We start from the raw sequence: 288358 nt of genomic DNA on the forward strand, positions 1-288358 counted from the left end.
AGCATTCATTACAAACTGTAGCAGGGCAATACAACTTGTGAAAAGACCTATTAGGAGACCTTAGTAGCATCTTGTAAGAAAGGGGCAGGTGCGGGCTATGTTTTTAAGGTGGAATCTATAGGATGTGGTAATAGACTGGATGTGAGACTCAAATGTGAAGCCAGAATCAAGTATAACACGACGACAGCACGCTTGCAAGAATAGACTGATGTGGGTACCACTCACTTCAAGGGAGAATGAAAGAGGGGGATCAGTATTAGCAGAAAGAAAGACAAGGAGTTAAGTTTTAGAGAGATTGAGTTTCAAAAAGCGGGAGGACATCCAATCAGAGATGGAAGAGAGGCAAGCAGTGACACGTTGCAGGACGGCAGGGGAGAGGGGGAGGAGAGGTATATCTGAGTGTTATTAGTGTACAGGTTGTATTGTAATCCAAATGAGGTAACAAGTTTGTCAAGAGAGGCAGTATAAAGAGAAAATAGAAGGGGGTCAAGTATAGAGCCTTGGGGGACTCCAACAGAGACAGGACGAAGGGAGGAGGTATCATTAGGAAAGGAGACACTGAATGAGCATTGGGAGAGATAGGAGGAAAACCAAGAGAGGACAATGTCACAGAGACCGAGTGATTGAAGAGTTTGGAGAAGAAAAACATGGTCAACAGTGTCAAAGGCAGCAGAGAGTTCAAGAAGAATTAGTATAGATTAGTGCCCTTTGGATTTAGCTGTGATTAGGTTGTTAGTGACTTTAATGAGAGCAGTCTCGGTAGAGTGGAGTGGGCGGAAGCTAGTCTAAGGAGGGTCAAAGAGAGAGTTAGAACTGAGGAAGCAAATCAGACGGGTAAAGACAAGTCTTTCTAGAAGCTTTGAGGAAAAAGGGAGCAGGGATATGGGACGATAGTTAGAAGGAGATGTTTTTTTATAAGATGGGTACTAGAGTAGCATGTTTAAGGGCAGCAGGGACAACACCAGAAGAGAGAGAGCAGTGGAAGATGTGTGTTAAGGAAGGCACAAGACAAGAGGAGAGAGATCTGACAAGGTGAGATGGGACAGGATCAAGCAGGCAAGTGGTGGGTCGAGAGGAAAGGAGAAGCTCAGCCACCTCTTGTTCAGTAGCCTGGGAGAAAGTCTAAAGCGTAGGAAAGGCATGACCTAGGTGTTGTTGAGAAAGAGAGGGGCAAGGTGGTGGGAATTCTTTCCTTAGCTGTTCAATCTTGCCGGTAAAGTAGCATGCAAAGCAATCGGCTGTAAGGTTAGTTTGGGGGTGGCCACAGCAGGGCAAATAAGGGAGTTAAAGGTATTAAAAAGACATCTGGGATTGCGGGAGCATGAGCTAATGAGGGAGGAAAAGTATGACTTTTTAGTAAGGGCTGTGCTGTATGAACGCAATATGAATTTGTAGTGGAGGAAGTCAGACTGGGTGCGTGACTTCCTCAATCAGCGTTCAGGAGAGCGGGAGCATCTGGGCAGGTAGCGTGTTGATTTAGTGTGCCATGGTTGGGGGCGTGTTCTCCTCAAGGTGCATGTTTGGAGCTGGGCTGCAGCGTCCAGAGCAGAGGTAAGGGTAGTGTTATATAAGGAGAAAGACAGTGAGGGACAGGAGAAAGTAGGGATGCATAGAAGTTGGCAATCAATATTAGCTACTGGAGGTCAATAAAATTCAGATTTCTTCTTTGTATAAGGGGGTTAAGGTTGAGGATGATGGGGTAGGGGGCTATGGAGAGCAAATGATAAGAGGTGGTGATCTCAGAGAGGAAATGTAGTGTTGCAGAGATTAGAGATTGTGCATTCATGAGAGAAAATAAAATCAAGGGTATTGCCAGCTACATAGGCGGGGGACATAGCCCACTGCCATAGACAAAGCAGTTTTGAGGCTACTGAGGACAAGGGTAGGTTAATGTGAATGTTGAATTCCCCAAGTATTAGGGGTGGAATATTAGAGGAGAGGAAGTAGGGAAGCTAAGCAGCAAAGTGGTCAAGGAAGAGGAGATGGGAACCAGGGGGACGATAGATAACGGCAATATTAGCAGTGATGGGTTTGAAAAGGCAAACTGAATGAAATTCAAATGAGGAAAAAGAGAGGGAAGGGGTGGGTGGGTAGAGGTTTGAAGGAGCAGTGAGGTGAGAGCAGAAACCCTACACCACTACCTTTGTTTTCAAAGTGTGTTAGGTTGTGGAAAAATTTAAGATAGAGAGGCAGGGGTAGCGGTGTCAGAGGAAGAGAGACATGTTTCTGTTAAGGCTAGTAAGTCTAGGGAACGAGAGATGAAAAGGTTGTGCAAAGCAGTGGATTTAGTGATGCTGCAAACAGAGCGTGAATTCCAGAGGGCAGTATGGAAGGAGGATTAAAAGGAAGAGTGACATGAGATGGGTACGAGATTATTGTGATTCCTGGAGTTAGCACATGGTGGGTTAGAGGAGGTGGGACCGGATTTGGAGAGACATCACCAGCTGCTAGAAACAGAAGCATAGAGAGTAAGATAGGGTTGGAGTAGGATTTAAAAGTTTTGTCAGAGGGTGTGTATTTAGAGGTTTTATAAAGGGTTGGTGGAGATAGCCTGAAAAGGTGTAAGTAGAGTGCATGGGATGAAAAGAGAGGGGAGGGAAGTAAAATTGGAACATTGAAAATGGTGTCAGCAGGGACAGGTGAGCATAGGGATAAATATATTTTGCTAATTAGAGAGGTGAGAGTGAGAGTAAAGAATATCAGGGAGAACATTATCTAAGGAGAATAAAAGGAGTTTATATAATAAAGAAGGAAAATTAGGATTTTTATTTATGCAAAATTAGATGAGGTGGGATCTTAAAGTCACATGAGAGATGAGAGGGGTCAGGGGTTGCAGGTAGGGAGTGTGATAGTTGAGCAGGTGATGAGGGCTTGAGAAACATTATTAGTGTGTTTGGAATGTCAGTTAATTTGTGCTATCTATAAATGTAGTGAGTTCCTTGGGGTGGACCGGAAACCATCCAAAAGCGATACCGCTGCATAAGGCTGTAGCTTGTCTTGGTAGCTGAGAGTCCTGGGAGCTAGTTAATGTTCTGTTTGAGACCCAGGCTGCAAGAAATGATCTGGGTTAGATCAAACAGCAAATTAAGGGCTGGGAAGGCACAGATATTGAGGTAAGCAATGGCAATTAATGAGGAAAAGAAAATAAAGAACAGAGGAGAAAGTATTTGAGATTTAAAGATATAAGGGTAGGTCATAAAAGGTGAACATAAATTAACATGACTATCAACTCATTAACTCAAAACTAACAAAAATAGGGGTAGATTATAAATGGTGGGCATAAATTAACAAGACTATTAGCACAATACTAACAAACTAAACAATTGTTAAAACAAGAGTTGAGCATGAAAGGTACAAAGTTAACAATTAAGCAGTAATAGTGTAGGGGAGAGAAGTCAAAAGAGAAACTAAGAAATAGAAGAATAAAATAAATTAAGTGGTGCAGGTATTTTTAGGTAGCTCATCCAAAAGAGCTACCTCTGCATCAGGCTGTAGCTTGTCTTGGTAGCCGAGAGTCCTGGGAGCTAGTTAATGTTCTGTTTGGGACCCAGACTCTGCATAAGGCTATAGCTTGTCTTGGTAGCTGAGAGTACTAAAAGCTAGTTAATGTTCCGTTTGGGATCCAGGCTGCAAGAAAAGGGTTTAAATACAATATATTTGTACATTTTGTATACAGTATGCTGTAAATCTAAAATATAATTTTAAAAACTTGTTAAGTTCTTTGTTAATGCTATTTGTAACAAAAAGTATCCACACCACTGTGGAGCTAGGCCAGGTGTGTGGGTACTAACTGGAAATCTAATCAAATAATATAGAGTATAATAAGTAAGAAATATCAATATGTGATCATATTCATCAGTAAAGGGTCAGAAACAATCCATTTATCTCCACAGCCAAATGGCTGTGCCTCCCTAGCTTGCTATAAATGTCTAAACTGGTTCAGACTCCTGACTTTAATCATATATGTGCGGTCAATGTCTGAAAAGTAAAATTATAGATATCTTAGACTGCAAGCCTGGTCTGAGGAGAATATGTCCAGCATGGGTAAATTAGGGACCTAGGCAGTCTAGAAGCAATCTGTAAGGAGTAATTACTGCCTAATAGGTCCAAATGCTGCAAAGTTATCCGTACAAAAAAGTGGGATGGAAATAACCTGTTAAGGATTATAAGGTAGACAAGCCACAGATATAGCTGTAAAAGGAAAACATTTTCAAAATATAGATAACCCAATAAATACAAGCTATCCAGTTCGCTGCTATACAATCAAAACCAACAAAATAATAAGCAGTGATAACTGTGACATCACTGTCAAACAGTCTAACGGACCTATAGTAGCTGTCTGTAATGCCTAAATGAAAAAAAAACAACAGGTATAAGTGTGTACATTGTCCCACTAATATGAAAAGACCAAAAACGAGAGGAATTAAAAAGGACAGGTTAAAACGTGCTAATGTGCAGGACCATACTAAGAATGCTGGTCCCTGTGCACGGTGACAGAGTAAGTGAGAAAGAAAAGAACCCGACGCGCGTGCACCTTTGTCAGGGGCTGAAAGTATACTGACCTCAGGGTCTCTTTTATATATTTGTGTCTATTACTGCTAATTCGAATTTAGACCAATCCATGAATAGAAAATCGGCACCAAAATGCCAAAATGCCGACATATTAGTGGGACAATGTATTGGCGCAATCTGTGTGGCAAAATGTGACAAAATATGGGCCTAAATACATGGGGCAATTGACAGCATATTGTGACAGCACATATGGAGCTTAGTTACATAGTTACATAGGCTGAAAAGAGACGTGTGTCCATCAAGTTCAGCCTTCCTTACATTTGTTTTTTGCTGTTGATTCAAAAAGAAGGCAAAAAAAAACCAGTTTGAAGCACTTCCAATTTTGCAAAAAACTAAGAGAAAAAGTATTTTTTGAAAGCAACCAATCAGAGTCAAATTACACAGCATGGGGAAATTCCAAAGAACATTCCCACGCTGTGTAAAATGACTCAGAGCATTCTGATTGGTTGGATTCCAAGCCAACCAATCAGAGTGCTGTGACAGGTAAATGTAGAAAACTTACCTGTCAATCTCTTCATTTACCTGTCAGAGCACTCTGATTGGTTTTCTTAAACCAACCAATCATAGCGCTCTGAGCCTAATTTCAACGCATGAGAAGGCTTTGTAAGCCTTTCCCAACCCTGGGGAGCTCATTCTGCGCCGTGCGATCACTGGGTGAAGAAGTATTATTTTTTTTTTAGCATCTATTTTTTTTTTGCAGCATATTTTTTGGGGCGCTCTGTTTTTTTATTTGCCTTTTTGGGGCTGAAGAAAGAAAAGAAGACAGAAGACATCTAATGGTAAGTATGATATTTTATTTCACAGGGTTAGTTTATTGGCCCCCCCTCACTATTATTAGGGTGAGGGGGGTAGGTAGGGTATTTTTATTGGGGGGGGAGGGGGAGTGACTAGGGGCTTAGGGACCCCTAGTCACTTTATTATTTGGGGTCCCCACCCGCCATGTAAATATTACTTTTTAGATTACCAAAATCCACCAGACGCAGGCAGTCATTTTGTTTTTGTTTTTTTAAATCCACTGACGGATTACTAAAACTATTTCTGTCTACTGTATTAATAAATGTCTTGTCATTATATGGTATTCTATCATGAAGCAGTATTTTCATTTTATAGTGTTCCTTCTTTGGTTACGTAAGGAGAACCCACTAATGTTTAGGGGTAAATAAATGTTGGGAGTGAGTGCTGATAACAACAAAGCACATGCTTAAGTTAGTTCAAACCAACCTGGAATATCAACGAGTGACTATGATTTTCTAGAACTGTCACCATGATAATACATAGACAGAGGATGTCATCATAAATGTAACCGTATGATATGCAACATATCTGGCATACATATCATAAAAGTTCCAGATATAAAGATAGAAGATACATTATTAAAGGAACACACCAAACGCCATAATCACTATATACCACTGTAGTGGTTATGGTGCCAGGAGTGCCTCGGTAAACCAATTTTAAACAATTGGATGAATTACTCTGGGCTCTCTTGGAACCAGAACCATTACAGCTATAGTTATAGTGTTTGCGATGTTGCTTTAACAGTATCCCCAGGGATCATTATAATTGGCAGGCTATACTGTAACCTCTTCATTGACCATTACCTTGACATGTCCTTTTTTCATGAGACATACTGACAATATATGTGCCACGTAATCTATGCATCATAAATTTGACTGGTTAAAACACTCGACTGGTAGGATCTTCGCAAGACCCCTTAAAAGGTCACAAGAAAATATGTAATCACAGTCAAAAAAAATATTTATTGTAACATTTAGCTTTGATTTTTATGATTCACAAACTGAAACATCTCAGAGACAATTACATTCAATTTCAACCCTGCAATGGTGCAAGCTGTTTTTATACATACGTTGAGTGTAATAGGAGGCGAGATACTGAGTATGTAGTCCCTGGTGTCACACTTGTTCTGTGAATGGAAAGGGAAAAAAAGTCAAGTGCTGAATTTGTCAGGACAGTTTTGCCATATAATTTATCCCCATAGGCAGTGACTGTCAGTGTATATGACTGGGAGCTAGGCTGTGTTTTGATATTATTGTGACCGTTTCCACTGGGAGCTGCGTACGTTGGACAGTTTTTACATTCATGTGATGAAGTCAAAGTTCTGATTTCCCCAGATGAAGTGATTGACTTGTACATAGAAAGAGAGGAACACAAGCATCTTGTAAGAGCGCCTCCTCAGTAAGATTGGGGCTGCAGAAATACTTTTATAATTCCCGGCTGATAATATTTTACATTATACAATGGAATTATTGAAATGCCTCTGACAGCCTTTTATGACAATGAGAAGCAAGATTAGGGATTAAAGTTTATTAATCATAATATTTATTTGAATGTGTTTAATGTAAGCACTGCCTTTTGTTCCTACAAAGCTGCTTATTGAGTTTCTATTATATAGAGTAATTTCTTTTATGAAACAGACAGTATAATGTTGTATGCTTTGGCTTTCAGGCATATAAAGGTACAAGCACAGCGATTCATTTTACACAGATATCTTTCATGCTTTTCTACTGTGTAGTTTGTGAATAATATGAAATCAGCTTGCCTGAAAGTCTCAATTATAAAAGGGAACTTAAAATGTTAGCTTGAATGGTTACTGCAGGATTTAAAATCCATCCACTAACAAAGGCAAAAGTTACATCAAAATATAGTCTGAAAAGAGTTTTGCTGGAATTTTGTGTTGATTTCCCAAGATTCTAGCTTGTCAGTTTAACAAGAATTGATGGGCAGCAGCGAAGGAACTGCCGCCGGTGCTGGTGGTGCAGCTGCACCGGTGGCCTATGCATTTAGGGTAACCAATGGGTATTGCTGAACAGGGGCCCAGTCTGGCGCCATGGCCCTTTAAGAGCATGAACGGCCACTGTAGTATCGACCACCTGGGAGGAAGTGAGAGACAGTTACTTCATCCAAGCTTAAATAGAGAGAGCTGTGTGGGAGGGAGAGGAGACACAGGCAGCAGGAGGAGAAAACCAAGGAATGAGCAGCACACCAAGCAAGCCACAGATGCACACACAGCCCCCCATGCACACCAAGCAAGCCACAAATGCAAACACTACACACACATACACCACTGCATTCCAATAGCAACAGAACATACAAATACATCCCTACACGCACATTCTCTATACAAAAACATACTTACATTCAAACACACAAACATTGCTCAGAAATACAACCCTGCAAGGATGATTACATTGTAGATCCCCAGCATAGCAATTTTGCCACTCTTGCGCTAGATAATCCTCAAACATTCTTTGCACTAAAACCAATATACTGAACTGTTTTGGTGTTTAGAGAGTCCTTCTAAGGAATATGGAGGTGGGACAGTCTCCTAATACTAATAAGATGTTGAGTGAGATATCAAGGGATGTATTATATAAACTGAGACAGGAATAGGAATGGGGTCTCAGGCTTTATATCATATTATTATTTCCTCCAATTCAACAGTACCTACAAATGGAGATGGTCTAGTTTTACCCACTGACTGGTATCTAATCTTTTACCCTCATACACAGGGTAACCTGGGGGTGGTGCCCCTGATAAATAAAGTCCATGGTCAGTTTTTTTTCCCTCACCGCACTCCAAGCTCGGAATGGAATCAGAGCAGATCAACACTGCTTTATTGTCTTATTCTCAGGACAATTCTTTATAACACCTTGCATAAAAAGAGGGACAGATACTAGATGTGAAGATACGTAATTCATGGCCATTGGGCAGAGAATCACAAAATGTCATACCACTCTGTGTGTTTAATGAGTCACGATAAGGCACCGTCTTGCACAGTGTAAAGCATATTGCTTTTTCATTTTATTAATGTGTCATACTAGACATTTTTCACAATGCTTATTATCCTGCTGCTCTCCTTTAATGCGTGAGACTGACAAGTAGAGGTGAGATATTAACTGAGCTAATTTCCTTGTTACAGCAAATTTATTTGCAAATCAGAATTATAAGATGCAGGGAGCTATTTTTTGTTCATTCTTATCTGATAAAATACTCAGCTCATAGTATCAACCTCTGATGCTCACCTTCAAGACTTCTCTAGTGTTGCACAGATCCTGTGGAAATCCCTACCTCACTCCATTAGACTCTCCAACTGTTCCAACTCCCTCACCAAACCTCACTTGCTCACTTTGCTTCCTCTCACAAATCAACTAACGTTTTCTATGTATAAAATATATAGAATTACTCCCCTTAGCATGTAAGCTTTAATGAGCAGAGCTTTCAGCGCCGTCTTATCCAATCCAATTGATTTTTTTTTATCATCACACATAAAGTGAGAAGTGATTTTTTAAAAATTATTTTTTTTTGATGTGCATAAGAATACTTCCTAGTAACAAGCACTTCATAAACCGACATGGTAATACATTGGCATGGCGTTCGAGACAGTTGCACATTTTTATAGAAATAGAAATAATAAACAATAAAGATAGATAACGTTATAACTAGAAGATTATGTGAGCATTCAGCAAGCCCTTTGTACCAGTAATGTGATCAGTAATTGTTGAATTAAAGCTTTTAGCTGGTAAAGGGACAGCTTTTTGAGCAAGGATAATTTAGACAGAGACATATTTAGCTCTATGACAAAATCAGGAAAATTGCTGAAAATGCACACAATTTACTTAAAGAACAATATTGATGAACTGAAGGCATAAACCTGCATTAAGCTAAAGCGTATATTAGGTCAGAATTAGCAGAGTAGGTTATGAAAAGGTATATCACCCAGACAGCTCTAGAGACAGGCTGGGGAAATCCACACTGAGTAATATCTGAAAATTTAGCATTAACACCCGGAGTATGCCTATGCTGGTAGCTGATCAAAAGAAATAAAACCTTAAATGTGAGAACCAACACACTATAGTGTTCAGCTGACATAGGTATTACATGTAGTACTAGGCTGAGCATGACTTACAGCCTTTCCCCCTTATGGAGCTGTCCCCGAAAAGGCAATTATAGCATTAGTCCCGAGTGGCTGTAGGCGGTGCTTTGGCTGGCCTGGGTACTCTAAAGATACCATCCAACACCATTGCTTTAGCCTGTCTAGGCTGACCAGGTGGGACACTTCTGCCTCTGGAATACCTTCGGTTGGGATCAGAACTGTTATGTGACTGTCCTCCGTGTACAAAGTCAGCTCGTCTGAGAAGTCCGTGCAGTCTTGTGTAAGGGACGCTATCTTGAGTCCAAGAGCGCCATTAGCCTGCCGCCACATGTCCCCAATGCTCATGCAGGGCCTGTCGGGATATGGCATTTTTGTTTTACATCCCATGGGGTCAAGGTATGTATGAGGGTCCTCCGGGGTATAACCATAGTGGGTAAGAGGAAGGATATAAGGCAATACTCAGTTGATGGACTAGGAGCTATGGAGACATGCGACCACCCACTTCAAGTGAATTTCAAATTTAAGGTCAAAACAGCCATACTGGAAAAATTATCTAAGACAGCTATGCTTTTAGTTTAGCTACTCTGGCCTTAAATGTGAAATTCACATTGAATTCAATTTAAAGGTATAGTATAGTCACCAGAACAACTACAGCTTATTGCATTTGTTCTGGTGAGTAGAATCATTCCCTTAAGGCGTTTTGCAGTAAACAGAGAAAATGCAGTGTTTACATTACAGCCTAGTGATACCTCCACTGGCCACTCCTCTGATGGCTGCTAGAGGTGCTTCCTGGGGCGGTTTTGCACAGTGTGCAGCACTGCCAATTAGTGTCTCCACCCTCTGCATGGAGACACTGAACTTTCCTTATAGAGATGCATTAATCAATGTATCTCTATAAGGAGCTTGTGCTTGCTCTGCCCCTGATCTGCCTCCTTGACAGTCTGAGCCAATCCTATGCTTCCCTATAGGAAAACCTTTTGATTGGCTGAGAGAATCACTTATGATGATGTCAGCCAAGCAGGCAGATCAGGTGCAGAGGCAGCAGCAGCTGACTGGAACAAAAGTAAGATTTAACTATATGTAGGGGGGTAAGGGAGGCAGGGGGGCTAGATGGTGGTTTTAACACTGTAGGCACAGGAATACATTTTCGTGTTCCTGACCCTATACTGTTCCTTTAAATGTTCACTTTAGTAAATAACCCTGTATGTGTTTGGAGTCTCTCATTTTCATTACAGTATATAAAAGTTCTGGTTTCAATAGAAACCAGCACTTTTATAATTGGGGCAGAAACATCTGTCTAAGTGACAGCCAAAGAGGCTTTCCGTCTCTTCCATTCTTTCCACAGACGTTACAGAGGCAGTTAGTGCACTGTGCTAGCATGTACCTGCCTTCCCATCTTCTCAATGAGCTATACAGCTCCAAAAGAAGGGGGATTGCAATGATGAACTAAGACACCACTACTACCCCTAATAGGTTACAGAGATATCCTGGGGCATGAAATCCCAATTTACATATTACAAAAAAGAAACAGAAAGGAGTGGGGTGGATCACCCATCAGCATAAAGCGGGTGGATGTTCACTCCAATAATGGATATCTCTTTAAATTAAAATTTGTATTAATGGTATAACCTTTATTAGCCAAATACATAAAACAAAAAAATAATAATGATAATAATGAATGTGAAATCTTACACATGTGAAAAAATGTGAAACCCAAGTGGTACTATCCCTTTAAAAACTGGGTAGACTAAGTCCAAAATGCCACATAAATACCAGGAGTGTAATTAAGGAAAGAGAACTTCCAATATATTCTATAAGTAGAATACTCCAAAAAAAATGGTATATAAAGTGTGTGGCTAGGGTTATACACGGTTGTATATGGAGATTCCCCTATTAACAAGGTATCAAAATCAGGAAAGGAGTAAACACTAATAACCAGGTATGAAATTCCTCGTATGTAGCAAATATGCACAAAGTTTAACCGGACTCAGTGAATACAGTCATGTATCCAATACTACATTTCCAATATAGCAGATGGTTACCAAATAGATAATTAGTGAACTTGCTACAATATGGACAAAACCGGTCTCCTATTGACTAAACTACTACACTAGAGGGTGTTGTACAGAGGGTATCTTGATGTCAAAAAAGGTAGACAGAGATCAAAAGAAAGGGGAAGATTATGTATAAGTCAGTAATTAGAGTAAAGTGTTTTTAAAGGGACACTATAGTCACCTGAACAACTTTAGCTTAATTAAGCAGTTTTGGTGTATAGAACATGCCCCTGCAGCCTCACTGCTCAATCCTCTGCCATTTAGGAGTTAAATCCCTTTGTTTATGAACCCTAGTCACACCTCCCTGCCTGTGACTTGCACAGCCTTCCATAAACACTTCCTGTAAAGAGAGCCCTATTTAGGCTTTCTTTATTGCAAGTTCTGTTTAATTAAGATTTTCTTATCCCCTGCTATGTTAATAGCTTACTAGACCCTGCAAGAGCCTCCTGTATGTGATTAAAGTTCAATTTAGAGATTGAGATACAATTATTTAAGGTAAATTACATCTGTTTGAAAGTGAAACCAGTTTTTTTTTCATGCAGGCTCTGTCAATCATAGCCAGGGGAGGTGTGGCTAGGGCTGCATAAACAGAAACAAAGTGATTTAACTCCTAAATGACAGTAAATTGAGCAGTGAAATTGCAGGGGAATGATATGTACACTAAAACTGCTTTATTTAGCTAAAGTAATTTAGGTGACTATAGTGTTCCTTTAAGGTAGCTGGACATTGTTGCCTTATACCTTAGAAAATAGTAGAAAGCAGGTTTTGGGCGAAATTGATAGAGTGGATATACGTAAACACCGCCTACAATACATAGATCGCCCACCCGCCGATATAATCACTGTGCAAACAACACCTGAAAGCAATGGAACCTCATACAATCACAAACTGTTGCCTACAGATGCCCCTAAAAATAGATAAGGGCTCTATCACATACTCATACTGCTGCTTCACGGCAGCCTACTTAATGGCTAGCCCAGACAACCCCCACTCTTCATAAATAACATCGTGTACCCCGTCAAAGTCACCCAGAGTAAAAACAAAAAACGGCAAGGAGAAACGCTCAACGTGCGTTTCGGCGTACTAACACGCCTTTCTCAAGAGCTCCCGGCAAAACTAAATTGGACTGAATATAAACGCCACATTGCCCCGCCTCCAAACGAGTGCATCCAATCAGACGTGTCTGTGACGTATTGGGGCGGGGATCGTTACGGACCCACTCCGCCCCTTCGTTCATGTTCCACTGCCCACAAGAAAACTGTGGGTACACTGGAAACCCCTTAATCACCATGGATAAACCACTAATTGAGGTCTATAGTTTTAGATAATCGGGAATTATAAAGGCATCCTCCAACCTCCGATCATAAAAGGGGTGGAGAGTACATACGTCTCTGATTGTCCTATTAAGTACGTAGCCATATTATTGCGGGTGTGGATAGAATATCTAAAAACTGTGTGCCTGTATTATTAACAAAGTAAGAACGATAGGTTTACAGCTCATTAAGAAGCATTGGAAAGCCATGATAGCATGCACGCACATTCACTCACAAGTGCAATGAGAATCCTCTGATTAGTTTACTCCCCAAGATATTAGGAAAAAGGGTAGGAATTGTAAAGGCTGCAGACAGTAGTTCTGCAGCTTTTGCAAGCTGTTTTTTTTATTTTATTTACCCGTTAAGAAAACATGCAGAAATTAAAGGATCACTATAGCGTCAGGAACACAAACATGTATTCCTGACCCTATAGTGTTAAAACCACAATCTACCCCCCCCTGGGCCCCTCAAACCTCCATAAATATAGCAAAATCTTACTGTATTCAAGCCTGAAGCTGTAACTCTGCATGCTGTTTGACTCATTAAAACAAGCAGTCTACTGACATAATCAGAAGTGGTAGCCTGATCCAATCACAATGCTTCCCCATAGGATTGGCTGAGACTGACAAAGAGGCAGATCAGGGGCAGAGCCAGCATGATTCAAACAGCCCTGGCCAATCAGCATCTACTCATAGAGATGAATTGAATCAATGAATCTCTATGAGGAAAGTTCAGTGTCTGCATGCAGAGGGTGGAGACACTGAATGTTTGGATGCATTTTAGGCAGCCATAACCCAGTAAGTATCTCTAACAGCCATCTAAGGAGTGGCCAGTGAAGTTATCACTAGGCTGTAATGTAAACACTGCATTTTCTCTGAAAAGATAGTGTTTACAGCAAAAAGCCTGAAGGTAATGATTCTACTCACCAGAACAAATTCAATAAGCTGTAGTTGTTCTGGTGACTATAGTGTCCCTTTAAATACATGCATGTTTTTTTGTTTGTTTTTTAAAGGTATATCTACTATACTGCTAAAAGAAAACAGACACTGCACTTTGTATAGAACACAATGGAGCGATACTTATATGTCACCTTTCATCTTTGTATGTTTATACAGATTTTTGCACCTCATCTAATAATACTGTGTGAATATTCGCTCTAAGCCAAAATAAAAGTCATGTAAGAGAACACCGGAAAATGAAAAATATTATGCGGCAAAAAATATGGAAAATTTGAAAAAGTAATAAATCGTGTAAAGGACAATGAAAATTGATACTTTATTGCTAGAAAACAAATCCAGAAAAGGTGCAGATTATTCACAGACACTTTGATAAATCTCCACTACATTACATTTGCACATTATATTCAGTTATTTATAGTTTTTTTAATTCAGCACTGGATTGTTCACAAAAAGTGCTCAAAGGGCACAACATTTTTCACTCAAATAGTATATTAAAAAGAAATGCAACATGTAGTTGTAAGTGACAAATCCTTTTTAGCAAAGGTCAAAATACATCCATTGCATTCGATTTCTAAAATGCAGTGAAGAGATTGTTCTTTAAACCAGACTTGATGATGAAATGATTATTTTAGATATAGGAACACAAACCTTAAACCAGTAAAGTCAAATATCCTTGTCTTGTTATACTGAAGATGTCAGGAAGACGAGCAGTTAAGAAGAGAGTGTCATGGAATGGAGTCACGGTAAAATGCACTTGATTAGTAAATCTGTTGCCAGTTGGAGAAATCACCTCTGATCTGTTTCAGAGAGAATTGTTTCCATGTTTAATAGTTATTAAGAAACAAAGAGTAAAAGAAGAACAAACCACACTAGCATAGGACATCCGTGATATCCAAATTTAGCCAAAGGGCTGCACGCAGCAAAAAAACATGGTTCAATTTTCTGAAAAGTTTACATTTCTAATGTGTATGCTTAATGGTAATCATTAGACAGAGCTCAGCAGTCATTCCATAAAAATCCATTCATAGTAAACACGGGCATATAAAAGACATTCACCACTGGAGCGCATCAAAAATAGAACAAGTTTAATATGACCAAGGCTGGGAAATTCTGATTCTGCACAGTGAACTGTAAAATAGTGTTGGCTGCTATTAGCATTGTTGATATTAAAAGCATATTCACTGGAGAACTGTACGTGCCAAGAAAAGTATCCTTAGCATCCATTTTCCTATTCTCTCTTGGGATATATTAGGAGATTTCTTAAATTCCTGTAGGTTTGTTTCTGGCAAGAAAAATAAAATGCACAATGTGCTATATATCTTTCTGTTACCTGAGCTGCGGCTGGCCATTTGGATCACACCATGAGTCGATTCATGTCACTGGTTATATAAAAATTAACACCTGGTGGTTATCTGATAAATTACTGCTAAAGCAAATTTTGTGTATATCATTTAGGTATATTCTGGGGGTAAAGTAATTCATAAACCATCCTAAAACAACAACAAAAAACATTTGTGAACCATCAGGTTTACGAGGCCTCACTACAACAGGAGGTAAGCAGGCATACAAGGAAACTGGTGAAAAAAGAGACACACAAAGGACTGAGGGAAGAAAGAAAGACATAAAGGGACTGAAACTAAAAGAGACATGCAAGGGGATGAAAGAGAAACACAAATGAACACACAAATGGGCTGGGGGAAAAAAGACACACAAATGGGCAGGGGAAGAACAAGACACACAGATGGGCTGGGGGAGAAAGAAGCACAAAAAGGGGCTGTGGGGATGAGGGAAAGACACACAAAGTGACTGGGGGAGAAAGATACATTTCAAATGCTTTTTTTCTAACAGAATGGAATCATATATGCTTCTGATTCAAACTAATGAAATCGAGGTCATATAGCTTGTTTTAATATTTTTGTAAAAGCTTTTCAAATTATTTAACTACAAAGAATCCCATAGACTTTAATGATGACTTCTGTAGATAAATCACTTGACAGTTTTTTTTTTTTTTTTTTTAACAGACTGTGTCCATCTGAAAAAACATATCCAAATATATTAAATCAAGGTCATAATAATAAAGACTCATTTGATGTCTATGCCTTTGTTTATTAAGTGTAAAGAAGCTCATTGTTAAAATGTTGCTGAGCTGAGGCATTATTTAAAGAAGAATTAAGAAGATGCCTCATCTTGCCTCATCTTGCTAACAGGAGGTTCTTGGTCCGTTAGTGTGCCATATAATGAACAAATTAATGATCAGGACCCACCCTGGGTGGGTATCAACATACATTAACATGGGTTACATTTATTTAATTTACACCTTGTGAAAGGTTGTCAAGGTAACGTCTGGCACCTGATGTAGGTCACTAGTGTTCTACCATGTATTGTATGTGGCACCTCCATGTGCATGCTTAGCACCATAGCCTAGCATATATATGTGCATGCATAGCCTGAGCAAGTAAGTACATATGATGCATCAAAGGAAGATGTTGGGATCATTACCCGGAACTACTAGGTAAGTGTTTAACCCCTTAAGGACACATGACATGGGGTTAAACACTTAGATAAATGTTCATTGTACTCCACTACACAAGTCATTGATTGCAGTTAATGCTTCAGTAGACTGGGGTAATTGAGAGATGATCAGGCACTCAGATTGGTAATGTCACCTGAATTATCTCAATTAGAGTGCCCAAATATGCCTTTAAATTAACAATTTTGTTCAGCCCATGTGTATTTTTATGTTTAATAACTTTCTGAATTCATACACTTAACTTGTAGATACTTGGTTAGTCTCCAAATTTGCTACAAATCACTTTTAGTAAATAGATAAACTACTGTTTTCATTTCAAAATCAGGTTTTCAACTCCTCCAACTGGCTACCGTCCCCTGCTTTCTCCTTATTACCATCTGCTGCACTGACCTAACCTAAGCATTGTCATCAAAATTAGACTTGGAGAGTCGTTTTGTTCCAAAATGCAATTTGTCTGAAATTGGGCAGATCGGGTGATTGCTAGCATTCCCAAACTCTGAGCCAAAATGTGGTTGAATCATGAACTAAATGAAACACGCAATGGCCGAGCATATTTGTTTTGAGTTGTGATTCTGAAATCCGCTCTTGGAGCCAATAATAGGGATGAATGTTGGGGAAAAAAATGATTGATGGCTAGGGGACAGCCACTAAATGTGGGTTTTATTCATAGCACAAGTGAAAAGTCAGCATTCTGAAATAAAAGGAGGAGCAGGGAAATTTTTTTATTTATTTAATATTTAAAAATAAATATATCTAAATATCTATAAAAAATCAGTGTGCTGCAAAATATATTGTGCTTGGTATTGCATATTTACAGGATACAGTTCAGAGCATAGTTGTAAAATAATTGTAAGATAGGAGCAAGCAGGTACATGTATTAACGATCATATTTCAATTTTTAAGCACATTTTCTTTTAGCAAAAAGGTTTATTGACATGCCCAGGGTGGATAGGGTGGTGGTTGGTCTCGTAGTGTACATTTGTACTCCCCTTGGGATACTCCAGGTATGTGAGTGATGTGACTGTATTTCAGGGTAGTGCAGGTATGTGGGTTTGGATGCCTGTGTGTACTCGCTAGTGGAACTCAGTGGATTTTTGTGATCTGTCTAGTGTGGCAGTGGTTCCGGAATGCTATGTACCTTGTGCGGCATCTTGTGTGTCCCCTGTAACCCTGGGGATGACGGGGGGTGGGCGGAGTGGCGAGGTTAAACAGTAAGCGCCTGCAATCTTTCTATTGTGTGGTTGTAGTATAAGTGTGCCTCAGTGACATGTGCGGAGAGGATAATATCGCACCCAACCTTTACATATGAATTAACATTTTAGGTAACGAAAGAATAAAAGCATGGGAGTGCTGAGGCTCATATACAGTACAACAAAACATGAAAAACATGAAAAAAAAAGATGAGAACTAGAGAAAATAATGTGAGGAAACCCAGGGAGACGCAGAGGTGTCATTGATATGGGGACATAGTCACGGGTGTGAGTGGTTAGTGGGGGTTGCCCCTTCTCTCTCACGGGTATCAGGTCCTCACATGTGCAGTCCCCGCACTGTAATAAATAGTGCCCCTGGTTTCAGTCCCTGTTCGGGGTCAGGTGGTAGGCGTCGGTGACTTGGTTGTTTGCTGGTCGTGGATGGAGCCGTCGTCCTGCTCCCAGCTGTCTGGTTGGCTCGCGGTCATGGAGGTGAGTTGTGGGGGTTGTAGTCCCAGTGCCCGCAGGAAGGTGGGCGCTCCGGTTGGGGTTGTGAGGTGGTGTGGTGTCGGCCTTCCGCAGGGTCGTTGTCACAGGGTCGAATGTCTTTCGCCTTAATAGTGTGGCTCTTGTGACATCCTGGAAAAAGGAGAGCTGAGAGCCCTCAAAGGCCAGAGGAGTTTTGCCTTTTATTGCGTTCATTGTTTGAATTTTGTCTGATGTTGTCGCCAGGCGCAGGATAACATCCCTAGGCATGTTGGGTGGTATGCGGGTAGAGCTGGTCACTCTGTAAATCCCGTCCGGGGTTATTTTTTTTGTGGCTAGCAGTGTTGTGAGTAGTCGCCTTACATACTGCGGCAGTTCCTCAGTCGTGACTGCGTTTGGGATGCCCCGGATTTTGATGTGATTCCGGCGCTGTTTGTCTTCCAATGACATAATTTGGCAGGCGAGTACATGCTGTTCTGCCTGTAGGCGTTGCATCGATTCCTGGAGGGTGGACACTGTGTCATGGATGGTGGTGAGATCAGCTTCCACTGTACCCACTCTCTCCGTGACTGATTGTATGTCCTTTTTGACCATAGCGACATCAGCCGCCAGCAGTTGTTGTATGTTGGTCCAGAGTGTTTTCAGGTCGCCTTTAGTCGTGGGGGCCAAGTCATCCTGGGCCTCGTGTGGCAGTATGCAGTCTGCCGGGGGAGTCATATTTGTAGTCGGCTCCTCGCGGTCAGGTTCGGATGTTTGCCTGATAGGCGAGCGGTGTGTGGTGCGCGCCGTTTCGGTTTGCGCCGGTCGGAGCCACATCTCGCCAATGTCCCTGGCTTGTGTGGTCGCGCTTGCCGTGTGTTTGTTTGATCGGCGGCCCATACTCGTGGTATCCGGGTTCAAGTTGGGTGCTTGGTACCGGAGTAGGCTTCCGTCAAGATAGGCCTCCAGACCCTGGATTGGCGATGCGCGGTAGGCCGCGGATTTGCGCCGTTGCCTATGCTGCTTGGGTGGTTGGAAAAAAGGCATCAATCGATGCGGTAGGGAACGCTGATCAACACTGGCTATTTTTCTCTGCTGGATGGTGCTTGGTGTTGGGGATAATCAACGGATTGTTCCTGGTTATGGGAGAGCAAGTTTAGATGGCGTCTGTACAGGATGGCTGCCAGGCTCCGCCTTTACTGCAAAATATAAGCATAATATTTATATTATGCATGTGCTTGAAGTACACCGATAGTCCTAATTTTGTGCCCTTTTGGTTCATCTTATTTGTTTCCAAGATCAGTTTTTTTTTTCACCTAACACACTTTCTCCTGAACTAATTATTCAGTCACTCACTATTGTCACTCAACATTCCATGCTCAGCTATACCAATTAATTATTCTGCACTCACCTACCCCATGCAATGCATTGCACTCATTTACTTCAACATCATCTCCTGTGCTCACTTACCTCAGCATCATCTTGTTTAATCACTTACCATAGCATCATCCACAGGACCTGCATATTCTATATCCACCTACCTCAGTACCATCTCCACTGCCGCTCATTTTCTAAATTCTAAGGAGTTTCTCAGTTGGTACTCACACAGCCTATACCATACACTACTCTCACCTACCACTTAACCCACCACTGCTGTCCACAGCACTTACCAATACCATACCCTCCTAAACTCACCTGCTCCAGTAGAATCTCTAAAAACCCAGTACCAAGCTTTGCATCTGCATTCTGAAATATAATCCACTGCACTCACAAATCCGAATGATCCCACACACCTATGTATATCAGCAGCATTGTCTGCAATAACACATCCAATTCTTTTTCTACCATACCCGTTTGAAAATATGACATTTTGTAGCATGCAGTATAATTATTGCAGATTAATTTCTGTGGCATTGTGTATTGTTTATACAAGAGAAAGAATATGTAAACAGGCTTTAAGAGAAATTATTCAGCAGTAGAGAAAAAGAGAATAACAGCAGAATGAAGTGTTTGACTAATGTGCATTAAACAAATTCCACGTCTCTGAAGAATTGTGTAACTGACATAAAAAGGGGCTTGTAATGGCATGTTCTTCAAATGGCAAATCAGCCACCAAATATTAAAAGTCGCACTGTGATAAACCAATTAAGCAAAAATTATATGATGCCAGAGAAGACAAAAGATAAAGCATTTAATAGAGGCTCGTCCTATAGAGTCCAAGTATTGAATACATATTAAAAAAAAAAGACTATACATTGTTTTCTGACAAATGTGGCCCGACGCATGAACTGTATCAATGTAGAATTGATTACTAAGCAGCAATGCTAGATTAAATTTTGTGTTTTTTTAAGATTGAGTAAGATACCATAATTAAATTAATGGAGATACTCCAATTGGTGAAAAGATACCATATGCAAAATCTTAAAACCGTGACTTAATTTAACACGTTAATGATTATTTTAAGATTTGATGAAGTTATGACCAAACCTTTTTTTGCCACTTTTGCCATGTGTTCATTCTACCACAATTTTACCCTTTCTGTTTAAGTGCACCCATACATGTATTTAAATTATTTAAATATTAAATATAGCAAGGAGTGAATTATGGCTTTAGAACTAATTCTTTGCAAGGTTTGGCATGCTGAGATTACAAATTGTATAGTAGTCACAGAATCCAAAACCACTACACAAAAGTACATATTTGTAGAAAGTACTACAAAACGTTGTACAGGCATGTAACTGAGATCATGTTGTCACTTTCCATTTACCATTTTATCATGAACAATGGTTAAAATATAAAAAAAAAAGTGTGTTTTTTTCATTTTTACCTGTGTTTTCTTGGAAAATTACAGACCAAGTGTGTCCCACTATTGCAAACACTCATATTTGTATTCTTCTACGGTCCTTAATTACAGTAATACCCTGTATATATACCTTTTCCCCTAATCTTGCCCCTAATCCAACCCTTAATCTAACACTTAATCCAACCACTAATTCCATCCATAATCCAACCCTTAATCCTACACATAATCTAACCCCTAATTCTACCCAAAGTACAACCCCTAACCCTACCCATAATCCAAACCATAATTTTATTTCTAATCCATATCCTAATACATCATATAATCCCACTCCCTTATTCCACCTCAGAGGGATTCCCTCTGCTGACATCAGCCCTGACATCAGCAGAGGGATTTCCTAGTTCATAAAGTACAGAGGGCTCTGTGAGCACGCAGTACAGTGTGATTGTAGCATGAGAGGGAGATATTCCTCTCATGCTGCATCTCCTGAAACTGTTATAAGTGCGGGGCAGTTGGCAAAACTGCTGCTCATAGCCCATCTGTCTGCCTGACAGATGAAACTATCAGGCATAAAACTATATCTAGGGACTAATACTTTTCACTACTGGCAAGCTGGGGGCATACTCAGAAATACAAGGACCATGTGCAGGCCTCGCTTAGAGTGCTGCATATAGCTCATCAGTCAATCTGGGGCCACTAACTATAGCCACAGCCAACAGATGACACCCTCAGATATCCAATGATACCTGGGGCTCCTCGGTACCAGTAGGGAGTCAAATCTATTCATACTGTTATGCGTGTTGATCTATGTCGTCAAAAGGTGTCAAAGCCTTGCATTGCATGATGGCATAGACCGTCATGTGGTCCTTAAGTGGTTAATACATTTTTAACTTTTTTCTTTTTTTTTAATAAGAACATAATGTTTTCCTGTTCATTCTTATAGAGCAAGGCAGCATGTATGTGCTCAAGACTACCCTGTCTTTCTAAATTACATCACTAATGCGTGCTTGATTGATGGTTGGATGCTTCCCTGGCATTTTTAACCATCCACTACAGTGTCATTTCTAGCACTTTTATGCAATTTTGGATCTTGATGAAACTCAAACAGTTTCCAGGCAACCTAAAAATTTCTACTGCTTCTTTACTTTGGTCACCCCATGCCCTCTGCTTCAGGAAAGTAATGCTTTAGTCTCTAAATTGCATATTATGGTGCAGGTTCTCTGTGAGATCTACAATTGTGTGTAATACATGAATCATTGACAGCCTGGCAGATGTATTCACTAAACAGTGAATTGTGATGAAATAAAAACTGAATTTAAAAAATGAGTAACAATTGGCTCAGCTGGAAACAAATATATCCAACACAACTTTACTGATTATACATTCGGACTTAAAATTTGCAGATTCAATTATAAATCCACCACATTTTGCGTTCAATTAATTTATACACATCGAAGACATTGTTTTGGCAGAATATAGAAACCAATTGACAAATGCAAACCTTCCCAGCGGGTGATGTACTCCATGTACCTAACAATCTTACAAAACGTCTGCAATATATTAAATCAAAGTTGAATTAAATGACAAGCATCACCTCAAAATTATTGGTTAATATTATAATCCTTACATCATGTTTTAAAAGGAAATTGATTTATTTTCTATAAATAAAGTATATGTCAAAAAATAAGAACTCATTACTTCCTTTATTATATGACAGAATCCTACATCCATAAACACGCACCTTGGGTCAAACAGTGTTTCAAAACAGAAACAGGAAAAACCATGGAGACCGACTTTCAGTTTTCAAACACTGTCTGACCCAAGGTTCATGTACATGGTTGAAGGATCCTGAATCCTAAAAATAATAAATAATGTACATTTTTTAAGACTTTGCAATTAATTATCTCCCCCAGTCGCATTAATATGAAAAGTCCGAACCATACTTTGCTGGATTGCATTCTCTCCACTTCTTCTGACAGAATCCAGAAGGCAGGAGTTCTCCCTAACAGTTTTAGTGACTATTGCTTAGTGTACTGTGGGCGCAAAATAAAGTCCACTAATTTATCTCCCAAAGTTTTAATCACCACGTCTTTCAATAAATGTAATCCAAAATCCTTTCATAAATGATCTCAAGAACCTCCCATGGCCTCGTAAAAGTCTGGCTATCACTTGAATCCAGGCGCACCCTCCATCTTTACAGCTTTGTGTTTAAGAGCTTTTCTGTGAAGATCCCACCTTATCTAAGTAGAATGCTCTCCCTGGCCTTTCCCACCTCCTATATTCTCCGATCCAGTACCAGCACTCTATTTAGTATCTTACAGAGCACCACAAGTATGGAACAACCTCCCGGACACAATTAAACTTCATCCACACTAAAATCCTTTAAGCGATCCCTGTCAACATATCTCAGTACAGAATGCACCTGTAATCATGGTTGATTATATTACTTACTTGTTCTGTGTTTAATGTATGTGTGTATTTTAATATTGCTTTGCATTTTTAATATTATACTGTGTATTTTAATATTACTTTGTATTTATAATATTTTACTGTACCCTACTGTATCAATGCAATGTTTGTGGGCCCAGGATATACTTGAAAACGAGAGAAATCTCAATGTATCCTTCCTGGTAAAAAAAATGTATAAACAATTACATAATATACTTTACATATGCTTCTCTTTAAAAAAAATATGTATATTTCTTTTGAAAACTTAAAGATTTATTATATAAAAAAATTTTATGTGATGACAATTGTCCTTTAACCCCTTAAGTGTGACATGTCATGATTCCCCTTTATTCCAGAAGTTTGGTCCTTAAGGGGTTAAGGCTTTGTAATGGGGGCACCCCAGGAGGCCAACCAGTGGGCCACGGCCCTATTGGGCCAAATGCAGGTATGCCCACAGTCATCAGTAATGAATCTGAAAAACTCTTGTCTTGTAATTATACTTACCATGTCTAAAACAGAAACGACATTCCATGCCAACCTTCACGATCAGAAGAAAGATGTTGATATAGTTGATAAAGCAACTCATACATCTGACAGATTTGGAGTTAGAAATTTCAGCTTGTGATTTGTCATCTTTTGTGTTTCAGTGCAAATTACCATTGTTCTAGAATTCATTAATAAATCGCTTAAGTTAAAATACATTTGAATACGATCGACGTGTAATTTAGCAAATTCCAATTAAAATATCACTTCTAAAAGCATAGTAATTAGTCAGAAAAATAAATAAACAAAGCACTTAAATTAAAGAAATTAACTTTTAATGTTGAATGGGAAAACAACTATTTAAAGTAAACAAAAATATGGAAGAGAAAAAAAAAACAAGCAAGTCATCAAAGGAATCTGTGATACTTACATCTTTAATTAATCTGCAATGATTGTTTGACAATCTGAGAATTATGTTATGATTGTTGTGATCTCACACCAAAGTACAGCATTTGCTTCTTGAATCCTGAGTTAAAGAGAAAACGAAAGGTTTATTTTTGTCACATTGCAGACAATTCATAACACTTGATATCTCAGAAGCTCACAAGTGAATCCAAGTAATATCAGGAAAGTCAGCAGGGACTTTTACAAAAGATCATATTTCTTTCCCTGTGTCACAGGGTTGATGGAAAAATGACTAATGATTATCTTAAATCGCAGTAAACATATTTCTTTCACTAAAGCCAGAAGTTTGCTTCTATAAGTCTATTAACTTATATGTTTGTGCTGTAAGCTATAGCTTGTAACTCATCTCAAGAAGCCGATTGGAAGATTTGTGAAATAGCAAAATGTAGATCAAAGATTTTGTCAGATGCGTTTTTTTTTTTTTTTTTTTTTTACCCTTGACCAAATTCTCTTTCTGAATATATCTGTCCTGGCTGGGTTTATCCACAGGTAACCTGATGAGAATTTTAAGAGCCAGATGCTATGTACTAAGTAATTCCTTTCAATACCATCTGCTTATTTGGCAAAATTAACAATCAGTCACAATTTATCATAAAAGCTTTGAATTTTGGATTATGTTTTTATGAAACACAAACATGGATTTTTACGGTAATTGAAGCATCAAATTCAAGTTTTTAAGAACTGTATTAATGTCTACCATCTCGTTTAGATGATTATTCCATGCATGTACAACAAATTGTGGAAAAAAGTATTTTTCTTTTGCCATTATCTACATTCTTCGCACTTAATAAAGTGGAATATCCTGACTGTGGCTTAGGTTCCACATATTTCTTTTCTTTTTTTTCTTGATACCAACACACTGAGCTAAATTAATATGATCCATCTAAATGATCGTGCTAATTGTTGAAAACTCTTTTTAAATGTAAAAAAAGGACTAAATAGCCATTTCAAGAATCTACATTGTAGATGGTCCGATCTTACTGCATTCAGCCCTTGCTCTATCTGTCTAGAACAGTGTTAATGTTGACACAAAATTAGAATTTAGTTGTAGTCATAGTCTTTTGACTAAAAAGCTATTTTAATTTTAATCATGCTTTAGTCATCTGAATTGTTTTAGTTTTAGTCTAGTATTAGTCAACTAAATTTCGAGTAGATTGAAATCTAATGGATTTAGTTAAAGCCTTTATCTTTCTCGTTAGCCCCTTCCCCAGCCCCTCTGTGTCTCTCCCCCAAGCCCCAGTCTGTCTCTTTTGCCCCTTCCCTAACCCCTCTGTGTCTCTTTGTGTATCCCCAGCCGCTCTGGGTGTCGTCGTCCCCCCAAGCCCTGGTCTCTCTCTTTTGCCCCTTCCCTTCTTGGTCTCTTTTTCCACTTCCCCGGGCCTTCTGTAGCTCTTTGTTCCCCATCCCAGCCCCTCTGTGTGTCTTTTTCTTGCCACAGTCCCATTTGTGTGTACCCCCAGCCCCTCTGGGTGTTTCCCCCCAAGCCCTTGTTGGTCTCTTTTGTCCCTTCGCCAGGCCCTGTATGGCTCTTTGTCCTCCCTCCCAGCCTTTCTGTGTGTCTCTTTCTTGCCACAGCCCTATGTGTTTGTCTCTTCCTTCAGAACCTTGTTTCCCTCCCCCCATCCCCTATGTTGCTTTGTGTTACCCCCAGGCCCCTATGTATCTCATGTCCCCCGTTCGTTTCATTCCCCTAGCCTACATGTCTCAATTATCCCCTAAGCCCATCTTTATGCTAATTCCCCCCCCCCCCAGGCCCTCTATGTGTCTTAGTTCCCCAGCCCTCCTATGTGTCTCAATTCCTCAGCCCTCCATGTGTCTCAATCCCTCAGCAACCCATGTGTCTCATTTCCTCTCCTCCCTCCCCCATGTGTCTTACCTGCCAGTGTTAATTTTGATGGCAAATTTAAATTTAGTTTTAGTCGTATTTTAGTCAACTGAACTGTTTTAGTTTTAGTCTAGTTTTAGTCGACTAAATCTCCAGAACAAACTATGATGAAAATTGTTAGTTGACAAAATTAACACTGGTCTAGAGCATTTAATCAAATATCACACAGAATAATATACAGTTCTCCTGCTTTTTATTTGATTATATAGGAAATAATTACATCATAAAAAAAGTATGCATGGAGCTGTCCATTTGCTGAACTGCAACTCGCAAAATCCTCAGTCATTTTTGACTGGTTGGTAATCAACACAGTTGTAGCACCAACGTGGACTACTTGCTCCTATTGGTTAAAGGTAGAGGAAAACTACTGAAGAGCATGGCAGCAATTTGAAAGCAAAAACTGGTAACCAAGAGCTCATTGAAGCTAAAGGAAACCAAGATACAGTGAACTATGAAAGAGAATGTGGCTATCCCTCAAGTTATTCACGTTGTATCACATCCACAATGTGCCGTCAAAGAACTCTCAGCCCTCGAGTGTTATTATGTCAACTCCATCCATGCTAACTGGGCTAACACCAATGGAGATTAAATGCCAAATAGACTTCATAATGCATTTAACCAATCTATATTATACAGGTTGGATAAAAACCTGTTCTATGCATACAGTTAACTAACCCAAACAAACAAAAAAACAAAACAGGGGAAATAAACGACTAAAGGAATGCCTTGAAAGCCATAAAATGTTCTTATGAAAAGTTATCCCAAATCAGCGAAGCACAAACTTTGTAGCATGTTGGACATATTACAAATTTTCACCCGATGATTGTGGCATGTTAATAAACAGGAGAACAGTATTTTTTAATAACAAATATGAATCATTATCCTTTAATTATGTGGGAAGACAATTTACAGTTAATGTTATGTTACAGTAATTTAGGCTCCTAATTAGTATTATTAATCAAGTGAAAATTACTTTTATTTAATAAAGTAATGAACTGCTAAATTCTGCTAAAACTGAGTCTTGAATACTTATATTTTTTTGTTATATGATTGAAGAAATAACTGGATATGCCTAAGCAGTATTAGTAAATTAATCTAATCATGACAACCACAGCAAAGCTTGGAAGATATGAGCCTAGGACCATATGGTCCAATCTAATCTCGCAACGTTCACATCACTAAATAAAAAATCCTTCTACTTTATTGAAATAAACGTTCACAACATGAATTCCCTGGATTTATGATGCTGGTGTTTAAAAATCTAAAAATTAAATTTTAATTTCCCGTGAAGAAAAATGCAGTATTGTTATATAACAGGTGCTTGAAACGTTGCAACAATGTGGATGCTATGGTTTTATCCTTCTGGCTAGCATGAAAACATAAATATGTATAGGTCCATAACATTCCACGCTCCCGCTTTCTCATCTATTCATCACATTTCTGTAAGTTACATATGATTTATGATTGATCCTGGATTGTTATGTAAATTAAACACTGGCATCTTGTAGAAATGAGGTGCTGAGCTTGCTACGTGCTGCGATTCCTTACAATATGGTGTTTGTTATAAATGCAAACTTCTCGATGTTTTCTTATTTTTCTTTTTTAAAGATACACAATATCTTTTAACTGTGTTTTCTCCTGTGATATATATCACTGTTCCTTCTTCCAGCACAGATAAGATTATGGTATGCCTGTATAAATTGAAGGTGTATGCCGTGATATGTGAAATGACCGGTCAAGCTTCATATCTGTAGAAAGAATAACATCAATATTATTATTATTACACATGGCAGGATTTTCCGAATACGAGAAAACTGCCGTGTTCTAAATGAGTGCATTCTTAATACAGAAACTGATCAGTCCCAACTATTTGCCGTGAATGACTACACTGCTCTGTATGCTCCCTATACTCAGATATAGGGGTCGGCTGGGAGTGATGGAAATAGAATGGGAGAGTGCATGTAAATAGAAGAATAGAATTAAAGAAGACATACTATTTGCAGTGAACAGTGAATGTGTTTGATTGATCAATATGATGTAAAGAAAAGAGGCATGTGTGCAGTGTTTTAAATTACACATGTCAAGTCTATGCTACCTCCGCATATCCTTTTTTCACATATCCACTTACGTACATCCTTTAACCGTAAAGGACATAGCATTTTTTTGTTTTGCATAGCAAAAAAGACACGTTATTTTTCAAGTATTGCCATCAACTTATTTAGCCATAATTTCATTTTTCTTTTTTAGTGCATCCACACACATATTTTTTTATAGACAGGACTTTCTCCATGAATACATATCCTGTCTGTTAATCATTATCAATAAAATATAAAATGAAAAAAAGGTTAAAAAAGTGGGGAAAAAACATATTTTTGTCACTTTTTTGCTCTCGTTATTTGTACAAAACGAGGGCAGGTACAGAACAATACCTGAAAATAATGTAAGTAATTTCTCCCCAATGACTAAGATTTTCTATTTTGTAGTTTATACATCACATATTACAAGGAGCACATTAATACATAAACGCTAGAATTGTTTATATATATATTTGTGTATATGTAGTATAAATGAATGCTTGGGCGTTGCTAGGTTGCTAAAAGACTAGGAGCTTCAGCCCAAAAATATATTTGATGCCTGCTGGTCTACTCCCAGGGACAGTACTCTCAGAACCCCTCCACCCCCATATGTTTCAGCATTGTGCTTCAGCATTACTTTTAGCCCTGAGTCCCCTGTTCTAGCCAGGCACAGAACAGGTGACTCTGGGCTAACAGTATTAAACAACAAAATTTAGACCTAAAGCTTTATGGGACCTAAGTCAATCTCCCCCTACTACCCTTCCAGATTTGGATGCAACACTTGTTAGTCAGACACAACTGCGATACTCACTCAATAAAACTAACACTCACATATACAACACTGGCCACTCATCACAGCTTACACACCCATACTGAAATGCTTACACACACTCACACTAACACACCACACATGCATAATAATAGAAGTTATCAGTTATTATTATTATTATTATTATTGTTATTATTATTTATAAAGCGCTAACAAATTCCATAGCGCTGTACAATGGGTGGACTAACAGACAAGTATTTGTAACCAGACAAGTTGGACGCCCTGCTCAATGAGCTTACATGCTAGAGTTACATCAGTTGAGGCATACCTCTATTTGCAGTAAGGATGTAGGAAATGAGAAGAGTTTCATGGGTCCCTGATGTCTAGGCGTGAAAGAAATGTTGTGATGAACAGACTCCTTTCTTTGGTGCCATTTGAGAAGCATATGACTAATACTGAAATGGTTTTAAAAATGTGCCCAGCCCTTTTCTCCCTGAGGATACATTAGACTTGAGCACAGTTCAGCTGAACCATCTTTTTCAAAAATGTTTTTTTTGAGGGGGCTTAATTTCAGCCATGTGTCAGCAAAAAAAAAATATATAAATAAATATATTTATTTATATTTATGTGATAAAAAAAAATAAAAAAAAAATATACAGAGAGAGAGAGAGAGAGAGAGAGAGAAAGATATGGATGTTTTACCTTCTATTGGTCAACTGTCACTTTATCTGTGAATAAAATCAACATTTAATGAATGTCACCTAGCCACCTATAATCCTTTTTCCCATTCATCGTCTCTTATTTTGGCGCCACTGGTGGAATTTGGAATCACGATTGAAAAGAAACTTGCTCGGCCATTGGGTGTTTTGGGTTTGTGAGTCTGCTACATTACAGCTCAGAGTTCGGCAATACAACCGGCCATCCGATCGTCAAATTCATATAAATTGCAGTTTGGAACAAAATACATTTCCAAGTCTAGAATACATTGTACCCTGTATGTGTCGGTCCTTAAGTGTACTTATGCATCTTTAGCTGCAAGGTGAACGCAAAGGAGGTTGTAGCATGATCAAGCTCAAATAAATAAAGGCCCATTTTCTTTTCTCATCCTCCTTTTTGGAACTTTTGTGTCAGTTTAGGTTTACTCATTCACTGATCAAATATTAAGATAATTATGCCATTATTAAAAATTGGATTTTAATAATCGGTATTTTATGTCACTACTTTACTATTTAGGTAAAGTTAAGGTAACTGATCTAAAATAACTTCAATTACATTTTAGATTGATGAATACAAAAAAATATCCTTTGTGAGTAAGTTTTCAATAAATGTTTGCGTTTTATTTCAAAAATCCTTTACGTACACCCTAATGAAATGTGCAGAACACTCTTCCGTCTCTACAATACTCTGCTATCAGGACACCAATAATATCAGATATGTTACAAAGAATGACAGAGAATATCTGTGCTAGACAATTCCCTTTTGAGTCCACAAAGCTCTTTCCCTCACAAGCATCAGGTCAATCTGTGAACGCAGGGACATTTAGTTCCATACACACAAAGACGCTTCACTGTTAATACATTCATCACAATAAATCCTAATGTATTATGTGCTACAAATATATGAATTTACTTAAAATAAATACTTGAATTACTTTAACTGGCAAGTCAGATAAGGACAATGATCAAAAATTGATACAAAAACAATACAAAAACAGAAATTACAGAACTACATGGTCACTAAACTGAAAGAAAATCTGATACAGTTTACCATCTAATAGACATTGTGCCTAGGTATTTAAAAGTATTACAGTATTTAAGATAAAGAATGTTGAAATCAAATTAGTTTAACACTGCTAAAAGTTGAAAGCACTTCCAATTTTGCATTAAACTAAACTCAGCACAAAGCAAAAAAAGTGGCAAAGAAGGTAGAGAAAATGAACTTTATCGACCACAAGGCCCGCTGATGAACTTGCAAGATGGCTATGGGGACTCAGACACAAGTGCACTGACGACAATAACAGAGCAGCCACCTACAGCCAAGGCCGAAAATATCACCAAGGCCTTTTTGGCACAGGCTCTGGACATGCTGTCCAACAGGCTGATAGCCTCCTTGCAACATATGCACTCCGCAAAGATGTGCAGGAGCTGCGCACCCACACGTCGCACGTGGAAGAGAAAATGAGTGAAGACGCTTCTGCCCACAACGATATACCCAAGCACGTTCAGTCTATGGAAAGCAAGATTGAGTTTTCGGAAGCTAAGATGGTGGACTCTGAGGACAGAAGCTGAAGACACAACCTCAGAATTCGAGGAATGCCAGAGTCTGTCCTGCAAGATGACCTGCAGGCCTACGCACGTGGTCTCCTGAGGGCCTATGCTCCAGACATACCAGCGGACATGTTGCTGATTGACTGCATACACCGCGTTCCGAAAACAAGCTACCTGCCTGACACGACACCAAGGGCACACTATTTTCACATAAAAGAACTTGTGCTGAGTGTGATTGACCGCTGTCATTAAGTACCATGCCCACTCCTCGTATGTGTGTTTCCCCCTTGTATTCTTTGTTTCCCCATGTATCTGTTATATATTTCATGTATTTTGCCTGTTCCCCATTTGGGAGAGTTCATATGAACGAAACCTGTACGTTTCCCGAACGGGGACCAACCTGATTTTACATTTAGAACGCGCATTAGAACATTCTGAAACCGCAAGGGAAATCATTAACTATTGCTCCCCTGAGTGGCTGCTGGTTCGTATAGCTGAACGCCAACCAGGGGAAGCATTCGTATCCCGAACTGGAGTGCCCACACTGTTTCAGGTCCTCAGATCAGGGATCGCCCTACCTGCTCCTCACAGAGATATAATTACTGTTTCTCTTACCCGGGAGCTGCGAGGCCAGGCTTGGAGCTGCCCAAGGAGCGCTCTCTCCGGTGCTACCTATCCACTGAAGAGAGACGCAGGCCCCAGCAGAATCCCTGGAGCTGTCAGTCGGCTTCACAGCCACAGAGGTCCAGGTGGCCGCCTGGAAGTCCATGTCGACCAATGGGAGAAGGAGCGCTCATTCAAATGGGGTTCGCACCAGTCTCCTGATAGGTCAGCACGAGTAAGTGCTGATATATATATCACCCAGATCAGTTCAGGGGTTCAGGAATTCCCTGAAAGTCATAATTTTGACCGACTGTGCACATGGCCCTATGCCCAAAAAAGTTCCATGAAATGAGTGCTAACGGTCGGTCAAGTTTGGTAGTCTTTTACAGGTTTCCCTGCAGGGCCCATAGGCTGTGGGCAGCAGGCTGACAAGCAGGCTCCTCCAGGAGCTCGTGGCAAACTCACTTGGATAGGGGAGTTTGCAACAAATACAAAATCAAAATCAAATAAAAAAATAAAAAATAGGAGCGGACAAAAAAAATACAGAATCTAGTGCTGGCCAGTGTCTTAATGGGCATCTCTGGGGGCAGTCGTCTAGGGAACCACATGGCCTACTGGCCACCTCAGTGCTTATTGATCTAAATAGGGTCACTTGTTTTACATAATATTTTTGTTGCTTTTGTTATAATTTTGGTTTGTTATGTTACCTATCAATGAGTACACCAATGTTTAGCAGCCTTCACGTCTTAGGCACCTAATACAGCAGCAGCTTAAGGAATAAGATTATTCTGGAGCTCTATAGCCACTTCTTTTTGGAGCACCAAGTCACCTTCGGGGGAGTCCAAGTTTACCACCACTCAGGTTTTTTCCCCCACTACCCAGTTAACGTCACCCTCCCCCCCAACCCGACATGCTCTACCTTAATACAAGCAAAGTGCTTGCCACCAGCTATGTCTGCATGGTCACCCGATACCCCCAATGGTATGTTTATGTATATCACTCATCCAAAAACAGGGAAGTTTCCTTCCTTATTCACAACTCGCTATCATTTCTGCCCTTACAAATGAGGAAAGATGCCCAGGGCAGATTCCTCATATTACACTGCATGACTAATTAAGCAGAATACGCCCTTCTTGGGTTTTATGGACCTAATAACCACTATAGGAACTTTCTCTACAAGCTCCGCAACAAAATCCCAGTAGCTCCATCCAGCTCACTAATCCTGTGTAGGGACCTAAATCATGTCTTGGACTCTGTAAGGACACCACCCCAAACACTCAGCAATACGGACGCAAAGCAAAACCTTACTTAAACTCATGACAGAATTTGGTGTACATGACGCATGGAGAACACTGAACCCACATGGAAAAGAATATTCCTACTTCTCCAGCTTCCATAAAACCTTCTCCCGAATAGACCTTATCATGGTACCAGGCCATCTCTTAACTGGTATCACACACTGTTCTATAGGGCCTATAGTGTGGATGGACCATGCACCGACCATCATAACCCTTGAAAACGCATTCTCCCATAGAGGTCAGACACCGTGGCGCCTAAATGAATCTCTCCTAGAAGACACAAGCTTTACCACAAACTTAACAAAAGAGCTAGAACACTATTTCACACTCAATGACATCCAGGACATCTCCCCGCTCTCTCTCTGGCAGGCCCACAAGCCCACAATCAGAGGCCTACTGATTAGTAGAGCCTCATTCTTAAAATGCAAATCCCAGAGTGACTACCTAGGTCCCTTGTGCATGTTGTGGAATGCAACAAACGCTCACACCACACTACCAGCGGATAACCACCTGTGTACTATAGCTGACACCACTAAGCGCTTAAATGAAATACGCATGAAAATTACCAACTACTCTCAGGGGAATAAAGCAGGGAAAACACTCACAATACTGTTGAGAAAGAAACAAACACAATCCAAAATCCCATACTTACTTACAAACACTAACAAAAAACTATACAACCCCCAAGATATCAATAATGAAATCGTCAATTTCTACCATGCCCTATACAACCTCAAAAATGATGGAAACACCCAAACCCAACCACTTCCGAAATTAAGGGCTTTCTAGACCTCACATCCCTACCGAAGATGGCCCCACAACAGGAGATATTGTAAATTCCTGTCACATCCCACGAAGTCATACAGACCATAGTGGCCCTACCACCGGGAAAATCACCATATTACTCATATTAACTCATATTACAAATTCTTCTCTCAAATCCTCGCACCGAAATTAGAATCAGTATATAACCATATAATCAAAACGGGAGACATGCTGCATGAGATGTTGATGAAAACTGAATCTTTTGAAAACATAGGCCACGGGCATCAATATTCCCAAACACACACTAACAAACCTGCAAAGCACATTCCCACATGAATGGCGAACTGACTTTCTGACATACCTAGGGATTGCCATAACACCACAGATCTCGGGACTTATCAAGGCAAACTAATTAAGCCTGCTCGCTGACATAAAAAAACAACTGCAGTGATGGAAGGGGAAATTTATATCGTGGACAGGCAGGATAGCAGCCATCAAAATGTTAATTATCCTGAGGTTCCAATACCTATTCCATACCCTACCACTCAGGCTCCCAACCCGTTACTTCCTAGAGGCGCAATCACTTATAAATAACTACATATGGAGCAACTCTAAATACAGAGTGGCTAAAACCACACTATGTAAACCCTTTGCCATGGGTAGAATGGGACTACCGAATATCAGGGGTTATTATAAAGCAGCCATAATCAGCCCATTAATGTCAGCAAGTAGTCACCCCAAACCACCGCGTTGGCTTGATATCGAAGCAGCCTACACTTACAAACTTCCCCTTATGACACTATCATGGATGCCCAAACAGCTGAGACCGAAATCTAAAGGCATGCTCCCAACGACAACACTCACACTCCAAGTATGGGACCACTTCCAAACTACACATGCCTTACACAAGGGAATCTCACTTGAACTACCACTTGTAGAGCTGCCCTTCCTCAAACATCTGGCATAGGCACGGCATCACACACCTCTATCACATATTCCAAGGGTGTAAACTATGGAACTTTAATGACCTGCAGGACCAATATGGACCGCGCAACATGGCTAAGTTTTCACACACGCAAATGTTCTCATGGTCCAATAAAAAGTCTATTTTGTCATTTGATATTGTAAATGACCTACAGCTAACGGACGTAGAAAAAATATGTCTTCGCCTACAACCACCCACCAAATTGATATCCATCATATATGCGAAAAATTCACAACCCACAAACCCCAAAACCTTTCCCTTCGTACAAGCATGGGAACGGGAACTAAATTGCTTGCTAAACGACACTCAATGGTGTAAAATTCTAATGGCACATAAGCCATTCTCTCTATGCATCTCCCATGCGGAGCTTGCAAACAAGATACTATACCGGTGGTACCTAGTTCCTACACGATTAAAGCATACTAACCTAGGCATGTTGGACAACTGCTGTAGGTCTGCATAAATAACAATGAGCCATATTTGGTGGACCTGTTCTCATTTAGCACAATTCTGGACAGATATAGAATTTATATATAAATATTCAGGTATGGCAGTTGCGTAACAACCTGAAATATACCTATTGCACCTTTTCCCACAGGGCCTCCCGAAAGCCAGCAGATACCTCATTTACCATATCCTTATAGCTGTCAGGATCGGGACAGGGATCCAACACGCAGAGTACAAAGAGTGGAAAGGTACGTATACCGGGCCTTAGAATGGCCGGACTAACGTACCGAGAGTAATAGAGAATAGTCAGAGACAAGCCGAGGTCGAGGGAACGGGAAGACAGATAAGCGAGAGACAAGCCGGGTCAAGGGAGAACAGAGAAGCAGGGTAGTACAACAAGCCGAGTCAAAACCAAATAGAGAAAACTAGAATACCAGAGCACTGAGTGACTAGACAAGCTAGAACCACGACAGGGCAATGAGCTGAAGAGAGAAGTAAGCTTAAATACCCTGGCTCTGGATGGTAATCACGCCTCTGACAAGTACCGATTGGATATCGGACACTTGAGTGACAGGTCGCTCGTGATAGCGTCATGACGTCACGTATTGAGCGTCCTGCTAGAAAAGGACGTGGATTCCTCGCGGCCGGTGTTTAAGTGACTGGATGAACCGCGAGGAACGAAGGAAACAGCTCGCCTGGACGGGCAAACCACCAAATCTCTACCTCCCTTAGAGGTAGAGACCTCAGGTACCCTGACAGTACCCCCCCTCTCAGATACGCCCACCGGGCGGAAGGCACCGGGGCGAGATGGGAAGCGGAGGTGAAATGCTCTGCGAAGGCGAGACGCATGAACGTCCTCCTGAGGTACCCAACTCCTCTCCTCAGGACCATATCCCCTCCAGTTGACCAGATATTGCAATTTTCCCCTTGAAATTCTGGAATCAATGATGGAGCTGACCTCGTACTCCTCCCGACCCTCCACCTGAACAGGACGAGGGGAGGAAACCTTAGAGGAGAATTTGTTGCAAATAAGAGGTTTCAACAAGGAGACATGAAAAGAGTTAGGAATGCGTAAGGCAGGTGGCAGAGCAAGGCGATACGCAACCGGGTTGATACGAGTGAGAATCCTGTAAGGACCTATGTAGCGAGGAGCAAACTTCATAGATGGGACTTTTAGGCGAATATTCTTAGTACTCAACCATACCCTATCCCCAGGAACAAAAACAGGAGCCGCTCTTCTATGCTTGTCAGCGTGTTTCTTGAACAACGAAGAACTATGTAATAGAATTTGCCGAGTCTGATCCCATAATCTCTTCAGGTTGGCGACATGATCATCAACCGACGGTATCCCCTGAGAAGAGGAAACCGAAGGAAAAATCGAAGGATGAAAGCCATAGTTCATGAAGAAAGGGCTAGAGCGAGTTGAATCACAAACAAGGTTATTGTGTGCGAACTCCGCCCAAGGAATCAGACCGACCCAATCGTCCTGGTGTTCGGAAACAAAGCAACGTAGATACTGTTCGATCTTTTGATTAGTACGTTCAGCAGCTCCGTTAGACTGAGGGTGATAGGCAGAGGAGAAGTTCAATTTGATTCCCATTTGAGAACAAAAGGATCTCCAGAAACGTGAGACAAATTGAGAACCTCTATCAGAAACAATCTCCGAAGGAATCCCATGTAGGCGAAAAACCTCTCTCGCAAAAATCTCCGCCAATTCAGGAGAAGTCGGAAGTTTAGGTAATGGTACGAAATGAGCCATCTTAGTAAATCTATCCACCACCGTGAGAATAACAGTTTGTCTCTTGGAAGCAGGTAAATCAACGATAAAGTCTATGGACAAACAGGACCAAGGTTTCACAGGAACGTCCAAGGGGTGTAACAGGCCACATGGAGAAGCATGAGGTAGTTTAGTCTTGGCACAAGTCTCACAAGCTGCGACGAACTCCTCAATATCTTTTCGAAGTGAAGGCCACCAGAAATCCTTGGATATCAGAGAGTATGTCTTGCGAATACCAGGATGACCAGCTATCTTACTTTCGTGAAAACATTGTAAGAGCTCCAGTTGAAGTTCAGGAGGAACAAAGTTTCTTCCCTCAGGAGTGTTTCCGGGAGCTAGATGTTGTGACTTCAAGATCTGGTCAAGTAGCGGAGAATGAATTTTAAGACTGGTATTAGCAATAATATTGCATTTGGGTACAATGGAGGACACAAGTGGTTCAATTGAAGCAGAAGGCTCAAATTGGCGAGATAGCGCATCGGCTTTAGAATTCTTTGAGCCAGGTCTGTAAGTCAGAACGTAATTGAAATGGGTAAGAAACAATGACCAACGAGCCTGCCTGGAGGACAAACGCTTGGCCTCTCCGATATAAGACAAATTTTTGTGGTCTGTTAGAATGGTAACAGGATGTAAAGTACCTTCCAATAAATGTCTCCACTCTTTCAAAGCTTTGATAACCGCTAGTAATTCTCTGTCACCAATGTCATATCTGCTCTCAGTACCGGACAATTTTTTAGAGAAAAATCCACATGGATGTAATGGTTTATCAACACCCAACCTTTGAGATAGGACAGCACCTAAACCAGTCTCTGATGCGTCTACCTCAAGCAGAAAAGGCAGGGAAGTGTCGGGGTGAACTAAAATTGGAGCGGAAGCGAAAAGCTCCTTGAGAGTTTTGAACGCAAGAAGAGCTTCAGTAGTCCAATTCTTAGTATCAGCCCCCTGTTTGGTCATATTAGTGATAGGTGCGATAATTGAAGAATAGCCCTTAATAAAGCGCCTATAATAATTGGAAAACCCAATAAATCTCTGTACGGCTTTAAGACCTTTGGGTAAAGGCCACTCTAGAATGGACTGGAGTTTATCCGGATCCATCTTAAATCCCTCCCCAGAGATCACATAGCCGAGAAAGGTTACCTGGGTTTGATCAAAGCTACATTTCTCCAACTTGCAGTACAAACCATGCTGAAGAAGCTTGTGCAAAACCCTCCTGACTTGCTTGTGATGAGTCTCAATCTCACTAGAATGTATAAGTATATCATCTAGGTATACAATGACGCACTCTTGCTGAAATTCCCTAAGAACCTCATTTATCAGATCTTGGAATACCGCTGGTGCATTGCATAACCCAAAAGGCATAACCGTATATTCATAGTGACCATAGCGAGTATTGAATGCCGTCATCCACTCATGTCCCTGCTGGATTCTCACCAAGTTATATGCCCCTCTGAGGTCTAACTTGGTGAAAATTGTAGAGCCCTTCAAACGATCGAAGAGTTCGGTGATCAAGGGAATCGGGTAGGCATTTTTAATGGTTATCTTATTCAAGCCTCGATAATCAATACAAGGTCTCAAAGAACCATCTTTCTTTTTAACAAAAAAAAATCCAGCCCCGGCAGGGGAGGAGGACCTCCTGATGAATCCCTTGTCTAAATTCTCGTGAATATACTCCTCTAGAACTGAGTTCTCTTTCGTAGATAATGGGTATACATGACCTCTGGGAGGCATGGTACCAGGGAGTAGGTTAATTTTGCAATCAAAGGACCTGTGTGGGGGTAAGGTATCGGCTTTCTTTTTGTCAAATACTGCCTTTAAATCTAGATACTGAGGCGGAATTTGTGTCTCTGTAGGATTGTCAGAGGTAGTCGATGTGTTAGTTAATCCGAGAGGTAAGACCTTCCGCAAGCATTTTTCTTGACAATTCTTTCCCCACGAAACTATCTCCCCTGACTCCCAATTAATAATAGGGTTGTGTCTCCTCAACCAGGAGTACCCCAGGACTATGGGAATAGACGGAGAAGAAATGAGCATTAAGGATATATCCTCTTTATGTAGGATGCCAACAGTTAAGTTAATCGGTATGGTCTCATGGAAAATAACAGGCTCAAGTAACGGTCTACCATCGATGGCCTCAACAGCCAGTGGTGTCTCTTTTAACTGGGATGGGATAGCATGCTTGGCAACAAAACCCTGATCTATAAAGCTCTCAGCAGCTCCAGAATCGATTAGTGCCATAGTCTTTACTACTCCCTTCTCCCACCTCAAAGAAACGGGTAACAGAAGCCTGAACTCTTTGTAGTTGTGAATAGAGGACAAAGTAGAAACACCCAAGGCCTGTCCTCTAGAGAAACTTAGGTGCGAGCGTTTCCCGAACGATTAGGACAATTTAGGCGTAAATGTCCTCTGACTCCACAATACATACATAAACCCTCCCTTCTTCTGTACTGTCTCTCTCTCTCTGTGAGATGAGTACTGCCTATCTGCATAGGTTCAGAAATACGTAAGTCCTCGAACTCAGAATTTTGAAAGGTAGGCGCTAGTTTAAAGGAGGGTCTACGGGTCCTATCTCGAGTGTTCTGCCTCTCTCTTATGCGTTCATCAATACGAGATATAAAAGAAATTAAATCCTCCAAATTCTCAGGGAGTTCTCTAGTAGCGATCTCGTCAAGAATTACATCTGATAACCCATTCAGAAACACATCTATATAAGCCTGTTCGTTCCACTTAACTTCTGCCGCCAAGGACCTGAACTCTAGTGCATAGTCCACAAGTGTTCGATTGTCCTGTCTAAGGCGCAACAGTAATCTAGCTGCATTGACCTTTCTACCAGGAGGGTCAAAAGTTCTTCTAAACGCAGCTACAAAGGCATTATAATTATAGACTAGTGGATTATCATTCTCCCATAAAGGATTGGCCCATCTCAGAGCTTTCTCAATGAGTAAAGTAATAACAAATCCAACCTTCGCTCTATCTGTAGGATAAGAGCGGGGTTGTAACTCGAAATGGATGCTGATCTGGTTCAGAAAACCACGGCACTTCTCCGGTGACCCGCCATAACTTACTGGTGGGGTAATACGGGAAGAAGCACCTACAGTGGCTACCTCTAGACCTGAGACTGCAGGAGAAATAGAAGGAGTACGTGTCTCCTCAGGTGGGTTACTAGCACGAGACAAAAGTGCCTGTAGTGCTAGAGCCATCTGATCCATCCTATGCTCCATGGCGTCAAACCTGGGATCAGAAGAACCAAGCTGACTGTTTGTACCTGCAGGATCCATTGGCCCTGTCGTAATGTCAGGATCGGGACAGGGATCCAACACGCAGAGTACAAAGAGTGGAAAGGTACGTATACCGGGCCTTAGAATGGCCGGACTAACGTACCGAGAGTAATAGAGAATAGTCAGAGACAAGCCGAGGTCGAGGGAACGGGAAGACAGATAAGCGAGAGACAAGCCGGGTCAAGGGAGAACAGAGAAGCAGGGTAGTACAACAAGCCGAGTCAAAACCAAATAGAGAAAACTAGAATACCAGAGCACTGAGTGACTAGACAAGCTAGAACCACGACAGGGCAATGAGCTGAAGAGAGAAGTAAGCTTAAATACCCTGGCTCTGGATGGTAATCACGCCTCTGACAAGTACCGATTGGATATCAGACACTTGAGTGACAGGTCGCTCGTGATAGCGTCATGACGTCACGTATTGAGCGTCCTGCTAGAAAAGGACGTGGATTCCTCGCGGCCGGTGTTTAAGTGACTGGATGAACCGCGAGGAACGAAGGAAACAGCTCGCCTGGACGGGCAAACCACCAAATCTCTACCTCCCTTAGAGGTAGAGACCTCAGGTACCCTGACAATAGCCATGCGACTACGATCAGCAGATTGTGGCGCTCATCTGATATGCCAACTGTCCTGCACTGCATCCAAATTCTGGACACAACGAGGCAATATAAAACAATGGGAATCCTACCTCTCACAGCACTCCAGGCCCGGCACATAGTTTGCACAACCCTAGAAACATTGATGCCACCGTCACCTTAGGCAAAAGCAAGCAAGCGACCACACTTGTTTTTATCCCTCACATGAGAGCTCCTATCTGGATAGGATTGAGCTTAAGACGATAACAGAACTGGTACTAGACAAAAATGCAACTACTACAGCTGTGGCCATGTTGAGGACTATGGTGGGAAATGCTAGGAGCAGATACATCCTACAACTTCCATCCCCTACAATTCCCCTCCCCTTTTCCCCAGTTTTCCCCAGTTTCCCTATTGTTAATTACCAATGCAAAAAGACAAAATGGTGCAATATATGGTGTCACAGCAAGGGTGCCTAATTTATTATTGCACTATGGAATATTGTCCTTTAATGTAATTTGTGTAGTGCATTAAGGATCTGCCGGCCTGCCGGCCTGGCAGAGATGATATTGTCAATGTCAAAAGGGGTTAATTTGATTGTAAGGACATCAAAAGGGGTTATATCTTTTGAAGCTGGGACCCCCACTGAGGTCAGATGACAGAAGGGGTACGGTAAATGGCATAGGGATGTGAAAAGGATGTTACCATATAGATGTGAATTAATCAAGGCTCTATGAGGTGAAAAAGCCTGAATGTCTCTTCAGCTATTTGACCTGTACCTTTTAATTGATGAGTTGATTTCTTTTGATATGTTAATGATCATTAGCTTTCAATAAAAGAGAAAAAACAAGCCGTGGGTTCCAGTATCATATCCAAAAAAGAAACATTAATATTCACTAATTTTTGTTATATTTGAAGTGCGACCAGCACAATTTCTAGACAAGCCCAAACATGAGTGGCCTAACTTGACCATAGGTGAAGGAATTGTGATGTCCGCCATATTGGGTCACAAGTAAGTAGTGCGACATCTCTATAGAATTAAAAAATAATAACAAATTCACAGATGCAATATTTTTTTCTATGGCATGTACATAAGAGAAGATAGAGCCAAGTGTTTCCATTTGGATTAATGCAGATCTGGAAACAAGGGGGTGGTCACTTAGTGTCTCTATAGATACGCCTTAACTCCACTCCTGGGTGAGGCATGGTTATCCACAGGGTATATCTCTAATGAGCCTGAAGTGGGGAGGGTAATTGCTTGCGGCCAAGATCTAATTTTGAAGTAAGTCACCATCTTTCCTACCAGAGACCCCCTGGGCAGAAGTCTTACTTTGAAGAGCTGAGTAAGTGATTAGAACTTTATGTTATTTTATCCCTTTTGCTTTTTTAGCTGTTGTTGGTGTAACTAATTTTGATTGTCATCTATATTTTTGTATGCACTGTGACTATTTTTTGCTCATAATAAACATTCATTTATTAAATTCTGCCTTTGTCTGGAAAAAAAATCACATTACCTGAAAAGACTAATTAGTATTATTGCAATTCCTTAAATACTGTGCTAAGTTGTATTTGGTGGGGTTTTATTATTAAGTTTATTTGGGGGACCAAGGCACCCCATTTATAAATTGTCTTGGTGGTGGCAGCATTAAAATAGTAATAGTTGTATTATTATGTTTACGTGTGGGTGGTGTTAAGGGAGATTTTGTCATTATTTCTGGTCTAGTGCACACAAATAGTGAACTTTAACTCTTTCACCACCACAGCTACATCACACCCACTATTGAAGTAGGGTGCGTTCGTGACATATCACAGTATATGAAATTTTATATGATATATGCATATGTATCATCATCCCACGTCTATCTATGTAACATGCTTTGTACCATGTATATGTTGTGTATTTTTGCATTGAAAACTGCAAATTTAAAAAAAAATAAAAAAATAAAGAAAAACAGTTTAAGTAGGAATGGTGAAGACAAATTATTGTATATTTAGATGTCCAAGTGTTTTGGAAACCCTGTTCAGATAGTTATGAAAGATGGTGATAACACTTGTATACCAGTGGAGTAGATTAAAAAAATCTATTGCCAGTGTTAACTTGCTAATTTCCATTATAAATGGTAAATAACTCTATACAGAATTGCAGTGCTATCATTTCCACTCCCCTTCTTCCAGTACAGCACACACTAATTCACCGATAATGAATGATGACTGTCTAGATAAGCTGTTGAAGGCTCCTGGGCATGTGCAGAATTAGGTCATTTTTTAAAATCTGTCCAATCGGATATTTGCTCATATATCTTCAGTATGCCCATAGAGGTAATTTTTTAAGTGCCCAATGTAAAACACTGCAAGACATGCCATTAAAAACATGTCCTTACAAAGTAGTCTAGAGGCACTGCATTGAGATTGTAATGCAAAGATGGTAAGTATAATTCGTGCAATGGGGATTATTTTTTTTAATTCTCATTCTGTACACAGGAGATTCAGAAGATGTAATTTCAATCCTTGCATTGTGATATTTTTTCTGCTTATTATGTTTCGACAAGTGTCATATAGTTATCAAATCTATATTATATTAATATATCGAGTTAATGCCCCTGTTGAAACTTAGACAAATTACATTATTTTTTCTAATTGAGTTTCTATAGAGTAAACATGCATGAGTGAATAGGCCACACCTCCCCTTGCTTTGACTGAAACAACCTGCATGGAAAAAAAAATTCAATCAGACGTAACTTACTTTAAAAGGTTATATGTCCTACTCTGCAAATTGCACTTTAATTACATACATGAGGCTCCTGCAGGGTCTAGCAAGCTGTTAACAGAGCAGAAGATAAGAAATTATAAATTAAACGTAATTTGTAATAAAGGGAGTATAAACATTAGATCACTCTTTACAGGAAGTGTTTATGGAAGGCTGTGCAAGTCACATGCAGGGAGGTGTGACTAGGGATGCATAAGAAAAGTGATTTAACTCCTAAATGGCAGAGAACTGAATAGTGAGACTGCAGAAGCATGCTCTATACACCAAAAACTGCTCTATACACCAAAACGGCTATAACAATAAATTGTGAAATAAAGAACCTAATATAAATACAAATTATAAATATTAGTGATACAAGAACCAACAAAGTAGGCTGCTTAACAGTGATGTCCCAAACAGTTCGCCGGCGAACATAGCGTGTTCGCGGTCGCGAACACGCGCGATGTTCGGTCCGCCCCCTATTCGTCATGGAGGTGGGAGGGTCTGGGAGGGAGGGTCTGCTGCTGATTGGCTGGAATGTGTCTGCTGACTGTGAAGTACAGGGTCAAAGTTTACTCAATGATGATGAATAGGGGGCGGACTGAACATCGCGCGTGTTTGTGTTCGCTATGTTCGCTGGCGAACGGTTCCTGGCGAACTGTTCGGGACATCACTACTGCTTAACAATTGTATGTAAAAACACACCATGATAAGTTTAGTGCTTGTATGAAGAGTAAAGAAGCACTCAACTTTTCAAGGTGTGTTTTTAACACCATTATTGTTTATAGTTCTGTTATATTTTTAGCTAGTTGAAAAAGTTGCAGAGGGGAAAAATTTCTTCCAATTTTAGGGAAAATTGAAAAGAGATGTATTTTGTAAGTATGTACATTAAGCTTTCATGAACTAAACAGTAGTTTTGAGTTATGTCAACATCTATTCACATTATTATAGTTTATGAATTATTAACCTTAATTTTTTCAATAACGACAGATATGACTGGTGTGTTTCATAAATAAGGTATTATTTAAAAATATATATATTTTAACCCCTTAAGGACAATAGCGATTGTCTAACTTCATAACCAAAACAAAATGTAGAATTTTGATACATGCTCATTGAACCTTAATTTTGTCCATTCCTGTTAAAGTGGCTCATTCACTTTTGGGTGTGTTTACATATGTTGCCTGTTGGTGGAACATAGTTGTTCTTACCTGAAGTTGTCCCTCATGGCTGCAACCATCTTTTTCAGCTCCTAACTTCATCTGCCAGAAGCCGTGTCAGTGCTGTCCTGACAACACTGAGGTCTATGGCGGATCCTGCTAGTCCGAGATCAATGTCTGAATCCAAAAGCCATCAACTGCAATGGCTGCCGAGATTGGACAAAGTTGACAATGGAGCAGAAGTGGAACTTCTGCCGTTGCAGTCGGTGCAACTGCACTAGGGCCCGCATGCTGAGTGGGCTCATCGTTTGACCCATGCCCTTAAAGACACCAGAAGGGCAGATGCTGTGGCCCTTTAACAGTGTGATTGGGTCCCTGTATTATACCTGATGCTAGTAGGAAGTGAAAGCTTGTCATTTCCTCCTAGATAAGCTGTGAGGGAGGCGGACTCGGAGAGGAGAAGCGGGATTGCAGGCAGGAGGGGAGAAAGAAACAGGAAGGAGTGTGTCTTCTCCCCACACTCCCATGAGCCTCAGACACCAGCAGGACCAAGAGAAGTCACTCTCCAGCACATAAAAGCTATTGTGGTGGCCTACTCTCAGGGGACTTGAGTGTCACCACCAAGGTCTACCTTTCCCCCAAAGTGATTATAGCTTATTGAAGAAACATGTGTATGTATCTGTGTGTTTGTCAGTGCGTATGTGTCAGTGTATGGATCTATGTTTTTTTTCAAGTTTGTGTGACTGTGTTTGTCAGTGTATGTTTGTCAGTGTGTGTATCTGTGTAGGTTTGTCAATTTGTATGCACATCTGTATAAGTATATATCCAACAGTGTATGTGTATATGTGCATACATCGCAGCAATTAAACACCAACACTACATGCAAGAACACCCATGCAATTATATTCAAACATCGCTTTTATTCAAACTTCAACACTGCATACAAAAGTACACCTGCATTAAAAAGTGAACACTACATACAAACACACCCCTGCATTCAAATGCAAAAATTATATAGAAGTACACCATTGCATTCCAATGACAACAATACATATAAATACACCTCAACATTCACATAGTAAGTTCTTAAGAATCAGTGATGGATCCACTACCGAGTTGGAAGGAGGTCTTCTGTTCATTATATGCACTGCATATGTAACTAATGTTGGTGATGGATCCAGCAAAAGACTCTGTAAGCAGCCTCAGCTGACGGGCATTTGCTCCCTGGTAACACCAGGGCCTGTACCTTCCTTTCTTAGCCGGGACCCCAGGATGGGCCTTAACCCAGGCACAATCCACACACCTGGGAGTCTTTGCATCATGTCTGGGACATTGCCCTAATCCAGGTCAGTGGATACTGTTCTGAAGTTTCCAAGGAGGTTTGGAAGCAGGGGGCTGGAACACAGCAGCAATGGGAAAAGCGAACTGCTACAGTAATTGTGACTTAATACAAGGAGACATTTCACAGCACTGCCATCAGCTGGCTACAATTTCTGGAGCATAACCGCCTATTGTCTCACCATGCAATAGGCCTCAGGTTACTTGCTTACTGCAATTTATTTAATCTCCTAACTACATGAAAGGACATGTCAATGTTTTGTTATCAACATGTTGACTGCAAGACTAATGTTTTCTTGTGTTTCACTGTGCTACAATTGTGGTGGTTCAACCATGTTATACAACTGTTACATAGTTACGTAGGCTGAAAAGAGACATGTCTAATCAGTTCAGCCTTTCTCACATTTTTTTTTTTTTGCTCTTAAACCAAAGAAGGCAAAAATACCCAGTTTGAAGCACTTCCAATTTTGCAACAAACTAGGAAAACAGTTCCCTCATGACCCCAGAATAGCAGTCAGATTTATCCTTGGATCAGGAAGCTATTACCCTACAGTTGGAAAATTGTATAATTTAATATTATGTGTTTGCAAGTATGCATGTAGTTGCTGTTTAAACATCTGCACAGACTCTGACAAAACCACGTCTTCAGGCAGAGAATACCACATCCTTATTGTTCTTATGGTAAAAAAAAAACATTTTATTTTGCCTTAGACTAAATCTTCTTTCTTCCAGTCTGAACACATGACCTCATGTCCTGTTTGTGATTAGATTTTCACACAATGGTTTACATTGGTCCCGGATACATTTTGTATAATGTTATCATATCCCTTTTGAGGCAATGTTTTTCTAAACTAAAGAGATTTAAATTTGTTAACCGTTCTTCGTAGCTAAAATGTTCCATTCCTTTTTCTAGTGTCATAATATTCTTCTTCAGAACAGGTGCCCAAAATTGCACAGTATATTCAAGATGTGGTCAATAATTTATAAAGAGACAATATTATGTTCTCCTGATCTATCACTTATTAGCATATTGGGGTTGGCGTTTCCATTGTAATTACATATTTTTATTGAATCTATGCCCCTTTTGTTAAACTTACTTTTGAACTCAGCGCTGCGGAATCTGTTGGTGCTTTATAAATAGCAATAATAATAATAATAATAATAATAATAACTTACCTAATTATGCCCATGCTACTATTAGTTCTCTTGTGGGTTCAGCGAGAGATGAGTCTATCACCCTGGATTGTGTATATACAAATGCAGTATGCTATACACCAATATATGCTGGATCTTTGTGTGCTTAATGCTATCATCTCAAATAAAAATAATAATAATTTGTGATTTTTTTTTTTTTGACACACATAGCAATTTAAGAATACAGGTACGGAGAATGTAAAGGGTTACTGCCAAAGAACACCCAAAATGTTTTCAGCAACAGTGATACCACCCATGTATAGGTGTGTCAGGTAAAATACCTTATTTGGAGGGTGTGCATTCCAGTTTCCAAACGTGGATTTTTTTAAGCTGGTCATCATGCACCCATGTCCTATTTGGGACGTTTTTGAAGCTGGCCAATGTAATTTACCCCATCAAACCATATATTTTTGAAAAGTTGACACCCTAGGGTATTTCAAATGGTGGTATTTTAAAACTTCCCATGCACTAATTCTACCCCCAGTCTTTTGGGTTGTCATTTTTTTGTGTTATTTTTCTCTCACATTGTACTTTTGGCATGGATTCTCATTTCCTGTTATGTGTCACAATATGTGTTCAGCAACATCTCCCGAGTACAACAGTACTCCCAATGTACAGGTTTTATGGATTTTTGCAAACGTGCAGGGGTCAGATGTAGGGCTTTCCCCTTTTCCATGTTTGCACATATATATATATATATATATATATATATATATATATATATATATATATATATATAATTTTTTTTAAATAATTTTATAGTTCATTTATTTTTAATTATTTATTTTTATAATATATGTATATATATATATATATATATATATATATATATATATATATATATATATATGTATATACACAATATATATATAGTTATTATATATATATATATATATATATATATATATATATATATATATATACGATCACTGGCAGGGAAGTACATGGGGAGGGAGAGAGAGGGAGGGGGAGGGTTAATTTAGTAAAAATGTAATTTATTCATTTTAAAATAAAACCCTCAAGGCACTCAGTACAGGCAGAGCATCAGAAGCTTTCCTGATCACTTCCAGCACTCTAATTCCCCGAGGACGTATCAGGCGTTTTTGTCGGACGTACCTGATACGTCCTCGGTCACTAAGGGTTTAAAAGATATAGCCCCTTGCCTCCTATTATTTTTGTTAATGGCACAATTGAGATCCCGTTTAGTAAAACAATCATTGTTGCTGGACTCTACTGCCCACGTAGCTCCCTGGTGCATTCCCTTTCCGACTTAACCCAACTACTTATTGAAACCGTAGCTCAAAATCAACAAAGTTAACTTTGAGTTTTTGGAGATTTTATTGTTGATTGGTTGAATCCTAAACATAATAAATCATGTGCACTGTTTAAGACTTTGCAGCTAACACAATTAATTTCTTCCACAACTTGCATTAATATTAAAAGTCCTAACCAAACCTTGCTAGATTGGGTTATCTCCTGCTGTCCTGATAGAATCCAGGAGGTGTGTGTTCTCCTTAACAGTTTCAGTGACCACTGTCTATTGTACACTGTCTATTGTACTGCATTTGCAAAATAAAGGCCACTAAACCCCTCCCAATGTTATAATCACCAGGTCTTGAATCTTGAATCTTTCTAAATTATCTTAAGAACCTACCATGGCACAGATTATGTCTAATCCCAGATCTAGACTCTGCAATTTTATTTTTTCTGTCCGAGCTCTTGCGAGTTTGGAATTTGCATGCCCTGCTGTGTAAAGTGCGAATAAAAGGGACACATCCACCTTGGGTTACAGCTGACCTCATTCAAATGTACCAGTTTACAGATTCATTGTAGTCAAAGTTCAAGCATACTGGCTCAATGTATGATCGCTGTGCCTACAGACAATGGCGAAATGCATGCCCAAAATAAACAAAAACGGCAAAGGCCCAATATTTCAGTGAAAATTTGAATAATAACATATCAAAGCCAATAAACTAGATGTAGCAAAAGTCTTTAATAATTATTTTGTTGGATGTGCCACCACCCTGATTGCTAAGATAATAAATTACACTAAATTTAAGACTACAAATGCAGATCAGGCCCTGCTAAATCTGCTAAATCCTCATATAGAGAAATAAAATGTTGTGCCTGTTAGTGTCATTAATAAACATCTTAATAAACATCTTAATCATTTTAAAATGAAAAATCAGTGTGAATCAGATCAAATCCCAGCAATGTTGCTGAAGCTCAGTGCAATTGCTAAACCTGTAACTACCCAATAAATCCCTGGTGTCTGGATACATACCACAACTTTGGAAGACTGCAAGAGTAGTACCTATCCATAAAAGTGGTGACAATACTTTGGTATCTAACCATCGTCTGATATCTTTGCTCCCCATATTGTAAAAAATCTTGGAAAAATGGAACTATGTAAATATTATCAACAATCAAACTATCTGACCCCTGATCAAGCAGGCTTTTGTCCAAGTCACTCAACTATAACTGCACTCTTAAATGTTTGCAATGACATGACATCCAAACTGGCATGGGACAAGGAGACTTAACTTGAGCTATTTTCCTTGATTTTGCCAAGGCTTTTGACCTGGTAGACCATTTGCAAAAACTTAAAAACTCAGGTATTGGTGATCGTCTACTAACCTAGTTTTGATCATATATTTCTGATTGATCTCAATATGTGACCATTTCTAATAGCGCCTCCCTCTTCCAGTCACAAGTGGTGTTCCCCAAGGCTCCATACTCGGCCCCTTACTATTTACATTATCTATAAATTATCTGCCTATAAATGATCTGCCTCAACTGTACACATGTATGTAAATGACACTGTAATCTACGATAGTAAACCCAATTTACCGCAGCTTGGGCTGTGCTCCAAGACCAGGTCGCAGAGGTAGAAAAGCGGATAACAAACTCTTTATAAACACTGACAAAATTGTCACAACGATCTTTGGAAGTGAACCAAAATGACAAACTACAAAACTATGTATCAGAATAAATGAAAATATCACACTGACAGCAGTCTGTACTTTCAAATATCTAGGTATGTTGCTAGACCCCAATCTATCCTTTATCTTTCACAATAAAAAACTCTTTAAAACTTTATCCAAAACTAGGTGCCCTATACAGAAACAGATCCTGCCTAAGGCCTACAGTAAGGAAACAGTTGCAACAAATGCTAATGCCGGTCATTGATTATGAGGATATAGTGCATGCATCTGCACCGCAAACCCACTTTACATAGGACACGAGGTCATGCGTTTAGACTAGAATAAAGAAGATTTCGTCTAAGGCAAAGGAAAGGTTTTTTTACTGTAAGAACAATCAGGATGTGGAATTCTCTGCCTGAAGAAGTGGTTTTATCAGAGTCCATACAGATGTTCAAACAGCTACTAGATGCATACTTGCAAAAACAGAATATGCAAGGATATCATCTTTCAATGTAGGGTAATAACTGCTTGATCCAAGGATAAATCTGACTGCCATTCTGGGGTCAAGAAGGATTTTTTTTCCTAGCTTGTTGCAAAATTGGAAGTGCTTCAAACTGTTTTTTTTGCCTTCTTTTGGATCAACAGCAAAAAACATATGTGAGGAAGGCTGAACTTGATGGACGCAAGTCTCTTTTCAGCTATATAACTATGTAATATGTAACTATGTAACTATGTATTATTATATTAACTATGTGTTATTTTTTTTTATTTTTTTTTTTTTCGGCCAGACATTCCTTTTCAAGCAGAAAGTGATCTAGTGTGGCCGTTTCATATAAGGGATGATAAAGCAAAGAAGCAGTGCCATCCAATGTTTATTGCAGGAGTGCAAGCAGTAAGTCTGGCTGGGGCTATCAGAATCTCTTTCTATGAATGGGCAGAAAAGCATGTTACTTACAATTCCCTCATTTCAAGTGCTTACCTTCTCTGCAGGAATTAATCCAAACTGTAGGAATATGTGATGTGAAGGCAGCTGGGGAGCGCTAGATACTGCAAGCTCAGAGGCATGAGGGAATCAAAGTAACGACTCACTAGCTTTTAAAACTGTGACTAGTGTTACAAACATTTCACATTCAGAATCCAGCTATCCCTGTATGAATAGCATTAATTCACGTGTGGATATATGGAAGTATGTGTGCTTGTGTGTAAACACACAGTTAATTTAATTTTAACGCTATTGTACAATACTTAGCATAGTACCTAATCAGAGGTCTCGGTACCCTTTGGACATACTGTACTGCTGAAGGAAAATGACGAAGTCCTTAGGTTTTACATTTAGTTGCGGTTTGTTACTCTTTGTAAAACTATCTCATCAGGTTTTATAGGTAAAATAAATGGACAAATGTAAGTTTATTTGAGATATGCATCTTTTTTATAGATAAAAGCAAAGAACGGCACGGTATCAGTGTGGTGCCATAGGATAAATTAGACAAAAGAACCTTTTTTAAAATACACATTTTAAATTCCCTTTATGAAGACGAATCATTAATTGTCAATGGGTGACAGGTTGATATAAATTAGCATATAATTATTTTGTGTGCTTCCTTTTTGTATTACACCTCAGTAAACAGTTTCCCTACTGGTTGTATATGGGTGATTAAAAAAATTGCCCCTGATGAAAAGTTAACAGTTTAAGAGTTACCCATGAAAGGAACACTATAGTCATTCAGACCACTTAATCTCAATGAAGTGGTCTGGACAGGGCCGCCATCAGGGAGGGACAACCATGACGATTGTCACAGGCCCAGCGGTCCTGAGGGCCTGGACTCCTCACCTCCCCAATGTGCATATATATAGCAAGTACCACTATATACATATGCCCCTGCAGGCCTTGGTGGCTTCAAAGATGGGCCCAAAACACATTGAGCTAAACACACTGAGCGCTCCCTTCGCCAGTAGTAGAGGACTGAATGCTGGAAGAGAAAGATAGAGATTGCTGACCCCCTCTTTGCTATACAACCAGCTCATCCACCAGACCACAAGGGGATCCGGTGTCCCCACTCCCTGGGCAGGGAAGGGAGAATACATTTTAAAAAAGTTATACAAATTTAATAATTAATTGCCCAAGATAAAGACACATCCCCTACACAAACACACACACAGCATCCACTACACAAATACCCAGCATCTACTACACAAACACATACACAGCATCCCCTACACAAACACACACCTAAACACACACACACACACACACACTGCATCCACTACACATACACACACAGAGCTTCAACTACACAAACACACATAATTTCCACTACACAAACACAGCATTTACAATGCAAACACACAAACTGCATTTCCTACACATACACACACAGTGCATCCACTACACAAACACACATTGCATTTTCTACACAAATATACACACTGCCTCCATTGTACACACTGCATCCATTACACAAACACACACAGTGCATCCACTACACAAAACACACACACACAACATGCACTACACAAACACACACACTGCATCCACTGCACAAAAACACAACTGCATTTTCTACACAAATATACACACTGCCTCCATTACACAAACACACACAGTGCATCCACTACACAAAACACACACACACAACATGCACTACACAAACACACACACTGCATCCACTGCACAAAAACACAACTGCATTCACTGTACATACCGCATCCACTACACAAACACACACTGCATCCACTGCACACAAACACAACTGCATTCACTGTACATACCACATCCACTACACAAACACACACAGTGAATCCACTACACAAACACACAACATCTAAGAATTAAAAGGTATAAACAATATACCAGCGAGTGGAGCGCTATAATGAATATTAATATAAATAATGAGGGGGTATACTCACCCCTCCAACATAGTGATACAATGTGTCCAAATGTACATACAAAGTAAAACAACAAAAAGAGAGAATATAGTGCAGATGGTTTACAAAAATAAAAAATGAAAAATGAATAATAGTAGCAATTGGTTGAAACCACTCACGTGGGTTGGAGCCTATAAGCTATTGGCTCCGTAAGTTGACTCCTTTTTGCTCTTGAGGCAGCAACACACCCCTTTATCCCAAACGATGTTCTCCCGAAGATATGGAACAAGCAGAGAGAGAGAACCTCATAGGTGGTATTGTACAGATAGTGTATACAAAATAGTGAGATAGTAATGGTTATGCTCACCTTAGACAGAGCCTTGAATTCCTGGCTCTGAGGTTTGTTGGCAATATGCTAATTTATTGGGATAGCATTCCCCACATAGTGTTCCTGGAGGCTAGAAAGGACTATATGGACTGATATAAAAAAATAACGATTTATTGTAGAGATAAAAAATAATAAAAACAATATTAAGACTTCTCAAAAGCATAAGAAAGTGGTAGAAAGTCCAAGTATAAAAGTCCAAACTCCAGCTAAACGCGTTTCACTCTTGTATGAGCTTCCTCAGTAGCTGTGAAGTAGCCTCAGGAATCTTCCACTTTATAAGTGTTCTAAAGTTAATTTGGATCCTCCCTTTGGGGTCACAGGAAGTGTGATTATCCAATCATAAGGTCAGAGTCTCTTTCAAATTTCTTATACTGATCACCTGTAGTAAAAAAGCTTACATTGGCTGAATTGCCTGTCAATCAATTAGAAAACTTGATTAGAACGAATTCTATTGGTGGTTGGATGGGGCTTTCTTTTTCAAATTTCTTATATTGATCACCTGTGGTAAAAAAGCTTGCATTGGCTGAATTGCCTGTCAATCAATTAAAAAACTTGATTAGAACAAATTCTATTGGTGGTTGGATGGGGCTGTCATGCATAGCACCCATTATGGGCAGTGGTTGGCGGAAGTGACATCACTTCCGCCCTCCAACATCTTCCCAAATGTCATTGTTAATAAAATAAAAAATAAAAAAACATTATGGGCAGTGGTTGGCGGAAGTGACATCACTTCCGCCCTCCAACATCTTCCCAAATGTCATTGTTAATAAAAAAAAAAAAAAAAAAAAAAACGGAATGAATATTAACAAAGTAAAATAAATAGATGGGTACAATAACAGAGAGGTATCCCTCAAATATAAAATAAAATAAAAGGGATTACCAAAATGGGGGTCGATTAAAAACTTACTGGATGAGAGAGTGCAATCAAAACAAACTCCTCCCATTGGAATTCAAGACTTCATTTTTTAAAAGGACATAAAACCAAATGGCATAAATTTGCAGATGGTGCAGATATAATATGATAGTGTTAAATATATGTTAAGGATAATTAAAGGAAATGACAGAGTTCAAAATCTATATTTAGACCTTTGGGTTGTAAGGTCCCAAGGCTAAAAATCCACCTCATTTCATTTTGAGCTAAAATTTTGTTAAAATCACCGCCTCTCCAATTTCCTAAAGTTTTGTGTATGCCCATAAATATGAGCCCCTGAGGATTGCTGTTGTGTGTAATCTTGAAATGATTGGATACACTGTGTCCTTCATATCCCTTCTTAATGTTCCTTATATGCTCTTCTATCCTAATATGCAAATTACGTTTTGTGCGGCCCACATACTTGAGGCCGCATGGACATTCCAATAGGTACACTACATTGGTTGAATGGCAAGTGATGAGATTGTTTATGTTGAACTCTTCATTTTCTTTAGTACTTTTGAATTTGCCTACATGTCTTTTTTTGCTTCCAGTGTTCCTGCACGCCAAACACATTCCACAACCAAAGAAACCTTTCCTAGTATCAATTGGCTTTATGCTGCATGGTTTTCTAATGTGGTTCCTTACTAGTAATTTTTTCATGTTAGGTGCCCCTCTAAAGATCACCTTGGGTTTGTCTGGTAGAATGGTGGACAGGACTGGGTCTTCCTTTAGGATTGACCAGTGTCTATTAATAATTTTTTTTTAAATGACGGTTACCATGACTGTAATTACAGAAAATAGGTATGTTGTCATTATCATTAAATCTTTCTTTATTCTCATTAATCCCTTTATCTGTTAATAGGGTTTCTCTCTTAATTTCCATTACTTGATTAAGATCTTTGGTTAGATCATCTTGTTTATATCCTTTTTCCAACATTTTACCTTCTAATTTATGCGACTGTTAAATTTAGTCTCCTCAGTGCAGTTTCTTTTTATCCGGATAAATTGGGATTTGGGGATTCCCATAAGCCAAGGTGTAAAATTACAGCTCGTGGTGTGAATAAAACTATTTACATCTACTTTTTTAAAATGAGTGCTAGTTTTGATTTTATTATCTTCAATAAAAATGTCAAGATCTAAAAAGTTCACTCTCGTTTTGTTAAAATCCGTAGTGAGGGCTATGCCCCAATCATTATTGTTCAATGTATTAAGGAAGTTGGTTAGTGATTCTTCTGTGCCTTCCCAGATAAAAAACAGGTCATCTATGTAACGGCGATAGGTAACGAGGCCCGTCGCCCAGCCTGCCCCATGATGGATAAACTGGAGCTCCCAATATGCCATAAAAAGATTGGCATAGCTGGGCGCGAACCTCGTTCCCATCGCCGTTCCACAGGCCTGTAAATAAAAATGTCCATCGTACCAGAAGTAATTGCTGGTTAAAATTAAAAGAATCCCTTGCATAATAAAATCTATATGGTCAGGGGGGAAATTACCTGATTGCTCTAAAAAGAACCTGGTGGCCATACAGCCCCTATCATGTGCAATATTGGTGTAAAGGGAGCTCACATCAGCAGTGGTCAGAAAATAATTTTCGTTCCACACCAATTCTTCTATGTGTCTTAATATATCCCCAGTATCCTTCAGATAGCTGGGTATTCCTTGAACAATTGGTTGCAAGCATTGGTCTATATACTCCGATAATCTACAGGACACAGAACCAATGCCTGAGACTATAGGCCTCCCTGGGGGTTGAGTCGGATTCTTGTGGATTTTGGGAAGGTGGTATAGTACTGGAATTCTTGGGAAATCAATTTTTAAGTAATTAAACTCTTTTTGGTTCAAGATCCCATTTGTAAGTCCTTCATTTAGGTAATTATGGAATTTGTCCTTGAGATTCTTTGTGGGGTCTGCTCCTAGTTTTATATAGGTATTGGTGTCCTCCAGTAATTTGTATGATTCCTTATTATAGTCATCTAATGTCATTAAAACTACACCTCCCCCCTTATCGGCTGGTTTTATAATTATTGAATTATCTTTCTGGAATTTCTTCAGGGCCATACACTCTTTCCTGGTGAGGTTCTGTTGATGTTTATTTGGTTCTTTAATTTTATTTATATCTCTCATCACTAATTTTTCAAATGTTACCATTTCACCTGATATTAAGTTTTTGGGATAGAACTTTGATTTTTCTTTCAAGTTAGTATGTTTATAGACATCAAGTTGTGGATCTTCGGAATTAGTTAAAATGGGGTTCTTGTGGAAAAATTTCTTTAGACATAATGTCCTCTTAAATTTATTTAAATCAACATATGTCTCGAATTTATTTAGCTTTTTAGTTGGTGCGAATTTCAAACCCTTCTGTAACAATTTGATTTGAGGAGAATTCAAGACATATGGCGTTAGGTTGAAAATCCCTGCTTGTTTTTCTCTATCTTTCATATTTCCTGGTTTCGTCTGTCTCTTTTTTCTCCTCTGAAGGTTCGCTCCTCCTCTAACTCCCCTTACTCTATACTTCTCCATCTCTTCTGTGGTGATCTCTGTTGGTATTGGGGTTTGTATTTGACTCTGTTCCTCAGGTTCCAAAAATCCCCTTCCTGAGGGGTTCTGGCTAAGGTCTCGAATCTATTGGAGATAGGTATATGTGACAACCTCCTTGTACTTTTTCAGATTTTACTTTGGGCCGTTAAAAACTCGTCAGATATTGCCCTTCTTTCTGTTCTTATTGGGGTTCTGATATTATCTTGGATATATGGCCTCGACACGTGGTTCTCTTGTTCTCGTGCTTGAAACCTTAGGACGGTTCCATTCATTAGTGTGATTGGTTGTCCTGTGTTCTGTTCTATTTCTAGGCCCATTTTGGAAATTGGATTCATGGTACCTGTTTCGGATGTTATTTTGATAGTGTTTGACTGAGTGTTGTGTTTTATTTCTATCGCCTTGTCTGTATATGGGCTGTTTTCTACTTCCATATGTGTAAGCTTCATTCTTATTGTAATCAGTTCTATCATGTGTGTATTTTTTCATTTTAATTTGGATCGTATCTTTTTCTACTTTTTCTAGGGTGTGTTGTAGATTTTCGGTGATTTTCCTATATTTCTCAGAATTAGTGTGATTTAATAAAAAATGTTGTTCCTTATTAATTTCTGCGTCAAGTTTTTCCAAATTATACTCTCTTCGCTTAATTAAAGTTCTCAACATTGTGAATGAAAAAGAATCTAACATCACTGCCCATTCATCCATAAATGTTTTGTCATCTTGATCAAAGGAGGGAAACTTGGAGAGCCTCAAACCTCTCGGAGTTATTTTATCTCTGATGTATTTTTCTAGGGTAACTATTTCCCATTTAATTCGTATTTCCTTACTTAAGAGTCTCTCCAAATTTCTCTGGCAATCTGAGATGGATCTTTCCTCAACTTGGTCAATTTGGTTGAAAAGATTCTCTTCCCCACCAAACAATTCATCTATGTTTTTGCAGTGGTGTTTTTTTCTTTGTTCAAAAAGTGACATAGTGCAGGTAGGCAGAATAGTGTACACACAAAGGTATTTGGTATGAAACACACAAAGAAAACAATAACTATCCCTTACTGAGATAGTGAGTGATATAGTAAAGTGCCTGAATAAAAGCAGCTCAACACAAAAAGTGGAATACCTTAATCCACAATAAAGTGCAAAATATAAGAATTAAAAGGTATAAACAATATACCAGCGAGTGGAGCGCTATAATGAATATTAATATAAATAATGAGGGGGTATACTCACCCCTCCAACATAGTGATACAATGTGTCCAAATGTACATACAAAGTAAAACAACAAAAAGAGAGAATATAGTGCAGACACAACATCAACTAAACAAACACACATGGTGCATCCACTACACAAACAAACAACATCAACTAAACAAACACACACAGCATCCAGTGCACAAACTACATCCACTACACACACACACTGCATTTAATGCACGAACACAGAAATTGCATTCACTGCACATACCGCATCCACTACACAAACACACACACAGCATCCTCTGCCCAAATTGCATTCAATACACAAACAAACACTGAATTCAATACAGTAAGGGGCCCTACAATTTCTAATTGCAGCCCTGGTTCTCAGTGAAGTATCCCTGCCCTCTTAACGTTGCAAAGTAAAACAATGTTTACATTGTAGGGTTAAATCCATCTCTAGTGGTTGTCAGTATGACAGCCACTAAAGGGCTCTTCCCCTCACTGACTGAGTAAAAGAGTTATAAAAAAAGATAAAACCCTTTATATGCTAAGGGGACCTGATATTACTTACACAGGAAAACTACAGCATTGGGAATACACACTTGTATTCCTACCGCTATAGTGTTTCTAGGAATAAAAAATGTCATGATTTTTAACTAGTTTTTCTTTAACTAGCTTAGAATGTCCAAATTGCACAAATTCACCAACTTTTTAACCTAAAATTCACTGGTCAATTCATGGCCATTTGAAGTTTAGTGAGTAATTATGAAAGCCTTTAATTTTTTTTCGATGCAGTGTGTGCATGTGTCTAAAATAATTTTTCCATAATTTTCTCTGCGTTTGCTCATTAATTATACAAATTCAACAAATTTCGGGATGCAAGAGAAGTTCTTTACCAAAAACAACATTTTATTTGATGTAGAGGCAAATTAAAGAAAAAAGAATTGCATTTGCCACATGGATGTTACATACATTCTAAACACTAGTGGTATAAATTATTTTTTGTAGAGGACGAAGTACATAAATAATTCCATTTTCTCAATGGCCTCCTACCCTGTCGTTCTTTCACATGTTGTTCTAATAACCTTTCTCCAACTGACAAAGTCTAATGTGTTTAATCATCACCTGATGTCTCAGTTTCAGTTATTTACACCCAACAGATTTCTTTCTTTAAGTCATGAAAAATCTTCACATCTAATCCCGAATCCTGCCAGTTCTGTCTGTTTCCCTTCTGTACATTTAAAGCAACCTGTTTCCACCTGTTACACTTTATGGGTTAAATGTCTCCTCACATTGTTACAGGAAGGCTCTGTGGTTACTTTAAACCTCATTATCTTAAAGGGACACTGTAGGTCTATCAGACAGCCACTAGAGGGACTTCCGGGTGCTTAAAAATCCTAATAAGAGCGCGGCAATGCACATTAGGTGGGCGGAGCCTGACCCAGCTGGATTCAGATAAGTGACTGAAGTGGTTTTAACCCTTTCAGCGCCATGGGAGGGGAACTGTAGAAACCTATAGTACCAGGAAAACAGCTTTGTTTTCCTGGCACTATAGAATCCCTTTAACTGGATATTTCACATAATTTGGACTATTGAAGGGATTATTTTCCTTTAATCTGTTCCCGGGGCAGAATTTCCTGTTAGGCCTATTTTCAGCACTTATAATGCAAATTTCTGCAGCTTAATTGGGCTGATGGGGTGTGATAAGTATCAGAAGCCTTGGGAGGAAGAGCTGCAGAAAGAGTTTTATAAAGGCCAGTGATGTCCCAGGTACTCATGTGTCAGTGTGTGAGGCTGGACAGAAAGTGGAAGAGATCATGTCCCATCTTCCTACTAGCAGCCTCTCATAAAGGAAGTGCCTTGCAGGAGGAGCAGGGACACACTGTATAACAACTACTGGAGCTCTGCTATTAATCACAGTGAGTACTTTGCAAAGAACCCAAACTTGACATGGTAAACACTCCTTTTTCTTAGCATTAAGTACCCCCTCGCAGTGCCTGAACACTTTTCATAGACTACAATGCAACTAGAACCCATATGTGCTCCTCTTCCTCCTTTAATGCAAGTAATAAATTATCCTCCAGCCACTGTTAGCCAACCTCCCTTAACACAGTTATCTCCTCCCCTGCCAGTCCCTGTCAGCCAACCTCCCTACCCACTGTTAACCCTTAGATATGTAGATAGATATATATAGAGAGATATTGATAGATAGATAGATAGATATGTATTTATGAGTTTTTCTGTCTCTATAAACATTTATTTATAATAAATACATGACACTATGTGATATCTATTGTGGTGAGGAAATGTTTGTTTGTGATTTGTAAGTTCTAGCCTGAATTCTGAGAACTCCATGGAGGCTTGGGCAGGCATCATGGGCAGGTATAGAGTTAAACTCAGGCACACCCAGTAAAACATGTCACTGGAGCTTGACCATTGGTTGACAGACAATGTGGGCATGTCATCAATGGAGCATGGCCATTGGTGGGCAGTCTGGGTGAAATATAGGAAGCAGGGAGAAAGCAAATAGGGAAATGGCATTAAAGCGGGACTGTTGATAAAGTATTCTTTTAAGCAAACAAAGAAATTTGAATGACTATCTGTTCCTGTCCAAATTAGAGATGTTTAAAATTGAGTATATGCAGAATTAAATTCACACTGACACACGGAGTTCAGGTTAAAAGCACTTCAGGAGATTTATTGGCATCTGTTAAAAAGCAGGCTTGCAAGCCCTTTTAAAGGCAAAATTACATCATTGTAAAAATCAAGATAAAAAGCAAGAAAACATTGTCAATTGGCTAAGGTGTAAAGTGGTCAGTCAAATGCCCTCCCTGTTGGGTGTTACGTCTTAGGTCATAACTAACGTCATGATTAGCTCCTACAGGTTTCGGCTCCATTTTGCTAAGCACGAGGGAGCTTTACTCGATAGGAGGGGGGCTTGGCAGCTCTCCATAAGGAGTAGCTGGTACCTTAGTCTTTTCAAGGTTAGCATCTCAAGGCTTCTTTAGCAATTATACATTCTATCAAGACTATCTGCTACAGTGTTTCATTTAATCAGAAGATTCTAGCATTTTCTGCTGACATGCTGTTTCTACGAACAAAGGAACCTTGTAAAGCTTAAACTATGAGGCCTGAGAGCTGAATATGAGAATATAGTATTAAAGGGGCCCAGTAAGGATTATATAGTTTATAAGGGGCCTAATAATGGTTATAGGTTATAAGGGGTCTAATAATTCTACAACAGTCCCCCCTATAGAGTGTTAATTGCTAAAAAGGATAAACTTTATTTGTTAATATCAGAAGATTTGTTAGCCCAAAGACACATAAACCCCATGACCGCTAGTTAGGTGTTATTGCAAAGTGCAATTCTGTCCCTTTCCTGTCCCTAATAGACTACAGCTCATCCGTCAATACGGTCAGGAACTTTCTTCACTCCGCTGGTATCCCGCAGTGGCTTGTCCACTACATCTCCGCACGGCAGTCTATCCATAAAGACGGACGCTGTCCCTAAGCTGGTTCCCTACCTAAAACTCTTGCACTTTGTCGTCATAGGGAAGAGATTGTAGCGGAATGCAGGGCGATGTGAGATCTTGATCACCAATTTCCAGATGAGTAAAGGTTGGTGTCGTTTGGTCTACAGTCTTCTGTAGGAATTTTCTGAGGCATGGGAGGACACAACAAACGAGAAGTGCGAGAACAAAAATAAAAATTAGTAGAGCCATACCAATATGAACTAATGCTTTTTGCCAACCAGTCATCCAACCAAACCATTTTTCCCAGGGATCTGTCACCCCAGAATTATTTTTCAACTCTTCTGAGAGTGTATTTAATTTTTCTATGGCCAAAGTGACCTTACCATTAGGGCCTGTGTTTTCTGGAATGTAAGTGCAACAAGTCATGGTGTTGGGTAGTATTTTACATACACCCCCCTTCTCGGCTAGAATCATGTCTAAGGCCAGTCTGTTCTGAAAGGTCATCTGGGATGTGGCTTGTAGTTGTTCGGCTAAACCCTGGAGGGCATCCCTGGTGTAATTAACAAAGCGCTGTTGGTTGTAATAGATAGAATTTATCCAGTTAAGGTTCTTATTAGCAGTGACTATAGTGAACAGTGATTCAAACCCCACTGCAACTTCATCTCTAGCCTTAAATTCATTAGGTACCCCCCTAGGTACCCCAATGGCATCTATGTAAACATGTGGGTCAAAACTGCCTTTTACTGGGGTTTCCCGTTTGGCTCTGGCTGATGTGTGTGCTGGATTATGAGTGTCAGGGTGATTATCAGAAATAATGTGGATGGGCATGATGACTTTAACTAGGGTACACTCCCCCCACCACTCAGACTCCAGTCTAGACCTTAGCTGTAAGTCCCCACACAACCAGTAAATATCTCCTAGTGACCTAGTATGGTGTTGTAACAGGTGCACAGGAACAGTTCTGTAGGTGGCACAATAACCTTTGGAAAAGTTACCCATGAATTTACCGATCCCATCATACATGATGTAGCAAGTGTAATTACCTTTATAGATTGTAATTCCATCTGGGGGTTTGACACTTCCTACTAGGAGAGGGTTCTCTGCTGTCCATGCTTCGCAGAGGGATCTGTTAAAATCATAGCGGTAGGCAAAAAGGCTCAAGAAACACTCTTCTATTTCTAAAGGGAGGATTAGGGGAACGGTGCCAAGGTGAGGTCGGGCACCACCACATACATAACATGCGGTTCGATTATGCTTATTGGCATTATATCTCATCCACTCTAACCACAAATTAATGTCATTAAATCCAGTTTCAGCGGCCATGGTATCTTCAAAAGTAGGGTTAGCAATGGCCATCATGTCTCTAAAGGACTGGATATGTGGTTTCAGCGGATTTGGGACCATATGTACAGCTCCTTGCCACTCTGGAGAGTGACACATATCATTGAGGTAGAAATGTCCTAGTTTGTTATAGGAACCCCTTCTCCAGTACATTCCCATTACATATCGACCAGCATCCTCTGGGCCAGGATGTTCAATATTTAACATTAATTTCATAGGTGTACTTCCTCCAGGCTTTCTTAAAGTCATTCTTTGGAGGAGGGATCTACCATGATCATCTACTTTTGATAAAGCACTTTTTGGTTTGTAACCCCAGGCAGGCCCGGTATTCCATCCCGCCGCCCCCAATGGTCACAATTATGCCCCCACTGGTTATCAACTACACAAATGTAGGGGTCCTTTGCTTGCGGTATGTCTTTATAAATGGCTTGAATCTGTGATTTAGGGAATGGGCAATCTACAATATCACAGTAATCAAAGGTAAAGGTGGCCACACGGGTACATGTTGAATTATACCAGAAGGTGTTACCACTAGCATCTTTAGTTATGGCCACCTGCTGGGCTTTAAGAAGGCCAATCAAGGGGATTAGGTACCAGAAGTACATGGTTGTGCGGAATCAGCTTCTTCTGGAGCAGGTGTCTTTTTGCAGTGAGAGGCGTGAATCCAATGTGGCCTACCAGCCAGCTTGACAGAGGTAGCGGTGATCAGGAGAACTTGGAATGGTCCCTCAAATCTTGGTTCCAGAGTGTGTTCTCGCACAAATTTCTTGACTAGGACCCAATCACCGGGTAGCAGGCTGTGGTTGCCTGTGTCAGAATCAGGATCACTACTCTGTGGGTGGTAAGGGGTGTGAAAAGCAAGAGTCACTCCTAGAACAGTCCAAATTTCTTTGGCAACTGATGCTGTGAAGGCCGGACCTTAGTCACTTTCAATGATTTCCGGCAATCCAAATCTACACACAATTTCTGTAAGTAGACGTCGTGCTGTTGTTTTGGCGGTCATGTTAGTCACTGGGTAGGCTTCTGGCCAGCCTGAGAACATGTCCACTATCACTAGTGCATATTCATAATTGCTGCTCTTTGGCATCTGGATATGATCTATCTGGATTCTTTGGAATGGATACATGGGCTTAGCCAGGTGCTTCGAGGGGACTTTAGCTGTTTTCCCAGGATTACATTTAGCACAGATGACACACGCTTTGCAGTAGTTATTGATTAGCGTGGTAATTCCAGGAGCTTCATAATACTTCTGTAGGAGGGCATTCATCAGATCTTTTGATAAGTGTGCAGGGCCATGTGCCCATTGAACAACTGCTGGGTACAAACTCTTAGGGAGACAGCATCTGAGGTTGTTGTGATATACTCCATCTTTTAGGACTGCTCCTTTCTTCTTCCATTTCTGTATTTCCTCAGGGGCAATTGCAGCTTGTTGTTCCCGTAGGATTCTTAGGTCAGTAGGAAGAGTCTGCAGAGTGAATATTGGAGTTTCTTCATTTCTTGGGATTTCTTCATTTCTTGGAATTTCTTCATTTCTTGGAATTTCTTCATTTCTTGGACTTTCTTCATTTCCGGACACTCTTCATTCCACTTCCTGTGGTCCTCTTGCAGCTTGCTTTGCAGCTTGATCAGCTAGATGGTTGCCCTTTGCTTCATCCGAGTCCAACTTCCCATGTGCTTTTATCTTCAAAACAGCCACTTCTTCTGGAAGTAGGAGGGCATCCATCAGCTCCTTGATTGCAAAACTGTGCTTGACTGGTGTACCGGCAGTGGTAAGAAATCCTCTTGTTTTCCAAATCAGTCCGAAGTCATGAGCCACGCCCAGTGCATATCTTGAGTCTGTGTAGATATTGGCGCGTTTTCCTTCAGAGATCTTGCATGCTGAAGTTAGAGCTTGTAATTCAGCTTCTTGTGCAGACTTTGTTGATGGTAGAGATGATGATTCAATAATTTCATCTGTTGTGGTGACGGCATATCCTGTATGATATTTTCCTTCTTCATCAGCATATCTGGAGCCGTCCACAAACAGGGTGATGTCAGGATCTGTTAGTGGATCCTCATGCACGGTTGGTAGGTACGTTGTTTCCATTTTCATCTGTGCAAAGCAGTCATGGGGGGTTTCTGGATCATAGTCATGCTGTATGACCAGGTCTTCAAATTCTTCTTCCAGAAAGTAACGTGGCCATGCTCTTACAGGTTCACGTTCAGTTGATGCATACTTGGCAACACCTATTTCTTGAAGTTGTGAATCATCCATGGTGGCCCATAATTTTGCCATGGGCCCAAGATCACCCCATGACTTAGTCTTTGACTTGGTTACAGGGACATGTGGAATGGCTGTGTCCCATTGATGGTACAGATATTTAAGTTCATGTGGCAGTTGGACTAAAGTCATGCTGTTACCTTCAGTATCATAGTAAAAGTCCTGTAAGGTTAGTGTTATCTCAACCAATTGGAAAAGTTCATCTTCATAGCGAGGTTCAGGGTTGATGGTTGGTTTGTACCACATGGTGCAAAAAGCATATTCAGGCCAGTCACAGGGAGGTAAATTGGGGAGCAGTTTTGCCAGGGTGTGTGTAAGAAGTAGGACATATCCTTCGTCCATGATGAATCCATAATAGGGACCCCCCTCAGGGAGTGGCAGAAGAGTGGACGGGTTTAAAACCTGGCATCTTTGGAGGGTGACATGGCATCTTTGGAGGTGTCTGGCAGCTGTGACATGTTTAATTTGGACCTGGTTAATAATTGCAGAAATGTCATGAAGTGCCAAAACAGTAAGAGGGTGACCAAGAACTAGGTCCCCAGTACAGTCAATAAGTTCTTGGGCTGCAAAGACAGCACAAAGGCAGGAAGGGGTGCCTCTGGCCACGATATCCAGTTGACAGAAGAAGAATCCAATAGGCCTCTGACGTCCGCCAGGACCATGTGGTTGAGTGAGGACTCCCGTAGCATGGCCTTGTCTTTCAGACACAAACAATTTGAAAGGCTTGTCATAATTTGGTAGGCCAAGAGCAGGGGCAGAGGCAATTGCTCGCTGAAGAGTGTAGAAGTTGTCAAGTGCCTCTGGTGATAGGCAGAAGGGGTCAGATTTGAGAGCATCATACAATGGTTGCATGAGTAGAGAGGCCTCAGGGATCCAGGCTCTGCAGTATGAGATGAGGCCTAGGAAAGCATGTAGGGACTTTGTGCTCTTCGGAGGTGGAATGGCCAACACTGCTCTGACACGGTCACGTGTGAGGTGTCTGGTGCCATGTGACAGGCAGTGGCCTAGGAAGATCACAGTAGGCTGACAGAATTGAAGTTTGACGAGAGACGCCTTGCATCCTTGATCTGCAAGATAACAGAGGAGATCCAGAGAGCATTTTTCTGTTATGGGGACATCATCTCCACAAAGGAGCAAGTCATCTACATTTTGGAGTAGGACAACCTCTGGATGGTCAGACTGCCAGGGGTCAAGGATGATACTCGTTGCATTTGCAAACTGGCTTGGGGAATTCTGTGCCCCTTGGGGCATAACAGTCCATGTATATTGTTGTTTTTCATGTGTGAAGGCAAACAGGTATTGACAGCTCGGTTCTAGGGGAACACTGAAGAATGCATTAGCCAGGTCAATCACTGTGAAGTATCTAGCAGAGGGTGGTACGCCAGAGAGGAGTGTGTGCAGATTGGCACAATTGGGGTGTCCAGGACTGTTGCCTCATTTACTGCTCTGAGGTCCTGGACCATTCGGTATTTCTCTGGCTCACCCTTGGGTGTCTTCTTTTTCACAGGAAATAAAGGAGTATTACATGGAGATTCACATTTAACAAGAGCCCCTTTCTCCAGCAGTGCTTGGACTTGTTTGGTAATGGCTGCCGCTTGGGCAGGTTTCAATGGATATTGGGACTTTCTTGGTAACTTTGCCCCTGGAATGAGTTTGACCATCACTGGTGGGACTTTCAGATGGCCTATGTCCTCTGGGCCTGAAGACCACAAAGTCTTAGGGACACTGTTCATTAGGGATGCAGGAAAATTTTCTCTCATGCCTTCTGCATAACCCTGTGGTGTCTCTAGATGAAGCATCAGAGGTAGGGAACACACAGCTGAGGTATCTGAATCAGAGAGGGCTGAAGATAATTCCACTTGGCCATCAGGTGTGAAAGTGATTGATGCCTGTAGACGGGAAAGTACATCAGCACCTAACAGGTTAATGGGACATGTGGATGACACCACAAAACGGGCAAGCAGACTAGGGCAGCTGCCAACCCGCAAAGGAGTAGTTAATGGGCTTTGTCTTGGAAGACCATCCACTCCCACACAGGAGACATCAATATTGGACAAAAAGGAAGAATCAGGCAGGTCTTGTTCTCGCAGAACACTTCGGGCTGCACCTGTATCAACAAGGAATGTGGTGGGGTGGCCTTCAATGGGTAAAGTGACAGTGGCTAATGGCCCCCCTTGTTCCCCTGCGGATACTGCCATAACAGGGGTTAATGATACAGGCTTGCCAATATCCTAGTCTTCCTGGGCTGAATCAGGTGAAGGAGGTGCTGGGGCCTTCATGACAGATTTAGGCCTGTTTGATCTTTGGGGCTTAAGGGGTGCAGGACAGTCACTCCTAAAATGGCCTTTTTCTCCACAATTGAAGCAGATTCCATCTGCAGGCTTAGTGCCTTTTGGGATGGGTGGACGTGATACCATAAGGGGAGTGGGATGGGGTCTCCTTGGAACCTGTGCGGCTTCTAAGCCTCTGGCAACTAGGAGCAGCTTATCAAGGGGAACCACTCTGTACTCTGGGCGGGCAGCAATAATACCCTTACGTATAGAGTCCTTGATGCCTTGGACAAAGGCACCGGAAAGCATCTGAGCGTGTATCTTATTACTGAGCTCAAACCCTAGGTCAGTGAACACTTGGAAAAGTCTAGCATGAAATCTTTCTACAGATTCACCTTTTTCCTGAATAATGTCGTTAAGACCTGCTGCTAAATCAGCAAGCTTATCCTTAGCCCAGGTCTTCAGTTGGTCACAGAACTCAATACCGGACATATAATCTGTGTCACTGACTAACCAGTTAGTACAGAGGTGACGGGCAATGCTAGGCCAGTAGGCATCCCCAGCTTTAATGGCACAAAGGCTCAGTAAGTCTCGCCAAGCGGCGGAGTAAGTTTGCTGGATCTGAACTATTGCTCTGTAGAAGGGCATGGGCTGTTTTTCAGGGTCAGGGAGTGACTTCATCAGTGTACTGGCTTGTGTTGGGTTAAAGGTGACATACATTACAGGGGCCTCACCTCCCTGAAGCCTGCGGCCAAAGGGTCACTTTCTTTACTAAACTATGAACAGACTCTCTGGAAACATGTACTTTAAGATAGCATGATGCAAAATAAACTCACGGAATTCAACCAATTTACCTACAGCCATTAATCACTTTCACATACTAACTTAACAACTTTGCATATTCCCTCTATCCACATAGCATAGTATTGCAACAAATCACACTTGCCTTTAAATTTAACTCGTCCAAATATATTCTCTATTCTTGCATCAGATTCATTCCTAACCTTCGTAATCAACACTGAGCTAAATCCCCGACTCCCTATCTTATACACCAGTCTTGGAGAAAATACTTTGCACCGCGAAAGGAAATACAGCCTCAGAAAGGTGGAATGCATTCTTGTGAGCTAGTCTCCCCCACGATCCTCACTGACTTATCATAAAACACAAAATATATATATAAAGCGCTACGGAATCTGTTGGCGTCATATAAATGGCAACAACAATAACAATATACAAACCCTAGAAACCTCTTATACGACACATCACTACTTAACCATCCTATCAACTTCTATGTAAATAACAAAATACACAATTAGAATATTTTCTAGCAAAAATTCCATTGCTAATTCTTATCAGTAGTTTCTGAATCACTCTACGGAACACAAAACTTCCACATTCCCCCCCCTAAATCTCCATACGGAGACCAGAAAGCAAGAGAGGGAGGGGGAGAGAGAGGGAGGGGGAGAGAGGGAGGGGGGGAGAGAGGGAGGGGGAGAGAGAGGGAGAGAGAGAGGGAGAGAGAGAGACTGCAGGCATAAGATTTAACCATGTCACTGCCATACAGTAACAAGACAGAACTGGGTGGAAGGGGCTGGAGGGAGATGGACGGGGTGAAGGGTTGGATGAGGATGATGGGAGTTGTGGGACTGCTTGTGGGGAAAATATGGAGCCATCAGCATTCAGGACTGGGTAAACGGGGGCAGTGGCAGAGAGGGGACTAGGAGTGGGAGCTATGGTCAGTGGCTTCTCAATCATTGCTGAAGTGATGCTGGGAGGGGTCACCTCGTGTGCGCCATAACTAAGCGCTGGCTGGGAGAGCTTCCCTGAAACAAAGTTTTTGTAGTACACAAACATTTTTACACCTTTATGATCAATTTCTTCCTCAACCCAACCTTCCTGCTGAATAGCTCTTGCTACTATGTACCAGGCTTCTGCTTGTATGAAGCAAATCATTATCTGTAAGCTTGCCTTTCTTCTCTGTTAGTAATCTGCGCCAGCTCTCTGGCTGTAATCTACCACATGAAGGTACAGTAATTCCACACACTTTAGCAATCTTATCAACCTTCTTAACCATCTCTTCCCCTTCTCTATCCTCTACCAAATCACACGCGAACCACCCCTTACTGGGTTTACCTAATTTCTGTCCCATACCCTCTATATAAGGTGTCCCAGATACAGAGATATATATATATATATATATATATATATATATATATATATATATATATATGGAAGGGAACGTCTACAATGCTCAACTGCTACGCAAGAATAAATTCAAACGTACGTCTTCCCAAAACGTAGACTAGTCACGGATTCCGTCTACCCAAGGTAGCCGCGGATTGGAGCGAGGTGAGAAGTGTGTGACCAATCACTTCTCTCAGAACAGAGAAATAGGAGGGGAAAGTGTAAATGATACAGAAAGTAAGATTAAAGTAAATATAGGAACCAGCGTGACAGACAATGAAAACAATGTTCAAGTACAAATACAGTACATGCATCACAGTTCAAATAAGTTCAAACAGGGTTAACAAAAATCCCTTTCCTTACACGTGTGGCAAAAGTCACCTAACTCAATCCCGTAGTACACCTGCAGACCCACCCGCAAGTACCACTACCACGTGGTGATGGAGACAGCAATACCAGCCTGAATCCACCTGCCACAAAAGTTAAACTGGAACACCCAGCGTCAGCGCTCGAAGCTGCAGTGTTCCACCTCTCTGCACACACCGAGCAGAGTAAAGTAATGTCCAATGAGGCTAGCAGTCAAAGTGACACTTATGGGAAACCCCCAGGAGGCAGTGAGTCTACACCCCTCCACAGATTCACCCCCTCTTTTTCCTTACTGCCGTAGCTACTCGGCACCTAAAAGAGGAAAACAGGCAGACAGAAGATCCCCAGGAAAACTTCCACAGATCCACCCCCCGTTTTCCTTACAACCACAGCCACGTGGTTCCTAAAAGGGGTAAACAGGCAATCACTCAACCCGGGCACATACTAGAGACAAAACAAACCAAACACACTCAGGCAACAGATAGTCAACAGGTAAGGTATAGGGGTCTCTGGGCAAGATATTACCTGACTTTGATGTCCTCTTGGCAGCCGATCTCAGACGCTGGGGCAGGTCAATCACAGGGGCTGGAACATACCGGACAGGTGAACTCTACCGTGTATTCAGAGGTGATCAATCTCCTTCCTTCCCCCAGGATTAACCTACCCCACGTCTTCTCGGACGGCTGTCCTAGCAGGGCATAACCCAGCCCCCACGTTGATGCGCCAAAATGATAAAGTATTCTTTTAAGCAAACAAAGAAGTTTGAATGACTATCTGTTCCTGTCCAAATTAGAGATGTTTAAAATTGCGTATACGCAGAAGTAAATTCACACTGACACACGGAGTTCAGGTTAAAAGCACTTCAGGAGATTTATTGGCATCTGTTAAAAAGCAGGCTTGCAAGCCCTTTTAAAGGCAAAATTACATCATTGTAAAAATCAAGATAAAAAGCAAGAAAACATTGTCAATTGGCTAAGGTGTAAAGTGGTCAGTCAAATGCCCTCCCTGTTGGGTGTTACGTCTTATGTCATAACTAACGTCATGATGAGCTCCTCCAGGTTTCAGCGCCATCTTTGCTAGCACGAGGGAGCTTTACTCGATGGGAGGGGGGCTTGGCAGCTCTCCATAAGGAGTAGCTGGTACCTTAGTCTTTTCAAGGTTAGCATCTCAAGGCTTCTTTAGCAATTATACATTCTATCAAGACTATCTGCTACAGTGTTTCATTTAATCAGAAGATTCTAGCTTTTTCTGCTGACATGCTGTTTCTACGAACAAAGGAATATTGTAAAGCTTAAACTATGAGGCCTGAGAGCTGAATATGAGAATATAGTATTAAAGGGGCCCAGTAAGGATTATATAGTTTATAAGGGGCCTAATAATGGTTATATGTTATAAGGGGTCTAATAATTCTACAACACTGTCATGGCCACATCTGTTTTTTTGTTTTACCTCCCTCCCGACTCCACTACATCTAATTGCCCCCAATACCCCAAAACCACCCATATTACTTTTTTTTTCAACTTTATTTCATGCCCGGACCTAGGTCCTGGCAGTTGCAATCTTTGTGAAAGCAGATGAAGGCCCTGTGGGACACGTCACACTAGATAGCACTATGAAATTCCACCCAGTTAAACACTTGGGCATTTGCTATTGTCCAAAATTCGGACAGGAATTTCATCTATTCATTCATTTGCCAGAATGACGAATGAATAGAAATTTCACATGAACAAACAAAGACCAAATGTCGGTGTTCATTTGTTTGTTCATTCTGTTTATTACAAGCAGGCAGCTACCATCTCACAGCTCCCTACTCGTAATATGTAAAAATAGAAGCGGCGGGGAGCTGTGCTCCCCTCCACTTCCTAACCCCCATGTCCTCCCTCACTCTATGAGGGATCAATTTTGCCATATTAGCATAAGGGAGATTAAAATCTCCAGAATGCCCCTACGTGCTATACTGCGAGTAGGGGCATGTCTACTAAACAGTGAGCAGCCAAAAACAACCCCTCACCTCCAATAAAGAGCCCAATTGTGGGGCACCTATTTAAATAAATAATGGGGAGACATATTATCCCCCCGAGCACCCACCCATGCCCAGCAAGATTAGGATGGCATATTTTTTTAGTGTCTGGATTATTTTTTTGCCATGTTTTTTTTTTTGCGCTCTGGTCTTTTTTTATTTTATAAGTTCGACAGGCTTTATGGATTTTGATTTGGCTTTTTTGGGGCTAATAAAAAAAGGTGTTAGAAAAAAAACAAGACATCAAATGGTATGTTTTTTTTTTATTAACAGGTATTTAGTTTTATTGTTCCCTCCTCACTTTTTTTTAGAGTGAGGGGGTAGGTAAGACTTTTTTTTTTTTGGTGTCGGGGATGACTTGGGTACCCCTAGTCACCAGGGAAGTATTTTTACCTTTAGCCCACCCGTCGCCCACCTATTGTCCTAACCCCTATTGTAACATACGGCCCCCATTGGCCGCTTGTGGATGGGGACCGGGAGGAGGCAATAGGAGGCAATAGGTCCTATTGTCATTTAGGGCCCCCACCTGCTGCTCATGGGTGGGTGCTGGGGGACGCCAATTGATCCACCCCATTCATTCAGTGCCCCCACGCACCGCTAGATGGGGATCCTCTATTGTTATTTAGGGTCCCCATCTATGAGCCACGGGGACAATAGGTCCTCCCCCATTGTATTTCAGGGCCCGCACCTGACGCTCATGGGTTGGGGCCGGGAGGGGTACAATAGGTCTCTCCCCCTACTGTAATTTAGAGACCCCACCTGCTGCACATAGGTGGGGCCGGGGGACAACAATGGGTCCTCCATTTATATGAATAGCCCCCCTCTTGTGGGGCATGGGTGGGGGCTCAGGGGTCACTATGCCCCCCCTCACTAGTTAATAGATGCCCCTCTTTATTGGAAGGTGGTCTTTTTTTTTTACAACAGTGAGGAGCCAGAGGCTACTCACTATTTAGTAGACATGCCCCTACTTGTGGTATAGCGAGTAGGGGAAGTCTCCCTTATGTACTAATATTAAGTAATTTGTACTTAGTATTAGTAAAGTTGGCTGACAGACCAATTTTTGTAGATGGCTTCCTAATACCATTTTGATAGATGGCTCCCTAATATTGTGAGAATTAGGGAGCTATCTAGTAAGCGGCTGCAAGATGCAGCCACAGCACATATCGGGTTGGAATTTCATTCATTCAAATGAAATTATGAACGGAACTAAAAGTACCGAATGTCCCAACACGAATAAACAAACTATACTCATTCTGTTAGGATGACATTCTGTAGTTTTGCCGGTGCCTTGTCTATATGATAGGACATTCGGTAATACTGAAAAGAGGCATTGCAAGGTCACGGAGGAGAGGATGAGTATTGTGTAAACATTTCTTTCACCATAGGAAATGGGTCAAAGCTGGTCAAGCATAGAAAAAATCCACAAGACAAAGTAGTCCCTACTTTGTGTTATGTTTTAAAGAAAACAAGATCAGATAGGAAGAAATGAAGAACAGGTCCTTAGAGAGGAAGAGAAGATTAAATGATTGGGGAAATGTAAGTTCGGCATCACAGTGCCGCTTTAAATCAGAGGAGGAGCAGAAAATATGATCAAAGTAAAGATTTTAAACAGGTAATTCTAAATGTCCTTTTTACACTATTTAGGGGGGGAAAATAACTCAATGACACTAGGTTTACTGTTGGGGCTTGGGGGGAGAAGGGATATGCATTTTTTTTACCTATGCAGTTCCTTTAATAATCTTAAAACTAAACACCCTACATAATCTAGCTTTTATATTATCCCATCTGAAATCTTAAACCCCTGTAACGGAGCTCCCTGTACCCCGCCTGGGTTCCTCCACAAGGACCGCTTTCTAGCTGGAAAAGGGGACAAACCACAGGACTTCTGCCCACAGTCACCATGGTTTAACTGTAGCCCTAGAACCATTCTCTCCTGGAGCCTAATAGGGAACCCACCCTAGACACCCCCATGCACTGGATGACACTCAGTCCTGGGAGCCCCAGTCCTCACAAGGACTTTCAACACTGAATTCTCCATGCTGGCAGAAGCTGGAACAGTGATTAGCCCTTTCCCCTCCCAGTAAACAGATGACACATAGTTCTGGGAGTACAAGCTGGAATGCTTTAATGGCAGCCACAACTGGCCTTATGTGCATGTCCCCATGCAAGGGGAACTCCCCCCTGGATCTTGTGGGGGACTGCAGCACAAAGTCACAGACCAATGAAAAAGGTGTTTAAATACATAACACTCCAATATACAAGCATACAATCCCTCCCCTCTGCCTGGGAAAAAAACATACTTTTTCAAAACACCCCAAACGTACCCTAAAACTACATAAAACCCCACAAATATTACATCCCCAGATAGCCCTAATCTGGATGACCAACATATCCAAAAATCACCCAGATCAGTTCAGGGGTTCAGAAATTTCCTGGCAGTCATTTATTTGACTGACTGCAGGCATGGTGCCATGCCTAAAATAGTTCCAGAGAATCAGGAATTGCAGTTGTTCTAGTTCGGTAGTTTGAAAATGAAAAAAACTACCAAACAGAGTCAATAGTCTTACCCTGGAGCTTGTTCTCCTCATCCAGACGAATGATTTCACCGAACAGTGCCCTTTTAAGTTCGGGAGTTTCTGTGTCCGATTTTAGTTCCAGGAGATTCATGCTCAAACACCGCTGCCTGCGTTCATGCGAACAAGATAGCCGCCACCTCATGGTTGTCTATAGGAATTGCGGCCACCTTGATAAAAAATTAGAACACTGTGGTGAGAAACGTTCCAAGTTGTTAATAGGTGTTAACAAGCTCAATGGTGGTCTCTGGTTTGTGTGTTTGTTCGGTAACTGAACCATATAATCACAAATGCATGAACAGAGTCTTTTTAGAATTATATTTCACAGAGTCCATAGTCTGTGGGCAGGAGGCTGGCAAGCAGGCTCCTCCAGGAGCTCATGACAAACTCATGTAAAAAGGGGTTTGTCACAACCCCCTTTAACCTCATACACTTAGAACAATATATTTAACACTGCATGCATTTACACAGCTGCATACACACATTACAATATATGTAGATATCTACACATACATTGTCAATTATCAAATGTGAATATATTTTGTGATGGCATCATGCCTGCAGTATCCAGTTAATAAATTCAAGAAACTTGCTGTATGTGTATTTGGTGTGTGTGTGTGTGGGGGTTATAATTCCGTGCCTTTTAGCAGCTGATATATAACTCCAGCCATGCTTGTTCCTTAAATGCAATTATACACATTTTATAGGAATAGTCTGCATCTTAAATGTAATAGGCAAGACCCCTACATGCTCGTGGAATATTAAAGCACACTTGTACTTTGGTTTCCTTTATAATGTATTTGAAATTGAATTTCATTTTGGTTTAACTTTTGCATGCATTAGCTAATACGAGTTAAGTAAAGGAGTCCATTTTAGAGTAATTTCTAAAAGGAATATATCAATGTTCAGTAAACAAAAACATAAACACACCAAAAACATACCACTTGTCTTACCACCAACAGTTAAATGTTCCAGATGGAACATTATATGCCTGCATTAGTCATACTCTTCTTTTTGTGAATATTCCTGCCTATCTTGAAGAAATACATACTCCTTAAAAAGTATAAACCCACAAATTCCTGCACAGTGAGGGATATTGGTGGAAAAGAATATTGCATGTCTGAAAAATTAACCAAGTGTGCCTGTGGTAGAATGACAAAATTTACCAAATGCTTTTTTAAAAGTGTCAAAACATTAATTTATATAATAGGCAGCTTTTGAAAGATGTGATGCTGTCTAGCTAGCTCAGTCACTGATATAAGTTGTGATCAACTTTGTTAAAGGGAAACTATAGACTTTGGAAAACAAATCAGTATTCCTAATTCTATAGTACCCCTTTCCCTACTTTTTTTTCCATGTCCCCCTGATGCAATAAAAATGTAATAAATACATTATTTCATTATTTACCTTTTTCCCTCCGTGCTGTTTAGCTCTTCTGCTCCAGCGACATCACAAGGGAGGCATGGTCTCCTTTGGGACATTCCAAACCAATGCTTCTTGTAGAGGAGCATTGGGAACCTAATGTGCATACGTGGCGACTGGATTCACAATTCCTCCTAGGAGTCAGTGCTTTCATAGGGAGCGTCTGTGTTGTGTGTCACACATGCTGTGTGCGGCGCTCACATGCCTAGGGGGACCTGGAAGAATGTGGTCAAGTTGGCCACAATGGTGGAGATACTCTGACTCCATCACTGTGAACAGTGACGACTATTGAGATAACTACCACTCGTTGACCTCAGGAAACTAACCAGAACACTGCAAAGTCATGCCAGGCATGATGGTAGGGTGGGCCAAATAGAAGCTACACAAGGAGAGAAGAGACCCTGATACTTTAGGGAATACTCCTGTAGGTTTTGTACAGTAACTGCCAGAAAAGTTACCAACCTATCTGGGTTAATAAAAAATCAATTTTCTACTGTGATTCAGTTATGTTTTGGGGTCTCTGACTCATGCTGTTTATCCTTGAGCTGAATTTTAACAAGGCTTTTAAAAACTTGCTACAACTTTAACACCACTCCATGATAACATAGCAAGTGTATTGCACCTCCCTGGGCCATCACCAACTCATTTATAGACTGATACGCAATGATAAAAATGTTTGGACCAGTTAGATCAAGATGTATCCATCCCATTTCAAGAACTTTCTCCTACTAATTCTGTGTGTTGAATACCAACTCCACCTCCCATTTTTTTTTTTAACTTTCTTTTTATTTAAAGTTTTCATCGTCATACAATCTTGTACTTCATAGGTTTACACCAATATAGGTAACAGTACAGAAAACAATTCAAATAATACTAATGATGCAAATAGTGCTACACATGTTAATCTGAGTAATAGTACGAGTAATACAGGTAATGAGAGTCACTTATACAGATTTTCCTGTTCCAGATTGTACATTAGGGTAACTCATTACACGCGGCGCCCTGTGTTCAGCTACGTCCCTGACCCTGTTTGTGTTAAAGTTTTTGAAGATGCGCATAGTATGTGCGAGATATGATGTGGGAGAAAATCCTATGTGTGATTGCATATCTCAAAGACAAACCAAGGTCTTCCATGTCTGCTCCTATAGCCCTCCTGGGGTCATTGGCCGGGGGGTCCAAGTGTCATGCCTGACTTTCTCCGGCTATTGTACAGAACAAACACCAGAATATGTGCATAACCGCCCAGGATCCTCATTCCCAATATACCTTTCTGGTGGGGGCAGTAGTCACATCTAAAGGTTTCTGAGGGCCATTGAGATCTGAACAGTCATAGTGGACACATACCTGAACTCTCTTGCCTGGTCCCTTAACTATTCACCCTTTGCATTTGTGGCCCTGTTGGTTTGTGGCTCGGGCGAGTGTTTTACATGCTAGCTATTACAAGTGTGCATTAATGTGTTCCAAATTGGTGTTGTTATTGTAGACAATTAACTTATCAACTTTCAACTGGGGGTTAATGGATAGGGGAGATACTGTGAGGATATTTATGAGGTGATAAATATTAAAAATAATATTTTCATAAAAATTATCAAAAATACATTTAATAATTTTTATTACATCAAACATTATATATTGGCACTGTTCCCCTTAATTAATTAAAGCGAAGCGCTACCTACTATTTTAACTCTTATAGACCCTAAAGCACGTTTATTAGAGGATTTATATTTCACATATTAATCGCAAATGAATTATAAAAAATATAATTTATTGTGACAATAATAATAATAATAATAATAATAATAATAATAATAATAATAATACGTAACATGTGTAACAATAATCAGTGAATATTTAGGTATAACATAATTATACAATATGACAATGGTTTAACACAATTTACAGACAGCTAAATAGCAACATTTATATCGACATAGATGCAAATTTCAACAAGATTTATGACAAGACACTTTACTTTGAAACCAGCTTGTTAAACATTCCTTAACACAGCATACATTTGAAATTCCTTTACACGGAGCTTTTCACAGCATCTGTCTCACAACAGCGCAGCATAGAGCAATAAAACTTTTAGCTGCCATTGAGTTAACTTCTCAATATTGGCTACAATTCTCATAGGCAAGATACCCTTTTTTTTGTTACAATTGACAAATATAATCTTTGTTATACCAGATCATTTCACCATTCCTTCTCATCCAATAAGAATAATTCTAACCCGATTTTACCATATGCATAAATTTAAGTTTCCTAATTAAAGATTACTATCCCTAGTTCAGGTAAGTAAATATCACTGGGTAAAAGTTCAGTATTCTAATTTTGGCAATTTACCAGTGAATACATTGTTTACTTATTCCACCTGCAGGAATGGGATTTGTATAACTATATATTCCTTAACTAATCATGATTTCTAAGTTAGGAACCTGAACCTTCACCCAGATATATTTGGCTTTTATGTAAAAGTTAGATTAAATTAACTAAAAAAAAGCATGATTACCAGTTCTTTTGTAGAATTTCTATCAGGCTTGGAGATATGTCCTGAATTCTGAATGCAAGTATGAATGAGAAATTTGGGAGATAGGAAAGTTTTCAGTTGAAGAGACAAGTGTTAGGAGTTTCTTTTAAAGTTCCAGAATTAATTGGAAGAGATAGAGAAAGTTAGGTGTGTCCTCGCTCTTTCTCTAGATGTTAGATGTCCCATCCCCAGAGCGTGTCTTTCTCTCCTTTGTCCCTAATTTTTAAATGAGAATTTATCTAGACGTCACTAGTTGACAGTGACCAATAGAGTAAGGTGGGCGTGTCTTCCCTACAGACTATCATCTAGATTTTCGTCAGTAGATGGAACAACTACATCACAGAAAGTTCTTGTCATTTACTATTATCTACTATTGTATAATCGGTTAACTGTATTTCGTGATGCATTTGACGTAATCGTGGCTATCTTTATGATGCCTATTAGTCAAAAAGCGATCAGACTTGAATGCATTTTCTTTGTTTTTTATTAGACATACTGTCTGTTGTGGTGCCATTAAAGTAGAATTTTGGCATAATTGAACCTTTATTCGCCCTCTTAATACAATGTGTCGTCAGATCCTTAATATTTAAAAGTAAATTAATTACTGTAGTGTTATCTGTCATTGGTAATCCTGTGTCTGGCTTTCTTGTGAAACTGTGTGCAGCACTTAGTAATGTTACACATGTGAATTAAACATGTCTATTACACATATTCCACTAACGTTAGTAAATAATATGGTATTTCTTCATTAATATTATTTCCATGAATATTGGAATATTGTTAACTATTACTATTTAGTACAACACGTGCTGGAGAAAACAGCAGCCATCTTGTTGCATAAAAACAGACAGCAGGACTTGGTTGTCGACTGTCTGGAACTCTAAGTCAGGCACTCGACCTCGCCAACACTGACAAATTCACACGAACGCCTGCTTCTTTTCATGACAAGCAAGTAGAGCGATGTTTAGTAGGATTGTTCACACAAACAAGACAAACAATCACTACCTATGAGCCAAGGGAACCATTCATCTTTTTGTTCATTTTGGAACTGCCAAAACGACCGCTACCACTGATTCTATGAAAATAATTTGAGCAGGCGCCATGTGTGCAATCGGTCAAAATTTTACCCTGGTGGAGATTTGGTTGTGTTCATGGAATCTTAGCTCTATTTGGGTGCTCAGATCCATGCTATCCAGGGATATAATATTTGTGGGGGTTCCTCTATGTATTATGTGTATTTTTAATATTTTAGGTTTCAGAATTTGTAACTCTAGTGCCTGGGAGATAATTAGTTTAAGCAAAGTACACTAAATTATCTCCCAGGCACAGAGACTCCAGGGCGTGTTGTGGGAGTGTCATGGGTGTGTTGTGTGAGTGGTATGCTATGTCCTTGCTTGAGACCCTTTGCTAGGGTTCTGTGTATGTAAGTGGGCCACCTGGCCCTAATAAAACATTCAAGTCTTGACTGATGTTTGGGTATGCAAACAACGAACCGCTGGATTTATTCTCATGACTAACTTGGATTTTGGGAAAGTACGAATCAATGTACTATGCGAACGGGCTATAATCCTGAAGTCCCTAGCATTTGTGGAGTATACAAATGAACGGATTATACAAAATACAAGGCGTTCGCTACAACCTGCATTGAGGTGTTCCCATCCAGGGCAACAATTAGAGTGTGACTACCATTACAATTGTCAAAGGCCCAGTGATTCTGAAGTGCTCAGGCCCCACGTGCCCAATGTGCACATATATATAGCAACTACCAAATATTATATAAAGAGGGGGCCCAGCACATGCTGTCTTCAGCTTCCAGAAGCTCTCTTCATCCCTTGCGAGCTCTCAGCCGTCAGAGTGTTACAGTTGGTTAGAAGGCAACACCCCATGCAACATGTAGACTGGGCTCTCTAGAGTTGGATCGAGCTTCTGGAAGCTGTAGATCGTGTGTGCGGTGTCCCCTCTTCTCTATAAAGCACCAGGCAGCCTGCACAATGCTACCAGACCACCAGGGAGTTTAATGTCTCCCCTCCCTTGCCCTCACTGGTCCCTGTGGGTGGACTCGGGGGCAGGCACCTGTGGCCCAGACCTTGAGATGTGTAAGGAACCCCACAATTTCTGATGGGAGCCATGTTCTTATATTCCCTAGATATCTTTATATCTCACTTTATTTTCACATTACGCATACCAAATGCAAGTCTTGGTTAAAATCTGAATGAGCCAATGAAATGTCGTCTGTGCCAACTATAGTCTCATAATGCCTATACATTTCACTATGCCAACTATATTCATGCTATGCCTACTGCAATATCCTATCCCCATTGCAATACGGTTGATCCCATTATAAGTTAATTGCACCTACTATTAGTCTTCTGTGCCCATTATAAATAGATGTGCCCTCTATACTTCCACTGTGCCCCATCCATTCCTTTATTCAAATTGCAATCTCCTTTTTCCCACAACAATCATGTTGTATCACATTTGTGTGTATACACTTGAGATTTTTTAAACTTTAAATGTTTAACTATGCATGTCTGTTTTTTTCCCTTAGCACTACTCCTCTGAACTGTATATCTGAATATTCCAGACAGATTCTTAAGGCTGCTAACTCCCTTCTTCTGTTACAATGAAGAGACTTGTTTGTGTGTCATTTTATTTCTCTTGCGGTATGTGTTGCTAGTTATTTACACACCACACTGTGCAGGGTGTAATCTGTGAAATAGCTTTTTGAGTAACATTTAACTCCCCTGTTTGATAAAACTGAGATTTATATTGAATTTGTGAGTTGTTCTGGGAACAGATAGATATCGGCCTCCCAGGAAGCGAGACTCATGTTTTTGACTTTTTTTGACCCAGAATGAGGTTAATAAGATTATTACGGAAGATTTTTATCCCTTCCTTACAGGACATGCCAAGTAGTAGGACAAATATGTTTTGAGAACAACAAGAATCAGCTTGAAAATAGCTGATCTCTGCTTAAAACAAGAAAATCGCTTTCCAAAGTTTTATGATTGAAAAATAAAAATGTTTACTATTGCCATAGTCTGTAAAAGTTTATATTGTCTATAAATTCAAAGTGGATAATTACCTGTTCTGTATCTATAAACGCAGGTGATGTTAGACCATGTTAATCCTAGGAAGACCAATTGTGTTTTGCACCTGGGAACCGAATCTATGACAGCGTTCGGAAACGATTGACAGCGCTATGTATCAGTGAACTCATTACTGGTAATAACACTCAGTGCACCGCTCTCCAGGAAGAAATGAACACAGAAAAGGGTATAGTTTTTCTCATATATTAAATATTATTTTTCATTTTCAAGACACATTAAATGACCTTAAATTTGCCAGTGACACTACAGCTGGTTCACTTTATATTACATTTAAATAAACAGACGTTATTAATGTTTGTGTCTTTTATTGTCTGTCACCTTACAAAATCCCTAACAGTATTCTAGACACTGCTCTGTATAAGCAGACGGTAAACAAGACAAATGGAGGTATGGTTGAACAAGCTCATTATCTAACTTGATACAGATGTAGTTTGGCTTAGAGTATCTTCCCTTGAGCTCAGGCTTTAAAAAATAAGAAATACACTTTTTTTTGTTTTGTTTTTTTAAATAGATAGTGTCATCTTCCTAAAATGATTCTCAAGTGTCATGCACACTATTTGTGTGAAATGACTTGTGTTGTTTGTTGTCGGAATTCTGGTCTTGAGGTCACAAACTAAATTTCTCAATATTCCTGCTTATTTTAATTGAGCTATCTTTTCTTGCAGGAATTATTATTTTTTTGTTAGTGACAATTAGTTGACTACCTTAGCAAGCAATATTTAAACAAACATACTTGCTATTACATATAATTATACAATACAAAAAATAATATAGATATTGTACTAGTTGAACTGCCAGCAAACTGTTTTAAAAAATGGTTTAACAATTTGGTCATTTACCCACCTGTCAGTCAATTTTCAGCAAAAAACCCTTTGTCAAGAAACAAACTACATGAAGGAACAAGAGAACACTTCTATAGGTGTTTTTTTTGTTCTCTATCACAGCAACTACAGCACATATATTTTAGTTCTTGAAACAAGTGCGTCTCATGCTTGATCTGTGAAGGCAAGCAAGGCAGAAATTTGGAATTATGGGAAGGACTGGCCTGCTTGAGGAAGTATCAGGTAGGCCAAATTCAGCTAAGAAGGTGCAGGAGCAAGGTAGGGTAAAGGGTATGTGTTATATAAGTTAACCACCAATTTAACTCGTCATTATGGTGAAATTGGAAACCTGGACAGGAGGTTTTTCTTACCAGCTCCTAAAGCAATTCATTACACATTTTAAATTTGTATTTATTTTTTTAAATATTTTTCTCATCTTATTTTTAGAGCTGTTATCAATTTTGATGAACCTGTCATGACTCATTCATTTTAAATGCGCTGGGTCAAGCATTACTGCATATCATTGTTGAAGGAGTGACGATGAACATGATTTATGGATAATGGGTTCACTTTGAAATTTTAATGGAGTGAGGACAGTTCCAGTAGTGCAGAATTATTTATTTTTATGATGATATGTTCCTTAACATATCATCATCATCATCCCAGAACAGACATCTTCATCCCATTGTTTTGTTGGACACTTGATTATTGCACTATAATTCTCTAGATGCACTTGAGCACACACAAGTCACACAGAAATCATGGTAGTTACTTAGTTGCATAGTACTCTAGGTTGAAATAATACTAAAAAATAATAATAAGTCCATCAAGGTTAACCTTGAAACCCATTCTTTTATGCTGTTGTTCCAAAAGAAGGCAAACAAACAATTGTAGCAATTTCCAATTATCCTTCTTGATAATGGCAATCAGATTTCTCCTTTGATCAACAACTTGTTCACATAGATATCAATTATAGCCTTGAATATTCTGTTTTTGCAATTAAAGCCTTTAGTGATTCGTATTGACTGTGTTACAACCACCATGCATGTCATACAAATGCAAATATAAACGAAGGTAAAATATAACATAACTAATAGTTACTTTTTTTGTTAGCCACAACAACGGACCGTTAATTATGAGGTGACAGTTCTTCTTGACAATGAACCTGTAGATGACTGTTAAACATTTTACAGATCCTTTAAACACTGAATATAGTTAGCCATCAGACATGGGTAACATGGATTTTATGTAAATTATGAAAAATAGGACAATCGCCCTGATGTATTTTAGAATGCATGTAAAAATACTACTCTTTGGAATCTAATAACAAACAGATCTACTTTAAGTAGAAATGTCTGGAAATATGCATTTTCCACCCTTTTTTAAAGACCAGGAACTTTCTCTGGATTGAGACGCGACTTTGTGTGTTTCTAGCTGTGATCTTGTGTCATATTACACATGCAGCCATTGTCCTTCATTAAAAATATGACGTGTTTACACATGTATTTCTCTGTTTCATCTTTGGGGTGTCTAGACTATACACATACCTCTCAGCATTTCAAATGGACAAAGGGTGTGAGTGTGGCCAGGGGTGGGGCTGTTCTTGGAAATTGTAGGTAACTTACCAATAACAATTTATGCAACAAAAATTAAATTTCGAACAAAAAATTAATATCTTCTTTTCACAGACTGTTTTCTAAATACAATTTCCATTGTGGTTGAAATACACATTTCTAGGAGTATTATTGCTGTGGAGCTCTGTTATACACTCAGACACACCAGCAAAATGGAGCTCCTATAAAAGATAGACATTAGGATAGAAAATATGGACTCGTCCACAGAATAGTGTCTGTCCCTAATAAATAGGAACACTTTGTAGGTATGCTGTACATCCAGTTACACTGTATAGGGACCATCACTTATTTGGTTTGGGTTTCTTGTTAAATTGTTCTTAAATTTCAACTTCAACATGTATGGTGTTGGGAAAACAAAATGCATTGGTGGAGATTTATAAGAGTCAGAAGCAAGAGGTGCCCAGTTCTAAAAGTGAAACAATCATCATGGAAACCAATGAAATGTTCCTGATGATTTAGCAAATTCCAACAATGATTGTCCAGTTTATGGAACATTTCTCCATTATTTTTTTAATATATTGTTTTTTTCGTAAGACTTTTCAAGCACAAACATTGAGAGTATACACCAGTGTAAACAGTATCTAGGAGAAATAGAGGAAAAATCTGACAGAAAGCATAAACAGGACGTAAGGAGAATAGTGGGAATGGGAAAGTGGGAAAGAACAATGAGAAAGAGAGTGTATGGTGCGATATCCTAATCATATCAGTCAGGGTTGCAAAGCGTTCAAAAGAGGAGACCTCGTTGCACAAAACAGCAATGTATGAGAAGTCTCACTATTTGTGACTCACATAGCCTGCTGTCTCTTAATTCCTCTTCCATCTTAAAAATGTCTGATAAAAGATATGTGCTAACACGCCAGTCTCGAAGAAGCCATACACCATCTCATAAACAATTTCCTAGTAATATTTCAGTTTCTCTTTCCCAATATTTATAAAGCGACAAAATTTTCCACAGAGCTGTACAATTGAGCCTGCACAATAATCTAGAAGTTCAGCAGCTGTCTGAAAGGGTATTATAGCAGGCAGAGAGAGGTATACGGTGGCACTCTCTCTCCTGCAGAGAAAGTCAGTAGCCCCTTCTCACCCTTGCCCTAAGCTCTAGCTAAAGGTAAGCATTTTAAATGTTTACTAGAAAGTTTTGATATTATATATTCCGAACTTTGCAGGTAATAACATACACCTTGACATTGGTTCTTTAATTAGCTTATTTTCTGTATATTTTTGGCTTGATCTTTAATATGATCTTTCCTGATTCCTTCAAAGCGACTATTAGCAAGTTACATTTGTTTTTAATTTGAATGTTCTCCTATTTTAATAACCTCAATTACAAATCAAATGATAATGATTTTGCTTTAGGTTTTCTTCCTCCCTGTATTTTCTCTTGTATTTCAGGATAAAATTGGTCTCATTAGAATATTTAAATGTTAATTATAACTTACTCAGCATGTTCACTGCCCGAGTGCTGTGTTTCTGCAAAATGGCCTGTTCCACAGAGAGCAATAAATATAGAGGATAGGGACAGAAATCCAAAAGATATAACAGATCTCAAAACGAAATAATAATTACAATGTACACAGTTATAAGGTAGGCAGACCTGGGCAAACTATTTTTATTAGGTATAATGTGCGTCAGTAGTCATTAAGCATTTTATGACCAGTAAGATAACTACATCGGATATATTAGTGATCAATTTGGCTTTATGATGTCATTTTAAAAAACTAAGGCCCCAGATTTTTATAGTCACATTCCCGATTAAATAACCACTATTGTAGAGCACTTAAGCTGTAACTCCAAAAATGTAGTTCCATATGAATCAGCAGATATGGCACTGGTATTATTTTTTCAGTTGCTGTAAAACACATTGTTTTCTCATGATTCCATTTTTGACACCCTTTTTCCACACTCAACTAAAATAACCGGCATACTCCACACTAACTACAATCATCATTGCAATGTCTTGACGCTTGGCAATGTTCACCTCTCCCCTGGACCCTCTGTTAAAGGGAGTCTACAGTTCCGAACATAACATAGTTATAGGATAGTTTTTTGGGAATATAGGTTTCCTTCTATGGCTGTCATTACTGTCCCCTCCCTTTACTGATTTAAGTTTTATAAAGATTACTTACCTCGTATCCAGCGCCGCAACTCTTTTAACCCCTTAAGGACCAAACATCTGGAATAAAAGGGAATCATGACATGTCACACATGTCATGTGTCCTTAAGCGGTTAATGCAGTCACCCTCTCCACCTCTGTGATGTGAACATGCCTGCTAAAGTCTTCTGCAATCTAATAAAGAAGCAATAAATTGGAGATCTGTATGCGCAGCCAAACGCCGAGTTGCTCCAATCAAATGTTGTTATCTGGAGGAAATGGTGCCTCTAGTGGCTGTCAGAAAGACAGCCACTGGAGATGTATTTAGCCCTGTATTGTACGCATGTTGTACACAGCAGAGTTAAAATGACAGGACCACTGCGCTCAGACCACTGCATTGATATTTAATAATGTGGTAAGATGAGGCATTCTCTCTTCTCTGGATATTACATCATAGAATACATAATTTTCATGTTTTTTGCTTTTTTTTTTTAAAATTAATTTTAAATATTTAGAAACTGACTTTACAACCAGGGTACACATTGCATTGAAAGACAAAAGAAAGATAACAAAATAGAAACATTGAATTCTTAAATTAAAAAAGTCCTGGGAATTGGCAATTTCCTTTTAAACACAATGGATTAAGATGACCAAAAATCAAGCAGGTGTCCACAGGATATCTGTCATCAGGAACTTCCCAGCAAGCAGCACTCTGTACCCTTATTCTGTATCCTCTACATGTATGGATGTGGGGGGCTTAATATGGAAAGTGGGGCTATTTTATCCTTCCTTCCTCGTATATACGATTATGCAACATTGTAGCATGCAATACTCAAGCATTAATCATATGTATTCCCGCAAAGCATACCACCTTAATCCAACAATGCAGTGTAGTCATGCAATTTACAGCTCTGAACCAGCACTGAATGAATAATCCCATTGTTAACCTATGCATTTACTGGAAACATGGCTTCTGCAAACAAGGCCAAAATCAGGGCTTGAATGCCCATGACGTTTTCAGGACCCTGACCAACATTGGGGCCTACATAAGGCCCTTTCACACTCTTCAGTCTGGTTAGGAAGATATTTCTATACATTGAAGTGCCTCACTGACATGGACCCCTGAAAAGCCCAGCCAAATGTGCAATCTTTCCACCTGGAATTCAAATCACTTCCTCCCAAATTATTGTCAAGATTGGACTCCCAGCATTTTGTAGACATAATTATGGGTTCATAGTGTCTAAGAATATGTTAGAGAGGGCGTTTTTGGACGTTAGAGATGTGATAATAGTTTGATAATGCTTATTAACATGCCACTGAGTCAAGGTTGGGAGGTATGCTATAGAGACCCATGACTTTTATTTGGTATTGGCGCTGGAACTGAATTATCAGAGGGCAGGAGCCAGCACGGGCCTCCATCTTGTCATTTACCATGACCAACAAGAAGCCAATAGGGAGAGAGTAAGAGGACAGCTTAGATGAGGACCGGTTTACTGGATTGGGCTAGGATAGACTGGATGTTGCCAAAAAGTGTCAGGGGTGATGCTTTTTATTGTTCACACTGGTCCTGCGTTTATGGCAATACGCTTATATATATTAACAGTACATGTTGACATGTTGATGGTGTGATTACATGTTTATATCATTTTTGGTTTATATTACTGTTAACCTGCTATAGATATCAACACATGCTCATGCTGTCAACATGTCAAGATGTGACTGCATGCTCATACTTTCTGCTAAACTGTTGGTGATGAGGATACACTTTCATACTATCTGTTAACATATTATAGATGTGATCACATCTATCTGTCAACATATTCAAAGCGTGTTTACTTGTTTTGCAATCTAATAAAGAAGCAATAAATTGGAGATCTGTATGCGCAGCCAAACGCCGAGTTGCTCCAATCAAATGCTGTTATCAGGAGGAAATGATGCCTCTAGTGGCTGTCAGAAAGACAGCCACTGGAGATGTATTTAGCCCTGTATTGTACGCATGTTGTACACAGCAGAGTTAAAATGACAGGACTACTGCGCTCAGACCACTGCATTGATATTTAATAATGAGGTGAGATGAGGCATTCTCTCTTCTCTGGATATTACATCATAGAATACATCATTTTCATGTTTTTTGCTTTTTTTTTTTATTCATTTTAAATATTTAGAAACTGACTTTACAACCAGGGTACACATTGCATTGAAAGAGAAAAGAAAAATAACAAAACAGAAACATTGAATTCTTAAATGAAAAAAGTCCTGGGAATTGGCAATTTACTTTTAAAACACAATGGATTAAGATCACCAAAAATCAAGCAGGTGTCCACAGGATATCCGTCATCAGGAACTTCCCAGCAAGCAGCACCCTGTACCCTTATTCTGCATCCTCTACATGTATGGATGTGGGGGGCTTAATATGAAAAGTGGGGCTATTTTATCCTTCCTTCCTCGTATATACGATTAAGCAACAATGTAGCATGCAATACCCAAGCATTAATCATATGTATTCCCGCAATGCATACCACCTTAATCCAACAATGCAGTGTAGTCATGCAATTTACAGCTCTGAACCAGCACTGAATGAATAATCCCATTGTTAACCTATGCATTTACTGGAAACATGGCTTCTGCAAACAAGGCCAAAATCAGGGCTTGAATGCCCATGACGTTTTCAGGACCCTGACCAACATTGGGGCCTACATAAGGCCCTTTCACACTCTTCAGTCTGGTTAGGAAGATATTTCTATGCATTGAAGTGCCTCACTGACATGGACCCCTGAAAAGGCGAGCCAAGTGTGCAATCTTTCCACCTGGAATTCAAATCACTTCCTCCCAAGGTATTGTCAAGATTGGACTCCCAGCATTTTGTAGACATGATTATGGGTTCATAGTGTCTAAGAATATGTTAGAGAGGGCGTTTTTGGACGTTAGAGATGTGATAATAGTTTGATAATGCTTATTAACATGCCACTGAGTCAAGGTTGGGAGGTATGCTATAGAGACCCATGACTTTTATTTGGTATTGGCGCTGGAACTGAATTATCAGAGGGCAGGAGCCAGCACGGGCCTCCATCTTGTCATTTACCATGACCAACAAGAAGCCAATAGGGAGAGAGTAAGAGGACAGCTTAGATGAGGACCTGTTTACTGGATTGGGCTAGGATAGACTGGATGTTGCCAAAAAGTGTCAGGGGTGATGCTTTTTATTGTTCACTCTGGTCCTGCGTTTATGGCAATACGCTTATATATATTCACAGTACAAGTTGACATGTTGATGGTGTGATTACATGTTTATATCATTTTTGGTTTATATTACTGTTAACCTGCTATAGATATCAACACATGCTCATGCTGTCAACATGTCAAGATGTGACTGCATGCTCATACTTTCTGCTAAACTGTTGGTGATGAGGATACACTTTCATACTGTCTGTTAACATATTGTAGATGTGATCACATCTATCTGTCAACATATTCAAAGCGTGTTTGCTTGTTCGTGGTAAGTGCCAACATATTGATGATGTGATCACATGCTCATACTGTCAATTAACATAAGTGAGACTTTTTCAGAGTGTCTGCTGTCATGTTGGATATATTATCCTATGTTCCGTGTGTTTGTTAATGTGTCAGAGATTGTTTTCATTTTAAGCATTAGGGCATTTATCGTAGTTATAATAGTATCACAAAGTCACCATAGAGATGAGATGGGAATAAATACAGTATTTAACACTTTACTAGAAGGAGCCTGTTCTGTTTGAACACATTTTTCATCCTACACGTTACACTCGAAGAGGATGTCTCTTTCTCACATTCCGTCTGTCTGATTTTCAAACCTTCCATATCGTCCCGATCATTTGTAGAAACTCAAAGAAAACTTCAAACTTCTACTTGTTTATTAACAGCTGTGGCATATTTAACCACTCTCTCTGATCAGACCATTTGTGCATAAAATGACATTTTTACCAACATATACTCTCACACATTAAAAGCAATACCTCTGATGAAAACTAATCTGCATTTTATTTTACTCGGGAGCCAAATAACCAGTCATTTAGGCCTGGGGCACTCATGAGTGATATGGGGCGTGTAATATGCTTTCTATTGAGTTTACTATTATTAAGGAGTTCAGAATTAACTGTGACAATTATTTCATCCAATGTTGGCACTGCCATTAGCTTTTGCAGTTTACTGGTAATAAAAGTTTTAATTGCCTTTTTCTATTAATAACCTTTCCCTACCTTCCCCATCGAAATTGCGCAAAGAGCCCCAGTGACACTCAGCTACTGATATTTTCAAGAGGTACGGCACAGCGGGATAGTAATAGCTTCCTAAATTTCTTTATTGAGAATTATTTATAAACTGCATATGTAAAGTAAATCTCACTCACCATTGAGCTGATAAATGTAATGGGTTTCCTAGCAGTATTCAACGCTATCGCCATTGCCTATTAATCCAGTAGACCAGACTACTTTGCAAGTGACTGCCGCCTGTACGTCAAATGCATAGTAAGTGTTAAATGCTTTGTGGAAAGAAAAGGGAAGTGTGCCAAAATCCAAATTCATTTTATTTACTTTCAATAGATATTTAGCTTTTTCTCTTTTGAGCAAAAAAACACATTTCTATAAAATATAAAAGTAAAGGAGGGTAGAGCAGTGCTGGAGATGGGATTTATACAGGGCTTGAACAAAGGTTTATAAACAAGTACATTGTTGACTATATACAGAACATCTATTTTTGCTAAATTTATGCATTAATACAAAAATTAAAAAGCTGCAATTAAGGTTTTACATACGTCTGTAAAGGCTGTAGTTAATCAGGTGTTTTTAAATTGATGTTTTGCACTTGACACAAAATATACAATATCTCTTGTGTGTTTTGGGAAAGAGTCACACGATTCTTATTGCTTAATTTATAAAGAAAATAAAACACAAAAAAAAACCACAAAACCTATAATAATAAAAGTCAAATAGCTGAGGCAGAAAACATGTCCAACTGATCTGAGCTGAATATGTATTTTTCCAAGTGCATTGTTTTTTCACAGGTTAGTGAATTATCCCCCATCAAAAAAAAAATTAAAATTTTAGATGGACATTTATTAGCAAATTAAATATTTTTCTGAAAATCGGGTTCATCTTGAACATGACAATCTGACATGTAATTATTATAATGTTACACATATTTTTGACACAACCCTAATAATTCAAAGGAAAAGTATCTTATTTTCTCTTTTAGTTATTCTTTGTACTACTTCCTTAGTGAAGGACTAAACTAGTGGTCCTCAATCCAGTATTGATGGACAATCAACAGTCCCGAATGTATGTATTTCCCATTTTTTTTCAAATGGAGATACTGACAAAACCTGTACTGTTGGTGGTCCATGGAGACTGGGTGGGGGAACACTGGACTAAACTACACACATAGATGCAGAGTTGGTGACAATCCATTTAGAGATTGTAACATAAATTGCAAAATGGCAATCTCCCTGACAACATAATAGAAATGTATTTCAATCCTTAACGTATTTTGCAGTTTGGTATTAACGGGTGTACATCACTGACATACAATAACAAGGCGGAATCGGTCATCTGGGGTTGCTGTGTCTTGTGCAGAGAGAGACAGTCTGCATTTTGGATTTGCATCACCTTTTGGGTGGCATCCTTCCTTCATCATTTTGGGTGGCATAATTTTTTTCATTAGGGTCGTTCTGAAACAGACCCACCGAAGGGCAAGCTATTTGAGCTGTTGTCCATTCTCTGTATTCTCTTGTACTCTATGTAGCTTACTAAAAAAAATAAAAAATAAAGGATACGCAGTGATTCCAGGTCAATAGACTCATATTGATAGATGGACCAGTTCAGTCTTCATATGTATAAAAGTAAAAGCAAGGATATATGGAATGTCATATTATAATTCTCTATATACTGGTAGAAAAATAACAAGAACACATTGTGTCTCACTGGTGCTTTTCAGAGCTATGTTGAGCTCTTTATAGATCACATGGAGGGTACAATGCCTGCCTAATGATGTGATGGTATTTGGATCTCATAGAGCTAGTAGCAATTCACGTCCAATAAAAACCAAAGAAAAGAGTTACTTGCGCACTAGTAGCAATTCACACGCAAAATATAAAAACACAACAGGACATCATGAAGTACTAACAACTTGATGGATAAAATATAATAAAACAGGATCTACTTGTTTTTTTTTAATTAGCCTTATGGAATACATAAAACTGACAATTCAATGTATTAAATACAATTCAATAAAACCTAAAGGAAAATAAAACAATATTGCAGGTATTACACTAACATTTTTTTTCACTCTGTTTAAGAAACATAAGTACAAACTTTCTTGACAAATAATTTACCTGTTAGCAGAGAGAGCAGGCAGATGGTACTCGTCAATCTGAGAAAGCATGAAAAGTTACAGCCATATATGCAAAAACAGAGATATGAAATAATTTTTTTTGATTCCTTATCCACAAATGTATACAAAATTGAAGAGGTCCCACCTCAAAATATTGTACCCAGATCTCATAGATGGGCCTCAAGATAACACAAAGTAAATCTAAAGGAAACATGTAGGGGTGCTCTTGTGGACTCTGTTAAGTGTGGGATCAGTGAACACTGTTTTGCAAAAAAGTCCTTTAACATCGTTATTAAAGATGTTCCCTGGTAATGGAGCAAGTTGTTCTGGTGGTCCAGAAACATGCTTCGGAATTCTGCAGAGCCGCAGAAGCTGGAAACCATTGCCATCACCATTTATTAACAAGCTGCACAGAATTGACATTAGCCAGCATGGAACACCTAATGATACTACTGAAGCAGCAGATTAATTACACTCCATATGTGCAGTGTTTCAGTGCAATGAAGAGGCCATAATGTTTGGAGTAACCCTTTAAGCATTACATCCACCTGAACATTGTGAAATATAGCCATATGTGGCCTTATACGGAAGAGGGAAAAACATCTTCTATTCAATAAGGGAGAATAGTATTTTTTTACAGGTAGAATAAAAAGCAATGCTCTTTCATCTCCACCAAATGTATCTTGTTCCCTATTTGAAAAATATGGCTTGTGTGCGTACATTACCAAATTTCAGGTTCAAAACTGTTTTGCTAAACCTGTGGAGCACATTACAACAAAGAAACATTTAGGAAAAAAGTATACCATTATTTTGAGGCAAATTATATCAACATAGTGCTTGAAGGGGACTGTCTCAGTAGCAGATCACCACCAAAGATGAGATGTTTACACTGTCTACATCTGAAACTGTCTTTTTTTATTCAATACCAAACATAAACCAATGAAAAGAAAAACGATTTGGAACGTCAAGATCCAAGTGCAGAGCCTTCCATCCTATATCTACATCTTATAGTAGGATCACTCTATAAGAGGGCTGCTAAGAGGGGCGGGGGGGGGGGGGGGGGGGGTGGCAATTACAACATGGGTCAATAGCATGCAGAAGCTTTTCCCAATTGGTGTTCCACTGCAATTTGCCCATCAGGCCCAAGCACTTAGGGCTTCCTGATCAGTGTTGCTGGACAGGGGCCTGGTCAGGCAGTGCGGCTATTTAAGAGTAAGACTGGGCCCCTGTAGTAGTATCGGATGCTGGGAGGAAGTGAAGGCCTGTCACTTTCTCCCTGATGTAGAGTGCACCTATTGGGATGGAGAGAGTCAGCAGTGAGGAGTGAGCAGCAGCCAGCAGCACACCAGCCTCAGCCAGCATCACATCAGCACTCCAAGCAAGTCACCCTTCTGCATAAAAAAGGTAACCTAACAGGAGGGTGACTTCAAATATACACAATATGACATTTGTGTGTGTGTGTGTCTGTGTATGTGTATGTGTGTGTGCGTTTGTGTGTATCTGTGTGTCAAAGTGTGCATGTGTCACTGTGTGTATCTGAGTATGCATATCTGTGTATCAGTGTGTGTATGTGCCAGTGTGTGTGTGTATCTGTGTGTCAAGGTGCGTTCATGTGTCACTATGTGTGTCAATGTGTGTATTCTAAAACAAAACAATTACATTACAAACACCCTACACCCACAATGGGTACAGTGTGACTTAAACATAGGAGTCATCAAAGGGACCTAATAGAAGTGTCCATCTTATGCTCCCAGTACCGTCACAGCAGTTAATATATAAAAACAAGAATAACAAAATATAGTGCTCACTGTTGTTGTACATAAAATAATAAAATTAGGAGAATAAAATTAACATACAAACACACCCCTGTATTAAAATTCTAAAATGATATACAAACACTAACTCCACACAGAAGCATACCTGCTCTTAAGTACTTCAATCTGTTTACTATCTGTAGAAATTTTCCAAAAAATAAAACATTAAGCTCTGTTAATTAAAAGGTTTTTGCTATGGCGCTAACCTTTTTGGAGGTGTTGGTACACTATGTCAAAGGGTTCCACGGGAAGAATGAATTAGGAACCCCTGCCATACAGGGACTGTGGGTGGCAGCTTCACACCATTCATCTGTGGACCAAAATAGCAGGTTGTGTGGGATGTCAGTTGGCACAGTACTGCAGATGTTAGGCAGCAACCAGGATTTGTGGGGGAATTCTTGCTAGCTTAGCAATGTGTGGCTTTGTGCATGGACTGTCAGACCACAATCTCAATGTTCTCAGCACTGGCCCACTGGTATATTTCCGGAAGGGCTGTGTTGACCAGGTGATGATGAGTATCAATGATGTCGCTGGATGTTTTAAGAAGTGAGCACAGAGTGAAAAGAGGTAGTGCTTATGCAATTTATAACATATGTACGTTTCAGGTGTGGCAAATAAATCATGAGAAACAGACTTTGTGTCTCTTATGCATGCATTGCAAACTGGTCATGTTGAGCAGGTCATACTGATGGAGTTTCCAGTGACATATAATGTCACATCTTGCAACTACAGCTCTCTCCCTTTGGTCAAATCAAATATCACAGTGTGAGTTAGGAACATCCACGTGGAGACCATTAAATTTTGCCTACACATAGGCCATTAACTTATACTTATTCCTACCACCAAGCCAATAGTTGCCACTCCTTCCCTGGATTACCCACCATTGTGTTGATCCCAGTTTTTCATGTGGGGCAGTCCTGATATAAAAATGCAGGTCAGTCGCAAACTTTTAAAACCATGAGATCCTGATGAAGTAAATCTTTTTTTGGTGAGTCTGAATGTTAGTCCCAATAGGAGAGAACAATAACACTGTAACCTCATTCAATAATGGGGAGAAAAAAAAATATTCCACTATTTCTGCATTGCCAGAATATGAGAAGATTTCTTACAAAATGTCCACCTGCAATTTGTTGACAATTTGTATTTTGTGCACCTAATATTGTTATACAATTACTAATTCTTCTTTTTTTCTGAACTTTGAAGTATTTCAAGAGGCTAAATCAATAATTGAAATTAAAAAAGTAAACGTACATACTTTTATTCTTAGATATCACTGAATGTTATTTGATAAATGCAATTGTAGTTTGGTTCCTCTTTCATGTTCTATCTATACATCACACCATCACACATCGCATATGGGCATCTTCTGTTAACCATGCATTGAGGAGAATTAGCATATGAATGGATACAAATGAGCAGAAAAACATTCTCAATCTTGGGTATTTTTCCTGCTTGACTATTTTGACCCAGTATATTCAATTCTCTCTCAGTGTTCCTTAATTACAATTTTAGTGAATAAACCCCAGTGCGAAATGTTAATATAATGTTGGCTTCATTAACCTCAAGGACTTTATAAACTTTGTGAACCTTGCCTTGTTCTGTTTTACTTCTTGGTCACCTGCAAGCTGGTTAAAGTCATAGGCATGACATTTCAAACAAGTCAGAACAAAGGACATAAAATGTTTAAGCATCCTTGATTTTGTTTTTCAGTAACCAAAGAGAATTTGACATGGAGTTTGTTTTTCTATTGTGGAATGGCAATCATATTTGGTATCTGGCACCTTTCAGGGAATTCCTATTCCTGTAATAAACAAATATTCTTTTGTGGTGGTGGTTAATAAAACCAGAAAGACCGGCTACAGTTTTTTTTAGAACATTTCACAAATGCAGGTACAATTCCACACAGCCACTGTTGTACAAACCAATGTCATTCAAATCATGTTACAAACCATGTCAAGCAGACTCCTTAGCAAAATGTAGCTGTAAATGAGGATTTTATTGAACAGAATAAAAAGAAAATATTTAGAGGGGTACAGAAATGAAAAAAAATTGAGGTTATTAGACGGTAATAAAATCTTGCAAAAGAACCGAGACTTACAATGCTGCTTTATACAAACAGGCATGGTAGTAGAAATGAACACCTTGTCTGCAATTATTGCATTTCTGGAAGTATTTTGCATTCGATTTAATATCACAGACACGTTTTATAACATTAATAGGAATTGGAGTTTGAGAAGGAAAATATACAAGAGAGAACAGGTAAGAAAAAAAGAGGATTCTATATAAAGGAATACCTTGAGTTATCCCCGTCAGGATCATGTCACTGTGTGAATACTTGTATAGACATATAATAGATAAACTGCTGACTTACTTTACAGAGGGGGTACAAAGATTTTTAAAAAGGGCCCACTGGAAACCACAGCATGTTAATTTAAATATGATCAGACGCTACCTGGCCAGTGACATACCTACCACGGTCACAGGGGTCGCAGCTGCAACTGTGCCCCTCACTCCAGGGGGCCCGGCCGCAGCCACAACCCCTGCGACCGTGGGCCACCTGCTTCCTCCTGCCTGTGTATAGCGTGGCCGAGCAGTCTGTCAGGAAGTGCTCACTAAGAGAGCACTTCTTGTCAGACCGGGATGCCGCCCCCAGTGCTCCTCCTGTCATAGGGGGGCTGTGTTCCCGGCACAGATGGTGAGGGAGCTGTGTTCTCCCTGCTCTGCTCCCTCGCACGTCGTTTGCTGATGCTGGGAGCCGGCGCGAGGGATTCATACACAGCCGCCCGCCGCACTCAGGTCCCACTGGACCCCAGGTACAGATCCACGTCAGCTCTACAGGTAGGGAGGCTGGGTGGACATTTTTAAATTTAAAAAATATGAAAAATTTGTGTGTATGTAACGTTTACATAGGTTGATATGGAGCACAACTGCAGATTTCTTAGGACTTAGATTGTTGATTAGGATACTTAGAGAATAGAATAGGAACTGTGTATTCGATAATGGAAAATACAAGTACTGTATCTTTAACTGCTTCGCTGTTGGTTTAATTGGAGTAAGCAGCTTCCGATATACATGCAATCTAGCACATTGGTGTTTGCAAGTTTTAAGGAAATGGAGGAACTTAAAAATTAAGTTGTAACTGGAGTGATTCGTTTTGGAGTTAGAGATAGCGGGCCTGGGAGCAGCTGTAGCCTGAATGCTTAACGGACTTGAGAGCAGGCTGTAGCAGAAATGCTTGGCAAACTTGAGAGCAGATTATGGCAGGAATGCTTAGCGGTTTTGAGAGAAGGTAAGCTCTTATCACAGATATAACAATTGACTTAGCTTCCAAAGGGTGAAAAATCAGGTTCCCGGAGTTCTCCTCCGGGGAGGGTTGTTTCTCAGGCAGGATGAGGGAAGTCCCGATACTAGCCGTGGTCGAGGAGAGGAGAAGGAGGGTAAGTAGAATTCCAGTCCGGTTCGGTACACAAGTAGAGGTCGCAGAGAAACTTTTAGCCAGTTTGATATCGCGGTAACGCTGTTCAATAATCCAGCGTCTTGTATCTGGCGCGGTCGCATTATGTAGCGTGGGGAGACCGCGTCAGAGAAGGGGTGTGGCTAAACTCCGTCAACCCGGAAGAGACAAGGAATTACCGGTAGTTGAGGCATGACAGTGTGTCTGTGAGTGTATGTGTGTGTGTCTGAGTGTGTGTGTATGTGTATGTGTGTGTCTGAATGTGTGTGTGTGTCTGAATGTGTGTGTGTGTCTGTGAGTGTATGTGTATGTGTGTGTCTGTGAGTGTATGTGTGTGTGTCTGAGTGTGTGTCTATGTGTGTGTGTCTGAGTGTGTGAGTGTATATCTGTGAGTGTGCGTGTGTCTGAGTGTGTGTGTGTGTGTGTCTATGTGTGTGTGTGCATCTGTATGTCTGCATATGTGGTAGGGCGGGGACGTATAGGGTGGGAGGTAGATGTATGGGGGGGTCCCCAGGGCAATATTCACACCGGGACCCTGTGGTTTGTAGTTACGCCTCTGTACCTGGCTAAGTCCATTTTGACATACCAATCAAGCCACATATTTATCAGTATTACAGAGCCCCCTACTTATTTAAAACTATAAAATATTTGGTTTGTCTGTTTTTTTTAATTTTCAAAGTCCAATTTTATGTTCACTTATACAGATGCTTATCACTTACCGAACTGGTTCCATTCTTATGACCTGGTCATAAAACGAATTGGACGGTAAGTGAGGCACATATGCACCAGTGCATGTCTATGTTCGGGGGAAATTTCCTTCAAGCAGAGACAAGCGCAGCAGAGCAGGGAATCCCTCAAATCTATATTCAGGAAACGTTCCCCGAACGTAGATTAGATAAATTCCCTGCTCTGGGGCGCTTGTCTATGTTTAGGGAAATTTCCCCGAACGTAGACATATGCACCAGTACAGGGAATCCCCCTAATCTATGTTCGGGGAAATTTCCCCGAACATAGACCAGGGAGGGGGTCCCTTTAATCTATGTTCGGGGAAAATTCCCTGAACATAGACCAGCTCTCTAACATGTGTGAGCCAGGTAGGTTGCAAAGTGAGTCCGAAGTGCAGAGATGTATGCTCACCCTTGCAGATAAACACAACCCATGGTAACCAGGTAAAAAGCAACCTGGGCTGTGTATCTATGCACGGGGGCTTAGACAGGAACAATAACCGGGTACTAGGAAACCGACGAAGGCAAATCCAGAAGAGTAGTCAGACACGGTTCCAAGGGTCAGGGCAGGCAGCAGACAGGCAATAACGAAGATTCCACAAATAGGGGACACAAGCCAAGTCAGTCTTAAGCAACAGTAACAGGAAACAGGAAACAGAATACAATGAACTGGCACTGCCCTCAGTGAGAGGTAGTGTGATATAGCTGGATAACGAGCAGCCAATTTGCAAGATGCCACAGGTAGACTTAAAGAGATAGATAGTAATCAACGGAGAAGTCAAGCCCCCTGGTGCTGCAGACAAGGCTAGGTAAACAGGGCTAGAACCATAAGTTCAGAAGTGGCTCAGAGACAGGAGAGCAGGCTTAGAATACAGAAGGACCCAGGAATCAAGTCCACTGTTTGGCACTTGTGGGGTGGCCACGCCTAGCCATCTGGACGGCACGGGGAGAACCGTGACAGTGAGGACCACCTGTAATATATTTCATAGTTTCTGCTATTATTGTTCTGTTCTTTTTATAGACTATTTTTAGTACTTTATGTTAAGACGTGTATATGGACTGTTTATTTATGGGTTTATTTTGTTGCTCGCATTTTGTATTCAAAATAAATTAATGTCTATGAGAATGCTGGCTAACAAATATGTAGAATATAATGTCGTACTAATCATTAACTAATATTCCATGCTTTGCTTCTTGTAGATGATCCGTGTATTTTTTTATATTATGAAATATTACTGTTACCAAACAGATACTCATTTCATTGCCCTTGAAAGGATGAAAGGATGAGTGGAGCTGCTGGGATTTGAACCCGTGACCTTAAGGTATATGAGTTCTTGAAACCTGTTACTTTTTATATGACTTGAGAATTGCTATGCTATTACACTTATATAGGTAATTCATAGTTCCATGCTGTGTATGGTAAATTCTTACCTAAAAAAAGACCATGAGATTCATCAAAATGATGCATTTGTAGCTGTTCTTCTCTAAATCCATTGTGCTTTAGTGTTACTTTTGCTGTCAGATTTAATTTGCCACAATTTAACATGCAGTATTTTTTGCGAGTAATATTCGCTGACCCATTTAAATTCAATCCGCAAAGACAGTACTTTAAAAATTGCCTACAGGACACTTTTGACTTTTTACATGTAAACAGGAAGAGTTAGAAAAATAGTAAAATTACAATCACCCTCCTCCCCCCCCCACTAATTATTTTCTTTACCTGTTTATTATATGATAAACCATAACTCTGTTTTGTTGCCAAGAGAATGTTTTTTATTTTTTTTGGGAGGAATAACATATGGAAGAATTGAAAAGAATTCCTCATAATGAGTGGAAGTGAGCAGGATGGGAGATCTCAAATCTTTTATCACCCAAGGGAGAATTGCAGAGATAGGTTTGCTGTCAGTATCAACATATCAAAAAATGTGACAACACATAGAAGTGCATATCCTTTATATCATTATATTTTTATCTTGTCCATGTATTAGGCATAAATGCTGAGCTTTACAGTGGAAGTCAATGGTTTAAAACGGAGAAAAGAACATCAACGGCAAGAGTTTTAAGTTGAAAATCTAAACAAAAATAGTTTTAATAAAAAAAAATATATATAATCATTGAATCTCATTATCGATTTTTACATTCCAATCTTATTTTAGCTGAAATGGATGTACCAAAAATGTATTTTTGGAGAAATGTTCCTTTAAAAAAAAAAAAATGTTTTACAGTGGGATGCATATGAAGATTGTGAAAAAGAATACAGTTCTTATCTTTAGAACCGTGCCCGTAAAACAAAGCATAATTTTATTCAATGTTATTTCCCTTTAGCATGTTTTTATTCATGGGGCTAGGGAAAAAAATTTTCATAGGTTTAATATTGAAAGAGGTTCGGCAGTGCTATATTATCAAGAAAATGCATTAAATTTACATCATCTTGCCTCTTCTGTTATGTAGATATAAGATATACACTATAGAATGTTTAATCATGGAGCAGTGGGCTACTTTCAGGGTTTTTGATAAATTTGTATATTTTAACTTTACATGAGCTCAGATGCCACCTTTGCACATGACAGCCCCCTGCAAAATTTCAAGATCTTTTATTTTGTTATTGTAAAATTTGCAGCAGAAAAAAAGAACTTCGCTTTTGTAAAATACACGTTTAAAACTATTATCATGGGATTGTACAAGTATGTAATCAAATCTTCAGCGTATAACTAAAAATATTTCATGCTTTATTTGTTTAACAAGTTACCTAAAAAATAAACAAACAAGTATATAAATTTGAAAATAATTTCCTGTTTTGGCACCTCTATATCTTTTCTTACATGTTATTTCAGACTATTGGGTTGATTTATCTACTGGCGTGAAAGGTGGAGGTAGTCTTTTTGTGACTCGCGTGCAGATAATTAAAAATATTCAATGATTTTCTCTATCATATCTCAATGTTTGAGCTACTTGAAGACGTAGTCACCCCACACTTAACAAGTACTGAAAAAAAAAATCTATGATAAATAACGTCGCACTACAGCAAGGTCAAAATAAAACGGATCACCAAGAGCCGCAAACATGAATTCAAGCATTGGCAAGCAAATCACACACATATCTATCTGACAACCTAAACACAATATAAAACCATATTTTTTATGTTTGGGGGGTCAATCTGAATTTTTATTGAGACATGCATGGAAGAATACAAAACTGTATATTCAAACATGCGTTGGTACAATATGTCAAGATTGAAAAGGTAACATAACATGACACAAACTGCTAGTCTCCTTTTTGTTAAAGGTAAGTCGTCTATCAAGTATTCTTAGCAGTAAGAGGTAAGTATGTGTGGAGCATACAAAGAAACAGAGAAGTATGTTGTCACAGCTAGAACATATTAACAGAGGTGCAGTCAGCTAATCTACTGAAAGGCTTCAGATACACAGCTGTCACATATTCATCCGCACATAAAAATGTGGTTAATGGCATTTACTGTCCTGACAGGAAAAGTTGTGCCAAGCAACATTACTGTCCTGACAGGAAAAGTTGTGCCGAGCAACATTACTGTCCTGCAGGGCCGGACTGGGAAGAAAATTCAGCCCGGGCATTTTTTTAATTACAGCGGCCCACTAAAAAGGGGGCGGGGCCAGATAGGGTGTGTTTTGTCACCACCAATGACAAGCACGCCCCATCACAAAGTGAGCATGTTGGTTCAATGCTCTTCCAGGGTAGACCATGCGCAGAGCTCTGCTGAAGAGCTCTGGCATGAGAAAAATACCCTGTATTTGTTCTGCACAACGCAAGCAAATTTAATAACATGCTTGCACTGTGTTTGCTTGAAATTTGTCTCTGGTGTCTCCATAGTTGGGATACCAGGAGACAGAAATGCTAGGAAAGCATATTTTGCAGTGTGTGTGTGTGTGTGTGTGTAAGGGGTGTAGTGTGTGTGAGTGATGGGTGCTTTTTGCGTGAGGGTGCTGTGTGAGTGATGGGTGCAGTATGTGTGTGGGTGCTGTATTTGCGTGAGGGTGCTATGTGTATGAGTGGGTGCTGTGTTTGCGTGAGTGTGCTATGTGTGTGAGTGGGTGCTGTGTTTGCGTGAGGGTGCTATGTGCGTGTGAGGAAGCTGTGAGTGTCAGGGGTGCAGCGTGTGTGTGTGTGAGGGTGCTGTGAGTGTCAGGGGTGCAGTGTGTGTGTGTGAGGGTGCTATGAGTGTCAGGGGTGAAGTGTGTGTGAGTGAGGGTGCAGTGTGTGTGTGTGTGTGCTGGGAGTGCCAGGGGTGCAGTGTCTGTGTGCTGTGAGTGTCAGGGGTGCAGTGTGTGTTGTGAGTGTCAGGGGTGCAGTATGTGTGAGTGGGTGCTGTCAGTGTCAGGGTTGCAGTGTGTGTATGTGTGAGGGTGCTTTGAGTGTCAGGGGTGCAGTGTGTGTGCTTGCTGTCAGTGTCAGGGGTGCAGTGTGTGTATGTGTGAGTGAGGGTGCTGTGAGTGTCAGGGGTGCAGTGTGAGGGTGCTGTGAGTGTCAGGGGTGCAGTTTGTGTGTGTGTGTTGTGAGTGTCAGGGGTGCAGTGTGTGTGTGTGTGTGCTGGGAGTGTCAGGGGTGCAGTGTCCATGTGTGTGTGTGTGTGTGTGCTGTGAGTGTCAGGGGTGCAGTGTGTGTATTGTGTCAGGTGTGCAGTGTGTGTGTGAGTGAGGGTGCTAGGAGTGTCAGGGGTGCAGTGTGTGTGTGGGTTCTGTCAGTGTCAGGGTTGCAGTGTGTGTATGTGTGAGGGTGCTGTGAGTGTCAGGGGTGCAGTGTGTATGTGTGAGTGAGGGTGCTGTGAGTGTCAGGGGTGCAGTGTGTATGTGTGAGTGAGGGTGCTGTGAGTGTCAGGGGTGCAGTGTGTGTGTGTGTGTGAGTAAGGGTGCTGTGAGTGCCAAGTGTGCAGGGTGTGTGTGAGTAAGTGAGGCTGAAGTGACTAGGGTGATTATTTCCCCCTCCCTGCTTACCTTATGCCTGGGAGGGGGGGATCCTGCTGCTCCTGCCGCCATCCATCCCTGGTGGTCCTCGTGGTGAGTGAACTCTAGCCTGTGGGGCTAGAGTTCAGTCCCACGAGACCCGGAGCGTTGCCATGGCAACGCTCCGAATCTTGCAAGAGGAACCCGGCGGAGCTGCAAGTAGGAGCTCCACCGGGTCCTCTCCTGGCTGTCTCCCTCCCTCTCTCCCCGACGGCGGCCGCAGGATACTCTATGTGGGCCGGTGAGGGAGATCTTTGATCTCCCCACCGGCCCGCCGTGGACTACTGCAGGGCCGGCGGACTACTGCAGGGCCTATGATCTCCCTGCCGGCCTCGGCCCATGCCCACCGCGGCCCACCGGGCATTTGCCCAGTGTGCCCAATGGCCAGTCCGGGCCTGCTTTCCTGACAGGAAAAGTTGTGCCAAGCAGCAATCGGATCCACAGGAGAGGGTATTTAGGCCCAGTTTTCCTCTTGCTCAGTGCCCTGTCGTGGTTTCAAGCAGAAAGGATAGACATACGTCAGCTAGACAGATACCTAAATATTAAAAACCCCAATTACAAATAGTATTAATTTACCCAATGCCACCAAACTGTGGAGATGCCGGTGGAGTTTCTAAGAGCATTGCCTGTAATGGCGGATGCCATGTGCTTCTCTATATGCAAGCTTGACAAAATCTTTGCTGATTTTTGGCAAAAGCTAACTCAACGGCAACAATTTCCTGCTTGACAGGTGCAGCATAACTACTTACCTCAGATATCTTCTGTGCTGCCCCAATGCAATCAACAGGCTTCAGTAAAAAGTCTAGCATTAAAAATGCAGAGGAGGCAGCCATGCCGCAGGATGGTGGAAGGTAGATCTGGCACATCACGAACCATGAACAACATTCCAGACCAAACCCAAGCGACCTACTGATGATCCTCAGGATCTCACACAAAGACAGCAGTGTGCAGCACTTATACCACAGGATATTAAGACCCCATTCTGCTTTGCACATTGCATTGAGGCTGGCAAGTTAGACTCTGCGACCAGAGTCAAAATGAAGCCAAAGTCAAACACCAGAATAATACGATCAGGAACACTTTCTCGGATAACCAACAAAGGGAAACCATGACAGGGGACTGATCAAAAGGCAATTTGAGTTTAAATAACCCTCCTAAAGCTGTAATTTGCTGTATGTGCCCACATTAAAGATGTCGCTTACGCGTGTACGACATCTCGTCATAGACGTGCACGCACGGTGTGGGGTCAGAGGTCACATACAGCAAATTACAGCTTTAGGAGTGTTATTTAAACCCAAATTGCCTTTTGATCAGTGCCCTGTCATGGTTTCCCTTTGTTGGTTATCCGAGAGTGTATTCCTGATCGTATTATTCTGGTTTTTGACTTTGGCTTCATTTTGACTTCCCTGATTTCTAGTATCCTTGACTTTTGGCTTTACCTCATCGTTGTGTCTCATTCTGTATCCATGACCTCGGCAAGTATTTTGACTATTCTTGGGTACGTTAAGTCCGGCCATTCTAAGGTCCCGTTAGACGTTTTCCTTAGTCCTAGGTGTGATATTATTTCTGCGTGCTGGATCAACTAGTAATCCTGACAGTTAATACACTAAGCTCGGTGACCATTTCTGCAAAACCCTTTTATCCCATCTTATCTGGCTCTAATCTCAAGATGTGTCTTCATATTGGCTGAAAGTGAAGAGAGCATTTACTGTTGGCACAAAAAGAATACCAGCTTTCTGTCTAACCTTCTACTAGGCCACAGAAGCAGATGACTCCCTACGCTATACAGGAGCAGAAGCCGCTGCTAGGACGTGAAATAGTCCAGGTCTGCAAAGTCCACTGAATTCTATGTTTAGTGAAGGGAACCAATGTTTCTGTTCAGTTTCTGTACATACTTACATAAAAGAATAAATGAGAACTAGTGTTGCAGTTCCTAGATATCCCTATTAAATCGCTCATATTAGCCTTTTTGAGTACGAATAGTATTAGAGCCAAGTAGTAGATCAGCATGTATGTCTTTTTAGTATAATTTTGTCAATCAATAAAGTTTGCATTGACTAAAACATTACAAATGATTGGCAGTAAATGGAACAAACACGAATTGCCATGCCAGGGGTTTGTAGGCCACTCAATAAAACATATATTTACATTTCCCTCAGTTTACAAGGAAGTTAAGAGTCTGACTGCTAAAGAAAGATCAAAAAAATATTCTGGAGCACATCATCAGGAGACAGAATAATTTGTTACTTATTCTTGTCAGGGAGAAACCTAAACAAGTTTGGCTGCGGAGGATCAAAACCGAGCAGGGCAAAAAGGTCAGCTGTAAGCAGTAGAGGTCGTGGAACAGCTCTGCAAGGATAAGCCAAAGTGCTTAAACATACTCACAAAAGGGTTGGTTATACCTCTTCACCAGATCATATGCTTCAAGCAATAAAACACAACAGGAGACCGTAAGAGATGCATAGAAATTGTGTAGAGCAGCGGAATCATTTTGAAATTATTGATTTTGACTTCAGTCAGTTTCTGGGGCTAGCAAAGAAGATACAGGATTTATAAAAGTTTTACACAAGCTCAACTGTACAATGGATGAAAAGAGTCTATAATGTGTTTTTGATTTTTATCCAAAGAATACATTTATTTTTATGTGCATTTCTGTTGGTCGCTGTCTCGGAGCAAAATACAAAATAGAAAACCTAAATCCACACAAAATATGGCAATTAAGCTATATTCCTTTCCTTACCATTACTTTTATCAACCTCGATTATAGAACATTTTCAAGTAGTAACCTATGTATTATAAATTTGCATTATTAATATTTAACGATTCATCACCACCAATTTATGCAGTGTTATAAAAATACAATTTGACAGACAGAATAATGAGCTATTAACATGTAAAAACATGGATGCCGACTGATCAAAATCCAAAAGATCTGTCTAAAAGGAAGACTTTATTCTTGATTTTGTTCTCCGTTCGCGACTGCAGTGTGTCTGACTGTGTCTTTTTAGACTCTTCTACAATAGTTGCAACCTCTACAGCAGGATTCTGTTCATAATATGTAGTCAAATATAGATATTTCCTTTAACACAAAATATACTGACAAGACTCATTCTCGGGCACTTAAAGACACAGAATTCCCAGGTGGATTTCAATATGCATTTTTATATTTATTTATTTTAGAAAACCCTACCCAGTGCTGTCATAACATGCACCGTTTCAGAAAATTATCAAGGACCGTTCACTGCAATGGTACACTATTACAAGTGTTACCTTACTTATTTGCATGATTTCTAAAAAAATTCTGGTGAAAATGTAATTGTCAATAGTAGATAATACCATACTGTCCATTTGACTGGTAAATGTTTTTCCTTGTTTTCATTTTCATTTTATTTGACTTTTTATTTCATTTGACTTACAGAGACAGTAGAGAGTTAGGACTTGATTACGTGTTTCTTGTTCCAAGGCAAATATACTATAATAACATAAGTGACATTAAAGAAAATATATAGCCTGAAAAACTTACGACCTTTTCATATTTTTTTTTTCTACTGGCATGGCTATGTTTTGGAACAAATTATCTAAATTGAGCTGTTTTGCATTAAAATTCTTCCCTCTTGGCCACAGTAACCTGCATGCACAGATGTTCGTGAATGTACAGTATGTCTCCTACAGATATTTTATTTTTTGGTCTACTGCAGGTGCATAGCTGTGAGGTCTGACATACGGTCTCCACCTAGGGAACAAAGCATAAACTTCAAACAACACCCTCCCTGCATGTCACCGTGCCCACAGACCAAAATAAACACACAGAGAGAAGGCGAGTGGTCTAGTTATTTTCATTCACAGGATCCCAGGTTCACAGGCTGTCTGATCAAGTGACATAGTAGCCTGAGAAGTATCCATTAAATTATATCCGAGGTATCAGAGAATTCCTTGAAGACTTTAGTCTATATCACCTGGGAATAAGACATACTACGGTGCTTCTTTGTGTCCTTTTATATACATAACTCTCAGGGTGTTGGAAAAGTCAGGGTTTTTGATGCCTTTGCACATTGTTAAAGAATCTCTTTTATAACTCCAAACACCAGCAAGAGCAGGACTTAGGATTCTGCGAGTAATGCTCAATTTGATGTATAGCCCCTAATCGTTGCAGACAGCTTTCTGTCAACACAGACCTAAACCTATGTCCAATTAAATTTATGGTGGTGGAGTCTATCAACATAATATAATACATTTATTCTGGCTTGTACACATGTCCTGCCATTAATCTTGCAGTGAAAGACAGTTTTCCTGGAATTAACGAATGCTGGATGTGAAAAGAAAGATGCATTACTTACAAAGTGCCTTGATCATTTAACCTTTGCTTTGAGGCATGGGTGATTGGTCTGATTTCTGAAAACAGCACGCATACTACGATATTTGGCACTAAGTATCATTGCAAAAAGCAAACAGTAAGTGCAGTAAATTCTATTCTTTGTTGGATTTAGCTGCATATGTCACATATGGGATTAATGTACGTTATACGATGAAGTGCACAATTTTGACACCGTTGAACATTCGGGGTCAAAACTAGTGTGTGATTGTAATAAATTCCTTTATATTATATAGGCACCAGACGTAATCCCAATGCCTCACCCTAATTCAAATCCTAACCCTGAAGCAGAGAAAAGGCAGTGTTTACATTAAAGCCTAGGGTCACCTACAGTGGCCGCTCCTCAGATGGTCACAAGAGGTGATTACTGGGTCAGTGCTGCACAGTGTGAAGCACTGCCGTCTAGCGTCTCCACGTTCTGCACAGAGATGTTGAAATTTCCCTAAAGAGATTGTTGCGGTCACCGCCCCGCCGAGCCTCACGGTCGTGCCCGACTGGCACGACCGCACCGACTACACGAGCTTACCTGCTCGTCGGCGAGCCGGGAACCGCGCACATAGTTCTTCCGGGCATCACGCCCGAATCCAATATGGCGCCGACCACGTGGTCGCGTCTATGGATAGCCCCGCCCCCGAGAATTATACTAACGTGTGCGTGACGTCACGACGTCAACGCACACGCACGTTCTGGGGTCAGAGGTCGCCCTCTGACCAATCATAGCTTAGAGAGGGGTATTTAAACCCCTAATTCACCCCAGTACTTTGCCATGTCGTGGTTTCAGTTTCCTGGTTTCCTGAAAGTGCTAATTCCGTGTTTCTGATTTCCTGGTATCCTGATCCTTGGCGTTTCCCTGGTTATTCTGATCTCTGGTTTCCCTGACTTGGCTTGTTTAATCGGTATTGAGTATTTTCTGGCTTCCTTGACCTCGGCTTTCCCTTTGACCATTCTCTGTCTCTAGCGTATTAGTCCGGCCATTCTAAGGTCCGGTTTACGCTCTATCCTGTTATTTTCCTTTTCTTACTTATGTATATGTTTACATAGTTCCTGCGTGCTGGACCACATTACTAGTCGTGACAGAGATACATAGATTCAATTCATCTCTTGAAGGAGATGCTGATTGGCCAGGCTGGCGTTTGGTCCCATCCCACCTCCTTGATGATCATAGCCAATTGGCTGAGATCATCCATTCTAATAAGGTATGTTTTCTTACCATTTAAGGGTGGCTAGAGTTTGCCAGAACTCTTAACACTAGAGCTTAGGTAAATACATAGGTGAGCTGTGACTACAGTCGAGTTAAGAAATTGCTCCAGATCAGATGTTTGCTTAAATATTGCCAGTTTTGTTTTCTCTAGATTAACATACTACAAAATTTGACTCTACTTGTCTAGAATTATGGACAATCGACAAAGCTCAGCTATCCTCCATTTTTGTTGTCACATTATTACAATTCTTTATTTAGTGAATAATATTTATGTTTTCCATCACATAATAATAAATGGCATATAGCTGCTGCCATACCATTGGATGCCTGTACGTAGTTACTTGTTCCGGCACTGAAAAAAAAACATGCAGCATTTTGTTACGTTCCAGCAAGGGTAAAACATGCATTTTGTTTCCACCTGCAGTAAAAAGTCAGATAGCTTTTCTTTAAAAAATAAATAAGTACAATATAAAATCTGCTGCAAAAATTGAGTTTCCTGAGTACCTTTTCCAGAATAACTGTTGGAGTTGCCGTCTCGTTTGCTTTTGACAAGTAAATCCCTAGAAGTTTGAATGCTTCTCTACACACAAAAAGAAGCCTTGCATAGAGACACAGGGTGATGTGATGTGTTTGCAAAGCTACAGACGATTGAAAACATTTTTCAGACTAAAATACTGTTAAATTTCATGTATACATATATATATAAAAAAAATATATATATATATATATATATATAAATATAATAATAATAATAATAATAATAATAATAATAATTGTATTATTGTGAATTCATTTTTTCTTTGGTTGGGAACTAAATAACCGCACCGTTTTATGATAGTAATTAAACTCAAATTTACTTTTGTTGGCAAAATTGTTCTGTTCCTAAGTCCATGCACAGCTGTTAAGTGTTTGTCTTTTATTTGTAATCTTTTCAAATTATATTTCAAACAATTTCATAAGAAATGAAAAAAAACAACATTTTTTCTCTTTTCCTTTGGAAAAAAAAACAACAAATAACACAGCACAGAAAGTCTAATAAGAAATTTCTGCAATCCCCAAGCAATGTACCAGTTTAGGTAAATACCGTGGCATCTATTGTTATCAATAAAAACAAAGAGCATTTTTATTTTTTTGAGTCGTTTGAGCTGAAAATAAAAAAGCCTCTCTAATCCATTTCTATGGAATTGGCCAAAGTTGCTTGTTATGGGTCAATACCGATGAGAGCCTCTAGTCCAGACATTGGATTCACAGTCCATTAGGTTTCAGGTCTGCCTGCGATGGATCGGTCTGATGTATTACTGTTAGATGTTACTTTTTGTTGACTAAGATTCTATATCAGCAAAGCCAAACATTTTGGCTTCCGGCCCAGCATCAAGCTGTCTGAAAAGGATGTGCTATAGCCTCCACCACCATGACAGTAATGAGGAGCTGGCATTAGTCTAATTTACATAATTGTGAGTTTTCAAGTTAGCCTCCTTTGTCAGTAGGAGACGAGTGATTGTGATGATCCCCACAGCACATTATTCGCTATGTTTTGTGCTATCAGCGTTTATTTATGTAAATCCTGTAATTACTAAGGGGTCATTTTCCAATTTTCTACCTTTAACTAACTATCCCTGACAACAAGGAGCCTGATAACTCCATGAAAGAGACACCAAACATGGTTTGTCATTCACAATGTCTGCGAGTAAGAGACACAGAAAGGATTTTATTTTTCTGACTTTGAGGCACTGACAGATCTGATGACGAAGGTAAAAACAGAGGACATCAACTTGTCTTCGGTATAAAATGCCAAACAAGTGAAAGATCAAAAAGATGCCTGCTAGCTTTTCTGCTATACGTTATTGTGGGGAGCTGGGGAGGAATCACCACTTTGTTTATATTTTCCATTTTAAAGGAAATATTTATTTTTTGGTATGAATAAACATTATATATTGTTATACAAGACACAGGATTTTGTTGTCATTTTTTTTAAATAGATCTCTGATATTCTGTTCCAGAATAACATGTTATATGAAACTTTTTTTGTAATTTAATTTTAATCGAGTGATGAAAACAGGCCAGACATTAGTATTTGGTAAAATCACAAACAGCATTCTTTACAAAACATTTTTTTATTCATTTTTCCTTTTACAGCCGCTGAATTATCAGAAATATTCTGTGGGATGTGGGATGAAATATATGTACTTACACGTAAACAAACACGTACAGACACCAGCAAAGAAACACAAACATTTTTGCCACACATACACAAATACATACATACGCACATACGTAAGTTCACTAGAGATTCTTTATTTCTTTAGTTCACAGTTACTTATTACACCTAGGAACTGTCATTTGTCTGATTTTAGCATTGTAGCAGATCTACACATATGGTGCTGCTGGAAATAATGGAGAGCTTGCATGCACTTAATCAGATGCTCTCCATAGATGCCTACGTGCCACCAGACAGCTGAAATCCAGGCTGAATGCTTAAAATCCGGGCTCGGATTTAAGGGAAAAAATCAAAACTATTTATCCGCTGGCAACGCTACCGGCCCACACACAAATAGTTAAAAAAAAACAACAACAACCTTGCTGGCACATAATGGAGCACTGCCTTATAGTTATCTATAAGACCCCCCAAATTTCCCATAATGGTGCTTTCCCCGCTATGAGAGTACAGTCTGTTTAGAGCCCTCCATGTGTGAAGATTGATTTATTTTATTGCATCTTGTTTTTTATTTTTTTTCCTTCTGTTTTTTTTGTTTCAGATGTGCCCATTTTTATTTTAAAGAGTTGGTTTTGCTCGTTCTCACATTCTCTGTTTTCTTGTGTAGGGTCTCCCTAAGAGAAAACGGTAATCAAGAGATGGACCCTGTCCTAACTGTGTCTACAGGAGTATCAGCTACACCTGCTGACGAGAACAAAAGAAAGCCGAAATGATCATCCGGGGTTGCTGTATCTCTCATACGAAGGGAATTTGTCGCCATTTAGAATATTGACTGCACTTATGGGCGGGATCAGTCTGAAATGCAATTGGTATAGGTTCACTATGTAAATGGCACAAGTGAGCAAAACCTATTTTGAGATCTGGGGTGTATTTACCGAAGGGCAAACTATTGAGTTTCTCTAAGCTTTTGCCCATTCTCACATTTCTCTTTTGGGGGGGAGGGGGAGGTGAAGATTGGAATTAGAAGAAAGAAGACTTCTGATTGGTACTTATGATTTTTTATTTGACATGTATTAGATGTATTGCTCTCCCCTCACTTTTAAGTATGAGCGGGGTAGGTATTATTATTATTAGGCCCCACCCAATGCTGGTCCCCCACCATGGCCTTAGCAAGAGATAAGAATGTCCCCCCATTTATTTTATTAAAAAGCCCTTACCCCTGGCCACAGGGGGGGCAATGATCTGTCCACACCTATTGCTTATTTTAAGGTTGATGGTGGGGGCATCAGGAAAAGTGGGGGCATCAGGAAAATATGCCCCCCTCTTATTTCACAGGCTCCATCACCAAGGATGTTTTAAACATTTAGTATGCATGCTCCCATGCCACATAGCAAGTGGGGCCAGAGGGAGATGTTAAACCTCATGAATCAAAAAACATAGTCCACTACTCGTCTTATTTGCTTTGTTATTCAGTTACATTTTGACTTTGAGTTGGGTAATTCGGCTGATTGGATGAATATGGACGAATTTCAGTTCTTAACAAAATTATCTCTGAGTCTACTAAGTTGTGGAAAAAGAATCCTGCATTTTAATAGACACACCCTGATAATTACGCCTGTATTTAAAGGTTAGATTATATATATATATATATATATATATATATATATATATATATAAAATCGGAAAAAGCAGAAATTGTAATTTTAAAATATGTGTGCAATGATTTCTGTCAACACAGTCATATTCATATATGCCTCAAATAAATCAATTTTAATAGACACACCCTGATAATTCACGCCTGTATTTAACCCCTTAAGGACCAAACTTCTGGAATAAAAGGGAATCACGACATGTCACACATGTCATGTGTCCTTAAGGGGTTAAAGGTTAGATTATATATATATATATTTATTATTGCACACATATTTTAAAATTACAATTTCCGCTGCTAGGTCATTCAGATCTACATCCACTAATTACCTTGAAAAATAGAACCGTTCACAAAAAAATAAATAAAAAAAATGCCATGATCTCCTGTCCTGGGCCCTTGTAAAGTAAAATAAAGCAGTTTATTGATCTGGGAAGATTTGTTTCCACTTCTGTAATTACTGGAATCATGAATTAATTTGTACACATGGTGAAGTGGCTTTTATAAAGAAGTCTGGATCGATAATACTAGAAGTGATAGACTGAACTCCAAGGACAAAAATATCATTTGCCAAGCCACTAAATATCAAACTGTGCAGGACTATCTGTGTATTTGTGTAAATCGAAGGTCACTTAATATATGCCACAAGGTAAAAAAAAAAAAATCTTTTTTTAATGTACATAGGAAACAAGATATCAAGACAGAAGAGTCAAGGTTGAAATATTTGCTGATGATTACGTATATCACTGAGATAGCTTAGTTGGTTAATGTACCGATATTAACACCTGTTAAACACCATTTAGGCAAATGCAATTTCTGGCATTGTCAGCTCCAATTTTCCTTTTCTTCAGGGTAATAAAATGAGTTCTCCTTTATTGAGCAATAATAGTAATAAATATTGACCACAACAAATTAATTAGGGTAATGTAAAAGTAAATTGTATTATTATTATCTTTAACTAGTGGCTATATATTCAGAGTTCTTTCCACAAACAGGAAGTTAAAATACAGCTCATATCATTCCAGGCTGTATATGGAGTAATGCTGACAAATGCATGTAATTAGTTCCACATTTATTCTGCTGAGTCTAATGTAAATTCAATAAGGATGTCAGGCTTCACAATGATCCTGTTGAGCGCAGAGTGAGTCCATTGAGGAGGTCAGGCTTCACAGTGATCCTGCTGAGTGCAGAGTGAGTATATTGAGGAGGTCAGGCTCCACAGTGATTCTGCTGAGTGAGCTCACTGAGGATGTCAGGCTTCACAATGATCCTGCTGAGTGCACAGTGAGTCCATTGAGGAGGTCAGGCTTCACAGTGATTCTGCTGAGTGAGCTCACTGAGGATGTCAGGCTTCACAATTATTCTGCTGAGTGCAGAGTGAGTCCATTGAGGAGGTCAGGCTTCACAGTGATTCTGCTGAGTGCAGAGTGAGTTCATTGAGGATGTCAGGCTTCACAATAGTCCTGCTGAGTGCAGAATGAGCTCAGTGGGGATGTCAGGCTTCACAGTGATCATGCTGAGTGCAGTGTGAGTTCAGCTAAGATGTCAGGCTTTACAATAATCCTGCTGAGTGCAGAGTGAGTCCATTCAGGATGGCATGCTTCACAATCATCCTGCTGAGTGCAGAGTGAGTTCAGGGAGAATGCCATGTTTCACAGTGATCTTGCTGAGTGCAGAGTGAGTTCTGTGATGATATCAGGCTTCATAATGATCCTGCTGATTGCAGTGTGAGTTCAGTGAGGATGTCAGGCTTCATGATGATCCTGCTGAGTGCCAAATAAGTTCAGGGAGGATGTCAGGCTTCACAGTGATCCTGCTGAGTGTAGAGTGAGTTTAGTGAGGATGCCAGGCTTTGTAATGATACTGATGAGTGCAGAGTGATTTTAGTGAGGATGTAAGACTTCACAATGATCTTGCCGAGTGTGGCTTAGTTAATTGATTATGAAAGGCTTCATAATGATCCTGCTGAGTGCAGCGTGAGTTCAGTGAGGATACCAGGCTTCAAAATGATCCTGCTGAGTGCAGATTGAGTTCATTAAGGATTCCAGGCTTCACGATGATCCTGCTGAGTGCAGAGTGAGTTCAGTGAGGATGCCAGGCTTTACAATGATACTGCTGAGTGCAAAGTGAATTCAGTGAGGATGTCAGGCTTCACAGTGATATTGCTGAGTGCAGAGTGATTTTAGTGAGCATGTCAGGCTTCACAATGATCTTGCTGAGTGTAGAGTGAGTTAATTCAGGATGAAAGGCTTCATAATGATCCTTTTGATTGCAGTGTGAGTTCAGTGAGGATATCAGGCTTCACGATGATCCTGCTGAGTGTCAAATAAGTTCAGCAGGATGCCAGGCTTCACAATGATCCTGCTGAGTGTAGAGTGAGTTCAGTGAGGATGCCGGGCTTCACAATGATCCTGCTGAGTGTAGAGTGAGTTCAGTGAGGATGCTAGGCTTTGCAATGATACTGCTGAGTGCAGTGTGATTTTAGTGAGGATATCAGGCTTCACAATGACCTTGCAGAGTGCAGAGTGATTTTAGTGAGGATGTCAGGCTTCACAGTGATCTTGCTGAGTGTTGAGTTAGTTAATTGATTATGAAAGGCTTCATAATGATCCTGCTGAGTGCAGCGTGAGTTCAGTGAGGATTCCAGGCTTTACAATGATACTGCTGAGTGCAACGTAAATTCAGTGAGGATGCCAGACTTCTCAATGATCCTGCTGAGTGCAGAGTGAGTTCAGTGAGGATGCCAGGTGTCACAATGATACTGCTGAGTACAGAGTGATTTTAGTGAAGATGTCAGGCTTCACAATGATCTTGCTGAGTGTAGAGTGAGTTAATTGAGGATGAAAGGCTTCATAATGATCCTGCTGAGTGCAGTGTGAGTTCAGTGAGGATTTCATACTTCACGATGATCCTGCTGAGTGCCAAATGAGTTCAGTGAGGATACCAGGCTTCACAATGATCCTGCTGAGTGCAGATTGAGTTCAGTGAGGATTCCAGGCTTCACGATGATCCTGCTGAGTGCAGAGTGAGTTCAGTGAGGATGCCAGGCTTTACAATGATACTGCTGAGTGCAAAGTGAATTCAGTGAGGATGTCAGGCTTCACAGTGATCTTGCTGAGTGCAGATTGATTTTAGTGAGGATGTCAGGCTTCACAATGATCTTGCTGAGTGTAGAGTGAGTTAATTGATTATGCAAGGCTTCATAATGATCCTGCTAAATGCAGTGTGAGTTCAGTGAGGATTTCAGAATTCACGATGATCCTGCTAAGTGCCAAATGAGTTAAGTAAGGATATCAGGCTTCACAATGACCTTGCTGAGTGCGGAGTGATTTTAGTGAGGTTGTCAGGCTTCACAATGATCCTGCTGAGTGCCAAATGAGTTCAGTGAGGATGCCGGGCTTCACAATGATCTTGCTGAGTGTAGAGTGAGTTAATTGATTATGCAAGGCTTCATAATGATCCTGCTAAATGCAGTGTGAGTTCAGTGAGGATTTCAGAATTCACGATGATCCTGCTAAGTGCCAAATGAGTTAAGTAAGGATATCAGGCTTCACAATGACCTTGCTGAGTGCGGAGTGATTTTAGTGAGGTTGTCAGGCTTCACAATGATCCTGCTGAGTGCCAAATGAGTTCAGTGAGGATGCCGGGCTTCACAATGATCTTGCTGAGTGTAGAGTGAGTTAATTGATTATGCAAGGCTTCATAATGATCCTGCTAAATGCAGTGTGAGTTCAGTGAGGATTTCAGAATTCACGATGATCCTGCTAAGTGCCAAATGAGTTAAGTAAGGATATCAGGCTTCACAATGACCTTGCTGAGTGCGGAGTGATTTTAGTGAGGTTGTCAGGCTTCACAATGATCCTGCTGAGTGCCAAATGAGTTCAGTGAGGATGCCGGGCTTCACAATGATCTTGCTGAGTGTAGAGTGAGTTAATTGATTATGCAAGGCTTCATAATGATCCTGCTAAATGCAGTGTGAGTTCAGTGAGGATTTCAGAATTCACGATGATCCTGCTAAGTGCCAAATGAGTTAAGTAATGATATCAGGCTTCACAATGACCTTGCTGAGTGCGGAGTGATTTTAGTGAGGTTGTCAGGCTTCACAATGATCCTGCTGAGTGCCAAATGAGTTCAGTGAGGATGCCGGGCTTCACAATGATCTTGCTGAGTGTAGAGTGAGTTAATTGATTATGCAAGGCTTCATAATGATCCTGCTAAATGCAGTGTGAGTTCAGTGAGGATTTCAGAATTCACGATGATCCTGCTAAGTGCCAAATGAGTTAAGTAAGGATATCAGGCTTCACAATGACCTTGCTGAGTGCGGAGTGATTTTAGTGAGGTTGTCAGGCTTCACAATGATCCTGCTGAGTGCCAAATGAGTTCAGTGAGGATGCCGGGCTTCACAATGATCCTGCTGAGTGTAGAGTGAGTTCAGTGAGGATGCCAGGCTTTGTAATGATACTGCTGAGTGCAGAGTGATTTTAGTGAGGATGCCAGGCTTCACAATGATCTTGCTGAGTTTAGAGTGAGTTAATTGAGAATGAAAAGCTTCTTAATGATCCTGCTGAGTGCAGTGTGAATTCAGTGAGGATTTCAGACTTCACAATAATCCTGCTGAGTGCAGAGTGAGTTCAGTGAGGATTTCAGACTTCACAATGATCCTGCTGAGTGCAGAGTGAGTTCAGTAAGGATGCCAGGCTTCACAGTGATTCTGTTGAGTGCAGAGTGAGTTCAGTGAGGATGCCGGGTCAGATTAGCATTGAATTATACAATTTATTATAGGATTAGAGTTTGGATTATAGGTTGGATTAGGGGTAGGGAAAGGGGTTAGATTATGGATTTTGTTAAAGGTTGAATTATAGGTTGGATTAAGGGTTGGATTATGGGTGTTTATTAAGGGCTGGTTTAGGGGGAGAATTGTGGAAAAGGTATACATGTGGGGTATCATTGTACTCAAGAACAGTAGCAGAATACAAATATGCAGAGTTTGCTGTAGTAGGACATGTGTGATCTGTGAATTACCCCAAAATATAATGTGAGGGGGTAAAAAACAGAAAAAACAAACTAGTTTGACATAGGTTTGTGATAAAATAGTTAAATGAAAAGTGTCAAAATGCTCTTGCGTACATAGCACGGGGGATGTACTTTCTACAAATATATTCTTTTGTGTAGCTGTTTTGGATTCTGTGACTACTATTTAAATTGCAATCTCAGCATACCAAATTTTGCAAAATGATTTGAAATGGTTTTATTAACTATTAATCAGTCAATTTTATGACTATGTCCCAGAATCCAAAGACTGTTTATGGTTTAGTACCGCAACTACCGTGTCTAGGGGTTGCATGTTTGTTTCCTAGGAAGATGTACTTAACCTTTGATCCTTCCCAGATCAATAAAACTGAGTATTGTTTTAAAAAAAAAATAACATCTCTACCTGCTATATACTTTAAACAAGTGAGAAAATAAATGTACCTTTTCATGTTACTTCTAAAACAATGTTGATTCCTCCTAGGACAATGGGATTACTAGGATTTGTTATAGATTTCATACTTATATTCCTATGTTTACCTATAAGACATGAATTTTCAAAAAAATCGGTCCGAAATTCTCCTGGACTTTCTTTGACAGTCAACATTAGCATTTATTCTCCTAGTTTTCTTTACCTGAATTGTCTTGTGAAATACTTGCAACATTAAGGAATAATTAGCAGATCTGGAAAAAAAAAACTGCTGTATCAGGGATATTTAATGATATATATTTTTTTTTTTACTTGCAGTTTGTTTGCTAATTCTCTACAATTCATGATTTAGTAGATATTTCTAAAAGTAAACTGTTTCATTCTGTTAAAGAAACACTCTAAGATTAGAAATACAAACATGCACTAACTTTAGAGTTCTTACTTACCGTAATAAGTGGGGGGACTGATTAACAGCCAAGCTGTATGCCAACGATAGGTTATTGTATACAGGGATTCAAGCCCCATTCTACCCTTATGCAATAATGGAGTAATCTGTGAGCACATGGCTTTTCACCAGCCAAAACCAGTTTGGTTGTTGATTGACAACTCATCCATTCCCATTCAGTGCAGTCCCTTTTCCCCCAGGAGTCACTTTTGTTCTGTTACATCCCAAGGGATTGGCTGAGGGAGGTGTGTCCAAAAGAAGGAAGGGCTATCCTGGGCTACCATGATAAAAGCTCTGTGAATACCACAAGCTCTCTTTTGTCTTACTCTTTTACTCTTGGGAGATGATCAATGGAGTGATAACTGTATCACGTGTCTATACCTGTTTCACTATGTTAATTTAGTTTACTTTACATTCAATCAATGACTAGTTTTGGTAGCAACATTTAATAGCCTATTTCATATGTATTGTTTATTTGTTTGATTAGCCTCTTAATAAATATTATTGATTTACCAAAAGCAAGGAGTGTGGACTCTGACTTTACACTCGTTTTTTAGGTTATTCATTTTATTAATAATTGTATACGTATACTCCAACTGGCGAGTAAAGTTTACTTCACTTACCTATTTAAATTAGGGTCCCCCTGCTAAAGTTAAAATAAAGTAGTTAATGAGGATCACATCCAATCAAATATTTTCCTATAGAGAAGCATTGGAGTCTACTACACATGTTTAGCAATCACCACACTTCACCAAGCAGCATTATCTCATAGAGAATGAGATGCATTATCCCAATACACCTATAGGGAGTGATCATCATCTTCATACAGAGAATGTAATTGCAGAACGTTTGTCCCACAGAACCATAAAAGGAAGCACCTCTAATGTGTCTGAGTGACAGCTATGAGAGGTGTCCTTGTAGGCTGTATTGCAGACTTAAAAGAATACCTTAATGCGATTTAAGGGTTCTCTTTTACTCCTAACCCTGGATCTCTGAAATTCAACAAAACACTCATTCAGTTCTGTGAGTTCAGCAAAACACGGGACTCAATTTATTATTTTGGCCAAACTTTTGAAATTATTTCATATTTTTGGACAAATGTTTCCAATGATTTAACATTTTGATAATATTTGATATACACTTTTTATAAACCATATTTTTTTTATATTTTTTTCTTTTAATTACATTTGAAAAGTATATCCAAAAATATGAAATCATTTGGAAAGCTTAGCCAAAAATATTCAGTCAGGTCCTGGTATATAATATGGTTGCTATGGGCTAAGCAGAAAGGTATGTAAGGTTGTGAATTATACACAGTTGACCTTATCGGGAATTTTTCTGATCTTGTTATACAACACATATATATGTTATTACTTTCAGAATATATTGTGCGTGCATATCTAATAGACATGGGCGCCGCCAATATTTTAGTTTCGTCCCAACACTTTCAGACAAAATAAAATGTATTTTCGTCCAAACCAAATATCGTCCATTCGTTCGTTTTCAGATGAAATGCAGTCATTATTTTCATTTCAGAATTTCATTCATACAAATTAAAGTCCAATCCATGCTATGGCTGCATCTTGCAGCAGTTTGGTAGATAAATCCCTAACTGGTTCCATTGGGGTATTGCCATATTTAAAGTTACCAAATTATCAACTGTTTAGTAGATAGCTCCATTTTGGTATTCGTATGTCAATCCAATAAGGTTAAAGGAGCTATCTACTAAGAATCTAAAAATAGGGAAATCTCTTCCCTTTCATAATTTTTGTCTTTTAGACAACTTTCTAATAATAAGTGAAAAAAGACTTAGTATTAGTAAATAATAGAAGATAAAGGCTCCCTCCTGCCCGTACCGACCTATTGTCCCCCCTCTCCCTGCAGTCCCCACTAATTGAAAGCGGGTAGAGGGCCTAAATAAAAAGGGGGTGGACCTTATGCCTCCACCCCATAAAAACGATCTACCCCCTGGTGACTAGGGATACCAAAACTGCTAGTCTAATAATACTGAGGGGGAGGCAATGAACTAAATACCTGTAAAATAAAAAAAATTAAAATAATTACCATTAGATGGCTTTCTTCTTCCATCTTCTTTTATTCAGCCCCAAAAATGGGCAAATAAAAATCCATATCGTTGTGTTGCAACTAATAAAATGAAAAAAGGACCAGCTCACAGCAAAAAGCATGACACCCCAAAATCCAGCCAAAAAAAATCAATTTTCACCCCGTGAGAGCTCTGCACAGACTAAGCTTGCAGGGCAGAAAAAGCATTTTTCTTCTATTTGGCCTTTCTCGGGGCTAAAGAAAAGAAGATGGAAAAAGAAAGAAGACATCTAATGCTAAGTATTAGTTTTTAATTGTATACATTTTTAGTTTATTGTCACCACCCTATAAAAAAGGTATTTTTTTTATGGGGTGGTGACTAGGTGCTCGGGATCATGGTTGGGGATGGAGGTAGACTCTAGCTCCCCCGGTTATTTTAATACCCCCTACTCACGCAGCATTAATTTAGGATGTGCCCCAAAATGGATTAGCTACTGGACAGCAATAGCCACAGGCTGCTCATTGTTTAGTAGACCTGCACCTATTGGTGACACGGTGGGTAGGGGCTAGAGGGAGGATTTAACCTCCCATATACTAATATGGGGGTCATATTGGGGAATTTGGAGAATTTCTGTTTTTAAATATTACAAGAAGGGAGCCACGAGCCAGTAGCCCCCTCCTTAAAATATAATAGGAACAAAAGAATGAATAGTACAGACAAAATTTCATCCAACAAGCAATTTAGTCTTTGTTTTCATTTGTATTTGTTTATTCATCTTTCAGACAAATAGATGAATAGCCAAAATGTGTCTGAAAATGTGTTCATATGAATTTGAATGCCCAAGTCTAATATTTAATAATGTCATTATATTCTACAGTTCATTTTTGAAAGACAAATGACTATGTATTGTGATGTTGTCGCAATCATGTAAGGAACAACTAAGAAAAATCCTTATATTTCCCAAGTGTTAGTTGCTTAGTCCTATTGTATATAAAATAAGATATCATCCTATAGAAAACTGTAGGATACCAATAGACTCATAGCAGTGTAACCACTGGTGGCTCTGATGCTTAAAGTGTCCCTTTGACTGTATTTATTGCATGTGGACATTATGCCTTCATAAATACATTGTTTTTACATTCTGGTGATGTTTTCAGGAAGCTGCATTCACAGAAAAGCTGTAACGTTTCTGACACTTACTTGTGAATAGAATATTTGTCAAATGTGTTCAAAATTACTATTTATATTAATATTTCAGAAGCTGATAGAAATACTGAAAGATAAGGGATGCCAGTGGGGGGGGGGGGGGGGGGGGCATAATTGTAATGACATCCATGCTTGGCCCCTTTTTGACAGTGTCATGAAAGGGAAGGAGCATAGTCATTTTCACATAAAGCCAGTGTGAATAGCTTTTTTACAACTATGATGTCAGGAATATATGTTTGTATTCCTGACACTATAGTGTTCCTTTAATCAAATCAAAGGAACATTCTGGTGACCATAACAACTTAAACTAAATGAAAATGCTATGATGCAAGGAGGCCCCTGGGCGCTCTCTTTCCTTTAAGGGGTGAAACCACTCTCAAATGGTTTACCCCCAAAGGCTTCCTCCAGTTCTAGATCTCCAGGTCACTCAGTGGTATTCAGTGAGTGGGGTGATGCTGAGGGTGGTGAAGGGAGGTGATAGTGGGGGGGTGATTGCTAGGGAGGGGGGTAATGCTGAGGAAGGGAGTGATGGTGAGGGTGGGTAATGCTGAGGGTGGTGATGCTGAGGGAGGGGGTAATGCTGAGGGTGGTGGGGGTGTGATGCTGAGGGTGGTGATGCTGAGGGAGGCGGGATGCTGAGGGTGGTGGTGGGGGGTAATAGTGAGTGGGGTGATGCTGAGGGTGGTGAAGGGAGGTGATAGTGGGGGGGTGATTTCTAGGGAGGGGGTAATGCTGAGGGTGTGAGAGGTAGTGATAGTGAGGTGGAGGTGGTGCTGAGGGGGGGTGATAGTGAGGGGGTGATGCTGAGGGAGGCGGGATGCTGAGGGTGGTGAGGGGGGTAATAGTGAGGGGGTGATGCTGAGGGTGGTGAGGGGAGGTAATAGTGGGGGGGGGGTGATGCTGAGGGAGGGGGTAATGCAGAGGGTGTGAGAGGGGGTGATAGTGAGGGAGGTGATGCTGAGGGTGGTGAGGGAGGGTGATAGTGAGGGGGGGGTGATGCTGAGTGAGGGTGTAATGCTGAGGGTGTGAGAGGGGGTGATAGTGAGGGGGTAATGCTGAGGCTGGTGAGGGGAGTGATAGTGAGGGGGTGATGCTGAGTGTGGTGAGGGGGGTGATGCTGTGTGTGGTGACGGGAGATGATAGTAAGGGGGTGATAGTGAGGGGGTAATGCTGAGGGGGTAAAATGCTGAGGGGGGTGAGGGGGGTGTTGCTGAAGGTGGTGAGGGGGGTGATGGTGAGGGTGGGTAATGCTGAGGGTAGTGAGGGGGTGATGCTGGGTGATGCTGAGGGTGGTGAGGGGGTGATGCTGAGGGTGGTGAGTGGGGGTGATAGTGGGGGGGGTGATGCTGAGGGTGTTGAGGGGGGTGATAGTGAGGGGGGTGATGCTGAGGGTGGTGAGGGGGGGTGATAGTGAGGGGGTGAGGCTGAGGGTGGTGAGGAGGGGTGATAGTGATGGGGTGATGCTGAGGGTGGTGAGGGGGGTGATAGTGAGGGGGTAATGCTGAGGGTGTGAGGGGAGGTGATAGTGAGGGGGGTGATGCTGAGGATGGTGAGGGGGTTGATGCTGAGGGTGTTGATGGGGGGTGATTGTGAGGGAGTGATGCTGAGGGGGGTGAGGGGTGGGGGTGATAGTGAGGGTGGTAGGGGGGTGATACTGAGGGTGGTGATGGGGGGTGAAAGCGAGGGGGTGATTCTGGGGGTGGTAGTGAGGGAGGGTGATGCTGCGGGTGGTGAGGGGGGTGATCGTGAGGGGGTAATGCTGAGGGTGTGAGGGGGGTGATAGTGAGGGGGGTGATGCTGAGGGTGGTGATGGGGGTGATAGTGAGGGGGTGATGCTGAGGGTGTTGAGGGGGTGATAGTGAGGGGGTGATGCTGAGGGTGGTGATGGGGGTGATAGTGAGGGGGGTGATGCTGAGGGTGGTGATGGGGGGGTGATAGTGAGGGGGTGATGCTGAGGGTGGTGATGGGGGGTGATAGTGGGGGGGTGATGCTGAGGGCGGTGAGGAGGGTGATAGTGGGGGGGTGATGCTGAGGGTGGTGAGGGGGGTGATAGTGATGGGGTAATGCTGTGGGTGTGAGGGGGGCTGATAGTGAGGGGGTTGATGCTGAGGGTGGTGAGGGGGGGTGATAGTGAGGGTGGTGATGCTGAGGGTAGTGAGGGGGATGATAGTGAGGGGGGTAATGCTGAGGGAGGTGAGGGGGGTGATAGTGAGGGGGTGATGCTGAGCATGGTGGGGGGGTGATAGTGAGGGGGTTGATGCTGAGGGTGGTGAGGGGGGTGATAGTGAGTGGGGTGATGCTGAGGGTGGTGAGTTGGGTCGATGCTGAGGGTGGTGAGTGGGGGTGATAGTGAGGGGGTGATGCTGAGGGGGTGAGGGGGGTGATAGTGAGGGGGTGATGCTGAGGGTGGTGAGGGGGGTGATAGTGAGGGGTGTGATGCTGAGGGTGGTGAGGAGGGGTGATAGTGAGGGGTGTGATGCTGAGGGTGGTGAGGAGGGGTGATAGTGAGGGGGGTGATGCTGAGGGTGGTGAGGGGGGTGATAGTGAGGGGGTAATGCTGAGGGTGTGAGGGGAGGTGATAGTGAGGGGGTGATGCTGAGGGTGGTGAGGGGGTGATAGTGAGGGGGTGATGCTGAGGGTGGTGAGGGGGGTGATAGTGAGGGTGGTGAGTGGGGGTGATAGTGAGGGGGTGATGCTGAGGGGGGTGAGGGGGGTGATAGTGAGGGTGGTGGGGGGTGATGCTGAGGGTTGTGATGGGGGGTGATAGTGAGGGGGGTCATGCTTAGGGTGGTGAGAGGCGGTGATAGTGAGGGGGTTGATGCTGAGGGTGGTGATGGGGGATGATAATGAGGGGGTCATGCTGAGGGTGGTGAGGGTGGGTGATAGTGGGGGGTGATGCTGAGGGTGGTGAGGGGGGTGATAGTGAGGGGGTAATGCTGAGGGGGGTGATAGTGAGGGGGTAATGCTGAGGGTGTGAGGGGGGGTTATAGTGAGGGGGTAATGCTGAGGGCATGAGGGGGGGGTGATGCTGAGGGTGGTGAGGGGGGTTACAGTGCCCCCCATCCCTCACTTACCTGCTCTGTAGGCTGCCTCTGTGCTGCTCTCCTGTGGTTTCAGTCATGAGAGGCAGGGATAAGCTGTAGCTTCCTGCCTTTCAACATTCACTGCCCGGCGCCGGTATTGCAGTGTATTCTCACACAAACCCAAAATAGCAGCACAAGTCCCCCCCCTACGGATGCCCATGGCCATATGTAGTAATTTAGAAGGATTGTATTCTTAAGTAATAAGGAATTGTGGTATTAAGTATAAACTGGAAGCTTACACTAGAAGTAAATTTTTTAAAGGGACGCTATAGTCACCTGAAAAACTTTGGCTTAATGAAGCAGTTTTGGTGTATAAATCCCTTTGTTTATGAACCCTAGTCACACCTCCCTGCATGTGACTTGCACAGCCTTCCATAAACACTTCCTGTAAAGAGAGCCCTATTTAGGCTTTCTTTATTGCAAGTTCTGTTTAATTAAGATTTTCTTATCCCCTGCTATGTTAATAGGTTGCTAGACCCTGCAAGAGCCTCCTGTATGTAATTAAAGTTAAATTTATAGATTGAGATACAATTATTTAAGGTAAATTACATCTGTTTGAAAGTGAAACCAGTTTTTTTTTTCATGCAGGCTCTGTCAATCATAGCCAGGGGAGGAGTGGCTAGGGCTGCATAAACAGAAACAAAGTGATTTAACTCCTAAATGACAGTGAATTGAGCAGTGAAATGGCAGGGGAATGATCTATACACTAAAACTGCTTGTAACGAGAATATACCCCTACACGCAGGATCCAGCTAAACAGAAGACAGCACAGAGGAGAGATACGTCTACCGGACCTTAGAATGGCCGGACTCGACGTATATAGGAGAAGTACAGAGTCAGGAACGATCCGAGGTCAAGGGCACAAAGAGACAGCGTAAACAAGAACTAGCCGGGGTCTGGTACACAGGAATCAGCAAGCCGGCAAACAGAACAGACAAGGATAAAGCGAAAACGAAGTCAGAATACAAAGCCAAGGTCAAATACGGAGGAACACAACTGAACACAACAAGCGCTAAAGGGAACTGAAACAGAAACCACGATAGGGCAAGGAACTAAGGGAAAAGGGTAAGTATAAGTAGCTTCCAAACTAATGTGATTGGCTCCTGTCACTTCCACACCCCCAAAAGGTAAGTGTATGGGGTGAGTGGCATGACAGGGGCCAATGGGAGCCTTTTTGCAATTTAGGCTCCCACTGTCTCTTTAAGAGCGCGCCCGAGACTCGCGGCGCGCTCTTAGATTCAGGCGGAACACGTGACCGCATCTCGCGGTCACTGCCCGCCTTCCTGTTAGGAGAGTCGGATGAGCCGCGCACGGCTCGTGCAGCCGCAGGACCGCGCGCGGCTTGAAGAGAGGACCGCGGCCGGCCCCCGGATAAGGTAAGTAACGCTACACTGCTTTATTTAGCTGAAGTAATTTAGGTGACTATAGTGTTCCTTTAAATAGTATTTTATAAATTACTGCTACATATCTGTTCAGAGGCCAACTGTGTTTCATTGCCCTTGTATGTACATGGTGCAATGACAATAAAGTCTAATATGAATATAGTTTTTTAAACTTGTTATCTCTCCAATATTGCTGTAACAGATGAACAAATAAATGAAAATAAAAAGTGCATTACTTAAAGGAACAGTTCCACTCTTATAACAACTTAATAGAGTTGAAGGTGGGAAGCAAATTCAAGGGTATTTAAACTTTTGATCAGGGTCATTTGGGTGATTTATGTTATCATTATGATTTAAAAAGGAGCCAAAAAACTATGTGATAATAAATGGCTTTATATGATCATTATCCTTCAATAAAATAAATGTTTTGCATGATCAATCATATTTTCAAAATCAATGCCAAAATTTCACAATTTCTGCCAGGGTATGCAAACATTTGTCAAAATCTACTTCTTCAAATTTATCAACTCATGGGTTAGAAAAGGTGGATGGACTGTCTTTGTTCAAAACTTTTCTTAACATTATGGAAAGACTATATACCGTATATACTCGAGTATAAGCCGACCCGAATATAAGCCGAGGCCCCTAATTTTACCCCAAAAAACTGGGAAAACTTATTGACTCGAGTATAAGACTAGGGTGAGAAATGCAGCAGCTACTGGTAAATTTCTAAATAAAATTAGATCCTAAAAAAAATATATTAATTGAATATTTATTTACAGTGTTTGTATAATGAATGCAGTGTGTGTGTATGAATGCAGTGTGTGTGTATGAGTGCAGTGTGTGTGTATGAGTGCAGTGTGTGTGTATGAATGCAGTGTGTGTGTATGAGTGCAGTGTGTGTATGAGTGCAGTGTGTGTATGAGTGCATTGTGTGTATGAGTGCAGCGTGTGTGTATGAGTGCAGCGTGTGTGTATGAGTGCAGCGTGTGTGTATGAGTGCAGCGTGTGTATGAGTGCAGCGTGTGTATGAGTGCAGCGTGTGTATGAGTGCAGCGTGTGTATGAGTGCAGCGTGTGTATGAATGCAGCGTGTGTGTATGAGTGCAGTGTGTGTATGAGTGCAGTGTGTGTATGAATGCAGTGTGTGTATGAGTGCAGTGTGTGTATGAATGCAGTGTGTGTGTATGAATGCAGTGTGTGTATGAGTGCAGCGTGTGTGTATGAATGCAGTGTGTGTGTGTGAGTGCAGTGTGTGTATGAGTGCAGTGTGTGTGTATGAATGCAGTGTGTGTGTGTGTGTGTGTGTGTGTGTGTGTGTGTGTGTGTGTGTGTGTGTGTGGCTTGGTGGGGGTGGGCAATTTATTTATTATTTTTTTTTTATTTTTTTTTTTTTTATTATTTATTATTATTTTTAATTATTTAATTTAATTATTATTTTTGTATTATTATTTATTATTGAATTATTATATTTTTTATTATTACTAATTATTATTTTTTCGTCCCCCCTCCCTGCTTGATATATGGCAGGGAGGGGGGCTCTCCTTCCCTGGTGGTCCAGCATTGGTAGTTCAGTGGGGGGAAGGGGGGGCTGGCAGAGCTGTAACTTACCTGTCCTGCAGCTCCTGTCAGCTCTCTCCTCCTCTGCGCCGTCCGTGCAGCTCCCTCTGTCAGCTCCCACTGTAAGTCTCGCGAGAGCCGCGGCTCTCGCGAGATTTACACTGGGAGCTGACCGAGGTGCTGAACGGACGGCGCGGAGAAGGAGAGAGCTGACAGGAGCTGCAGGAGAGGTAAGTTACAGCTCTGCCAGCCCCCCCTTCCCCAGTCTGTATTATGGCAATGCAAATTGCCATAATACAGACTATTGACTCGAGTATAAATGTGCTAAAAAACTTGGCTTATACTCGAGTATATACGGTAACTTATTGTCAAATGTTATGTAAACTAAAATAAATTAGCTAATAGCAATCTCACTTTGTACTAATCATCTTGTTAATTGGATACACGTAGCTACAGTGTTACATGCTTAGCATAAATGGCCATGCTTTTGGGGAAGTCCTATAAAGGACTATAAATCAAACCTTGGTTTAAGAGGCAAAACGTCCCTGCAATGCAGAGCATTATATTAATGTTGGCAGCTACTTGAACTAAAACACAGATAGAAATACTTTGGTTATCCTACCGTTTTGTATAGGATGATATTTTATTTTATTAACATTATTTCATCAGAGGACTAAGCAACAAACACTTGCGAAATATAAGGATTTTTCTTAATTGTTCCTTACAAGATTGCAACAACGTCACAATACGTAGTCATTTGTCTTTCAAAAATTAATTGCAGAATATAATGACATTATTAAATATTAGAATTGGGCATTCAAATTCATATGAACACATTTTCGGCCAAATTTTGACTATTCATCCATTTGTCTGAAAGATGAATAAACGAATAAAAAAAAAAAAAAAATGAAACAAAGACTAAATTGCTTGAACTAAAACACATAGCTATCTAAGGCTAGAATACCTTGGTTGTAGGAGAGCAAGTCATCCAGGGGCTTACTAACCCTCCGGAAGGTTAATACCACTAACCTACTGCAGTGAGACGTATTAAAAGCCAAGCTCCCTAGTGTTACATCTTGCTTAGGGAATCACCAAAAATAAACAAAATATAAAAATGCCCTACGAGTGTTTTGTTGCCCTATTGTGTGCTTTAATCAAGGATTAAACAGTAGGGATAGTTCTTTGGCCGAGAACATTAGTTAATCACTCTCAGCCAATGAGCTACACCGTGAACCACCTGGCTCACGTTAGACAGAGGACTTCCAGCTCTGAGGTAGTGAGGGCAAGGAGCTGAGCCCAACGAACCCCAGGTAAGAAGTCAAACTGTTCTAAAAGGGATGGGTTTACCAAAATTTGTAGCGAGAATTGTGTACATATCCCTCAAAATTTACACAAAAATAGCCAATAGCCATAAATTGATCAAAATAGTTTTTTTCTTATTTTTTGTATCTTTAATTGTACCTGAACAACTAACACTGCTATAAATAAAAGATCATCAAAATACGAATACATGCTGCTGGGCCAATGGGAAAGTACTGTGTTAATCAAGCTACTAACCAGAATTACCACCTGTATTTCTAATTTGGATAACATGGTATCTCTAACATATTGCAAATATAATATAAAACATATTACGTACATAAATACACCTCCTACACCAAGAGGCCATGACACCACATGGTTATATCCTTCAGATATTTATTTGTATTTTATCCTCAATTTAAAGCTAATTTAATTCTCTATAAAATATTAATTTATAGGCAGAAAGAAACTGACATTTTTATGAACATATGGTACATTTGGACTGTTTTGTTCTTGGGTTGAGAACATATTCATTTATGCAATTTGTATCTAATATTGAGCATTATGCACTGTACCTGCACTCTGATTAGTTGCTATTAGGACCAACATCCCCATTAAACAGCAGCATTAAGCAGAAAAAAACATATATTTTTACAAGTTTTAATGACGCATAAGATGTACATATGTTATTCCTCAACCAATATTAGCTAGAGGGAAACACTGAACGGAGAGGATTTATTGACATGGAGGAAATATTGATGTAGAGGAATGCAAAAACTGCCTGCAACCTATTTCATTAAATCCTGGTTATACCATGATGTAATCTGTCCCATGAGCCATTTCAATAAACCTCCAGAAACATAGTAAAAATCACAATATAACTGGCCATCCTGATCTCTGACCATAATTTAGCACTTGATTATTTATAATTCTAAGATTTTCCCAAGAAAATGAGGAATGTTAAGATTTAAATAAACTGATTCATGACTGAGGGCTGCACAAGAACCTTTATCAAGACTGTCCGGTCACGTCATCAGCCATAAAGAGGGTCAAATACAGGAGGCAAATATTGTGCCTAGTGTTTATTTACTTTGTTCTAAAGCTGTAAGGTACATACTTTAAATATGCAACATCTAATGATAAATCCTGAGAAACCGTGCTGTTGACACCGCTATGAAGAAGTGCTATAGGGTGGCTTCATTCTGTTTACCCTGCTGTCACTAAATAAATTAAATTAAGCTTTATTAGAAAAAAGAAATGCTTATTTGCTAGTGAGAAATCCAGTATTGTGCACTGTATATGTACTTTCAGCATCACCCAATCAGCTTAAGGTATAACTTATTTATTTTCCACAATAGCAATCAATCTTTCCAAATTTAAAAAGTCTGTCCCATTTATCAGCCAATGTATCACTGTCCTGCTTTGACCGTACAAGAACTGGTCAATGGTAATACCAATCATCACTGCACTCATATGTCCCAGAGAGACACACCTCAAGTTTTGGAGCTTGTGGGTTATCAGCAATACAACTTGTGAAATTAACATGACCCCAATCTAGTATCATCCTGGCATTTAACTCAGAGAATATTGGTACCTGTTGAAATGACTGCAAATTTAAGAACAGCTGTACACAACCCCTAGATTGTCTATGTCTCTGGGACAGTTGGAAGCCATTGGGAGTTGTTCTCGAGGAGTTATTTAGTGATGCGAATATGTGCTTGAGACTTAATATAGTTAACTGAAATCCAGAGTCTCATTAATATTTGGGTACAGTTACTGACTTAAGGTAATAATACAGCACTGAATGTTATAATTGTGACCACACATGCCAAGAGGGACCGGGCAGTCAACTGACATCTTTCCTAGAGGGTGATGGAGCCATGTTAGTGTAGGGGTTTGGGCAGCTCCTCGAACTGCATTCAGTAGCAGTGGCAGAACATATAATGAGCCAGATATGTTTTAGTATGCATTAGCTTATGGTTTGACTTTGTTGCATTTACTCAATATATTAACTCAAAAGTCAGATGCATATGAAGTGTGGTTATATAAAATTTGCTAAGCAATGTCCCGCTGGGTTTAGTTACTTGACTGACATTTTATTTGTAGTTGCTTAACAAGGAATATTTTTTTTTTATGAGTAGCGTGTGAGCCAGTTAACAAATATGAAAATAAAATTAAAAATGTAATACATTTTTTATATACTTTTTTTGTTATTTTTTTCTCAGTTGCGTAAATGGACAGTATAGTTACCAAAACAACTGTAGCTTAATGAAGCAGTTTTTGTGTATTGATCATGCCTCTGAAGTCTCACCACTCAATTCTCTGACATTTAGGAATTAAGTCACTGTTGTTTCTGTTTATAAAGACCTAGCCACACCTCTCCTGGCTGTGACTGACACAGTCTCCATGAAAACAAAATGGTTTAATTTCCAATCAGATGCTACTTACTTTTAAACATTATTTTCTCCTGCTCTGTCAATTGCATTTTATTTACACACAGGAGGCTCTTGCAGGGTCTAGCAAGCTATTAACAGAGCAGGAGATACGAAATTATAAATTAAACAGAATTTCAAATAAAGGAAGTATAAACATTAGATCTCTCTTTACAGGAAGTGTTTAGGAAGGCTGTGTAAGTCACATGCAGGGAGGCGTGACTAGGGCTGCATAAACAAGGTGATTTAACTCCTAAATGGCAGCAAATTGAGCAATGAGACAACAGGGGAATGTTCTATACACCAAAACTGCTTCATTAAGTTAAAGTTGTTTTGGTGAATATAGTGTCACTTTAACTGATATAGAGGATTTTAATGAAATAATAAATATATAGCCCTGTTTAGTGTTTGTTGTGAAATGCACAGAATTTACACCTTCAATGCTTTTCTTTAAGTCCAGTCAGATGTGGCGTGGATATAACAAGTGATTTCGAATATTGGTTGTCATTGTACAAATTTATTATGCATAGTCTGCAACATTTCAATGCAAAATCCATGTTTGTGTTCATCTGTTCAGAAACCGTACTTACACAGATTTGTTGCAACTAAAACCAACTAAATGCCACGCATTGCATAAAAGATGCACATGCAACTTTTGTGCTATTTTTCCATGAGCAGTGCTTTTTGTAACAGACTCTAAATCAAGCTGATAATTTGGACCAGAATGCATTAACATTAAGGTAAACATGTGATCCTTTTAATAACTCAAATGACTTGATCAATTTATTATTTTGTCATTATCTATAATATTTTTATTTATTTTTTACCATATTACCATTTTAATATGCAGCTTGATTTTAATATATAGATTTTAATAATTATTTGTTGAAGTTTTTCCTTGCTTGTTTTATTTTTATTTTGGGTCAATCATAAGCTGACATTTGAAAAAAAAAGTTCAGTTCTTCAGCCTTTTTTATACTACTTCTGATGTGGGAAGAAGATGTTTTACTAGATAAAAATAATTGGAGGCATTTATGAATACAGGTTACAATCTCAACCTTGAGAAGAGTGTGCACGTGTCAAGTAAATTATCATCAACTTTTAAAAACAGTGCTAGGCATTCGATAGACGATAGAGCAACATTTAAGTGACTAGTATAAAAGTATTTTCACTGTTGATTGGGACCTAAGGAAGATGGAAGCATTCAACCTATCTTTCAGAGTAAGTATTTTACTTTTGTTGAAGCTGAGACTTCCTCTGTATTATTAGCCATAAAACGACGCTTTTTGAACAATGTTACTTAGGGGATAAAATATTCCGCTCCCTCTTTTTGTATTCCTGTACAATGGTCACTGTGAGAGTTTCAGCTATTGAAGAAAAGGGGTTCAAACTCAAGTAGTGTGAGAGAATTGTCCGTAATCAGCTAGAAGCTAGAATATAGGAGTCAAAAAATTAAATAAATAACAACAAAAAATTAACAGACTGATTTAGAAAAAAAAAAGTGCAATTAAAAATAATTAACTTCACTAAAAATTGGCAGTGTCATAACTCTTCTACAATGGCTTCATGGTACTTTTTCACAATTAGCAATTTTCACAAGAATAAGCTCTAGGGCAAATAGAGGGGTCAACTCTATTATAAGCCAAAACATCACTCTGACAAGCCTGCCCACCCTCTCTGTAGCGAAGGAGTGTGTGGTCTATACCTTGAGTAAGTGCCCTATCAGTCTGACTGGGTTTTAATGATTGTGAGCACTGCTACCAGAGCTATGAGCCATTCACTTAGCACCAGGTCAGGAGAAACTTTAAAGGTTAATCTGTACCTCTCTGATGTGCAGACTAAATGCTCCCCACTGGACCACTAAGGGTCTTGTAAAATATGTAATTAACCCTGGAAAATTAAAAAAAACAGAACTTAAAAGTAGATTGAATGAGAACTTCAAAAGGAAGAGATTCAACTGAGATCTTGTACAAACAAAATTTCAGTTCATCAAGAGATGTCCAATGTCCTGATGACTGATGCAGAAGACAAGACTTTTTTTTCATAACCTGAGTAAGTAGTGGAGTACCTAAGTTGGAGGTAAAGAGGGAGAGTGTTAGGTAACAGGAAACCAAAGAAGGCTTCATAGGAAGTTGCCAGTCTCCAGAGAGAGAGGGTAGATCGCTGCTGAGTTCACATAGAAGTGAATCTATTTCTGTCAGTCTAATAGAGTGATAGGAAGAAACTAATGATATGAAACTAAATGTGAACCATGAAACTCAGAGGTTCTTATAAAGGATACACTTATCCCTTGCCATTATATTTGTTTTATAGGCATTTAAAACATTCTAGAACCATCTAAAGAGATTTAAAACAGTAACTTTTCTCCCCCTTGGAAGTGATTTAAATCATCCAAATACTGCTTGCATTTACTTTAGCATTCAAGTCCTTCCCGACTCTGAGTTTACATGGTAATCTTTAAATGCTCCCATTTACACAGCAGGAAATATATTGTGCATGCATTTCTTATGTTTTATGATCAATAAATACAATGTACCAACGAAAATAGTGCTAATTACAAACAAGACATTTAAAGTCAAAACTGAAATTGCTTCGTATAAAATACACCATTTTACTGCATGAAATTCTATAGTATATCTTAAAAAAAAGGGAAGCAGACTACCGAAAGGTCACACTATTAACCCCATTGGTATAAGTGCTGTTATGGCCCCATCAATTTGGTTGCCACCAGAACCTACGGAGTTAATGTCAATACAAATTACTCACACACGAAGTAGTATTGTACTGAATTACTTCAAAACAGAGGCAGATATATTCTTTTTTTTTTTTAATTAATTTCCAAAGCTGAAAACAGTGTTAGCTCATGTGGTGGGTGTTCAAACAGAATTATTTTCACTGTTATTATTATTATTATTATTATTATTATTCTCACCATTTATATAGTGCCAACAGATTCCGTAGCACTTTACAATATTATTAGAGGGGGGATTTAACTATAAGTAAGACAATTACAAGAAAACTTACAGGAATGATAGGTTGAATAGGGCCCTGCTCAAATAAGCTTACAGTCTATAGGAGGTGGGGGATAAAACACATTAGGACAGGAAATAGCAATCAAATAAGGTGGGCGTGAAGCAGAGCTGGAGGAGAGAGTAGAGTGCTTCCCTTTAGGAGAGAGCAAGAGACATGTGAGGTAGAGGTTAGTCTGGGATGCCATATGATTTCCTAAAGAGATGGGTTTTAAGGCACTTCTTAAATGATTGAAGACTAGAGGAGAGTCTGATGGTGGTAGACAGACTGTTCCATTGGAAAGGAGCCGCCTGCGAGAAATCCTGAAAGCACGAGTTGGCCGTATGGTTGCGGACAGGAGAAGGTCATGGGCACAGCGGAGAGACCTAGAATAGTCATATCTATAGATCTGTGATGAGATATAGGAGGGGCTAGAATTGTTCAGTGCTTTATAGGTATGGGTTAGCACTTTGAATTCAATCCTGTAGGATACAGGAAGCCAATGTAAGGACTGACAGAGGGGTGAGGTGTGAGAGAACCGACCAGAGAGGAAAATCAGTCTGGCGGCAGCATTCATTACAAACTGTAGAGGGGCAATACGGCTTTTGGGAAGACCAATCAGGAGAGGGCTACAATAATCCAATGCGGGTTATAGAGCAAAGGAAATTATAGAGCAAGGACAAGCTCCTTGGTAACATCTTGTGTAAAAAATGGCCAGATGCGGGCTATGTTCTTAAGATGGAATCTACAGGATTTGGCAACATACTGGATGTGAGGCTCAAAGGTGAGGCCTGAGTCAAGTATGATGCCAAGGCAGCTCACTTGAAAGGTTGGACTTAAGTGAATGCCACTAACTTGAAGGGAGAGCGAAAGATGAGGATGAGTATTAGGAGGAGGAAAGACAAGGAGCTCAGTTTTAGAGAGATTGAGTTTCAGAAAGTGGTAGGACATCCAGTCAGAGATGGAAGATAGGCAAGCAGTGACATGTTGCAGGACAGCAGGGGAGAGGTCTGTGGAGGAGAGATATATCTGGGTGTCATCAGCATACAGGTGGTAGTTTAAACTAAAAGAGGTAATATGTTTGCCAAGAGAGGTAGTATAAAGAGAAAATAGAAGGGGAACAAGGACAGAGCCTTGGGGGACCCCAACAAGACAGGACGAGGGGAGGAGGTGTCATTAGAAAATTAGCAGTGGGAGAGATAAGCGGAAAACCACGAGAGGACAGAGTCACAGGAACCGAGTGATTGAAGAGTTTGAAGAAAGAGAGCATGATCAACTGTGTCAAAGGCAGCAGAAAGGTTAAGACGAATTAGTATGGAATAGTGGCCTTTGGATTTAGCTGCGATTAGGTTGTTAGTAACTTTGATAAGAGCAATCTCAGTAGAAGGGAGAGGGTGGAAGCCAGATTGAAGAGTGTCAAGGAGAAAGTTGGAATTGAGGAAGTGAGACGCACGGGCAAAGACAAGTCTTTCCAGAAGTTTTGAGGAAAAAGGGAGAAGGGATATGGGAAGAAAGTTAGATGGAGAGAACGGGTCAAGAGATGTTTTTTCCAGGATAGGTACTACATTGGCATGTTTAAGGTCAGCAGGGACAATGCCAGAAGAGAGAGCAGTTGAAGATGTGTGTTAGTGAAGGCACAAGACAGGGGGAGAGAGATCTGATAAGGTAAGATGGGACAGGATCGAGCGGGCAAGTGGTGGGGCAAGAGGAAAGGAGAAGCACAGCCACCTCTTGCTCAGTAACCAGGGAGAAAGTCTGAATGGTGGGAAAGGCATGATCTACATGTGGTTGAGAAAGAGAATGGCAAGGTGGGGCAAATTCTTTCCTTAGCTGTTCAATCCTGTCGGTAAAGAAGCATGCAAAGCTATCGGCTGTAAGGTTAGTTTGAGGGGTGGCCACAGCAGGGCAAAGAAGAGAGTTAAAGGTGTCAAAGGGATGCCTGGGATTGCGGGAGCATTACTAATGAGAGAGGAAAAGCATGACTGTTTGGCGAGGGCAAGGGCTGCGCTCTATGAACACAATATGAATCTATTATGGAGAAAGTCTGACTGGGTTCCTCCAGGAGCGTTCAGCACAACGGGAGCAAATTTGCAGGTAGTGTGTTGATTTAGTATGCCACGGTTGAGGGCGTGTCCTTCTCGAGGTGCACATTTGGAGTGGGGCTGCAGCATTCAAGGCCGAGGTGTGGGTAGTGGTATATGTGGAGATGGCCAGTGAGGGACAGGAGAGGGAAGGGATGGATAGCAGTTGTGAATCAGCTGACAGCTGCTGGAGGTCAATAGAATTAAGGTTCCTCTTGAGTTGAGGGGGGTTAGGCTGAGGTTGTTGAGTGAGAGGGTACTCAGAGCAAATGATAAGAGGTGGTGATCAGAGAGAGGAAATGGAGTGTTACGGATATTAGATACTGTACATGCATCATACAAAATGAGGTTGAGGGTATTGGCAGCTACATGGGTAGGATAATTAGCCCACTGTGATAGCCCGATGGAGGAAGTAATTGAATGAGGTCAAAGGTGGGTTAGTAGGAATATTGAAGTCCACGAGAATTAGAAGAGAGTAAGAGCTGGGCAGCAAAGTGGCCAAGGTAGAGGAGAGGGGATCCACGGGGGAAAATAAATAACGGCAATGTTCGTAGAGAAGGGTTTGAAAAGGCAAATTGAATGAATTTCAAATGATGGGAAAGAGAGGGAAGGGGTGTTGGGCAGAGTTTTAAAGGAGCAGTGGGGTGAAAGCAGAAATCCAACACCACTACCTTTACTCTCAGTTTGTCTTGGGCTGTGGGTAAAGTGAAGACCACCAAAAGATAGTGAGGCAGGGGTAGCAGTATCAGAGGGAGAGAGCCATGTTTCCGTTATTGCAAGTAGGTTTAGGGAGTGTGAGATAAATAGGTCATGGATGGAAGTTGATTTAACAGTGCTGCACACAGAGCATGCATTCCAGAGGGCAGCTTTAAAGGAGGAATTATAGTGAGGGTTACATGGAATGGATATGAGATTGCTATGGTTTCTGGTGTTAGCACCAGGTGGCTTAGTAGAGGATGGACCAGGGTTTTGAGAGACATCACCAGCTGCCAGGAGCAGTAGGATGGAAAGGACAAGAAGGTGGGAGTAAGTTTTACATGTTTGGAATGAGAGCTTGTATTAAGGGGAACTCTTTAAGGTTAACTCTTTAAGGTTCAGTGACATTTTGTGTCATATATACCAAAAGCAGGGTTCTACAAAACTGCTAATGATGGATAATAAAGAAATGTTAAGCTGGCCCAAGGTTATAGATACCATATTTCGGAGAAAGCAAACACAATAATTAATCCTTAAGAGGTTAATGCCGGTTTTTAATTTTTTTTTTATTTAACCATTTATTTTATACATATTTAAAGCCTGTATCTAAATTTGCAAGACTCACAAATTCAATCACAAAAACATGCCCACATTTCAAATATTCTGCTTAACCCTGATCTCACCCCACACTTTCCCCCCCAACCATTATTCTAGGTATTTGTTACAGGATCTCATTTTATTCTTCTTTCTACTACGAGAAACGTGTCATAAAATATCACTAAGTACTAAAATATAAGACATCATGCAGTTAGTATGTTTCACTGCGGGGAATCTATATTGTGATTTTCTTGGCTGTGAAACTGCAGCAGATTTTTGTTAAACACCAAATGGAATCATAAAGGCAAATCTGTAGGGTTTATTTAAGTAAAATATTACAAACTGGTTTTATATTCCACGATCATTTTGGATTATTTTTTTGTAAAATCTTTTTATTGTTTTACATTATTTATAGGCATATGCAAATACTGTGCAAGAAATGTACACTTCAACATGCTGCAAAACTTCAAAATTGTGTGGAATACGCCAGGAGTAAAGTGAAAAATTTTTTTTTTATAAAAAACAGAAAGATAAAGAAAGGAAGAAAAAGACTGAATACTGAATGTATATATGTGCGCGTGCGTGCGTTCATTCGTGCGGTCATTCATGTGTACATTCGTGCATGCGTGCGTGTGTTGCTAAAGGTGCAAATACGAAGAGGCTGTATACATCTTATCCAAAAGGGACTGTAGGACTGTGGGATCTTCTCCCTCATTGTGGTACAGGTCAACATTTTCCAAAACAAAAGTCTGATTCAAAAATGTTGACCTGTACAGCAATAAATCATTGACAACCTTACTTAATAGTTCTAAAGAATGATATAACTTCGATTGTCAAATATTCTTATCCATTGCCTCTTTTTGCTATTTTTTTTCTACACATTTGTCTTTCGTTTTATTCTCCATCCCAGCAGCGGAACAGTACTCTGGCTAGTTCTGATTGGAGAATACAATTGTAGCCCGAGTGAAGTCCATGCAGTTGTCGGTGGATACATATTATTTTTTATGTTTAACATATGCACCAATTATTTGCTAAATAAGGCCATATCTGGTCCTGACCAATATGATTTTAAGAATAATGTCAAAAACTATTTTAATATCCTGTATCAGCAATGTTGCAGTAGGATACGCCTAGACTGGTCCTCGGCCACAACGGGCAAATGCCCAGTGAGCCGCGATGTCCATGGGCTGAGGCTGACGGAGAGATCCTTTAAACTCGTGAGAGGATTGAATTCAGCATGCAGCCAAAGAAGCTGCAGGCTAAAGATCACTCACCACCAGATCATCAGGTCTGCAATGTTCTATTTCACTGGCAAAAGGTAAGAAAAGGGATATTAAATCGGTTTTTTTTTTTAATATATATATATATACATTTGCTCCCATCTCAACCTTCCCCACAGAATATAGACCAAATGTCACCCACCCACAGCACCCCAACACACACACCACCCCTCATACCCGTTGCGCCCCTTACAAACTCTGCACCACTACATATACATCACCCCTTACAAACACTTCTCACACTACACCCCTGCACACACTACATCTCATAGACACTAAAGACCTTGTGCACACACTGGCACCACCTGCACACACACACATACACTACATCCCTATACACACTCTGATCCCCTACACACACTAGATCCCTTTTAGACACACACTGCACCCAAGGCCAGCCTTAGGCCTTTAGGCACCCTGTGTGAAAAATATTCACAGCCCCCTCCCTGGTAACATCTGCTCATCTATATGTAGTATGTATAGAAGTGTATGTTTATATTGGGGCTTTATTAACTTAAAGGAGCACTATAGCGTCAGGAACACAAACATGTATTCCTGACACTATAGTGTTAAAACCACTATCTAGCCCCCTTGGCCCCCTTTGCCTCCCTAAAGATAGTAAAATCTTACTTGTATTCGAGTCTGAAGCTGCTGTCTCTGCCTGTGAACTTCCTCTGACATCATCAGAAGTGGTGACCTGATCCAATCACAATGCTTCCCAATAGGATTGGCTGTGACTGACAAAGAGGCAGATTAGGGGCAGAGCCAGCACAATTCAAACACAGCCCTGGCCAATCAGCATCTCCTCATAGAGATGAATTGAATCAATGAATCTCTATGAGGAAAGTTCAGTGTCGGCATGCAGAGGAAGGATGCTTGGGTGCATTTTAGGCAGCCATGACCCAGGAAGGATCTCTAACACCCATCTGAGGAGTGGCCAGTGAAGTTATCACTAGGCTGTAATGTAAACACTGCATTTTCTCTGAAAAGACAGTGTTTACAGCAAAAAGCCTGAAGGTAATGATTCTACTCACTATTGTCCCTTAAATTATTATTTGCAGGGAAGGAGGCATGCTGATCTCTGGTGGTCCAACGTGTTAGAAAATTGGTCTGTACCTCCGCCTCCATATTTGTTATGGGTGAATTGACTGTGTGTGATATATGTGTGTATTGACTGTGTTTGATATTTGTGATTTAATTCAGATTAATTAAAAATGCATGTAGGTCAAATGTGTGAATGCAGGTGTGTAATTTTGCAGTGTCACAGTCAGACACTCAATCGGATGGACACAGCTACACACATGCTGTCAAATACAGTCACATGCACACAGTTCAAGGCACATAGTCACACACAGGGCCTCAGGGCAGAGGGTTACAGCCACAGTTAGCACTGCCTTCCACTGACCAACTGGCTCTGCCCACCATATTAATAAACTCTTCCCCCACCTCTTCGGATTATGAAACTCTCCCTTGCCAGATTCAGTGACCATGAGATTGTGTGCTGCAGGCTCTGCTATTTCAAACACAAGATGCTTCTGCCTTCCCCTCCCTCCCTGCTAGAGTTCTAAGCCTGCCTCCTCCTGCCTATACTATCATGGCCTCTGCGTGTGAGCTGTGTTAGCCACCAGTGCTCCTTTTGCCTTGTCGCCCTGAGCCGTGGCACAGCTCTAACACCCATAAAGCCGGCCCTGAATGCACCACCTACACACATACACTAATTTCCTGACATACACGCTACAACCCCTATACACACTCTGGATCCTCTATGCACCCACTAGATTCTGTGTATGCAAAAGCAAACAATTAGTGATGTCCCGAACGGTTCGCTGCAAATAGTTCCTGGCAAACATAGCTTGTTCGCGTTCGCCATGGACGGCGAACATATGCGATGTTCGGTCCGCCCCCTATTCGTCATCATTGAGGAAACTTTGACCCTGTACCTCACAGTCAGCAGACACATTCCAGCCAATCAGCAGCAGACCCTCCCTCCCAGACCCTCCCACCTCCTGGACAGCATCCATTTTAGATTAATTCTGAAGCTGCATTCTTAGTGAGAGGAGGGACATTGTAGCTGCTGCTTATTTAATAGGGAAATTGATAGCTAGGCTAGTGTATTCAGTGTCCACTACAGTCCTGAAGGACTCATCTGATCTCTGCTGTAAGGACAGCACCCAAAAAGTCCTTTTTAGGGCTAGAACATCAGTCTGCTTTTTTTTTTTTTCTGTGTAATCCAATTGCAGTTGCCTGCCTGCCAGCGTGTGTGTCAGGCTCACAGCGTATACTGTACCCACTTGCCCAGTGCCACCACTCACTCACTGGTGTCACAATAGCTTGCATTTAAAAAAAATTGGACTTATATAATAGCAGTCAGTTTCCTTCACACGTGTGCGTTTCAGGGCCTGCCAGGGCACAGTGTCACACCAGTGCAACTCATATCTGGTGTAACAGTAGTGTACATTTAAAAAAAAATACAATTTTGACTGTAATACATTGAATAGCAGTTAGTTGTCTGCAAGCGTGTGTATCAGGCCCACAGCGTCTACTCTGCCAACTTCTGCCACTGCACAGTGCCACTCATATCTGTTGTCACAGTAGCTTGCAAGCATAGTACCACTAATCGAAAAAAAAATGACAGGCAGAGGTAGGCCACCCCGCAGGGGCCTCGTGGTCGTGGTGATGTGATTCCCTTTAGCCCTAGAATAATGCCCAGTGTTCAGAAGCCACGTACCCTGAACTCGAAAAGTTCTTAGGAAATAGTTGACTGGCTAACACAGGACACCCAATCCTCTACAGCTTCCGCTCGGAACCTTGACGCACCATCCTCCTGCAGCTTAGCTTCGGGCACCTCTCAAGTTACCACTCGCCCGCCTGCCGCCACCACCAACACTAGCACCACAGCCGCTTCACTTGGTATGTCAGAGGAGTTATTTACACATCAGTTGGTAGAAATAAGTGATGCGCAAGCATTATTGCCAGAGGATGTAGATAACAGGGATATGTCTCAGTCAGGCAGCATTACACACATGGACGTATGGTGTGATGATGATGATGTTGTACCCACTGCTGCTTCCTTTGCTGAGCTGTCAGATACAAGTGAAGCGGTTGATGATGACGATGCATCCGTGGATGTCACGTGGGTGCCCGCTAGAACAGAAGAAGAACAGGGGGAAAGTTCAGATGGGGAGACAGAGAGGAGGAGATGAGTTGGAAGCAGGGGGAGGTCGTTGCAAGGAGCTTGTGGCACAGTCAGACAGCATGCATCGGCACCCGGGGTCAGCCAGACAGCACGCCAATCAACGCATGCTGTTACCACCACCAGAATGCCGGCATTGCAGAGCTCAGCAGTGTGGCATTTTTTTTGTGTGTCTCTGACAACAGCGATGCCATTTGCAACCTGTGCCAAAAGAAACTGAGTCGTGGGAAGTCCAACACCCACCTAGGTACAATATAGAAAGAACGGAGAGTTAACTGTAGTGCTGTATTCCACAGAAATTCCTAGGGTGTTTAAAGTGTTCCCTTATAAACACTCACAGCATAATAATGAAAGAAAAGGAAAAAACCCAAAAGGAAAAAACCGTGTGATTCACCCTAAAGTGATAATAAAAATTAATACAAACTGGATATCTTAGATGTATTCAGATATAGATATCTATAGAGAGGATATCAAATATATATAGTGTAATATGGTTAACACATATGGAGGGTGGGGGTGGTAGAGAACTCACAAAATCAAGATGAATTCAGGTGTATCTCCCCTAATAGGGAATAATAGCAATGGAATGAACTTCCAGCGATGTAACTCCTGATGTAGAATGATCAGTATTCTTGATTCACTCAAAGTAAAAGAGGAGAAATGATGGTGCAGATTGTATAAAAAGTATTACAATTTATTACAGATATTGCACTTACAATGTTGCAGATAAAAAACAGCTTGTCTCCACACCAAGGTGGTCTCCATGCAAAACAGCCAAAAAGCAGTCAAAAATTAAAATAAAGTAAATAAATAAAATCAAAAGTCCATATGAACTAAGTAAACAGGTCCAACGCGTTTCGTCCTTCTTGGACTTCCTCAGGGATGTAAAATGATGCTTCAAAGGGAGTTCCTCTTATATGGCCGCCGGAGAGTGAAGAAACCGCTTGCAGGTGATGGCGTGCGTTCCACTCTGGAACGCATTCGGTACTTCCGGGTGACGTCATTTCCGCTATTGCGGACCAAGTGGAGAAGTTTTCCGTCGAATGTTTCGTCAAAAAAGTATTGCGAAAGTGCATACAAGAAATACATATATGAACTGGTAATACAGCGTGTCTAATAAGTATTAGGCATTTTAACATCTTTAGTTATTTGAAATAAAGACTAATCAAAATTATAATATATTAATATAATAAAATAATATATATTTATTCGATGAGTATTAAATAAAAACGAAATTAAAGCTCCTATCTATATATCTATATATAAAAAGAACTATATGTAAAAAGGGAGAAATGTCTATAGGTATATAGAGATACATATACCTACATCTACAGATTGCATGTACATAAATTCTCCAAGATAAACCATATGTTTCTATATATAGAAGAAGATATTATCATGCCCAACACTTGTACAAAAAGACATGAAGAAATATATTTTGTGATACATCAATGTTTCAAAGTAGATAAAACTCTATCTGTAAATGAAGAACAGGTATTAGTTTCATCGTCAGATTTATCGATAAATGAGAAAAATATATAAGAAAAATATTAAAAAAATATTAAAAATAGAGAAATAGAATGATATGAAATAAAATAAAAATATGAAAATATGAATATTAAATAAGTCCAGCTAAATCTATTTCTTGATTGAGGCCATATTTTAAAGTCTTCAAATTAAAAATCCACTGAGCCTCTTTTGTATTAATAGTAGTTGTAATGTTTCCTCCTCTCCAGTATCTTTCTATTTTGTCTATCCCGATTGCTACAAAAGTATTCCATTGAAAATGTGGACAATAAGTGCAGTGTTTTGATACACTATGGTCTAGTTTTTTATTTCTTATATTTTGGAAATGTTCTAATAATCTAACATGGAGTTTGCGGATGGTTCGGCCAATATATTGTGCTCCACACCCACATTGCAATAGATAAATTACATGGGTAGTGGAGCATTGAATACATTTTTTAATATGATACGTTTGTTGTGTATATGTACCTACCTAGGTACAACTGCTTTGCGAAGGCACATGATCGCACATCACAAACGCCTATGGGATCAACACATGAGTACAAATAGCACACAAACTCAAAGCCGCCATCCTCTTCCTGGTCCAGCATCTTCAGCCACGTCAACCACTGCTGTCCTCCTTGCCCCCTCTCAACCATCCGCCACTCTGTCTCCCGCCTTGAGCAGTTCCCGCTCATGTGCCCACAGTCATGTGTCTGTCAAGGACATGTTTGAGCGTAAGAAGCCAATGTCACCAAGTCACCCCCTTGCCCAGCGTCTGACAGCTGGCTTGTCCGAACTATAAGCCCGCCAGCTTTTACCATACAATCTGGTTGAGTCTGAGGCGTTCAAAAAATTTGTAGCTATTGGGACACCGCAGTGGAAGGTACCCGGCCGAAATTTCTTTGCACAAAAGGCAATCCCCAACCTGTACTCGATTGTGCAAAAGGAAGTAATGGCATGTCTGGCACACAGTGTTGGGGCAAGGGTCCATCTGACCACTGATACCTGGTCTGCAAAGCATGGTCAGGGCAGGTATATCACCTACACTGCGCATTGGGTAAACCTGCTGACGGCTGCCAAGCATGGAATGCGTGGCTCTGCAGAGGAGTTGGTGACACCGCCACGACTTGCAGGCAGGCCTGCTGCCACCTCCTCTACTCCTCCTACTCCATCCTCTTCCATAACCTCCTCAACTGAGTCCTCTTCTTCTGCTGTGTCTTGCTCCACATCAACGGCACCCCCCCAGCTCCCTAGGTACTATTCCATATCCCGGATACGGCAGTGTCATGCCGTCTTGGGGTTGATTTGCCTGAAAGCAGAGAGTCACACCGGACCAGCACTCCTGTCCGCCCTGAACGCACAGGTGGATCAGTGTCCGACTCCGCACCAACTCGAGATCGGCAAAGTGGTTTGTGAAAACGGAAGAAATGTGTTGGCGGCATTGAATTTGGGCAAGTTGACACATGTGCCTTGCATGGCACATGTGTGTAATCTGATCGTACAACGCTTTGTGCTTAAGTACCCAGGCTTACAGGACGTCCTTAAGCAGGCCAGGAAGGTGTGTGTCCATTTCAGGCGTTCCTACACGGCCATGGCGCACTTTTCAGATATCCAGCGGCGAAACAACATGCCAGTGAAGCGCTTGATTTGCGACAGCCCTACACGTTGGAATTCAACACTCCTAATGTTCGACCGCCTGCTCCAACAAGAAAAAGCTGTTAACGAGTATTTGTATGACCAGGGTGCTAGGACAGCCTCTGCAGAGCTGGGAATTTTTTTGCCACGTTACTGGACGCTCATGCGCAATGCCTGTAGGCTCATGCGTCCTTTTGAGGAGGTGACAAACCTAGTCAGTCGCACCGAAGGCACCATCAGCGACATCATACCATTTGTTTTCTTCCTGGAGCGTGCCCTGCGAAGAGTGCTGGATCAGGCTGTAGATGAGCGTGAAGAGGAAGAGTTGTGGTCACCATCACCAGAAAAAGCCTTATCAGCATCGCTTGCTGGACCTGCGGCAACGCAGAGGAATGTGAGGAAGAGGAGTCAGAGGATCAATGTGGCTTTGAGGAGGAGGAGGAATACCAACCACAACAGGCGTCCCAGGGTGCTCGTTGTCACCTATCTGGTACCTGTGGTGTTGTACGTGGCTGGGGGGAAGAACATACGTTCAGTGAGATCACTGAGGACGAGGAATGGGACATGAGTAGCTCGGCATCCAACCTTGTGCAAATGGGGTCCTTCATGCTGTCGTTCCTGTTGAGGGACCCTCGTATAAAAAATCTGAAGGAGAACGACCTGTACTGGGTGTCCACGCTACTAGACCCCTGGTATAAGCAGGAAGTGCCTGAAATGTTACCAAATTACTGCAAGTCGGAAAGGATGCAGCAGTTCCAAAATCAATTAAAAAGTATGCTTTACACAGCGTAGAAGGGTGATGTCACAGCACGATGGGAATCTAACAGGGGAAGAGGTGAAAATAATCCTCCTCCTCCCACGACCATGCCGGCAAGGACAGGAAGCTTTTCACACGTGTTGTTGATGGAGGACATGTGGAGCTTTTTAAGTCCTACGCATCGCCACAGCCCTTCGGGGTCCACCCTCAGAGAATGACTTGACCGACAGGTAGCAGACTACCTCGCCTTAACTGCAGATATCGACACTCTGAGGAGCGATGAACCCCTTGACTACTCGGTGTGCAGGCTTGACCTGTGGCCTGAGCTATCCCAGTTTGCGATAGAACTTCTGGCCTGCCCCGCTTCAAGTGTCCTGTCAGAAAGGACCTTCAGTGCAGCAGGAGGTATTGTCACTGAGAAGAGAGTCACCTAGGTCAAAAAAGTCTAGATTACCTCACCTTTATTAAGATGAATGAGGGATGGATCCCGAAGTTACTGACAGTGGGCAATACATTAGACTAAAAAAGGCCTGATGAGGGGGACTACATAACACACCACTCCTATCTGGTGGAACATTAGATTACACGCGCAGTGCCCCAAATTTGAAGTAGGAGGACCAACTGATAGGAATAGTACTACTTAACACACCTTATAATAACGCAGAGAGAGGCAACGCAGAGAGAGGAGTCTGAAGAAGAGGAGTCAGAGGAGGAAGGTGGCTTTGAGGAGGTGGAAGACCAAACACAGCAGGCGTCCCAAGGGGCTTGTTTTCACCTTTCGGGGACCCTTGGTGTTGTACGTGGCTGGGTGGAGGAAGAGACCTTCAATGACATCAGTGAGGACAAGGAACGGGACATGGCTTGCTTGGTATCCAACCTTGTGCAAATGGGGAGTTTGCGGTTGTTTGCGGTGCGTTAAACGGGGAGTTTGGTCTGTCACTGTGAAGCGGGTGTAACCCTTACACTACCTGATCGATACAACATCATACCTGATGATTTAAACCACGTTATTCCAAACAATTTAGGAATGTTAGGTGATTTATGGCTTTTATGGATTAAAACCAGACTCTGCATCAACTGTGTAATTTTCCATGGGAGTTTTGCCATGGATCCCCCTCCGGCATGCCACAGTCCAGGTGTTAGTCCCCTTGAAACAACTTTTCCACCACTATTGTGGCCAGAAAGAGTCCCTGTGGGTTTTAAAATTTGCCTGCCCATTGAAGTCTATGGCGGTTCAACGTTCGCGAACATTTGCAGAAATTCGCGTTCGCCATTCGCAAACGGAAAATTTTATGTTCGCAACATCACTACAAACAATACATTCCCAAAGCATAAACTCTATACAGTCCTTACACATACTACATCACCAATACACAAATACATTACAGCTCCTATGTACACACTGGCTACATCTTCTACACATACACTATGCCCCTATATGCACACGCTACAACACATATACAAATACTCTCTACAGCCCCTAGCCACATTTATTACACCACAAAGACAACGCAACTGAAACTGAAACACAAAACACCACACCACAATCAGCTTACTTTATACACACACAGTTGCAGAAGCAGCCTGCAAACACATGCACAATACTCTTTCCTGGTCCTTTTGTCCTCTGGTATCTCCACTAATAGAGCCAACAGGGACAAGTCACAAGAAAACATAGGACATGTGTGTCATTAATTTTGCGTGTGCTGCACAGAACAAAACTTTTCTCATGCAAGAGCTCTCCAGCAGGGTTCTGTGCATGGGCTGCCCGGGAAGAGCATTGAACTGACATGCACACTTTGGGTGGGTGCTTGTCACTTGTTATGACACAACACCCCCCAATGGCTCACCACCTTCCCACTGGGCTGCTGTAATTAAGAAAGGTCTGAACCAATTATTTTTCCCAGTACAGCTCTGCTTGAGGACCATTGTAGTCCAACACGAACCATGTTTTAGAATGCTCCTTATGAAGCAAGTTGATGGATATTTCATGACGTGATGTTACATGAAGGATTTTATGGGTAACATGCATGATTTCAAAAAAGTAATTGAAGCATTTACTGACCAAAATACTGAACCCCATATCAAGTCAAGATTTTGAAATCATATTAATCTTGTCTTGTAAAATGCAATTTAAAGAATACTATCCAAACTATAAGTAAGGAGTGAAAAGTAGGAACACTTCAATTAACTCTGAACTGAAGACAGACAAACAAGGATATAAAGGCTCTTCTTGTCATTAATTCAGGTTATCTCCAAACATCCTATGGGCAAGCTGGTCTATACCTTAATAGCCCAGGTTATCCATTTTGAAATATGAGATTTGCAAATTATGTGGCAATTACATTTCACTCAGGTACATGACTTTCTACACTTTTGTTACTGGGTTACAGGGCATAAAAATGGTTACCGTATATACTCGAGTATAAGCCGAGTTTTTCAGCACATTTTTTGTGCTGAAAAACCCCAACTCGGCTTATACTCGAGTCAATTGTCTGTATTATGGCAATTTGCATTGCCATAATACAGACTGGGGGCTGTGGGGGCTGCAGAGAGATGTTACTTACCTTTCCTGCAGCTCCTGTCAGCTCTCTCCTCCTCCGCCGGTCCGTTCAGCTCTTCTGTCAGCTCACAGTGTAAATCTCGTGAGAGCCGCGGCTCTCGCGAGATTTACACTGGGAGCTGACCGAGGTGCTGAACGGACCGGTGGAGGAGGAGAGAGCTGACAGGAGCTGCAGGAAAGGTAAGTAACATCTCTTTGCAGCCCCCACAGCCCCCTCCTACACAGTGCCCATCCACTGGACCACCAGGGAAGGAGAGCCCCCCTCCCTGGCCAGCTAGCAAGCAGGGAGGGGGGACGAAAAAATTTATATATATTAATAATAAAAATAATAAAATAAAAATAATAATTAAATAAAAAATAATAATAAAATAAAAAATAATCATAATAAAAAATATAATGAAACAAAAAAAATATTAAAATAATAACTCAAAAATAAAAATGCCCACCCCCCACCAAGGCTCTGCATCACACTCTGCATTACACACACACACATACACACACTGCATTCATACACACACACTGCACTCATACACACACACACTGCATTCATGCACACACACTGCATTCATGCACACACACTGCATTCATGCACACACACTGCATTCATGCACACACACTGCATTCATGCACACACACTGCATTCATACACACACACACTGCATTCATACACACACACTGCACTCATACACACACACTGCACTCATACACACACACTGCATTCATACACACACACACTGCATTCATACACACACACACTGCATTCATGCACACACACTGCATTCATACACACACACAGCACTCATACACACACACACTGCATTCATACACACACACACACTGCACTCATACACACACACACACTGCATTCATACACACACACTGCATTCATACACACAGCATTCTCATACACACACACTGCACTCATACACACAGCATTCATACACACACACACACTGCACTCATACACACACACACACTGCATTCATACACACACACTGCATTCATACACACAGCATTCTCATACACACACACTGCACTCATACACACAGCATTCATACACACACACTGCATTCATACACACACACTGCATTCATACACACACACTGCACTCATACACAGCATTCTCATACACACACACTGCACTCATACACACAGCATTCTCATACACACACACTGCATTCATATACACACACACTGCATTCATATACACACTGCACTCATATACACACTGCACTCATATACACACTGCACTCATATACACACTGCATTCTCATACACACACACTGCATTCTCATACACACACACTGCATTCTCATACACACACACTGCATTCTCATACACACACACTGCATTCATTATATACACACACTGTAAATAAATATTCAATTAATATAATTTTTTAAGGATCTAATTTTATTTAGAAATTTACCAGCAGCTGCTGCATTTCCCACCCTAGTCTTATACTCGAGTCAATAAGTTTTCCCAGTTTTTTTGGGTAAAATTAGGGGCCTCGGCTTATATCCGGGTCGGCTTATACTCGAGTATATACGGTATATCTAAAAACTAATACAGTAACAGCAGAGTACTGATGGCTAATAACCTTTACATTTTGACTATTTTTTTTGCAGTAACTGCTAAATATTGACTACATTTGTATTAACCTGGATCTATGAGAGTCCACTGTTTCTCCTATAAATGGCAATTCCCAGCTGTCCTAACTGGCATTTGGAGCAGTCATTTCAAAGCCCCAACCTCCCATTCCATACATATCTATTTCTACTATTCATTTCAACTTTATATGGCATGCCCCCTATAGGCGTACTATCACAGAGGAAATGGCACACTTCATGCCGCTAATCTATAGGTTTGATTCTGTCATGGCTTATATTTTATTTAAACATACATATAGATATATCATCAAGGCTACTCTAATACAAAATAATAAAAATAAAAAAAGCATATGTGGACTATTTGGGGTTTCAATTCATTCTGCTGTTCTACGTCCACTGTAAAGTCTCTAATTTCTTTTTCATAGTTTGATTGTTCTAAAATTAGAAAGATATATCGCTGTCAGAAGAAGCTGTTTCTGCATTGCACTTGGGAGAGAAACAAGGATGTCAGCAAAATCCTTTACAGAATAATATATCCAGTAATTACTTGTGTCCAAAGTTCCCAGGACAAGAGAATTTTCATTGAACATACCTGGAATTAAATATGATTACAGGCAGATCAAGAGAAATGGGAATAATACTCTGAGACCAATTTCTCTCTATTAAGCTAAGTTTCCATTATGCCTTTGAAATGTCCCTTTGAAATGTCAAGGTGATCCTCTCATTAGATAACTCCATAGAGACAAAACATTCATCTGCATTATTTTATTTTTACACAAATTACTTACTGGATCCATCAAAGAAAGTTTAGCTGTAAAATGTGCAGCAAGATATATTTTAGAACGTATTCAACCAATAATAAAATTCTAGGTATCATAAGTATGTATTTTAAAATAATGTTATGTATTTGATTAAACAATACAGCAAGAGTGCACTGGAGTGATGTGTGATGCCTACACTAGGCTGATAAACCTGATGTTTCCAAAAAGGATATAAAGTAACAGCAGGCACACAAAATTCTAGAAACACTCCAAGGAAAAGGAATTTAACTCTAAAGTAAAAGTAAATTAAGTCACAAGCACAAATGCAGTTACAAAGATAAATTACAATAGGCTGATTGGCAATTAGCAGAATATCTAAATTGTAAAAAATCTGATAACTATTTAAATGATATGTGAGTTCCACAGCAAATAACAGAATGCCAAAGAAGATAATAAAGTCAAACTTTGCAAGGACTTCAGTCATAAAAACTGTTAAAACTGCTAAAAGGGCAATGACACCAATTATTATAGCTGCAAATGGGTATATTGCAAAGGAGAACAGAAAAAAAGGCATATAGGAACAGCTTTAGGAAATCTTTTCCCAACAGAAAAAAAGGAAAGTTAAAAGGACTATTGTTAAGTGTCACTTAAGTTCAGCAACAAAAATGTGCACATTTGTGAATAAGTAACTCCATTACCTAAACTGTGTTGGAGAAATCAGGTTCAAATTTCTTAGCATGGTCACAGAACATGGAATATCAAGCAAAGTCACAGGACCCAGTGTACTTAATTTTTTTTTTTTTTTACAAAAACTGGTCTCCCTACAATGATACTAGGAGCTGGATTATCTTACTATGGGCTTGCTTTGATTACTGAATGGAAATTGCTCCATCGAAGTCTATAGAAAAGCCCATATTTTACTGCGAGAATCCCATATAAAGCAAATGATGCATTCTTGTTATAAGCATTCCGTGAAGAATTACTGATACTTTCTGGCTGGTACATCTTAACTATTAGGACAGCTTAGCTTAAGATAGGGGTGGTAGGAAGGTGTTCTTCTTTATTTATTTATTTATTTATTTATTTGCCAGAATTTATTTTGTTCTGAGGCCGCTGAACAAGGCAAAGTCAGGGACAAACATTGCCAATGAAGAGGAAAAATAGAAACATTGGTTTACTTTATTCTTGTCACTTTATACTTTCTCTATACTGACCGTCAGGTACAAAGAACAGAGCTTGTAACAATGACTGAGAGGAAGCAAAGATAGAGTCACCCAGTTTCAAGATTAAGAGGTGTGTATTTCTGCATTTAATTTTATTTTTCAAATACATATTTGTTGAATATATAGATAAGTAAAGATATTATTAAAAATCCAGGTAAGTAACAATTTCCATTAAAGTAGTACCCTCCACCCTAGATAATTATCAAGCCTAGAAGTAGTAACAAAGTATTAATTGGTCAATCTCCTTATTATCTTCCTTCCTTAAAATGATTCCCTTCTAGTCCTCTTTCCTTCAAGCCTTCCCATCTGTAATCATTACCATCTCAGTGGGAATGGTGTTACTCAAAAGTAAGTTGGATACATATGGATAGGTGATATTATATAAATCATTCCACCACAGTATCCAAACAGCTCGACAGTAGAGGGAGCAGATAAAATCCACATAAAATAGATATCTAGTATTAATCATAGTATTTCTTCCTCAGAAATAGTAAGGAACTATTACTATATAATTTGATGCTCTTTTGGAGAAGGACCGTGTTACCATATTATATTTATGTATTAAATCAGATGGTGCTTGGATGTAATAATGTATTGTCAAACCTCTCACTTTTATAACACGGACTACATTCTCCAACCAATAAAAAGGTTTTCGATGCATAAACACAACACACTCTTGTCACCAGTGAAAGATTCAGCAAACTGGATATAATACATATCATTACTTGACATCCATCTTTGCAGTACTGACCTTAACGTGACCTAAAGGCAGCAGTCGAGTGTACAAAATGTTGTTCTTAAATATACAAGGAGATATTGGCAAATCTGGATTTATGCTTTTGTTGGACATGCTTGAATAATTTTCAGAGTCTAAAACTATTTTTCTATATGTGTTCTTAACTTTTTAATGTAAATCCGTCTTTTCTCTTTTTTTGTTTTTCTAAATCCATTTTACAGTCCCTCAACGCCCACAAGTACGTAATCCCTAAAGGCTTGTTTTTCAAGGATAGCGTTTGATTGAAGATAGAGTATATTTCCTTAATTTGTTCACGTGGGAGTCTGTCTAACTTGTATTGATCTATCTTCTTTACTTAATTATTTCACCATATTAAATTCATGTCTACACAATTATCTCCTGAAATGCTTAGCATTAATTGCATTTTTTTTTCTACTCAAGCAAAAAAAACAAAAATACAAAATTATGTTTTATATGAAATCAGGCAAGTATAACTTACTTAAATCTGTATCTTATTACCGCCTGAATACTAATTAAAATCCCATGTGTTACAATTCATTAATTTACTTAAACCACACGATCTGCCAACCTGAAACATTGTGCCATATATAACAAACAATAGAAAATACTGTAAATATTACTATATAAGCATGAGTGGTATGTGAAAGGCATACAACACTTAATACAGTTGCCTGTAACTCACAGAGGGGTGAATCACGCCATATATGCATCTGTCTTTTATAATTCCATCATGCACCCTAGCTTGTGTGTATTACGTATAGGAAGGATTGAGATAATTAATGATAAAATATTAACATATATTAATATATATTTTTACTGTGAAATAACAGTGAACAGACCAATATGCCCAATTCAAAATTCTTTAAGCACAAAATCAACTCTAGTGAGCTCTCATCTGTAAACCCCAAATGCGTATTCTTTTTCTAAAGAAAACACTAATGGAGAGAGTTGGACTTTGAGATTTTAAATACATATTTTATATCTCGTTGCACAAAAAAATAATAATAATAACCATACAATAGATTGAATAAATAACAGAAAATGTGTTTATGCTGTAATGATGAGACTGTAGGAGACGACTCCAGAGCGAATAACAAAGAAAACGCACAATATACAAACAGTATTGGCAAACTCTGAAAAGTGCTTATGACGTACAACGAAAAGGCTAAATTAATGTGACTAATGCACCCTGTCAGCATCCAAAAGAATGAGTCAAATAGCAAACCACAAGGGCTATTTTTTTTTCCAAGCAGGGTTAATTTTTGTATTAAGGTAACTTACTATATTGGAGAGAAATGTTATTTTTAAAAGATTATTGCATTAATCATTGCAACTATTGGCTTTGATGGATAATGTTGGCATAAACTAGCATAACAGTTTCTTCCATTCTATAGAATATATTTTTTCTATTTGTAAATTAGAAACTGATTAGCTGTCTCCTCGACCACCACTAGCTATGGGGGTAAACATTATATCCTTGGGGTAACATGTCTAATAGCATTAAGCATTCCCACTACAGGCTAAATTCATTAATCAGCCCTCGGCAGGATAACAGCGGGAGAATAATATTCAGCTCAAGCCATAAATAACTTCCATTAATTCCAAAAATATATTTATTATAAGAAGGAACTTTCATGTGTAGAGAAATCTACAAAAATATCCTATGCTCCCAATTATTACAAGAGAATTGCACTTAATAATTTATTTAGAGCTAGTTTAGTCATGTTATAATGAATCTTCCATAAATTGGACTCATGAGTTGTTTCCTGTGAAATTGGTATTATATTATATAATATGGGTTAATATGACAGTATATGTTTTTTCTCAGGTTCACTAGCCAAAAGACTAATTAAGATGTTTAATAAATAAATAAATTAAAAATCATGTTTACATACTCAGTATGTACCATTGGGTAATAAATATAAAAGAAACAAATTAAAACCAATGTGGCTTAGTAGTGAAGTAAAAAAAAGAGATAAAAAATAAGAAAAGGGCATTTAAAGCATTTAAATCGGACAAATCAGAGGCATCCTATTTAAGATATAAGGAAGCCAATAATGCTTGCAAAAAGGCAACAATGTGGCTAAACTAGAAAAGGAGAAATTGATAGCCAAAGAATGCAAAACCAACCCCCAACATTTTTTCAAGTTCATCAATTCTAAAAAAACAAAAAATGAAAGATATGTAATAAGTATCTTTCTTCAGTATATATTAATGAGGATCCAATGGCAAGAGATATGCAAATGATTGCTGCAAAAAACTCGAGACAAGGTAACTCGAGACAAGGTGCTACAGCTATTAAAGAAAATTAATGTAAATAAAGCTCTGGGGCCTGACAGTATTCACCCACGAGCACTTAAGGAGCTAAGTGGGGAAATAAGTGAACCTCTGTATTTAATTTTTCAAGATTCTTTTGTTTCAGGTATTGTACCGGAGGATTGGAGGAAGGCAGATGTTGTTCCTATATTTAAAAAGGGTTCAGAATCCTTGCCTGGAAATTATAGACCTGTGAGCTTAACTTATGTGACTGGGAAAATATTTGAAGGGCTACTAAGGGATAATATTCAGGTATTCATTGGGAAGAACTTTATTAGCAATAATCAGCATGGTTTTATGAAACATAGGTCATGTCAAACTAACCTAATTGCATTCTACGAAGAACTAAGTAGAAGTATAGATCAGGGTGTTGCAGTGGATGTGATCTACTTGGATTTTGCCAAGGGATTTGATACGGTTTCTCACAATAGGTTAGTCTTCAAAATAAAAGAAATTGGTCTAGATGAATATTCTTGTTCTTGGGTAGAACTTAAGGATAGAGTAAAGCAAGTTGTCATTAATGGTCAATTTTCAGGCTGGACAAAACTGGTAAGTGGTGTCCCTGAGGGTTCTGTTTTGGGACCGCTTCTTTTTAACATATTTATACATGATCTTGAAATAGGCATTGGAAGCCATGTCTGAGTGTTTGCAGATGACACAACACTTTGTAAAGTAATAAAATGTGAGCAGGATATTGCTTTGCTGCAGAGTGATTTGGATAGATTGGGGGACTGGGCATTAAAATGGCAGATGAAATTTAACGTAGAGAAATGCAAAGTTATGCACTTCGGTGGTAGTGATGGTAGTGAACTAGGGATAACCACACACGAGAAGGATTTGGGAATTGTTATAGCCATCAAATTAGGCAGCAATATGCAATGTCAATCTGCAGTTGCTAAGGCCAGTAAAGTTTTGTTATGTATAAATAGGGGCATAAATTCTCGGGAAGAAAATATAACTTTGCCTCTTTATAAATCGCTGGTAAGACCACACCTTGAATATGCTGTGCAATTTTGGGCACCTGTTCTAAAGAAAGATATCATGGCACTAGAAGAAATGTAGAGACGAGCTACAAAATTGATAAAAGGAATGGAGCATTTTAGTTATGAAGAAAGGTTAAAAATGTTAAATCTGTTTAGTTTGGAAAAACGACGCCTGACAGGGGATATGATAACATTATACAAATATATTCGGGGGCCAGTATAAAACTTGATCTGGAAATCTATTCATAAACAGGGCTATGCATAGGACACAAGGTCACACATTTAGGCTGGAAGAAAGGAGATTTCATCTAAGGCAAAGGAAGGTTATTTTACAGCAAGAGCAATGAGGATATGGAATTCTCTGCCTGAACAGGTGTTTTTTTTCAGAATCTATACAGATGTTTAAACTGCAAATGGATAAATACTTGCAAAAACATAACATACAGGGATATAATTTATAATTAGTGGGGTAATAGCTGCTTGATCCAAGGAGACATCTGACTGCTATTTTGGGGTCAAGAAGGAATTTTTTCCTAGTTTGTTGCAAAATTAGAAGCGCTTCAGACTGGGTTTTTTGCCTTCTTTTGGATCAACAGCAAAAACATATGTGAGGAAGGCTGAACTTGATGGATGCAAGTCTCGTTTCAGCTATGTAACTATGTATCAAGACTTAAAAGTACTGAACTTTATAATCTACTTCTTCTTACCTCCTACTAATCAAACTAAGAAGTCATGTACTGAGCTGAAACCCATCACTACATAATCTCAAGTCCTCTTTTGCCTTCACCAGCTTTGTATACTCCCACAAACTCATCTAAAGTTCAAAGTTAGAAAATTATTACATTTTCCTTGATTAATCGTAGTTATTGGATATGGCTGGCCATAAGAATGTATTACATAAACTTAAAAACTCAGGAATTGGTGAACAGCCACTAAACTGGTGTCAGTCATACTTAGTTTATGTGGCTTAGGTTAATTGCTGGCAGTGTCTCCTGCCCACTTAAAGTTATATGTTGAGTCCCCCTAGGTTAAATTCTTGGCCTCCTTCTATTCTTCATATTTATTGAGGATTTCACTACAGTTTGCAAAGCCAAATGTGTACATGTATACCGATAACACCACTATCAATGCAAACAAATCAAATTTATCACAACTTTGAGATGTGTTACAGGATGATTTCTAAGAGACTGTAAGAGAGATTTCTTTTAAGCACTTGTAAAGCAGTTTCAAAGATATTAGGGTCAAAGCTCAAATTTCTTAAGCTAAATAATCATCCACAAAGGATTATGGCCTTAACTTTAACTTGGCCACACTCACTTGCTATAAATATCTTGGTATAAGGTTGGATCCTAATCGCTCATTTGGTTAACATATGGGAAAACTATCCTTTAAACTTAGCACAAAAAAAAATCCTTCTTAGGTCTTCCCATAAAAGTACATATTTTGCAGCAAATTTTAATGCCAGTCACAGACTAAGACTATGTAATATATACAACTTTAGCACAAACACATCTAACTGAACTCAACACACTGCATAATGTGTTATGTTACTTTTTTCTCTAGTCTAGTGTACATACAGTACTCGTTATTGTGATATGTTAACACAGATTAAATGACTATTTCTTGAATCCAGATTTTCTCTTAATTTGGTTCACAACCAGTTCCCTAGAAAACTCACATACTACCTATGTATATGCTCGTACCTGATGCCTCAACCCCCTATGTCCTTCAATACACTTCTTGCCCCTTACTTTTTATTCTGCACCTCTAAAAGGAGATCGACTTAGCAGCTCTGTCCTATAGAGTTCCACATAAACAGAGATACCTTCAAGAGCAATTGCTAACAATCTGATGTCTCTAAAAACATTTACACCTATCTACCTTTAATCAAAAAACAACTCACTGTTAATTTCTAATTGTATTGCATATGTCTAGTATATGCGTAACAATATATTTAAAATTGTTTTGTGTATGCCTACTAATATATGTGTAGCATTGTATTTGTAGGTCATACAATTGAATTGAGAGAAAAAAAATATATCTTTCCTGGTGAAATATTTAATAGATACTTTTACACTCAAACTGTACATGGAAGGTATCCATGTATTTCTTAAAGAGACAGTTTATGGTACTGTTACTGCTTCATCTCATTGAAGTGGTTATAATGTCCATGGTACAATCCTTCCATCCACCATCCATTCACCATTTGTAATGTTTTAATGCTAAACAAAATTACCCACAGTCCCTCCCCTCTGTGCTGCTTAGGCTAATGAGGAAGCATAGCCTGAGCAGCAATTGTGACTGTGATTGGCTGAGAGTGTCAGCTGACCAACTGCAGTCTATGGCAGTGCCCACTGTTAGCATGAATTGTATTCTAGAATGAAGTGTGTATTCTATGCCTTAGTCCTACATCCAGTAGAGACCAGACTGTGAGAGCCAAGGAACTCTTATTTTGTGTAAAACTGCTTAAAATTGTTTAACACTGAATGGAAGGATAGTGCCAGAGGGCACCAGGCACTATATCCCATTTAATGAGATAAAATGGTTGCTCTGCCTACAGTTTCCCTTTAAGTAGTTTGTCCCACTAGCAAAAGAACTGCTTTTCACGTTACTTGAAAACTGCATGCAACGACTTTCTGACGCTTGATCATAAGGCTCCCATACAGCAAATATCTATTTATTATTTTACATAAAATGCACGGTAATAATAATAATAATAATAATAGAAAAACAAATGATATGCTAAACAGAGATGTGCGACATTGGACACAGTAGTAACAGGGGGGAAAAAATCCTAGTATTATAACAAATAGTTCAAACGCAATAACCCTGTAGGTTTTTCTTCATTTTTATAAGAAATAGTAATAAATGTCAAATGCAGGAAAATTGAGACTCCACAAAACAATGTGGCCTCATTACCATACTGTCATCAATAAGCCCCTACAAATCCCATAAAAATCTCAGCAAAATCACCGCTAACAAATATCATGATGAAATATAGCAGAGACTAATTCTTTACTTTTACAACATGTCATATAAACAGAACGGAGTATAAATGGTCCATATAATAACTACATGGCAGGTAGTACAACACTGGTATGTGTATATAATTTAACCAATGACATAGTGCTGTGGGTAACTAATACGTGATATGTATCTAAACTATTGTAGATATAGAAATAACCATCGCAGTGATCATCAAATAAATATCATGACAAAAAAAGTTAAAAAATATCAACAATTCAACGTCTTTATAAAGACAGATAACTATTCAGTTGAAATTTTATAACGTCCTATTGTACCTTCATTGCACTATATTTTTCTGTATCAATCTCAAACACCCAGGGATATTAGATCGTATAGTATAAACTTGAAACAGGTAACATTATTCTTCTAAATTCTCTACCATGTCTGGCTAGAAGGGTGTTGCAATGCTTCAAACTGTCCCCTATGTGTTCGAGGACTTGAAATTTAAAATCCCTAAAAGCCTTCCTAAGGTACATATCCTCTGAGAAACATTACCTCGTATAAATGATGGCAGGTAATATTTTTTATCCGGACCAAAATTCATGTTTTACTGAATTTTCTGTGTTGCATAAAGACAATTCAATTGATACTCTCATAGAATAAAATAAAATAAAATAAAAAAGTCTTGTAAATGCAGGAGAGATGATTTCAATGATCATAGTTACTTTTATCTATCGGATATTCCATATGCTTTAGCAATGTAATAAAAAAAAAAACTTAATTATTTAGAATCACTGATAAACAGAATAACAATTGTCTTTTAGTTTCCACTTAGGCTTTGATGTATGCATGTAACGCTAACTATGTTCTCCATTTTTTTCTCATTCTCTTTATAATATAAATTCAAATTAAATTCGATGAATAATTCCCTTTCCTGGAACCTCCGTAATGAATCAAAGAATGTATCAGTAAAACAATGGCTGTGGATTTATTTAAGTCTTTCATGTATAAACGGTGAAACCTGATCACTGCATTTATCTATGAATTTTTTATTGCAAGCTATAAGGGATTATAGATCTAAAACAGATAATTTTGCACATGATTGAATATTGCGTGCATCTGTTATAAATACATTGCTGGTTAATGCTGCTTTATTGTGCATGCAATTAGTAAGTCTAGTAAATATGAGGAAAGCATCTTAGCTGATTTTTCTGGTTCTGTTCTTTAGAGGTAGCTACATATTCAAATAATATCTATTAACCAGTGCCGGATACTGGGGAATTTTCCTGTGGGCCGCTGCACCTGGTGCTATGCAGTGCAGAACAAACATATAACAACTATTAAGTAATTCTTCCCAGGTGCATTGGTGGGCTGGTGTAGTTAGCTAGGTGGCTCCATTGAGGCTGCCAGAGGGTGTTACATAGGCAAGCTGGCAGCCAACTAGCAGAAGGGAGGAGTGAGCACTGACAGTATCTCTTAACAAGTGCCCCTAAGCCATGCCCAGCACAGCATGGTCACATGTCTCTGGAAGGAGCCAACCTCCACACTGGCGCTCTGCCCACAGCCTCACCCAACTGATCTTTTACACAGAAAGAAGAAGAGAGAACCTCATAGATGGAGAAACTTCACACTGCACTCAGAGTCCCCACTGCCAGTGACTGGTTTGCGCGCGCGCGTGTGTGTGTGTACCAGTGAATTTGTATATAAGGACTACTCACATAGTCAACAATCAACCCCAAAACTGTTACTGCAACTATCTTCTTCAGCATTACAGCCTACACCAATCTGTATCACTAACAATACATGCAACCTTAACAACACATACTACCTTAAAGGGACCCTATAGTCACCAAAACAACTTTTGCTCAACAGTTTTTGTTAATGCATCTGAAGTTTCACTGCTCAATTCACTCCCATTTAGGAGTTAAATCACTTTTGTTTTTGTTTATGCAGCCCTAACCACACCTTTCCTGGCTGTGACTGCCACAGCCTGCATGAACACAAAATAGTTTCATTTTCAATCATATGTTAACTTTAAAAGTTTTTATCTCCTGCTCTGCAAAGTGAATTTTTATTACATACAGGAGGCTCCTGCATTGTCATGCAAGCTATTAACAGAGCAGGCGCCGGCGGTATGAAATGTGAAATTAAACAGAATTGCAATAATGTTTAAACATTAGATGACTCTTTACAGGAAGTGTTTTGAAAGACTGTGTAAGCACATGCAGGGCTGCATGAACAAAGTGATTTTACTCCTAAATGGAAGAGAATTGAGCAGTGAGGCCGCAGGAACATGATCTCCACACCAAAACTGATTAAGCTAAAGTTGGTTTGGTGACTATAGTGTCCCTTTAATGTTACTGTCTCCACCAATCCACCACAGAAACATCTTGTGCAATCATTTATCCTGGTGTCCATCTGAACAATATCACTCCAGTAATGCCTAAATTAAAAATATAAATAGCATTAGACATTGTGTGCCATTGGCCATAAAAGAGAAATTTTTGTGAATTTATAGAATTTATGGAACACGGTATGCTATAATCACAGAAAACATATGCAAACATTTATACAACAAGCTTCATTCTTGTGTGTCATAGAGACCACGCTATGCACAGAACTGTCTTCCTGTCATTATGTCTAACTTTTCATTTGTCCTTGACAAAAGACAATGTGCATCTAATCAAAGCACTATTGTGATAATTTCAAATAAAAAAAATACTTTTTAATTAATAGATCAGTCTGGGTTAATCACAAATTGTTCAAATGGAAAATGAAACAAAGTTTGTTCAAATGATTGATTGATTTATAAAATAACTATTAAAGCCATTGTTATGGAAGTATTTTTCAGACAATGGTTAGGAACAGGCATTAACTGTAGGACCTCTCTAGCATCTTCTGTGATATTTACCAAAAGCAGAGCAATCTAAGATAGACTACAGATGATACAGATTTTGGTGCCCAGGACTTACTGCTGACAGTTTCAGCCCCCTGTATTAAACTAGATGTGCGGCGAGTATATTTTGTTACTATATCTGTTAATATACACTCAATTACCTCTTTATTAGGATCACTTGTACATGCAAATATGTAATTAGCATACCTCCCAACATTTCAAATGAACAAAGAGGGACACTTTAATTTTAGGTGTGTCCAGGGGCACGGCTGTTCTGAGAAAATGTATGACCTACTAATAACAATGTATGGAGCTAAAATGTAATTTAGAACAGGACTGTGATGGGATTTCAGCTAGGCCCAAAATTTAGTAGGCCTAAAATCTCCATGTGGTCTATACAAATACAGGTATCTGTTAGTTAGTTAGTTAGTTAGTTAGTTAGTTAGTTAGTTAGTTAGTTAGTTACATGTAACTAAGATACTTTCATCAATGTACTGAGCATGTGCTAGATTTGAAAAACCACATTCCATTCTCGTAGTGCCATACTGCCTATCCATATAAGTTAATGCTGTAAATACTGTTTGTTGATTGGTGTAAGGGTACAGATGGTGGATGAATAGCTTATAAAAAATCTGTACTCCAAGTGCTCAGTGCTCAGACATTTTGGACATGAGTTCAGCTGAGACCCGATCTGTGAGAATAAAGACCTTTGCTTCCTGAACTGACCTGTGTCCGGACTCTCTGTGCGTGGCTTTTTCAGAGTTCCCCTATAACAGGACAATGCATCTTATTTACAGAGACCGATTTCTATAGACATTTACTGTAGTTTATAGAGACATTACTAAGAGTATTGTTGCTGTGTAACTCTGTTATACACTCAGACACACCAGCAATACGTAACTCCTAGAAAAGAGGGACAGAGAGATTTGGGCCCAAAATAGGGACTGTACCTCCTAAATAGGGACACTTGGGAGGTATGAACTAGCCAGCTATGTGGCAACCCAATGCATACAAATATACAGACAAAATATTCATGAAGTTCATATGCTGTAAGTCCATTGGAGCATTGATTGTGTTTCAAATGTCTTCGAAACGGCGGATTTCCTGAGATTTTGTTGAGGTTTCATGTGTTTACAGACAATGGTGCAAAAAAAACCACAAACAAACAAGCAGTGAGTGGCTGCATTTGTTGTGATGGCGAGCAGGAGATCCACCTGTGGGAAATGTCTTCAGCTCTCCCCTGTCACTCAATTGTCATTTTTATTTTTGACCCTGATTTGAATAGGGTTTTAATTCTTTAATTATTTGAATAGCAGTAGTGTACTTTTAATAACTATTTGGGAAAACAATGATTCAGCAGCCAAAATTGCACCACGCAGTAATTTTACTGTCATCATTTTTATGTATTATTCTTCTTATTTTTTTATTTTAGATATAAATTGTCATATGCCCTTCAGAAATTGCAAAACAGATCATGTGACCTAAATCAGTAGAAAGAAGTCTTTAAAAAAAAATGACATTTTTAAAATAGACTTAAAATGATATAAGTATTATATACCAATAACAATAAATTAGTTTATATTTTACATTCATTTTCATATGCGGAATCAACTTTTAAATGAGGCACAGTTTTATGCAAATCTTTCGCTGAACCCTCCCTACTGAATATTTTCACATTTCTTACAAAATAACGGGGGTGAAAAAAGCTTCATATCACCTGACTTCTCATCCGTAACACCTGTAATTTATGGACGGTATGATATTCCATTAAATATGCCTAAAATACATTGCTCTAATGTCAGAAAATTGTAGAGAATTAAGTGTTGGTATACATTCCATTAGCATATAATAACAGAGTCACATAGTAACATAGTAACAGAGTCACATAGTAACATAGTAACAGAGTAACATAGTAACATAGTAACAGAGTCGCATAGTAACAGAGTAACATAGTAACATAGTAACAGAGTCGCATAGTAACAAAGTCACATAGTAACATAGTCACATAGTAACATAGTAACAAAGTCGCATAGTAACATAGTAACATAGTAACAAAGTCACATAGTAACAAAGTCACATAGTAACATAGTAAAGTCACATAGTAACAGAGTCACATAGTAACATAGTAACAGAGTCACATAGTAACATAGTAACAGAGTCACATAGTAACATAGTAACAGAGTCACATAGTTGGAAAAAGGACTCAAGTTCACAGCTTACATATTTTTACATATCTTTTTCTCGTGTTGATCCAGAGGAAGGCAGACACACCGACTTGAAACTACATTAAATTGTGCTCTTACAAAAGGAATAAAATCATTGTAGATGCAATGCGGTAATCAGATTCTGATTACATCCGCAAGCCATCAATGATGCCCATATTAATTATCATAGAGCTTTATATCCTGTTTTGCAAAACAAAATAAAACCCCACTGTTTTTAATAGACCTACTGTTTTCAATAAGCAACTCCTCTAGACAGAATGCTTCATATTTTTACACCGAAGAACCCTTCTACAAAAGGTAAAAAAATCTATTTTCCTCAAGATTCAGATAATTCTGTTTATGAACAGGGCACCTAAAAGCTAGATAAATGCAACTCATTTAAAAGATACTATAGCCACCAAAACAACTTTAGCTCAATGAAGCAGTTTTGGTGTATTGATCATGCCACTGCAGTCTCACTGATCAATCCTCAGCCATCACACTGCATTCTTCTAATGTCAGAATACTATACAATAATTGCCGGTACTGATATCACAATATCACATACAAGAAGTTGCTCTTATTTAACACAGCTCATACCTATTGAGCGACTGTTATCGTCAGTAAGATAGTTTATCACATCAATAGACTCTGTTACATTCAAAGTAATTTATGTCTCTCATAGTGAGACAGTAACTGTATGTTATCCAGACGACTGCACAGTAAACTAAAGGTCACCGATTTCCTTCCGAAACCCTCAAGTAAAACATTTTTATTGAGTTATTTTATATTCTTGTATAATATATTTATATTATTTTCGAATCGAGAAAATTATTTAATTTCATTATTATGACAAGGATAGCAATTTGTATTAAAAATAGCATTGGAAAATAATGTATGCTTTATAACAGGATATATTATATTTGAGTTTTGAATGAATGTTATATTTTTCATTGTATTGTTTTCTTTTTTCTTTTTTTTTTATTCTTTATTTTTGTCGTGCATTGATACATGAGGGAAATTACACAAGCTATTCACCAGTGAAGAAAGTGATGTCCAGCAGATAACTTAACAATGAAACTGCACAATTTTTAAAATGAATTCGAAAAAATTAAAGTCAAGAAAAACACAATGTATAGAGGTTATAACTGATAGAAAAGAAAGTAGAGCTCAGCATTTGTACTGGGTGCCTGGTCAGCTAATGTTATTTTAAGCAAGACATAAAACAAAAAATAAAATAACAGGCATAACAATACGGATGGACCATTGGGCCCAATGTGAAGGGTAGGCGAGGTGGTGGAGAAGGGAGCTACTGCTGTGATCAGCCAACACCTTCCACAGTCAAGGCATTGAGCAGATGCAGGTCAAAGATCTTCCGGCCCTCAATCCAACAAACCTTCTTTTGAGGCCCCAGCTGATCAAAACTCCCAGTGTGGGTCCTGTGCCATTTCTTCACGTAACTTGTGCCTCGGCAGATGTTTCCATGGTGATGTGGCAGCACTTTCAATATGTCTATTTGAAGCTTAAGTGGATTGGTGGGGAGATAAGTACCAGAAGTCTTGTCTAGTGTTCTCTATATCCCAGTCAGCCTCCTACATTTAGTAGAAGAGCTGTAGATGGTATACTGCTCCAACTCCTCCAGTGTCTGTGTGTGAGGCTGGACAGGATTTGAAAGGGATCACTTCCCATCTGCCTACTAACAGCCTCTCACACAGGAAGTACCTTACAGCACTGAGTGATACATTGAGAATACCAGCTATTGCATCTCAACAATTAACCATATGAGGGTTTTATAAAGATGAAGCACAGCCCTTGTTTTCTATCTATTGTTTTTAACTACTTGAGGACCACATGAGGCTCTATGTTGTCCACAAGCCCAGTGACTGCATTAACCGCAATGCAGTAAAGGTACCTGCAGGGGTTAAATCCCTGCTGATACCAAAGAGCCCCAATTATGCTTCTTAGCTCAATGATCATGCTGGGCTCTGCCAGCTGATCAGCGCCAATCTCTATGTATTTCAGAATGAGAAAGATCTATCCCTCTCATACTGCAATCACACGGCACAGAGGGCCCACAGTGTACTGTGTGAGCTAGGAAATGCCTCTGCTAATGTCAGTGCTGACAACAGTAGAAGGAATCCCTCCGAGGTTAGATTAAGGGAAATAGAGGGTGGGATTAGGACTTGGATGATAGCTAGGATTAGGGGTTGGATTATGGGTAGGATTAGAGATTGGAATATTGTTAGAATCAGGGGTTAGATTAGTGGTTGGATTATGGGTTGAATTATGAGTTGGTTTATAGGTTGGATTGTGGGTGGGATTATGGGTAAAACAAAAATATGTAGAAACAATACGAGAACAAATCCAATAACTTAACGTGTATTAAAAGAGCAAAATATAAAAGACACCCCTCTGAGAAAGTGAGCCAAAAATGCTATAAATGGAATTCTTATTATATTATTTTGTTTACTAGTTTTTGAATAACCGTGGAGATAATTTGCAACATTGTTTCTATTTGTGTGTACAACTGGTGATCCATATTGCTGATATGGTATCACTATTCACAAGAAGTTATATATGTTTTACCCAAAAAGTGGCCAATATTGGTATTTTATTTATATTTCAGCATATAATAAATATAATAATTTGATGCTTGTATTGATTTTTATTCTTTTAGTGTGAAATTAATGATATATCCAATGATTAGTGAAGCACCCTTTTGCTAGATTTTTGGTAGGATTAAGAGTTGGATTGTGGGTTTAATTAAGAGATGGATTAGGGGCACGATTATGGGTAGGATTAAGGGAATACGTATACATGTGGGGTATCATTGCACACAAGATCAGAATACATCAGTAGTGTAGTAGTAGATCAGTAGTGGGACATTTGTATTCTGTGAATTTCCCCCAAATAAAACATGTGTGGAAAGAAAATTAAATCCAAATTACTTTGACCTAGGTTTATTGTTAAAATAGTTGAATAAAGAGTATCAAAATTCCCTTAGTTACATAGCTTGGGAGATGCACTTTCCACAAATATTTACTTTTGTGTAGCAGTTATGGATTCTGTGACTACTATAAAATTTGTAATCTCAGCATGCCAAATTTTCAACGTTTAAGCTTTAAAAACACATTTCGCTCCTAGTAGTATTTGTTTCATAACTTCTAAAAATTAATTTGAATCCAAGACATATTGGGCATTTTAACAGTCAGGACTAATCTGTGAATCTGTTTTGATTTAGTTTTCATCAGTTGCACTTGGTGTGTAAAAATTATTAAATGTTAAACTGAGAAAAAATGTGCTTTTATTTTTCCATTTTTAATTTTATTCTGTTTAATAGTGCACATGTAAGATATTTTAAAATTGCACTATCAAGTAAGAAATTAATACAATTCAAATTAAAGATAATACTTGGTCTGACCACAGTTTTGTAATACTAGAAATGGGTAGGGTCTTGCAGAGAACTGTGGACTCCTGGAGAATGAACGACTCTCTCTTTAAATCTAAAATAAATCAAGATTCCATAATTAAACTCTCTAGGTTTTTTTGGTTTGAAAATTCCACTCCTGATATTTTGGACTCCACCTTATGGTCTACATATAAAGCGGTTATTAGAGGCTACCTTATTAAAATAGAAAAACAAACTAAAACTATCATCAATAATCAATCAATAATAGAGACCTAACAGATTTAACCCTTTAAGGACACATGACATGTGTGACATGTCATGATTCCCTTTTATTCCCGAAGTTTGGTCCTTAAGGGGTTAAACATTCAATACGTTAATGTGTCCAAAATGAATAAAGATTTCCCAACCATTCAATTAAGATCAACACTTTCAGAACTACAAAAACAAATTAATTTAAAGATAGAAGAAAAGATTAGAAGAACAATTAACAAATTGAGACTAAATACTTACCATCAAAGTAATAAAGCAAATAAGAACTTAACTAAGAGATTAAAAAAACAAAACTCAAACAATAGGGTTAATAAATTGGTTGAGGATCAAATTATATATTCCTCCCCGGAAAAAATTGGACAATTATTCAATGAATTTTATAGTAAATTATACAATCTGGACACATCGTCAGATAGCCAAGATATTAAAAAATATTTGGATAATACCGACATTCCAAAAATCACCAAACAAAATTTAGCTCAACTCAATTATGATTTTACGGTGAATGAGGTGGAAAGAGAGATCGATAGACTTGAATTAAATCTGGACGGATTTAGCAATTTCTTTTATAAAGTAATGAAAAAAGAAATAACTGCCCCTTTAACGGCTCTTTTTATTGAAAAGGACAAAAAAGCTAAAACGCCAAAGGAGCTGCTACAAGCCAATATCCTTCCAATATTAAAACCAAATAAAGAACCAAGAGACGTTAAGAACTATAGACCAATCTCTTTAATCAACACAGATATGAAAATATATGCAGCAATATTAACATGTAGATTAAAATCATTTGTGGAGAGAGTCGTTCATTCTGATCAGGTCAGTTTTATGCCAGGCAGATCCTCTGATACTTGCACCAGAAGAATAGTGGATATTTTGGATGGTGCACTCCGTCGGGGGATTCCATTGCTGACCCTGTCATTAGATGCTGAAAAGGCTTTTGACAGGGTCAGTTGGGGCTTCCTCAACGGAGTATTGACTTCCTTTGGATTCATAGGCTGGATTCATGTTGCCATTATGGCACTTTACTCCGAACCAATAGCTAGAACTGTAGGAGTAAATATTCAATCAAGCTGGTTTAATCTACATAATGGCACATGGCAGGGATGTCCCCTATCCCCCCTTCTCTATATCTTAACTTTGGAACCCTTAGTAATTGCTAATTTTACTAAGGGCTAATTTTAATATCAAAGGTTTCCTAACTAACAACTCAGAGGCAAAAATATCACTTTATGCCGATGATATATTATTAATACTTACTTCTCCAGAATCCTCCCTCCCCCAAGTCTTATCTGCTATAAAAAGCTACTCTAATGTATCTAATTACAAACTTAATATATCCAAATCAATTGCTGTAACCACTAAGGTCGATACCCACAGTTTAAAAGACCTACGAGATAACTACAATTTCGTATGGTCTAATAATGTTTTTAATTACCTGGGCGTAATAATTTAAACTCAAGTTAACGATATTATGCAAATAAATGTATTGAATCTCCTGAAATATACAAATATAAAATCAAAAGAATGGCGCTTGACCAAATCCTCCTGGATCAGCAGGATCAACATAATTAACTCCTACATCATGCCCAAATGGTTGTATCTATTCATGATGATTCCCCTTCAAATCCCAGATATCTGGTTAACCATGATACAACCCAGTTTTCAGAAATTCATCTGGAAAACGACAAGACCCAGAATAAGCTCTAAAGTTCTTTCCAGGAAACCCCAAAATGGAGGTTTAAACTACCCAAATATCAGCAACTGTTATTATGCTAATATTCAGGTTGAATCGTTTAAAACAGACACATGGTACCAAATTGAATCTGAGGCGGTTGGAAAAGATAGACTAGAAGTATATTTATGGCTTAAAAACAACAAAAAAGCGACAGAATATTTATGTAGTAAATCATTAATCCTGTCACAAATTATAAGTGCTTGGGAGATGATAAAAAAACAACAAAAAATCTCCAATAAAATAATTAGGACATGGCATATGATTGTCTTGGAAGATAGTATTGAGGATATTTCTTTAAATAACTGGTCCAAATTCAAATGGACGATTGGGGATATCCTCCAGGATGACCACATTTTACCTTTTGCTGATATTCAAGCCAAACTCCTTCTCCCCAACAAAGAACTATTTTCTTATTTAAAAATTAAAAATGTCTTGAACCACTGAAGCGATCGGACGCATGGCCGCAGAGCTCCGAGACAAAAACGGAAAAACAAACGAAAAACAACCGAAAAAGGGGGTTACGACACCCCAGACATACACCGGGGGGACCACTTACCTCACCTGATCCACATGGGCCGTAAGACTAAAAAACAAAAGCCTGACAAACCCCGGCCGGGCATGAGCATCGGGGACCTCTGGAAGCAGGCCCTGAGTACGCCAGGCCCCAACATGGCGTCTCTGCACGGCGGCTGTTCGGACTTCGACGACGAAATGTCGGATGAAACGGAGGGGGAGTACCTACCGATACCACAGAGGCAATCGCCGGCAAGACAGGTACCCCCACCACCTACAGCGACTTCCACGCCGGTCACGATGGAAGCAATTAGCAAGCTAATGGCGGACCACCACCAGAAAATCTCAACAGAGGTAGCCACAATCAGGGACGACCTACGCGGACTGTCAAGCAGACTGGGAGTAGTGGAAAGTACGTCCAACACCCAAGCGGCCCAAATCAAAGAGCTGCAGCAAGCGGTCCAAGAGCTTAAGCAACATAGTCTCCTCGCGGAACGCAAGCTCAACGCCCAGGAAGATAAGCGGCGCCAGAACAACTTGAAAATCAGGGGAGTAGCTGTAGACATAACAGAAGCTGAACTTCCACATTTCACCAGGCGGCTTCTAACGGCACTTTTGACCCCCAAAATGGCCAAAGCGACCCAACTAACGGGCATATTTCGATTGCAGAAACCAGCAAAGGCACCGGCTTCAGCCACTGGGGACGTGGTGATTCAGCTCCTAAACCGCAGAGATAAAGCTGCGATACTAGCAGCCTCCAGAGGTCAGCCAACCTATCATTTCAAGGGGATGGAACTCTCCTTTTATGCGGACCTCTCTGGTGGAATGTTAGCATGGAGGAGGTCGCTGAAACCGTTCACCGCCTTACTGCACACACATCAACTGCAGTACCGATGGGGCCCAGCCAACACACTGCTTATTGCCAAAGGGGACAAAACGCATGTCATACACGACCTACAAGAAGCTGCAGCAGCATTAAGAGGCCTAGGTCTCCCCTCGGACTCCTTAAGACAAGAGGCACCTACTTCCTCTCGAGGCCTTGACCCCGTACATGCAGCGGAATTCCGACCCAGACAGAGAGCCACTGAGGCCTACGCAGCGGCCACATCTTGAACTCTTTACTGCATTGGACTCGCCAACGCCGGACTTGGGATGAACTGCCCACCACGCTACCCGTTTTCAAAGATACTCCAGACCAGGACCAGAACGAACTCTGACTAAAGAGACACCTTCCTCTGGCCAAAGGTGCACTGAACTTCCACCCCAGCACGGCCCCTGGCTGACGAAGATGGGTGTGCTGCTGCCCGCTCCTCACGCTCACAGCCTATACGTTCTATAGGACTTACTCAGAGGTTCATTATCGTTGTTTATAACGTTATAGATTTCATGTATATTTTGGTTAACCACTGGTAAACTATTTGTCATTGCATGTAATTAGTTCCATTCCAGCTTACCCTAGCGACACTAGACCACCACGATACTCCGTGGAGTGCAAACAATGCATGCAAGTGGTCCACACTACTACAGCAGGCTAACATTAGGAGCCAACGGTCTCTTCACACATTATATGCAAATACCGTATTCATCAGTTCAGCACAATCGAAATATGTAATTATGTTATGCAGACTCCCTACGCATTCGCTATACGTGGCCACCATGCGCACACGATCAACGCATTTCAAACATGCAAAGACCTTAAGCGATAGGTATCAGCAAAGGCTTCAACACAAACACTCTACCCATCCGTAATGGGCAACTTCTGGGTACATGTGGCTTGGGCAACCTCTATAGGTAGATCCCTTATGCAACCAGACTGAGCACCGGTTATAGGCAATTGTCCTCAACATACATTTTATGCAACCGTTTCCCGTATCTGGTGTATGCAGCCGTTATTTACAATTGTTGTATGCCAACGTTATGTGCTATTACTCATCAGAATGTTACTTGGAATTGCGATAAGCGCACGGTCTCAGTAAATGTTATGTAACTGTTAGTGACACATAGACAGGCCTGCCCGAACAGCGGGTAACTTGACACCCAATCCTTACACACCAATAGGTACAGCTAGGTAAAGCTAAATGAGCCACCACACAGCATATAAACACATGACCACCAGGTAACTCACCTGGCGCGTAACCCAGTAAATAGACCTACCAACTCGAGTGCAGCCACTCTAGCATGGTATCACACAACCTGATTCTTAATTTCTCCATCTGCATTTATTGGCACTAACGCCCTCACAAAAGCAGGCACTAACGCACCCATACCCACCGGACAAGAATAAAACTTACACGCTCTGGAATTCAACAGTGTGCCTAGCTTATGACACCACGTCAATATTGAGACCGGAAAATAGCGTAGATAGGCATTACTGGTAATATATAAGTGCTACTCAAATTCATTTATACCGAAAAAGAAAGCGACTGTAACTCAGAGATTTTTTCCTCCCTCGTCACACTCGCTTGCTAGTAGCTTTTACTTTGTTATAATCACGCTGATGGAACGGCTAGCTAAAGGATGTTAGGTCAATTATGTCATATTAATGCTCCCATGTACCTACTAAATTGTTAACATTTCAACGCATTCAGACCAATGCACTGACAACTTACATGTTTTTACTACCTTGATGTGTTGAAGCTTTCTGCGCAAAGCTAGTTCTATGTTTATAAAAAAAAGTGCAATACAACTTGGCAGAGCTTGTATCCAACATTGCACGTCAAAAATAAAGAATTAACAAAAAAAAAAAATTAAAAATGTCTTGAATAAGTTCTTACTGAATATGCCAACAAAAATTGATATTCTTATTCAAGCCATCTTTAGATATACTAAGATTAATAAAATTCTCTCAAAAGCTACTAACTTGTTATCCATCCTTGATCAACAACCCTTAAAGATAATTAATAAATGGAAAAATAACTTAAATATTGACATAACTGAGAATTAATGGTGTTCGTCTCTTAAAGATACCCGTAAATATATTCATTGTCAGAACTTAGTTGAATGTCAATATAAGATTATGTATAAATGGTACTTGACTCCATATAAATTAAGTAAGATGTATCCAGGTCAAATTCCTCATTGCTGGCATTGTGGTTATTTAGAGGGAACACTCGTTCATATATGGTGGCATTGTAGTTCCGTTAAAAGTCTTTGGGAGTGGTCCTTTGAAATACTTAAATGTTTATTTAATATTACAATAAAAAAAGGCCCGGATAATGCACTGTTACATTTAAATTGGAAACTTTCTTCCACTTCTTCTAAGTGCCTTGTAAGCCACTGCTTTTTGGCGGTAAAGATATTAATAGCAAGACAATGGAAGTCCCATCTTCATTTCCAGAGGAGACAGCTTGTTAATCAAATTTTATTCCAACTCCGAATGGAAAAAAAATTACCGGTCTCCTCTATACATATTATAAATAAACAAGACCAATACATTAATTGGATTTGAATTTTGGAAAATAAATTAATTCTTTGTTTTTAATTTTTTTTTATTTCTCTCTTTAGTTCTCGATAGATAATTTCATTATAGCGATGTTTTTTTTCTATGATGTTTAGACTGACCATTGCCCATACTTATTCTGACAGCAGTTCTAAAAGAAAGAATTTATATTTTTATTAAGATATTCTCAGCTGTTTAGTTGGGGAATTAATCTTGTACTTTAGACTAGAACAGTTGTAATAAATGCAAAATTATATGTTGTTATTGTCAAACTTGTTTTTGTCTTGTATGTAAATGGCACTAGTTTGTCATATGTATGATAAAATGAGAAAACTTTTTTCAATAAAAAAAAGATTAAAAAAAATAATATCAAAACATTCCAACCAAGTGTTAATTGCTACTTAATTGTGGATCCCCACTAACAAGGCTAATAGACAATACAATTATTTAATATAATACATAAATGCACAATTAAATGTATAATTTGAAAAACAGCAATGCAGTATTAAATCAATTATTAATAGTGATGTCGCGAACATAACATTTTCTGTTCGCGAACGTCGAACGCGAACTTCTGCAAATGTTCACGAACAGGCGAACCGGGCGAACCGCCATAGACTTCAATAGGCAGGCGAATTTCTGGCCACAATAGTGATGGAAAAGTTGTTTCAAGGGGACTAACACCTGGACTGTGGCATGCCGGAGGGGGATCCATGGCAAAACTCCCATGGAAAATTACATAGTTGATGCAGAGTCTGGTTTTAATCCATAAAGGGCATAAATCACTTAACATTCCTAAATTGTTTGGAATAACGTGCTTTAAAACATCAGGTGTGATGTTGTATCGATCAGGTAGTGTAAGGGTTACGCCACTTCACAGTGACAGACCAAACTCCCCGTTTAAAGCACCGCAAACAACCGCAAACAGTCCATTTGCACAACCGCAAACTCCCCATTTGCACAAGGTTGGATCCCGATCGATGGTTCGAAATTCTGAGCCCTCTCTGATTTACTGTACACGACTATTCGATATTCCCACAAATTTTATATAGCATTTTATGTTTGTTTGAGACCACCTTCAAAATATTGGATATCGCTAAAAATCATGATCACTATATACTTTCTCTACAAACCTCTAAAACGAACCAAACTACTCATCCATCCGCTATACCACTTTATCCCACCTAGAACTAATGCCCAGTTAAAATACTTGACTGTTACTTACCCACACTCAATCATGCCACACACATTTCACCACTACTCTCACTGAATCCCTCTGACTACAGCTAAATTTATCTTCTACATCAGAACACTACTCTTAAGATTGGGTTGTATCCATGTCTCGGGTCTTTCATTTAGAATAGGGGCAGCTTCGGTCTCCTTCAACACTGACACTCCAGTGCATATTATTAAAAGATTGGGCAGATGGAAATCCTCAGTCTACAACCGATATATTCCTCATCCCGAGAAAGAAATGAGGAAAGCTTTTAAAAGCTTTTAAAAGTTTGGCTTTGCAAATTTGATGCAATAAGTGTGTTTTTCTTTAATACCTTTTCACCCTCTTTGCATGAACCCGATTTACATATATTACTAATATGTTTCTGAACATATATATTATATTATTCACTCACTCACTCTCTGGGCCGGCCTAAGACATCATGCTGCCTAGGTCCAACGATAAATGACTATGGGGATAATGTATAATAAACACAGGTTACTGGCTATGGAGGGGATAATGTATAATAAACACAGGTTACTGGGGGAGGGATAATGTATAATAAACACAGGTTACTTGCTATGGGAGGATACTGTATAATAAGCACAGGTTACTGGCTATGGGGGGGTAAATGTATAATAAACACAGGCTACTGGCTATGGGAGGATAATGTATAATAAACACAGGTTACTGGCTATGGGGGATAATGTATAATAAACACAGGTTACTGGCTATGGGAGGGATAATGTATAATAAACACAGGTTACTGGCTATGGGAGGATAATGTATAATAAACAAAGGTTACTGGCTATGGGGGGATAATGTATAATAAGCACAGGTTACTGGCTATGGGAGGATAATGTATAATAAACACAAGTTACTGGCTATGGGGGGATAATGTATAATAAACACAGGTTACTGGCTATAGAGGGATAATGTATAAAAAACACAGGTTACTGGCTATGGGAGGGATAATGTATAATAAACACAGGTTACTGGCTATGAAGGGATAATGTATAATAAACACAGGTTACTGGCTATGGGGGGATAATGTATAATAAACACAGGTTACTGGCTATGGGAGGGATAACGTATAATAAACACAGGTTACTGGCTATGGGAGGGATAATGTATAATAAACACAGGTTACTGGCTATGGGAGGGATAATGTATAATAAACACAGGTTACTGGCTATGGGGGGGATAATGTATAATAAACACAGGTTACTGGCTATGGGGGGATAATGTACAATAAACACAGGTTACTGGCTATGGCGGGATAATGTATAATAAACACAGGTTACTGGCTATGGGAGGATAATGTATAATAAACACAGGTTACTGGCTATGGGGGGATAATGTTTAATAAACACAGGTTACTGGCTATGGGGGGATAATGTATAATAAGCACAGGTTACTGGCTATGGGAGGATAATGTATAATAAACACAGGTTACTGGCTATGGGGGGTTACTGGCTATGGATGGATAAGTAAAAATTATTTAGCATTAGTAAATTGTGCCCCTACTCGCAATACCGCGAGTAGGGGCATGTCTATTAAACAGTGAGCAGCCTGTGGCTGCTCACTGTTAAAAAAATAAAACATAAAAAAGGGTCCCCCCTCCCTGAGCGGGTGGGGGCCCTAAAGTTAAAAAAATGGGGAGGACTTATTGTCCTCCCCCTGACCCCCACCCCTGATCAGTGGGTGGGGGCCCTAAATACCAATAGGGGTGGGGGACCTATTGTCCTCCACCCTGGCCCCCACCCATGAGCGGCGGGTGGGTGCCCTAAATACCAATAGGGGGGACCTATTGTCTTCCCCCCGGCTCCCACCCCTGAGCGGCGGGTGGGGGCCCTAAATACCAATAGGGGGACCTATTGTCCTCCCCCCTGGCCCCCACCCCTGAGCGATGGGTGGGGGCCCTAAATACCAATAGGGGGGGACCTATTGTCCTCCCCCCGGCCCCCCAAAAATGTTGTCACCCCCCCCAAAAAAAATGGTCCCCCTACCTACGCCCCTCACCCTAAAAATAATGAGGGGGGAGTCAATAAAGCTAAAAACCTGTAAATAAATAAAAATAAACTTACCATTAGATGTCTTCTTTTTTCTAAAATCTTCTTTCTTCAGCCCCCAAAAAGGCCAAATAAAAAGCCAATATAACCGTCGCACTTTGAAAAAAAAACAAAAAAAAAACAAGCACAAAAAAAATTAATCCTTCTTCACCCTTCGAGGGCACGCCGCGTACTGAGCTCCGCAGGGTGGGTCAAGGCTTATAAAGCCTTGCCACGCCCTGCAATTAGGTTTAGAACACTCTGATTGGTTGGTTTAAGCCAATCAGAGTGCTCTGTGTCATTTTACATAGCGTGGGAAAGTTCTGTGGAATTTTCCCACACTGTGGAATTTGACTCATAACTCTCTGATTGGTTACTTAATCCACCAATCAGAGTGTTATGAGTGAAATTACACACTATTGGTATTTAGGGCCCCACCCGCCGTTCAGGGGTGGGAGCTGGGGGGGAGGACAATAGGTCCCCCCCCCATTGGTATTTAGGGCCCCCACCCGCCACATTACTAGTTTATGCTAAGACTGGTACCAGCATGTTTTTGTCTCCCTTAACTGCCTGGTTTAGTCTAATTGTGCCCCTGTTTCTACTAGCTTTGCTACCAGTCAGTGGCGGAACTACCATGTATTGCGGCAATGGGCGCGGGTAGAAACGCCAGGACTGCATGTTCAGGGGCCCATGTTGTTAGGGCCAGAAGATGGCAAAAGTATTACCAGGGGACCCGGTCAGCACTGCGGTGCTTTAACAGCACAACTGGGCCCCCTGTGATGAGGTCAGAGCTGTGAGGAAGTGACTGCCTCAGTCACTCCTCCCAGCTTACACACAGTGCTGCGCAGAAGGAATAAGAGGAGGGAGTCAGAGTGGGAACTCTGACTCCCATCATCCAGAGCCACCACTGGACCCCAGGGAAGTCACCCTCCTGCATCTAAAAGGTAGGAGGGTCATAAGATAGGCCCATAAGATAGTCATCCAGGAAGCCCCTGAGAAAAAGAGCGGTCAGGTGACTCGCAATTCATGAGGAAAGCATTAGTGACAATCAAATGAATGAAAAAGTCAATAATAGTTAAAATAACTTGCATTGCTTGTGCTCTGTTTAAGATGCAGAGGTAACTGACATAATGCCGAAGATAGTGCTGTTTATCAGATATTCGAGGATAAGCAGTAAAACAGAAAATAATAAGCAAAACATTAAAACAAAATTAAGATCAAAATTAACTGGTTGCTGTGTGGTGACTCATATTAGGGTAAGTCTCAGTTCAGCCGATCCCCTCCTGAAGCAGAACATAGTTCCTCACTGCCATACTTGCTTGAAGGCCTGAGATCCCAAGTGTCATCGGGATCGGCCTCTGAATAGTATGATGAGACAGGCCTTTTGTGTTCATCAACACCTCCCATCTCCCTGCTCCAATGGGAAACCAAAGATGTGCACCCCGAGTATCAAGGTCCCCTAGCAAGCCATACTTTGGATTCTGACCTTTTGTGGCACAGCATTCATCTCCGCATTCGTCTCCGCCTGAGGTTACATGCTGAATCTTCAAAGGCAATCTCTGTGGTAAGTATGCGCTCTGCGAAACTTAGGTACAGCCCAGATAGGAAGTCAGGTTGTTCGCCCCCAGGTAGTAGTTGTGCACATGGTGTCCGCCATCTTAGAAGAAACCTGAGGAGACTTTGCAACTCAGTCTCCACGGTTTGTTGGTAAAGCAGTAGGGACTTTGGGGTGTAGACCAGGATAACCCCCAATGGTCATTTTTTGTTTACTTATATGAAAGCAAGAGAATAATAATTTGTAAATGTGAATACTGCTTGTTGCATTTAGTCCCAAATTTTATTAAAGACAGTGCTTTGGGAATAATCTGAATTCTATACTTTGTATAGGACTCTATGCAACAGCACCTATTTTAATCCAGACACCAAATACGTCCTGGTGATTACTGCAGATTCTTTTGAGCTGACCGAGTTCTGACTGTATTTGACTTAAGTAAATATGAGAAATGTCATTGCTATTGAAACTATGTCATTTTCACTGGATTTTATCCATCTAGACAAAAAACAGGGTTTAGTAAATAACCCCTGTAAATAAACACACTTACTCTGACACAGACATTCTTTTACACACATATACATTCATGTGCACACACAGACTCATTCACACACACCAATATACACTTACAGACTCACATACTAACAGATCTGTAGCAGTTACATGCAATCAGGGCAGCGTGTAATATTTCTGGCTGCCTGAGGACATTTTCACGCCATTTCATGCCATTCATAGGGAAATAAACACATGCTTTTGTTGGTAAATAACTGCACTGTGATGTTATAAGTCTCCTTGCCAAGATTCAATGACACTTTTGATTTATTTATTTTTCTTTTGACAATGCTGTCACTAAAAATAAAAAAAGAAACACTGGAGTACTCTTAGATTTACATCACTTGGCTGCTACAAAATTGTTTGAGTTTGAAAGAAATTGTCACCTTTTATGTTCCACATTTCTCTTTGTAATATCAATTTAATCATTTATTAGTATCATTTATTTATAAGCTGTCACAGTAATCTGCAGATGTGCATGTCAGAGAAAGTGGCTTACAGAGAGCTGCAATGGGGTTCATTTACTCGTTTACTCGTTATCAGAGACTTTGAAACCATGATTCAAACAAGCATGCAGTTTACAGTATGATGGAAGCATTCAAAGATGCAACAATCCAGTCTCATGTTTTAGTAAATGAATCCCTTTGTTAAAACGTCTATTTACTCAATCCATAATCTTGATATTGAGAACCATTCTTTTAAAGGGACACTGTAGGTACCCAGACCACTTCAGCTCATGGAAGTGGTCTGGGTGCAAACTCCATCACCCTTAACCCTGCAGTGGTAGTTATTGCAGTTTTTATACTAGACAGCCACTACTGGGACTCCTGAATTGAAACTGACTTTTTGGTCCATTATCTGACGCTGGACGTCTTCAAGCTCTGCATGAGGACCTCCAGCGTCAGATTTTCCCTATAGGAAAGCATTGAATAATGCCTTCCTATGGGGAGTTCCTAATGCAAGTGCGGCCATTGCCGCGCATTCACATTAGGTCTCCCCCTCCGGCAGACGTGGGCGCGGGAGGAGCATAGGCAGAGCTGAGCCAGCACCGAGGGACATGCAGGAGGAGGCCTTGACAGAGGGGAAATCTATAGTGCCAGGAAAATGAGTTTGTTTTCCTGGCACAGTAGTTTCCTTTTAAGGTGGCACACAGGTTAATAAATGAAATTAAAGTAACACCAAGGGCACCATAACAACTTAATCAATATGAACTTGTTATGGTGGCAGGAGATGCCTTACTTTTAAGGATTAAGCCATTTACTGCTTACAGCTTAACGTCAACATTTACATGAAGTTGTTATGGTGCAAGGAGCTCTTAAATAGTAACATCTGCTTGTTGGAATCCTTGAAATTAGAAGCCTAGAACTGCAGTGGGCAAGGGAGTCACTGATCGACTCAGAACATCAGCTGGCAACCCTAAGCCAATCAGTGGTGCCCCTGTCTGGTAGCATCATTCTTAGGCTTCTGTTTTCAAGTTTTCCAGCAAGCAGACGTTGAAGGGAGCAGAGCAACCCATCACTGGAGAGGAGACCTTGGGGTTAAAACGGTTTAACCTCTAAAGATAAGCTAGTGCCTTGAAGATCCTTGCACAAGAACACCTTTAATTTAATGTTGTCATGGTGCCCATTGTGTTCCTTTAAGTTCTCACTCCCTTGAAAATCTCACCATTGAATAAAACATCAAAAATCACCTATAGCTTATTAACCCTTTTCACATGATACTCTGTTTTAATTTAAATGTACATTAAGATCTTGCCAATGAAAAAAAAAAATGCCAGAAACAGGTATGTGCTAAGGATACAATCTGATTTTACTAACCAGGACCACCCACCAGAATGCCACAACGAGTGGAGGAGGGGGTAGCCCCTTTGCAATAGTAGTCCAGCAGAGAACTACATCAAGCCGTTTCTTAGAGATACAGTTGCCTGATGTAAAAACAATAAGAAAAAAAGACAAAAAAAATCCCACAGTCCTTCCATTACCTGTAGATATTAAGGGCTATTGCCCCCAATCAATGCCCCTTTATTATGTAGTATGTTATCACTTCAGAAACCAAACAATACTATATTATATAAAAAAAAATTCAAGAAATTAAATAAAACAAAAAAACAAATAAGGTGCACTGTGTCTTAAGACGTGTGTAACGGAACCGCTGGCACCCCGACCAGATACCTTCCGTTGATGGATGCTCCTAGTGCTTCCCGAGGACTCCAAGCACTCCGCCAGACACTATGACCACTGCAGATCCCATGAACCACCGCAGCTTGGTTGGGGTCTCGCCGTCTCCACCCACTCTGGACCCAAGGATCCAGCTCCAGTAGGTCAACCTCTCCAATTCCAGAGAGCAGGAACAAGAACCAGCTCTTAGCAGAGCTTAGTGATTATATCCTGGGGAGTATAGTGATTATAGCAATCCCCAGAGTGTAGTTCTCCAATCCCCCAAACATGAGCCGAAACTTCATGAAGGTCCAAGATAATCTCCCTTTAATTAACACACACAGACGTTTATGCAAGTCCCCATGCAAGAGGACATTCCACAGGGAGGGACAACATGTAACCAATCCCGTACAGTAAAACAGAAGGCACACCCAGCACAAACACATAAAATCCTCCCCTCTGCCTGTGATATAATTACTGAACACAATGGGTTAATGTAATTTATCACAGGCAGGAAAAAAACACTTTTTATACATATCCCATAACTTAAATATGCATCATATTCACACAAAACATACATATTCAGAATCAGCATACTTTAAATATAAACATAACCAAAAATCATACAAATCCATCCAGCACATAAAAAGTTAGGTGGAAGTCCTTTATGACCGACCGCCAGCACATTTTCCTGCCCAAAACAGTTCCATATATTTGGGCTGTGCGGTCGGTCTATTTTACACAGAAAAATGACTAAGTCCCATTCGAATGCACGAACGGGGCCGTTCAAATATTCGAACGGGACTTAGTCTCTGCAGCTGAAAACTGCAGGAGAAGGTAAGGGTGTTCGGTGAAATGTGTAGCCGATTTCAGTTCCATGAATTTGGCTACACATACCGCTGACCTCGTTCGAATGAACAAAGATGGCCGCCGCCACGTGTTCGTTTGCACAAACTGCGGCCACCCAGCGGTTGGCAATTAACCTGCAGTAACCTCCCAACCTGGGAGGTAAATTGCCTGCACACTTCCAGTTCTGGGTGGTCCGCCTGTGTGGTACTTGGTTCAGTAAGCCCCATTTACTGAACCAAGTGGGAGAAAGCCAGGAACAAAATATTTTAATTAAGTCTGGGGACACTGGGGACACCGTCTTAAAGGGACATTGTCACACAAAGTCTCAATATGTCCCCAGACGGTTCTTAAAGGGCCAGCATGGTCCAATACAAGTCCATAAGCCACAATGCAGTTCTTAAAGGGCCAGCAGCAGCACAATATAAATCCATTAGCCCAAATAATGTTTTTAAAGGGCCCAATCTCCCAGGGGCCATAGTCATGCGGAAGGAGACTGGCAATCAGGCTCTTCCAACAGCCAGGGGAAAAGGGCAGCTTGTCACCTAACCATCCAGTGACAAAAGGTGTTTTGTCACAACTTGTAATTAGTAATATTACATAAAGTGCATATATCTTTAAGTGCAATAATAAATGTGCACCTGTGCAATGAATTAATCGCAATAAAGTGCTCGAATTCTTGTGCAAAAAAGCATAGTAAAGTGCAACACTTCGCTTCCACGCAATGTACATTGGTAGGAGTTGACTCCACATTGAAGATACATAAGTAAAGAGACGAAAAAAAACAAAACCTCATGGGGCAATATTGCAAAGTACACTTTAAAAGATATTTAGGCTTCAGAAAGGAACACTCACAAGTGTAGAGTAGAGGAGCCTGCTCTAACTGTAACAGCTTAAGGATATACCACTATGGACTCCGCTGTGGTAAAAATCCATTCTTTGTTTGAACACATTAAAAACAGAAGCAACTTAGCTTGCCACAATAGGGCATACATGAAAGAGCGCGCACGATACACACCTACGGTGTAAGATGCTTGCTCATGTCAGGCTTGGGCCCCTTCTCTAATTGTATCAGACAAAAGTTACATCCTGTTTCTGTGAATGTACGTGTTCCTATGTCGAATTGTAATGAAATTGTATCTTATACACTGAAATCAGGGGCGTACCTGGAGCATTTGGCACCCGGGGCGGATCCTATATTTGGCACCCCCCTCCCTTTAAAAATTTTTAAAAAAATGTTATGTCTTTAGCACTGAGCAGTATTTTTATTTTTATTTTGTATGTATTTAGCACCAAGCACTGTTTGTGTGTTTCAATGTAAGCATGCTTTGTATGGAGTATGTGTGAGTGCATTTACGGGTGTGTTTGCACGTATTGGCATTTGAATGCAGGAGTGCATTTTTCTGTAGTGTGGTTTTTGAATATGGTGGTGTGCTTTTATGTAGAGTTGACATTTGGATGCAGGGTTGTATTTGTGAGTAGTGTAGGCAAAATGCTGAGATGTATACACATGGCACATACAGATACACAGATACACACATATAGATAAAAACACACACACATACAGACACAGAGAGAGACACAGGCACAGACACACATACAGATATAGAAAATGAATCCAGGCACTTCCATCAATTTTCTACATTTATCCACTTCCATCAATTTTCTACATTTATCCACTTCCATCAATTTTCTACATTTATCCACTTCCATCAATTTTCTACATTTATCACACTTCCATCAATTGTCTACATTTATCTCACTTCCATCAATTTTCTACATTTACACATACAGATATAGACACACACATACAAACACATTGATACAAACACAGACACACAAACAGATACACAGACACACACTGACACATACAGATACACATATACCAACACACATACAGATACACAGACATACATGTGTGTATAGTGGATAATGGTGTGAGAGAAGATGTGATGGTGGGGGGGGTGAAGTGAGAGGGAGCTCAGGAGGGGGGTGAGGATGAGAGGGAGGGGGTCATAGTGAGAGGGGGTGATGGTGTGGGAGGAAGATTGTGAGAGAGAGGGGGGTGATGAGGAGAGGGAGGGGGGATGAAGTGAGAGGGAGCTCAGGGGAGGGGGATGAGGATGAGAGGGAGGTGGTCATAGTGAGAGGGGGGTGATGGTGAGGGAGGGGGGTGATGAGGAGAGGGGGTGATGAGGAGAGGGAGGGGGTGATGAGGAGAGGGACGGGGTGGGTGATGGCGTGGGGGGGTGAAGTGAGAGGGAGCTCAGGGTGGGTGAGGATGAGAGGGAAGTGGTGATTGTGAAAGGGACGGGGGGTGATGAAGAGAGGGGGGGATGATTGTGAGAGGGGGGTGATGAGGAGAGGGGGGGTGACTAAAAAATTACCTTAAATCCCTGGTGGTCCGGTGGCCCTCATTTCCGGTCTGCAGCTCTGCAGAGCTGCAGACCATGGATCTCTCGAAACCCAATCAGAGCGTTGCTGTGGTAACCCGCGGTAACGCTCTGATTGGGCAGTGCTCGCAAGACACATGGTCTGCAGCTCTGCACATTGGTCTCGGCAATTGGCGCAGGAGGGGCCTTGCAGTCTGCCCCGGGCACCCCCCTAATGAGTGGCACCCGGGGCAAACCACCCCCCCTCCCCCCCTTAGTACGCCACTGACCGAAATAAAAATAAATAAAAACAGAAGCAACTTGCAGAATTGGCTCTTTGTCTCTCACCCCACTGATAGAGTTCTTTCCTAAGTCTCACCACTGCCGGCTGTGGGAAACAGGTTACCGAGACTCCGATATTTCTGGTGAGCCGTGGCCAACTTTGCGTGCGTCCATACGTGCGTGTGACGTCAGGGCGTGATGACGTGTTTTGCCGGTATGCCGGCTTCCTCAGATCTGCCCTTACTATGCCCACAGTTAGTATATATGTCAATATAATGGGCGTTAAACATCCAAATCAATTCCTTTCGGAAGATGTCCATAGATCAAGGCATAATAGTTCATCAATGATCATAGGTTAAGGTTATGTGCCTCATACATATTCATGAGTCCCAAAAACCATATCAGTTTATTTTTAAAAAAGTGGGGTATGTCACCTAAATGTCTGAAAATGTACATTGCTACCTAATCCAGCATGCAGATATATTTACATGTAAATACATAAAATATTTTTAAAAAATAACCTACTATAGGAGAAAAAAGAGAACAGAATTAAAAGAAATTCTACACAATCATCTAATGTATAAAATAAAACACAAACTCAATTACCGTATATACTCGAGTATAAGCCGGCCCGAATATAAGCTGAGGCCCCTAATTTTACCCCCCAAAACTGAGAAAACGTATTGACTCGAGTATAAGACTAGGGTGGGAAATGCAGCAGCTACTGGTAAATTTCTAAATAAAATTAGATCCTAAAAAAAATATATTAATTTAATATTTATTTACAGTGTGTGTATATAATGAATGCAGTGTGTGTGTGTGAATGCAGTGTGTGTTTGAGTGCAGTGTGTGTATGAATGCAGTGAGTGTGTGTATGAGTGCAGTGTGTGTATGTATGAATGCAGTGTGAGTGTGTGTGATGCAGTGTGTGTGTGTATGAGTGCAGTGTGTGTATGAATGCAGTGTGTATGAGTGCAGTGTGTGTGTGTGTATGAATGCAGTGTGAGTGTGTGTGATGCAGTGTGTGTGTATGAGTGCAGTGCGTGTGTATGATTGCAGTGTGTGTATGAGTGCAGTGTGTGTGTGTATGAATGCAGTGTGAGTGTGTGTGATGCAGTGTGTGTATGAGTGCAGTGTGTGTGTATGAGTGCAGTGTGTGTATGAATGCAGTGTGTGTGTATGAGTGCAGTGTGTGTATGAATGCAGTGTGTGTGTATGAGTGCAGTGTGTGTATGAGTGCAGTGTGTATGAGTGCAGTGTGTGTATGAGTGCAGTGTGTGTATGAGTGCAGTGGGTGTATGAGTGCAGTGTGTATGAGTGCAGTGTGTGTGTATGAATGCAGTGTGTGTGTATGAATGCAGTGTGTGTGTATGAGTGCAGTGTGTGTGTGTGTATGAGTGCAGTGTGTGTATATGAATGCAGTGTGAGTGTGTGTGATGCAGTGTGTGTGTGTGTGTGTGTGTGTGTGTGTGTGTTGCAGAGCCTTGGTGGAGGGTGGGCATTTTTATTATTATTATTTTTTAAATTATTTTAATATTTTTTTATTATTATTATTAAAATATTATTTTATTTTATTTTAATTTTATTATTTTTAATTTTATTTATTTATTTATTTTTTTCGTCCCCCCTCCCTGCTTGTTAGCTGGCCAGGGAGGGGGGCTCTCACTCCCTGGTGGTCCAGTGGCATTGGCAGTTCAGTGGAGGGGGCTGGCAGGAAGCACTTACCTCTCCTGCAGCTCCTGTCAGCTCCCTTCTCCTCCACGTCGGTCCGTGCAGCTCCCTCTGCCAGCTCACACTGTAAGTCTCGCGAGAGCTGCACTATGACCCCACGGCTCTCGCGAGACTTACACTGGGAGCTGACAGATGTGCTGACCGGACCGGCGCGGGGGCGGAGGGAGCTGACAGGAGCTGCAGGAGAGGTAAGTAAACGCTCTGCAGCCCCCACAGCCCCCATTCTGTATAAAGTAAATTGCCATAATACAGACACTGACTCGAGTATAAGCCGAGTTGGGGTTTTTCAGCACAAAAATGCGGTATGTATTATAATGTTACCATTATGGTTGCAGACACACAATGAAGTAGGACCTAACAGTCAAAGACTATTGAATCTCACTAATAGTGAACTATTAAAAAAATAAAATTATAAATAATAAATAAAAATATATATCTTAAAAAAATACTTAATTATAAAAAATTAATAAGATCAAATTCAATGTTCAAACCTTGGGATGCCAGTCTATGCACCCACTTCATTTCTTTCCTATCTATTTTTAACACATGGTTGCCCCCCCATATGGTTTACTCACTATTTGTATCCCAAAAGCCTCACTGTGTGAGGTGCAGCTTCCACTAAATTAGTTCATTTGGTCTTGTTTAGTAGCGCCATTGTTACTTGAATTTGTTTGTTTTCGTTTGTATAATTTTTGGGTTTATACACTGTGTGAGGTGCAGCTTCAACTAAATTAGTTTCTTTGGTCTGTTTATTAGCGCCATTGTTACTTGAATTTGCTTGTTTTCATTTGAATTATTGTATCATATAAAAAAAAGGAAATTCACCTATTTTCCTAAAATGTGACCAATTCCTGTCAATTCTTAAATTACTCAATAACCAAATCAAATTTCCATGTTTACAGGGACACATATAACGTTGTCATAATTATAAAAATGCATGAAAAGGGTTTTTCCCTGCAGTATGTATAATGCATGTTCTTCAGGATTTTTAATTGCCTAATTGATTAATCTTATACACCTTCTTCTGAATTCTGCATACTATAGGGCTACCCTTTTCACGTGCTGCCCATAAATATGTATACATGATATGTGACCCAGAAAACATGGTGGACCTGGTCACCCTGCTCAGTCATCATGTATGTGTCTTTTACTGGAACATACCTGAGTTTTATTGCACCACTCTGGCATGCTCTGCACCACTTGTCCCATCTCTTTTATTTGTGAATGTTATCATTATTGACACAGCAGCATTTGGACATTGGAAAGTCCGGTATAAATAGAGAAAGCTTTGGCGAGTTCATTATTCACGTTTCCTAATAATTTACATTTAGCTGACATATCGTTTGTGTGTTATGAATATCTTGTGTCTGGCAAGAAATGTAATAAATCCGTGGACCATGTTTGTCCCATCAAGGTCTCAGTCTCGGTTCTATGATTTAATGGGTATTGACAAAAAGGCGCTGTGATAATCAAGTGCCAGAAAATAAATAGAATTAAAAAGAGAAAACTAGAAAATACCATAATATAACATGTGTAAATCAGTGCATTCAATCTATGGATAGTTTGTGGATAAATGTCTGATGCTTACTTGATATGAATGAGGGTCAATAAAAAAAAATCCCAGGAGATTTAAAGAAATTGAAGAAATGGAACATGAATCGGTAGCATCACAAAGCTTATACCTAATGGAGAAATGTGAATTTTATGGAGGCAACAGAAGATATTTCCTTTGACACAGATGTTATCAATAACGGTATGTGACTGGCATTAAGTGTGGAGCAGAGGTGTCATGATCTGGGTCGCAAATGTTTACTTAAAGTCTATTGCAAAAGCCATGAAGCCATGAAGCCTGCCTTAAGAATTTTCAAGGGCTGAAACATTTGTTAAACGTCATTAGTTATGAATTTGATTCCTACTAATGACATGTTAGAATTGGTTTTAAATCTGGTTTAGATATAGAACAACTTTGCATTACTTTAAAATAAAATAGACTCATCATCTTTCGCATCTTGCAAGATTTCTCATTTCCCATCAATTCATGCTAGATACTTCTGTAATATCTGGCACTGAAATAATTAGACTTTGCTAGCTCTTATATAAAAGTTTTGTTTGTAAATTATACATATTTTAGTATCTTGTTGTATGAGTCCCATGCCAGTTGATGTCCAATTTTATAATTTCATAAATTTAAAGTGATACTATCTTCACCAAAACAACTCAATGAAGTGGTTTCAGTTTATAGATTCAGATTATTCATTTTCAATCAGAAGTTAAAGGGACACTATAGTCACCAAAACAACTTTGGCATTATGAAGCGGTTTTGGTGTATGGATCATGCCTCTGCAATCTCACTGCTCAATTCTCTGCCGTCTAGGAGTTAAATCATGTTTATTAAGCTCTTGTCATGCCTCCCTGCATGTGATTTGCAGAGTCTTCCTAAACACTTCCTGTAAAGAGATAGCTTAGATTTAGACATCCTTTATTGAACATTCTGTTTAATTTAGAATGTATTATCTCCTGCTCTGTAATAGTCTGCTAGACCCTGCAGGAGCCTCATGTATGTAAGTAAAGTTTATTTTACAGAGCAGGAGATAAAACATTTTAAAGTAAGTTAACATCTGATTGAAAATGAAACCATTGTGTTTCCATGCAGTTTGTGTGAGTCATAGCTGTAGCGGTACTTACCCTTTCCAGGGGCCGTCCGGGGTCCTCTGTTCAAGCCGCGCTCGGCCCTGCTGCTGCACGAGCCGCGCACGGCTCATCCGACGGCTACAACAGGAAGGCGGGCAGTGACTGCGAGACGTGGATGCGTGTCCCGCCTGACTGTAAGAGCACCCCGACGGGTCTCGGGTGCGCTCTTAAAGGGACAGTGGGAGCCTAAATTGGCAAAGGCCTCCCATTGGTCCCTGTCATGCCACACTCCCCATACACTTACCTTTTGGGGGCGTGGATGTGACAGGGACCAATCAAAATAGATGTTTAGATATATATACTCACCTCTTTCCCTTAGTTCCTTGCCCTATCGTGGTTTCTGTTTCAGTTCCCTTTAGCGCTTGTTGTATTCAGCTGTGTTCCTTCGTACTTGACCTTGGCTTTGTTTTCTGACTACGTTATCTCTTTATCCTTATCTTCTCTGTTTGCCGGCTTGCTGTTTACTGTGTACCAGACCCCGGCTAGTCCTAGTTTACGCTGTCTCTTTGTGCCCTTGACCTCGGATCGCTCCTGACTCTGTACTTCTCCTATATACGTCGAGTCTGGCCACTCTTAGGTCCGGTAGACGTATCTCCCCTCTGGGTTGTCTTCTGTTTAGTTGAATCCTGCGTGTTGGGGTATATTTTCGTTACAATAGCCAGGGGAGGTGTCGCTAGTGTTGCATAAAGAGAAACAAAAGTGATTTAACTACTAAAAGGCAGAACCTTTAGCAGTGAGACTGCAGGAGTGTGATCTATACACTAAAACCACTTAATTAAGCTGAAGTTGTTTTGGTGACTAAAATGTATTTTAATTCTGTTTTAAATGTTTTTATCTCCTGCTCTATAAATTTAACTTTAATCACATAGAGGAGTCACCCACAAGGCCTAGCAAGCTATAAACAGTACAGGAGATAAGAAATTCTAAATTAAAAAGACGGTGCAATAAAGGTATAAACATTAGATGTCTCTTTATAGGAAGTGTTTAGGAAGACTGTGTAAGTCACATGCAGAGAGGTGTGATTAAGGCTGTTTAAACAAAGTGATTGAACTCCTGATGACAGGTAATTGAGCAGTGAGACTGCAGAGGTATGATCTATACATGAAAATGGCTTAATTTAGCTAACATTGTTTTTGGGCCATCACATAACACGAAACAATCTACATTTTGAATGCATTCTTGGAAATATTGCAAGACAGAAAACCACAAGTGGGAGGAACTAACTAAGTTTAAGATCACATGCAATTACCTGGGTAGTACCGAGAGGTAAACCACCAACAGAGGGTGAAACTTCAATTCAATAACCCAAAAGTGGATAGTGCTTCTAAAAAAATAAGTAAACTTGAATCAATTGTGTGTGCAAAATAAACAATCTGCAATCACCTAAAGTGACAAAATTGTCCAAAACAAAAACAAGTGTTGCGCTAAAAATCCATCCATAGCATCCATGATCAAAGGAAATCTGAAAGTATTAAAAACACAATCTAGTGCAGATTATACTTATAAATATACAGTGATTAATACACATATATGAGTGAAACAGGATACGTCATCGGGAAGTGGAGCCGGAACCTGGAGTCTGACGAAACCCGGAGTATCACACGCAAGTCAGCATTTTAATGCCGCAAAATTAGCTTGTTTGTTGAATTACTATATGGTATAACCGACCATTGCTTGCAGTAAGCAGTTTTAATTGTTTTCTATATAATAAAATTCATGTTATACTATGCCTTTGGGGTTTCCTGGTTCTGTCATCCCTACAGTCACTGAGCCAGGGGTGATAGGGCTCTGGTAAATGTGAGTGCAACCCTCATATATGTGTTTTATTCACTGTATATTTATAAAAAGGATAATCTGCACTAGATTGTGTTTTTAATTCTTTCAGATTTCCTTTGATCAATGGATGTTAAGTATAATTTTTAGCGCAACCCTTGTTTTTTGTTTTTGGAAACTTCAATTCAATCTACCAATATGACAAATTATGTTATTAAATATCATTCCTCCTATTCTTATGTCCTCTGTATGTTTGCATCTCTGCTCGTAACAGTTCAATGTGCTGCCTTTTTCTTTTCAAATGTTTTATTGAAAACAATAAATAAACCAAACCATAATAATGATAATAATAACATCAAACAAACAAGGAAATATACAAGTACTATTAGGCATCCAATACTATTTAAAAAAAGAAAAATAATTAAATTATTTAAATAAATTGTACAATCATAAGTTTAACTTTACCATTTCTAGTGCCCTATTTATCAACCATAATGCAGTGCAAACGGAACTAATCCCTTAGTGACCAGACTGTTTTTCTATTTTCTTACCGTTAAGGACTAGTGCTGTTTTTACATTTCTGCGGTGTTTGTGTTTAGCTGTAATTTTCTTCTTACTCATTTACTGTACCCAAACATATTATATACAATACTGCACATTCAGATTTATTTGTGCCAGGTCTAGTTACACCCCCCAGCACACATGACGTAGGCAGCTCAGAACACAGTTCACATTTAAACGTGGATGTGGATCTAGTGTGTTTTTTATAAAAACATATCACTATTAGTTATAGTCACCATAGAATATATGAAATAGGGATGGGATTAAAATCAAGCACTGATTGCCATAGGATAAATTAGGTTTATCAATAATAACAAAACACTTAAAAAATATATTTTTTTGATCAGAAGAAGGAGAAAACAAAATGATAAATCACATATTAGAGGTATTATTAGATATGTAAATAATATCACAAAAATAGGATATTAGAATTAATGGTAGATATATAAATGAATATCATAAAATTATAAGATAAGAAATTAGTTCAGATTAGATACACTTCACTAATTATTGGTATAAATATAATGGGAAAATGTATTGTAACACTGAACACTGTACAGATGATTTAAAGCGGCACTGTCATGCCGAATTCCGTTTTTTTTTTAACCCCCCTCCCGCCTCAACTACATCCAATCGACCCCCTAGTCATCCCCAAATGCCCCTATGCCCCCCACATTACCTATTTTTTATTCTTTATTTTCTGCCCCGATCTATATTCAGGGCGCCGCCATCTTTGTGTGGGTAGGTGAAGTCCCTGTGGGACACGTCATCTACCCACACTAGACAGACTGTGAGATTCCCGCACATGCCCAGTGAAACACCTGGACATGCGAACGGGAATTTCATCTATTCATTCATTCATCAGACAGACGAATGAATGAATAGAAAAAATCAGACGAACAAACTAACACTGTGTATCAGTGTTCGTTTGTTTGTTCGGTTTATTACAAGGAGGGAGCTACCGGCGTGCAGCTCCCTCCTTGTAATATGTAAAGACAGAAGCGGTGGGGAGCTGTGCTCCCCACCACTTCATAAGCCCCCCAGGTCCCCCCCTCACTCTATGGGGGTCAATATGACCCCCATAATAGCACAAGGGAGATTAAAATCTCCCCAATGCCCCTACTCGCTATACTGCGAGTAGGGGCATGTCCACTAAACAGTGAGCAGCCTGTGGCTGCTCACTGTAAAAAAAAAAAAAAAAAAAAAAAAGGGTAATAAGGGGGGGACGGGGGACCTACTGTCCTCCCCCGCCGGCCCCCACCCCTGGACGGCGGGTGGGGGCCATAATGGGAATGAGGGGGGACCTACTGTCCTCCCCTCAGGCCCCCACCCCTGGGCGGCGGGTGGGGGCCATAATAGTAATAAGGGGGGGGGACCTACTGTCCTCCCCTCAGGCCCCCACCCCTGGGCGGCGGGTGGGGGCCATAATAGTAATAAGGGGGGGGGGCCTACTGTCCTCCACCCCCCGGCCCCCACCCCTGGGCGGCGGGTGGGGGCCATAATAGTAATAAGGGGGGGGACCTACTGTCCTCCACCCCCCGGCCCCCACCCCTGGGCGGCGGGTGGGGGCCATAATAGTAATAGGGGGGGGGGACCTACTGTCCCCCCCCCCCGGCCCCCACCCCTGGGCGGCGGGTGGGGGCCATAACAGTAACAAGGGGGGGGGACCTACTGTCCTCCCCCCGGCCCCCACCCCTGGGCGGCGGGTGGGGGCCATAATAGTAATAAGGGGGGGGGGCCCCCACCCCTGGGCGGCGGGTGGGGGCCATAATAGTAATAAGGGGGGGGATCTACTGTCCTCCCCCCCCCCCGGCCCCCACCCCTGGGCGGCGGGTGGGGGCCATAATGATAATGGGGGGGGACCTACTGTCCTCCCCCCGCCCCCACCCCTGGGCGGCGGGTGGGGGCACTAAGTAAATTCCCCCCCCCCCATCAAGGTGACTAGGGGTGCCCAAGCCCCTAGTCACCCACCCCCCACCCAAATAAAAAATGCCCCTACCTACCCCCCTCACCCTAAAAAATAGTGAGGGGGAATAAAATTGCTAACCTGTAAAGTAAAATTAAACTTACCATTCGACGTCTTCTTTTTTCTAAAATCTTCATTTTTCAGCCCCAAAAAAGGCCAAATAAAAAACCATCATAGCCGTCGAACTAAAAATAAAATAAAAAACCCGAGCGCAAAAAAAAAACCAGACGAAAAAGAAAAAACCCGAGCGCACAATAAAAATAATCCATCTTCACCCATGGAGGGCTCCGCGCAGACTGAGCTCCGCAGGGCTGGGCAAGGCTTATAAAGCCTTGCCCCGCCCTGCAATTAGCCTAAGAACACTCTGATTGGTGGGTTTAAGCCAATCAGAGTGCTCTTTGTCATTTTACAAGCGTGGGAAAGTTCTTTGGAATTTTCCCACGCTTGTAAAATGACACAGAGCACTGTGATTGGATGGCTTGAAATCCATCCAATCACAGTGCTCTGTGTCATTTTACAAGCGTGGGAAAGTTCTTTGGAACTTTCCCACGCTTGTAAAATGACACAGAGCACTGTGATTGGATGGATTTCAAGCCATCCAATCACAGTGCTCTGTGTCATTTTACAAGCGTGGGAAAATTCCAAAGAACTTTCCCACGCTTGTAAAATGACACAGAGCACTGTGATTGGATGGATTTCAAGCCATCCAATCACAGTGCTCTGTGTCATTTTACAAGCGTGGGAAAATTCTTTGGAACTTTCCCACGCTTGTAAAATGACACAGAGCACTGTGATTGGATGGATTTCAAGCCATCCAATCACAGTGCTCTGTGTCATTTTACAAGCGTGGGAAAATTCCAAAGAACTTTCCCACGCTTGTAAAATGACACAGAGCACTGTGATTGGATGGATTTCAAGCCATCCAATCACAGTGCTCTGTGTCATTTTACAAGAGTGGGAAAATTCCAAAGAACTTTCCCACGCTTGTAAAATGACACAGAGCACTGTGATTGGATGGATTTCAAGCCATCCAATCACAGTGCTCTGTGTCATTTTACAAGCGTGGGAAAGTTCCAAAGAATTTTCCCACGCTTGTAAAATGACACAGAGCACTGTGATTGGATGGATTTCAAGCCATCCAATCACAGTGCTCTGTGTCATTTTACAAGCGTGGGAAAATTCCAAAGAACTTTCCCACGCTTGTAAAATGACAAAGAGCACTCTGATTGGCTTAAACCCACCAATCAGAGTGTTCTTAGGCTAATTGCAGGGCGGGGCAAGGCGTTATAAGCCTTGCCCCGCCCTGCGGAGCTCAGTCTGCGCGGAGCCCTCCATGGGTGAAGATGGATTATTTTTTTGTGCGCTCGGGTTTTTTCTTTTTCGTCGGGTTTTTTTTTTTTGCGCTCGGGTTTTTTATTTTATTTTTAGTTCGACGGCTATGATGGTTTTTTATTTGGCCTTTTTTGGGGCTGAAAAATGAAGATTTTAGAAAAAAGAAGACGTCGAATGGTAAGTTTCATTTTACTTTACAGGTTAGCAATTTTATTCCCCCCTCACTATTTTTTAGGGTGAGGGGGGTAGGTAGGGGCATTTTTTATTTGGGTGGGGGGTGGGTGACTAGGGGCTTGGGCACCCCTAGTCACCTTGATGGGGGGGGGGGGATTTACTTAGTGCCCCCACCCGCCGCCCAGGGGTGGGGGCCGGGGGGGGGGCAGTAGGTCCCCCCCCCCTATTACTATTATGGCCCCACCCGCCGGCCAGGGGTGGGGGCCGGGGGGGAGGACAGTAGGTCCCCCCCCCCTACTACTATTATGGCCCCCACCCGCCGGCCAGGGGTGGGGGCCGGGGGGGAGGACAGTAGGTCCCCACCCCCCTATTACTATTATGGCCCCCACCCGCCGGCCAGGGGCGGGGGCCGGGGGGGAGGACAGTAGGTCCCCCCCCTACTACTATTATGGCCCCCACCCGCCGCCCAGGGGTGGGGGCCGGGGGGGAGAACAGTAGGTCCCCCCCCCCTACTACTATTATGGCCCCCACCCGCCGGCCAGGGGTGGGGGCCGGGGGGGGAGGACAGTAGGTCCCCCCCCCTCTTATTACCATTATGGCCCCCACCCGCCGGCCAGGGGTGGGGGCCGGGGGGGAGGACAGTAGGTCCCCCCCCCCTACTACTATTATGGCCCCCACCCGCCGCCCAGGGGTGGGGGCCGGGGGGGAGGACAGTAGGTCCCCCCCCCCTACTACTATTATGGCCCCCACCCGCCGCCCAGGGGTGGGGGCCGGGGGGGAGGACAGTAGGTCCCCCCCCCTTTATTAACATTATGGCCCCCACCCGCCGCCCAGGGGTGGGGGCCGGGGGGGGAGGACAGTAGGTCCCCCCCCCTCATTATCTTTATGGCCCCCACCCACCGCTCAGGGGTGGGGGCCGGGGGGGGGGGGGACAATAGGTCTCCCTCCCTTATTTTACTTAACGGCCCCCACCCGTCATTTAGGGGTGGGGGGCAATATTTTTTATTTTTTTTTCTACAGTGAGCAGCCACAGGCTGCTCACTGCTTACTAGACATGCCCCTACTCGCGGTATAGCGAGTAGGGGCATATTATTTACTAATACCAAGTAATTTTTACTTGGTGTTAGTAAATTTGGCTGAAAGACCAATTTAGGTCTTTCAGCCTTTTAGTAGATAGCTCCCTAATACCGTGGGAATTAGGGAGTTATCTACTAAGCGGCTGCAAGATGCAGCCACAGCAATGAATAGGATCGGAGTTTCATTCATTTGAATGAAATTCCGATCCGAACAAAGTACCGAATTGCATCCTAACACCAATGGAGAAACAGTGCTCATTCTGTTAGGATGCAATTCGGCAGTTTTGCCGGCGTTCTGTCTAAGTGACAGGACTTTCGGCAATACTGACAGGAAGCATTGTGGGAACAGGGAGGAAAGCTAGGGATCATGGGAAAATTGCTCTGACCAGCGGAAATGAAGCACACTTTGCTCCTCCGCTGGTCAGAGCTGGTCAAGCGGAGGAATCCCATAAGACAAAGAGTCCCTACTTTGTCTTATGGTTTTAAAGAAAACTAAAGAAGAATGGAAGAAATGAATAACAGATCCCGAGAGAGGGTGAGAAGAGGAAGAGATTGAGGAAAGGTAAGTTCGGCATGACAGTGCCGCTTTAAGGTTAATAAATATATATTATATGGTGATATACTATTTGGGTCAAATTACAGACCTTTTATGTGTATTTTTTGTGGCTAGATTTCCTCCAATATAGGTGGAACGCAAAAAAACGAAGGTGGAACGCAAGCTACTTCCGGTTATACAGAACTTCCGGGTTTGTGAACTCAGTTGGAATGCATAGCACTTCCGGTTTCCGGAATGCACGAAAACGCCGAAATCAACCGCAAAACAACAATGAAGATCAGCTGTGAATATTGGAGAATGTGATTTCCAACAGATGATACTCATCTACACAGGACCAATGAGGAAGGACAGAGAGGCACATGTGACTAATTAACTTCAGGGATTAGCCCTATTTAAATGACTTGTGGGTGGAGGGTGGTTAGGCTGCTTTTTTGTACTGCATTAATTGTAATTTTTAAAATTGTTGGTCCCTGAGGAAGTCCCATACTTTATAGAAGGGACGAAACGCGTAGGACCTTTATTGTATTTATTTTATATATTTTATTGAAAATTAAAGCCGCTTTTTCATACCTTCACCCGGAGTCCTGCTTTTTGGTGGAAATATCCAGGGAAGTGTCCAGGGGAATTCCCCCAGCCCCCCATACCATCAGGGGAGGCACCATATATGCCTGAAACTGTCCAAGATCCTGTGAGTGCATTTCATATTGCGCAATGTCATTTTTGTAAAACTTTATTACACTATATTCTTTTTGTATTTATCTCTATTTAGGCTACCAGCCGGTTCCCTCGTTGTGTTTTGTATATATTTGTATTGAAGTTGATTGCTAGCTGGGAGCGATCTGAGGGAGGCTGTATTTCACCTACCACTGATAAGTATCATTGTATATAAGTGTGTGTATAAGGTGCATTTCTTTGTTGTATTGGGAAACAGTTCCTGGCTGCCTAGTGTCAATTCTGTACAAACTTTACTTCTGTCATCAGGTTACAGTGTGGTGGCAATATACATAATAATCTTGTCCCTATACAGGCAGAGTGTCTTAAAAATAAATATTGTTTCCCCCTCCCTTCCAACGTGTGGTTCCTCCCACCTCCCTCTGTTGCTTTAGTATGTTGTTGTTCCTTTTATTTTACAAATCCCTCCCAAAATCCCTCCTTCCCTGTCCGTTCACCTGCTCAGATTGTGCACATGCGCTCTGAGTCTGAAAATGGTCCAATTGGACTGAGCAAGGCCTGCTGACGATAGACAGAGAAGGGATATCAACGCCGGCAGTGCTGGATTACAAGTAAGTTTAAACACTATTTATTTTTAAATTTAAACGGGTCGACCTGATAGTAATGCCCAATTACTATTGCAAGCCTATAATGGTTAATTGCAGCAAAGGATTAGAGTAGACCCCTGAGTAAAAGATGGGCTCAGTCACCATGTGTGTTTGGAGAATGCAATCAATAGGTTACTGGCACACTAAGTCTTCTGCTCAAAGGGCCCTCTCATGATCTGTGTAATTTCATGAAAAAGCTATATTCTACAAAATAAGTTATTGCTATTATTATCATTTGTTAAGCTTCAAACTAATCAACTACTATGTGTATTGTTAACATTTCAATAATATGTACAAAAAAAAGTACCCAGAAACAAACGGGTGCAAGGGTCATGCTAAAATATATAGATTTTTTTGTGTAGCAGGCAATATTCTAACTACATTTGAAGGAACCCTCCAGGCAGGAAGTTACACTGATTTCCTATAAGTACATGCAACAAATAAAAACATACTAACAGGATTTTTCACCAAAATGAGAATTCAAGGTGAATAACAATAATGATATTTCAGAGAGAATTCCCAGATTATTATTATTATTATTATTATTATTATTATTATTATTATTATTGGCATAACGTAAGGTCAAAGTAGCTGATCTGGAAATATTCAGCTATGCTTTCAGTTTGGATACTCTGGCCATAAATATTAAATTCACTTTGAATTCCCACTTTAGTAAATAACCCCTTTAAATTTAAAGTACCTGCTGTCCTTTCTGCTAACCTTGTGCAAAAGTTGGGGCAAATCTGGAAGGTGTAACACTTCATCCTTTTACATCAGTCCCATAAAGGGCAGTTTCATAGTTGAACTGATTTTTACAAACCATCAGGCCCTGATTTCCCATAGAGGTGCATGACCAATAGGGGAGCCTGTTTCCAGCACTTATGCTGTGCCTCCTTGACATTAAATAGGCTGGTAAGGAGAGAAAAGTACCAGAAGACAGTGTTCTCTGTATTCCAGTCAGCTTTAATTGCAGAGCTACAGGAACAGTTATAGAAGGTGTAAAACTCAATGCTCTCCAAGCTACTCCAGCGTCTGTGTGTGAGTTTGGACAGGAAGTGGAAGGGATCACTTCCTGTCTGCTTACTAGAAACCTCTCACACAGGAAACACCTTGCAGGGGAAGCTCTGAGTGACCTAAACTTTTTAACCACTCTTACAGCTCTAATATCTTCAATCCGACTGGACTACAGCAGACATAGGTGTGTGAGTACTTTGAAAATAACCCTACAAACTTCAGCATTCAAAGTCTAAACCTGAAAATAAACATGTTAACTTAAGCCTACATTTGACCGTCTTAAAACACCGCATGTACCCCGATACTACATTTAACCCAATTCTAACACCAAATCCAGAAACCCTAAACAGCCCTTATATTACAAGGACATTGAAAGTCATTTGTTCGTTTTGCAGGTGACACAAAACTAGGTAATAAAATACAGTCTGAGCATGACATAATTTCTGCACAGAGGGATTTGGATAAATTGGTGGGACTGGGCAGGCAAGTAGCAGATGAGAATGAATACAGATAAATACAAAGTCATGAATTCTGGAATAATGAACCCACAAGCCAGCTATACATTAAGTTGGGTTGAGATAGGGATAACATTAAAGTGACACTCGAATTCCAAAATACGAAAAAAATTTATCTCGGTTTAGTAGATACACCTCGGATAAAAACATGCATGCATTTAGTTATGATTTTTTCATTGAGAATATATAAAAACAGCTTGCAAAAGCTACAGATCTTCTGTCTGCAGCCTTTGCAAGTTATCCCCTTACAACCCCACCCAGACCTTCTGTGGCTGTCCAATCACAGACTTCCAAAAAAAAAGCACAATGAGGCATCTTTGCATGGCAGGTGCTTTGGGCAATTGCTTGCTGTTGAGATTAATTCTATTGAGCTACCCAAACCAGGAAGTAACATGACGAGTTGGCTGATTGAAGGTAAGGGGAATGTAACAAAGTTAATTTATAAAAGTGCAAACATCTATTGAAATCTGCACTTTTTTTGTGAATTGAAAAAAAGAGGACACACTCTTCACACATTAAAATTTCCAGTGAGCTTAAGTGTTTTAGGGGTTTGGAGTGTTCCTTTAAATGAAAAGGACTTGGGGGCAATTATAGATCACAAACTAGGCAACAGTATGCCATGCCGGTCTGCTGTATAAAAAGGGAGTTTGATTCTCGTAATCCAAATATAAATGTTGTCGTTTTACAAATCAATGGTTAAGCACAGACCTTGAATATGCGGTGCAATTTTGGGCACCAGTTTTAAAGAAGGATATTTCAGGACTAGAAAAAGTTACAGAAGCGATCTACAAAACTGACGGGATGACAGGATGACGGGAAGCATTCATTTTATACAGCAGGCAAGAGATCAACCATTGAAACTGGAAGAAAGGTGTTTTCACCTATGGCAGAGAAAGGGTTCTTTACAGTAAGAACGATATAGCTGTGGAATTCTCTGCCTAAAGAGTTGTCTTATAAGATACTATAGATATTTTTTTTTTCTAAAGGCGTGGGTGCCTTTTTTGCTTAAACAGACTATTCAAGGATATAATTGACATGTATGTAAATAGGTTATTGATCCAAGGAGAACTCTGATTGCCATTATGGCGTCAAAAAGGATTTTTTTCTCTTTTTGTGGCATAATTGGAAATGCCTACAATTGGAATTTTTTGCCTTCTATTATATCATTCGCATAAAAGAATGGGCTTCAAGATTGAACTTGATGGATTTTAGTCTTTTTTCAACCTAGACAACTATGTAACTATAAAACTTTAACCCTTTTCAAGATGTTAATCTGCTTAACAATTAACACCCTATGTAATCTAACTCTGATATGAACCCGTGTCTAACCTTTTTACCATAACCACCCCTAACATCGTAAACCCTGCATTTACACGTTTGCATATATCATTATTATTATTTTATTATTTATATACACAACGGGTATAAGTAGGGGTAATGAAATAGTTTGCTAGAAAAATAATCACTGAGAACTTAGTAGGTTATTTTTGACAGTTGCAGGAGAGGAGTCATGGGGGAAGTGGGATGAAAACCCGCTAACAGTTTAACTTATATGCTTTCCTGAAGAAGTGTGTTTTAAAAAATTTTTTTGAAGGAGTGGAGACTGGGTGAAAGTCTAACAGAGAAGGGAAGGAAGTTCCACAGAAAAGGTTCAGCCCTGGAGAAGTCTTGGAGGCGAGCATCGGATGTGTGCGTACGGACAGAGGATAGGCATATGTCTTTGGCAGAGAGCATGGGCCTCGACGGGACATATGTGTATTAGGGAGGATAGGTAGATTGGAGCACTGTACTCACAGATTCAAACACAATGGATTACAAGCACAGCAGAAAAGAGCACATACATACATTTATACATTTGCAGTTGTCAAATATGAGTGTTTTTTAAATGTTTTAGACTTGCAATGTCCAGGTAATAAATTCACTATCCTAATTTTTCCTACCAAATGTTGGCGTTTTGGGAGCAGGGAGAACATTTTTTTGTGCTTACAGACACCAGTCATGTAAATCCAGCACTGTAAACTATTTTGTGTTGGGCCACAATAATAAGTGACCCTTGCAATAATTACATATTATTATAGCTAATGTTGAGTGTTTCTTTAAAATAATATTAAAAAAAAAAGGTCTGCCTTAAATTTAGAGAAATGTATTTTTCTTGTGTGAAAAAAATGAAATAAACTAAACAATTCCCTTTACAACATACATCACCTTCTGTTCTGGACAGCTTTCTGTAACAAATCCTGCTGGACGGATATATTTCATACAGACGAACAGACTTTTCTGGCTGGCTGTGTCACATTTTCCATTTCAGGTTTGTCAAATGTCTCTGTACAGTGCCCGAGTGAAATGTGAAAATGCTTCCACTGATCTGTGGCATATCCAGTGATTTGTATCCTGCATGGTTTAACCGTATGCCCTTGGCCAACACTGATACGACACTAAAATCAATTTGTTAGAGATATTCATGGATATAATGGACATTCTAAACTGCTAGTTTAATCTGAATTTAGCAAAGGCAAAATGTAAGTTTAAATGCATGATTAAAATTGTGCTTAACCTTCAGATACATGGTAAAGGTTTACTTACCTGAAAGAACAGCTTGTTCAAACCACATCCATAATTGACCAGATTAATAATAACCAGAAACAGCCAACCCTATCATGTATTAGAGTTAATATCATAACTTCACTAGTCAATCACATATGTCTCTGTCACCTGTTCTAATTATGAATAGCTATAATTAACTGTCATAATATTTTATTGCCATCCTTGCTTTACTAAATTGTGTTAAACACGTGCAGACATTGCTGCCTAACCTATTTCTTCATAGTCTCCCACTGCGTGCCAGAAGAATCAGGTGCGCCACACTTACTCACCAGGCACCACGTGGGTCTCTGCGTCCTGGGAGTGAAGGATGCACCAAGCTCTCTTTCCAACTGCCAGCAAGGTGCACAGTTCTTTAGCAGTGCCTCGCAAGTACATCCTGGGTTCTTTGCTCAGTTGTCTTGTGAACGCCTACAGATATCAAGCCTCCTTTGCCAGGATACCTGAATTAACCCTCACTTGCCTTGGTTAACCTTTGTAAGCCTGATCATGCCTGGTTTACCACTGCCTGTCTGACCATGCCTGGTTAACCACTGCCTGCCTGGCCCTGCCTGGTTAACCTTGATTTGCCTGATCCTGCCTGACCCCGGTTAACCTCTGCATGATGGATCCTATCCTGCTTTGCCTTGTTAACTTTGTTTGCCTGCCTGACCCTGTCCTGGATTACCTGGTTAACTCTAGTCTGTCTGATCAGGTCCTAGATAATCTAGTTAACCTATGCCTGCCTGATCCTGTCCTGGCTCACCTGGTTAACCCCTGCCGGCTTGATCCTGTCCTGAATTGCATGGCTAACCTGTGCCTGTCTAATCCTTTTTCTAGTCCTTTGACTACTTGGTTAACCTGATAAAGACTATCTGTGTTCTGGTCCTGCCTGGACTATCCTTTTCTTTTGCTTCCTTGGCCTGGCCCTGCACTGCATGGACTTGTCACTGGACTTCCCAACTCAAAGTGACTTATTTTTCAGAGACTTTCCGTTAAGTGACTCTGCTTTGTCTTTTCTCTGCATACCAACCCCATTTACCCCAAACCATTACATAGTCATCGCCAGCTCGGCAGCCCTAGCCATTAAAAATAAGCCCTAATAAAGCTAACTTAATTAATTACAGTTTTTACAATTTATTACATTTATTACAAATCTAGTCATCTTTAACTAATGTTTAGCCATCAGTCATCAAAACTAGATATTACTTACCAACCCAATTCATGTATACATCCACTAGTAATCTTTTTACTATTAACTAGCCTTAATCATGGCAAGCCATTGCAAACCTAAAATATTCAATTATATATCACCAAATCAACCCTAATTGTATTTTTTATTATTTAATGCTCCTACCTGCAGCACTTGTCGTGTTAGAAGATTTTAACCCCTTAAGGACACATGACATGTCTGACACGTCATGATTCCCTTTTATTCCAGAAGTTTGGTCCTTAAGGGGTTAAAGGAAAACTATAGTGCCAGGAACAAAAATTTTGTTTTCCTGGTACTATAACTCCCTATAGTGCCCACTTTCCCCCACCCCCATTAAAAACCCCTTCTGTCACTTACCTGGGTCCAGCGCCGTTGTCTCCCAGCGCTGACTTAAGTCTGCCTCCACTCCTTCCCTGCCAAAGTAGACAGCAACTAGAGGAGGAGTTAACCCATAAAGGTAATTATTGCAGTTTATAAAAAACGGCAATGATTACCTTTCCAGAGTTAAGGGTGCTGGGACACTGCACCCAGACCACTTCAATGATCTGAAGTGGTCTGGGTGCCCATAATGTACAATATATATATTGTAAAATATCAATATAACTATGTGTATGAGTACTAATATCTGTGTGAATGCATGCACAATATAAGTTCAAGGAGCAAGAATTACACAACAAAAGTGCTAAAATGGTGGGCCTGTAGGATATATCTCCATGACCATATTGTAAGGGTATGAAAAGAAACATGGTATCCGATTTAAGTTACCTGTAAACATGTTTGCTGTTATCAATGATTGGTTAAGGTAAGAGTGGCTACATGAAACAAAAAATTACATTGTGCTCAGTAATATGTGTTAGATTATGTAACCAAAAAAATTGTATAAACTCTGAGTAAATCGCGCCCTTATTCAGAGCTTATATTTATTCTCCCGTAAGTGTATGTTCTGCAAGAAACCACTCAAAGAGACCTCAGTGTGTTCTCTTAACTACGAGGAACGAAACGTTACTGGCACAATGTTATGTTTTAAAATATGTAACAAGCAGGAAAAACATAAAAACAATTACAGAACAAAAAAGAAACAAAATCTCTACTTTTGTTGTCAACCTTAAAAGCCATGGTCCAGTATATCAAAGCTTGTTTAATGTTTGCTAAAGACACAGACACATTTCACAGTATCCTATCCACGACAATCCATGCTTTACACTCTCGTTTTTTGTTGGCCATACAATGTATTACATTTTTTTTGCTAATGTTATTTAGTTTGTGTTTCCAAAAATTGATCTTATTTGAAGGAGAATATTTCACAATAATTATTGCCGCTGGCGCTATGTTTTTTAGCATTATAAAGTAAACATCATCTTAAGCAAATTCTCAGGGTAGAGAGCCAACTGTGCATCCGTCTCTCTATTTCCTCCAGTCTTGATAAATACTCCTGCGTATTTAGTAGCTCTAAGTCTTTTCTTTACACAAATGTGGTTTGTAAATCAATAATTCATTCTGATCTACCCTCGCAGCACTGAAACTACTCACTACAGCATTAATATTAGTTTCCACCTGTAAGAGAAATGATTACGAACACAGAATAAATGTGAAATTATAAAACGACAACACAGTGTCTTTTCTGTATTGTTTGCGCAGAATATTACTGACTCATTGTTTATAAGAGATAATTTTAACTTTAAAAAGTACTAATACGGCTTTATGTAAAGACCCCTTTATAACACCTGAGCCTTGATTTGCTGCCCACTTGTTGCTGACCATGTGTATACTTTTATGACCACACTCTAGGGCTTCTAATGGCCATTTCCAACAAGATAACACACTAATGACTTCCACATTCACCAGATTGCTTCCTAATAAAGTTGTTCTTAAGTGTATAAAAGTGTATATAGATAGAGATAGAATATATACATTATTTATATTTTACTCGTATACACTTATGAACAAATATATATATATATAAATACCTCGACGGAGGGCACTCATAGGACTCCATTTAGTGATAAGATGCTTCTATTTGGCAAATATTTCAAACATATGATGTTGATGTTTCAGTCCATCCGGACTTTAATCAAGACCGAGGCAAGGACAAAACCAGGAGCTGTGAGTGCAGGGCGCAAGGTATTATATATATATATATATATATATATATATATATATATATATATATATATATATATATATATACATATATATATGCATATATATATTTTTTTTTTCTACATATATATATATATATATTTTTTTTTTTTTTTTACACTTGCTTATTAAAGTAGACAATGCCCTTGGGGATACAATATTTTAGTAGATCAAACCCATTGTACCCATTATTGAACTCCTAGTAAAACAATAAAATATAAACGATCTCCGAAAATGTATCATTCCTATATTCAGCTCTATAGACAGAATTGCAGCAACAGATGAGTGATTATAAATTCTCTTTTTCTTCTTCCGAACATGTTCAAGGCTGTCATTATAGCGCATTATCATTCCTTGCATTGTAACCAAATATTTCACAGTATTAGAGATTGATTTCATTTCTTTATTGCCATAGGAACATTTAAATATGATCAAATGGATATAACAATATATCCCTCTGATCAAATAAACCTTCATGTTCGTATAAACCTTATATTCTTCTAATATGCGATGTGCATTCTTTTTTTTTCTTTTTTTTGGTGTAATTCAGTATTTATTGAAAATGTTTCCATTAAAACTCAAGCACATAATACAATAGAAGGCACTGGAATAGGACAAGACAGTCGTTAAAATGCGTTGACGTTGTATGGATGGTGAGACATATCAAAGTGCCCAAGGTAATGTTTTTGCTGTACATGATGTAGTAATAACTGTCGACAAAACCAATGTCATATAACATAATAGTAGAAATGGTTGCAAAGTCAAACAATGCATGCTGTAGGTGTCAATCTGAAATGAATTAAAATCTTACTTACGATGTGAGAAATGCAGAGAGGATAAACCTGAGAATGTCAATCGGAAGTGAGCAGAGCAATAGAGTAAAATACAATGAAGAAGAAAGAGATTGGATGGACCATCTCACAAATGGACTGTAGCAGAGACTAAAATCAAAGCAAAGAGAGTGTATCATATACAATATCATATTGTATTCAAAGTTTAATTAGAGGAAATAAACTTCGAACACGGAAATCAAATGACCTTCTATTTGTCTTTATTACTCCGAAATAAGGAGAGTAGTAATTGCTAATCCATAGATCTTCTACATCTAGGTGCAAAAAAGATTGCATTATAAATAAAACAATGTGATGTATTTAATAGACTTTGGCTTTTTTTTTATTTATTTGTTTTGGAAGAATCAAAATTTGGAAGAAAATAAGCTTGTTCACTCATAAGAATTCCTAATGGCACAATGGTAGACTGAATTAATTGCTCGAAACAAAATGTTTGGTAGATTTGTTCATTTGTGTAAAATCAATACCCAGTGGAATTACCAATTCATATTTAAGGGTACCACAAGCAAATTAAGGAGCTGCTGTATTTTATAGATAGCTCCATAATTAGATATCCTTAAATATGGCAGTCCCACATAAAGGCACACAATTTATTTAGGGTGTTGTCTATTAAACAGCTAGAGTATCAAAATTAAGAAAAGCCCCTTTCTTAATTTTTATCTTTCAGCTGCGGAGCAGGTAGCTCCCTATTTTTGTATCCTTATGATTGCCATATTTAATTATACCAAAATACATAGTTATCTTGTATCTACTAATCACAGCTCCTTCCTTAATGTGATACCCTTAAATATGGCAATCATACACAAGGGTACCAAATTAGGGACTTACCTGCTTTCAAAACGGGCAGTACTCCATTCATCCGATTGGATATTCCAAACAAAAATTTCAGACAAATTTCATCTGAAACAAGTTGACTAAGAGACAACTATTATTTAAAATGAAACAAAATGTATTGTCATCTAAAACAGAATTTCCACTGTGCACAACTATAGTGTATACTGTAACATATGATAATCTCTGCAACAGTATCGCTCGCTCAGCTCTCCTGCATATTTACCTACAGCTCTTGGGTTCTGGAGTAAATGAGCGCAGTGGGCAGATAAGCGTATGGAGTAAATCAGTGCTTGAGCCAATAGGCAGGTCTTGTAGTAGAGCAAATCGTGTCACATGTCATGTGTGACATGAGTTACTCTACATACAATCTTCTATTCAAAATAGTCCTTATTGAAATCCATTATATGTGACGCATTTCAGGAAAATAAAAATAAACAATCAAGAAAACCGCAATACATTCAAAAGAACTTTGCAAAGGTTTTGCCATGCTTTTAATTCTCATTAGAGCACTCTGATTGGGTGGCTTCTGACTTCGTTTGAGACTTACCATTGGACTTATCATTATTATTTAATATAAAGTTCCTCACCCAATGATCATGGGACGGAGCATGGGGGGAGACTATGTCCTCCCTATTTTTTCACAGGTCCTATTTCAACTGGGATCTTTATAGGAATTTAGCAGCAGCAGATGTCCAGTCTCTAGTTTAAAATATTTAGTAGATATGCCACCACTTGCCTCGTGGCAGGAGGGGACATAAGGACGTTTTTAAAGCTCCCTTTTAGTAATATGTGGGTCTATTTAGGTCCATTGGTATTTTTAGTTATTAAAATTGTCTTACTTTTTCATGTGGTGACTGACTAGAAAACACTGGCCAGCTGCCACATGCTTAAAACCTTCAGTGTTGAGGGTTATTTAACCATTTGCTCACAGGACGCCAACAGTGCTGACGAAATAGTACTTGAAATTAAAGTGAACGATAATACAAGAATATGCATCCTGCCGGATTAATTCAGTCCCAAAGTTTTGTAAAACTGGTGCTTTGTGAATATTCATAATCCTATTTTTTTTGTTAAGTTCAAATTTAAAAAGCACTGGCGCAAGAGTCTGCAGCCCATCACGGCCACCCTGCAAGCAGCGGGCCTCATGTACAAATGGGCAACCCCCAGGACATTATGGGTGACTAAAGGCGACCAACAGTACAAGATCTCCAACTTAGGAGAAGGTCCGGCCCTACTGACCACCCTGGGTCTGTCCGGAAATACTAGAGCACCAGCCGCCATGCTCCCGGGACCAGCATCCTGAAACCAGCATTGGCCACAGTGCCAACCTACTGTTACCGTTTTATGTTTTTATGTTTTTGCGTATTTTTATTCACTGTTTATTTTACTGTGCTCTGCTATCTTCTCTGACGCCGAGCTACACTACACACAACCCGTCACCACTGACCCCAACCTCACCGGTTAGTACTGATTACGCAGCCCCGTGGAGGTAAAACGAAGGCCCAGCACCCAAACCATTGTCCCTCCTCCCCCCCCCACAGGCCCGGGGTTATAGGGCGCAGTACACCTTGGAGCCCCTAGGCGGGAGCACCGGCCTAGCTGGAACAAAGCAAACGACCACAGAAGAGGCCGTATGATCCCTATATACCTGAGCTCCATAACACACTGCACTTTCACATAGAAGAGACACAAAGACCTTGCTCCGCTACCCAACCTGATGCATTTCAAACCACATGAGGAACTAAGCAACCACAAAGGCCATAACCTATGACAGTGCCCCAACATAGCCGCAGAGTCCCCCTGGGAGGACAATAGATCTACATTTAACACGCACCACTGGCATAGTCAGCCCTTCGCTAAAACTAAATAGCCCTTAACAACACAAAATGTGCATAGCCCGACTCGCCCCAACACATGAGACTAACGAAATGTGCTTATTTATCGTACTTCTACTGTTGTGGCACATATGCCTATATCTGTATTGTTGAAACTGCACCAAAAATAAAGAATTAAAAAAAAAAAAAAGCACTGGCTTTCATCTGAGCACTGAATGCAGATTGTTGCAGATCTTTTCGGACTGGCCGAATTCAGACCGTTTCTGGCTTTAGTAAATATAAAATTGCAATTGCAGTTGATTATGATCATCATTGTAATGAATAAACCTATTAGTCAAAGATAGTTTTTGTTTATTAAAAGAGGTTTAATTTCATCACGCATTACACAGATCTTTAAATCATGATACAACTAAATGAGAATTTAGAACATTTTCCTCAAGAAGGCATCTGAGTTATCTGACCAGGAACTAAATAGTGGATCCTGACTAGACATGTGAATCAGTATGCAGGTAGCATTGATTATTTAATGAAGAGCATCTATTTCCAAAGTCAGTTTCTGTATCTCAGTAGGCCTTTGATTCCTCCTTATTTAGACCATCTGAGTAAAATGGACATCTCTCTTGAAAGTACTGAGTCAGAATCATCTATGTCAAGCAAAATGTATCCTCCAAGAGCTAATAACTTGAAACAGTGGCCAAGGTGTTTTGTTTAAGAAAAAATAGTGTTTCTGTCACCTGGGAGGTGAAAATAATATCAAACTTCCATGAGTGAAGGCAATGAATGATACAGAACATGTGGAAGATTCTTGAAATAGTCTTCCACTGACACTAATGAAATCTAAAGCATTAAAGTAATTTAAAAATTCTTGGGGCATGCTGATGGCTATCCTGAAGAATAAACCAGTAATATCAGTTGAAGATTTTATGAACGCCAGTCTGGAAGGTTTGATTGGTTGTTATGTGCATACACACTCAATTATATTTATATCCCCATGATCAACAGTGGCAGCTACACTGTCTGTTACCATCAAATATTTAATCAATCAGCTCATCAGAGCTTCTGGTATGTGTTGAGGTCCTATTAAACCACGTAGAATTTGACACTAAGTCCTAATCCTCAATCATGTCATAGCCTTAAATAAACCAAAATGTTGTAGATACTGATGAGCCAAGAACAGTCATACTTTCAACTCTGATACATTTGTAAGAAATATAGTAGTTAGAACATTTTTAATGTTTCTTTTTTTTTCTGATAATTTGCTAACTTTTACACACAAACCCCACTTTTGATTTGATTTCATATATTATTCAGCTCATCACCATTTAATAGGGTCTGAGCTGTGGATTTTGGAAAAGGTCCAACACACAGTCTCGGATGTCGCATGTCACAGGCAACTTTTTGCAGGTACAAAAACATGAACTCTACTTTGACTGTTAGTTCAATTTATTTATTTCTCCCACTGCCAAAAGGACATAGTTGTTCAGTTTCCACTGCTTGTTTATCCTTAAATAATAACACAGTGTGTCCAGTTTTATTATTTAAAAGCTTGTGTACATCAGAGTGAGAATAGACTTTCAAAGGACAAAGACTGGATGTATTGTATCAGAAATCCAATTTGCTTGGTTGGCTTGTCATAATATCAGAAGTCGAATGTAACTTCATAGACTCCTGTGGACCAGTGCTCATTTACCCAGACAGTATTGACAAAATAATATCAGGTATCCAACATTCTTGTTTTGTTCTTTGAGATAGACATAGTTGTGTAGAGTAAAAACAACCATTCTGATTTTAAAACCTGCAAATGCATGTATTGTGTTAATTTGCATTGTGTTAACCACATGTGATGCACTCATGATATCTGTGAGATGTCAAATAATAAATCCAACAATTTAAACATGTTCAATAATAATAAGAGCTTATTCATTGAATTCCCTTACCCCCACTCGCAGAATCCATCATAAGGTGATTTTATAAAACAAGAATGCATAATAAAGTGATTGTATAAAATATAATCATGGCCAAATAGATTAAATATTTTTTTTTTTATATTTTCTTATAAAAGTTAAAGTCCTTGAATTCCTGAAATTAGTAATCTGGCTTGCATTTGTGTTCCCAAAAGATTAATAAAAGCAGTTCTGTCACCACAATATAATTTCGGAGTATTTCATACAGATAAAATCTTTATGAAAAACGAATATTGGTTGCACTTGTAGTTCATTTAAATTCCAACGCATTTAAAAGATATAATACAGCACTTTAGGATCTGCTCTGGGTATGAGGAGCGTTTGTTTGGGCTGTATGGGACTGTGTGTCTCAGAGTAATGTTGGTTGGTTGGTAGTCTGGGATAGTGAGAATTGTGAAGGGGATTATGGGATTGGGGAAAATGGGGTCTCGTATTTGATATATATATTTGTCTTTGACTAAAGTCTAGACAAACTTGCAAATATTTGGCCTATATTGTTGAGCAGGCAATATAGATTTTTCCAATTTTTTGGTCTAAAATGTGTCATTTTTTTGTTCAATTTTTCACAACTCTTGGCTTAGTGAATAAATTGAATGATTTAATTTGCAGTACAGGAGGAAAAAAAGAAAGATTCAGCAGGAAATATAAATGTATGTATATTGCAACATTGTCCAGTAACAGAAAGATGGGATATTTTCATTAATTATATACATTTAAACATTTCTTCACTATAACTATGCATAATTAATTTAAATTCCATAATAAAGTAAGTGTGAATGTTTTTCTATATGGTTTAATGTAGTCATCAAAGCTCGTTCCCCCCGCTCAAAGTCTTTCATTACCCAATTCATTCTTGTTAAAGTTCTGTTCTATATCAGCAGGACAGAAAATTAAAATGTATGAGCTGATACTGCTCTCTATCAGATCACCCAAAGGTCTCATTTTTACAAAGTGACTTTGTGACCACGAGTCACTTAAAATGAAAATGTGACGTGATGCCTGAGAATGCTACAAGACAGTTTCTTTAAATACTATTGGACTCTACTGAGACTTTAACCCTCATTAAAATCTCATAGCCCTTAATTACAGTCAATTATTTTGATTCAACTTTAATAAAGGATTGATCCAAGCTAACTGTGAGCCTTGGAAATAAAATAAAAGACAATGTTTGCTTTAATGATCAATGCAATCTGTACCCATTGATTGCATGGAAGAAGAGACTATTGTATAATTAACCCATTGATTGCCACCGTTAGGTAAAGCCCACCGCAGTGAATTGTGCTCTGGTACTCATATAGTTAAATCTAATGCATAATATCTTTGAGGAGATTTAGAGTAATTTATCCTATTTTTTTTTATTCTCTCCTTTGTTTTGTTCTTGTGTTGTGTGAACGATGATTTGTGTCAAATTATGGACTAGAAAGGGATTTCTCTAACCTGAGAACATCAGGCGTGAGATTTTATTTTGTTCACAAACACGTAATTTTCCATTCTCATGAAGTGCTGGATATGTAGTTAAAAATGTCTGTCGGATCCTCTCCAAGCACATAAACAGAGATGGAATCTTTGTAAGCTGGAAGGTTCCTTGTCTGTGTTTTGCAGCCTACTACAATTAACATCTGCCTCTACAGATTCTATCTGCTTTTGACTATTTTCCTATTAGTGACTCATATATAAGCAGCAACATGTATAATTTCTGGAGGCAGAATTTAGCAACAGTTTCCATTTCTTATTACTCTGCATTTTTCTGTCAGAGACCTGCTAATATCTTGGCTTGCTTTGCCAACCATCCAAGTGAATGCTACCACCTGCATTCTTATCTCATAGCAGTATATTGTTTGGTACATTTTGTTGGTCTCTCTGTGTCTCTAATCTGCAGCAATACATTAGGGTCTATACTTAGAGTGTGATGTTTGCAACCGCAGATTAACTCTCTGGTGTTTTCCATTCCTTAATGCTATAGACTGCTACAATCAATGGTTACTCCAATAGCCATTGGAGGGAATGCCCACCTGCCACGTCAAGGCAAACCTCCCAGGTGGTCCTCTATTTGTTTAAATATACATAGGGATTTTGGAGAGAGTGCAGGAAACGTTTTTCTTTGTTTTTTACTATATGTATTGGGGGTGATGTGTACGATGGTCATTGCTGCCGGCCAAGAGTAGCGGGAGTTTGAGCGCAGGATTTTTTTATTTTATTTTTTGCTAAAATCATCAACCATATAATGAGTCATAGAAACCCACCCGTAATGAGTCATTTCTGATACAGGCGTGAGGTACTTTTAAGCTCTGAGGCCTAAAAAACTGGCCCTTCCATGGTCTCCCTCTTCTGTACTGAGGGACAAAATTGCAAACCTGGAAAAATCACATCTAATGATGGCTCTGAAAAGTAAATCACCTTTTCAATTTGAATCTCATTATTTATGATTGTTGTACTTTGCAATGACATGCAAATCAATTTATAAAATTTTTGACATCCGTTTTTCTGGATTTATTTTTCGTTATTCTGTCTCTCACTGTTAAAATACACCTACCATTAAAATTATAGACTGGTCATTTCTTTGTCAGTGGGCAAACGTTTAAAATCAGCAGGGGATCAAATACGTTTTTCCCTCACTGTATATAACCATAAAAAGGAGGAAAAATAGGAAACTGATAGTGAAGTACATAAAATACATTAAGGTGAGGGTAAATAAAATTATATTCACTCACACTTTATAGGAGCTTAGGTGAAATAATCCCTGTCTGAGGATATGGTGAAGTACAGACTCTTTAGGAGGTTCTTGTGGATGCAGCTTCTCTTGTAGATTTGTAGGAGAAATCAGAGATATATAGTGCAATATGCCAGACTCAATATTAAAATATACACTCACGTGTACTGGAGCCTATAGAGTGGCTCCACAGGTATGGCGTGAAGTGGTATGATCCCCACTCTCGGATATGTGCTGGTGGTTTCTCTCCGATTATATAAGTAAAAGAGAAAATAAAACCACAATAGTGTAGACCAGTGGTAGTCAACCTTTTTCTTACTGCCGCCCACTAATGCATCTTTCTTGATGGAAGAATTTCCTTACCGCCCACCAGTTTTCACGCAAGGGCAGAATATTTTTTAGAAAGGAGGGTGTTTTTAAAAAAAGTAAATGTACGTACATTTATCTTTTTATTTCTACTTTATGCATGTTTATAAGGTTTTTAACTTTATGAAGTTTAATGAGAAAACAAAGTAAATGGAAATTACCTTTACTAGTGATTAATGAGATCCTTGAGGTTAATGCTGTGAGACTAAATATTTGATATCTGGTTCGATTTTTGTAAGGAACAAACGAAGGTCTCCTCTTTCGGTGATATTCAGACGATTTCTCTGTTTGCTCATAATATGATTTCTCATCTGTGCATCAGCTCCCCTCCTCTTCCTCCTTAATTCCCCTCCCCACCTTTTTTCCCCTTTTTTATGTTTTAATCTTCCTTATAGTAATGCCCAGTAGGAAGGCTGAGCTAGGTAGCCCACTTACTATTATTAGCCAACAACAATTCTCTCCTTTTCCTTTTCCTTCTTTCTCCTTTTTTACAAGTACTCTACTCCTTCTTTTTCCTTTTTACAAGTACTCTGCTCCTCCTTTCTCCTATTCTACAAATACTCTGCTCCTTCTTTCTTCTATTCTACAAGTACTCTGCTCACAGACAAACACATACAGACACTCACACATACACTTACAGACACACACACTCACAAACACACACACATACACTTACAGACACACACACTCACAGACAAAAACACTCACACATACACTTACAGACACACACACACTCACAGAGAAACACATACACACAGACAAACATACACACACTCACACATACACTTACAGACACACGCACATATACTTACAGATGCACACAAACATACACACTCACACATACACTTACAGACACACACACTCACAGGCAAACACACACACATACACTTACAGACACACACACTCACAGACAAACACACTCACACATACACTTACAGACACACACACACTCACAGAGAAACACATACACACAGACAAACATACACACACTCACACATACACTTACAGACACACGCACATATACTTACAGACGCACACAAACATACACACTCACACATACACTTACAGACACACACACTCACAGACAAACACACACACATACACTTACAGAAACACACACATATACTTACAGACACACACACATACACACTCACACATACACTTACAGATACACACACTCACAGACAAACACACACACATACACTTACAGACACACACTCACAGACAAACACACTCACACATACACTTACAGAAACACACACATATACTTACAGACACACACACATACACACTCACACATACACTTACAGACACACAAACTATTAATATTACATGTCCACACAGACTCCCTACCTGGAGAGCTGGTGTGGATCTGTCCCTGGGGTCCAGTGGGGCTTCACTTCGGCGGGCGGCAGAGTTCTAATCCGAGGCGGCGAGGGAGCTCTAACCTCTCTGCGATGCTCCCTCGCGTGCTGTCTACTGATGCCAGGAGACGGAATATGACATTAGAGCGCAAGGGAGCAGAGCAGAGAGGTTAAAGCTCCCTTGCCGCCTCGGATTAGAACTCTGCCGCGCCGGGGGGTCCAGAAGGTGGCCTGGCAGGAGGGAGTGCTTCCCTCCTGCCGGTCACTGAAATCTTGCACCCCCAAGCCGCTCACGCCCACCCGCCCACTCTGAAAAGGAGAAATCCTCTCAAACTGAGGATTTAGCCACCAAAATCCCTACCGCCCACCTGGAATCCTGAAACGCCCACTAGTGGGCGGTAGGGACCAGGTTGACGACCCATGGTGTAGACTGTAAAAAGTTATAAATAAAATGAAATAGATAAAAATTACTCACATTTGATAGAGCAAATAGGGATTAGGTGGTATTATCCCCATCATGGATATTGAATACAGGAATCCAGCAGCAAACAGGTCCAATAAAAAATACTTTAATTGATAAAAAAAAAACAATAAATGATTTAGAATATAGGGTAAAAGAACTATATAAAACAATAATAAAGCACACTTAATGTGTTTCACCATACAATTACTTTCTCAAAAATTTTCCCTTTTGACAGTCTACACTATTGTGGTTTTATTTTCTCTTTTACTTACATAATAAAGTAAAAGTGTCTATAAAGTATGAGTGCATATAATTGTAATTACCCTCACCTTACTGTATTTTCTCTACCTGTTTACGGTTAGATATGCACACTCCAAGGACATTCCAGGCGCTGCACGTCCCTCTCTGTTTTTGACATGCATTTATGCAAAACTTTAAAAAAAAAAAAAACTAAAAAAAGGCGCTAATAAAAATAATCCTCTAGTAACCTTTAAAAGGTAACACAATAAATATATCTCTAAAAAGCAGCACCTTATACCGTGTAGTTGCTCTAAAACACACAATAAATACAAAACAATAACCTTATAATCCAAAATATGTACAAATTTGGAATGACACCCTTGAAAGGTTCTCTATGGACATTATTAATCATGTAGACTATAAGCTTTAACACAATTAGATAAGGGTATTGAGATAATCCAAAAAAATTGGAACCTACAGTGGGTACAAAGGATTATGAAGAAGTAACTAACAAAACAAAATAGAATAGAATTTAGGTAGATTGAAGAAACAAATAAAATCTGGGAAATATAAGAAATACAAACATATGATGGACTATAAAAATAATAGAGTTAGGAATTTCTCCAAATTTGAAAATAATGAGAAAAACAACGGAACTAAAAATGTCTTAAATAGGAATATGAATAGGAATAAAGAAATACTTAATAGTCACAAAACACAAGAGAAAAGAATTCAAATTTGCACCAAGTAGAAAATTTTACTCTTTATCTGCATACATAGACTTTTTTTTAAATACTTGAGAGTTTTAACTTTAAAAAGATTTTTTTTCAATAAACAAATGTGAAGATAAACCTAGAGCCAATACTCATACCACACTTAAAAATAAGTCTAGTTTTTATCCAAGAAATTTTAGAACAAGTGCTATAGGTATTTTTGAAAAATCAATAATTGCAGATTTTGAACAATTAGAAAGTAAGAATAAAAAAGGAAGAATAATCTCAATTTTAATGAAAGAAAAGCCTTACAACAATTGAGAGATAATAAGAACATTATTATAAAACCAGATGATAATGGGGGGGGGGGGTAATTGTTATCCAAAATATGAATAGCTACTTAAGAGAATGTTATAAACAACTACAAGATGAAAAACTGTGTATGGTTCTAGAAAAAGATCCCTTACAAGATATACAAAAATCCTTATATGCATATTTGGATAACGGTAAGGACGATGGCGTCCTGAATGAGGATATACCTCTCCGAGGTTTAGCTCGGATTGTAGGCCTGCTTTCGGCTTCCATTCAGGCGATCTACCCAGGTCCCCTCCACTATCGGGCCATGCAACGCCTGAAGGCTCAATTCCTCCAGACCCATCCATCATACGACCAGAGGGTCCCGATCACTACCGAGGTGAGGGAGGAACTCGACTGGTGGCTCCGCCACATGTCTGCCTGGAACGGCAAAGCAATTTTCGGCCCCACTCCAGACTTTGTGGTGGAATCAGACGCGAGCCTCCAAGGCTGGGGCGCAACTTGTCATACAACTTCCACCGGGGGACCATGGACCGCGGCAGAACACTCTCTCCACATCAACTGTCTGGAGTTAATTGCAGGCTCGTTCGCAATCCGCAGTCTGGCCAACCACCTCTCAGACTGCTGCATCCTCCTTCGAATGGACAATATCTCAGCTGTCCAATACATCAACAAACTGGGAGGGGCCAGATCACGCACCCTATCCGAAGTGACAAAGGACATCTACAATTTTTGTTTCCAACGCAACATAACACTTCGAGCAGAATATCTCCCGGGAGACACGAACATTACTGCGGATTGGTTCTCCCGACATTGGAGAGACGTCAGCGACTGGCGCCTGCACAAATCAGTTTTCTTCCACATCTCCAAGCTCAGGGGACCGTTTATTCTGGACCTTTTCGCCTCCCGGACAAATTTTCAAGTCCCACATTTCTTCAGCTGGCTACCAGACCCAGAATGCTTGGCGGTAGATGCCTTCCTTCAAAAGTGTCGACAACGGGAGCCTACGCCTTCCCTCCTTTCGCAATGATCTCGAGAGTCCTTCTCCAGATTCGCAGACAACAAGTCACGCTGGTACTACTCACCCCGCTCTGGCAGGGCCAAGCATGGTTCCCAGATCTCCTGGACCTATCCTGCCAACATCCCCTCCTTCTACCTCCATGGCTCAACCTGCTAGAGGACCCTCAAGGAAACCCTCATCCGATGATTATTCAGGGCAACCTCCAACTAGTGGCTTGGACTCTTTCAGGGGATCCTGGAATTTCGGAGAATTATCGCAGAGAGCTAAGGAACTCCTGGGATTCTTGGGCGCCTGGAACCAGAAGATGCTACCTTTCCTCCTGGGGTGCTTGGTGCAATTGGTGCCTGGAACGGAATACCGATCCCCTTACAGCCCCTAGACAGTTCATTTTGAATTTCCTCTCACAGCTGTTCGACTTAGGCCGCTCATACCGTTCCATCAACGTTGCCCGGTCAGCAATCTCAGCGGCCCACGTGCCTCTAGATGGAGCTCCAGTTGGCCAGGACTATTGGTTTGTAGACTATTGCGGGGCATTAAACTAGCTCGCCCCCCCAACACCGAAATATTCCCATCTATGGGACGTTAATGTCATAATTCGCTTCCTTGAAGCTTGGCCGAACAACGAAGATTTAACCCTACGTCAACTCTCAGCAAAATTCACTCTGTTACTTTGCCTAATCTCCTTCCGAAGAGTGTCAGACGTTCGAGCATTTGACCATAACGCTATCAACTTCTCCCCAGAAGGTGTCACCTTTTCCATATCCAGACGGACAAAATCAAACTCCACTTCAGTATTTTACCCTTATTTCCCTAACCATCCAAAATTGTGTGTGGTCTCGCTTCTCTCTCGTTATTTATCAGTCACCTCCTCTCTACGTTCGACCTCCTCCAGCCAACTATTGATCTCATACGTCCGACCCCATCATCCTGTATCAACCACAACCCTTGCCAGATGGGTTAGGTGGTTGCTCTCCCTGGCCGGGATTGAAACTTCCTTTGGAGCCCACTCCATCAGGGGTGCGGCGGCATCAGGAGCATTCAACGCTGGAGCCTCTCTTCGGAACATCCTTCACTCAGCAGACTGGTCCAGGGAACAGACGTTCCGCAACTTCTACTTTCGTCCAGCTGTGCACGCTTCCTTAGCCCTCCTGGGGGAGCGTTAAAACAGCAAATACGAAGCCTCCTGTCATGTTATAAAATTGTAGATTATGCTAGCTTTAGTGTACTGATAATCTTAATTTTATTAATGACAGGAGGCGAGTATTTCCCACCCATTCACCTTCGTTTTTTCCCCCCCTTGGGTCGCCTCTTTAGGTAAGTTTATCTAAGATTAGAGTAACATGCTATGTATATTCTACCAGGGGGGGCTAAGGATTTCTCTCCATGGTTGTATAAATTAACACTTTAGGGGAGGTGGACTATTATATATGATTTTTTGTAATTACTGGACGTCATAATTTTAGAAGTCCAATTCTCGGATTAATCCTTGGTTTCGACTCTGCTCTCTTGTTTCAGCGTAAAGCCCCTCAAGAGGACAAGTCTAGTTGCTGTTCCATCTCAAGCATCATCTCAGCTCTCCTAGAAGTCATGTTTTCATTCCTTTTCCCTCTCAAGCATCAACTTTCTCGTCTGGCATTCCGGATTTCTTATCGGTTCCCTTTACAGTTTTCCTGTTCCTATTTGTTCGCAGCCAGAAAGAGGAAGTGACGTCACAGGGAGGGACTTTTATACTATGTTATCTTTTTTCTGATTGGTTACCCTGTTACTAAGTAAAAAAGTGCTGCTGTGAAGCTTAAGTAAAGAAAGTCTTAAGCAAATACTCGCCTCCTGTCATTAATAAAATTAAGATTATCAGTACACTAAAGCTAGCATAATCTACAATTTATATCTATTTTATGGTGTCACAGATTTACACTATTTGTATTTTTTTCTCTTCTTTTTTTTTTTAATGATGTTTGAGATACATGACCAGCATATGAATATTAATAGCTACTACACAGGTATAAGCATATGAATATTAATGTGAGTGTACAGTTTTTTTACCACATTTTGCACTTTATCTCACAATTGTGAAGAGATATAAATTGTTATGCACTTTATGTAAATTGTACTTGTTGATATCTGCTGCACATTAACATGGTGTTGGTCTTAAAGGCACAGCACACCTAGCAAGAATACTACATGTTTACATTAATGAAAATCACTTGTGATTCATTATTGAATACTTCTGCTTTTATATAGATTATTTGTCTAACTGCAACCTAATAATAGAAAGTAATATCCTGATTAATTCCACTTAGTCACATGATTATGTCTATGCATGGTTTATTTATAGGTAAAATTATTTTACAATGTTATGTATATACTTCAACAATAGGTCATTTGCCAGTGTTTAACCCCTTAAGTCCGGCGGACGTATATTTACGTCCTTTTAAAAGCGGCTCTAAACGCCGCAGGACGTAAATATACGCCCGCCGTTTTTTTTTTACTTACCCGGTCGCCGGTGGTCCCACGCCGGCGATCGTGGTTGGGGGGACTCCCAGGGAGCCCCCCGAGGCAGATCTGCCTCCTCCGGTCCCTCCCGGTCATGTGAGAGTGAGGTCCTTCCGAGGACCTCACAATCACATGGCCGGTATAGCTGGCTCAGGCATTGCCAGCAGGGGGACCAACTGTAATGACAGTTGGTCCCCCTGCTGGCTGAAAATAAAATAAAATTAAGTTAAAAGTGTAAAAAAAAAATATATATATATACTTAGATCATATATATATATTATATATATATGATCTAAGTATATATATACACATATACACACATACACATACACCGTCTAGGTGTATTTTAATATTAATATATATATATATAATTATATATATATATATATATATATTAATATCAAATTACACATAGACTGATACTGATTAAATATATATATATAATTATTGTTATATATATATTTATAAATAATATAAAAAAAATAAATATGTAAATACGTAAAAAAATTAAATAAAAAAAATAATTAAAAATAAAATATTAAAAAATATATAGATGTGTTTTATTTCGTTCTAACTGTATTGTGATATTAATATATATATATTTATATCAAAATACATGTAGAACGAAATAATATATATATCTATATACATAAATATATACGTATATATCACTATATATATACCTATATATAAATAAAAATATTTAAAATATATATATATATATATATATATATACGTATATATACACATATGTATATATATACATATATTAATTCTACACATATATTTATGTAATAATTTTACATAATTAGGTATCCTAATTAATTACAATTAGCGGGACCTGCCTGACAACCCATGCCGAAAGTATAAGGAATTTAATTTGCTAGCACTATATTTAACCCTATAACTTTCCAAGACACCATAAAACCTGTACATGGGGGGTACTGTTTTACTCGGGAGACTTCGCTGAACACAAATATTAGTGTTTCAAAACAGTAAAATGTATTACAACGATGATATCGCCAGTAAAAGTGAAGTTTTTTGCATTTTTCACGCACAAACAGCACTTACACGGACGATATTACTGCTGCAATACTTTTTACTGTTTTGAAACACAAATATTTGTGTTCAGCGAAGTCTCCCGAGTACAACAGTACCCCTCATGTACAGGTTTTATGGTGTTTTCAAAAATTACAGCGTCAAATATAAGGCTTGTGTTTCATTTTTTTCACATTAAAATTCGCCAGATTGCTTACGTTGCCTTTATGACCCTATGGTAGCCCAATAATGAAGATTACCCCTATGATGACATACTATTTGCAATAGTAGACAACCCAAGGTATTGCAAATGGGGTATGTCCAGTCTTTTTTAGTAGCCACTTAGTCACAAACACTGGCCAAAATTGGCGTTTTTTGCATTTTTCACACACAAACAAATACTAACGCTAACTTTGGCCAGTGTTTGTGACCAAATGGCTACTAAAAAAGACTGGACATACCCCATTTGCAATACCTTGGGTCGTCTACTATTGCAAATGGTATGCCATTATGGGTGTAAATTTATTTCCTGGGCTACTATACAGTCTCAAAGGCAACGTAACCAATCTGACAAATTTCAATTTCAAATGTAACACGCTATATTTGACCCTGTAACTTCCCAAAACACCATAAAACCTGTACATAGGGGGTACTGTTTTACACGTGAGACTTTGCTGAATACAAATATGTGTATTTTATTGCAGTAAAAGCAAACCGTATTATGACATTGACAGTTAAAATGTCATGTAGAACTAAAAAAATAAAAAAAAATCTTATTTTCTCCCATGTTTTTCATATTAAATTATGTTTCATAGCTAAATATTTGATATTAAATGAAAGCCCTGTTTCCCCTGAATAAAATGATATATAATAAGGGGGGGTGCATTTAATATGAAAGAGGTGAATTACGGTTTGACAGACATATAGCGCAAATGCCAGGTTTTGTTTACATTTTGTTTCGTTCACAACTTGTACATTTGGCTGCGGTGTTAAGGGGTTAAAATACTTATTTCATTCCAACTGTCTGATTTTGGCAGGACAGTCCTTATCCCATGGCCGTGTCCTGCTGTTTCAACTTTATTGCTTGGTGGCCCGCTTTTGAGACCAGCATCATATTTAGTGAATGATGCTTATATATGTTATGTTTGATGCGTGATTCAGTGTTTTAAACAGAATTATGTCAATGTATAGTTTGTGTGATCTGTTGTCTTAAGGAGCAGTTTGATTAGTTTGCTCAGGAAGAACAATTTTGGTTCCCTATGTGTGTAGCTTAACGGTATGCTTTATTTGTAAAGTTAGTGTACATGCCCAAAACCATGTGTTGAACGATTTTGTACTATGTCTCTAGGTCATACCTGTTGTCATAACATTTGTTTTTAATTTCTGGAGCAAATTGAATGCACTGGAGAAATTTCCATTACATTCAGATGAAAAAAAATAGTTTAGTCAGAACCGGTTTGTCCCTTGACTCATTTGCTTTAGGATGAAATTCTGACATTATTTTCATTTTCGACAACCCATTGATTCATTCAGCTAGCTCTCCCAACTCATGTCCCTATGCTAAAGCAATGTATTGAAAAAGGCTGACTGCTTCATCCGAATTCACGAATGGCTCATTCGGTGTGCTTACGGTCGTTCGACTTACTCCCATCATACCTGTAATAATAAATATATGAGAGTGAGCAGAACCAACGAATAAACACTAAACATTACAACCATTTGTGCATTTGGATGACTCATTTGCCAGTCTGTAATACATACAGTAACAGACCGTACACTGTCGGTAGTTATTCAAAAAGCCAAACGAGTAAACCGAATGAACAAAGGGCTCATTCATTTGATGCACGTTCATTAGTTTGACTCACTACCATCGGATATAATGGAAATAAGCAAAAATAATGAAGGTGCACCGAAAGAATGAACCATTTGTTCATTCATATAAAGCCTTCAGCCTTTTGCATTACAGACAGTGTAATACAAAAAGGTTGAAAGCAACTTGCAAATGAACGAATAAATGAATGGCTCGTGGAAGAATTTAGTTAGGCACACATTTGTTCATTTGTTCGGCTCCCCATTCGCTATTCGGTATTGGGACTAATGAACAAAAAAACAGAAAATCCATTTGTACGAATACATATTCCCAAGTCTAATACATTTTGTTATATTGTTTATGTTAATATCCCTGCATAACAGTTATAATGACAGGAGGGCCCTTTACCAGTGCAGTTCACTGATAGCAGAGCTCACTAACAGAAGAGGTAGGGTTTGCCAGCAGTAGGGTTCACTATAAGTGGGTTCACTAACAACTAGGTTCACTTACAGTTCTATTAACACCACATTTCGTTACCCATGGTGTTTATGTGAAGGATTCATGCCTAGAGCGATTCACAAATATTAGTAATATTGTCATTAAAATGTACTATGCAGAGTTTATTAACAGCTGGGCTCACTAAAAGAAAATTTCACTATAATGATTAAAAGTGACTTCACTGACAACTAGGTTTGTTAAAATTGTGACTCATTGCAATAAGGTTCTATTAAATAATCACTAAGGTCACCCAGGTCACTTCATCTTAATGAAATTGACTGGGCCTGGGTACTGTGATCCTATATGTTTAATCGTGCAATGTTAAACACCTCTAGATGCTGTCTTCCTGACAGCCATAAAAGGCTCTACTGTTGCACGGACTGAGAAAACCTCTGTCACATGACTGCAATTCCCCCTCTGGAACCATTGAGGAACACTGGATTGGACCAACTGTGATGAAGGCAACCTCGATGATGCCATGGAAAGAGAAGATGTAAGCAGCATAGAAAAAGGTAAGCAAAACAACAATTTTGTAACCTTTTTATGCTGAATGGTGGGGAGGGTTTACAGCAGACCTAGGAACAATAACACACCACTCTTCAAGGTACCCCAGAATTTGGAAATCACCCAGTTGTATCTAAGGTGGTTACTGCTAATTAGTGATGTCGCGAACATAAAACGCGAACGCGAATTTCCGCAAATGTTCGCGAACGGGCGAACCGGGCGAACCGCCATAGACTTCAATGGGCAGGCGAATTTTAAAACCCACAGGGACTCTTTCTGGCCACAATAGTGATGGAAAAGTTGTTTCAAGGGGACTAACACCTGGACTGTGGCATGCCGGAGGGGGATCCATGGAAAAACTCCCATGGAAAATTACATAGTTGATGCAGAGTCTGGTTTTAATCCATAAAGGGCATAAATCACCTAACATTCCTAAATTATGATGTTGTATGATGCAATATGATGTTGTATCGATCAGGTAGTGTAAGGTTTATGCCCGCTTCACAGTGACACACCAAACTCCCTGTTTAACGCACCACAAACAACCGCAAACAGTCCATTTGCACAACCGCAAACTCCCCATTTGCACAAGTTTGGATACCAAGCTAGCCATGTCCTGTTCCTTGTCCTCACTGATGTCATTGAAGGTCTCTTCCTCCACCCAGCCACATACAACACCAAGGGTCCCCGAAAGGTGACAACAAGCCCCCTGGGACACCTGCTGTGTTTGGTCTTCCACCTCCTCAAAGCCACCTTCCTCCTCTGACTACTCTTCTTCAGACTCCTCTCTCTGTGTTGCCTCTCTCTGCGTTATTATAAGGTGTGTTAAGTAGTATTATTCCTATCAGTTTAATCCCTGTTACGTCCCCTATCAGGGGACGTGTATATAAGGCATCGATTTTAGGAAGCGGGAGATGGAAAAAGATGCTTGGTCGGTCCTCCTACTTCAAATTTGGGGCACTGCGCGTGCAATCTAATGTGCCACCAGATAGGAGTGGTGTGTTAAGTAGTACCATTCCTATCAGTTTAATCCCTGTTATGTCCCCTATCAGGGGACGTGTATATAAAGCATCGGTTTTAGGAAGCGGAAGATGGAAAAAGATGCTTGGTGGGTCCTCCTACTTTAAATTTGGGGCACTGTGCGTGCAATCTAATGTGCCACCAGATAGGAGTGGTGTGTTAAGTAGTACTATTCCTATCAGTTTAATCCCTGTTACGTCCCCTATCAGGGGACGTGTATATAAGGCATCGATTTTAGGAAGCGGGAGATGGAAAAAGATGCTTGGTCGGTCCTCCTACTTCAAATTTGGGGCACTGCGCGTGCAATCTAATGTGCCACCAGATAGGAGTGGTGTGTTAAGTAGTACCATTCCTATCAGTTTAATCCCTGTTATGTCCCCTATCAGGGGACGTGTATATAAAGCATCGGTTTTAGGAAGCGGAAGATGGAAAAAGATGCTTGGTGGGTCCTCCTACTTTAAATTTGGGGCACTGTGCGTGCAATCTAATGTGCCACCAGATAGGAGTGGTGTGTTAAGTAGTACTATTCTTATCAGTTTAATCCCTGTTACGTCCCCTATCTGGGGACGTGTATTTAAGGCATCGATTTTAGGAAGCGGGAGATGGAAAAAGATGCTTGGTCGGTCGTCCCACTTCAAATTTGGGGCACTGCGCGTGCAATATAATGTGCCACCAGATAGGAGTGGTGTGTTAAGTAGTACTATTCCTATCAGTTTAATCCCTGTTACGTCCCCTATCAGGGGACGTGTATTTAAGGCATCGATTTTAGGAAGCGGGAGATGGAAAAACATGCTTGGTCGGTCCTACTTCAAATTTGGGGCACTGCGCGTGCAATCTAAATAGCCACCAGATAGGAGTGGTGTGTTAAGTAGTACTATTCTTATCAGTTTAATCCCTGTTACGTCCCCTATCAGGCGTTTGTGAGGAAGCGGGAGATGGAAAAAGATGCTTGGTCGGTCCTCCTACTTCAAATTTGGGGCACTGCGCGTGCAATCTAATGTGCCACCAGATAGGAGTGGTGTGTTAAGTAGTACTATTCTTATTAGTTTAATCCCTGTTACGTCCCCTTTCAGGGGACGTGTATATAAGGCATCAATTTTAGGAAGCGGGAGATGGAAAAACATGCTTGGTCGGTCCTCCTACTTCAAATTTGGGGCACTGCGCGTGCAATCTAATGTGCCACCAGATAGGAGTGGTGTGTTAAGTAGTCCCCCTCATCAGGCCTTTTTTAGTCGAATGTATCGCCCACTGTCAGTCCCTTCGGGATCCATCCCTCATTCATCTTAATAAAGGTGAGGTAATCTAGACTTTTTTGACCTAGGCGACTTCTCTTCTCAGTGACAATACCTCCTGCTGCACTGAAGGTCCTTTTTGACAGGACACTTGAAGCAGGGCAGGCCAGAAGTTCTATCGCAAATTGGGATAGCTCAGGCCACAGGTCAAGCCTGCACACCCAGTAGTCAAGGGGTTCATCGCTCCTCAGAGTGTCGATATCTGCAGTTAAGGCGAGGTAGTCTGCTACCTGTCGGTCGAGTCGTTCTCTGAGGATGGTCCCTGAAGGGCTGTGGCGATGCGTAGGACTTAAAAAGCTCCGCATGTCCTCCATCAACAACACGTCTGTAAAGCGTCCTGTCCTTGCCGGCATGGTCGTGGGAGGAGGAGGATTACTTTCACCTCTTTCCCTGTTACATTCCCGTTGTGCTGTGACATCACCCTTATACGCTGTGTAAAGCATACTTTTCAATTGGGTTTGGAACTGTTGCATCCTTTCCGACTTGCCGTAATTCGGTAACATTTCAGGCACTTTCTGCTTATACCGGGGGTCTAGTAGCGTGGACACCCAGTAGAGGTCTTTCTCTTTCAGCCTTTTTATACGAGGGTCCCTCAACAGGCACGACAGCATGAAAGACCCCATTTGCACAAGGTTGGATGCCGAGCTACTTATGTCCTGTTCCTCGTCCTCAGTGATCTCTCTGAAGGTATGTTCTTCCCCCCAGCCACGTACAACACCATGGTTACCATATAGGTGACAATGAGCACGCTGGGATGCCTGTTGTGGTTGGTCTTCCTCCTCCTCCTCAAAGTCACATTCCTCCTCTGACTCCTCTTCCTCACAATCCTCTTCCAGCGTTGCTGCAGGTCCAGCAAGCAATGCTGATAAGGCTGTTTCTGGTGGTGATGGTGACACAACTCTTCCTCTTCACGCTCATCTACGGCCTGATCCAGCACTCTTCGCAGGGCACGCTCCAGGAAGAAAACAAATGGTATGATGTCGCTGATGGTGCCTTCAGTGCGACTGACTAGGTTTGTCACCTCCTCAAAAGGACGCATGAGCCTACAGGCATTGCGCATGCGTGTCCAGTAACGTGGCAAAAAAATTCCCAGCTCCACAGAGGCTGTCCTAGCACCCCGGTCATACAAATACTCGTTAACGGCTTTTTCTTGTTGGAGCAGGCGGTCAAACATTAGGAGTGTTGAATTCCAACGTGTCGGGCTGTCGCAAATCAAGCGCCTCACTGGCATGTTGTTTCACCGCTGGATATCGGAAAAGTGCGCCATGGCCGTGTAGGAACGACTGAAATGGCCACACACCTTCCTGGCCTGCTTAAGGACATCCTGTAAGCCTGGGTACTTATGCACAAAGCGTTGTACAATCAGATTACACACATGTGCCATGCACGGCACATGTGTCAACTTGCCCAAATGCAATGCCGCCAACAAATTTCTTCCGTTGTCACAAACCACTTTGCCGATCTCCAGTTAGTGCGGAGTCAGCCACTGATCCACCTGTGCGTTCAGGGTGGACAGGAGTGCTGGTCCGGTGTGAATCTCTGCTTTCAGGCAAGTCAATCCCAAGATGGCGTGACACTGCCGTATCCGGGATGTGGAACAGTACCTGGGGAGCTGGGGGTGTGCCGTTGATATGGAGCAAGACGCAGCAGAAGAAGAGGACTCAGCCAAGGAGGTTATGGAAGAGGATGGAGTAGGAGGAGTAGAGGAGATGGCAGCAGGCCTGCCTGCAAGTCGTGGCGGTGTCACCAACTCCTCTGCAGAGCCACGCATTCCATGCTTGCCAGCCATCAGCAGGTTTACCCAATGCGCAGTGTAGGTGATATACCTGCCCTGACCATGCTTTTCAGACCAGGTATCAGTGGTCAGATGGACCCTTGCCCCAACACTGTGTGCCAGACATGCCATTACTTCCTTTTGCACAATCGAGTACAGGTTGGGGATTGCCTTTTGTGCAAAGAAATTTCGTCCGGGTACCTTCCACTGCGGTGTCCCAATAGCTACAAATTTTTTGAATGCCTCAGACTCCACCAGCTTGTATGGTAAAAGCTGGCGGGCTAAGAGTTCAGTCAAGCCAGCTGTCAGACGCCGGGCAAGGGGGTGACTTTCTGACATTGGCTTCTTACGCTCAAACATGTCCTTGACAGACACCTGACTGTGGGCAGATGAGCAGGAACTGCTCAAGGCAAGAGACGGAGGGGCGGATGGTTGAGAGGGGGCAAGGAGGACAGCAGTGGTTAACGTGGCTGAAGATGCTGGACCAGGAGGAGGATGGCGGCTTTAAGTTTGTGTGCTGCTTGTACTCATTTGTTGATCCCATAGGCATTTGTGATGTGCGATCATGTGCCTTCGCAAAGCAGTTGTACCTAGGTGGGTGTTGGACTTCCCACGACTCAGTTTCTTTTGGCACAGGTTGCAAATGGCATCGCTGTTGTCAGAGGCAGACACACAAAAAAAATGCCACACTGCTGAGCTCTGCAATGACAGCATGCGTTGATTGGCGTGCTGTCTGGCTGACCCTGGGTGCCGCATGCTGTCTGACTGTGCCACTAGCTCCTTGCGATGACCTCCCCCTGCTTCCAACTCGTCTCTTCCTCCTCCTCCTCTCTGTCTCCCAATCTGAACTTTCCCCCTGTTCTTCTTCTCTTCTAGCGGGCACCCACGTGACATCCATGGACGCATCATCATCATCAACTGCTTCACTTGTATCTGACAACTCAGCAAAGGAAGCAGCACTGGGTACAACATCTTCATCATCACACCGTACGTGTGTAATGCTGCCTGACTGAGACATATCCCTGTTATCTACATCCTCTGGCAATAAGGGTTGCGCATCACTCATTTCTTCCATCTGATGTGTAAATAACTCCTCTGACATACCAAGTGAAGCGGCTGTGGCGCTAGTGTTGGTGGTGGCGGCAGGCGGGCGAGTGGTAACTTGAGAGGTGCCCGAAGCTAAGCTGGAGGAGGATGGTGCGTCGAGGTTCCGAGCGGAAGCTGTAGAAGATTGGGTGTCCTGTGTTAGCCAGTCAACTATCTCCTCAGAACTTTTCAAGTTCAGGGTACGTGGCCTCTGAACACTGGGCATTATTCTAGGGCCAAAGGGAATCACAGAACCATGACCACGACGGCCCCTGCGGGGTGGCCTGCCTCTGCCTTTCATTTTTTTTCGATTAGTGGTACTATGCGTGCAAGCTACTGTGACAACAGATATGAGTGGCACTGGTGTGACACTGTGCCCTGGCAGGCCCTGAAATGCACACTAGTGAAGGAAACTGACTGCTATTATATTACAGTCCAAAAAGTTTATTTTTTATTAAATGCAAGCTATTGGGACACCAGTGAGTGAGTGGTGGCACTGGGCAGGCCCTGAAACGCACACTAGTGAAGGAAACTGACTGCTATTATATTACAGTCAGAAAAGTTTAGTTTTTTTTAAATGCAAGCTATTGGGACACCAGTGAGTGAGTGGTGGCACTGGGCAGGCCCTGAAACGCACACTAGTGAAGGAAACTGACTGCTATTATATTACAGTCCAAAAAGTTTTTTATTGTTAAATGCAAGCTATTGTGACACCAGTGAGTGAATGGTGGCACTGGGCAGGTCTTGAAACGCACACTAGTGAAGGAAACTGACTGCTATTATACTACATTAACCAGTGAGTGAGTGGTGGCACTGAGCAAGTGGGCACAGTATATGCTGTGAACATGACACACAGGCTGGCTGGCAGACAGGCAACTGCAATTACATTACACATAAAAAAAAACAAGCAGACTAATGTTCTAGCCCTAAAAAGGGTAGTGGACACTGTAGTGGACACTGAATACACTAGCCTAGCTATCAATTTCCCTATCAAATCAGCAGCATCTACACTGTCCCTACTCTCACTAAGAATCCAGCTTCACAATGAATGCAAAATGGATGCTGTCCAGGAGGTGGGATGATCTGGGAGGGAGGGTCTGCTGCTGAATGGCTGGAATTTGTCTGCTGACTGTGAGGTACAGGCCAGGGTCAAAGTTTACTCAATTATGATGAATAGGGGGCGGACCAAACAGCGCATGTGTTCGCCATCCGTGGCGAATGCGAACAAGCGATGTTCGCCAGGAACTATTCGCCAGTGAACAGTTCGGGACATCACTACTGCTCATATTACTACTACTAATCATCATATGGACTTTAACTTTAAAAAAAAAAAAAAAAAAAAATTTTAACCCCTTGAGGACGCAGGACGGTTCAGGACCGTCATCGGCATTTTTGCGTTGCCGACCGACGACGGTCCTGAACCGTCCTAAATTTAAAATGTACTTACCCGATCGCCGTCGTTCCCCCGGCGGCGATCGGCGGTGCTCCCGGTGTGGGGAGACTGTCTGCAGCCCAGACAGTCTCCCCATGGCGGTTTAGGACCCCTGGGGCCATGTGATCGCCCAACAGGGCGACCACATGGTCACAATAGGTGTCCTAGTCTCTGCCTGCAGGGGGACTGTCTGTGCTGACAGGCAGTCTCCCTGCCAGTGTAAAATCATAAAAAAATTTAAAGTTATAGTTAATAAAAAAATATATTATTATATATGTGTATATATATGATATATAGACATATATTATACCTATATAATATATGTCTATATATCATATATATAATGTCATGCTAAGTGTATTTTTATATTAATATGTACATATATTAATATAAAAATACACTTATAATTAATTTGCACACGTATATATATAATATATATAATAACTATATATATTGTATATATATATATATTATTATAAAATACGAATAATAAATAATTTAAATTAAATTAAAAAAATTTAAAATAATAATAAAAAATTGAAAAAAAATTATATATCTATACGAAATTTTATTCTAACTGTATTTTGATATTAATATATATATATTTATATCAAAACACACTTAGAATGAAATTGTATATATATCTATGTATATTTAAATAAATAAAAAGAATGCGAACTATTCATATGTCGATATACAAAATTACATAAATAATTATATAAATATACACGTAGACTTCAAATATATAAATATGCATATATATTTAAATTCTACGTGCGTATTTAGGTAATATTTTTACATAATTAAGTTATTTTATTGATTGCAATTTAAGGGACCTGCCTGCCAACCCAGGCCGAAAGACCAGAGAATTTAATTTGCTATCACTGTATTTTACCCTGTAACGTTCTACGACACCCTAAAACATGTACATGGGGGGTACTGTTTTACTCGGGAGACTTCGCTGAACACAAATATTAGTGATTCAAAACAGTAAAACATATCACAGCGATGATATTGTCAGTGAAAGTGACTTTTTTGCATTTTTCACACACAAACAGCACTTTTACTGATGATATAATTGTTGTGATACATTTTCCAGTTTTGAAACACTAATATTTGTGTTCAGCAAAGTCTCCTGAGTAGAACAGGACCCCCCATGTACAGGTTTTATAGCGTTTTTGAAAGTTACAGGGTCAAATATATAGGTCAAATATTTTTACATTGAAAATGGCCAGGTTGGTTACGTTGCCTTTGAGAGCGTATGGTAGCCCAGGAATGAGAATTACCCCCATGATGGCATACCATTTGCAAAAGAAGACAACCCAAGGTATTGCAAATGGGGTAAGTCCAGTCGTTTTTAGTAACCACTTAGTCACAAACACTGGCCAAAATTAGCGTTCAATTTAGTTTTTTACTTTTTTCACACACAAACAAATATGAACGCTAACTTTGGCCAGTGTTTGTGACTAAGTGGCTACTAAAAAAGTCTGGACATACCCCATATTGAATACCCTGGGTTGTCTACTTTAAAAAAAATATGTACATGTGGGGTGTTATTTAGCAATTTATGACAGATAACAGTGTTACAATGTCACTATTGATACATTTTAAAAATGTATGTTTTGAAACCGCAATATCCTACTTGTACTTATAGCCCTATAACATGCAAAAAAAAAGCAAAAAGCATGTAAACACTGGGTATTTTTGAACTCAGGACAACATTTTGAATCTATTTAGCAGTTTTTTTCATTCGCTTTTGTAGATGAGTAAAAGATTTTTCACATAAAATTCAAAAAACGTGTATTTTTTTCAATTTTTCATCATATTTTTTCATTTTTTTTAAATTAAATTAGATGAGATTATATAAATAATGGTATGTAAAGAAAGCCCCTTTTGTCCTGAAAAAAACAATATATAATTTGTATGGGAACAGTAAATGAGAGAGCGGAAAATTACAGCTAAACACAAACACCACAAAAGTGTCAAAAAGATGCCTGGTCGCAAATGTACAACATCGCAAAAAAAGTCCAGTCCTTAAGGGGTTAAAGACTAGGGATCAGCATCAGTGGAGTTCACCACCAGCTAAGTTGCCTAAGTTCACTTATAACTGAAAGATTTCACTTTCACAACCAGCACTATTCATAGTTCATGCCCAGCAAGGTTAACTAACAACATTGATTGCCACTGTAGTTCTACAACTACTAAGTTTCTTTAATGACTGAATTACAGCAGCGTCCCTGCCATGTAAGTTCACTACTAGCAAGGGACACAAACATGAGCAACCCAAACAGGGTAGGTGCAAGGATTTTTGGCTACACCGGAAAAGATGCATTTTGCTTCTCCCCCCAAGCAAAAGAAAATGCATCTTCACCTGTGTTTCTCTTCGCCCTTTTGAATTTCTCACACCTTTTTGTGTTTTGTAACCCCTCATTTCATTGTCTTATCTGATTTAGTGTATATATCCTATCCCCCATTTTTCCTCCTTGTGTCTTTTACTCCGCCCTTTGTGTATCTCTTATTTCTTCCAGCCACTTTTGTGTCTCTCTCTCCCCCAGCTCTTTTCTCATCAAGTCCCTTTTGTGTGTCTCATCAACCAGCAACCTTTGTGTGTCTCTTCACCCCAGCACCTTTTTGTGTCTCTTTCTCTCCTTCCCTAGCTTCTCTGCGCCCTCCCTTTCAAAAATGCCTCTTTACATGTGTGTCCCTTATTCCCCCTCTTGAATTTCTTACTCTCTTTTGTGTTTCTTATTCTTTCTTTTGAATGTCTTTAGTGTATCATATCCCCCATGTTTCCCTTTGTGTGTCTCTTACACCACCCCTTTATGTGTCTCTTACTTCCCTGCAGCCTCTTTGTGTGTATCTTACTTCCCGACAGTCTCTTTGTGTGTCTCTTACTCCCCTCCAACCCCTCAGTGTGTCTCTTACTTGCTCCAGCCCCTTTGTGTGTCTCTTACTGCCCTTAAGCTCCTTTGCGTTTCTCTTTCTTGTGTGTACCTCCGAGACCATGTTTGTCTCCTTTACTCCTTACCCAGCCTTTTCTTCTTTCTCTCCCAAGACCCTTTTGTGTATCTCTTTCTCCCCTCCCCATCCTCTCTATGTGTCTCTTTCCCCAGCACCATGTCTCTTTCTCCCCCAGCTATTCGTGTCTCCCCAGCCCCTCCATGTATGTCATTCCCCCAGTGCCTCCATTGCATGTGTTTAATTTCCTTCCTTAGTCCATCCATGTATCTAATTTCCTCCCCCAGCCCCACCATTCTTGTGTCTCATTCACTGAGTCCTCCCATGTGTCTCATTTCCCCTGCCCTCCGATATGTCTCATTCCCCCAGGCCCCCAATGTGTCTCATTCCCGCAGCCCCCCATGTGCTTCATTCCCCAAGTCCCCTCATGTGTCTCATTCCCCCAACGCTCAATGTGTTTCTTTCTCCCAACATCCCCATGTGTCTTATTTTTTTCTCCTCTAATCCCCCCCCCCCCATGTGTCTTCTCCTCTTGCCCTTTTCCCCCATGTGTCTCCTCACCTTCCACCTGTATAGCATGATCGATATGCGTACCGGGGGAGAGGAGCTTCAGGAAATTCTCACCAGGCTGACAGCAGTTCTGTGTTCCCTGTGTTTCCTGTGTGCATTTGCACCCCCAGGACCGGTGCACCTGCCTTGAATTCAAAGAACTAATGTTTCAAGAGACCAGTTTAGAAATTAATATAGCAGAGAAAATGAAAAATTAGAGAAGGAAGACTATATATCAATTCGTAACACAATAACAGGCATCAGAGAGAGGTAAAGGTATAAAAATAGTCAATAAAACCTGTGGTAAGGCACAGAGATACAACATAACTAAATACTAGACCGGTCACAGATCACAAAAGCCAGGAATTCTGATACAAAATCAAAGTCTGAATCACAAGAAAATCTGAAAAGTCTGAATGACAAGACAGGCAGTAGAAAACCCCACATTCCACAATACATTCCCAACTACGCCAAATACATTCTAATCAAAGAATTGAAAAGTATTTAATAATGAGTTTTATCTGGCTGACCCAGTCAAACGCTTTCTGCTTACTATACATTCGTGCTTAAATTCTGGATATGTTTCTTTGTCAGACTTTGCCTTCTGGCTACATAGCCTTCTTGCTCCCTTTGTCTTAGACCGTTTTTACCTGCACAGTAGGCAATCACTTGCCTGCCAGAAACTTCCTCTGATTGCTTGTATTTTTCGCACCTTATTCTTACTGTCTGCCCTTTGCCTTTATTTCGGGCTTTGGCTGCAGGACATTCCTCTAATCTTTGCCCCGTCTTGTGCTCTGCTTTCATTGATCTTCTTTGGCATCTTTAACTTTGCCTGCTGTACGTTTTGCTTCTCAATGTCTACAAGAGAAATTAACTCCTCATTTTTAGTTTCACTTTGTCCAAGACTTTGCATTGTATATAAGTGTGATGAAGCCTAAACAGAACTTTCAACATTACCATATATTATGTCCAAGAGTGTATGAATAGACTTTAGGCGGTGGGTGATACAAACATTTGTAAATGTCTCTCTCTCGTTCTCCCTCTTTCTTTTCTCCTTTATTTCACTTTTTCTCTACCTCAGAAATATGTATGTCTCATCAATAACTATTGCAGTTATTTTTTCCTAAGAGTTTTCTGAATCTACAATCTTCTCCTGGTTGAATGACTGTTCTACCTCTATTCTATTGAGTAACCTTCTCCTCTAATAGAAATTAACAACAACTCAGAAAAGTTGTTCAAACTCTTTCTGGGCTCAGTCCTCTTCAACTGTCAGAGTTTCTTCTTCTCTGCTGAGGAGCATTTCTCATTTAATTTTATGTAACCCGTCACCTCTGTTACCATCTGTCATTTCTAAATTCTTTCATGTAACATTCTAGCCTTTCCCAGATCCCCTTGCATTAGCTTGTCTATCATTTACATCCCTCCCTTAGTTCCATGGGAAGGTCTGAGCTAGCACTTGTTACTATGGAAACCTGCACATTCAGCTATTAATCCAAGCAGAGGAACTGTCAGTGGCTCACATTAGAATGATCACATTGATAAGGCCTAACTTATATATCTGTGTTTAAGCAGCTTACCCCAAGTGAGAACTGTAAAATAATTAATCAGTGCACCATGATGGTAAACAGTGAGCATTTATTGAATAAGAACACAACATTCAAAATAGTGTATAGATCTCTAACATTTCCATACAACACCCATAATGAGCTCTCTTGTAGTTCTGCTGCATATCATGACTCTTGCACAGGAACATCCGAGTATACATTTAGACATATTGTCATGTTAGTGTTCATAGATGAGGACCGAACCATAGCTCAGCTTCCCAGAGAAATGCATGCCTGTCAAAAGTCCTAGATGGGCTGACTAAAACTGACAATTGTTTTCAATATATTCTAAGTGTGTGAGCCCATTAGAAATCAGAGGAGGGGTTAGAGGCTCTTGTATAACTAGTGTAAATGCCAGGGAACCTGATATAGAAGTGACAAACTGACCTCCATTTCTACTTAGTAACAGTGCTTGATTTGGTAGTCATTCACTGTATATAAAAGATAATTGATGTTCTTTATATGCCAGGAACTTTTTCTAGGTGAGATTAATTCTATAGTCTAATTGCTGGGATATCTCCGCTGACGTTATTACAGGGGTACTCTAATCACCACTACACAGGAAATAGAACACATTATACCTACATACATAGTGTTACATAGTGTTAAAATATCTCCTTAAAGGGACACTAGAGTCACCTGAACAACTACAGCTTAATGTAGTTGTTCAGGTATGATCTATAGCTCCCTGCAGGCAATCTAATGTAAACACTGTATTTTCAGAGAAAATACAGTGTTTACATTGATTGATAGGAATACCTCCAGTGGCCATCACTCAGACGGCCACCAGAGGGACTTCCTATCATGTAGGGCCCTAAAAATGCCTTGTAGACGTCAGACGTATAAAAATACGTATGACGTGTGCAGGAGAGAGAAGGCACTGTGTGCGCGCCTTCTCTCTCCAGCCTGTCAGCAGAGGAGGGGGGTGGGTAAAGACCGCGAGCTGAGCTGTCAGTCAGCTCAGCTCGCGGCCACGCACACCGCGTGCATGCTGGACCACCATCTTTAGGCTGCATTAAATGTGATTGCATATTTATATAAACATCTGCCATAACCATGATACAGAATATACTATAATATATACTGGCTTCTGATTTTGTTTTTATTGCATAACCTTCAGCCCACTTCCCATTGGAACAAGTGATCCACCTCATATGTTCAGACAGGAATTATACTGCCCAGGCAAATATAAGTGATGCTTACTGATAGCTCTGTACACTGTGTGTACAAGGGTATCTCATTTTATTTTTCTACACAATACTAAGACATGGCCTCATATCTCAAGGCGCTGCTCCATACATTCTATGGACACATCCTACCCTGACAGGATAAGAGGCACTCTGGTTTATGCTGTTTCAGCTACAGCACTAGAAATCCACCTTTCTTCATTTTATTTTATTTTTTTCAAAACTGCAGTGCATTGAGTTGTTTGTTGTTGCACACATTTTTGCTACCAGATTAGAAGGAAATAACTTTGTCAGTTACATGCTATATACCTCAAAATAAAGAAAATAAATCCTTAGGTTGTCTGACTAAAAGACAACCATGAGGAAAAGTACCCAGTCCAATTCCGATGGTAAATGTTTATAGGAAAAATAATAAATAACTTTATTAAGGTATATAGTAAAATGTATACATAAGATTCAAATCTAAATGGATAGAGAATAGCCCACCATCAAAAATAGGAAGAGTGGCTAAAAAATAGCCTACTATATATATTCCTTCTAAAAAGAAAGGCAAAAAACTAAATGATGCTAGGGCTACTCCTGGGAAACACCTACAAGGGTGTACTGATCCAGACTCTATCTATAATAGAAAAAACACACAAAACTAAAAAGTAAAAACTAATGGTAACCAATCTCAATAGTGAGAGCCAGAGAGAAACAGTGGAGAGACCAAGCACGAAATAGAAAGTGGCTAAATAGTAGCCTACTAGAGAAAATTGCTACCTTTCTAAACAAGAAAGGAGATATACTAACTGGTGCTTAGGCTTGGGGTATAAAAGCAGTAAGAGAGGAAGGGAGAAATAAAGGAGAGAGGTAGTTATATAGGCATGTAGGTTACATATACAAAACAACCATAAGATATAAACCTCTCCCCCCACTTGTAAACTCCCAGCAAACGATCACTCTCTGTGCTAAACCCTATGCTCCTAAGAAAACACCTTCGAGGGTGTTCTAATCTCAGCTCAAACTAGAAATAGAGAGGGTTCAAAAGTTTAAATTAGTGTGAGGTCATCCATGCAAGGTGCTCAAATCGTGAGTGAAGTGATTGTGATCCAGGGTTAACCCATAGGGTGCACAAAGGTAATACTGCATAGAAACTGTTAAGTACACTGTATATCTTCAGAAATAACACTGCACTGTACACTACTGGCACAACTTGTGTATGATTATATACAGTGTATATGCCATTTGAAACAGAAGTGGATACAGTTTGTTACTTCACATCAGTACAGGCATAACACAATATAATCAAGCCGGTTATATAGCTTTATCTGCTAAATAACTCTTCAGTGTTATTTCTGCAGATATACAGTGTACTTAACAGTTTCTATGCAGTATTACCTTTGTGCACCCTATGGGTTAACCCTGGATCACAATTGGGTACTCTATGGGTTAATCCTACAATGCTCTCAGTCTACCCGATCGCCGAATGAGTCACGCAACGGAGCTTTTAGACACGCCCCGTTTGCATCATTAGCGGATGATCGGTGATTGGTGGACCTACCGATGCCGGTCAAATAAGCAGGGTATAAAACAGACTGCTGGGCTGGCTGCACTAGCGTTACCCCTGATGACGGCGTGTGGAACACGCTGAAACGCGCGTCGGGTTTTAGTCATCACTTCACTCACGATTTGAGCACCTTGCACAGATGACCTCACACTAATTTAAACTTTTGAACCCTCTCTATTTCTAGTTTGAGCTGAGATTAGAACACCCTCGAAGGTGTTTTCTTAGGAGCATAGGGTTTAGCACAGAGAGTGATCGTTTGCTGCGAGTTTACAAGTGGGGGGAGAGGTTTATATCTTATGGTTGTTTTGTATACGTAACCTACATGCCTATATAACTACCTCTCTCCTTTATTTCTCCCTTCCTCTCTTACTGCTTTTATATCCCAAGCCTAAGCACCAGTTAGTATATCTCCTTTCTTGTTTAGAAAGGTAGCAATTTTCTCTAGTAGGCTACTATTTAGCCACTTTCTATTTCGTGCTTGGTCTCTCCACTGTTTCTCTCTGGCTCTCACTATTGAGATTGGTTACCATTAGTTTTTACTTTTTAGTTTTGTGTGTTTTTTCTATTATAGATAGAGTCTGGATCAGTACACCCTTGTAGGTGTTTCCCAGGAGTAGCCCTAGCATCATTTAGTTTTTTCCCTTTCTTTTTAGAAGGAATATATATCGTAGACTATTTTTTAGCCACTCTTCCTATTTTTGATGGTGGGCTATTCTCTATCCATTTAGATTTGAATCTTATGTATACATTTTACTATATACCTTAATAAAGTTATTTATTATTTTTCCTATAAACATTTACCATCGGAATTGGACTGGGTACTTTTCCTCATGGTTGTCTCTTAGTCAGACAACCTAAGGATTTATTTTCTTTATTTTGTGCCATTTCCCAAGGGTTACCCCCTCTTTACACAGTCTAGGTGACCATTTTTTACCTAAGAGATGGTGACAGGGTAGAGGTTTCCCTCCCTGTTTTCTGGTCCCTCAAGGTCTCATTTATAATGCTATATACCTCAGTGATGAAGAGGTGAAAAGGAGTTGTATTTGAAAATTACAAATGTTTAATGTTTTGAAAGAAAATCTTTATTTAAAGAGGAAAAGCTTTTATTTTCCATTTGCCCAAATTGCAAAGGTACATGAGTCAGCTATGTGAATAATGACACAAAATAATGATCCCCATTAATGACCAGGAGAGAAAAAACAATACAAACCATATTAACCATCTCAGGAAAAAAATATCATGACTTTCAGCATGAAATATTATACCTTTCCCCGAACATAGCACTAAACTTTTTACTATGATCTGCCTATATACTCTTTGAAATAACAGATCGTTCATGAACTTGTAAATATACGATTCGACATGTTCATTATTTTAATGGGTCTTTGTCTGCTGTCCCACATAAAGAAGCAGATGAAAAATCCAGACTGGTTCCACTATAACAAAAAGCACATTGTAAATATGTTTGATGACACCGGCTAGCCAAGATTGAAAGTTGACAGCCTTTCTGGAAAAGAAAACATCAGACATGTCCGATAACATCATTGACTCAAGCAAAGCATTACATCTTTTTTTATTTAACATTTAAAAAAAAAATTAGGATCAAAAGGAAATAAGTGATTTTAATGGGTTAGATGAAAAATTATTGATCTAGAGCTTTGCAATGTTTTAACACGTTTAGAAAATGTGTTCTATAGAAAACCTTGTGTACTTTCACTTGGTACAGTGAAAATGTATAGTTTCCCATCATTAATTGGTAAACACTGCATACTATCAGTGTGTCTCATCTGAAATGAAACATAGTTAATACAACGTAAAGTAGATCTGTCACTGTTCAGTATTCCATAAAGATATATATTTTTTTTATGAAATACTGATCAAGACTGACTTGGAATTTCATTGAATTTCTTTGAAATCCCAATGCAATCAAAAGGTACAATAAGACAAAGTAATCTGCTTGGCCCTATGGTAAAGCTTGAGGTTGAGACAAGTTGATAAAAGGCAGAGTTCCGCCACCAACTTTTGTTGAATCCCAGCAGCCATCACAAATGTTGGCTGTGGGAATCAGGCTCTATCTATGGAGGATTATGAGGTCTCAAAGGATCCTCAATAGACCTATCATGCATGTACCAGTGTACAGCACTGACGTGGCTCCTGGCACTCAAGGCACCAGGAGCCAAAGAGGGTAGCAGCATTAGGATGGTAGCGGCTGCAAGAGACAGCCCGAGGTAAGTAAAACTTACCTACCCTGCACCGGACATGCATAGGATCGGTCAGTTTCGGAGGTCTTTGCGAAATATGCAAAGACCCTCGATAATGACAGATCTGCTTAAATAAGGTATTTATTTTATCGGATATTAATTTTGTATTGGTGAGTACCTGCTAAGGTCTGGCTAGAAGAATACGACTTCAAATTTTAATATAAATTACATAAAGCGTTGAATTCACATAACAGAGAGTAGAGATGTCATGACTTGGAGCAGAACTCCCATCGAGAGTGGTGTAAACATGGTAGAGGTTAGAGTGCACATGTTTAGAAGTAGGGCTCCCATATATGGGGAGTAACTTTCTTGGTTTTCAGGGGAGATTTATTAAAATAATACTATAGTTAGGAATACAAACATGCATTCATAATGCAATACTGTTGTAGAACCTATTTAGATTTCTGGGTCCCCCTAAAACTAATTTTAAAACAGGATTTTACTCACCCTGTTTCCAACGCCGATACTCACTCCTCACAGCCGCCCACTTCACCTCCTGTGTTGCGGGACTCCTCTTTGGCTTCTCATGCAATCCAATGCTTCTCAAAGGGAAACATTGGAGGCAAGAACTGCAAGGGCAGCGCCCCTCTATTCAAATGCTTCTCTATGAAAAACTTTTACATCAATCAATCTGACTCAGTTGTGGACATGTGCACATCTTTGCAGAGCTGTATTTCTGACATGTGTTTGTATTTGTACTTGAGTCTTAGCATGTTTTGTGTGTGGATGTATGTGTGTATTTGTGTGTAGTGATGCTATTTGAATGCAGTAGTATGTCTGTATATACTATTACTATCTGGAAGCAGCGGGGTACTTGTGTTCAGTGTTTGTGTTTGAATGTGTTTGTATGTAGAGTTGGCTTTTGATTGCTTGGATGTATGCACATACACTGCCCTGCACATACACACCAAAACCCGCAGTGACTCATACACACAAAATGACTCACACACACAAAGATACACACTGACACATACACAGTGGCGTCTCTAGGATTCATATTTAGGGGGGGCACATGGTGGTCCAGGGACATAATAAGGGTAGTTATAAAACATGCATGTTTGTGTGTGTGGGTATTTTATATATATATATATATATATATATATATATATATATATATATACCGTATTTATCGGCGTATAACACGCACCGGCGTATAACACGCACCTCATTTTTAGAAAGAAATTCCAGGAAATTTCCCCCCTCATCCCATAGTATTCCCCCTCATCCATAGTGTTCCCCCTCATCCCATAGTGTTCCCCCTCATCCCATAGTGTTCCCCCCTTTCCATAGTATTTCCCCCCCTCCCATAGTATTCTCCCCCCCTCCTCTCCCATAGTATTCTCCCCCCTCCTCTCCCATAGTATTCTCCCCCCCTCCTCTCCCATAGTATTCTCCCCCCCCTCCTCTCCCATAGTATTCTCCCCCTCCCCTCCCATAGTATTCTCCCCCTCCCCTCCCATAGTATTCTCCCCCTCCCCTCCCATAGTGTTCTCCCCCCCTCCCCTCCCATAGTGTTCTCCCCCCCTCCCCTCCCATAGTGTTCTCCCCCCCTCCTCTCCCATAGTATTCTCCCCCTCCCCTCCCATAGTATTCTCCCCCTCCCCTCCCATAGTATTCTCCCCCTCCCCTCCCATAGTATTCTCCCCCCCTCCTCTCCCATAGTATTCTCCCCCCCTCCCATCCCATAGTATTCTCCCCCCTCCCCTCCCATAGTATTCTCCCCCCTCCCCTCCCATAGTATTCTCCCCCTCCCCTCCCCTCCCATAGTATTCTCCCCCTCCCCTCCCCTCCCATAGTATTCTCCACCTCCCCTCCCATAGTATTCTCCCCCTCCCCTCCCATAGTATTCTCCCCCCTCCCCTCCCATAGTGTCTCCCCCCCTCCCCTCCCATAGTGTTCTCCCCCCCTCCCCTCCCATAGTGTTCTCCCCCCCTCCCCTCCCATAGTGTACTCCCCCCCTCCCCTCCCATAGTGTACTCCCCCCCTCCCCTCCCATAGTGTACTCCCCCCCCCTCCCCTCCCATAGTGTACTCCCCCCCCTCCCCTTCCCCCCCCCCCTCCCCCTCCCTCCCCCCCTCCCCTTCCCTCCCCCCCCTCCCCTCCCATAATTACTTACCTGTCCTGAAGCGTGGGCCGGCTTCACAGCTTGCACCGCGGTACAGGAACTTTAATTTCATGTTCCGGTTTCCGGCGGGACTGAAAGGAAGTGTGCACACTATTGTGCACACTTCCTTTCAGTCCCGCCGGAAACCGGAACATGAAATGAAAGTTCCTGTACCGCGGTGCAAGCTGTGAAGCCGGCCCACGCTTCAGGACAGGTAAGTAATTATGGGATATCGGCGTATAACACGCACCCACGATTTTTCCCCTATTTTCAGGGGAAAAAAGTGCGTGTTATACGCCGATAAATACGGTATATATATCCAGCACACACTCCCTTAATCCCTCTGCAAAGTGCAGTCTCAGCCAGGTAGATAATTTTCGGCCCCCCCTCTCCTTCCATCCATGTCTCTCTTTTTTTTTTTTTGACAATTTTTATTGGACAGTGCATGCTTATTACATTTCGGTTCACAGGTAGTTAACAGATCAGTATATCATAGCATATACATACAGCTCTTGCTTAGTGACTGTTACTCCAGAATTTCTATGTGTTCCCATGGATATTTGAGGTAGCATAAAGGATTACGTAACTTAATTTAGCATTTAATAGCATATGACAACATATCAGGGCTGTACATATAGGATAGCACAAAGGATTGCATACACTGTGCCTTTTAGGTCATGAGGGTTGGGTTTGTGAGGGGCAGCTGTGAGCTGTGAGCTGGGCAGGTGTGAGCACATCAGAGGCGGCGAGGGAGCTGTAATCCTCCTGCTCTGCTCTCTTGTGGTGCGTCTACTGATGTAAGGAGCCAGAATATGATGTCATATTCCGGCCCCTGGCATCAGTAGTCGGCACGCAAGGGAGCAGAGCAGGAGGATTATAGCTCCCTCGCTACCTCTGATGTGCTCACAGCTGCCCGCCTATGGGGTCCATAAACTGGGACCATTACAGGAGAAAGCACCGGGGATGTACACACATAGTTACAGTCAGACACACACACAGAGGCAGACACAGTCACACATACCTTTGTCCATTTTGGTCTGGAAGGGAGAAGTGGAGGCAATGCAGCTCCTAGAGTCTGGACGTTGGAGTAGCAGGGACTCCTTCCTGCTTCCCCCTTCCTGTGCAGCATTTACCCCTGACCGGCACATCTTCTGGGTGATTTAGCTCCGCCCCTGCAGTCCTTTGGTCATGCCCCCACCACCTGGTAAGCCCCGCCCCGCCGCAATGTGTTTTTTTTTATAATCCCGGGTGGGGGGGGGGGGGGCGGAAAATGAAGTCCCGGGGGGGGGAAATAATGAAGTCCTCCACCAGGATAGCCGGGCTTGTGTGAGCTGTGCTCGCACACCCCTTGATACATTTGGCCCTGCATTTGGGGCTGAACAAGGGGGACACGGCATGATGTAGGGGTCCATGGCTCCCTCTGCCCCCCCTAGCGACACCACTGCACATGCATACAGACACATACACTCAGACTAACACACACAGATGCAGACAAACACACATGTACACACAGATGCACACATGTACAAACAGTGACACATAGACGCACAGTTAACACATATACACACATAAATACATATATAGACAACACATATACATATACACATATACACACACATATACAAAACAGATAACACATACACACAAAGATAAATTTACATAATTTTACCAACGCCACTGCTTCCCTACCTTTTCGGTGCAGGAGGATGGCTTCCTTGGGCTCCAATGTCATGATAAATCATGTGTTTTGTTTTAGAGTCCTCAGCAAATCTACATACATTATTAGCTGTAGTTGTTTCTATTGTTCTGTATTACATACACTTTCCTATTTCTCAATACTAAATTGAAAAGGTAAGTAGTTGTACTGGATTCCAGAACTAGTCTCCCAGGAGAGGCAAACATTTATTTTCTTTATTAGAGGGGTTAAAAACAGTAAGGACAGGCCTAAAATGGTTCTATCATTCACAACTCGAGCTGTCCATCTGTATGGGATTTTCATTCCTCTCCTTCCGTTACCTGTCAATCGATCTCTGTAAATTCATCTCACAGGAGAATCAGCTCCAATTGCCTGTCAGAACCACATATCCAAATACTTTTGGCAATAAAACTAAAATTCAGACAAGGTAAGCCATCAAAATATAACAATATATCAGATAAAGTGACACCTAGTAAAATAACATAAGTGAAGAACCAGAGAAATATACAGACAAGCGTATTTAACCCGGGACATGGACTAAATGGCATTTAACCCATTGAGTGACTTGCTCTCGGGGATGTCTAAGATCCTAAAATAATTAATTGCCAACTACGCTCATATATAATATATAATAAAATACAAGCATGTAGATATGAATATTCAAATAGACGTCTGTTCTAGTTATAAATATATGCAAGATAAGTAATGCTTAGCCCTAATTTATTAACGTTACAATCTGCATGGATCAGAGAAAGTGTTGTGTTATCTGTCAGCTATAAAAACGCTGATATTTCTTATTGTAATTAATATTTAACTCTGCTAAAATTGCTAGCTTTTCACTGGCCTTTGTTAGAGAAGAATTTCCACACATTGCGTGAAAAATGCTTTATCCTGCAAGGTCATCGTGAACACAGCTTGCGTTATCGTGTCAGGAAAACATCTGCTTCAAACCGAATCCCAGAGTAAATTTGCTTTACTCTGAAATCTAAAATTATTTTACTTGGAAAAATGATGACACTTTCATTAAACCGCTATTAACTTCTGTTTCTTTGCTGGAATCGATGTTGTTTCTTTGTAACTTATTGCCCTGGTCAGAATTTCTCAAAACTCAGCGCCTGAGTCAGAAAAAAAATTATATCTGTAATTTTAAAGCCAATAATTATTGTTTTATTTTTCTATTAAATAATATCAAAGAACAATTTTGCCAAGAAAGCACACTTTTCTTTCTTTCCATTAATAATGAGTTTTATTTATCACTTTTTTACCAACCACAAAATACCCTTTAAAAAAAATAATAGCAATATATTATATAGACCTTACTGTAGAGTTTTTCTATCCTCGGGAACCCTTATCACACAAATATAATACAGATAATTGTGGTAGTCTGTTCAGTAATATTACTGTCCAAAGGAAAGGTGGTCACCCATTTAGACTTGAAGAAAGGCAATGTCACCTATGGCAAAGGTAAGCGTTTTTTACAGTAAGAATAAGATCTGCCTAGAGAGTTTACATGGATACATTGTCCAGTTATTTTATTAGTGTGATGTATATGGACTTGTTTTCAAACAAAGGCCCTATAAACACTTGGGCCATGATTAAATAATGTTAGATAAGCTTTTCAAAGAATTTCATATTTTGATAACATTTTAACATATTAAAATATCAAAAAATATATCACATACATATTTTTTTGAAAAAGCAAAATATTACAAAATTAAAATATTTTTCATAATTTTAAATAATTTTAAAATATCTCCCAACGTGTTAAAACATTTGAAAAGGGTATTCAACAATGTTAAATCAAGGCCTTGTGACAAAAGCTCCTTATTTGATTGACTTTTTCTGTATTTTGTCACCTAACGCTTAATCTCACTACCCTTGGTTCCTCTCACCTTCCTCTCCAAGCCAACTACCCTGAAGCACCACTCTACTAGCAGTAATCAAAGTCTGTAAAGCCACAAAGACTATAGTGGGACTTATGTGCAACTCTTCTGGAACTCTGGTCCGGCCGCTGCTAGTCCCAACTCCCGGTCAACTTCTACCCTGAGTTTCCCATACTTCCAATTCAGCTAGAAGAGTGCTTTTTGGAGAAAAGGTGACTGTGCAGAACAATCCCTCCCTGGGAGCCAGGGGCAGTGCCCCCTAATTCGTCCACAGGAGCTTCCAACTTTTGACCGGCTAAAGCACTAATCGCTTTGGAACTCTTTTGGGCATGGACCATGCGTGTACTGGTGAAAACTTTACCCCAGTGGTGTTTTGTCATCTATTCATGGATCTGGGTGCTATTTTGCCAACATGGGTGCTTGGATCAGAGTTATCCAGGGATATACAATGTGTGGGGTTCCTGTACGCTTTTATAATGTTTTTGTGGTGTTGTTGTGTTGTGCTCTCTGTATCCGGGAGATTATTTTAGCGAGCCTCAACTCAATTATCTCCCAGACTCAGAGGCACCAGGGCGGGATCACTGTATTGTGAATATGGACTCCATGCTGGTAGTCCATGTATGAATGACTGTGTTGAACCTAATAAAACCAGATCTACTTCCAGCATTAAGTCTCAACTTATGTATGGGGGAGAGAGCTATACCAGCTGTAATCACTACTTCATCAGGAAAAAGACGTAATACTATGGGAAAGGGAATTCTTGGCAGTGATATTATGGTGGTCCGCCACAGGGCTTATTTAGGTTCTGGGTTTCACATGCCATTTTTCTGGGATAGCCTACTCTTCTTGACTCGGTGAGCTGGAGAGTTAAGTTCTGTCCATTTCCTGCTCTGTAAAGGTCCTTCATTGTTAGCCTTCTCTCTAACTCTTTCTTTTCATTAGGACCTTCCACAAAAAGTGGGCCATATGTCTAGCAATGCTCCCAGCTATGGGCATCTCATTGGAAGATGGAATGCAAACCTATAGTTTCTAATAAAATTGATGGTTATAAAAGAAATGAAAAGTTAGCAAGAGCTTAGTTCAGGGCTCCCAACTGTCTAACTTTTGGTGAAACCGTTCCCCTATCCAAATTTAGTTTCAACAGCATGGTCCTGACATGCCCATGGGACTATCCATTATGGGTATCACCAGGAAGCAAGTTAGTTCACTGGTGACACACTCTTGAAGGTGTCCAGATGGCCAGGTGCGGTTGCCCCAGAAGTACTATGGGGTTGGTCTTTTCCTGTGACTGCTCCAGTCTCTCAGTCCACCTGAAGCAGATGCTTAATCAGCCAGGTATAAAACACTGCCTTTTTCTGAGGGCAGTGTCAGTTCATTGACTCTGGTTCCTGTGTTGGTATTTGTGATCCTGTATTCTCCAGTCGGCTCCTGACCTTGAGTTTTTCTTAGTGTGTGTCCTGACCTCTGGCATCCTCTGACTTTGGCTTACCCTCGTTTATCCTGACTTCTGGCAACCTCTGACTTTTGGCTTACCCTCAATGATTCTCCTGCTTGTCTCCTTGCCTGTACTGCGACTTGGAGCAATATCCTGCTCATCCCCCGTGCACAGACTCACAGGCCATGTGAATTCTTACCTGACCACCTTGGCCTGTGTTTATTTGCAAGGGTGAGCATTAATCTCTGCACACTGGACTTCACACCAGGTAAGATCCTGACAGAAGGCGGCTAAGTGTCCCCATTTCATACTTTCCAATCGTGGGAGGTATATTAGTTACATGTCAGTCTCCGTCATACAAGTAAATATACAATGTCTGAAACTAGAGCTACTGTGGATTACAAACAATATTACACTCTGCCGGGCTAAGCCCTGGATAAGCCCATAAAAGTAATTGTTCACAGCAATTCTAAATTGAGAATTTCACACTATCCTTTAAATGCAATGTGCCAAACATCTAGTGAATTGTTGTTTACAGTTCTGGGAAAGAATTTAAGAACACTGTGAAGAGTAGAAAGTCAAGAGTTTCATGAAAGTGCTTAAAGGAACATCTAGCACTTTTAATAGAATCATGGAACTTGTAGAGAAAGTGTTTTTTTTTAGATAGATGATTTTTTTTTCTGAAGATTTCTCACCTTGATATTTTTTTAAGGATCCAATAAAACCGGGGCCTTTATGTGAACAGAGATATTCTTTCAGGTCTTCAAACTGCAATGCGTGCTTTTTAGCTGAACAGATCCTCTCAAAATACTGAAAACGAACTACAGATTAAAGAACTATTCATAAACCTGTGAAAAGAAACCATTACAAAGAAGAAACTGAACCTTCATTATTCTCTGTCTTGTGCTGAAAAATTAGATTATAAGCTCTTAAATGCAGAGATTTGATGCCCTTTCTGTAAAGATAAATGCAGTTCCCGAACCAGGGCAAGTACCAGACTAAATGGCACCCTGGGTCGTAAGCACTCTCACTGGCCCCCCATACTAACTTATTTTCTCTTTGTTTTAGGGCAAAACCATTTTATTTTTTATAAACTTTTTCAGTACACGTGCCTTGCATGCACTTCACAGAAGCATCTGGGACACTATATCTGAAATTTATGTAAATGCAGCAACGTGGCATTCATAAAAATCTACCAAATAATCAACTGACCCTTAACACTGATTGATTGAATTTTTATAGCACCTAGAAAATTCTAAAAACAGAGTAAAAAGTTAACATTATGTTTATATGCGTAAAAAATGCTGTTACATCATTCCTTTTGTGTATCGATCATGACAAATATTGCATGTGTTATTTGATGCAGAATACCATTTTAGATATTCAGTTTGCTATTTAAATTGTTGGCAAATGCTTAGACTAAAAACTATTCTTGTATTTATATGTTTTACCTTCTCATTATTTACTGAGCTAAAACCTTAAAATACTGTTCCCACAACCAGCTGCATATACTCCAAGCGATGCAAATTCTTATATATGTTTGTTTCATATAAGGGGTGTAAGGAATTTAACGTGAATGAATGTGTGTTTTATTTATAACAAGGTGATTGCACACTACCATGAAATTCTATAAATAGGTGGATCATAACACCCATTGAAAGGCTGGTGGTGCAGCAAAATAGGACTGACCAGTGATGTGTATTTCATTACTTGTCTGCCCAAAGCGGCACGACTGTCCATAGGGATTGCCCCCCCCCCCCCCCCCCCAAAAAAAAAAAAAAAACAGATCCATGGGTAGGCCTGTATAAACCTGGCACTAATAAAGCCAGAGAGACTGGGCAACCTAGAAGAATCTATATTTTTAGAGTCACTGAAGTCACAAAAACAACTTTAGCTTAATCAAGCAGTCTTGGTGTATAGATCACCAAATTGATCACTTCTCAATTCTCTGCCATTAAAAGATACATAATGAGGTAATGCAGCCCTAGCCACACCTCCTTGCATGTCATTGTCTCATGTCCTGAACTGTTAATAGCTTGTTAGACCTTACAGGAGCCCCCCATGTGTAATTGAAGTTCGGTTTGCAGAGCAGAAGATAAAAACTAAGGTAAGTTAACATTAGATTGCACGCCAAACCCAGAAGTCACTACACGTGGATGGAGAGTCTGTGATCAGCTGGAATACACAGTGTAAAAGGACTTGTACGGTTTATTCACTGATATCCAGGACTATACTTGATCTACTCCTACACCACTTTTTTATTATTTTTACCACTGATATATCTGTTTATTTGGCAATTAAAGAAATATTTTTGTATACTTCAACTATTCGGCTGAGAGTGAGTTCATCAAGGACACTGCACTTGGATCCTACGTTCTCCAGGGGCTGATCCTCCCAGAGCCTGATAGTTTGGAGTGGTACTTCAACCACTCCACAATTGTGAGTTTTATACTTTTACATATACCCTACAAAAGACTGTTTTACATTATTGCACTAGGTTCTTGTTTTTATGTATTTTAGATTAAGCTGTTCCTGTGTACAAGTGCAAGTATAAATTTGCTGAATACATTATATTGTATATATTTTGCCAGACCACTTGGTGTTTTATGCATGCCTCAGCTGCTCTCTGATCTTGTTTTTATTTCTGCATATACTTGTGTGTATATATTGGTATACTTCACTTATTATCTGTTCAAGTATATTTCTCTGGTTGCTATTTTCCAAATAACATTGTGCATCTGCACCTTTTGGATTTTTATTAGATTGGAAACCATTTTTTTTATTCATGCAGGTTGTGTCAGTCACAGCCAGAGGAGGTGTAACTAGGGCTGCATGGACACAAACAAAACTGATTTAATTCCTAAATGTCAGAGAATTGAGCAGGGAGTGTTTTTTTAAACTGCAAAAATTACCTGCTAGGGTTAAGTCCTCCTCTAGTGGCTGTCCACTAGAGGGATTTACGGGTTCTTAGACGACTTTTGGTCATCTAAACGATGCTGAATGTCCTCACGTTATGCAGCGTCACTGGAATCCCCATGGGAAAGCATTGAATAATGCTTTCCTATAGGAAGATCCTAATGCGAGCGCAGCCATTGCCACACATTAGGTCTCCCCCGTGGGCGGACGTCGGCAGGGGAGGAGCATGGGCAGAGCTGAGTCAGTGCCAGTGCTGAGCCAGTGCCAAGGTAAGGGACAGAAGGAGTTATTAAGCCTTTCTGCACCATGGGGGGAGGGGGAGGGGGAACTTGACAAAGGGGGAAGCTATAGTGCAAACTTGTTTTCCTGGCACCATAGTTTCCCTTTAATCCCTTAAGGACCAAACTTCTGGAATAAAAGGGAATCATGACATGTCACACATGTCATGTGTCCTTAAGGGGTTAAGCTAAAGTTATGTTGGCATCTATAGAGTCCCTTTAATGGGTGAACCACTGCACATTCCCACGATTAATAGATGGCCCAGGGAACATTTGCACTTTCATAAACCCAACATCTTGCGAAAACCAAAAAAAATACTATTTTTCTTACAAATACCAACATAAGCCAAGCAGTGCAGGGAGGATATTCACTAAACAAAATGTTTTGAAAATCTACAAAGTACTAAAAAGCTGCTGATTTGTCTATGACCTCCAACTCAACATAAATGTGTCCAAATTTTAGCCTAAATTGCCCCAGTCAAATTTCACTTGCCCATAGTAGAGACGTACTGGATGCTGCACTCATTAAATCACCCAGGTGCTCTGAAGCGAGGGCTGGCCAGGCCTCCCTTCCAAGATATGCAGAATGGTTCAAGCACTCCAAAATAGCAGCTTTATTGGGGCAAAAGCAACAGCATTTCAATAATACACGGTAGACACGGTAGGGCTGAAACGTTGCTGCTTTTGCCCCAATAAAGCTGCTCTTTTATCCCGAGGTGCCTGAACTGTTATTTATTCTTCACTTGCCCATAGTGATTTGTTGACTCAAAACTATTTTTATAACCATTTGTTTTAAATACTCTTCATAGATAGTTCCACTAGTAAAATGTGAGAAGCTTGGTTTTATTAAATATCCAACTTTTGCTCATGTAGTCTCCAAAACAAGTCAGCTTGGGCTTTTCATGAATATACCCACAGGAAAAGGATGTATTATCTATTACCATCCCATGATAAACTGAAAGTGGTGTGAAAGAGATACAATGTCCTATTGACAAAGACCCTTTCAGGGGTGGAAACGTTGCGGTGTCTCACTTGGTCTAATAAATACAATTGAAGATACTTGGAGTGCCTAGATCCTCTTTCTACCACTGATATCTACTCCCTGGGGCTGGGGCTGGCCCATGGTCCAGTTTAGCACCCGGATCTTCACGTGATTTTTTTTTTCCCTCTTTTTTTCTATTTACAAATGTTACCGTAATTCCAAACCGTGTTTTTCAAATTATGCTAAAATGCTGAATTGTACTTTGAAACCATTCAGTCATTAGATTAACAGGAATCTTGCCGGTGCTGGGCTTTTCCCAATTATGGATAATGCTTTACAATATTTACACAATGGTCCGCACACATGGATGATCCCAAGTAGTCCACAAAGAAAATATGAATATGAAAAAAGTGCACGTTTATTTCTAAAAAAGTATACCTATCAGAAATTCATGGCATCACACTGTCACAGCAGCCCTCATAAATGCTAATGGTAATGCAGGCATTGTATATAACACAAAAACTATGTCATACGCTTTCTCAACATCTGTTGAGAAAGCACCAAAGAGGGTGCGAAGGCTTGATCTCTTTTTTTCTGGGTGGTCTCTCCCCTGTCTGGCAGTTGCAGATAGTACGGAAATTTGACATCTTTATTCTTTAAAAAAATTTGGGGAATTTAATGGTACTCTAGTATAAAACATTGTTTTTGTGATATATATATATATATATATATATATATATATATATATATTCATATTTTTTCTTTAGACTACTTGGGATTATCCATGTGTGCGAACCATTGTGTAAATATTGTGAATTATTACCATCCCATACCTACCCAGAAAGCTGCTATAGATAAATAATTGATTGTGTGAAGAGACACAATGACAGTCTGATTGTAGAAATGACCAAAATTAGTTCAGAAGACAAAAATATATCTGCATAAAATAAAAGCAACATTTATTTTATCTCAGCTGTAATTGTGGGAATTCCGTTCGGTAATTCTTGCAATTCTGCCTGAAGCTTAAGAAACTGTATTTGAATCTTATTTGTACAGAGCCTAAGGCCACATCCCACTGTTCCACAATCAATTCTTTATTTTCTTAATCCCGCCACATCCCTCCAACCTTATCAGACAATGGGTTTGGGACTTCCGACTGCATCCAAGTCAGACATTTACAATATTGTGCCCGACAGAAAATTAGTATCACTGCAGGTAATGTTGTTACAACTCTTTCTAAGTGAAGGATGTCAAGATTTATTATAAATATCCCACTATAGGCAAAGAAATACAGGATTTTAAAAGACAAGAGAAATCTTCATGTTTCACATTACAAAGGTTGTAGTTCTCATTCCAGTAATATATGTGGTGGCTGACTTACCGCATCATATGAATCTTTTAGAAGTGCATAGCATTAAAATAATGTACTATGAAACTAATTCATTTTTTGACCAAATAACAGAAATTAACTGTTCACTCTTTTAAACTCAAACAGCACAAGGTAAACAGCCCACAAATATATAGTTAGACTTGTCACATTTTTTTTTTCATAGAAGAATAATCCTTTATACCAGAAAAAGCAAAAAGTAAATTGGATTTTTTTTTCTGGTTTGCGTATTTGTGTAATACCATTTTTATTCTCTAATTTAAAACATTAGAGTAATAGATTTTGCTGGTTCAATATTATCTTTCCACAACTCTTTCTATTAAAAACAAATGTTGTGAATCTTTCTATTGTACATTATACATTTGTTTTCTTAATTTATTTGAAAATGTAGGTGTTGACGGAATAATATTTGCACTTCACAAATATAAATTTAATTTGCACAGCATTGATAGTTGAGAGTTGATAGTAAAGGCACAATTACTAAGTCATTGAAGCAATATGGAGAACAGGCAAAAGCAAATTAGTTTTCAGAAAAAAATATTGTATATGTTATTTTACAAGTATAACTTTTTTGTGTTAGTTCTTAATTTGATTTCTGGTCTATTGTGTGAACAAAAGCAAAGGTGAAAAACGATGAGCATAAATATCTGATCCACTTTGTGTTCCCAAACAGAAGAGGTAGAAACACCTCTTTTGAGTCAAACTGGGTCTAGAAACACATGCAAACAAACTGGGTCTAGAAACACATTTTGTAAAATGCCAAGATGCCTAGTACTTGAGTGTACAAGCAATATCCAGATTATGCAACAATCACTCATTGTCATTCAAAAACAATAAAATAAGTGAACATTAGTGATGTCGCGAACATAAAATGTTCCGTTCACGAACGGCGAACGCGAACTTCCGCAAATGTTCGCGAACGGGCAAACCGGGCGAACCGCCATAGACTTCAATAGGCAGGCGAATTTTAAAACCCGCAGGGACTCTTTCTGGCCACAATAGTGATGGAAAAGTTGTTTTTAAGGGGACTAACACCTGGACTGTGGCATGCCGGAGGGGGATCCATGGCAAAACTCCCATGGAAAATTACATAGTTGATTCAGAGTCTGGTTTTAATCCATACAGGGCATAAATCACCTAACATTCCTAAATTGTTTGGAATAACGTGCTTTAAAACATCAGGTATGATGTTGTATCGATCAGGTAGTGTAAGGGTTACGCCTGCTTCACAGTGACAGACCAAACTCCCCGTTTAACGCACCGCAAACAACCGCAAACAGTCCATTTGCACAACCGCAAACTCCCCATTTGCACAAGGTTGGATACCAAGCTAGCCATGTCCCGTTCCTTGTCCTCACTGATGTCATTGAAGGTCTCTTCCTCCACCCACCCACGTACAACACCAAGGGTCCCCGAAAGGTGACAACAAGCCCCCTGTTTTTTTTTTTTTTTTAAATGTACACTACTGTTACACCAGATATGAGTTGCACTGGTGTGACACTGTGCCCTGGCAGGCCCTGAAATGCACACGTGTGAAGGAAACTGACTGCTATTATATTACAGTCAAAAAAGGTTTTTTTTTATTAAATGCAAGCTATTGCGACACCAGATATGAGTGGTGGCACTGGGCAAGTGGGCACAGTATACGCTGTGAGCCTGACACACACACTGGCAGGCAGGCAACTGCAACTAGATTACACAGAAATAAAAATAAAAAAAATAAAGCAGACTGATGTTCTAGCCCTAAAAAGGGCCTTTTGGTGTGCTGTCCTTACAGCAGAGATCAGATGAGTCCTTCAGGACTGTAGTGGACACTGAATACACTAGCCTAGCTATCGATTTCCCTATTAAATCAGAAGCAGCTACACTGTCCCTCCGCTCACTAAGAATGCAGCTTCCGGGGGGCGGGGCCTAGCTGTCATGGAGGAAAGACGCACTTCGTGTGAGCTCCCTCAATATCTCACTTTAAGCAGCTATCAACAAGTGAATTTCACCCCAGAAGGGGATGACCCAGCAATGTTGCTCCTACCTGACATGCTTAATAGCGGTCAGCAACTCGACAGAGTCTTACTTACCTCCGCGTGGCAAGTGTGGCCTGCTGCTCACCGGGGGGGAGAGGCCTGGAATGCCCAGGAGCAGCTACTTCCCGGCAGGAGCTCCGTACCCCCCCTTCCTCGGACCGGTGGGGGTTATCCCGGTCTACCCCTGAGAGGCTTTCTGGAGCTAATTGACGCACAGAGCACAGCCGCCCAGGCTGACATACTCATCTGCGACTCTCCCAATATGGCGGCAGCCGCGTGTCCTCCTGGTACTAGCAAAGCATGGCAGGATATTGAGTCTAAGCTGGACAGACTCTTTAATCAATTTTGGAAGCAAATAACAAGCAGGAAGCCCCAACAAGCTCCACCACAGCCCCAACAAGCTCCACCACAGCTAAGCGAAGCAGTCCCCATTAAAATCTACCAACGCAAAAGGCGTCGAAGATGGGACCGGAGGCACAAACAGAAATGCAGAGCCTGCCCCACGTCAAGCACTCGCCTCCACCTTAAGCAACCACAATCCCGCACCGGACATGAAGCACCACCAGGACAGATCCAACCACCCGACAAAACAAGCTTCCACCACCTCAAGCCGCGAACCCGGCACTCAGCCAGAGACTTGCCTTTGTTGTTCCAGGTATCAGGGACTCCCAGGGTCTGCACCTGGCGCCCAGAAGGGATCGGATGAGCACAAGCAGTAAACAGCAGCCTTCCAAGCATGTCCCACTATAGCCGATCCTCCACACCATGCCTTTGATCACATGAACTGCTCTCTACACATTAACTAATCGTAAAGTAGCAAGCGTTTAAACATGTCATTATTTCACCTCCTAAAGTGTTTATTGTCGTAGTTCCTTACATGCCTTTACCTTAACCGTTCATGTATTATGTTATTCACTAGTCTCATCTCATGGGGCGACTCACACTTGATTTATAACTAGTGGTGGAGTTGCTGATATAAATACACAGTTGATAACGTGCAAGCTACACCCTAAACATGACAGCCATCTTTCACAACAATGTACTGCTATATACTCATACCCTCAGTGCAACTAGCCATAATATACGCACATGCAGCCTAGCATGCTCAAATATAACACACTTCTGTCTAAAAAAAAAAAAATAATTAATACAAAAAAATAAAACAAAAAAGAATGCAGCTTCCGAATGAATCTAAAATGGATGCTGTTCAGGAGGTGGGAGGGTCTGGGAGGGAGGGTCTGCTGCTGATTGGCTGGAATGTGTCTGCTAACTGTGAGGTACAGAGTCAAAGTTTACTCAATGATGACGAATAGGGGGCGGACCGAACATCACATATGTTCGCCATCCGTGGCGAACACGAACAAGCTATGCTCGCCAGGAACTATTCGCCAGCGAACCGTTCGGGACATCACTAGTGAACATAAAACAATCAAGAGGAGAGGAAACCACCTCTGTGCAATTGTTTTTTAAAAAGCAATAGAGGTGACTCATAAGAAAGAGACAAAAGTTCAGAAACCTTCCTGGAAAGAAACAATTAATTTGTTGGCTTACACAAAGCATATAGCAGTGTCTTGAGCACCAAGTTCAAACACCAAGGAGGAGTCATAGGTGGCTTGATATATACCAGAGCAAGTGTAATGGTCTGGATGTGAGGACAAAGCCATATTCGTTTTACTGTTTTCTTTGATAGTTTACATTTCCCAACATTTCCCAATATAGACATGCACACCAGTGACATTTTAATTTCGTACAAATTATTTCATACTAAATAAAAAAGGTAATTTGTCCATCCCGAATTTCCTCCATAAACCATTCGTTTTCTAACGAAATTTGTTAAAAAATAACTTGTTTTCGTCCATTAGGACAAAAATATCACTGCGCATGAGCAATAATAAAGAAAAAAAAAACAAGGAGGGAGCTGGCAGCGCTACCAGCGCCCTCTTTGTAATAAACCATTCCTACTCCCCCACATTAAAACCTATGACCCCCTTATTAATAAAAGGGAGGTTAAATCCTCCCACATGCCCCTACTAACGGTATGCCATGAGTAGGGGCATGTCTCCTAAATACATTTAAAACTACTAGTTACTAGGCAGCTACTACTGCCCAGTCACTAGTGCAATAAAGGGGGACCTGTCAAAGGTTAAATCCTCCTGCATGACCCTACCTGTGCCAGGTACCTAATGTCTCCCCTGGTCCCCACCCATGAGCGGCAGATGGGGACCCTAAATAAATAAATAAATGATGGGGGGACCTAACCACAAGCCCCTAGTCACTCCCCCCAAATAAAAATACCCCCCTTCACCCTAATAATAGTGAGGGGGGGCAATAAACTAACCCTGTAAAATAAAATGTCATACTTACCATTAGATGTCTTCTTTTCTGTTCTTTCTTCAGCCCCAAAAAAGGCAAAATGAAAATCCATAATACACATCGTAACTGTTAAAAAAAAATTTAAAAAACCTGAGCGCAAAAAAAGTAAAAAAAAAAAAAATCCTAACGCTAAAAAAAGAATCCTTCTTCACCCAGCAAGGGCACGGCGCAGAAAGAGCTCTGCGGGGGGGGGGGGGGGGGAGGCTTATAAAGTCTTCCCACGCCCTGTAATTAAGCTCAGAGCGCTCTGATTGGTTGGTTTAAGCATACCAACTGTGTCATTTTACACAGCGTGGGAAAGTTCTTTGGAATTTTCAAATGCTGTGTAATTAGACTCATAACACTCTCTGATTGGTTGAAAGGGTGTGATAAGTAGCTATTTAGATCAATTGCTGCCCAGTTACTAGTAATTTTAAATTTGTTTACGCGACATGCCCCTACTTGTAGCATGCCGCAATTAGGGGCATTTGGGAAGATTTAACCACCTCTATTTTATAAATATGGGTGTCATAGTGACCCCCATAGGTTTAATGGGGGGGGGGGATAGGAATTAATATTATCCATCCTTGTTTTTGTTTTGTTTTTTTCACGCATGCACAGTGTTATTTTCTCCCTGCTGTGGGGGTGAATTTCCCTGCAGCACGGAATCTATTAAAGGAATGGAATGAAACAAAAAGGTAATGCATTCAGCATTTGCCCTTTCACTTTGTTTATATTTCGTATGCGGTGCTTTCGTTTACATTTTAGTAAACGAAAATGAAAAAACCCGAATTTTCTGACGAAATCGTATTTGCACGAAAACGAATGCACATGTCTACTGAATTGGGAGGGACTTTATTTCGCTTCATGACTTGTTAGCTCTTACCATTGAAGGAAGTTATATTAAACAAATACATTTATGGAAAGATACCAGATTATTCTCCACAACACAATCATTTTTATACATCTTACTTTTAAAACTCATTGTGTAAGAATTTTTTATCTAAACTGTGAATAATATCCCAGATTTATGCATATTGCCGTCTATATATAGTAAGGCATGGCTGACGGCTGTTTAGGATACATTAAAACATTCCTTACACAAAGTACTGGATAGAATAAAGTGTTTATTTATTAAGGCATATTCTTAGCAGAAAGTCATGTCTGGGAATATGTAGTGAGAGTATAGTCTCATGCCAAACACTGGAAAGAAGTAGAAAATGTTGTCATTAATGTCACAATTTATGTCTGTTAGAACAGATTGTGTGATGTGGTCCCAATTTCTTTTTTGAAGTTTATGTGTGAAAATTAGTCTTTTTCTTTATTGGCAATACAGAAAAAAATATTTACTGACAGAAACAAAAAAATATTTTTTGTAAGATAGCCATAGTCATCTAAGACAATCATGACGGTCCGTAACTTGTTTTAGAGTGCAGTCATATACGAGTGTGTGACTGTTGAATTAAAAGACTGTATGCTTTGTTTTATATGACTTTTTTAAAAAATGAGAATTGGTCCAGATGCTAAAATGTCCAGTTTGTGCTGTCTGTCTAGGCCCATAATTCCTAATGCTCTTCCTAATCTTAAAACCCTGTTCCAGATGTCCACATCATTTTCTACAGCTTTTTTTTTCGTTTGGCCACAAAATGCACAGTTCTAGAAAATGTATAAACTTTTCAATCCAACAAATAATGCTTAGAGTCTGTTGATGAGTGATTCCCACTTTACTTTGGTCCAATTTCACTCTTTGCAGGGATCACTCCAATTTCAGGGAGGTGCTCATGCCATTGTTAAGAACACTGGTGAGACCTTACTGGTGAGACTTGGAGTATCGTACGCAGTACTGGAGACCGTATCTTCAGAAGGATATTGATACCTTAGAGAGAGTTCAGAGAAGGGCTACTAAACTGGTTCATGGATTGCAGGATAAAACTTACCAGGAAAGGTTAAAGGAACTTAACATGTATAGATTGGAGGAAAGACGAGACCAGGGGGATTTGATAGAAACATTTAAATACATAAAGGGAATCAACACAGTAAAGGAGGAGACTATATTTAAAAGAAGAAAAACTACCACATAGTCTTAAATTAGAGGGGCAAAGGTTTAAAAATAATCTCAGGAAGTATTACTTTATTGAGAGAGTAGTGGATGCATGGAATAGCCTTCCAGATGAAGTGGTAGATGTTAACACAGTGAAGGAGTTTAAGCATGCATGGGATATGCATAAGGCTATTCTAGCTATAAGAGAAGGCTAGGGACTAATGCGAGTATTTCGAAAAATTGGGCAAACTAGATGGCCCGAATGGTTCACATTCTATGTAATTGTTTGCTAAGTTGTAAGTTTAAAATTGGCATTAATTTTTTTTACCTGTTTTCTGTTCACTAGCATGATGCAACTTGAAACACATTCACAAAAATAAACAAAGCCTCATCTTGACAAATAGCAGCAAAGGAAATATGGCAAAAAATAGACATAAAAATGATAAATCAGGCTGCATTAAAAATAAATAGAATTTTTTTTAATAACACAGAAGACTAAACTGTATGACTTGATTCTTAAATAATACAAGACATGTTTTGGTATGAATCAGGTACACAAAGGAAACTATCATCTAGAAGCCACACATTATAATCTTAATCAAAATAATTTGCAACCACCTTTTGTTCTCTGAATCTCTTTACCTTTTCCCAGGAACAATGTTGCATTGTATTCACCGCCATTTAACATTTTTTTTTATCAGTGAAAAATGAAAAGTAACTACCGCTGTACTTTCCAAAAGACTTTGACATACAGAATGTCATGTATTCTGTGCTCGATAACTATTATTTATTCTGCGAGGTTGATTAATATATATTGTTCTGTTCTTTTCATGATCTTGTTTCAATGTCACTGTCTACAAAACTTGCATATCAAGAGTAACAACAACCCATGGCTAAACAGAGCATATTGATAGTAGAAGTGGTTCACTCAAGGGCTCTTTATCTAAAGACCTCTAGTCACCTCTTCCATCACTCACGAAATGCATGAACAATGTTTTGGGACCTACTGACATCATCCTAATTAATAGCAAGCCGTATATAGTTTACAGTAGAGAGAAAACAAGAAAATGACAATGGTAAATATGTTGAGTGAAAAAGGAAAAATAACGGCTTAGACACCTCTTATTTACTCGAACAATTAAAAGTGTATTCTGTTTAATTAGGTGTTTACCAATGTTTAATTATAAGATGTTTTTCTAGTTCTCTATTACAGCAATTTGCACAATAAGCAGCATTGAGCATGTTGAATTCTTTCATTCCCAGCACACTCAAATTCTCGTATTATCATCAGAGCTTTTTTGCAATGGAAGTTAAAATCAAAAAATGTTTTGAATACTGTTAAACAAAAATGAACATTTTGAAGACAAACCAAACCCTTATTGCCTCATATCAGAACATATACAAACTAGACCAATAGGGCAGAAAAAGAGGCATATGAGTCCAAAGAATGGAGATCTCTCCAATAGATAAAACATTAGAAGAACAACTTTATTGAAATGTTCAAAAATTAGAATGGAAGCAGTGGTGTATTTTAGATTTGTGCTGCCCTAGGCATAACAGAACTCGGGCACCCCCCAATTTGAATTTGCCCCACCCCTTTTGTGTTGAGGCCACACCTCTTCTTGTTGACTAACACTCACAATCACTCAGACACACACTCATTCACAGACAGACGCACACTGACAGATACACACATACACTCACGGGCACCCACCCACATTTACTGACAGACACACGCACTTACAGACACTCACAGATACACTGACATACACACTCACTGACACAATCCGACAGACACACACAGATCACTCAGACACTCACAGACACACACTGACACCAACCCACCGACCCACATTTACTCACAGACACGTTTAAAGATATACATAGATTCACTGACAGACACACACAATCACTCACACATGTACACATTTCCTGACAGATATACACACTCACTCAGAGACACTCACAGGACCTCATCCCAGCACTACTTTGCGGCTGCAAATTTTTAAAGGGGCCCGGTCGCGCTATTGCACGGCCGCAGAGCTGACCGGGCCCCTGAAGATACAGGGCCTATTGGGTGTACTGTACTAGACATTGGAAATGGAAAATCAAGAATTTGAGTCATAACACAAAATATCAACCAAAGGAGCTTTATGCCACCAGTGTGGACTCTGATGTTTCAACCCAACTGCAGGGTATTTGTCACTCTTGACAAAAACCCTGCTGTATTTGGGTCAAAACGCTGTGGAAGATAACCTCCATAGTCTACACCCAACTTTAATATTTGTCTATCTTGATATTGTAAATGTGTTGCATGCTTTAGCATCCTAGGGATGGATAGATCAGGTGCTGATTGCTTTAGGATGTATTCAGGCCAAATCTGTGCCATTTTCCCCATGCCTTTACTTTTTATTTATGTGCAGACCATAATCTATATATATAATTACATAATTACATATATACGAGTTTCTACCATGACTAATGGGAATCAGAGTCTTTTAAAAGGACATAAAAAACTACAAGTTTATTTTAGTAAAAATGCTAGCAGATTTAAAAGGTTATTCAACTACATACAATTTTTAACTTCTTTGCCTGATAAGCATAATGTCAACATAACATTGGGGTCGTGTTCAGTTCCGGAACTCAGGTGCAGTAACAGCTCTCCCTTACAAGCCTGATCCACAGAGATCCTGCAGTTGAGACCAGGATTCTGTTGGTTCAGTGATAGCACAGGGGCTTTAATAAAAACCCAAGACAAAGGTATTCGAAGAAGGGCCAGGCAGAAATCAGAGTCAGACGGTCCAGAGGTCAGGGCATGCGGCAATCAAAATCCAAGCAAAGTCAGGAAACCAGCAAGGACAGGAAACACAGGGTGACAAACACTAGGAGTTCTGAGGCAGACAACAAAACAACCAAGCACTGACTGAAAGGTGTGCTCTGCTTATCAATCACATAACCTGATCTCACCTGTAGGAGGGGTTACCTGAGGTCAATGGGACTGATAGTGGGATTCCACTCCCATTTTGGATGCATCATTGTCCTGGTTCCGCTTCTCAGCCACACCCCCCTCCAACCTCTGACCTGCAGATAAGTCTCCTCATGCAGAGGCTGCCAACTTAGAATGCTGGAACAATCACTCCGAGCTCCCTGGCTGTGTATTGAGCTACTTAGAATGCAGACTGGGGTGCAGCAGCCACAGGCACTATAACTGCTGCATACCGACCTTCAGGGCATAGTGTGGACCCTGGGACAGTTAACTGCCGTTTGCGAACATGACAATGACAAACATGAATGCCTCCAAGTGGTACAGTAGCATTCCAAAATTCCTAGCATGCCCACAAACTTTAATAATATTGAGATGCTAATTATGTCATTTGTAGGAGGATACATCTTCTCCATCCAATCGAGGGCCCCATGCAGTGTATGGGCGAAGCAAACTTTAAACAAGTATACTTTTTTTTATCTATATATATCATTTCCCACAACACATGGTATTATATATTGCATCTATACTGTGTGAATGTGTACTATCAACTGATTGGATATCCTGATTTTTGTTTTATTGTAATATTGGGGGTTTACAAATTTGTTTTGTAACTTAATATGGGTATTTTGGTTACAAAAGCGATGAATAGCAAATCAAAACAGATGATCACTGGACTGCATAAACCCTGATATGAGGATAATAATTTCTCCATATTTATTTTTATCAAAGCAGGGTGATCTGGGTGAACCCCTCGGAGACAGCTTTTTGGAAGAAATCTTTTGAGAATACTCACAAATAATCTATTTTCTTGACAACAAATGAGAATAGACACAAGGTGGTCTCGAGATGGTTTGCGGCTCTATATGACTTCTAACGGAGCTTTTTGCTCTTCCTCTATAAATATAAAAATAAAAAAGCTACATTGAAAATGCTATATTAGGTCTTTAGATTGCTATAACTGGGTGAATGTAATCAATTATGTCCAAAGTGTAAATATGCAAAATTAGGCACAAAACTCCCAGTTTCGCTATAAAATCTACAAACATTTATTTCCAATCTGTTACAGTAACTAGCTTACAGTATGTCTGTCAAAATATGTGTAAAATGGAAATCAATAAAACAAAATTACAGAAATTAGTAAGCACTCAGGATGAAGGAAAGCTTTATTTCTTACTTTTAAAGTGTGAAAAATAACATTGCAAAATATTTTGCATGCAAAAACTGAGGTTATAATATATTAGCGAGTCATTTGCAGATTCAATTGTGAAAGATTTAAAATTCTGAAAAATAAAGTTATCATCGAAAATGCTAAGAAAACACCAACATGTTTTGTGCTTTTTATACATCTCATGGTACCACAGCTATATAAATATCACACGCAATCTGGATCCTTTCATCAGAAAAATCACAATTTCAGTCAAGCATTTAGTGAGATGAAATGGATATCAAAATAAAGTAATCATTCTGTAAACTATTGTAATTATAAACTGTTGTTTTCTTCCCATCCGTCTCACAACAGTTTTTCTTTGAAATAAAACAGAACTGTAATTTCTCAAGCTAGAAACCTATTAGGTAAAAGGAAAAAAAATGAAAATGTATCACAAATGAAAAATATAATGAGAATATGCTAACACTGTGTAAAGGTTCTAAGGTGTGCAAGATATATAAAAATACTGTGCATGTGTCCTTCAGAACTATTTAATGTGTAGTATGATCAGGTTTAACAGGTCCACAGATGCCAGGAGCAATTACTGTCATAAGAATCTGTTTTCCCTAATGAGAAACTAGAGAGATATTATGAGAATATCCTAACATGGCCTTTAGCAAAAGCCAAGATTGGCGCAAAAATGCATGGATTCTTTTTTTTTTTCAATGGGAATTAACAGAATAGATCCATATCTTCAGCTTATAAAGTGCATGAACCAAGAGTGTCAGTTCTCATCAGCCAAATGCGCAGCTGTCTCCAGCCAGATACCTGTAAATAATCCTAGTTTGCTTTATATCGTGTCATCATCGGAACTCGAGAATTGGTTATAATGATAAATAAACTCTTAGTTATAGTATGAGTATAATACAAAGGCTCAGAGTGTATTTATCAATATAATAGATACAATCCGTACAGATCAGCCCTTTATTTGTGATATCTTATCCAAAATTAGAGAACCAATGATCTGTGTCAAAATGTGTTTGTCGCCCTGGCCCAACACTTACCTCTACAGCACTTTGCTGAAAAATACTGGACCATGCTGCACCAAAGGAATTAGGGGCTGCATCTAGTTGTTCAGGTGTGCGCCTACCGATCATGTGGATTCTTAAAGGGGGAGTAAGTGTTCCTAAAAGGCAAAGTACCCACAAGGGTTAAATGTTAAATGTTATGGAGATAACATTCCTTAACATAACAGAATACTTATTGGCTGATTTAAGGGCTCAAATCTGGAGTTGATACAGAGACGTGTTTGTTTGCTTGTTTGTTTAGTTTACATGATTATTTTTGTAAACTTTGAAACTCAGTTGACAAGTCACTACAACACACTCGTTATCAAAAATAAAAATAAAAAATTAAATGCCTAGTTTTTCATATTTGTTTAATGATAGGTGTGGAAATATATTTGTATACATTGTATTCTTGGAAGTTATTGGCACAACTTCTTTGTCTTTAATTTTTATTCTCAAAAAGGATCTAAACAGAGAATTTTATGATTTCACATGCATATCTTAAGTATCAAAAGAACAGAAAATATGTTATCCCTTTTTTATAACAAAAAGCTTGATGTAGGGTTAAATATTTGTAATTAAAACATTGGGGAAAAAAAAGCGTTATACCAATAACAGGGATTAAGTATATCTGAAATACCCATTAAAATAAAATTATGAACTATTTTACTTTCCCTCTAATACTTCAAAAAGATATAATTTATCTAGTTGTATTTATGTCCCATTTTCCAACATATTACAGCTAATTAGGGCCCCCTGATGTGAGCAAGCCCGCTGATGGAAAACACATTTAGATAAGATCTAGATTAACAAATGCAGCTCATTTAATATCATTTGTGTAGCAAATTATCAATAACGCATCATTATTCAGAATGCGCTGCTTAAAACAAAGTGAAAAACAAATACAACTCCTCTGTTGTATTTCAGTGTTTGTACATTTGTTAAAAAAGTGGTAAATATTTTTTTGTATAATGTGTGATTAAAATTTGAATGGCTTTTATGTGCATAAAGATGCAAGCAGAAGGCAAGATTTATAGATGGGTGAACGGACAGACAGAGTGTGCGGACAGGCAAGTGTGCGGACCAGAGAAAGGGAGGGTAGTTGGATGATGGGCAGTTAGGCCTTAGCTTTATAAGAACATATAGTGTCAACTGCACATCTTTCTCTTGAAGCCATGCTTATGGAAGTTGTATATTGTTGGTATATATTTCAGGTACACAGCAAATTAATTAGTTATTTACTTTACCATATGCTAATAATCTATCTCCACTGCTTGCCCATTGTAACATTTGTTTCAAATTCTGGATTTAATTCAGGAACTGAATAGATAGAATAAATGGATTTTAAAAGACAAATTTCCATTTTGTGGGCTCTAGATTATATTCCCACAATACTTAAAGCTTTTGAGCCAATATTAGATAAAGTGCGCATGTGCAGAATATAATATATAATTTCTCCTCACGACAAAGCAAAGACATTTGTAGAACTGTCATTGTCTGCTGTTAGCAACATGTGATCTTTCTTTGCACCTGTCTAATTCACACACACAATCACACACAGTCACAGTCATAGATGGTCAACAAAACTGGAACAATAGGATATAGAGCCGTCCAAGACTCTATATGATAAGCTGGAGGGTGCCTAAACCGGCTAAAACGGTATCCTGTACATAGAGCAGCACAGAACAAAATAAAGTATAATATAACAAGAATGTATTGGATAATATTAAAACAAGGGACAAATTAGCAGTGATACATATACAAATGCATATAAAGAAGCATATAGCCTAGTATATACCGCAAACAAATTAAAAAGTCCCAAAGTTCAGTAAAATAAACAAATAAATAAAACAGCAGACGCGTTTCAACTCCTGCTGGAGTCTTCCTCAGTGCTGAAGTGCTCTCTCCCTGGTCGGAATAAATACCGTCTGTATTAATCCTGAAGTCAGCACAGCTGTAGAATTTACTGTTTTCCGCATGAAACTTGCGCCATCATGCCGCACCCGTCACGTGATACGGCCATAATGATGTAACTTCCGGGTTTTCGGTAGACGAAGAAAGGGCAAAGTAGAACATAAGTCCCATATATAGTGACGGCAAAAAGTCCTCAAATAGTCTCGGGAGCATTATAAAACATTATCAGGAAATAAAAAAAAAAACATATAAGTTAGAATGCAAAATAAACGGACCATATGAATGTAAAATTTGGTGATGAGGTAAAGGACAATCTAAAAGGAGTAAAAAAAATATATATATATTCTATTATGCGTTAAAAAAGGGGAAAGCAAATGTTACTAAAAATACAATAGTCTAAAAATTACAAAAATGACTAAATTCAAAATCTAAATTGAGACCCTTAGGAGCTATGGAATATGAAGTAAATATCCATTTGCTTTCAATTTTGCACAATTCTCTAAAATTGTCCTCACCTCTCCAATTAAAATATTTTTTTTAAAATAGCCATTAAACTAAATAACAATGGATCTTTCTTGTGATGTTCAAGAAAGTGAGCAGACACACTATGTTTGGTTGGAAGAAAGAAGTGTATACCGCGCCTAGAGGTATTGGTATAAAAAATTATACATACATATATTCGATGGGTATTTCGACAATAGATGGTAACCTCAAAATAAAAAGCAAGACATTATAGTGCAATACAGTAAATAAGCAAAGTAAGTAAATAAGTAAAAAAGGTCAAATAAAGCTATACACAGTCCACTCACATGGGGATGAGCTATAACAGAGCTCAGCTGTGATGCGCCTGGACGGTATAATCCCCGTCTCGGGATATATGATGGTGTTGCTTCAGGGATTTTCCAAGGTGCAGTAGTGTGTAGATCATAAAATGGAAATATAGCAGCAAATGGTGAAGTAAGTACTAATAGAATAATAAAAGAAGTATAAATGGTATTGTACTTACAATTTCTAGAGCATAAAACCTGCTCTAGTGTAAACAGCCTAGGTGGCTGTTCTAGGTAAAACCTGCTCTAGGTAAACAGCCTAGTTACTAGAAATATAATAACAAGTATAAAAAGTCCACTTAAGTGGACTTTTTATACTTGTTATTATATTTGATTGTTTTATATATTAAAGTACTTTTTATAGTATACTTTTCTATATTTCAATTATTATTATTTTTACTCCCTGGACCCTGCATATCCTTGGTGGGGATTATACCACCTAGGCTGTTTACACTAGAGCAGGTTTTATGCTCTAGAAATTGTAAGTACAATACCATTTATACTTCTTTTATTATTCTATTAGTACTTACTTCACCATTTGCTGCTATATTTCCATTTTATGATCTACGCACTACTGCACCTTGGAAAATCCCTGAAGCAACACCATCATATATCCCGAGACGGGGATTATACCGTCCAGGCGCATCACAGCTGAGCTCTGTTATAGCTCATCCCCATGTGAGTGGACTGTGTATAGCTTTATTTGACCTTTTTGCTTATTTACTGTATTGCACTATTATGTCTTGCTTTTTATTTTGAGGTTACCATCTATTGTCGAAATACCCATCGAATATATGTATGTATAATTTTTTATACCAATACCTCTAGGCGCGGTATACACTTCTTTCTTCCAATTTCTATTTCACATACAAGGTTTTGGGAATCCTTGTTTTGTACACTGCTGCCTGTTTATCATCTACTATAGCGAGCGCCTATTACCCTCTTGTTTTGTGAACACTATGTTTGGTGTATCCCCTCTATATATTCCCCATGTATTCCACAATATAAGTCTTAAGATTTCTGGTAGTTATCCCAAAATATTGCATAAATAGTTATGGCATAAAATGAATTTAATAGCTTCTAAAATTAAATTCGATTGGCTTACTGAAAAACCGCCTAATCTAAGAAAATGTTCCACTGCCTCGCAGCCTAACTGATGGGAAATAATAGTGTATAGGCTGCTGACGTCACAAGTTACTAGAAAATATTCTTACTTCCACAGAATCTCTATTAATTCTTTAATGAGAATGTAGGTTGGGACACCACCAAAGGTTGGAGTAGCTTGTCAATATACTGTGATAGGCGGCTAGTTAAAGAATCAACCCCAACCATGGGGGGTGGGGGAGGGGGAGGGGAAGGATTTTAGGGTCTTTATGTATCATGGGGAAAATATAAAAAACTAGGGTCTAAAAACAGATACTATAAGGAAATTAAATTCCTCAAGATTTAAAATATTTAGACTTTTTCCTTTTCTTATTAAAACTTTATAATCTTTAAAAGGGTTTAAATGGGTCCCCACCCATTTTTATAGGTGTTTGAATCTCCCAATTGTTTATAAATTTCCCTAATGTAGTCTCCCTTATTCTGGACTACCACTGCTATCCCCTTATCGACTGGTTGTATGATAAGGCTCTCATTATAGTATATAGTAGGAATAAATGTGGATTTATTTTTTAGGTCCGTATGTGTAAAGATAGTTGGTGATGCAATTTCCATAGTAGGGTGATGGGGGTGTGATGCAATTTTCATACACTACATACATACACTATGTAGCATAAGGTTACACACACAGACACACGCAGACACATGCACAGTCATACACATTATTATAGGCATGCACGCAGTTACAGGCACACATAAACAGACACCACACACATAATCACAGGCACACAGTCACAAGCATGGTTACAGTCACAAGGACACACATTCACACACAGTTACAGTCACAGGCATGCACACAGTTACAGCCACACATAATCACAGGCACACACTCACAAACATAGTCATAGTCACTGTTAAAAGGACATACAATCTCACATACAAACAGTTACAGTCACATGCACATATTCACAGTCACACACAGTTACAGCTACACACACACAGTTACAGGCACAAACACATACAATTACAGTTATACACACAGTTACAGTCACACATAGCTAAAGCCACACACACACACACACACACACACACAGTGACAGTAACACACAGGTACAGGCACACACATACAGTTATAGTCACACCCACAGTTACAGTCACACACACAGTAACAGCCACACACATAATCACAGGCACACAGTCACAAACATAGTCACAGTAACTGTTACAATGGCACACAGTCTCACACACACAGTTACAGCCACAAACACACATACTCACAGTCACACACAGCTGTTACATCCACACACAGTTACAGGCATACACACACAGTTACAGCCACACATAGTTACAATCACACACACACACATTGTTATCACCAAAACTGCCTCTGTGGTCCTACCTTTATGTGCACGGGTTTCCTGGAAGGCATTGCTGAGCCTGGGCCGGTGGATTGAGTCTTATCGATGGGGGCTAAACATTGGTCTGGCTTGGCGCCCAGGGCTCATGCTCCTCTAGCCCCTCTTCCCCCTAGTTTCACCACAGTGCTACTGTATTGCTAGATACTCAGTGCAGGGAGCATGCTTTTATTTTTTACTTTAATTGAATTCCCCAAGCTTGTAACATGAATGGAGATTTCTATTTCTGTCAATGTTTTTCAGAAAGTCATCATGTAGTGTACTTTATATTTAAAAATGATTCACTGGACAATGATATACTATAAAATATTGATGTATTTCTCCTGAATCCCTCATTTGTTTTCATAAAATGATGAAATCATTTAGGTTCACAGTAAGAAAGAGAATTTTGTAGATTGGGTTTTTTTGTCTTTACCCCTGAATCTTTGATATAGATAGAAGCGATTTTGCTCACTTTTCTTTCTCTCCACAGACGGTCAGAGTTTACCTTTAATCACAAAGTACACAAGGAAAATCACAGCCAAATCAGACACAACAACTTCCAAGTCTATATTTAAAGTGTTCCTTTTTTTTACATTCTTTTGACTTCTTAGCCTTTAAATACACTAATGTAAGATGATGTCATGGAAACTAGACATGTTGGCTTTGGACAGAGAATAATTAAGCAAAATCTAAGCCTTTTGCGAGCAGACTGTGCAATGTGAGCTATAAAACCTCACTTTGTTGTGATCTCTTATGGAATCCTAACATTGCATGAGCCTGATACAAAGTTTGGCAATGAAAAGGAGCATATTGAAAGCAAATAGCACATGGGCCATGTGTTAAAGGATTCGATATTGCAATTATTTATAATAATGAATACAGAATGTCTATCACTGATTACCATTTGACGGGATGTTTGAATTACAGCAGGGCCGGATTAAGAGCCCATTGGGTCTGACACTGATAGTTTCAGTGGACCTTATTATAGAATCTTATTAACAGAAAATAGTAAAACAGATATATAACAGTCAGCGGACTGATCACAGGAAAGCAACCACCAGGCAGCATGCGAGCTGCAGTTAATGAAGCATTATCCACAATCCCATCCTGCACCATCACAGAGACCTCCAGCTAATTGACTACAAAATCAGGCTCAAAGAGAAGCAATACTCACCATCGAGACTACGACTGGAAGCCAAGTTAAAGACAACACGGAAGGAAGTTAGTAAGCTGGATCAACTTAACAGAGGTGGAAAGATCAAAGAGATCCTGACGGAAGTACAAGGATATGCCCATACCAGAGGCGCTGGAAACAGCAAAGCAAAGAATGAGCACTGGCAACCAGACTGAGCAGATACACCAGAGAAGCAGAGGTTAAGAGAAACAATGGAGAACAGAACTAAAACACTCACACACAAAGAGACTCTGTGTGTAAGTGTTTACTGGAAGGATAATTTAACAATGTTTGAATAAACACTTAACAAAAAAAATGAGAAAAGTCAGGTATTGGATTTAAAAAGCCCTTAGGCTAAGTCTCTAACTAGTTAAAACAAAATCTTTAACAAAATGAATCCCCTAAATTTAAGGCTTTATTGGTGATTGCCAAGAAGTGGAATTAGCTAGAGGTAAAGATCTATTACAAATATTAATAGTCCAGAGTACTGTACTATTACAAAGTAAGAAGGGAGATAGTTCTATGACTACTTAAAAAGCTTATCTAAGGTGAGTATCTCAAAAATGTGGAGACAGTCTAAAAGTTGCACTGTGAGGAACCAGTATAATTAGACATTTACTCATAGACTGCAGCCATACATTTGAATCATAAAAATAGACAGAACGAAGTAGGCTTAATTAAAGTCTCAATGCCAGCTTCTATAGATGTCAACAATACTAAAGACCAGTATTAAAATTGTTCAGTTGATTACAGGAAAACCCAATATGATAATTAGGTATTAATTCTAAATCATCAACTGTAGATGTTTGAATAATTTAAACTATAGCCACAGAGAAATAATAGTTGCAGATAGAATATACTTCCAACATCCCTTAACATCTCTATGGGTATCTCCAGGCAGTGGAGACACATATGAAAATGATGCTGTGATTATTACATACAACTAGTATGATAATTAGGAATTTGCTACTGTGCTTCAGCCTATAGTTTCAGAGTAGACAGGAAAGCATGAGCTAAGATAAAGCCTTGATAAACTTAATAAATAGTCAGAGGGATGAAATAAAGAAAATAAGAAGTGCTAATAAATTAAATTAAACCATGCTTAAATCAGCATGGTATGCTTCACCATCGTGAGTGAGTGTATAGTGCCCTGTGGAAAATCAAAAAGATGCCCGACTCGCGTTTCGGTGCACAGCGTATGCACCTTCATCAGGGGTCAAACGCAGACTGACGTGGGACCCATGACTGGTAGCCAATCCGGTACCTCCATGTTACCATGTTAAAATGGAGGTGTGACCCGAAATGATTCAATTACTTATGCGAACCGCCCTTCTTGACATGAAAGCAATCGGAAGGGGTTGTGGGAATAGCCGTTACGATCGAGCAATCAATCTAAGTGTGGGCTAGTTTTTATATTACGAAGTTAGTGCCATCTATGTAAAACTATTGATAAACATCTCATTAGATGTTATTTTGAGAAAAGGACATCTCCGTTTTTACTGCTTTGTACAAATCGGCTGTGAGCCTCCCACTGTTGCAGCGATCGCTTGTGCAAGCTCAGAGTGTGATACTGTTTCAAATTGGTGAGTAGTTCACCCTTTCCCAAACAGTATAAAGTATACTTGGGGTTAAGAATGTTGCCATTTTGACTGGTCACTGGTCACTGGTCACCATGGATGTCAAGACCAGGAAAATTCTCACTATGAATGGAGAATTCAACCCGAATTCCAGCACCCAGGGACTGTACACCTGCCGGAAGGAAGGAGGTCGGGGCCTGATGAGTGTCAAAGCTACAGTCCTGGATGAAACACAGAGCATCCACAAGTACATCACGAAGATGGCTCCCAAAGATGAACTGCTAAGGGAATGCCTGAGACTTCAACAGATAGAGGATGCAGAAAAAGAGGAGGTTCCTTCGCAATACAAACCTCTTCATGGGGTATACCACCGGCAGATGTGGATTCTACCACACCAGGCAAGACCCAAAGTGCAGACTGTGAAAAGAGGCCTCTGAGACAGTCCAGCACCTAGTAGCCGGATGCAAAATGTTAGCAGGGACAGCATACACGGAGAGACACAACTAAGTTGCTGGGATTGTGTACTGAAACATCTGCAGTCCAGATGGGAGATACCACAAAGAGTAGTTGAGAATGACAGGACTAAGATCATGTGGGACTTCAAGATCCAGACAGACAAGCAAGTGCTAGCCAACCAACCCGACATTATAGTGATAGACAAGGATCGAAAGACTGCAATCATGATGGATGTGGCAATAGCCAGTGACTATAACACCAGGAAGAAGGAATATGAGAAGGTGGACAAATACCAAGGACTGAAATAGGGAATTGGAAAGGATTTGAAAGGTGAAGGTAGTCCCAGTTGTGATAGGAGTAGTCGGGGCTGTGACTCCCAAGTTAGGGGAGTAGCTTCAACAGATTCCAGGTGGGATATCTGAGATCGCTTCCCAGAAGAGTGCAGTTCTAGGAACAGCTAAGATACTGCGCAGAACCCTCAAACTCTCAGGCCTCTGTAAGAGGACCCGAGAATGAGGGATAAACATATCACCCAAGAGGGATGAGAAAATCAATATTTTTTAAATATATATATATATATATATATATATATATATATATATATATATATATATATATATATATATACTTGTGGCCGGGATCATAAACCAATATGACAAGTTTAAATGCAATTGATTAAAAACAACATATTCACATAAAACCTAGTCCGTTGTGTTGTATCGAAACCGACATATGGTTAGGTCCAGAGGCGCGACTAGAAACCATGGGGCTCCGGTGCAAAAATTGCCCTGACGCCCCCCATACTTCTACCCCTCACCCAATATGCCCCTGTCCCCCCACACGTCCCCACCCCCCCACACACACACAGACACACATATAGACACACAGACACACATACATGTAGACACACACATCCATTCAGACACACACACATACACACAGAGAAACATACATACCAATACACACATATACAGACACACACAGAGACACACACACATACAGACACAAACACACAGACAGAGACATATACATACAGACACATACACACACACACACACAGAGACACATGCAAAATGTCACCCTCCTGTTTCCTACCTTTTAGGTGCAGGAGGGTGACTTTTCCTGGGGTCCAGTGGCTCAGAGTTCCCACTCTGACTCCCTCCTCTCTTCTTCCTGCGCGGCTCTCTCTGTTTGCTGGGAGAAAGTGATCAGGGCTTCCTTCCAGCCTCTAAAGTCATCACAGGGGGCCGGGTCGTGCTGTTAAAACGCTACAGCACTGACCGGGTCCCCTGGAAACTAATTTCCATTGTGTGACCCTAACAGCATTGGCCACTTGATCGGCCCCTTAATGTGTGGGTCCGGCGGTTATACCGCGTGGGCCACAGGTGCAACACATGGTGGTAGGCAGCCAGTTGCAGGGGTCCACAGGGAGGCTGGGTCCCCTGAAGTAATGGGCCCGGTCGCAGCTGCGACCTCTGCAACCGTGGTATTTCTGCCACTGGTTAGGTCTATAAAAAAGTGGTCCCACCTGGTTGTAATAGTTTAAAAGAGGTAGAGGTGGGAGGGCAACTTTTTTTTTTTTTTAAGAGCATGGGCTTGGAGCTTCAGCTCCATCAGCTCCTATGTTTATCCAGTCCTGCCTTACTGGGCTGCATTTTTTGACAATGTGTGTTTCAACTTAATTTTAATCTAATTGCTGACTATTTTATTTAGCAACATTATTACTAAAATGTAATGTGTTTTTAATTTCTTAACAGAAATATAATGACACTCTGCCCCTATGACTGTCACACCATAACAGCATCACAATGATGAAACACCCCATGTTTAACATAGCATTCCATGTCCACATTTTTAATGTGTATCTCTAGACATGACGTGATGTATATCTTTGAGCTAATAATGCTTGTATGTGCATAGCATATCATATCCACCAGAGTTTGCAAGTGTGGTTTCATTAGATTTCACAAACAATTTTTAATGTGGAAATAAATAAGTGATCATTGTATTCGATTTATTGATAAAATAGGAAAATACAGGGTTATTCAATCAGTGAGAAATTGACTGGGAGAATACAAATCTTGGGTTGAAATATTCAATCTGGATCCATAGACTCCTTAGAGATTTTTTTTTTCTCCCCATTTTCCATATTTTTGCCTTTAATGTTGTCAATGAATTTGCAACAAATTCCACTTTAATGGATAACCGTGTCTAAGTTAAGACTTGCAAAATGTAAAAGTTTAGAGAAATAAAACTCAAAATTGACATATCTATAATTAATCCGACGTTGATGGGTTAGGCAGAAGTGTACAGTATAAAATGACTAAATCATCACTTTGTAACTTTGTAAGCAATTTGACCAAAAATGCTAAGTTGTGACTATTCTGAAATGTGCATTTTTTTTGTTGGTATTGGTGAAATGATAGCACAGCTGTTTGTCATTTTTCCAGCAAATCTTCCAGAAGCAGATTCAAAGAGGTGGTTTTAGTGTCAGGCAAGGTAAAATGGAGAAAAACACAATTTATACACTTGCAGTATGTAATATGTTCAAATGGATTCTTAGACAAAGAGTAGGACGCATGCTGAGTTTTACATTTGTCAATCTGATAAGGGTATTTCAGTTTTCTGAGAGAACAGCTGAGAGTTATATGCACATTTGCTGAATATGTCAGAATGAGTTTCTTTTTTTCTTCTTACAAATAGTTCTGCTAGTTATTTTCGTGACTGTAAGCGCGCGCTGTGCGACGGCATGCAAGAGAATGAGCCCAGGTGACTTAAATCTAACCTCGCTTTACAAAAAGACCCCATCCCCTCCTCATTATTACATAGTATGGCTTCATTGAGTTTATTTCAATCCCTTCTCTAACTCTGCACCCCTATGGCAAATAATATACGGGTTTGGAACATAAAACTGTTTCACAAAGGGTGACCTATCCCAGAAAATTGACAGGAATGATACTTGTAGTTTGAAATGAATAGTATTTGAATGTATTCAGGACAAACCATGCCTTTGACTGCTGCACAGAATATAGAGATTTGTTCAAAAAAACATTAATATCTTTGTCTAGAGAAAAAGAACTCGGTATATTTGTACAGTTACTTTACCTGCTTATTTTGAGAAGCATTCACATGTAAATTGCCTTCTATGTAGAAACAAAGTAACGTTTATAACTCTCCATAGCGCAAGTGTTTAACATAAGTAGGATGGATTTTTCTTCCATGTATACTGAATTGGATTTAAATTGTGCTGCCGGAACCAGGAAGAAAAAAGAGAGCATTGCAAAGATATTAACAATGTAATCATAAGGGTATAGAAAATACAAGGAGATAAATAATTTCTTCGAAAAAGTAAGATTTTACGATTTAAAAAAAAAAAAACTATATCAGCTTAACCATGGATATCATTTTTTTTTTTTTTTTTTTAAATATAGAGATAGAGATAGAAAACCAATAGTATATTGAGTTTGTCCATTATGAAATCTTTGATTGTTCTTCATGGTAGCCTTATGTATGCCCTACGCATTTTAAACATGTTTAGCATTCAATAAATTTTAATTTTTAATGAGATAAAGAATAACAGCATCTAGACTATATTAGCCGAGTTGAAGAAAATCTACAAGTTTTGTAAAATTAAGATCCTCTCCAGTCAGTGTGTTTTGGCCTAGCCTTTACAACTCTCGATTTGCACATACTTCTCTTAACTCCAACTCTCTGACGGAACTATTAGTTCTGTTTTTCGCAGTCAACACTTTACTTAAACTGCTTGAGTTGAAGTATTGTATGCTTTCGTCAATGAATTATTTTTGCTAACTCTTCTTGATCTCTTTGACAAATTTAACAATTTCGACCTCCCGCATTTGACAAAGACTCTGGACATTTAGGTGTGTTACACTTTTCCTTGCTACTTAACTTACCTTTCCCATCCCTCCTTCTTCTGGTTCCACTACTTGCTTCACTTGGAAAACCCAAAATTCAGTTCTGGAACCCATCTTGTATTTACCCTATACTTCCTCTCCTTGAAATCCTCTCCACTTCTTTTGTATTTTTATATCTCCTTTATACCTATGATACTCACCTTTCCTCCACTGATTTTGTTGTCAGTTATTGATCTGTCACTAAATGCTTCTCTTCTGTCGTTTACTGGATAAGGTGAAATCCAATCTTACTAAAACAGAGCTTATTTTCTTTCCTCCTTGACACAGCAAGTTTCCTTTTTCACTATCCTTTCAGGTAAATGGGACAACCATTAAAAATAGCCTACAACCTTGGTGCCTTGGAGTCATATTTCACCCTGACCTCTCTTTCGAGCTTAATACAATCAAACTCAAAATCCCATCGCATCCACTAGAAGTATGGCTTGTATTTGCCCCTTCTAACACAATATGTAACCAAAGCACTTGTTTGTGCAATCATGATCTCCTTTCTTAATTACACTATCTCACTCTTTATTGATTTCCCTCATGTGCATGTTACTTCATGCCATTCTATAATAAGCTTCCCCTATGTCTTTCTTCCTTAACTGCTTGTCTGCACACACCACATTCCTTTGCCTATGCTGAACTGACTCTTGATGTCATAAGGATTCATTTTAAATGCAACACACACATACAAAAACAACTGTATGTTATGCATCCCTCATATTAAAATCAATAAGCTTTAGAGAAGGGCAGAATGGTTGATAGATGGAATTTGCCTATTCTTTTTGTATTAATGCATTATAAAGATAATGCATTTTAAACACACACACATACAAATAAATGTAAAAAAAATATGCACTAACTACCAATCCATAATAATGAAAATAAATCCAGGTGTTCTTACACTTCAGACCATCAGCCTTAAATAGATAATATAGGTTCAGGAATGCAAATGTGTATTCCTGACCATATAGTGTTAAAACACTATTTAGCCCCCCAGCTCCCCTTCCCTTCCCTCCAAATGGTAATAAATCTTACCTTTATTCCAGCGCAGCTCGCATTTGCCAGTCCGGCGTTTGTCCTTTTCCCCCTGCCTCTTTTTCTGAGATCATCAGAATTGACAATCTCAGCCAATCCAATACTTTACCATAGGAAAAGTGTGATGATCTCAGCCAATGAAGCGGGGCCAAATACTGCGCTGACCAATCAGCGTATTCTCATAGAGATGCATTAAATCAGTGCATCTCTATGAGGAATGTTCCGTGTTTCCATGCAGAGCGTGGAGACACTGAACATCAGTGCTGAACATCAGTCTCTGAAAAGGCAGTGTCTACTCGAAAATGCCTACAGGGACTGACTATAGACACCAGAACAACAACATTAAGCTCTAGTTGCTCTGGTGACTATAGTGTGCCTTTAAGCGCTTACCTCACCAGGAAATAGCTTGGCCAAACCTCTAATTCTCATCTATAGAATCTGAACTGCTGCACATGTTTTACAAGTACTGAAGTGCAGATTGACAGATTTGCAGATCAACTAGATCAGCCACTAGCTTTCTAACTTTCAAAAGATAACATTGTAGAGATGAAACATGTGACATTCACTAGATTCTAGTGCCTTAACCCATGGCCTATAAGTCCGTCAAACAACCTTTTTCTTCTGTAAGGATGAGGGGCTTACTAGCAGATTTATTTTCAAATAATTTTTATTATAATTTTATAAAAAATCTCAACAAATTATACAAATGTTTTATTAGGGGTAGGGGAAGGAAAGGAAAACTTGGAAGTGAGAAGGGATAACCATCCATTATAATAAGAAACACATTAATGTACATGACATAGATTGTACAATGATACATTTAAGCACTAAATCAATTTTTTTTTTTACAAACGATGGACTTTTTTAATTTCTTCTTCCCATTTATCCCAATCATATTTTAGTTTGGCGAAAGAATGTGTATTGCCCCTACGTAAAAATGTATATGCTTTATTATCTAAAATTAAGTTCAGGACTTCTTTAAGTGATGGTGTGTCTTTTGACTTCCAATACCTTGGCAAGCAGCTAAGTGCATGGGTGGAGATTGCTGCGTAACTTTTTTTTTTCAAAAGCTTTAGAGTATTAAGCTACTGATTTGGATCAAAAGCTATAAAAAGGCATGTGTCTGGGTGCTCTAATGATGTTTAATTATAAAGTTCCAATGAAAAAAACAACAACCTTTTGTCCTGCTTGTTTTGTGCCTGCAAAGTGAGATGTCCCAGGAGAAGTCTCTGTTTATATGATGTGTATGACAGTTAATTTTCCAATGAAAAAAAATATAATTTTATTTTAAGCAGACCATCTCCCTATTCCAGCTGTTCGGACGTCTCCAGATGGACAATTTGTCTCACTCAATGTTCAACGCTTTAAATTCTGTCATTTAAAAAAAAAAAAAAAAAGTTTAGTTTGACAACTTCTCTAGCTTTTTTAGTAGCACGTCTCTGCCATATTAATGCAGTACAATGCCTGTTCACCTACTAGCATGAAACTCGGTGCAGATACAGCAAAACAAGCTAATCACTTTTTATCTCTAGGGATTTCCAAAAGACAAACTCACTCTAATGCAAAATGAAATGATAATCTAAGATAATCATGGAGCAATTCCACAGGGCCACCAGCCTTTATAATCTAACCTTGTTAATAAGGATGCGGGTATTACAGGAGAAAGTAAACAAAGGAATGTTGTTTAATTGGAAGTGTCTGACTGATTGGAGGTTCAGAAGACCTGCTTTCCTCTATGTAAGCTTTAGGTGGACAATTTCAGAAAACCTGTGCTGTTTTTCAGTTTCACCTGTCAAATTTGGTTTAAAACAGAAAGCATGATTTATATAGAAGAGAAAGTAAAAAAAAAAAGCTTTGATGAATTCCATTCAATTTGTTTAGTTTTATGCCTCTTGAATTATTGTTACCAGTGTAGAGTTCCATATGTATATTTTGCTTTTATTATATGCCAGAACAAAGACCGTGCAGGTTTTTGAGTCTTTGCATCAGATACACATTTCCTTGGTAACAATTATTCCCAGACTTTGTATAGCATTGGAATGATTTTTTTCTGCTGTAATTGATGAAAGCTGTAGGTTATGTGATGTGGTAACTTCCATACAATTTCATCTGATGTGTTTATTTGCTGTTAATATCTGATCCATCTCTTAAAGTGACTGCAACATGTTTAGCTTTTTAGTTAAAGAGATTTCATTCAAATGGAATGGAAAACATTTCAGATTTTCAGAGAGTTAAATGGAACAATATTCATCTCATAAAGGGACACAACACCAGCATGACCTCTACCGTTTGATATAGTAGTAATTTTGCCTACTGTGCCCTGTGCCATGCCCCATTTAAATGTGAAACCATTTATTAATAGTATGACATAAACCAGGACTATTCTCAGCAGCTGGAGTCTGCCCTCTCCTTGGTTGGCCGTAAAATGTAGAATTAGCACTTTCACACTATCAGTGTCAATTTTAACCACATTGATGATGAATTCCTTACAGAGCTGGGAACAGGTAACACTGCACTCTCATCCTATTTAATTCATCCAGGTTGGCCAAAATTGACATTGATAATCTGAAATAATTAATTTTGCACTACCAATTTATCCAAGGAAGGGAGAGCTCGGACGAGCAGTTGGGGTTATTTTGCTTAGAGTGCAGTGTCTTTATTATTTTTTTTTTTAAATTCTTTATTTGTGAACCAGTGCAAACCTATATATTAAATATATATTATATATTAAACATATATAAAAATGTGATTATGTTAACATAAGCAAATATCAGGTGTAAAATTCTAGTACGTATAACATCATATGTTACTTTCCCTATTAAAGAAACACATCATTATCCAAGAGTGAATGTGGGTAAATAAAAGAACTGTGAAGTGGTTGGGGGGATATCATGTTAGAATTCTAGGGTATATAATAATAACAATCTATTATATATACCAATGATTAACTTAAGACACAAGTGAAAAATGAATATTATTCTAAGAGTGATTGTGGGTAAATAAAAGAACTGTGAAGTGGTTGGGGGGATATCATGTTAGAATTCTAGGGTATATAATAATAACAATCTATTATATATACCAATGATTAACTTAAGACACAAGTGAAAAATGAATATTATTCTAAAAAAAAAAAAAAAAAATTAAATAAAAGGAATTAAAATTCATAGAAGGATATCAAATATAAACCAGATTTTAGCTATAGGAAGAAGGGGAGGAGGCCTTAAAGCCTTAACTCTGTCTTAAAAAATGGCAAATCTCAAAGTTTAAACCGTAAGGAATCATTGGTGTTTAAATTAAAAATCCACTCCATCTCGGTTTTGCCAATGACTTTGTTAAAATCTACTCCTCTTCAATCTTTCTGGCATTTTTTTTATACCTACAAATCTCATACCTCTGGGATCACACCCATGATAAGTTTTAAGATGTAGGAATACGCTATGGTTCTCATACTATTTTGCAATATTTCTTGTATGTTCTTCTATGCATGTATGCATGGGCATTCTATTAAATAGATTAAAATGTTTTGTATAGCATGTTTTAAACTCTTTAATTTTATAGGTATGAGTAGTAGAACTAAAATCTTTAAGTATACGTCTATGGCTGTTCGTTTTATTGCATGCTGTGCATTGTCCACAACCACAGAATCCTATGTTATTGTTAAAATAAAATTTTACCTTTTTTCTCTTTTAAATGGCTTTTTACTCCTCTTCAGATGATCCTGGGTTCATCTGTTAAAATTTCTTTTAAGGCCGGGTCCTTCTGTAGTATATGTCAGTGGCATTTTATTATATTTCTTATTTTTATGTTGTCACTACTAAAATTACAAATAAAAGGTATTTGTCTTGTTTTTCCTTATTTCTTTTCAGTTTATATTGCAAAAGCTCCCTCCTGTTACATTCCTTTATCTCCATCCTTGCCTTCTCCAAATTTCCTTCTTCGTATCCTTTCTGCACTAAGTCCTGTTTTATCTTCAGTGATTGCTCTTCGTAAATGTTTTTTCTGTACAATTCCTTCTTAGTCGTTAGAATTGTCTCTTCAGTGCATTATCTAATCAGGCAGAGTAGTGATACAATTATTTGCAACTACTGGTTTTAAATGGTTCTTCATTTTAATGGTGCTTCTTTCTATATAGATCTGTAAATCCCAAAATATAACTTTTTACTCCATAAATTATTCAACTCTGACCCCATGTGTTTTCATTTAGAAAGGAACAGCCTTTGTCTGTGTGTATGTGTTTGTCTTTAAATCTTCCTCCATAACCCTTCCATACAAAAAAAAATGTAAATGTAATGGCCATAAGTTGCCAAGTTCTGCTCCCAGTCATGTTGACTATGACTAAAAGACTCTTCTCAGTATGCCATAAAGAAATTGGCATAACTGATTGCAAACTTGGTCCCCATGGCCATTCCCTTAAGTTTGATTTAAAAAAAAATGTCATCATAACAAAAATAATTATTCTCCAATATTAGTCCTATACCCTCTATTAAAATGTTACACCCACTCGATCAGGTAAAAATTCAAATGAGTTCTCAAAAAAACATCTTACGGCTTCACAGCCCTTGCAGTGGGAAATATTGCTGTATAGGGCTGTGCCATCTCTAGTTACTAAAAAGCAGTATTCTTGACACTTGCATTTGTCTATTAGAGTAAGTGCAACCGTTGTTTTTTGCAATGTAGGTTGCAAATTGATATCTATGTATTCAGATACCCTGCTTGATACTGTTTCTATACCTGCAATAACAGGTCTTCCTGGTGGGTTCTTAACGTTCTTATGTATTCCAGGTCGAAAGTAAAACACTGCTATTTTGTAGTATTTAATCTTTAAATTATCATATTCTTTTTTGTTTAAAATTTCTTTGAGAAGCCTCTTGTCTAAAAAAATTAAAAACACATTTTTAGTTGTGTTAGTAGGGTCGCTCTGTATTTTTTTTTCTACGTGCTTTCGTCATTTAAAATCCTATTTGATTCAATGTCATATTTTTTTTTTTATTTTTTTTTTTACATTCTTTTTTTTTTTGTTTTGTGCTTAGGGTACCAAACATGCTTCCACTGCCACAACAGCAGGAGCAAGGATATGCAAACATTTCCAAATAATCAACATTATGGCATATGATAAGGCTGCACAATTTTTGATATAGGACACAGATTAAGACAGCATTTTTCAGCAGATGAGGCAGAGAAGAATAGCAAATTAGGCAGATTAATCTAATTGACAATACGGTGAGTCAAGATTATAAAGTATAAAGTATAGCAGGAGTTACATGAGAAGCATCATAGCTTAAGTGATTCCACAGGAGATCCCCCCACTCCCCCTAGTTCCATGTTCCAAGATATGAGAACAAGAAAACGAATAATGTATAGCAACAGATTGCATCAATTGTGGTAAATAACCTCCCCAGAAAATCTCTAGATAGTATAGTCACTTAAGTGAGCGCAATATGGCAGATATGGCAGGAATTGGCATAACTGATTGCAAACTTGGTCCCCATGGCCATTAACTTAAGTTGGATAAAAAAAAATGTCACCATAACAAAAATAATTATTCTCCAATATAAGTCCTATACCCTCTATTACAATGTTACACCCACTTGATCAGGTAAACATTTTAATTAGTTCTCTAAAAAACATCTTACTGCTTCACAGCCTCTGCAATTGGGAATATTGCTGTATAGGGCCGTGACATCTCTAGTTACTAAAAAAACAGTCTTCTTGCCACTTGCATTTGTCTATTAGAGTAAGTGCAACCATTGTTTTTTGCAATGTAGGTTGCAAATTGATATCTATGTATTTAGATACCCTGCTTGATACTGTTTCTATAGGTCTTCCAGGTGGGTTCTTAACGTTCTTTTGTATTTTAGGTCGAAAGTAAAATACTGCTATTTTCAGTGGTGTATCCTGGTTTTGTGCTGCCCTAGGCAGGACAAAACTGAGGCACCCCCCTCCCCCTGCGCCAACCCTTCTCCCCACCCCGCCTTCTAAATACACACATTCACTGACAGATACGCATACACACACTATCAGACACACACACACTCACTAACAGACACACACAGACAAACACTAACAGACACACACTAACAGACACACTAACAAACACACTAACAAACACACTAACAGACACACACTAACACACACACACACACACTAACAGACGCACACACACTAAAAGACGCAAACACACTAACAGATGCACACACACACTAACAGACACACACACACTAACAGACACACACACACTAACAGACATACACACATACACTAACAGACACACACACTGACACACACACACTGACACACACACACTAACAGACACACAGACACACACACACACACACTAACAGACACACACACACACACACACACACTAACAGACACACACACACACAGACACAGACACTAACAGACACACACACTAAGAGACACACACACAGACACACACACAGACACACACACAGACACAGACACTAACAGACATACACACACACACACACACACACACACACACTCACTCACATTAACACATTTCTTTTTTAAATGTAACCCCCCCAGCCTCCTTACCTTTGGTAATGCTGGGGGGAGGTTCTCTTCCTCCTTGGGGGACTTTTAAACCCCAATCAATTGTTCAGTATAGTAGCACATTTAAAATCTGAATTATGTGGGAGGTTTACACCCCACAGTTTCATAGGCAGACATTAACTATTTATCTTCCATTTACAAAACAAATTTCTTTCTGCAATACATATTATTATTATTATTATTATTATTGGTATTTATATAGCGCCAGCATATTCCGTAGCGCTTTACAATATTATCAAAGGGGGAGATTTAACAATAAATGAGACAATTACAAAAACTTAAAGGAGCAATAGGTTGAAGAGGGCCCTGCTCAAATGAGCTTACAGCATACATATACGTGTTAATAAATGAGTTTTTATGTTCTGAACACATGCTATTACAGTTCAATGCCACACAATATTCCATCTCTCATATTTTATATTTAAAACTTTTATATTCTTTTCAATCTGATATGTTAAAGATGTGGGTGACACCATATTACCAACATCTGAATTTAGACACTCTGAGAAGCAAAATATGGACATGAGGTCTCATAATAAAAAACTCATATGTCAACCATCTGTTTACAAAGCAACTAAAAAGGGCAAAGCATCATGACCTATTTCACAGCTTAACCCAGGGATGATATTGGTCTTGTTTAATGTGTGATTTATTTTGCCAGATATCAAACACTGAAAGACATACACATTACGTTTAGTCAGACAGTTTTATGAATGGCAAAGGTTAATTTCTAATGTCTACACTTGGAGTATTAATTGGCATCCCATTGCCCTAGCAACACAAAATAATTAAATATATGGATATTATTGACTAAACTGTCTCCCTATAAATAATGGTGCACTTTATAATTCATCATGTTTTTGTGTTATATACCTATTATAGCTTATAATTACCATATCCACAAAGATCCGTTCCTAACTTACTACAAACTATAAACAATGACCCATCAATCAGATCAGTCAGATGACCCTGGCTTAAAAACACCATTGTGCAGATTCCCTCAATTTGCACATGAAAAAAAGGAATGTACAATAAGTGGGGAGTAAATGGAAATCCATTTTCAGTTCATTATTATTCAGTAGAATGTCATTATTTCACTCACTACACACAAAGCTCAGCTTACTACATTTCCATCCTTCTACATTAAACTAATCTTGACCTGTATCTCAGACAATTGTTTCTAAAGTAACCAGCCACCGCCAACCAGCTAATTGTTGTCTTCCCACATCTCTAGATATAAAATACAGATTAAGGATCAACGCACACACAGAAATACTGTTTTAAATTTTACAAAAAAAGTAAAATCTCAGCAAAGAAATATGGGGATTAAGTTCCACCATACAGACAAACCGTGTGAAGCCCTCCACTACTTCATAGTACCCCAATAGCTGAGGTTTTCTGTATACAAACTGGATATCCTATTCTGTAAAACTTAGAGATCTTAAAATTGAGCCTCAAAGTTACTTAGACAATTTAACAGTGAACACTATAAGATCCGATCAAGAAGGCTTTTAAAAACAGTGGTCCCAGGGGCGGGGCCTGGCAGCCAAGATGGCCGGACCTGTACTCTAAGAGCTCCGGCACCGAATACCGAAGAAACACGCATTCTAATCGAACAAACAAAGCCTATAGCGCACAAGGCCCAGGGAATGAAAGGGCACTACTTACAGAGCAAAATGATACCAACCCCGAGCCAGAGCTCCACGGAGATACCCGTACCGGTCATGCGGCCTGAACAGAAGTGGGGCCTGAAACCAGGGAGAGGCGGCCGACCTCCCGGCACGGAGCCCGCTCACAAGCGTGGGAAAATCCAGACCCTGCTGCCCCCCCCTCTGGACCGGCGGGGGATATCCCGGTCCACGCTGGGGATGACCACCCCAGCAACACTGCCTGATCACCCATCAAAGCCTACAGCTAGACGGGACTTGCGAGACCCACACAAAATGGCGACACAAAAAAGGCCAGCAACAAAGCTCACACTGATCAAGCCTCCCAGCAGCACCATAGAGTTTTTTGAAACACTCTGCACTCACCTCTGGACGAAGCTCCAAAACCGAGTACAGTCCTTCCAGCAGGCGAGAAGAGATGCGGTGGCCTGGATCCGACCGGCAGCCAAAAGACAAATGGGCAGACTCTCCCCACGAACCTCCAGAGAGGGACCCCAGGGGCAATGCCGGGAACAAATATGGCGGGAAACGAAACCAGGCTCCCTGGGCACCAGCACACGCACCAACACGCATCAGGGCGAGACCCATAAGCATGCCCGACCTGAGCATCACCCGGCGGTTCCAGGAACTCTGGACCAGCGTAGAGCAACCTCACATTTCCCGACACGAACAGTTGACAGCGACGCTCACCAAGATGCAGCACGGACTCCCACTGGGGAGAGAAACGGGAGAAGGGGCCCTCCACGATCCACTGG

This window comes from Pelobates fuscus, chromosome 7 (assembly GCF_036172605.1).
Source record: "Pelobates fuscus isolate aPelFus1 chromosome 7, aPelFus1.pri, whole genome shotgun sequence".
Lineage (NCBI taxonomy): Eukaryota > Metazoa > Chordata > Amphibia > Anura > Pelobatidae > Pelobates > Pelobates fuscus.